General features: G+C 43.9%; 6 protein-coding genes across 27 annotated transcripts; 4 read left to right on the forward strand and 2 right to left on the reverse strand.

Annotated features, from left to right (window-relative positions):
* The first annotated feature begins 608 nt into the window (after positions 1 to 608).
* On the forward strand, positions 609 to 61,530 carry LOC112227933 (nuclear receptor-binding protein 2). Its single transcript, XM_024392948.2, has 17 exons — positions 609 to 1,172; positions 38,538 to 38,660; positions 39,451 to 39,552; positions 39,742 to 39,831; positions 40,113 to 40,153; positions 40,505 to 40,599; positions 40,887 to 40,910; positions 41,021 to 41,107; positions 41,939 to 41,994; positions 56,587 to 56,682; positions 56,873 to 57,005; positions 57,339 to 57,492; positions 57,681 to 57,816; positions 59,328 to 59,381; positions 59,581 to 59,644; positions 59,743 to 59,798; positions 59,903 to 61,530. The coding sequence occupies exons 1-17, from the start codon at positions 1,053 to 1,055 to the stop codon at positions 59,987 to 59,989; spliced, it is 1,518 nt and encodes a 505-aa protein (XP_024248716.1). The 5' UTR covers positions 609 to 1,052; the 3' UTR covers positions 59,990 to 61,530.
* A 10,415-nt stretch (positions 61,531 to 71,945) lies between these two features.
* LOC112227932 (poly(U)-binding-splicing factor PUF60) lies at positions 71,946 to 89,351 on the forward strand. 6 transcript variants are annotated; one of them, XM_024392941.2, is made up of 12 exons: positions 71,946 to 72,081; positions 72,719 to 72,804; positions 73,126 to 73,221; positions 73,335 to 73,424; positions 74,016 to 74,066; positions 75,362 to 75,523; positions 75,693 to 75,785; positions 77,196 to 77,409; positions 77,501 to 77,733; positions 80,874 to 81,039; positions 81,386 to 81,645; positions 88,686 to 89,351. In XM_024392941.2, exons 3-12 carry the CDS (start codon positions 73,141 to 73,143, stop codon positions 88,983 to 88,985), a joined length of 1,650 nt encoding a protein of 549 aa, XP_024248709.2. In that variant the 5' UTR covers positions 71,946 to 72,081; positions 72,719 to 72,804; positions 73,126 to 73,140; the 3' UTR covers positions 88,986 to 89,351. The 6 variants fall into 6 exon arrangements, with proteins under 6 accessions (XP_024248709.2, XP_024248712.2, XP_024248714.2 ...); XM_024392944.2 differs by having other exon boundaries at positions 77,501 to 77,691; XM_024392946.2 differs by having other exon boundaries at positions 77,501 to 77,691; positions 80,874 to 81,021.
* Positions 89,352 to 91,421: 2,070 nt separating this feature from the next.
* Positions 91,422 to 192,788, forward strand: LOC112227585 (protein scribble homolog). 17 transcript variants are annotated; one of them, XM_042308434.1, is made up of 48 exons: positions 91,422 to 92,669; positions 152,298 to 152,415; positions 153,744 to 153,822; positions 156,622 to 156,711; positions 156,988 to 157,044; positions 157,474 to 157,537; positions 158,541 to 158,615; positions 158,749 to 158,893; positions 159,313 to 159,431; positions 159,566 to 159,765; positions 160,090 to 160,256; positions 160,916 to 161,046; positions 161,627 to 161,752; positions 162,068 to 162,241; positions 162,424 to 162,852; positions 165,064 to 165,126; positions 167,685 to 167,774; positions 167,975 to 168,052; positions 168,163 to 168,483; positions 170,054 to 170,134; positions 172,451 to 172,714; positions 173,240 to 173,350; positions 173,439 to 173,615; positions 173,771 to 173,887; positions 174,007 to 174,195; positions 174,291 to 174,410; positions 174,678 to 174,725; positions 175,063 to 175,119; positions 175,389 to 175,469; positions 178,496 to 178,927; positions 179,746 to 179,817; positions 179,976 to 180,029; positions 180,847 to 180,912; positions 181,053 to 181,199; positions 181,917 to 182,036; positions 182,446 to 182,502; positions 182,726 to 182,899; positions 183,407 to 183,569; positions 184,199 to 184,415; positions 184,582 to 184,674; positions 184,852 to 185,034; positions 185,482 to 185,628; positions 186,314 to 186,453; positions 186,691 to 186,728; positions 187,184 to 187,258; positions 189,253 to 189,307; positions 189,623 to 189,652; positions 190,638 to 192,788. In XM_042308434.1, exons 1-47 carry the CDS (start codon positions 92,511 to 92,513, stop codon positions 189,637 to 189,639), a joined length of 6,180 nt encoding a protein of 2,059 aa, XP_042164368.1. In that variant the 5' UTR covers positions 91,422 to 92,510; the 3' UTR covers positions 189,640 to 189,652; positions 190,638 to 192,788. The 17 variants fall into 17 exon arrangements, with proteins under 17 accessions (XP_042164368.1, XP_042164361.1, XP_042164371.1 ...); XM_042308427.1 differs by lacking the exon at positions 189,623 to 189,652; XM_042308437.1 differs by lacking the exon at positions 187,184 to 187,258.
* Positions 192,789 to 194,383: 1,595 nt separating this feature from the next.
* On the reverse strand, positions 194,384 to 208,716 carry kif9 (kinesin family member 9). The gene is made up of 21 exons (XM_024392940.2): positions 207,807 to 208,716; positions 207,580 to 207,688; positions 207,098 to 207,263; positions 206,774 to 206,880; positions 206,355 to 206,585; positions 205,756 to 205,839; positions 205,503 to 205,595; positions 205,188 to 205,335; positions 204,749 to 204,813; positions 204,560 to 204,637; positions 204,148 to 204,216; positions 203,884 to 203,988; positions 203,224 to 203,279; positions 202,911 to 203,001; positions 202,570 to 202,706; positions 202,287 to 202,436; positions 201,973 to 202,181; positions 195,711 to 195,890; positions 195,199 to 195,314; positions 194,889 to 194,993; positions 194,384 to 194,561 (listed from the first exon to the last, which is right to left on the reverse strand). Exons 2-21 carry the CDS (start codon positions 207,679 to 207,681, stop codon positions 194,463 to 194,465), a joined length of 2,391 nt encoding a protein of 796 aa, XP_024248708.1. The 5' UTR covers positions 207,682 to 207,688; positions 207,807 to 208,716; the 3' UTR covers positions 194,384 to 194,462.
* Positions 208,717 to 223,002: 14,286 nt separating this feature from the next.
* Positions 223,003 to 230,441, forward strand: LOC112227930 (zinc finger protein with KRAB and SCAN domains 7). Its single transcript, XM_024392939.2, has 2 exons — positions 223,003 to 223,283; positions 227,863 to 230,441. The coding sequence occupies exons 1-2, from the start codon at positions 223,088 to 223,090 to the stop codon at positions 229,002 to 229,004; spliced, it is 1,338 nt and encodes a 445-aa protein (XP_024248707.1). The 5' UTR covers positions 223,003 to 223,087; the 3' UTR covers positions 229,005 to 230,441.
* Positions 230,442 to 261,850: 31,409 nt separating this feature from the next.
* LOC112227928 (protein CDV3 homolog) lies at positions 261,851 to 266,690 on the reverse strand. Its single transcript, XM_024392938.2, has 5 exons — positions 266,248 to 266,690; positions 264,666 to 264,742; positions 264,406 to 264,536; positions 264,076 to 264,238; positions 261,851 to 263,965 (listed from the first exon to the last, which is right to left on the reverse strand). Exons 1-5 carry the CDS (start codon positions 266,452 to 266,454, stop codon positions 263,836 to 263,838), a joined length of 708 nt encoding a protein of 235 aa, XP_024248706.2. The 5' UTR covers positions 266,455 to 266,690; the 3' UTR covers positions 261,851 to 263,835.
* Between the last annotated feature and the right edge of the window lie 5,341 nt (positions 266,691 to 272,031).

Raw genomic sequence — 272,031 nt, forward strand, 5'->3', positions numbered from 1 at the left:
ACCCAAGAATACTTGAGGCGGTAATTGCTGCCAAAGGTACTTCAACAAAGTACTGAGTAAAGGGTCTGAATACTTATGTAAATGTGATATTTCCGGGTAAAAAAAAAAAGAAGAGTGCTATACTGTTTTTGCTTTGTCATTATGGGGTATTGTGTGTAGATTGATGAGGGGGGAAACTATTTAAAAAAAATAGAACACGGCTGTAACATAACAAAATATGGAAAAAGTGAAGGGGTCTGAATACTTTCCGAATGCACTGCATGTGATGAGTCTAAAGAGAGTGCAAAGGTGGGTCAATGTGCAGTTAACCAAATAGCGAAAAGGTGGGTCAATGCGCAGTTAACCAAATAGCGAGCTGGACTGACTATTTAGCAGTTTTATGGCTTGGGGGTAGATGTTCAGGGTCCAATAGCCTGGATAGTGAGTTGACTCCCCATAGTTAAAGTTCCACAATAAGAGCTATGACGCTAATATGTGTGTAAACTCTTCACGGTTGTGTTCTGTGTGGGTGTCACTGAGTAGACTGATTTATATCCGTTTGCAGCACTTTCAATAGGGACTTTTATTTTGAAGGCGAGCCGCCAAATTCCACTTTTGTGGCTAATCGTTAGTGTCTAGCTTCACATAGGTGAAGCAAATGAACCAACAACACCGACATGACGCATGGTGGTGATATATGTATAAAAAACAAATACTTCATACCGTAAATGGTAAAAGTAAATAACGAAACAAAAGGAGGTATCGGAAAACAACTTCGTCTTTCCCATACAGGCTTTTTCCATACGAGTGGTTTTGCTCTTCATCTGTGAATACGGATAGTAGGGGCAACATTTCGCAATCTATTTTGCATACAGTTGAGTGCGCGCACTAGACTGGAACCTTTTTCCTTGTTTAACGTAGTAACATGAACATTACATCATTTATTTAAGCTTTTTATTTTAACTTTATACGGCGTACATTTCTAAGGTGTTTTGTGAAACCTTTATTCGCGCGCGACGTCTGCGCTATATTCGAGTGAAACCAACGGGGATTAACATAAAACACGGAATACAATGACTATGTCAGTCCCGGAGAGGAATTCAGGGTCCGAGGGGAAGGAGGAGGAGAGTGAAGATGAGAGCGAAATCCTCGAAGAAAGCCCATGCGGTCGCTGGCAAAAGCGAAAGGAGCAGGTTGGTTTATCTATTTGGTTTATCTATCACGCCGGTGAATCAACTGCTGCAGGCTTTTCCATTGCTGCCTTGTGGGCTCTACATATACTAACATCTAAAGGGGAGACAAGAAAAAAACATCAGTCCGTTTGGAACATGAGACGTCTGCTAGGCCTATCCGTCGTAATGTATCTAATAACCTATTATTGGGGGTTGGATGGTGGTGCCTGGATGTCTGTATTGTTGTAGCAGCAGCAGGTGCAACCGCTACAGTAGTCTTTAAACCGCCCCTCAGTTCTATTCTTTAACAGAAAAGGGCGTGGGCCCTTATCAAATTAATTGCATGGAACACACAATTATTGTGGAGTGATGGACTACTTATTGAACCCGAACCCTCGTATCATTGAGAGCTTATACTGGCAATGGTTTGACAATTATTCTATTTTTCCAAATGATCTGTGTTGATCGATGATTTTTAGACTATTAAGAAATTGCACTTGCTGTATTATACAGTAATACAATTGTATGAATATGATATTTAGCCACATTGTATCTGCAATCTGCCTCACTAATGATAAGGGCAACACAGAGGCAATGCTGACCACAATGGTGTGCCCAATATGGTTAATACAATACAATGTAGTTCATCAGACCTGTCTGGAAGACAATTAGAAAAACCAACTCCATCATCAACAACTGCATCAGAATGCCGCTTCTATAGTTCTAGAGAAGATAAGGCTTCAGTGTTGAAACAGAAGGTTATCTCTGTGGGACACCCGTAGCTTCCACCGTGCTTCCCACAACTGCCTGACCTCCCTCCTATCTCTCTCCAACACAGCGTGTACTTCACATGACAGACGCGGTTGGCCAACAGCACTCACATACACACACACCACCTCCCACCGTCGCTCCCAGTGTTTTTCCACTCATTGATTACACATCAGTGTGTTTGCTGGTTTCTGGGTCACTTTGTCTGTCACACATTTACCATAAGCCCGCCAGTGACACTCTTACGATGTTCTCATTTCAAAATGGTACGAATGCTTCTAGGAGAGGAGAGTGAGAGCACATTGATAGGATGCAGCAATTCATGAATGCGACTTTCATTCATGTGTAGCATGTAGCATCTCACCTTTTACTGGGCGATTCCAGCGTTATGGGCATTACATTTGCATGCAAAATCACAACTTTTTAATGTCTCACAGAATAGAAAAACAAAATACAGATGTGTGTGTCTACAGTACCCCCAAAAAGTGAACTACTAAATATTGGCATGTTGGATAAATAAAGGTATGGATGGTACATGAAATGGACAAGCTTTTTAGGGAGACTGAACATATTAGCAAAAGTCTGGGAGTTTATAAGTCTGTGCAAAGCTGTCATTAAGGCAACGGGTGGCTATTTGAAGAATCTCAAATCTCAAATATATTTTGATTTGTTTAACACTTTTTGTGGATACTACATGATTCCATATGTGTTATTTCATAGTTTTGATGTCTTCACTATTATTCTACAATGTAGAACATTTAAAAAAATAAAGAAAAACCCTTGAATGAGTTGGTGTTCAAAAACTTTTGACCTGTTGTGTATATAACAAATAACCTTTACCAGTTGAATGTAGACACAAATATGAGATGTTTTTGTATCAACTTTTTTCTGAAATATTGTAACAAAATATGTAAATTAGACTATACATGTGCCTTTACTGCCAATCCACTTTCTGGACACTGAATGAAGTCAGTATATTTTGGGAGGCTTTTCATTTAATATATACACTCCAGGACTATTTATCAGTGTCACAGTTGTAAATATGTATATATTATTATTATTATTTAATTTTGTATTAATGTTTCATTCAGACCTGCACTGTATTTCACTATACACTGCAACTACATCTGCGACCCTGTGCATGTGACTTAATAAACACCATCTATTCACGGATTGTTGATAAATACTCTTCTCATCTTTCTATCTAAAAAAACAGTACTGCCGTGTATGACGCCTGCATTTCAGCATATATTTTCCATGAGAATCTTAGCTAGAACTCGTGATTTTAGAGAGATATCAACAATTGCTTCAGGAAAAGTCTGAAGAACACTGCTCAGAACACGATTCTGTGGATGCACAAGCTTCTGAAGCTATGATACATCAATATCCATCACATCCACAGCCTTTTATGGATGTTACGCATATCATAACGCTGAACAAGGATACTGACAATGACAAGAGAGAAACAAATTATAGACCATATAAAACCTTGTTGAAAGTTGGCTTTACAGCGAATGTTTCAAGATGATCCAATATAAAATCAAATCAAAGTTTATTGGTCGCGTACAGAGATTTGCAGATGTTTTCGCAGGTGCGGCAAAATGCTTGTGTTTCTAGCTCCAATAGTGCAGTAATACCGATCAATAAAAACTCAACAATACACACATAATCCAGAAAAATAAGCAAGGTGCAAGGTGAGGTTTAAGGTGTAACATGTAAGGTGATTGTTTTACAAAAACCTTTCCTAAAAAACCATTAGGGATGTTACATTGCCTGTCCCAGTCACCCCCTACATTGCATGTCCCAGTCACCCCCTACATTGCCTGTCCCAGTCACCCCCTATCTTGTAGCAGAACACGCAAACAATCTCAAGACTCTTCCATTTGGTCTGTATTGCTTCATAACATCTCATCGTCATAACTAACACCGTGGGACAGCTGTGAGCCCCTTTCTAAAAGCCATGAAATATGGTTGTCTGGTAAACCTTTTTTGAGTCTTGGCCTCCCACTCTGTAATTGTCCAAATTCATGCAATTTCCTAATTTAACTGGTCAAATAAAGCCTGAACTCCAACATACACTGAGTATACCAAACATTAGGAACACCTTCCTAATATTGAGTCCCCCCCCCCCTTTTCTATCAGAACAGCCTCAATTCGTTTGTGCATGGACTCTACAAGGTGTCGAAAGTGTTCCACAAGGGATGTTGGCCCATGTTGACTCCAATGCTTCCCACAGTTGTGTCAAGTTGGCTGGATGTCCTTTGGGTGGTGGACCGTTCTTGATACACACGGGGAGACTGTTGAGTGTGAAAAACCCAGCAGCGTTGCAGTTCTTGACACAAACCGACACCTACTACCATACCCATTCAAAGGCACTGAAATCTTTTGTCTTTTACATTCAACCTCTAAATGACACACATATGGTGTGTAAACCTTAAGAACGTGGTTTCATTTGGAAATGACTAACTTTATCTGTACATACTCCGGTTGACCTTTCCATGGAATCATTACCTTTACTGTTGACTGCTCCTCTAATATGTATGACGGATGATTGGCCTATTACATGGTTATAATACAGAACACTTATTAAGCTACATGATGAGTGCTTTTGTTCTATTGTGTGATTTTTATGAGCTCGAGCTGAATCATAAATTATAGGACAATGAGCTCATTGATACAATAAAGAAAACGGGACTGTTTTGAGTTAGTGCTCAGTGCTATCCACTGAGTCACATTGTTCAGAATTCCTGTTGCACCATTCTGCAGCCCTAGGTGTGTCCAGGCTGGCAGCATACTGAGTGCATTTAGATGTTCAATAAAGAAGTCAATAGGGGAAAGGTTAGCCTGGCTGGACACACATGTTTCTATTCCAGCACATGGTATTATTGTTGTCTTTACTCATGGTGAACCAAATGCTTATACGAGTTTGTTTCTGTCCTAAGCAGAACAAGCTATAGGCAATGTTAAGTATATTGGTTTTATATCCTTAGGAGTTAGTTGGCCGATATTACTCCTCAGACTTTATTAGACAGTGGTTTGATTGCTTTCAGAGACAGACTAGGTAAGCAAGGCCCCAGAGGTTGAAATACTAGCCAAAGGAAGACATTTTCTATCAACAATTACAACCGATATCCATGTGTTGTTTTCCATTGACATCCATGTGAAAGGCAAAACAAGACGTTAAGCCAAAGCCTTTGTCATGTGTCTCAAGCAGGCAGAAACAATTTGGTGTCTGTCAGAAGCCAGATCAATCCTGCTTGTTGGAGTGACTGATTAGGTTAAACCTACCCCGTCCCTTCACCTAGACATGGGAAGAAATCAATGTGGGCATTAGGAAGACAGTAATTCTGTGGCAGGCAGAGACACGCTTTTGATGTAATCTATTTTACATTTACATTTGAGTCATTTAGCAGATGCTCTTAAAAAAAAAAAATGTAATTTGTAAAAAAAAATGTTTGCCCTTTTTCTTCCCAATTTCGTGGTATCCAATTGTTTAGTAGCTACTATCTTGTCTAATCGCTACAACTCCTGTACGGGTTCGGGAGAGACGAAGGTTGAAAGTCATGCGTCCTCCGATACACAACCCAACCAAGCCGCACTGCTTCTTAACACAGGCATCCAACCCGGAAGCCAGCCGCACCAATGTGTCGGAGGAAACACCGTGCACCTGGCAACCTTGGTTAGTGCGCACTGCACCCGGCCCGCCACAGGAGTCGCGTGATGAGACAAGTATATCCCAACCGGCCAAACCCTCCCTAACCCGGACGACGCTAGGCCAATTGTGCGTCGACCTCCCGGTTGCCGGTTACGACAGAGCCTGGGCGTGAACTCAGAGTCTCTGGTGGCACAGCTGGCACTGCAGTACATCACCCTTAACCACTGCGCCACCCTGGAGGCTAGCAGAGGCTCTTATCCAGAGCGAATTACAGTTAGTATATTCATCTGAAGATAGCTAGGTGGGACAACCATATATCACGGGGGGATTATTTAAGATACATTTTTGAAGAGGAAGGGTTTCAGATGTTTTCTGAAGATGGGCATGGACTTTCAGCGGGAAGCTGGTTCCACCATGGGGTGCCAGGACTGAGAAGAGCTTGGCCTGGGCTGAGCGGGAGCTGCCCTCCCGTAGGGGTGGGAGAGCCAAAAGACCAGAGGTGGCAGAGCGGAGTGCTCGGGTTGGGATGTAGGGTTTGAGCATAGCCTGAAGGTAGGGAGGGGCAGTTCCTCTTGTTTCTCCGTAGGCAAGTCCTATGGTGTTGGAGTGGATGCGAGCTTCAACTGGAAGCCAGCGGAGTGTGTGGAGGATCGGGGTGATATGGGAGAACTTGGGAAGGTTGAACACCAGGCGGGCTGCAGCGTTCTGGATAAGTTGTAGGGTTTTGACGGCACAAGCGGGGAGCCCAGCCAACAGCGAGTTGCAGTAGTCTGGACAGGAGAAGACAAGTGTCTGGATTAGGACCTGCGCCGCGTCCTGTGTGAGGTAGGGTCGTACTCTAAGAGTGTTGTAGAGCGTGAACCTGCAGGAGCGAGTCACTGCTTTGATGTTTGCTGAGAACGAAAGGGTGTTGTCCAGGGTCACGCCAAGATTCTTTGCACTCTGGGAGGGGGACATTTTGGTGGAGTTGTCAACTGTAATGGAGAGGTCTTGGAGTGGGCAGGCCTTCCCCGGGAGGAAGAGCAGCTCAGTCTTGTCGAGGTTGAACTTGAGGTGGTGAGCCGACAACCAAGCTGAGATATCTGCCAGGCACGCAGAGATGCGTGTCACCACCTGGAGAAAGTAGTTATGTGCCGTCCGCATAGCAATGATAGGCAAGGCCATGTGAGGATATGATGGAGTGGAATTACTTGGTGTATAGAGAGAAGAGGAGAGGGCCTAGAACCGAGCCCTGGGGGACACTAGTAGTGAGAATATGTGGTGCAGACACAGATCCTCTCTACATCACCTGGTTGGGGCGGCCTGCCAGGTAGGATGCAATCCAAGAGTGCAGAGCCTGAGACGTCCAGCCCTGAAAGGGTGGAGAGGAGGAGCTTATGGTTCACGGTGTCCAATGCAGCGGATAGATCTAGGAGGATGAGAACAAAGGCGAGAGAGTCAGCTTTGACAGTGCAGAGAGCCTCTGTAACACAGAGAAGAGCAGCCTCGGTTGAGTGACCCATCTTGAAGGCTGACTGGTTAGGGTCAAAAAGATTGTTATGTGAGAGATAGTGAGAGAGTTGGTCAGAGACAGCACGTTGAAGTGTTTTGGAAAGAAAATAAAGAAGGGATACTGGTCTGTAGGTTTTGACGTCAAGAGGAGTCTAGTGTTGGTTTCTTGAGGAGGAGAGCAACTCGAGCCATTTTGAAGTCAGACAGGACGCAGCCAGTGATCGGGGATGAGGGAAGTGAGGAATGGGAGAAGGTCTCTAGAGATGGTCTGGAGAAGGGATGAGGGGATGGAGTCGAGCGGGCAAATTGTCAGGTGGCTGGTCCTCACTAGTCGCAGGATTTCATATGGATAGAGAGGGGAGAAAGAGGTCAAGGCGTAGTGTAGTTCTGTGTGATGGGGATAGGCTGAGTGAACAAGGAGCAGATTTGTACTAAGTTGGCTCATGTTGGTTTTTCCAGGCCTTGTTTCCTCTTTGTCAATTGTGTGTCATGTTTTTATTAGCAATCGCTGTCAATTTACACGTCATTGCAAAAACCCTAGCTAGCAGTGTCTAGCCTGGTCCCAGGTCTGTTTGTGTCATCTTACTTTGCCAACTCCTTGTCACTCATTGTCATGCCAAACACGACAATTCCATAAGTAGTTGGCAAGAAAGCAGAAACAGACTGGCACCCAGGCTAAGTAGTCGCCAACTTGACTACTTGATTTCAAAGCATTCTAGTGCACTGCTTATTTGGGGCAATCTTAGTTTCTGGTTTGGGTGTTTGTGCAGCCCTCAAACGAGGACAGCCAGATGGACCTCAGAAAGCATGACAAAAGCAACCTGTTGAGTCATCACAAAATTCCATCCCTTTTTAAGATAAAACACAACTAGGCATTTGAAATCATTTCACTATTCAAATAATCTCATGAATGTTTTGAAAAACAGTTGAAATACATGTATTTTTTTGGTAACTTTTGTTTTGAACTTAGACAATTACTTGCTGCACAGTCTGCGCGACTCTGGAGAGCCATGTACCTTGCGAGAGAGAGAGAGGCCACTGATTCACGCTAGTTAGACAAACATGTAAATACCATACGTTATCTGTCATCCCATCTGGCAGTGCCGGTCTTTACTGGATCAAATTGATGTAAAGAAGCTAGCTAAGATATCCAGCTAGCTATGTTAACTAGCCAGCTAGCTAGGCTAGTTGAGGCTATTTTGCTGTGTTTCCTATCCTTGTCTACAACAACTCCATTCAGATTAAACAACAGCCTACTTGTCAGTTGCTCATTGTAGCCTACTCCTTCACTTTTAGCTAACTTAATTATGTCATTTGATTGACATTTTCCATTGATTAGAGATTTCCCACTTCACGTTGCTACACATGGAGACTCTGACTTTAGTGCTCACCACTTTTATTGGCAGAAAATAACAACAATCTACAAGCATGAAACGTGTGTACATCATTAAAAACTACATTCAAAAGTCTGTCGTTTTATGAAATTAAGAATTTCAAATGTCGTGGTATATCCTTGTGTGTAGCAATGCCACATAGATTATTTAATTTAATTGAGACGAAGCCCCCCCCCTTCTCAAAAATGAATACTCTTGCCCATCCTTGGTTTCTTATCATCCTATTCGGAAGGAGTGTACATTCCATTCCATGCCCTTTGGAGTTCTATTCTTCCCCCATGGCCCTGGTGGAGCGACTCTACTCTACCCTGACCTGTAAGAGTGGGACCTTTATCTGTTGCCTAGCTGGGGAGATAATCACTAGTCCAGGGAGCAGTGGATAATGAAAGAGGCCCATCGATGAGTGAGCCCTCCGCCCCCTGCAGCCCAACCAACGCCCCTTCACCACTTAACCCCAGGGGGGCAGGGGAGAGATATTTACCAAAATAATCCTCCCTAGAGAGACACACATTTTCCATCATATCATGCTTGTATCCACTATTACTGCATTTTTATTTATTTTTGGATTTATTTCACCTTTATTTAACAAGGTAGGCTAGTTGAGAACAAGTTCTCATTTGTAACTGCGACCTGGCCAAGATAAAGCATAGCAGTGTGAACAGACAACAACAGAGTTACACATGGAGAAAACAATAAACAAGTCAATAACATAGTAGAATTTTTTTGTAACAGTATTTTTATTGGAATTTCACAATTTTCACCCATATTAAGAGATACAACAACAGAGACAAAGCACAAAAACAAGAAAAACAGCACTCACTTACACATATCTACGTGCATATATATACACATACATACATACATACACACACATACCCATGCATATACACACACATACGCATACATACACGCACGCACACACACACATATACACACCCATACATACGTACACCATTTTCCTCTTCCCGCTCTGTGCTTCTCTCACCCCATCACCATCATTGCGTCTCTCAATACATACATTTTAAACAAACTTACAAACAGAAATTAAACAAAAAAGCTCAGTTTAAACCAAGAGGTTAGGTTCCACACATGGAACGTACAGTGTAGTTCTGAAATACATAGATCCCCGCCATTCTAAGAGAATCCTTGCAGCATAATAGCTGATACCTCAGGTTCTAGGTAATTTAGATAAGGTTCCCATACTTTGTAGAACTGGTCTGTTTTAGAATGCAATGTACATGTCAGATATTCCAGAGGCACCCATTCAAATAGTATCTTATGCCAATCTTTAATAGAAGGAACCTTATCACTAATCCACTGTAAAAGGATGTTTTTCCTCGCTGCGAAGGTAAGGATGTTGTAAAGACTCCTTTTACCGACAGAAGTAACATGCCTACTAGGGAGACCTAACAGTAAGGAAACTGGGTCCAATTCTAGATCAACCCCTAGGATCTTTTCAATTTCTTGCAGAACACCAGACCAGTATCTTTGTATTTTGGTACATGACCATAAACAATGTGTTAGGGTGCCTGTATCAGTTTTGCATTTAAGACACTGAGGGGAAGAGGAAGTGGGGCTGAAAGCATGTCTGCGATTTGGGGATATATGCAATCTGTGTATTATTCTTAATTGGATTGCTCTAGTACGGTTACATATAGATATTGTTTTTGCATATCTCCAAATGTCCTCCCACATCTCTTCGTCAATAGTAACAGACAATTCTTTCTCCCACACTTGTTTCACCCTCCGTGTGTTGACAGCAGAAAAGGACCTTAAAGTATCATAAAACAGACTTACAGACATTTTCATTTGTGGGAAAAAAAGCATTCTTTCAATGACAGACACATCAGGGTTACCAATTAAGGTGGTGCTCTTCAGAATATAATGTCTTACTTGTAGGAAGCGGAAAAGTCCTGCTTTGGGAGTCGATATTTCTCAACCATCTGCTCAAATGACAACAAAATCTTATCAGCAAATAAGTCATTTAGCCTGCGTATGCCCTTATTAAGCCATAAGTTAAAGCCAGCATCCAGCAATCCTGGACTGAAATCTGGGTTGTTAAGAATTGGGGTAAGAGCAGAGGTTAGTTTGGACCTTCCCAGGAAGCGTTGAACTGACCTCCATACTTTGAGTGTGTTAAGTGTAACGGGATTATTGCAGTGGTCTTCTACAGACTTGAAACTTCTGAAAAATAAAAGATCCTGTAAGGGGTATTTTGAAAGAGAAGTCTCAATGTCTAACCAAATAGAGGAGTCATCATTTGTGATCCAGTCAGAAATATAACAAAGGTGGGCACACCATTGATAGAACCTGATATTGGGCAGGTCCAAGCCGCCCATAGAACTTGGCAGCTGCAATATTGCCATCTTAAGTCTTGGCTTGCGTTTACTCCATATAAAGGAACTTAGCCATCCATTTACATCCTTTATTACCTTATTGGAGAGTAATACTGGGATCATTTGGATTGGGTAAAGTAGTCTAGGTAAAATGTTCATTTTCAAGAGGGATATTCTACCCAACCAAGAAATCGGGAGAGAGTTCCAGCGATCCAGATCCTGTCTTATTGTATCAAACAAGGGAACAAAATTGGCTTCGTACATTAGCTGGAATTTAGGAGTTACAAATATACCCAGATACATGAAACCTGAGGGAGACCATTTAAAAGGGAAGGGGGGAGAAGTATTAGGTACAGAGTGTAGGCTACCAAGTGGCATAGCCTCTGACTTAGTAAGGTTAATCTTGTAGCCTGAGAATTCGCTGAATAATTCAATAATATTAATAAGAGATGTAATTGAAGTCTCGGGACAAGAGATGAATATCAGGACATCATCAGCATACAAGCTTATTTTATGGTGAACATCACCAATGAGCAGCCCCTGTATAGCAGGCGTTACCCTGATGGCCTCGGCTAGTGGTTCCATAACGAGTGCAAAGAGGAGGGGGATAAAGGACAGCCCTGTCTGGTACCTCTGTGTATAGAGAAGCTATTTGACCGTAGCCCATTAGTAAGGACAGCAGCCTGAGGATCATCATATAAAACTTTCACCCATTTTATAAAGTTGTCCCCCAGACCAAATTTATTTAGAGCAAATAATAGGTAAGACCACTCCACACGATCAAATGCTTTCTCAGCATCTAGGGAGAGCACAAGACCATCCACAGCACTTTGTTGGTAGGCTTGAATTACATTAAGAAGCCGCCTGACGTTGTTGCATGACTTACGGCCCCTAATGAAGCCAGTTTGGTCTCCTTTCACAATTAGTGGCAGTGAGTTCTCTAATCTTGCGGCTAGAATTTTAGAAAGCAATTTTCTATCCACATTCAGAAGGGAAATTGGTCTGTATGAGGAACAAGACTCTGGACATTTTCCCTTTTTGAGAATAAGTGAAATGTTGGCTTCTCTCAGCGTTTCAGGGAGTTGGTCATTTGAAAATGAGTGGTTAAACATATCACGCAATGGCTCAAGGATCAGGCCATGGAACTCTTTATAGAACTCACTACAAAACCCGTCTGGTCCTGGGGCCTTACCATTTTGCAGATTCTTAATTGCGAACATTATCTCTTCCTTGGTAATAGGGGCATTAAGGAGGGACCTCTGCTCTTCAGAGATAGTAGGGAGCTCAATCTTACAAAAGAAGTTCTCCATTAATTTGGGTGCATCCTTTGGCAGTTCTGAGGCATAAAGGTTTGTATAAAATTTCTTAAATGAGTCACTTATCAATTTATTTTCATATAAATGATTACCATCAGAATCAGTAATAGTAGCAATTGACTGAGAGTCAGCCCTCTTTTTAGATAGGTATGCCAAGTACTTTCCTGGCTTATCGCCATGTTCATATAGCTTTTGCCTGACAAATCTCATTTTCTTTTCAGCGTCCTGTGTTAGGAGAGAGTCTAACGTTGATCTAATGACTGATATTTCCTTTAATAGGGCAGGAGTGGGCGTTTTAATGTAGTCCTCTTTAGTTCCTAATTCACCCTCTAACATTTTTTGCTTTTCCCGCTTTTTCCGTCTCTTAGTAGCTGTGTATGACATAATCAGACCCCTGGCATACGCTTTCCAGGTCTCCCAAAGGAGCGAGGGGTTATCTGTTGATTGAGAGTTAATAGAGAAAAATGCTTTAAACTCTGTTATAAAATATGATGTGAATGTATGGTCTTTAAGAATGGTTGTGTTCAACCTCCAATGTCTTGACCGATTGAATGCCCCGTTGAGTTTTATGTCCAGGATCACCTCAGCATGATCAGATATGACTATGCTTCCTATCCTAGCGGATAAAACAGACTGCAAAGACATCTTGGGCATAAAAAAATAATCTATTCTAGTCTGACATCCATGAGGTGCAGAGAAAAAAGTGAACTCTCTGTTGGAGGGATGGAAAGCTCTCCAGACATCCGCATACCCCAGATCATCACAAATAACTTTAAGTGACTTAGCTTGAGGAGAAAGTGAAGCTATACCACTGGGAAACTTATCAATAAGGGGGTTCAACAAGCAGTTAAAATCTCCTCCAACCACTGCAGTGTCTGAGTTTAATTCTGAAAAGTCTAGAAATGCCTTAGTGAGGAAATCAGGGGGGTGAGCAGGGGGGAAGTAAATATTCATTATGGAAATGTTCTGCCCTTGTAAAGTACCATTAATTATAACAAAGCGACCAAATTTATATTTCACACAATTCAAGACCTTAAGTGGTAAGTTCTTTTTCACCAGAATTGCTACACCTCTACTTCTGGATGTAAATGATGAGAAAAACACTTGACCAAACCCTCCTTGTTGTAATTTCAGGTGCTCCTTATCATCCAAATGAGTTTCTTGCAACAGGGCAATATCAATATTTTCTTTTTTCAAAAAAGACAGTACTTTCTTCCTTTTAATGGGGTTATGGCTCCCTCTAATGTTCCACGTACATACACGCAGTCTGTTATCTGCCATTGTATCTTGACCATTCAATATCCAGAATGGATCCTACTGTAAAAGTGGGGTGGTACCTTTTTCCATGTGTTGAACTCTCCTCTATCTCACTGAGCATAAACAAAAAATATGAACCCTGAACTCGAACTATACTAAACCCAAAAATTAAACATGTAAAAATCCAAAAGGGGGTTTTCCCACTAGCTAACATGCAGGGGATTTCAACTCTCCAATGTAGACTCTTAAGTCCGCATTGCCGCTCAATAGCCTCATCCTTTATATATATGGAAAAGAAAATCAATAGAAGATTGAGGCTCTTCCACCTAAAACCAAGCCTGGGCACCAATATGGATTCACACATATCTCAGCCTGAGCTATAGCGGCTATTACTTTAGCAAGAAAAATAATAAAGATACGAATATTACTGAGCCGGAGTACGTGAGGACTCACACCACTGTTTCATGATCAGATTCAACCAAAAATAAACAAAGTTATTCAATGCTGTTGAGGTGCAGCTTAAAGTTATTTACCCGAGAGATTCAATAAACGCAGCAGCCTCTTCAGGTGTGTAGAGCTTTTTAGGTGATCCGTTGATCATAATCTTCAATGTGGCCGGGTACAACAGTGCGTAGTCCAGCTTCATTCTCCTGAGTCGAGCCTTCGCCTCATCAAACGCTTTGCGTCTTCGTACAACCGCTGTGGAATAATCATTGAAGAATGAGACCTTTGGACCTTTATGTTGACTACCATCAGAGCCGATGTTTCTAGCCGCATCCATGACGCGCTGCTTGTCGGTGAAGTTGTGGAACTTTATAACCACCGGCCGTGGGCGCTGATTGGGACCGGGTATCGGTGCTTGAGAGCGATGGGCTCTGTCCAGCTTCACACGACCAGCCTTAGTGTCCATTTGTAGGTAGCCAGGGATCCATTCCTCAAAGAATTTGACTGAACGTGTCCCTTCAGAATTTTCCGGGAGTCCCACAACACGAATATTGCATCTGCGTCCTCGATTATCCAAGTCATCAATGTGCTCCGCCATTTCGCGCACCTGTTTCTCAAGTGCTTTTATCTTAGCGTCCATAGATGTAGTTGAAGTTTCCACTGCAGCAATTCTCCCTTCCGCCTCAACAACACGTTTCACAACGCTCTGTATTTCTGCTGAATGGCCTGCTATTGCTTCCAAGACCGTTCTTATCTTAGCATCGATCACTTTAGTAATGTTATCAGTCATCTTTTGAATCATCAGGTCCATTGTGCCTGGATCCGCAATGGTGTTACCTTCGCTAACGTTAGCTAGCTCCTCATGCACATCCACAGGGGTGGTGGTTTTGGTCGACTTCTTAGTAGTTCTATTGGGCATGTTGTCGGAGATTTTTGCGAAATAGTCGTCAAGACTCATTCTATGGTAATTTATTTAGCCAATTCTACCACTTTTTCAAGCTAGGAGATTAATGTAAGAATATAAATTTACGAATGCCACGAGAGCTCGCTGAAACACTGTGTTCTCTCTACGGCACCATTTTGTCCCCCAACATAGTAGAATTTTAAAAATCTATATACATTGTGTGCAAAAGGCATGAGGAGGTAGGCAATAAATAGGCCATAGGAGTGAATAATTACAATTTAGCAGATTAACACTGGAGTGATAAATGATCAGATGAACATGTGCAGGTAGAGATACTGGTATGCAAAAGAGCCGAAAAGTAAATAAAATAAAAACAGTATGGGGATGAGGTAGGTAAATTGGGTGGGCTATATACCGATGGACTATGTACAGCTGCAGCGATCGGTTAGCTGCTCAGACAATAGTAGTAGCGGTGAAGATGGGCCTACAGGGATGGAATGACCCAGTAGTTAGACAAGCGGGAAAGTAACTGGAGGGTTGCTGGTTTCAATCCCAGCTCAGACCAGATAATCTTGTGCGAAGTGAGCCGGCATCCAGAGGGTTGCTGGCATCATGCTAGATACCATCGCCTGTCGTTGTGCCCATGAGCAAGGCACTTAACCCCTTATAATTGCTCCAGGGGCACTGCACTGCGGCTGACCCATTGCTTCCAGCCCCTCAAGGTATGTGGGTGTGTGTCTCGGGGGGTGGGGTTGTGAGCGTAAAGACACATTTCCGTTCTCTGTAAATTAATGGACAATAAAGCACATCTTATCTCTTCTTGTTTCAATGTAAATTCATGACTGTTGAGGGACTGTGTGAGAATGATGATTGACAGGCACATATACTTGCATAGTTTTGTACAGGTGTCACTGCTCACTGTTGTACTTCCAAGTCTTTGTTGTGAGACAGAAGGCGGGAACAGGGGCCAAGAATGTGCACCTACGGCTTTACGCACATGATTGCTTCTCCATGGCAACTTATTACAAGGTGCATGCTTGACATGCCTGTCATGGAGAAAGTTGATGTATCTTTAAAAAAAAAGAATAGTTGAACTTTACAGTTCCAGTACTTTACAGTAGGCCTACGTGATATTACAGTGATCAAATTAATGTGGTTACTGTAACTGACACACGTCCTCAAGCAAACAATTATCCTAATGGCCACCAAACCCTCAGCTCAGTCCAAGCCACAGGCATAGTTAGCCATTGTAAGCCCCTGTCATGTCCTGGCTGGCTATAAGTGCTACCTTGCTTTAAGAGATCTCTCTAATGACCACTGCTTCCTGATGATCCAATGCAGACTTTCTCGCCGGGCCTGGGTAACAGCTGCTCCATGTGGAATGACACCCACTGCGATGTCCCCTGCATGGGAAACGGGCAAGTCATGTCATGTCTTAAATAAACACTCGCTGTTATGCAAAAGCAATTAACAGAAATGAATCCCCCCCCCCCATCACATCGTTGGAGACCAGAGGTGTTAAGATATAACAACGGCCATGGATGATATCCAATCAGGTTGAATTACATGTACACTTTCATGGAGAGTCTGTTGGATTATCTGTCATTGTGGAACACATAGACTTCAGACAAAATTAAAAAGCAAGCATCAAGATGAAAGTACCAAAAAACTATTGCGTTAGTCTTGAAGAATTGCTTACGAATATATCTGGTTAGGCCTGTTGGATAGAATTCCAAAAAACAAGACAGACCCACACGAACATCAGCCATGCGCGGTAGATCACCTGCTGGGTGTCGACAAATGATAACGATTCGATGTAGAATCGTTGGGAAATTACGGACGATGTTCTGTGGCCAGAGGCTGGTCACCCTCTGCGCATGGCCGATGTTCGTGTTGGAATATCTTGCCTTTAAGGGAGGACCTCCTTAATGAAGATATAGAATAAGACTGCAGTTAAACCTGATCCATCATAACAAACCATTGACCCAACATACATTACTAAAGTGTAGCACGCCTGGCTACCGTTACCACAAGACCTGGTCTCAGAATTGGCTTCAAATCTGTGCGTCGACAGGAGGTTTTCTCACCTGGAATGATGGCCACTGTTTGCATGAAGTAGTGATATAATGTTCACCCTCTTTGGGTGCTTCAGGAGATTTATGAATGAATGGTTTTATGACATAGCGGCAGGCAGACAGTGTATCACTGAACAGCAGAGGAGTTAAGATGGCACGGGAATCTCGCCTTGGGCATAATGTACAGTGTACCCCTCATTTGATACTCCACAGTCCACACCGAAGGCGTACTGTACATTGTCATCCTCTACAAATGTACAGTGGGGTCCGAAATGATTAGCACCCTTGATAAAGATAAGCAAAAATGACTGTATAAAATAAATAATTCAAATACTGAGTTTATTATATGCTCCAAAGAATTAGGAAATTATATTATTTTAAACGAATACTATTGCTCAGAGAAAGAGATTTTGTTCAACATGTAATACTTTTTTTCTCTCGAAAAAGTAGGTGTCAAAATGATTGACAGCCCTGTTTAGGCTTGGGCAGAGCATGTTAAACGGCATTGGCACTTGGATTGGAACCGGTGCTTTGGTCAGATGCCATGAAAATAGAGCTCTTTGGCCACATACACCAGTGGTGGGTTTGGTGTCGAAATGAGAATGCATCAGCAGAAAAGAACCCCATACCTACTGGTCCTGGGGTCCTTGTTAAGGTCAATGGCATCATGAACTTCCCCCAGTACCGGGATATTTTTGCCAAAAACCTGGTTGCCTCTGCCATGAGGCTGAAACTTGACTATAAGAGGATCATAAAGTGAGATAACTCCAAGCACACATCAAAATCCACAAATAAATGGTGAATTGGCCACAAAATCGCCATTCGTCTCAATCTCAGTCCAATCCTCGCACGGTGATGTACTGAAAGGGAATTGAAAACAGGGGTGTCAATAATTTTGACTCCTACCTAAATGAAAGAAAAAATGTAGTACTTGTTAAACAAAATCTCTTCCTCCTGAGTAATTGTATTAGTATAAAATAATATAATTTCCTAATTCTTTGGAGCATACAACATAGCTCAGTAATTTAATTATTTATTTTATATAGTCATTTTTGCTCATCTTTATTAAGGGTGTCTATAATTTCACACCCCACTGTAATTGACCTTTGTTGGTTGTGAAGACATGTTTTATGGCCCTCCTTTTATGGGTCTGCCAGACATGAGAGTAGTTACACCAGCAGCTAGCACGACTGCACACTAATACTATTTCCAACTCTGCATTTTACCACACTAGTTAATATTCACATCACTCCAGATACAGCATCGAGTTGATCTGTCGGTGGCTTTTAAACACTCTCCTAACTAATAATAAAACATTGTTGCCACACAAATCGGGTTTATCTCAGCCATTGGTCATACACTTTCATGAAATGACGTTGTGTTTGCCTTTGAAACAAACGTATAGAAAATATGCTGCCATGCACATTCCTACTCTAGCAAACACAGATGGATAGTTCAGAGGTGTTAATAAATGCTAGAAAAGCGTTAATGAAATAACTGACATTGGTGATCAATCTTCTTAAGTGGCCTATTACTGTCTGATGTCAGGGAGCAGAAACGAAAGATGTAATCCTAACAACTGCCAGTCAGTGTCTACAATAGGCTGTCAAGCCTTTCACACAGCACAGCACATGGCATTTCCAGGTATTATTTACCCTCTGGCCACCTGGTAGGGAAGACTTGGAGTGGCTGGCTGCCTGCTGTGCCTAAACCAGGTCCACTAACGGCCCCAGCTCAGTCTCTCTCCACTGCAGCCTGGGTTGTGTACATTAGGGCACACACAATGTAAAATGTTTTGCAATGGAAAACGCAAATGAGCATTTCTCATTGAACCCCCCCGTTGGTTGCCGAATGAACATGACCCTGGAGTACCAAGAGGAGTGCAACGAGAGAAAGAGAAAGGTCTTCCTGGCCTGGGCTAAGAATAGTGTCTGTCAGGTGCAGTAGTGTGGATAGATCATGTTGCCAGGACACGGTGTGAACCCATATCGCCCAGTGTCATGGGGCTGAGATCTGAACGAGGCAGGAGCTCCGTCAAAGCAAACAACAGACCAGATGGTGTCCAACCCAACCAATTCGAGTCTGTCGTTAACAGGGGCGGCGATCCTCTCGATCCTCTTGTTTGAAAAAAGTGCTGCAATTTTAAACGTTTTTCACTTGTAATGCTTGATATGTCGCACTGATGGATACCGCTATTGTGCTAGTGTAATGTCTGAACTGATTAGGCCTATATTACCTTGGTAGGTCATGAGTATGGACATTTGTGTGGCAAGAGAGGACTTTATTAAGCCATTGACAACATGTGAGAGCGTTCATTGATGAGGCCCTTTAGGGCCGTCGTACACAGTGCGGTATCCGTCACCGTTTTCCACTTGAGTCTTCTCATTCCCGCGCTCCCTCTGACAAGGGAGCTGGCATGGGACGAAATCTTTGAGGAATGGCTGACGCCTCCTGCAAGCCTCCTCCGTAGATGTTACCGTTGTCTAAATGTCATGACTTCCCTGCCACCTTGGATCCATGCCACAGTGTCACTTTGCAGTTTGAGACTGCCACTGGTGTGTAATTCTCAATGTCAAAACTCAAGCGTTACTCTTTGGCCCATAGCCGTTTCAGTGGCAAATTGTTGATTTTAGCCCTGTTTTGTGTGGTTGATTTGATTAACATTCTTCCTACTTCTTCCTTCATTCTGACATGTTCATTATGAGTACTAGAGATACATCTGAAAAGTGCATATTACTACTGACAGAGCCAGTAAGATTTGCATAATTTAAAGCATAAGGCATCCGCTGATCCGTTTCTCTCCCATTTCTCATTGACAGTAGGGAGAAGTAGAGCTTTTTCAATTGGCCTCCATTTTCCTATTCTGCATGAAATATTAATATCCATCTTGTTCGATGCAAAGGAGATGGCGCCTCTCTCTTTGAAAGTTGCTTTTAGTCATTTGCGCCGTGTCTGAGAGAATAAATGCCATGACTCATGTAAGGCATTGGCTCCTGTAGTTTTGTGAGGAATTCTGGTTTTGAGCAACAGCTCGCAGCTGATTCACAGCTGTATGAGTCCCTATGTCAAATTCAGTTTTTGACTCACAGTGTTGGGCAAACGCGAGGATAAGTGCTCGATGTGTAGGACGCTCTCTGTCGCATTTTACGTTTAGTGGTGGGGTGACAGTCTAGGATATACCGTATTCGCCTATCAGTGCTCTATAGGCTGAAGACACAGTATGTGCAATTGTATAGCCAAGATGCCTCAAAGCATAGCAACAGGGTCAAAACTATTACAAGTCCGAAGAATAACAGTCTTGCAGTCTCATTATTGAACCCAAAGGTCATCCCCCTCCCCCCAACCAGCATGAGAGGATTAAGGGGCCTACAGGAAGGAGCAAGGTCATGAGGCCAACAAAACATTAACATTCCTACTTCAAATGCTTTTTCCCTCAGACTAAAACCAGACTTTCCAAAAACTAGAGATGTCATGCAACCTTAACCCAAGAAGCATTTTGTTAGAGGTGTAGGCTTCTTTACCTAAACCCACATCTAACCTTATTATTTACCTGTCAATCCCTCAGAACCCTCCAAGTTCATATGCTCTCTCGCATTATTGTCCATAATCATTACCATGGCAGAAGAAATCTCACCACCACCTCAATAAAAATAACTCCTCTCCTCCATGCTTAAGGGATTATAGGAGATTTGCATTTTCAAATTTGAATGCATCTCATTCTTGTTTCAGCAGCCTGGCGAGAAGTAAGCAGGTCTTTTGCATGCAGGGGCCAGAGAAGAATAAAATGTGACTCAACACCGATCGACTCTTCATGAATTTAACATAGCTCTGGCTTCTGTGAATGGCCTCCTGCTATGAGCTTATGAGACATAGCTTTACTAGTGCAGTAGGCTGTCTTTGTGGACAGCTCAGGGGAAGTGGCATTGGATATTTATTAAAGAGTGATTGTAGTAAATACACTATATATACAAAAGTATGTGGACACCCCTTCAAATTAGTGGATTCGGCTATTTCAGCCACACCCTTTGCTGACAGGTGTATAAAATCGACCACACAGCTATGCAATCTCCATATACAAACATTGGCAATAGAATGGCCATACTGAAGAGCTCAGGGACTTTCAACGTGGCACTGTCATAGGAGGCCACCTTTCCAACAAGTCAGTTCATCAAATTTCTGCCCTGTTAAAGCTGCCCCGGTCAACTGTAAGTGCTGTGAAGTCGAAACATCTAGGAGCAACAACGGCTCAGCCGTAAAGTGGTAGGCCACACAAGCTGAAGAGAATAAGAGTTAAGCGCATTCCATCCCTTACCAGATATTGTGCCGACCTTTTACAATCTTCTCTAGGTGTGAGATAATGCCCATTGGATGTGTCCGACATTCAGTTCGGACTATTTTGTTGAAGTGTATACTGCCCACGGCATCTTAAGATGGACAAACAGCACTATTGCTGCCTTTTCTAATTTTTCAGGCAAAGGTCTTTGAAGGGAGTATGCAAGCACACTCTTTTGGCTAGGCGCTAGCCAAACTGAGACATGCAGAAGCCTTTACGTGTCAAATAGTGCAAACTTATGTCTTTGCCAAACTGGCCAAATCAAGCCAAGCTGTTAGCTTTCACCCTGTGTTACCTCTTGCCTACTCTTCCTGGCACAGTGCTGAACTTGTTCGACCTCTGAGGTTTTGCAGGAGGTTCAGACTGAGACCCTGTTGTTCCTCCTCCTCTGGTTCTGCCGTAGCCCTTTAAACAAGCAGTATGTGTGATTTACAAGCATGAATTGGGTAATCCAGTGGGCAGCAATTACCACTCTTTATGGAGAACTTTAATACATGGGTGGACTTTGCCAGGCTCTAATAAGCCTCTCCGGGAACCAAGTCAATCCCAGATGTTTTGAAGGAGTGGGACGGATGCCAGATTCAGGTCAAAGCAAACACACGTCCCATTAGCCCAGCTGCCCGACCGACTGACTGACCGACTGACTGACTGACTGACTGACTGACTGTGTCGTGAAAAAGTCTCACCCAGTTCTAATCCCTCTTCCTGGAATTGGACTGTTTTTGTTCACCAAAAATGACACATTTTTTAACACTCTCCATCTTTGTTTTGTACATCTGCCATTTGAATGTTTTTTTATTCTCACGACTGGCTGCTGCCAGCATTGTAGAGGTGCAAATGAATGTAATTGCCTGAAAGGGCTCCAGCTGCTGAGCAAAGCAGGACCAGATTTCCACCCAAAGATAATAATTAAAATGGAGGCCCTGCTTCTGATTCCCTCATGAAATTATGTTTATGGTCTTGGAAGGTATAAACATCCATTTGATTTAGTATTGTTGTCTGCATTAGTGGAAGATCTAGTTCCTCACTTTAAGTGGTGATTTGGAAATGCAGCTAAAAGTGGTATGCCGTACACATGATCTCCATAATGTTGCGTTGCAACTGGCCTGTTGGAGGATGACAGTCACATTGATCGTCATAAATCCCCCATGCATGACATTCTTTAATCATTGGAGTCATTCTCGTTGAAGTTGAAGAATGTGTGAAACAAGCTGTATAACAGCTATTATAAACTGGGTGGTTCGAACCCTGAATGCTGATTGAAGCCGTTATATATCAGACCGTATACCACGGGTATGACAAAACATGTATTTTTACTGCTCTCATTACATAACCAGTTTATGACAGCAATAAGGCACCTCGAGTGTTTGGTATATTGCCAATATACCACGGCTAAGGGCTGTATTCAGGTACACAGCGCTGCATCGTGCCACCATCAGTACGACCAAGAATATGTTTTTCGCGATGCGGATCCTGAGTTCTGCCTTACAACCAGTGTAACCGAGTGGATCACATGCAGCGACCAAAAAAAAAACGACTCAGAAAAAGAGGGAAACGAAGCGGTCTTCTGGTCAGACTCCGGAGACGGGCACATCGTGCACCACTCCCCAGCATTCTTCTTGCCAATGTCCAGTCTCTTGACAACAAGGTTGATGAAATCCGAGCAAGGGTAGCATTCCAGAGGGACATCAGAGACTGTAACGTTCTCTGCTTCACGGAAACATGGCTCACTGGAGAGACGCAATCCGAAGCGGTGCAGCCAGCGGGTTTCTCCACGCATCGCGCCGACAGAAACAAACATCTCTCTGGTAAGAAGACGGGCGGGGGCGTATGCCTTATGGCCAACGTGACATGGTGTGATGAAGGAAACATACAGGAACTCAAATCCTTCTGTTCACCTGATTTAGAATTCCTCACAATCAAATGTAGACCGCATTATCTACCAAGAGAATTCTCTTCGATTATAATCACAGCCGTATATATCCCCCCCAAGCAGACACATCGATGGCTCTGAACGAACTTTATTTAACTCTCTGCAAACTGGAAACGATTTATCCGGAGGCTGCATTCATTGTAGCTGGGGATTTTAACAAGGCTAATCTGAAAACAAGACTCCCCAAATTTTATCAGCATATTGATTGCGCAACCAGGGGTGGAAAGACCCTGGATCATTGTTACTCTAACTTCCGCGACGCATATAAGGCCCTGCCCCGCCCCCTTTCGGAAAAGCTGACCACGACTCCATTTTGTTGATCCCTGCCTACAGACAGAAACTAAAACAAGAAGCTCCCACGCTGAGGTCTGTCCAACGCTGGTCCGACCAAGCTGACTCCACACTCCAAGACTGCTTCCATCACGTGGACTGGGAGATGTTTCGTATTGCGTCAGACAACAACATTGACGAATACGCTGATACGGTGTGCGAGTTCATTAGAACGTGCGTTGAAGATGTCGTTCCCATAGCAACGATTAAAACATTCCCTAACCAGAAACCGTGGATTGATGGCAGCATTCGTGTGAAACTGAAGGCACGAACCACTGCTTTTAATCAGGGCAAGGTGTCTGGTAACATGACTGAATACAAACAGTGCAGCTATTCCCTCCGCAAGGCTATCAAACAAGCTAAGCGCCAGTACAGAGACAAAGTAGAATCTCAATTCAACGGCTCAGACACAAGAGGTATGTGGCAGGGTCTACAGTCAATCACGGACTACAGGAAGAAACCCAGCCCAGTCACGGACCAGGATGTCTTGCTCCCAGGCAGACTAAATAACTTTTTGCCCGCTTTGAGGACAATACAGTGCCACTGACACGGCCTGCAACGGAATCATGCGGTCTCTCCTTCACTGCAGCCGAAGTGAGTAAGACATTTAAACGTGTTAACCTCGCAAGGCTGCAGGCCCAGACGGCATCCCCAGCCGCGCCCTCAGAGCATGCGCAGACCAGCTGGCCGGTGTGTTTACGGACATATTCAACCAATCCCTATACCAGTCTGCTGTTCCCACATGCTTCAAGAGGGCCACCATTGTTCCTGTTCCCAAGAAAGCTAAGGTAACTGAGCTAAACGACTACCGCCCGTAGCACTCACATCCGTCATCATGAAGTGCTTTGAGAGACTAGTCAAGGACCATATCACCTCCACCCTACCTGACACCCTTGACCCACTCCAATTTGCTTACCGCCCAAATAGGTCCACAGACGATGCAATCTCAACCACACTGCACACTGCCCTAACCCATCTGGACAAGAGGAATACCTATGTGAGAATGCTGTTCATCGACTACAGCTCGGCATTCAACACCATAGTACCCCTCCAAGCTCGAGACCCTGGGTCTCGACCCCGCCCTGTGCAACTGGGTACTGGACTTCCTGACGGGCCGCCCCCAGGTGGTGAGGGTAGGCAACAACATCTCCTCCCCGCTGATCCTCAACACTGGGGCCCCACAAGGGTGCGTTCTGAGCCCCTCCTGTACTCCCTGTTCACCCACGACTGCGTGGCCATGCACGCCTCCAACTCAATCATCAAGTTTGCGGACGACACAACAGTGGTAGGCTTGATTACCAACAAAGAGACGGCCTACAGGGAGGAGGTGAGGGCCCTCGGAGTGTGGTGTCAGGAAAATAACCTCACACTCAACGTCAACAAAACTAAGGAGATGATTGTGGACTTCAGGAAACAGCAGAGGGAACACCCCCATCCACATCGATGGAACAGTAGTGGAGAGGGTAGCAAGTTTTAAGTTCCTCGGCATACACATCACAGACAAACTGAATTGGTCCACTCACACAGACAGCATCGTGAGGAAGGCGCAGCAGCGCCTCTTCAACCTCAGGAGGCTGAGGCTTGTCACCAAAAGCACTCACAAACTTCTACAGATGCACAATCGAGAGCATCCTGGCGGGCTGTATCACCGCCTGGTATGGCAACTGCACCGCCCTCAACCGTAAGGCTCTCCAGAGGGTAGTGAGGTCTGCACAACGCATCACCGGGGGCAAACTACCTGCCCTCCAGGACACCTACACCACCCGATGCTACAGGAAGGCCATAAAGATCATCAAGGACATCAACCACCCGAGCCACTGCCTGTTCACCCCGCTGTCATCCAGAAGGCGAGGCCAGTACAGGTGCATCAAAGCTGGGACCGAGAGACTGAAAAACAGCTTCTATCTCAAGGCCATCAGACTGTTAAACAGCCACCACTAACATTGAGTGGCTACTGCCAACACACTGTCAATGACACTGACTCTACTCCAGCCACTTTAATCATGGGAATTGATGGGAAATTATGTAAATATATCACTAGCCACTTTAAACAATGCTACCTTATATAATGTTACTTACCCTACATTGTTCATTTCATATGCATACGTTGATACTGTACTCTATATCATCGACTGCATCCTTATGTAATACATGTATCACTAGCCACTTTAACTATGCCACTTGGTTTACATACTTATCTCATATGTATATACTGTACTCGATATCATCTACTGTATCTTGCCTATGCTGCTCTGTACCATCACTCATTCATATATCCTTATGTACATATTCTTTATCCCCTTACACTGTGTATAAGACAGTAGTTTTTTTTTGGAATTGTTAGTTAGATTACTTGCTCGTTATTACTGCATTGTCGGAACTAGAAGCACAAGCATTTCGCTACACTCGCATTAACATCTGCTAACCATGTGTATGTGACAAATAAAATTTGATTTGATTTGATTTGATTTGCCTAAGAACAGCCCTTAGCCATGGTATATTGGCCATATACTGTACCTGTCATGGTTCCACCTGTCACCAGAGGGGGGCAGAGACCATCCTAGAGACATTAATGACACTCAGGTGTGTCTTATTACTCACGAGTTCCCTGTTAAAAGAGGTGTGTTTTCTGGTTTCCTTTGCAGGAGCTTAAATGGTCTGGTCTGGTCTGGTCTGGTCTGGTCTGGTCTGGTCTGGTCTGGTCTGTCTGTCTGTCTGTCTCTGTCTGTGTTTCCTGAGTGAGTTTTTGAGACTTATTGTTTGTTGTTTTTCCCCAGTGTACTGTGATCCTGCGGCAACTGTTTATCAGTGAAGTATTTATGTTTATCCTTAACCATTCCTCGTCTGGTCTCTTCTCTGCAACTGGGTCCAACCACATCACAGCACCACACCCCCACAGGCATTTTTGCTTAAATATACGCCGAGTATGGAAACCATTAAGAGCACCTGCTCTTTCCATGACATAGACCAGGGTTTCCCAAACTCTTTCCTGGGACCCCACTTATTTTGTACACAATGTTTCTGCCACCGTCTCTTATGACCGAAAATAACTTCTGGATATCAGAACAGTGATTACTCACCTCGACTGGGCAAAGATATTTTATTTAATGAGTCGGACACAAATGATTTACACCAGATACCAGACCAGGCCCAAATCTCCATCGTTCGCATGAAGAAAATACGCAGGTCCGGTTGCCTTGTGAGAATTCGTTGGCGAGTGGGTAACCCACCTCTACCATCTGTCTTATTGTCCAACGTCTAATCACTGGAGAATAAAATGGATAAGCTCCATTCAAGACTATGAGCTCTGTTCAAGACAAGGGATGGTGGTCTGTGCCTATTTCTCAATAACAGCTGGTGCGCAAAATCAAATATTTAAGGAAGTCTCAAGGTTTTGGTCACCTGAGGTAGAGTATCTCATGATAAGCTATAGACCACACTATTTACCAAGAGGGTTTTCATCTATATTTTTTGTAGCAGTCTAATTACCAACACAAACCAATACTGGCACTGAGACCACAATCAAAGAGCTGTATAAAGCCATAAGCAAACAAGAAAATGCTCATCCAGAGGAGCTATGGATTACAGGCAACATCCACACTGAGCTAAGGGTTGAGCTGCTGCTTTCAAGGAGCGGGACTCTATCCCAGACGCTTATAAGAAATTCCGCTATGCCCTCAGTTGAACCAGCAAACAGGCAAAGCATAAATACAGGACTAAGATTGAATCCTACTACACCGGCTCCGACGCACATCAGAAGTTGCAGGGCTTGCAAATTATTACGGACTACAAAAGGGAGGCCCAGCCGCGAGCTGCCCAATGACATAAGCCTACTGAAAGTCCCCAAGAACACAGTGGCCTCTATCATTCTTAAATTAAAGAAGTTTGGAACCACCAAGACTCTTCCTAGAGCTGGCCGCACGGCCAAATTGAACAATCAGTGGAGAATGGCCTTGATCAGGGATGGGACCAAGAACCCAATAGTCACTCTGACAGAGCTTCAGAGTTCATCTGTGGAGATAGGAGAACCTTCCAGAAGGACAGCTATCTCTGCAGCACTCAGGCCTTTATGGTAGAGTAACCAGATGGAAGCCACTCCTCAGTAAGAGGCACATGACAGCCTGCATGGAGTTTGCCAAAAGGCACCTAAAGGAATCTCACACCATGAGAAACAAGATTCTCTGGTCTGATGAAACCAAGATTGAACTCTTTGGCCTGAATGCCAAGTGTCATGTCTGGAGGAAAACTGGCACCATCCCTACGGTGAAGCATGGTGGTGGCAGCATCATGCAGTGGGGATGTTTGTCAGTGGCAGGGACTGGGAGACTAGTCAGGATCAAGGGAAAGATGAATAGAGAAAAGTACAGAGAGATCCTTGATGAAAACCTGCTCCAGAGCGCTCAGGACCTCAGACTGGGGCAAAGGTTCACTTTCCATCAGGACAACAACCCTAAGCACACAGCCAAGACAACTCAGGAGTGGCTTCGGGACATATCCGAGAATGTCCTAGAGTGTCCCAGCCAGAGCCTGGACTTGAACCCGATCGAACATCTCTGGAGAGACCGGAAAATCACTGTGAAGCGACGCTCCCCAGCCAACCTGACAGAACTTAAGAGGATCTGCAGAGAAAAATGTGAGAAACTCCCCAATGACAGTTGTGCCAAGCTTGTAGCGTCATACCCAAGAAGACTCAGGCTGTAATCTCTGCCAAAGGTGCTTCAACAAAGTACTGAGTAAAGAGTCTGAATACTTATGTACATGTTATATTTGTGCCTTTTATATTTCTGTTTTTAATTTTTAATACATTTGAAAAACATTCTAAAAACCTGTTTTTGCTTTAATCATGTGTGTAGTTTGAGAGAAATAAACAATTTAATCAATTTTAGAATAAAACTGTAACGTACATTTTTGGGGAAAAAGACAAGGGGTCTGAATACTTTCCGATTGCACTATGTGTGTGTATATATATATATATATATATATATATATATATATATATATATATATATATATATATATATATATATAACATGTTCTCAGTCAACTTACCTGGTAAAATAACAGATTAATAAAAAAAAATATATATATATATATATATATAGAACAAAAATATATATATAAACTCGGCAAAAAAAGAAACATCCTCCTAACATCAACAGTGTTTATTTTCAGCAAACTTAACATGTGTAAATATTTGTATGAACATAACAAGATTCAACAACTGAGACATAAACTGAACAAGTTCCACAGACATGTGACAAACAGAAATGGAATCATGTGTCCCTGAACAAAGTGGGGTTCAAAATCAAAAGTAACCGTCAGTATCTGGTGTGGCCATGTGCTGCATTAAGTACAGCAGTGCATCTCCTCTTCATGGACCGCACCAGATGTGCCAGTTCTTGCTGTGAGATGTTACCCTACTCTTCCACCAAGGCACCTGCAAGTTCCCAGACATTTCTGGGGGGAATGGTGCTAGCCCTCACCCTCCGATCCAAAAGGTCCCAGATGTGCTCAATGGGATTGAGATCCGGGCTCTTCCCTGGCCATGGCAGAACACTGACATTCCTGTCTTGCAGGAAATCACGCACAGAAGGAGCAGTATGGCTGGTGGCATTGTCATGTCAGGATGAGCCTGCAGGAAGGGTACCACATGAGGGAGGAGGATGTCTTCCCTGTAACGCACAGAATTGACATTGCCTGCAATGACAACAAGCTCAGTCCGATGATGCTGTGACACACCACCCCAGACCATGACGGACCCTCCACCTCCAAATTGATCCCGCTCCAGAGTACAGGCCTCGGTGTAACACTCATTCCTTCAGCGATAAACGCGAATATGACCATCACCCCTGAGACCGCGACTCGTCAGTGAAGTGCACTTTTTGCCAGTCCTGTCTGGTCCAGCGACGGTGGGTTTGTGCCCATAGCATTGCCGGTGATGTCTGGTGAGGACCTGCCTTACAACAGGCCTACAAGCCCTCAGTCCAGCCTCTCTCAGCCTATTGTGGACAGTCTGAGCACTGACGGAGGGATTGTGCGTTCCTGGTGTAACTTGGGCAGTTGTTGTTACCATCCTGTACCTGTCCCGCAGGGGTGATGTTCGGATGTACCAATGTGCAGGTGATGTTACACGTGGTCTGCCAATGCGAGGATGATCAGCTGTCCGTCCTGTCTCCCTGTAGCGCTGTCTTAGGCGTCTCACAGTACGGACATTGCAATTTATTGCCCTGGCCACATCTGCAGTCCTCATGCCTCCTTGCAGCATGCCTAAGGCACATTCACGCAGATGAGCAGTGACCCTGGGCATCTTTCTTTTGGTGTCTTTCAGTAGAAAGGCCTCTAGTGTCCTAAGTTTTCATAACCTTAATTGCCTACCATCTGTAAGCTGTTAGTGTCTTAACGACCGTTCCACAGGTGCATGTTCATTAATTGTTTATGGTTCATTGAACAAGCATGGGAAACAGTGTTTAAACCCTTTACAGTGAAGATCTGTGAAGTTATTTGGATTTTTACTCATTGTCTTTGAATGACAAAATCCTGAAAAAGAGATGTTTCTTTTTTTGCTGAAATAGCATTATAAATATTCACTTACCTTTGATGATCTTCATCAGAATACACTCCCAGGAATCCCAGTTCCACAATAAATGTTTGATTTGTTCAGTAAAGTCCATCATTTATGTCCAAATACCTCCTTTTTGTTTGTGCGTTTAGTACACAATCCAAACTCACAATGCATGGGCAAGTCCAGATGAAATGTCATATTACAGTTCGTAGAAACATGTCAAACGAAGTATAGAATCAATCTTTAGGATGTTTTTAACATAAATCTTCCAACCGGAGAATTCCTTTGTCTGTAGAAACGCAGGTCGCTCTCACCTTATTCCAGTCTGGCAGACCTTTGACTCATTCAGCTCCCATTCCCCCCTCCTTCACAGTAGAAGAATCAAACTGTCACACCCTGACCTGAGATATCTCTGTTTTCTTAGTATTTTGGTTATACCTTATATCTAAATTATACCTTTTATTTAACTAGGCAAGTCAGTTAAGAACAAATTATTATTTTCAATGACGGCCTAGGAACAGTGGGTCAACTACCTGTACAGGGGTAGAACGACAGATTTGTACCTTGTCAACTCTGGGATTTGAACTTGCAACCTTCCTACCCTGCTGCCCCTGTGACCAGGGTGGGTATGCTAGTTTTTGTATTGTCTAGGGGTTTTGTATGTCTATGGTGGCCTGATATGGTTCCCAATCAGAGGCAGCTGTTTATAGTTGTCTCTGATTGGGGATCATATTTAGGTAGCCATTTCCCTTTGGTGCTTGTGGGATCTTGTTCTATGTTTAGTTGCCTGTCTGCACTATTCATATTAGCTTCATGGTTTGTTTTGTTGTTAGTTTGTTCAGTGTTCATTCTTTTAATAAATTAGAATGTACTCATACCACGCTGCGCCTTGGTCTCATTCGTATAACGAACGTGACACAAGCAAGGTTCTAAAGACTGTTGACATCTAGTGGAAGCCTTAGGAAGTGCTATATGACCCCATAGACACTGTATATTTATTGGGCAATGACTTGAAAAACTACAAACCTCAGATTTCCCACTTCCTGGTTGGATTTTTTCCTCTGGTTTTTGCCTGCCATGTGAGTTCTGTTATACTCACAGACATCATTCAAACAGTTTTAGAAACTTCAGAGTGTTTTCTATCCAAATCTATATGCATATATTAGCAACTGGGCCTGAGTAGCAGGCAGTTTATTCTGGGCACCTTATTCATCCAAGCTACTCAGTACTGCCCCCCAGTCCCAAAGAAGTTAAGGACTACTGAACAAAGAGCCATTTGGGAGCCTAATAAACGTCTCTTTTAGGTGAACAGAGGCAGAAGATCTGGCTTACCGAAAAAGCTATCACTATTACTTGGTATATGGGTATCCTGTGGGGGCTGGAACAATGAAACCCCTTTGATTTGGGAAATGTTTGCTTCATTAAAAACGACGTGCGCAAAGAGTCAGGCTCATTACCCTTGAGTTTTCACAGCAGGAGCAACAATCTAAACCTCCATTTTTGAGACTTGACGAGCACAAACAGAAGCCTAATCATCATCAACACCTAGTTTTGTCTGTGGAATCTAAATGGAATCCTTGATTAAAGCGCATAGGACAACCTAAACCTCAATTTTGTAGTCTTGACGAGCACCACAGATTATTATTATTCAATTGACCAGATACTCAAGTGGCCGCTTTAAAAATGGAAGGCAGTCGAGAGGAGGCAAGATCAGGTGGGAACATTCTAGCCAATGAAAGGGCAGATACGCGTGTGAACAACAGGCACAATTTCCGATATAAAGTGTTTTTTCTAAAAGTTGTCAGTACACTCGTAACAGCCTAAGCATTACAAAACGTCTATTCGATCAAATAAATCACACGTAGCAAATAAGCCATTCCATTTTTTGTTGACCAAATTCGACACTCTCTCATTGACCTCCATACAAAAACTCCTTGTTTGGTGGGTGAAAAACGGCACCTGCTGGAGAAGACAGATTTTAGGCCCAGTTATCCCTCTCGCTTCACCTCTTCGAGCACATAGCCTAGGCCTCATTATCAACACCTAGTTTAGTCTTAGTAATACAAAGGCCAACCTCTGATACTGTATCTCTCCCTTGTACAAAAGAGCAATGTCCCTGTCACGATGGCCTTCCACAAAGAAAGCCAAGCATGGTTATGGGTTTTCTCTGTGATAAGGCAGGGTGTTTTCTGTCTGTAGTAAGTTATGCCTATAGCCTATTCTCTGTAAATTGTCTCTTGATGACAGTTGTGTTTCTATCACATGCCCTGGTGCTGGTGACTAAGGTGCTTATCTGGTACCACCAATTCATCATGCCCAATATGGTCGAGTCACAGGGAAGGATGGATCTCAGAGCAACGTAGAGACTATAAATCTTAATATTCTAATAAATTAATCAGATAAGGGGTTAATGTGTTTGCCACATCAGACACAACCATCAATTGTGAACATGATTTGCAAATCCATATACTGTACCGGCAGTCTACTCTAGCCAGACTGTTTGTCAGTGCGAGAGGGTTTGTGTTTAGGTCCGTGCTCTTTTTGTCGGCCTAGATGATTGCAATCAATTAAGAGCACCTGATCTCTTCGGTCCAAACTCAAGAGGTCTACCCTGAAAAAGGAATCAACTAGATTACAACCCTTCTTTTTATTTTCCTCTTGGCCGCAGTAAAAGCTGCGTAGATTGGTGTGCTCTGTTCTGGATGTGTCTAGTGAGCAGTAGAACACTTGAGGTTACAGTGTTAGAATGGAAAGGAAGGCCTTCGCATGAATTAACCAGAGGTGAGAGACACACACACACACAGGCACACACATCATATGCGAAAACGAAGACACCCACATCTCTTTTAGAGGTGGAGATGAGATCAAAGACTCCTTTTCACCAGACTGAGCAGATTGGCTTATATAAAGAGGCTGTTCAACACTCATTCTAATGCTTATCACATCATAGACCAGATGACTTTTAACTTCTAGAATGGGATTGTGTTTTAGTCATCTCTCTCCCCCACTGGCGCTCTAAATACAGAGCTTTGTCACAAGGCAGACAAGGGGAACAAGGACAATGTGGCTAGTGTAATCTTTTAACCCTGGTACTAACTGAAGCACAACACACTGGAGACAGCGGACAAAGAGAGGGAATGATGCAGATGATTCTACAATGTTTCTTTTAGGGAGCAAAAAAAAATTCACCCGATGTTACAAGAACGTTCCCATAGCACATTTCGTCTTGTTCTTTAATGGTTCCCAGAATGTTTCATTAGGGTTTTGGGAAGTGTCTGGTGGGAACATTGTGGGGACATCGCAAAATATATGTTCCCGAAACACAAAAACTGTCGACTGTCCAAACGCTCCCAATATAATTCTTACTTTGAGACACATTATATGGTCATGATCAGAAAAACAGAAATGATCCTAGATCAGCACTCATAGCCTTGGATACTTTGTAAATATGGACCCGGAAGTATGCAGCATATAAAGAGGATGGGGGGGAAGTGATGGTGAATAACCGAGTTGCCAGTATTGTCCTGGGTTACTTATGTCCAAGAAGATTAAAAAAGGAAGCATGGAATTCTTGATTGACCATACTAACATGGCTATATACTGAAAAAAAGAAGATCTACAAGAGCTTCTCTAGTAGTGCAGAGGATTAAAGACCTGGATTGGGAACCAATAATTGCAGTTTCAAACCCCACGTGCAGATTGTCAACATATGACATGTCAAAATTATGGTTGTGTTTTTGTATGATTAAATGTCCTGTGAATGAAATACAAATGCATTGTGTCTCTATATCACCTACAATACGGTCCTCTAATCTTTATAGAAACCTAATAGGGGTGTTTTCCAATCTGCTTTCTTATACTTTAAAGAAATACAAATTTTCTGAAAATGTTAAATATATTTTGTTCTGAAGACCTCCAAGATGAGTTAAAATGTATATTGCGTGAACATCAATGGAATATTTTTTCAACCTAAAACAAATATGCTATGGACGTCCTAAAAACGGACATATTTCATTCTTACAACAGGGAATGTCCTGTGCAACCTAATTTAAACATTGTATGAATGTCATCACAACTGTGAAGGTATTTTGCGTTTTGGGAACCTATCTCTTGTAATGTACCCACAACTTAATGAAATGTTCTGGGAACCTTTTTAAAGAACTCAGAAAGGCTGTTCTGTCAACATTCTTGCAACATGTTATTGCAAGTCCAAGCACATATGAAGTTGTGTGTTTTCAATTAGTTGATTTGAGTGGTGTTACAAATAGACCGTTATCCATTTGGGGAATGATTAGGAATCTTGCGGTCTCCACTTCCCACTCAAGCTCTCCAGGCAACATCAACAAGGCTTCCTCCGTCATACAGTGTGCTTTGAGTGTAATAACGGCTCTTGTGTTTTGGTACAGCCTTTGATACTACTGACTCTGGACTTAAGATCTCCCAGCCTGCCTTGCTCTCCTACATTCCATTCTTGACATGGCCTCTAAGGAAATTAACAAGTGAAACTTGATGTCAGCTTATCTCCATCACATCTCTTTGTGAAGTTGACAGGGACAGAGTCTTCTATTTGGACGGGCCATTAGACTAAATTCGCAGTGACCTGTCCAGATTGTGAAGGTCACCGAGTAAGGCAGGGGGTCTTGGTAATTGGTAGTGGATCCTGGCAGTGGGCCTTTTCCCTTGAAGGAACATGAGCTTTACAATGAGACTGAGCTAAGCGATGACAAATTCCATGTTAGGAAGTGGTTTTACTTTCCATATATCATTCAAGTTATTCCTTGGTTTGCAGTGTTGTGATGGACGTCATTTTGTATTATTACAAACTATTTTACATTTGTTCAAAGTAAAGAATGTCACTGGAATTGTTAGTTGGAAAACCAGTGAATCGCAGAACAAAAAGAGCGCCAAACTTCCTCTACCTCTCCACCCATTCTTCTATATCTGCATTGCCAGGGCGTTGGGAATCACTGTTCTGTGTGCCACACATCAACAGTCACCTCCGTAGCAAAGGAGCCGAGGCACTTCTTTGATGCGTGCTCTGCTTTGGTCCCAGCCAACCCTCAGAGAGAGAGAAGGCAGAAAACCATGGAAACAGACTCCCTCATGTACATACACTACTGTACGCCAGCGCCACACAGTGTGGTGTAATGCAGATTTTCTGGCTGCAGCAGACTCAATGGTCTGTATCAAGTCTACTATTAATGTTAAGTTGACGTAACTCAATGTAGTCGTGCAGTAGGCCTACTCTGATTCGTCATCCGGTATTCAAATTGGTGTAGGAGGAGGCGGAGAGCAAGAGAAACATGGTAGAGTGGGGAGACTGAGTGCTTTGTTATTGTCAGGACCCACACGCTTACATTGTTTCTCCCTCAGACAACGGCACTCTTTCATTTGTTCTCTGCTACAGTGAGACTATAGGTCAGTACAGAGACAGAGGCGCCCACTGCAGGGCCATAGATAGTGACGAGCTGACACATTGTAGAGGGCCTTAACATCCTCCCTTCCACCTCTCCCCTAAGCCTCCCTCCATTATCTCCTCTCGGTCTGACTCACCGCACTAATTCTAGCACCCTGTCTCTAACACACACACAGAGACAATATGCTGGCCTTGTGCCACATGTGAATGAGCTTTTACTCCTCCTCATTCTGTGTGTACTGGGGATGGCTCTACTGGTGTGTTGCCCAGGAGTGTATCTGTAATCAGGTTATGTCCAGGGAGGTCTGAGATCAGATCTTTAGTCAACCCGGACTTCGTCCCAAATGGCACTACTATTGACCAGGGCCCATAGCCATATGGTTCGGGTCAAAAGTAATGCGCAATAGGGACTAGATTGTCATTTGAGAGGCAGGCCTCACGTAGCGTTTGGAATGGAGCCGGAGGTGGGCCTCCACAAGCCTATTTATGCCTACTATAATGTATAAATCATAGTCCTGAGACGCGGTCGCCTGTGTCCCGTTGTGACATAGCTCTGCGGGTTGGAGACCAACGTTCGCGGGGGACGCACAGCCCCTGACCATACGGACAGTGTGTATTAACGGTGTGGCCTTGGGGTAACGCCCCGGGTCGGAGGATTGCGGGTAATCTGTGCTGATCACTTGAGCTCAGACAGTCACTCGCCAGGGCTTACCTGTGGCTGACTGTCTGTGGATTCCTGTAGATAGAGGTAGGACCTACTCCTGAACTGCAAGCAATATGAAAATTTATGTTGTTATCGGCATCGTCTTTTTTTGATCAACTTGCAAGTGATCAAGACCTATTTTTTTTAATCCATACTAACATAACTGAAGGCTGTCTAAAATGTAGCTGACCAGTTTCCTTGTTTATTAGTATCAGGAAATGGACTGGTTACACTTAATGTAAATAAACAAGCATGTAGTTAATCTATCAAACTAAATAGATATTCCAAGCAACAGAAAGCCTTTCAGACAGATTTACTGAAATTACCTCTGTTATCTGATAATCTGTCTGATCAGCAAAACATCAATGTAGATGTTTGTGTTGTTTGGACGTGAACCCACCGACCCTTTCCCCACGCTTAACCTACCTCCCTTCGGCAGCCAATCACAGGCTGTTTACTAGTTTCACCCTACCATGACTGAGCACCCAACCTCTCCACCCCACCAAACACTCCGGGAGCCAAGTCCAGCACAGGGGCCTAACTGTTTCGTAACACCCAGAGAAAATATACAACAGCACCCAAACATGAGTCCCTGTGTAGCCCCAGTAGACATGCTTTAGCTGGGAATTCCCAGCCAGCCCTGGCTCTCCATTAGGGTCACTATGTCAGAGCATTGTGTTCCTACTTCCTGCCCTGTATTGCCCCATAATCAGTTTATCATACCTCACTGAGTAGGAGTAGAACAAAGAGAGAGAGAGATCTCCCCACTGCAGCCCCCTCTCGATTAGGCCTCTCCGCACTTCGAGTAGGAGAGTATTGGAACCTCGCAGCTGGTTGTGTTGTGGACAAAGCCAACAGTGTTTACAATAATGTTTTAACTATGAAATGGATAGGGTGTGTACAGTACACCTCAGATAATGGTTTGCTCTAGCCAGGGACATAACCGTGATACTAAAAGCGCATTGTGTGGTCACACTGTGTTGCAACCTCACTTGGGCCAAAGCAGCCTGGTAGGATACCAATGTGTCAGGCCGCTGTCATCTGGGCTGTATATTTATGGCAGTTGATTGGGTGTCGGCTTGTTGATTAACCGTGGTGAAAGAAGCCATTTTTAGTCCATTTAGAACTGTGAGCTTCTTCATTTCGTGATTGGCGCCTATGAAAATGTCTAATGCGCTACTACTATGTAATTACTATTTAACAATACGTTAATAGTTCATTCAATCATAACTTGACTGCTTATGAACACTTAACTAGTAACTTTAATACAGGACACCCAAAACGAAATAGCATGCTACACCAGATGTGTAGCTGTATGTGACGGTGTCATAGTAACGGATGTTCTTTCTCCTGCTCGGAATTCTTCGGTCTCTGCGGGATGCCCACCAGTATCTGTAACGAACAGGTTTGACCACTACCTATGTTCTTTTGCCTCTTTGGTGTTATCTGTCCATCAGGGGAAAAATATTGGGATAAGTTAGCGTGTGTGTGTGTTTTAGCTCAGGCTTTGAGATGTAGTGTGTGACTGACTGTTCTTTGGTTGTATTCTGGGTTGAGCAATCATCTCAGTGCTGTGTCAATGCGTACTCCCTGCTAATCTGAGGGTGGAATGAATGGGAGCCCAGGGCCTGTCTGTCTTTGTCAGCTCTGCCAGACTCTGGAACACAGACGCAAACAGTGCTGCCGCTGTTTCCGCTCCGAGTCAGTCTGGCCTTTTCCCTGACTCAGTGTCCTCATAAGTCTGGTAGCAGCACATGCTCCCGGCAGCCGGCTCCCCTCCCCCTCCAACTCTCACACATATTTCCGTCCCTCACTCTCTGCCTCTGTCTTTATCTCATCCTCTGGCTCACCCTCTCCCAATCCCTCACTCCCAATTTCTCTTGCTCTCCATCGCTCATCTCCCAATCCCCTACTCCCAATCTCTGCCTTTTGCTCTCTGTCCCACCCCCCCCTTGTCTCGCTCTTTCATTAATCCATCTCTTCACTCCGACAGAATCTCTGATCCTCACCCCCTTGTCTTTTTACATCATCCAGACACAGATGGTCAGGGCATAAGGTTTTTAGTAGTCTGACGTTATCAGTGCTTTTTTTTACATAAGATCCATATCCGTCCATTTAATGAATGAAAACCGGTCTCCATTGAGGTTTTGAAATCGGGATCTATAGCTTTTCAAAATAGATAGATCTCCTGTGAGGTTTTGAAATCGGGATCTATAGCTTTTCAAAATAGATAGATCTCCTGTGAGGTTTTGAAATCGGGATCTATAGCTTTTCAAAATAGATAGATCTCCTGTGAGGTTTTGCGGCCATACAGAGCTGATTCGGAAACATCTCAATTATTCATGATAGCGGCTACATGTAGTAAATTGTCTGCAACAACACACATGCCATATTTATGGTTGTTCCTCTTCAGTTATAGCATCTGCAGTGCTTGAGGGATCTCTCATGTGTGTTTGTCTCCCCCTGCAGATCAGTCAAGGTAATGTCCCTGGTGTTGAGAGTGCGTCGCTGGCCATGGACACAGAGGAGGGAGTCGAGGTGGTGTGGAATGAGGTGCTTTTCAATGACAGGAAGGTCTTCAAGGCACAGGAGGTACGGCAAAGTTAGACAGGGGGATGTCACAAATAGCACCCTACTCCCTATATAGTGCACTACTTTTGACCAGGTCAAAAGCTGACAGCTGACAAGGTACAAATCTGTCGTTCTGCCCCTGAACAGGCAGTTAACCCACTGTTCCTAGGCCGTCATTGAAAATAAGAATTTGTTCTTAACTGACTTGCCTAGTTAAATAAAGGTTAATAAAAAAGTAGTGCACTACACTGAGTATACAAAACATTAAGAACACTGTCTTTCCATCACATAGACTGACCAGGTGTATCCCGGTGAAAGCTATGATCCCTTATTGATGTCACTTGTTACTTCAATCAGTGTAGATGAAGGATAGGAGACAGGTTAAAGAAGGATTTTAAAGCCTTGAGACAATTGAGACATGGATTGTGTATGTTTGCCATTCAGGGTATGGTAGTAGGTGACAGACGCACCCGGTGTGTGTCAAGAACTGCAATGCTGCTGGGTTTTTCACGCTCAACTGTTTCCCGCGTGTATCAAGAATGGTCCATCACCCAAAGGGGGTGCACCTCAATATTAGGAAGATGTTCCTAATGTTTGGTATACTCAGTGTATATAGGGAATAGGGTGCCATTTGGGACACAGACAGAGTTTCTATTGTCACTGGCTGTATGTTCCATTCTATGTACTTCCATTCTCCAGAGCGAGCACACAAATGGAAGTACAAGTCAATGGTTTAAAAGTGTATATTTTGGCAAACCATCTGTGCTACTCGTAAGTACTCAAACCTCTCCCCACTCCATCTCTTTTTCAGGAGAAGATTAAAGAGATGTTTGAGAACCTGATGCAGGTTGAGCACCCAAACATAGTCAAATTCCATAAGTACTGGCTGGACATGAAAGAGAGCCGAGCTCGGGTAAGTCTGCTATCTTGATCAATCTCTATGGTCTGTCATTCTCACTCATTCTATTAGGAAATGTCTCTCTCTTTATCTCTGAAACCCGAATCTATTGGTTTGGTCTGCACACTGACAGTATCTCTGAACTGGGATCGATTGCTTTGGTCTGCACCCTGATAGTATCTCTTTCTGCTATCTGCTGGACAGGTCATCTTTATCACAGAGTACATGTCCTCAGGCAGCCTCAAGCAGTTTCTCAAGAAAACCAAGAAAAACCATAAGACCATGAACGTCAAGGTCAGTGTCTTTCTCCTATATGGGAAACTTCTGACCGCTGACTGTGACACGAGTCAGTGAGTTACACGTTTTGAAACAGTTAGAACAACAACTGCATGAACACTATATTTCCACTAAAAACACACATTTTCTTTGTACATTCCAAAATGTTTTGCTACCTTGTACTGAACCCTTCCCTGGTCAGATGTTAGGGGATTATACTTAAGTCGTTTTCTATCCGTCGCAAACTTCAATCATATCCCACTTTTTAAGTGTCTGCAGTTCACTCTTATGTATTCCAGGCTTGGAAGCGATGGTGTACCCAAATTCTCTCTGCCCTCAGGTAAGACCAATAACATTCTCGTCCCCACTATTATTTTCAGTGGCAGTGTAAACTATTAATCTAGGACTGGGGATCTCATGTCGTGGAGAGCTAATGGGTGTGCAGGCTTTTGTTCCAGTCCAGCAGTAACACATCTGATTAATATCATAATAATAATAATAATAATAATAAGCCATTTTACCAGACACCTTTAGCCAAAGTGACTTACAGTCATGCGTGCATATTTTATTTTACATATGGATGGTCCCGGGATTCTACTAAACATGGTCCAGTAGTTTTCCTGGGGGTCAAGAGTTGAAATTGGAGACCCAAAGTGTCCAGTCAATTGATTGCCATGTTATCCACCACCAGTTACCTGCACTCCTGTGAACCGCCCATTATCCATGGCAACCTGACCTGTGACACCATCTTTATCCAACACAATGGCCTCATCAAGATTGGCTCAGGTCTGACACAGTAAAGGCTTTCTACCTAACCTAACCCTAACATATACCTAACCCTAACCTTAACCTAACCCTAACATATACCTAACCCTGTCGTAGCATGGCCTTTAGGAACAACTCAGTTGTGACTTGACAGCTTTATCTGAATAAATGGTAGTAATAACCGTGAGCATTGGATACTAGCAAACTCCTATACATTGTGTGTAATACAATTACCCGAAGGTATATTGTTGTTGTCGTTCTATGCCACTGAAGTTAATACTGGATACTCTGCTCTTTTCTATCCACAGTATGGCACCGGCTGTTTGTGAATGGTAAGAACCATATAACGTGCTGCATATCTTATTCTCAGTGAATGTCACAATATTCTGTGTGGTCTGGTGTCTGGGTTAAAAAATGGTATCTGTCTATCTTGCCCTCCTAGTGTTTCCGGAGGCCAGTGTTCATGGTAAAGTCCGCCCCAACCGAGACGAACAGAGGAACCTGCACTTCTTCTCTCCTGAATATGGCTGTGAGTGTTTTACTGAGCCTTCCTCTATTTCTATATCTATTATGTCTGGGCCCGTATTCATAAAGCATCTCAGAGTAGGGGTGCTGTTCTAGGATCAGGTCCTTTTTATTCATGTAATCTTATTCATTATGATCTAAGAGGCTAAACTGATCCTAGACGCTTGAATGAATATGGGCCTTTCTTGCGTTTATGGGTTGCCAGTTTCACTATAGATGCGGGAAAAGAGGTCATTGGAACTCCAAAACAATAGAAATGCCATGGAAACGTGTTGGGGAAAGATCCCAAATCTCCTCATTGCCCCCCAGCAAAATAAGCCTACATTTAAGCTATTGTATATAGTTAAGCCTACATTTAGGCTATTTCACACTATGTTGAGGTGAAAATCTGTGTATAATGCCTGTATGGATGTCAACCCCAATACATGTTCATGTCATCGTCATCAATCAACTGCATTACAGGTAAATAAAGACATTGACTACCACCACCGATTTCTGCATGCTAGCAATGCTAACAGCTAATACGAATGGGAGTTAGCATTTAGCAAACAACTTCTAAATGTTATGCAGCGAAAACAGCCCAATATATCCAAATCGGACTTTAGTAACCCCATTGTGGACCTGTTACAATACATCAATCATGACGGATTTGACGAAAATCCACTTTCTTCGATCAGATTTGTTGAATGTGCGCTAATAGCTAATACAGCGTCCTTCTATCCCCCATGGTCTGCGTTCCATTGACCTCTTTACCGCATCTATGGAATTTCTCAACATGCTGTGACTAGACAGTCATTATCTTACATATTGATTCCAACTGTTCTCTTATGTCTAGTGGCTGAGGATGACTATGCTATTGACATCTTCTCCTTCGGGATCTGTGCTCTGGAGGTGAGAATCCAGGTGCCATTGTTTATAAATGTATTATGAACCTTATGTGTTGCATTTAGGGCTGTTGCGGTGACCGTATTACCGCCACACATGCAGTCATGAGTCATGATCACAGTAAAATTCCACGTGACCGTTGAGTTACAGTAATCTCCTTTTATGCACTCTGGACTAGGGCTGTTGCGGTCACGAAATAACTTAGAATTCTGTGGATTTATGTTATATTAGGAATGGATATTTTTTCCAAACGATTTGAGGGAGTGCGCACATGCGGCTATTTTGTGTTGAGCGGTTCAAAAATAAATGTAACTTTAGTTGTTTTACAAACGTTGGGCTATATGTTTTGAGTTTTAATACATTGTAAGGCTTCACGATGCGACTCCAAGTTGCTTGAAAGGCATGAGCACTGCTTTCTTTTTTTGTGCAGGCTGTACACACTATCAGCCTCTCATTCACAATTTGACAAGCACTTGATAATGCCTCGAATTTCACGGTGGCATCCCCTTTGTGTGGCCATAATGCACACTAAAAAAATCCATGCCCGAAGCACCTCTCACTCACATAACTCCATAATTGGGTCTTTCTCACAGGCTACAAGTGAAGACCGACATATTGGGGATGCAACTGCGTGCGTCCTTATCCAATTCCGAGGTGCATATTGAAGATATTGGAAGAACTGTCATTTACTTTTCATCTGCCAAAAAGATGAGTAGGTCTAACGAACAGCAAAAGCATGTCAATCTACCATCCTCCATAGTACAAAAGTTGACCTATTCTGTGCGAGAAATAAATATTCCAAACATAGTCTGGGACAGTTGTAGGATGCAATAGATCCCAAATTAATACAACTACTAGCATCCCCCCAAAAAACGTTATTAAGCAATGTGGCTGACACAACAGATGAAAACGTTTAGCTTTAAATGTTGACAAACTATTAGGCTATTTCTTCACATTATAAGTGCAGCAATGCGCACATGGCAGTAGGTTATAAGTAAGACTGTTCCATTAGCGGAAAAACACCATTATCAAAAATTACCGCAAATGTGATTATGCAAGTAATGATTTTATTAAAAAGGTGCATTTTTATACTGACAATTATCTTCCCCAAACTTGAAACTCACACGCTCCTTATGTATGCCAGTTAGGCTGTAAACCCCTTGTAAAGCGGATTATTGTGCTTCATTTTAAGAAGTTATTTGGCCAATTTTAGTTGTGACACAAACCTTATCAAAATATAGGCTAGGCTACATTGGTTAGGCTACATGAGGTGTGCGACTATGATTTGAAAAAGTCGCAAAAAAATGCATTGTTTCTTGCCTTATGTTGGACCCCATTCACAAGTGATAATATATAATTCACAAGTGATGGGCTCTCATGAAGTGTTTGATTAGATTTTTGATTACATTTGCATTGATGTCAGAGTGATTAGAGGGACAATAGAGTGCTCAGTACCAGGCAGTTAGCAAGTTTGGTAGTCTACTAATGACTATCAGCAGCATCAGAGCTTGGAGAAGCCTAACTACCGTGACTAAACAGTAGAATTTGACTGCCTTCATGACTAGTGACCCCCAGTGTGGCGGTAATACGGTCACCGCAACAGCCCTACTCGTACATGCGTTGGCAGTACCCAACTCGCTAACTACCCTAATGGCCTGGTACTCAGGGCTCTATTGTCTCTCAAACCACTCTGACATCAATAGAAATCCAATCGAGAAGCACATCAAACACTTATCATCAAAACAATAAAATGCTTTTAAAACTCACCTCACTGTGATTGATCAATTTGAAGAAAGAAGTTCAACAACAGCTTGAAATGTTGTTTCAAAGCCTAACATAACTAAATGGGCAGCGCTTTCTAAGGTGATAATTAATTCAAAACCCCCATACACATATTAGAGCTTACGCATAAGCCTTTGAGCCCAAGCCTGGGAATTTAAAAAAAATTCAAATAATGATTGTGCCGTTATACTATACATAGCCTGCCGCATACTACGCATGGGAGAAAAACGTTTAAAAAAAAACTGATTTAAGATGTCTTTGGTACGTCATTGGTCTAGTATATGCTCCAAAATTTAAACAAATTATAGTAATCACCTTTGAGTGTGGACTGTATTATTATGCATACTGGATGGACTAGTTACCTTATGCTACGTTCAAAACGTTCTGTTCATGAGTCTGGGAGAGAACGTATAGGCCTAGTCGATGCTGTTGGTTCATCAATTGTGCAGGGCGGCTAAGCCTACAATTATAGTGAATTTGTATTCGAATTTGAATAGCCTACACTGTAAAAATAGAAAGACTGAATGAAACCATGAAAAAAGGTGCATCTAACCTGAGAACTTGTGTTTGGAGGGTGTTTGAATATAAACCCAATAAAAATGTTACAATACACAGAAAGGGTTTTAAAACATAGAAGTACTCTGAAACACCCAAATTGGTTCTTCAATCTGAATATTGGTGTTTTTAAGTGTTGTGAAAGCAAAACACCTTTTGGGGTATTCAGTACATGTAAAAGGCAACATCAAAACACACAAAATATTATTTTGCAGACTGTGTCTCTCATACAATCAAATTGTTAAGAAATGCAATTGGTTTATAGCCTAAATATTGATTGATGATAAGGGCCTATGGAGAATATTTTCTTGTAAAATTACACCTTCATTTTGTCATAGCTTTATTTATACAAATTAGAAACAGGAGGAGACAGAGAATGAGTGAAAGTGGGACAGGCGGAAGCAGGAATTAAACCCCCGACTCACACTCAACCACACTCAACCACACAGCAAAAACATTTCTGGGGTGAATTGAAATTGATAAAAGAAACAACCAACATGTACTTAATAAAAATGAATGCAAGTTGTTTCAATGATTTGTTAATTTCATTTTACCAAAACATTTAAGAATAAATCCAATTTAATATGTTTCTCAAAATGTAAGGATCTTTTGTAAGAATAACCAAAGAGAGAGAGACAATTGAGTGACTTAATTCATTGGAAGTATTTGGTTTTAAGCTCCTTACACTTCCCATCTTGCTCTGATTTTGGAGGATTGTGGGTAATTATTTATTTTTAGACTATAGTTATTTTACACAATGTTGTATGCATTTTTGAGAAAGAAAGAAAAGTATACTTCTATATTCGTATTAAGAAGCTTGTTGTGCTACGAGGTGCAATGGATCATGATGAACGGATATCTAAACCGTCAGTGAAACTGATGTTCATTTTCACCCATTCCCACATTTCCAACTTTTAATATAGAGGCAAATGCAGTATCCGGCAATACTCGCTGTTGTTATGTTCTAAATGAACATAAACTCACTGATGATTAGTAAAGCTTAAAACAAGTTTATTCGCCCATTGGGTCGATACAGCCGCAGCAGACAAAATACATTCACACCAGCACTGATATTTAACCCTTTCTCCTATGTTGAGTCTCCTCCTACACATCTGAACAGCCAATGCATCTCTGTTGCTAGACAGAACCGTAGTGATACCTGTTCTTCCTTACTTCATCTGACCTGATAACGAGTCCGCGGGAGCTGTTGACTTCTTCCAGTTCAACTTTCTCCTGATAGCACAAGACTTGAAAAGCAACGAGAAACACAAAACATAACAGTATTAACAAGGTGGTAAGCTATGCATAATTAAATATGCAAAGAAACCCAGAGTCTGATAACATGACAATTCCCACTCTCTCTTTGCCTGACTCTATGCCTCCAGGATACTTTTCTGCTAGATTCCACAAAAAGGATGGCCCTGGAGAACCTCCTCAAGCTTTCACCCAGTCTTCACCTTTCTGGCCACAGGCTCCGAGAGGTGTTCCCAAGCCATGTCATTTTCACTTTGTTCCCCATCTTCTTCCTCCATTGCCACCTGATAGGCATGTCACCTGATAGGCAAGTGCGCAGCCCTAATCAACGCAACATCCTCTTGAGGTAACTCAGCACTGTATGCTTTCACATCAATGCCTTCAGAATGTTGTCCGGTGTACAATTACCCCAACATCTATCCTTTTATATGATGCATTAACTAATAAAGCAACTATCCCATGCCCAACTATGGCGGTTAAAGTAGCTCCCAGACCCAACCCATCTGTATGTATACAGTGGAATCTAGTCTTTCTCTATCTTTAGCTCCGCTTCCTCTGTCATGGCATCTTCAAGCTCACCCATTATGCAGCTGACCTCACTTCACGTGAGAAGTGTGAATCCACCAGCGAGAGACAAGACTATCTTTACCGCTGAATGTGCTGTAAGGAGTACTGTGTGTGGACCAGACCAACGCTGTCCCAACACCCCCGCCTGGTGTATAATCATGTACACTCAATCTCCAGAATTCAGCCCGTGCCCTCGTTTATCTCCTGCTCTTCATGTGCCGCGTTCACCCGGGAATATACACACTGCAACGAATGGGTCATTTCCTGACAACAGGACAACATAGACTCTCCTCTTATGGCCAGATCACTAATTTGTGACGTGAATAACAGCCCCCAGTACTCGCATCGGTCTCCCAGCTACCAGCTACCAAGCCATGTGGCATGAGTCCTCATATAACGATATCCCTACAATGCTACTAAAGTAACCCCTGCTACTACTGACACTGCCAATGATGCATATCTCAAACTCCCTCATTTGCTCCGTATTTAAGTTCCATGCTGTTACGTTAGCCTCCTTTAATTACTGTCCATACAGCGACTGTCGGGAGAATAACTACTGCATGGAATCTGTCAAGTGTTTGCTGGATATTGTAAATGGGGAAGAGATGAATGGTGTTGGAAGAATATCCAACCTAACAAAACTCTGAGTCACAGGTTTCTTGAAGGTTGACAATAGTGTCTGAAATTCCAACACTATCTCTGCTACTCTCACCATGATCTGGGTATGTGTAACATTCAATTTAACTTCATAATAGTCCCTATATTGTGCACAGTTAGCTCGTAGGAGAGGGAGACAGCTATGTCCTGTAACAATATACATAGTCTCTGGGAATGATATCACTCACCACAACCTTAATTTATGAGCCCCCACAGATCTCGACCCATGCCACATTCCATCCCACTTAACAGCCTTATGTAAACATTCTGTCTCAAACGCAGTCCTCATGTATACCTCCCCTCCTGCTACTGTAACGTCTGCTTCCAGTTCACACTCTCAAACACGTAAATCCCCAGAACGCAGCTCACTCTCCAGATCCCAATTACCTGAATTCGGATCACCTGTTCACACACCTGTATGTCATTTACACACTCTATTTAGGTCAGTTATTTGCACCCCATCAGTGTGAGGTATTGTTTGTTTTGATACACATTTCTATTCGGAGCGCTGTTTTTTCCCATATTAGTCCTCCTGTGTATCATAGCTTTGGCCACCCTCACTAACTACGCCTTTTTGCCTATTCCCTGCCTGTACTTTTGCCTATCGGATTTCCTGTCATCAACCTCTTGCCTGATTTCCCGGACCACGTTACTAGCCTTTTCCCTGCCTGTACTGTTGCCTTTTTGGACCACCTGTGTATGACCTTCTGCCTGCCCCTGGACCCAGGTACTTGCCCCCTCCTGTGGTCCTATACAAATAAACACCTGATGTGCCCTGCGCTTGAAACCAGCTCTCTGTCTCCCATCGTATTCATTACAGCTACAGATACATTTGCATATATATCATTCCATCTAACCGATAACAATGCAATTAGGAGGTAGTAGTTTTGGAATTGTTAGGTTAGATTACTCGTTGGTTATTACTGCATTGTCGGAACTAGAAGCACAAGCATTCCACTACACTCGCATTAACATCTGCTAACCATGTGTATGTGACAAATAAATTTGATTTGAATTCTAAAGTTATAAACATTCTAAAACATTCTCAACTCAATTAGTCAATATACATCAGTCCCTCCTCTGGAACAATGATCACTCATGTTCCACGAAACCTAAAAACATATAGACTTAAACAGGGAAAAGAGAAAATATATGTTTAATCATTTCACACCACCCTTGATGAAACTAGGACTGGGGACAGAACCGTCCATCCGTTACGTTCCATGCCCATGTGATGCTGGTCTCCATGCCTGTCTCCTTCATTTTCATCCTTCGGTGTTAACGCAAGACACAGACTATGAGCCTTGTATGCAATTAATTGTACCGTATCATCCAGCAATCTATACGTATTGATGCGATTTAACATAAAAATTCTGATGACATGGTAAAAATTTAAAAACGTAACGATTGACCCAAGCTAACCTCCAGTGAGTTCTCTAATAACCTCCCTGTCGGAGGACACTTAAAGATAAGGTTTCTAGAGCCTCTCTAGGCCCAATAAATTTGATCAGTGCACCCACCCATCACAGTTTGAGCGCAACTCTCTCTCGCTGTATCCAAATCATAACTAAAATATTTTCTAAATGATCCAACCCAAATTTAGAATGACAGTCCTTAGTGCTTTACTTTGAGTCTATCACTCAAATTCAAGCTTCTCAACCTAGCACACATCATCACGGTTAGAATGTACATTTATAATAAACGGGATCTTTTATTGCCGGTAATAACTCTTCTCATTACAACTCTCCTTTGTCCTTATTTTACTGTCAGGAGTGGCATGGTAATGAAATTGTTCTCAGTGTGTAGAACTTCCTCAATCAAATCAAATCAAATTGTATTTGTCACATGTGCGGAATACAACAGTTGTAGACCTTACAGTGAAATTCTTACTTACAAGCCCCTAACCAAAAATGCAGTTTCAAAAATAAGAATAAGAAATAAAAGTAACAAGTAAAATAACAATAGCGAGACTATATACAAGGGGTACCGGTACAGAGCCAATGGGCGGGGGCACCGGCCAGTCGAGGAGATTGAGGTAATATGTACATGTAAGTAGAGTTATTAAAGTGGCTATGCATAGATAGTAACAGAGAGTAGCAGTGTCGTAAAAGGGGTGGAGGAAGCAAATAGTCAGGGTAGCCATTTGATTAGATGTTCAGTAGTCTTATGGCTTGGGAGTAGAAGCTGTTTAGAAGCCTCTTGTACCTAGACTTGGCCCTCAGGTACCGCTTGCAGTGCGGTAGCAGAGAGAACAGTCTATGACTAGGGTGGCTGGGGTTGCTGACAATTTTTAGGGCCTTCCTCTGACACCCACCTGGTATAGAAGTCCTGGATGGCAGGAAGCTTGGCCCCAGTGATGTACTGGGCCGTACGCACTACCCTCTGTAGTGCCTTGCGGTCAGAGGCCAAGCAGTTGCCATACCAGACAGTGATGCAACCAGTAACCATGCTCTCGATGCTGCAGCTGTAGAACCTTTTGAGGATCTGAGGACCCATGCCAAATCTTTTCAATACCACCCTCCTTTTCCCGGCACTTCCTTATAGTGTTACGATTCATCTTCCCAACGGCACATATGAAACTCTTGCCTGTTACATTTGATAGCCCTTGATAATGTCCCGATTTCAATATAAAGTCATCCGTTTTCCCACGTACACGAGTCTCTCGCCTTAGCCGCTACCACCATTCTGTCTGGTCCATTTCTCCCACCAGTACACCAGGAGCATGAGAGAAGTTTGAATGTTATCTCTCTCTATATGCGCAGTCTCAGGACTCATGGCGCATTCCTGCCGCCCGTACCCAGGTTGATGGCTCGGACTCAGATAGGAGTGTTACAAGTCACTGTCGCATAGAACGCCTTAGTCGCTTTTTCTTCAGCCGGTTAGGGAGGGTTTTGAGGTTCACACACACTGTTTGTGGTCAAATTATTCCTACCATGTATTAAGACACCCTCTGACGTCACCTTCCATGATAACCTCAAGAGAGGAGAGATCAGACGATATAAAATGTGAATCTATTTCATAAGAAAACGACACAAAATGTCTCATGGGATTAAACCCCCCCCAAGGTTTTCTGAGTTGCAAGGAGTGTTTGGCCAGATACTTTTTATTTGTTACCTCTTTAGAATCCATCTCCCTGGCATTTTGCCGAGATTCTTCAACCCAAAATACTTTTTTGAGCGGGCGGGTGCGGGCAGCGAACAGGTGAAAAGCATGCATTTAGTTTTACTAGCGTTTAAGAGCAGTTGGAGGCCACGGAAGGAGCGTTGTATTGCATTGAAGCTCGTTTGGAGGTTAGTTAACACAGTGTCCAAAGACGGGCCAGATGTATATAGAATGGTGTCGTCTGCGTAGAGGTGGATCAGGGAATCGCCCGCAGCAAGAGCGACATCGTTGATATATATATATACATAGAGAGAAAAGAGTCGGCCCGAGAATTGAACCCTGTGGTACCCCCCATATAGACTGCCAGAGGTCCGGACAACAGGCCCTCCGATTTGACACATTGAACTCAGTCTGCAAAGTAGTTGGTGAACCAGGCGAGGCAGTCATTTGAGAAACCAAAGCTATTGAGAATACGGGGATTGACAAAGTCGAAAGCCTTGGCCAGGTCGATGAAGATGGCTGCACAGTAATGTCTTTTATCAATGGCGGTTATATCGTTTAGTACTTAGTGGCTGAGGTGCACCCATGACCAGCTCGGAAACCAGATTGCACAGCAGAGAAGGTACGGTGGGATTTGAAATGGTCAGTGATCTGTTTATTAACATGGCTTTGAAAGACTTTAGAAAGGCAGGGCAGGATGGATATAGGTCTATAACAGTTTGGGTCTAGAGTGTCACCCCCTTTGAAGAGGTGGATGACCGTGGCAGCTTTCCAATCTTTAGGGGTCTCAGACGATACGAAAGAGAGCTTGAACAGACTGGTAATAGGGGTTGCAACAATGGCGGTGGATAATTTTAGAAAGAGAGGGTTCAGATTATCTAGCCCAGCTGATTTGTATGGGTCCAGGTTTTGCAGCTCTTTCAGAACATCTGCTATCTGGATTTGGGTGAAGGAGAAGCTGGGGAGGCTTGGGCAAGTAGTTGCGGGGGGTGCGGAGCTGTTGGCCGGGGTAGCCAGGAGGAAAGCATGGCCAGCCGTAGAGAAATGTCTATTTAAATTTTAGATTATCATGGATTTATCAGTGGTGACCGTGTTTCCTAGCCTCAGTGCAGTGGGCAGCTGGGAGGAGGTGCTCTTGTTCTCCATGGACTTTAGTGTCCCAAAACCTTTTGGAGTTAGAGCTACATGATGCAAATTTCTTTTTGAAAAAGCTAGCCTTTGCTTTCCTGACTGACTGTGGATATTGGTTCCTGACTTCCCTGAACAGTTGCATATCGCGGGGACTATTCGATGCTATTGTAGTCCCCCACAGGATGTTTTTGTGCTGGTCAAGGGCAGTCAGGTCTGGAGTGAACCAAGGGCTATATCTGTTCTTACTTTTACATTTTTTGAAAGGGGCATGCTTATTTAAGATAGTGAGGTAATTACTTTTAAAGAACGACCAGGCATCCTCTACTGACAGGATGAGGTCAATATCCTTCCAGGATACCCGGGCCAGGTCGATTAGAAAGGCCTGCTTGCAGAAGTGTTTTAGGGAGCGTTTGACGGTGATGAGGAGTGGTCGTTTGACCGCAGACCCATAGCGGATGCAGGCAATGAGGCAGTGATCGCTGAGATCCTGATTGAAAACAGCAGAGGTGTATTTGGAAGGCAAGTAGGTCAGGATAATATCTATGAGGGTGCCCATGTTTATGGATTTAGGGTTGTACCTGGTGGTTTCCTTGATAATTTGTGTGAGATTGAAGGCATCTAGCTTAGATTGTAGGACTGCTGGGGTGTTAAGCATATCCCAGTTTAGGTCACCTAACAGAACGAAATCTGAAGATAGATGGGGGGCAATCAATTCACATATGGTGTCCAGGGCACAGCTGGGAGCTGAGGGGGCCTGTAACAGGCGGGAACAGTGAGAGACTTATTTCTGGAGAGATTCATTTTTAAAATTAGAAACTCTAACTGTTTGGGCATAGACTTGGAAAGTATGACAGAACTTTGCAAGCTATCTTTGCAGTAGATTGCAACTCCTCCCCCTTTGGCAGTTCTATCTTGACAGAAAATGTTGTAGTTGGTTATGGAAAGTTCCGATTTTTTGGTGGCCTTCCTAAGCCAGGATTCAGACATGGCAAGGACATCGGGGTTGGCGGAATGTGCTAAGGCAGTGAGTAAAACAAACTTAGGGAGGAGGCTTCTGATGTTAACATGAAGCTGGATCCAGGGGCAGGCAGGTGGTCATACACAGGGGTCCAAAAAGACAATAGTATAGGCAGGGAAAAGGCTACCAACGTCGTCCGGGAGATCAGGCAATAGGTTGATAACAGGAAATCGGATAGGCTAAAGTACAGGCAGGGAATAGGCAAAAGGCATCGTTAGTGAGGCAGGAAAAAACAATCATACACAGGAGGAGTAAATTATGGGGGAAAACAGAGCTCCGAATAGAAGTGTGTCACAAAACAAACAATACCTCACAATGTTGGGGTGCAGAGAACTGAACTAAATAGTGTGTGATAATGACATATAGATGTGTGAACAGGTGATCAGAGTTCAGGTGATTGGGATCTGGAGAGTGAGCTGCGTTCAGGGGATCTATGTGTTTGAATGTGTGAGTTGGAAGCAGACATTAAAACTAGACAGGACTTGAAACACCATAATAGTGTTTTCAATTTTTTTGGGTAGTGCTCCCAGCCCCCTGGCACACAACACTTGATTAAGTGGTGTTACAACACACCATGTAATGTTTCAAAACATCTCAGTATTATGTGTTTCAATACTCCAGGAAAGTTAAGGTTTCATCTCCTTGAAGTTGGTGGCAGTTCAGTTGCCACTAGCTTTGGTGTTACAAAGCACTTTATTTTAAAAGTATAGTAGAGCCTAATAGGGCATTTTTTATATTGTCATAATTAATAGGCTGAGAAAATACCTTTAGCTACAGAATATCTCACCACCATGCGTTTCATTCTCCCCTCTCTCCTTCATTCCTTTCTCCAGCGTGCAGAGAGGGGTGGTCAACAGTTTAATGAAATATGTTTTGTTGTGAAAACATGTTGCTATCAATGTTCCCGAACAGATTTCACTTGGTTTTCCAAATGAAGCACTGGCTACCTGCAGGAACGGGGTTGGAGAGCCCATGGCATACAGAGTTTGGGCAGAATATCACCTGTCATGCAGTGAGAGGCTGCATGCTCTTCAAACAGTGGTTTATGCATGTGGTGAAATAACCGGAGAAGCCTACCAGCCAGATTGAAAAACGACCAGTGGGAAAGCAGCCTCCATTCGCTCTCCGGAGTGCATACGGATGACATGTATTTTCCCCCTGCTCCTGTTCCTGCCCATTTGATAATAGGCCATCCTAAATCTCAACTAATTGTACATATTAGTAAAGACAATATTAAACTGAGATCAGAACAGCGTGTTTAGCCTGAGGCAAGGAACAGAGCGCAAGCTTTTTTTTGCTACTTTCTCAAGTCATCAATAGCCTATAGTCGCATCATGTAGGTCATATGTGTTTTGATTTCTAAGATATTCTAAGGTTTGTATCATTCACAACTAAAGTTGACAAATAATTGTAAATCTTGCGTATAGGACCTGTTTCATATGATCACTTTTATGCTCAACATAGCCACTTCATATGCACACTCACTCCAGAATGGAACCAATATCTTTTCTATTTTATTTAGTGAATGACTCAAAAAAAACTGTTAAATCCCCTTGGATTGATGAGGCATTGAAAAATGGTATGGTTTAGAGAGATGAGGCAAAGAGTATGACAAATAAGTCTGGCAGTGCAACCGATTGGCAGTCGTACTGCAAATTGAGTAATCATGTGACTGAATAAAAATAAGAAACTATACTATGAAACAAAAATAAATAATATAAAGAATGACAGTCAAAATCTTTGGAGCACTTTAAATGACATTTTGGGCAAAAAGGAAAACTCATCTCCATCGTTCATTGAATCAGATGGCTCATTCATCACAAAACCAACTGATATTGCAAACTACTTAAATTATTTTTTCACTTGTAGGATTAGCAAACTTAGGCATTACATGCCAGCAACAAACTCTGACACTACACATCCAAGTATATCTGACAAAATTATGAAAGACAAGCATTTTAATTTTGAAATCCATAAAGTGAGAGTGGAAGAGGTAAAAATGATTGTTGTCTATCAACAATGACAAGCCACCGGGGTCTGACAACATGGATGGAAAATTACTGAGGATAATAGTGGATGATATTGCCACTCCTATTTGCCATATCTTCAATTTAAGCCTACTAGAAATTGTTTGCCCTCAGGCCCAGAGGGAAGCAAAAGTCATTCCGCTACCTAAGAATAGTAAAGCCCCCTTTCCTGTCTCAAATAGCCATCCAATCATCCTGTTACCAACCCTTCGTAAACTTTTGGTAAAACTTGTGTTTGACCAGATACAATGCTAATTTACAGTAAACAAATTGACAACAGACTTTCAGCACGCTCTTAGGGAAGGACACTCGATAAGCACAGCACTTACACAAATGACTGATGATTGACTGAGAGAAATGTATGATAAAAAGATTGTGTGGGCTGTTTTGTTAGACTTTATCCATAATACTCTGCTGATGGAAAAACGTATGTGTTATGGCTTTACACCCCCTGCTATATTGTGGATAAAGAGTTACCTGTCCATCAGAACACAAAGGGTGTTCTTTAATGGAAGCATCTCCACATATTCCAGGTAGAATCACGAATTCCCCGGGGCAGCTGTCTTGGCCCCTTACTTTTTGAGTAAAGCCAGTGTGTCTAAGTATGTAGAAGACTCAACACTATACACGTCAGCTACTACAGCGACGGAAATGACTGAAACACTTAACAAAGAGCTGCAGTTAGTTTCAGAATGGGTGGCGAGGAATAAGTTATATAAAAAATATAACAAACTAAAACCATTGTATTTGGGACAAATCATTCACTAAAACTCAACTAAATCTTGTAATGAATAATGTGGAAATTGAGCAAGTTGAGGTGACTAAACTGCTTGGAGTAACCCTGGATTGTATACTGTCATGGTCAAAACATATTGATACAAGAGTATCTTTTAATTTGATTTAACCTTTATTTAACTGCACAAGTCAGTTCAGAACAAATTCTTATTTACAATGGCAACTACCCCTGGCCAAACCCATACAACGCTGGGCCAATTGTGCACCGCCCTATGGGACTCCCAATCACCCCAATCACAGCCGGATTTAATGCAGCCTGGATACAAACCAGGGACTGCAGTGACACCTCTTGCACTGAGATACAGTGCCTTAGAGCGCTGCGCCACTCAGCAGCTAAGATGGGGAGAAGTCTCTCCATAATAAAGTGCTGCTCTGCCTTAACAGCACTATCAACAAGGCAGGTCCTACAGGCCCTAGTTTTGTTGCACCTGGACTACTGTTCAGTCATGTGGTCAGGTGCCACAAAGACGGGATTAGGAAAATTGCAATTGGCTCAGAACAGGGCAGCACGGCTGGCCCCTGGATGTACACAGAGAGCTAACAATAATATGCATGTCAATCTCACCTGGCTCAAAGTAAAGTACAGATTTACTTCATCATTACTTTTACTAGTACTACTAGTAAAAGTAATGTAGTAATGTAGTATTACTAGTATTTTTGAGAGGTATTGACATGTTGCACCGAGCTGTCTGTTTGAACTACTGGCACACAGCTCCGGCACCCATGCATACCCCACAATATATGCCACCAGGTCTCTTCACAGTCCCCAAGTCCAGAACAGACTATGGGAGGCACACAGTACTACACAGAGTCATGACTACATGGAACTCTATTCCACATCAAGCAACTCATGCAAGCTTTAAAATGATATTTAAAAAACAGATAAAATACACCTTATGGAACAGCGGGGACTGTGAAGAGACACACGCATACACACACACAATCACATACGCACTATACACACACATGAATTTTGTGTTGTAGATATGTGGTAGTAGAGTAGTGGCGTGAGGGCACACACATAATGTGTTGTGAATGTATTGTAATGTTCTATAAATTGTATAACTGTCTTAATTTTGCTGGACCCCAGGAAGACTAGCTGCTGCCTTAACAGCAGCTAATGGGGATGCAAAATAAATACTAATATCATAATGTTTCTATATGCCTGCCTAAAATGAATAATGAATTTATTGAGATAGTGTATATTAAATTGATTTATTCTACTTTTTTAAATATAGATGTTCCAAAGGCGCACATCGGCAGCTTGTATGTGGGGAGGGCAGGAGATGCTTAACGTGTTTATGTTCATTAACGGCCAATTACCATGAGCCCGGCAGTCTTTTGCGTGACAATAACCAGCGGACATTTCATGACCGCCACAGCCCTAATTGCATTGTCCTCTTTGTATCAAATCAAATCCAAATATATTTGTCACATGCGCCGAATACAACAGGTGTGGTAGACCTTACAGTGAAATGCTTACTTACAAGCCCTTAACCAACAATGCAGTTTTAAGAAAAATAAGAGTTAAGAAAAGTATTTCCTAAATAAACTCAAGTAAAAAATTGAAGTTGTGTTCACATGTCCTATCTCAGTCTAATAGATGACACAGACTATATACCAGCACACACCCAGAGGCCCTCATACCAAGGAGACCACATTAATATACCCATGTTCATTTCTTAATGGAATCTCTGTATTTACTTCTAGATGGCTGTCCTGGAAATACAGGCTAATGGAGATGCTGTTGTGTCCAAGGAGGCCATCACCAACGCAGGCCAGTCTCTGGAGGATCCCCTCATGAGAGTCAGTCTCACTCATGTTTCCATCCATGGCCCAAATATAGCAAAGCATCAAAATTGGCCAATGTACAAAAACCCACACCTTATGAAATCAAGTTTATTGAATGTACATTTTAAAGGATCCCAACACACAAATTAAACCCTAACTAATACACTACATAGCTCTGACCTTTGACCTCCACTCCCTCTTGCAGGAGTTTACTCAGTCGTGTGTGCGTCACGAGGCCAAGCAGCGTCCCACAGCCCACGACCTGCTCTTCCACCGCGTGCTGTTTGAGGTTCACTCCCTCAAGCTACTGGCTGCCCACTGCCTCATCAGCAACCAGTGTGAGTGTCTCCATCTCTGAAGTCCCCCATGCACATGGCATGCAATCTGTGGATTGACAACTGCCAATTTTATGACAGGGAGTGGCATGATGGCACAAACAAAATGCAAAACAGGCTAGCCATTTGTGTGGGAGAGAAAATGTTTCTACATCTTATTTCCTTTTTGTTATGGGACAGCTGAAAAATACTGAAATCCTTCATTGGATTTTGTGGGATTTCTTTGAACGTCTGTTGTTACAATGGAAGTGGAAACGTTTTTTTTAAATTTGATTTGCTATATGCCAAACTGGGGTGGCATCCATGTAACACTCCCTTACCCATCTCTCTTTGCAGACCTGCTGCCAGAGAACTGTGTGGAGGAGAAGACCAAGTCCTTTGACCCCAACGGTCTCATGGCAGAAATCAAACATGGCAACCGGCCTGGCGTTCAGCTCAAGTATTCCCATGTGTCTCCTTTGGAGCTGGACAAGTTCCTGGAGGACGTCAAGTAAGAGCTCATTCCATTCACCCATTGGGCTCTGGTCAAAAGTAGTGCAGTATATAGGGAATACAGTGCAATTTAGGATGCAGCCTTAAAGAGCTGCCTTGGTCATTGCCTCTTATGGGCTTTGTGTAGGGTGTCATTAAGAAATGGCCTTGTGGCCCCTGACATAACTCTGACTCATCCCTCTTTAGGAATGGGATATACCCCCTCATGAACTTTGCGTCGTCGCGGCCACACCCCGTCCCCCGTGCCCTATCCCTGTCCCACGAACAGGTGGAGACGGCGAAGTCCCCCACCCCTGAGCCCCAAGAGACAGAGAGCAGAAAGGTGTGTGTCTGTCTGTCTGTCTGTCTTTCTATTTGTTTGTGTGTGTTAAGCCCTATTTGGACAGGATTCATTTTACTGGCGGAGGTCGGGTAACGTAATTATGTAATTACGTAATAATTACAAAAAAGGTGTTGCTCATGATTTGAACAAGAAAAAAATGTGATTCAATATATTGAACAAAGTGCTGCACATAGCCTATATATGAATGCCCTATGTATCAACTTTCACAGTGAATGCTTTTATTTATATGTTTTGTGCGTATTAATTTAATATTGCCGATGTAAAAATAAATTTTGAAAAAGTTACAATTTTATGTAACCCTTGCTGTTAATAGATGGCAAAGCAGCATACAGCTTACCTAAACTTTTGGAAATGATAAGTTCACTTTCTCATTCAACGCCTTAAAACGCATCTCGAGTGCAATTGCACCGTTTAGCTCACGTCTGAAGGATGGGGGGCATTTAGGACATCTATTGTGGAATTAATTTATGATCACACTTCCTCAATTCAAATATTACGCCGACATGATATCAAAGATGGTTTGGTATGGTTTGAGTTGTCAGTGTAGACCTGTTATCGCCTGGACTTGTTGAAATATTATCACGCCTAGAAAAAAATAACGAATTACAGGGGGCATGTTTGGAAAAAACGAATCCTGTCTGAATCATACTCTGGAATAACGGATGTTTTTTTGTGCCTATAATCTTAATGAATTAAACCCTGGCTGTTGATGAATTAGGCAACAGATGACAAAGCAGGGCATTCCCGGATTCCCCACTGAGCTAAACTTTTAGGAAATAGCAAGTTTATCATCCATAAAATCATATCAAGCAAATACTGTCCAGACGCTCAAATTTTTATTAGGAGGGACGTCTACCGTGGATCGCTAAAATAATCATTATAATTACACTTTAAATAATATGAGGACACCTACAGTACCGGTCAAACGTTTGGACACACCTACTCATTCAAGAGTTTTTCTTTATTTCTTACTATGTTCTACATTGTAGAATAATAGGGAAGACATCAGAACTATGAAAGAACACATATGGAATCATGTATTAACTATAAAAGTGTTAAACAAATCTAAATATTATTGTATATTTTACATTATTCAAAGTAGCCACTGTTTGCCTTGATGACAGATTTGCACACTCTTGAAAAACCCTGGTATGAGTGGGTTCGTCAAAAACCTTTGACTGTTACTGTATATATTTGGCAGCTAAGCACAAGTTATAATTGAAAGTTTATTATCGTCTAGACATGATGATGAAATATCTTCATGTCTAGGATATAAAAACCTCCACTCCAGGCTTCCGTCGAAGACTCAATTGAATGGAAAAGAAAATAAAGAATCCTGTGCAATCTTCCTCTGAAATAATGCACATGCTGAGATAATGATTACATAACCGACGTCTGTAATAATACTAGTCCCGGGCTTTAAAGAGAATAGTGCATGTTAAAGTACGCTGATCACTCTAACTGATGGTTGGTCTGATGGTGTGTTGCAGGTGATTCAGATGCACTGTAACTTGGAGTCAAATGAAGAAGGGACCAAAACTCATGTGAGTTTGACTATAGTCTTCTTTTAAATAATGGTGTCAATGTGTACAACCCCCCCCATGTCACTTGGCCTTTTGGAGTTACTATAACATGACATAACATTGCTATTTTTAAAAATCCATTCTGATCCTCATTGCATTTGGGGGATAAGCATATTCTGTGTTGACAAAATATATTCCTCTATCCTGTCCTCTCCTTTAGCTCTCTCTGTTTCTTAAGATGGACGACAAGCTCCATCGACAACTTAGCTGTGACATCCTTCCGAGTGAGTTCTAATGGACACTTTCATATCCATTGTTATGTTTTTTTTTTTTTTTTACATATCGTGGTATGAGGCTGAACTATTTTGTATGAATCTTTCAGCTGACAGCTCCAAAGACCTTGCCAATGAACTTGTTCACTACGCCTTCATAAGTGAGGTAGGTATCCTTGTCGCCTAATGTTATTGCAAACGGCCATAGTCATTTGCAATAACCTGTAATGATCTAACCTCTAATCTCAAACCCTGTGTAACCCCATGCAGGAGGACTGTGGGAAGCTGGCAGGATTCCTTGAGGACGCGCTCACCAGACACAAGGGCAAAGCGCTGGCCTCTGGGATCACACAGTGAGAAGGGGCCTCTCCGGAAGCTGGCCCACAGAGAGGGGCCTCGAGCATTGACCACTCAAACAGAGCAAGACAGGGGCTAGAAGGCAGGATGACTCAGCCAGGATCAGAGGGACTGGCTCCAGTGAGGGTTTGAAGGGTTGAGCCTGATGAGTGGTGATTGGGACTGGGCCTGATGATTGGTGGATCATCCCAAAGAGGGCTAGGAAAGGCCAGGACTGAGAGGGACTGAAAGCATCTCCGGTTGGATGACTCAGAGGCATCATGACTTGTCAAATCCATTTGAATTCAATCACTTTTTGACAACACCCCTTTTGATTTGAACTAAATCTGCCATACATATTTGCCCATTGTAGAAGTGCTCCGAAAGTGACATTCAAGTGATAAAAGTGCTTTGACTGATTTTGCAAACTCCACCATACCATGAGACATCCATGTCTTCATCACTGGAAAATATAATCAGTTGAGATGTATATCATTTAAATGCATACAAACAGGGTTGTCAAATATTTTATAATGTCTGGCAAAAATATAAAAACATTATACAAATGTTTTATTTTTTACCTTTAACATCAATTATCTTTTCACATATGTTGTAACTTAGACCCTATTTTACATCATCTAAGGTTTTGTGTTATGCCCGCCATTGGTTGAGACACAACATGCTCTTGAATAAATCAAAATCATATACACATAAGTAGCAGATGTTATTGCGGGTGTAGTGAAATGCTTGTGTTCCTAGCTCCAACAGTGCAGTAGTATCTAACAATTCACAACAATGCACACAAATCTAAAAGTAAAAGAATTGAATTAAGTAATATATAAATATTAGGATGAGCAATGTCGGAGTGGCATTAACTAAAATACAGTAGAATGGAATATATACATATGTAAACATGATTAAAGTGACTAGTGTGCCATTATTAAAGTGACCAGTGATGTCATGTCTATGTACATAGGGCAGCAGCCTCTAAGGTACAGGGTGATTGTCATGTTTTGGCAGAAAAATGTACTAAAATGGGAATAAAATGAAAATGTCAATTTTCAAATGGTACCACAAAGATCATCAGAGAATGTTGACTTGAATGGGAATATTTGTTGTTTTAAATCTTTCTGAAAATCTGTTCTTTCTGACCACTTCTTCCATGGGCAAACATGTATGGAAAGTTTTGTTTAAATCAAGAGATGCTGTCAAAAAGTGATTGAATTCAAATGGATTTACCCGGCTGTGTTCAGCTATCCCACAATGCAGTGGAAGATTGATAAGTCCCCTGCCTAAAAGGGCTGTAATGCCTTAAGATGTAATCATCCATAATGACACTACTATACTGTACTGCCAGTAGAGATGTTTCCAATGATGAATGGATGTAGTGCATTCAAGACAAACCAATAAAACAGCTATGTTTTTATGTTATTTTACAGTCTTCTAATTAAGAGTTGATAACTCCAGAAATGTACACTTGGAAGTTGTTTTTGGAAAATAATCTATAAAACTTTTTTTTTTAAATAAATAGGCTCCCTAGTTTTATAAGCCCATGCAATACCTACCATAGAAATGTCTAGCTCTTAGCAAATTTGATGACAAAGATGAGAACCGTCCAACATGCATGGTTAACATGCTAACACTTAAGTTAACTTCATTATTTTTGCTTAGTTCTATGAACAGTATTAGCGTTGCACAGACCTTTTTCTGTTGATGTTTTAATGGTGTATAATGGTCTTCAAAACACACTCGCAGCGCATTCTAACAGTGCTTTGCTAGGCTGAATGAATCTCCGTGCATTAGTAGTAACGAGCAATGAGGTGATGCCTCTCTTTTAGCCTGTAGTGCTCTTAAGGGTTTTCCCTGTGAAAGTGTTCTGTAAGCCAAAGACTTGCAAAGTGCCTGTGATGGCAACCCACTATGTACAAAACCCATAATACAAAACGCCACAGCAACTTCAGAAATGACAAAAACTCCTGACAGTCAACGATTCAGTCTATTGGGTTGGTGTCAACAGAATGCTATACTTTTCATTTATTTTGAGAACCAGCTTGTGAATGTGTTGAGGGGCCACAGCTTGTACCCTAGGAATGTCTAAATCAATTCTAGAAAATGGATCAGCTAAACACATAGAATATAGTCCACGCCGATTGAGCCATTTGAGAACGCGATTTTGAATGGAGGGTTTTGTTGAATAGTGAAGGGTTTCAAATAAATAAAGCCCAGAATATATTTTTTGAATGCAATTAATTACTGTTCTACTGAATGATATAACTACTACAGTACACAACACACAAAAAACCATTATATACTTCTGGAGGTTGAAGATGAATTCTGCGTAAGTGTCCACAGATGTCTGATGCATTCTAAAGCAAGCAAAAGTCAATAATAGATCTATTGCAGTGGGATTTAGTAATTTATTGATTGCTTTAAAGTAAAATATATATATATTAAAAACAACTTTTCTTAATCTTGAACAGTATACACTGAGTGTACAAAACAATAGGAGCACCTTCCTAATATTGAGTTGCACCCCCTTTTGCCCCTTAGAACTGCCTCAATTCGTTGGGACATGGATTCTACAAGGTGTCGAAAGCATTCCACAGGGATGCTGGCCCATGTTGACTCCAAAGCTTCCCAGAGTTGTGTCAAGTTGGCTGGATCTCCCTTGGGTGGTGGACCATTCTTGATACACATGGGAAGCTGTTGAGTGTGAAAAACGCAGCAGTGTTGCAGTTCTTAACACACTTAAACCAGTGCACCTGGCACATACTACCATACCCCCATTCAAAGGCACTTAAATCTTTTCTCTTGCCCATTCACCCTCTGAATGGCAGGCCCACATACACAATCCATGTCTCAGTTGTCTCAAGGCTTAAAAATCCTTCTTTAACCTGTCTCCTCCCCTTTATCTACACTGATTGAAGTGGATTTAACAGGTGACATCAATAAAGGATCATAACTTCCATCTGGATTCACCTGGTCAGTCTGTCATGGTGTTCCTATTGTTTTGTACACTCAGTGTATATTCTTCAGTATCTGCATCTGTTAACAATATGACGTTTTAGTTCTTATGCTATCTGTAAATCTCTGGTCCTATTACAATTACACTCCTGTATAGATGTTGCATAATATGCTCATTGCTCTGAAAATGTCAAGCCTTTTATCAGCTAGTCTCTTGGGGAAAGCGCTTCTCCCAGTCATTTATCTGTAGGATATGGTGTACATAAATATGTCAGTGTCTGTTCAAAGGTGTTTCCCTTGAGCAGAAGTATGAATGCTCGGAGTGGTGCTACTGTTGTCTAGTAGTCTGCAATGCATGTCTTAATAATAGCTCCAAACTGTTCAGACACTTCTTTTCCAAGATTGCCTTAGTCATTGACGGAGCTCCATTGACTGACTCCGGGGGGGGGGAATGAATGTTCAGACTAAGCAAAGCCCATTCATCCATTAGTCTTTTTCCGTAGCGATCACTTCTTTCTCCCGAGTCTGGATTCTGTTGTATGTCGGCTCTGTATTGTACTGGACGTGTTCTACTCATCCTTCTGTAAAATATTGTTCTGCAATGAATGACAATAAAACAATGTGATGTCACATCATGGTGAGACTGGGTTTACAGAGGCTTTTTTAATGTTATTGAATCTTGGGGTCCTGACTTATTGAAACAGTTTCACTTAAAGTTAGAATCCTTGTTGCTTAATTTTTGGACGTATAAATGAATGATATATACACATTGATTCTTGAAGAATATAACTTAAATGCCGTGTGAGCTTAGTTTAACTGTCGTACCCCATCAGAACCCAAAATACAAGCGTATTTTACTCCAATATTAATAAACAATGTAAATGTAAACAAATACTGTATGGCCTCAAAACATGCTTAAAACCATAGCCATATATATTTGGCTCCTGTTAAAACTCACGTTTTTTTATATCATGGCTGGTCAGACCGAGGCATCCATACCTCTATGTCTATGAATTTGAGAGTTAGCATTTGTTCAGGCCCATCCCTCAGCTTTTTAGCAAAACTGAGGTGGGGTCAATGCTTTGTTATTGTTTCAACTACGGATTCAAGCTTTAATCTGTCTTGAATATGACAACAACAACAAATCAGCAGCACTACACTGTGTAATTCAAAGCACCTGGCTACTTTTGTCAAAGAAAATGGGCAAAAAAACATGAAACAAAACCTGGCTACCCTGAACTGTGCATGAACATCATCGGCCCGGTTTCCCAAAAGCATCTTAAGGCTAAACCCTCTGACAGAAAGCGCCTGTGGACAGGGTGGGATGGTCAGCGGTGCTCAGTGGAAGCTGCTCAACCAGCCGAGGCAGAGAAAATAGGATTCTGCTCTATTTTTCAAGCCCATTGTTGACCAATCATATTAGAAAACGTAGCCTGCGTGGTGAGACATCAGAACGTACGTCCAACAGCAGGACCAGCTAACTTGCCCACTAGCCTAGGAACTTATGCCACATTCAAGTACTAGTCAGAACTAGGAAACTGACATTTCATATGCCTAGTGGCAGTGATGGAGAAAAGTACCCAAATGTCATACTTGAGTAAAAGTCTAGATACCTTAATAGAAAGTTTCTCAAGTAAAAGTGAAAGTCACCCAGGGCAATACTACTTCAGTAAAAGTCTAAAAGTATTTGGTTCTAAATGTACTTATCAAAAGTAAATGTAATTGCTAAAATATACTTAAGTATCAAAAGTAGAAATCATTTCAAATTCCTTCTATTAAGCAAAGCAGACAGCACCATTTTCTTGTTTTGAATATGTATGGATAGCCAAGGGCACACTCCAGCAATCAGACATCATTTACAAATGATGCATGTGTTTAGTTAGTTCACCAGATCAGAGGCAGTAGGGACGACCACGTGTTCTCTTGATAAGTGCATGAATTGGACCATTTTCCTGTCCTGCTAAGCATTCAAAATGTAACAAGTACTTTTGGGTGTCAAGGAAAATGAATGAGGTAAAAAGTACTTTTTTTTTAATGTAGTGAAGTAAAAGTAAAAATTGTCAAAAATATAAATAGTAAAGTACAGATACCCCAAAAAACGAATTAAGTAGTACTTTAAAGTATTTTTACTTTAGTACTTTACACCACTGCCTAGAGTCTAACCCTATCAGTTTACAGTCACGTTTAACCATAAAAATCATTGTTTTCTAATTAATGTTTGGATTATAAAAATTCTGTTGCATGTAAACACATTTTTATGCATGCTAGCGACTATTTTCTTGCACATAATGTTTGTTAATTTCGTTGCTATGCTCACCAGTGGCTGTCACATGGACTGTGGGCTTTCACCAAGGGGCCAGGGTTCTGGTTAAGAAGCACGGTTTCTACTGCTCCTACAGTTTTGTTTCGGTACTGCAATTTAACTGACGCCCGCCCAGAAAGACAATGTCCATACATGGCCACATAGAGAAGTCAGATTTTAAAATTCCTAATAAGACACTTTAGTTATCACCTTTGTGCACAAAACATCTATTGATTTATTCAAATGTGTCAGAAGCCAATTTTTTTCCATTACTCACACCCGAAGACATAACATTTTTATATACAGTGCCTTCGGAAAGTATTTAGACCCCTTGGCTTTTTCCACATTTTGTTAGGTTATTCAGACCCTTTACTCAGTACTTTGTTGAAGGACCTTTGGTAGCAATTATAGCCTCAAACTTTCTTGGGTATGACGTTACAAGCTTTTTTACAAGCAGTTTCTCCCATTCTTCTTTGCAGATCCTCTCAAGCTCTGTCAGGTTGGATGGGAGTGTTGCTGCACAGCTATTTTCAGAGATGTTCGATCAGGTTCAAGTCCGGGCTCTGGCTGGGCCACTCAAGGACATTCAGAGACTTGTTCCGAAGCCACTCCTACGTTGTCTTGGCTGTGTGCTTAGGGTCGTTGTCCTGTTGGAAGGTGAACCTTGGCCCCAGTCTGAGGTCCTGAGCGCTCTGGAGCAGGTTTTCAACAAGGATCTCTCTGTACTTTGCTCCATTCATCTTTGCCTCGATTGTGACTAGTCTCGCAGTCCCTGCCGCTGAAAAACACCCCCATTTCTAGGAAGAGTCTTGGTGGTTCCAAACTTCCATTTAAGAATGATGGAGGCCACTGTGTTCTTGGGGAACTTCAATGCTGCATAAATGTTTTGGTACCCTTCCCCAGATCTGTGCCTCGATTTTTACAATTTTTTTATTTCACCTTTATTTAACCAGGTAGGCTAGTTGAGAACAAGTTCTCATTTACAACTGCGACCTGGCCAAGATAAAGCATATCAGTGTGAACAGACAACAACACAGAGTTACACATGGAGTAAACAATAAACAAGTCAATAACGCAGTAGAAAAAAGAGTCTATATACATTGTGTGCAAAAGGCATGAGGAGGTAGACGAATAATTACAAATTTGCAGATTAACACTGGAGTGATAAATGATCAGATGTGCAGGTAGAGATACTGGTGTGCAAAAGAGCAGAAAAGTAAATAAATAAAAACAGTATGGGGATGAGGTAGGTAAATTGGGTGGGCTATATACCGATGGACTACGTACAGCTGCAGCGATCGGTTAGCTGCTCAGATAGCAGATGTTTAAAGTTGGTGAGGGAGATAAAAGTCTCCAACTTCAGCGATTTTTGCAATTCGTTCCAGTCACAGGCAGCAGAGAACTGGAAGGAAAGGCGGCCAAATGGGGTGTTGGCTTTAGGGATGATCAGTGAGATACACCTGCTGGAGCACATGCTACGGGTGGGTGTTGCCATCGTGACCAGTGAACTGAGATAAGGTGGAGCTTTATCTAGCATGGACTTGTAGATGACCTGGAGCCTGTGGGTCTGGTGACGAATATGTAACGAGGGCCAGCCGACTAGAGTATACAGGTCGCAGTGGTGGATGGTATAAGGTGCTTTAGTAACAAAACGGATGGCACTGTGATAAACTGCATCCAGTTTGCTAAGTAGAGTATTGGAAGCTATTTTGTAGATGACATCGCCGAAGTCGAGGATCGGTAGGATAGTCAGTTTTACTAGGGTAAGTTTGGCGGCGTGAGTGAAGGAGGCTTTGTTGCAGAATAGAAAGCCGACTCTAGAATTGATTTTAGATTGGAGATGTTTGATATGAGTCTGGAAGGAGAGTTTACAGTCTAGCCAGACACCTAGGTACTTATAGATGTCCACATATTCTAGGTCGGAACCATCCAGGGTGGTGATGCTAGTCGGGCGTGCGGGTGCAGGCAGCGAACGGTTGAAAAGCATGCATTTGGTTTTACTAGCGTTTAAGAGCAGTTGGAGGCCACAGAAGGAGTGTTGTAATGGCATTGAAGCTCGTTTGGAGGTTAGATAGTACAGTTTCCAAGGAAGGGCCAGAAGTATACAGAATGGTGTCATCTGCGTAGAGGTGGATCAGGGAATCGCCGCAGCAAGAGCAACATCATTGATATATACAGAGAAAAGAGTCGGCCCGAGAATTGAACCCTGTGGCACCCCCATAGAGACTGCCAGAGGACTGGACAACATGCCCTCCGATTTGACACACTGAACTCTGTCTGCAAAGTAGTTGGTGAACCAGGCAAGACAGTCATTAGAAAAACCGAGGCTACTGAGTCTGCCGATAAGAATATGGTGATTGACAGAGTCGAAAGCCTTGGCCAGGTCGATGAAGACGGCTGCACAGTACTGTCTTTTATCGATGGCGGTTATGATATCGTTTAGTACCTTGAGCGTGGCTGAGGTGCACCCGTGACCGGCTCGGAAACCAGATTGCACAGCGGAGAAGGCACGGTGGGATTCGAGATGGTCAGTGATCTGTTTGTTGACTTGGCTTTCGAAGACCTTAGATAGGCAGGGCAGGATGGATATAGGTCTGTAACAGTTTGGGTCCAGGGTGTCTCCTCCTTTGAAGAGGGGGATGACTGCGGCAGCTTTCCAATCCTTGGGGATCTCAAACGATATGAAAGAGAGGTTGAACAGGCTGGTAATAGGGGTTGTGTCAATGGCGGCGGATAGTTTCAGAAATAGAGTGTCCAGATTGTCAAGCCCAGCTGATTTGTACGGGTCCAGGTTTTGCAGCTCTGATCGCTGAGTGATCGCTGAGATCCTGGTTGAAGACAGCGGAGGTGTATTTGGAGGGCCAGTTGGTCAGGATAACGTCTATGAGGGTGCCCTTGTTTACAGATTCAGTGTTGTACCTGGTGGGTTCCTTGATGATTTGTGTGAGATTGAGGGCATCTAGCTTAGATTGTAGGACTGCCGGGGTGTTAAGCATATCCCAGTTTAGGTCACCTAACAGAACAAACTTTGAAGCTAGATGGGGGGCGATCAATTCACAAATGGTGTCCAGGTGGTGTCCAGGGCACGTCCAGGGCACAGCTGGGGTCGGTGGCAGGCGGCAACAGTGAGAGACTTATTTCTGGAGAGAGTAATTTTTAAAAGTAGTAGTTCGAACTGTTTGGGTATGGACCTGGAAAGCATGACATTACTTTGCAGGCTATCTCTGCAGTAGACTGCAACTCCTCCCCCTTTGGCAGTTCTATCTTGATGGAAAATGTTATAGTTGGGTATGGAAATCTCAGAATTTTTGGTGGCCTTCCTAAGTAGGGATTCAGACACGGCAAGGACATCAGGGTTGGCAGAGTGTGCTAAAGCAGTGAGTAAAACAAACTTAGGGAGGAGGCTTCTGATGTTTACATGCATGAAACCAAGGCTTTTTCGATCACAGAAGTCAACAAATGAGGGTGCCTGGGGACATGCAGGGCCTGGGTTTACCTCCACATCCCCCGCGGAACAGAGGAGGAGTAGTATGAGGGTGCAGCTAAAAGCTATCAAAACTGGTCGCCTAGAGCGTTGGGGACAAAGAATAGAAGGAGCAGATTTCTGGGCATGGTAGAATATATTCAGGGCATAATGCGCAGACAGGGGTATGGTGGGTGCGGGTACAGCGGAGGTAAGCTCAGGCACTGGGTGATGATAAAAGAGGTTGTATCTCTGGACATGCTGGTTGTAATGGGTGAGGTCACCGCATGTGTGGGAGGTGGGAGAAAGGAGGTATCAGAGGTATGAAGAGTGGAACTAGGGGCTCCATTGTAAACTAAAACAATGACTAACAACTAACCTGAACAACAGTATACAAGGCATATTGACATTTGAGAGAGACATACAGCGAGGCATAAAGTAATCGCAGGTGTTGATTGGGAGAGCTAGCTAAAACAACAGGTGAGACAACAACAGCTAATCAGCTAACACAACAACAGCAGGTAAAAGGGCGATGACTAGGCAGAGAGGGTCGGATTAACTGTAAAAATACAAAAGTAAACTATACATGCTTTGTAAGTTGGAAAACCTGCAAAATCGGCAGTGTATCAAATACTTGTTCTCCCCACTGTAAATAAATAGATGAATAAATATATAAATTAATACAATTAATTAAAGTTTGAATAATTAGATAATACATACGGAAATAATGAAATACATACAGATATGTAGAGAAAATATATACATTTTAGTCAGCATTTTAGTATTTCCTTGCTCATTTATTTAATTATGTGTGGATGTATTTATCTATTTATGTGTGTGTTTATTTATTAATTTCATTCTAATTACGGCAGGTTTGGTCTTCCATACTGGAAGAGTGTTTTCACACTTGGACCCTTTCTGACTATTTTTGTGAAGTCAGTGCTGTTCACATAATTTTTTCTGCAGTGTGAATGCTCCAATTGAACTCAGACCCCTCAAATGAGCCCTGTGCTGTTTTTGGACATTGATTAGTGATTGTCAAGTCTGGAGTTTTGTACCGACACAATGCTCAGATTATTTGTTTGAAATACTGTATGTGATCTATAGGCTATGAGACCTTCATAAGCTGTTTATTCAGATGTGGATTTGAATCAAAAATGTATATAAACACTTGATTTCACGATGCTACGTATTTGCCATTGAGAGGCTTTGAAACCCTCGGTCGGCCATATTGGTACTCCCCAGTAGGAGCAGTCCTCCATAGGAATGAATTGAATTCTACAGTATTTCAGTTAAATGTTTCAAGGACAAATTACATGTATTTAAGTGCTTTTTGTTGTTGTAGTGGGGACAGTAATATTAATAATCTCTGAAAAAGATCCTTTAAGGAAACTGTTTTTATATTTTATCATGTTTAGCTTACATAATATAATTTAAAAGTATGCATTAAGGTGTCTGTAATATAATACATTGGTCAAAAACTAATGTAGACATTAATAAATGCATTTCTATAGCCTACAACAGTGGGGGAAAGCCAAGATGGCTTCAACACAGCACCCCTATCTGTCATCTAGTGTATATATGAATCATTGGTTTGAATAGTGTGAGAAAACAACCATATTTGGTGAGAATCACAAAATCGGGTACAAAATCAATGCTAGCTCATAAAGGGGCAGAAGCCTACATTGGGTGTACAATTTTCTGCTATTTATTCTGTTACCAATATCATGTACATGTTAATATTATCTTCTGATTATATGTATTATGTCTCATCTTTGAACTAAATGCAATCTTTCAGCTTCCAAAATGTAAGTAGGTATATATATCTGATAGAATGGCTTGTCCTGCACTTTGTGAAAACCCAGAGTGCTTTGAGTGGATGTTGGAAAATGCAAAGATGACACAGACCACAAAATAGGTGAAGTGAACTGGCAAAAGGGTACACATTCAAAGGCAAGGGCAGTGTGAATTCAAAGAGAACTGAGTTCTATAGCTTTTTTTTTTTTTACCCCGGAGTTCACTTTAAAGAGGTGCTATGCTTCGGGGGGCTCTTTGAAGGTGTCTGAGTTTCTTTGGAGTGTTAACTCTGCACAAAAAATAACGCGAACCGCACTGAGTTCACAGAAATTGGTGAAAACACCCTTAAAGAGGACTATATGTGAAAACATCTTTAACAATATGAAACCCAAATATTTAGGCTGACGTAATCCAGTGTCCAGAAAACGTATTTGCGGGATATGCAAATATGTTTATATTTAATGAGTTGTTGCCTCATTTGCATATTTAAATACAATATTTCGGGAATATTTTTTCTACAAAAAAGTATTATATTTGTGTCTACATTGAACCGGTAAAGGTTGATTGTGATATTATTAAGGGGGGAAAAAATCCCTATTAGGGTTTGTTGCCTGGCTGTAGAATTCCATTAATTTCTATGGAGGACTGCTTTTCTGAGTAGTGCCAATATGGCCTGTTATTGGCCAATACATAACATCAGCAATCCAAGGTGGCAAGTAGCCTAACGTTTGGAGAGTTGGACCAGTAACCGAACAGGTCGCTGGTTTGAACATCCGATCTGACAAATAAAAAAATCTGACAATGTGCCCTTGAGCAAGGCACTTAACCCTAATTTGCTCAAGTGGCACTGTACTTCTATGGCTGACCCTGTAAAACAACACATTTCACTGCACCTATCCAGTGTATGTGACAATAAAACACCTTATTCTTATATACATCATTGAGGGATACCCATGTTGCTGGAGATCAGAAGTGTCCCGGTTAGAGAAAGACAGGTCAATGTTGCCAGGGTCAGAGTAGCACACAAGGTGTCGTATTCTGAGGCAGTGAAGAGAGTAGTAGAGGAAGATGGGTCCAGGGCAAGGCATCCTAAGAGGCTCCCCGTGAGTAGGTCAAGGCCAATAGAGAGCAATAGGAATACCATGTGCTTCATTAAGGTTGGCTTCTTAGCATTCAAAGACATGGTTATCAACTGTACCGCAGAAATGGAACGTAAATCACATAAAATCGATGCTGTGGTGGCAGCTGCAGAGAAGTACTTGGGTGTACAAGATGGTTGAAGGTTTGCCGTTCTCCCAAGCTGCCGGGCCTGGTGTAGGATCAGATAGGGCCAAGTAGCATAATACTGTTGAGTTGTTGTTGTTTATAGGGCAATATTCCTTCCCTTTTCCCCGTCCTTTTCCCTTCCATTTTTGTAGCTATATAGGGATACAGTCAGTGGCCCGTGACCGGACTCACACTCCAGTACAGGAGGTGGCGGTGTATGCACCTCACAGTTTGAAGCAATCTGCTAATTCAATTTAAAGAAGAAGAAGAACGGCGGGGCCTATTCAAGAAGGTGTGCTTATGGCGGTGACGGAGATTGCGGTAAATAGCTTGCTAAATAAGTTAAATATGAACTCCGTTATTGTTTTCTTTGTTTAATAGTTGTGCGTATACATATATTGTGGGAATTATTGGTTTATTCCCATTAACCATGTTTAATTTACAAAACCTGAATTTAGGCATGAGGCCTTTTAGCTAGCTAGCTAGCTTTCTACTGCGACAATATGCTCCTGGCTAATGCTATTTAGCTACACAAATAAAGCAATCGCTAAATGTGTTGTATTTGTAGCCAACTAATCACAGATCGAACTGCTAGTGTGACAGACTATTGTTGGAATTACAATGCACGAGTCATGATTGAAAATGGTGAAATGTTATTTAGCCTAACGATGCATCGACCAGCTTAGCTAGATTGCTAGTTAACTGATTATAGCTCGCCTAACGTTAGCCCAACCGACGTTAAATTGAGCTTTACTGAAGTGTATGAAGTTAGTCAACGAACTTAGTTAACTTTAGCTAGCTTTGTACTTGCTTCTATACTAACACTATGCATTATATACTTACTAGCTACATAGTTATCTAGCTAAATTGGTAGGAAATTACCTAGGCAAATGGAGGATACCAAGTTTACCGCCTTGCAGCTGCTAACATTAGTCTGAAAGCATTTTCTCTCTCTCAGACTTTTTGAATTGTTAAGGCTTCCCCATCACTCTTCCCCTTGGGGTTATCCTGCCTCTGGTGGTCCCAGCGTTTATCAGGTTGTAGGTAAGGAAATCATCTCTACGCACCCATTGTGCGTTCCAATCACTGGTGACTGGTCGGATTTTGTGCTTTTAGGCCTATAACTATTCTAATCGAGATTACTGCTTCCAAATCAAGATTAACTGCTTCCGCTTCTCCGGTACGATATATGCACTGTGATGATTCTCAATCTCTATACCTCAAATCTCTTAAAGATGGTCATAGAAGAACAGACATGCAGCATACCAAATGTGCAGTGCATGGCAATTTCTCCAATGAATAAGTGTTCCTGTCTCTGAGGATGCTCAGATGTGTATTCATTTCTTTCCTGCTGTGGTTCTTCAGGGAGGGACAGCTCTGATGATGGAGAATGGACAGGGCACAGGTGGGAAGCTTGGCCTGCCGCCTCTCACCCCGGAGCAGCAGGAGGCTCTACAAAGGGTGAGCCTACTACATAAGCATGACTAAATACAGGTGTATACGTAATGACTCAAGATCAGTCAATTTGCCTGCGGTTCCACGCTTCTTTCTCACGCTGACGGACTTTTCTCCAGGCAAAGAAATATGCCATGGAGCAGAGCATTAAGAGTGTCTTGGTGAAGCAGACCATTGCCCATCAGCAACAGCAGCTCACCAACTTGCAGGTGAGCTGTGCTGAATTCTGTACTCCTGCAACTAAACTCTCCATCCTCTTGACCATATGTTCTTCCCTTAACACCAACCACACTCAATTTTAGCCTTATTTCTAAGAGTAACTTGGAAACTCACATGTACAGTTAAAAGCATCTGCCCTAGTAACTTTGTAGTTACAAACAATACTTGATTGTTCAGTAGCACAAAACAATAGTAACATCCTTCACAACTGCAGCATAGCATATACAAGTGTATTTCTCTGCTTACGGTGATGGGATAGGGATGTTTGTCCTCTTGCTTCTGCCTCTTCTTTTTCAGCTGGAGAAGATCAACATGAAGACTTAGTTAAACATGTTGAATGCTTTGCATTTGGTCCCACATAGGGCTTTTGAATGTCTTGAATGTGGGGTAATATTGTGAAATGCTTTGGGGCAGATTGGAGTGGGTGGGACTGCAGAGGGAAAGTCAAATCAGTCCTGAAAGTCTTTTAGGGGATGTGTATCTAGCTGATGTATATCAAAGCAATGACATTTGAAAAAGCAAAGCTTAAATATATATCTAACCTACTTTTCAGCACCTTTTTCATCTTTACTGTCTTTCAGATGGCAGCAGTGACAATGGGCTTTGGAGATCCTCTCTCACCTTTACAATCGGTCAATAGATTATTAAACTTTTTTTCTCTGTTCGCATTCCTGTTAAAAAGGACAGTTACCCTTCTTTGATTGGCCACTCTGGCCTCAATCATAGCCATAGCAGCTGACCAAAGAACTCATATTTCAAAAGAAGACATGGTTTTTAACATAATAATTATGAGGGACCAGTTCTTACACACACTGTTTCTGCTTAATTCAGTCTGGTTAATGAAGCCGTGTTTGTATGCCCACTGCACAATTTCAGAAGAAATACCCAGAAGTACTTCCACTAGTGGCAACAGTTGTTGATGTGTTTTTTTTTTTTTTTTTTTTACACTGAAAGTGATTTATATTAGGACGTTATGTATGAATTCATACATTTGAGCACAATACAAACGTCATCGGGGCATTTTAGCAGTATGATGGCTTTTTACACTAGCCTGAAATGGCTATCCAAGGGTGGTTGAGAAAATTAACATGGGGGAAGTCCATGTCTTCTTTGTAAATATGCTTGTACTTTGCATTGATTGAAGCTGAAAAAGCCAGCTTTGGTGTGGGGCTAAAGAGGGTTAGCAGTCTCTTTCAATAACCAAAGATGAGAGAACTGCTCAAACAGGAATTTTTGGCAATCTCAAATTTGATGCTGTAATAGGGGAAATCACTTTTCTCTTCTGTAATAGATTAGGCTGTTAGTTTTGCCTGTGGGTGATAGTAAAAGCAGCTATGCTCGAGTAAAAAATACTTGAGTAAAGGACCCAGTAAACTCTGCTTTCAGTGGTTAACCATCCCTCACTCCCCTTAGAGACGTAAGTGTAAAATGTTTTCCTTAGGCTTTTAATGGATGCTATTCAACTGATATAGGTGTTTATTTAATTTGTTCGCCATGTTGAAATGTCACAATATACACTATATGCAGCCCTGGACTACAGGTCCGTTTCAGGAGCCAAATATTAGCGAAGGACATCCATGTCACCTTCAGTGCTTTCATCCATATTAATGCAGTAATGAGAAACATAATTTTTTTAAAAATTACGTAGCTGTTTGGGTGCCAGCATTCACCAAATTGTTCATCTTTGTGTAGCTAGTCGCAAAATCGTTGTCCAGGACTCTGTTGCGTATGCCCAGATTGCATCTGTCCCTGACATTGGCCTGTACGTCTATTGTTGGGAAAAGCAAACACCATACAGAATTAAACAAATAAATTACATTTCAATATAAAAAATAATTTACCCATACACATCTAGATTTATTTTTGTGTGTTCTTGCATTCATAGACCCCCTAAACATCATGGTGTGTTTTTCTCCGGGGTTACCAGGTGGCGGCTCAGCGTCAGCGTGCTCTAGCCATCATGTGCCGGGTGTATGTGGGCTCCATATACTATGAGCTCGGGGAGGACACCATCAGACAGGCCTTTGCCCCTTTTGGCCCCATCAAGAGCATTGACATGTCATGGGACTCCGTTACAATGAAGCACAAGGTCCGTGTATAGAGCACCCTTAAACCACATCACACAGCATTGCAATGTGATTAGAATCACATCTATACTAAATGATGTGAGGGGAAACTGAAGCACTACAGGGGAATGTGGCATGCACATGTCTGTAATGTGGTGGACTGTTGTCCCATGGTTGTATCTGTCTGTGCAGGGCTTTGCCTTTGTGGAGTATGAGATCCCGGAGGCGGCACAGCTGGCTTTGGAGCAGATGAACTCAGTCATGCTTGGGGGCAGGAACATCAAGGTGAGTGGCCTGGAGAGTCAGCCTGTCCGGCCCAGTGGAAGTGGACCTCTCAGAACCCCCTCTATACCCCTGGAAAGAGGAGTGCTCCTGCTATTACCTTTTTAACCTTCTTTTTGTTTTCTTTTCATTTCTTTCGAGAACGCATGGATCCAGTTCGAAATCCTCATTTCGCTCTTTCCGTGTAACTGAGCTATTATTTCTGTGTGAATCACTAATTGGTAGTCTCTAAATTCTGTGTGGAAGTGTTATCTAAAGCCACTCATTTCTTTTGTCTTTCTTTGCTTGTATGTATGTCAATTCATTTACAGGTATGCGTGTGTGTGTTTGGGTGCGTGTGTGTTTTGTGTGTGTGCGCGCATGTCTGTGTGCGTGCGGGTGTTTTTTTGTGAATGTCTGCTGTGTTCTGCTTCCATGATGTCATCACCACATTGTTTTAGTGACCAGTTCCTCTAGGATGCCCGGGCAGCGTACGATGATGTGTTGCTCTGTGTCCGAGATGTGCTGATGATGGGCTGCGCCTGGTTGGTGTCGCTTGGCCGCCCCACCTGCAGCACAGATCATATACTACATAGCCGCTAATAGAGACGCTCCAAACACTAGCCTATAGATGGACAGTTAGAGGAGATACCTCCAACTACTCTAGAAAGTGTAGTGCTAGCCACACGTGTGGTTTTATCTTGTTAATTCTTTAAGCATTTCCACTAGTTGATCCTCAGCCGCAGCTCTGGCTGAATCATTCTGAACAGGCCTTTCGGTGTTGTTCGAAACTGCCTGAGTGAGTGAAGCAGCTTTTACAGTAGAATTATCTTCATGAGTTCTAGACAGGCTGTTTTCTTGATCTCCTTTTCGTTGTTTTTTTTACGTGATCTTCGCTCTAGTTAATTTCCAGGTGATGATTTTAAATTGACTATCTGAGTTGTTGGTATGTTGTCAGTTTCTATAATCCAGAAAGAAAAGGGGGAGAGTGAGAAAGAAGTGTCAATAGAAGGTGTTGTCTCTACTCTATAGTGCAGGTTGTCACGTTTCACATCACTCGTATTACCTAAGCCTTTGCAGAAAGCCCTGGTGGAAAGATGCTGTTTAGCAAGGCTAGTGGAAACTTGGCAAAGAATACATTGGGCTGTGATTAGATTTTAGTTATTTAGCGGATGCTCTTATCCAGAGCAACTTACAGTAGTGAGTGCGTACATTTTTTTTTTGTTGTACATTTTCGTACTGGTCCCCGTGGGAATCGAACCCACAACCCTGGTGTTGCAAGCACCATGCTCTACCAGCTGAGCCACACGGGACCAATTGCAAAGAGAAATGGTCTCCTTCGATCTTCGGTTTTGGAGCTCGAGGTGTTGCGTTGCTCGGTCAGTGGGCTGTGACACCCCACTCATTGGCCCTGTGCTGGTATCTGTGCTGTAGGTGGGGCGGCCAGGTAACATTGGTCAGGCGCAACCCATCATCGACCAGCTGGCAGAGGAGGCGCGCGCCTACAACCGGATCTTCGTGGCTTCCGTCCACCCAGACCTCTCAGACGAGGACATCAAGAGCGTCTTTGAGGCCTTCGGGAGGATCAAGTCCTGCACGTTAGCCAGGGACCCCACCACAGGAAGACACAAGAGCTTTGGCTTCATCGGTGAGCAGAGAGGCGTTTGGCGGCCCTCAGGATGTGCTGTTGCTGTGTGTTTGTCCTCCTAACTCCTCTTTCCCCCCTCTCTCCCTGGCAGAGTATGACAAGCCCCAGTCGTCCCTGGATGCAGTGTCCTCCATGAACCTGTTTGACCTGGGGGGCCAGTACTTGCGGGTGGGCAAGGCCGTAACCCCGCCCATGCCCATGCTGACCCCCACCCAGCCTGGTGGCCTGCCGCCCGCTGCAGCCGTGGCTGCTGCAGCAGCCACCGCTAAGATAACGGCCCAGGCAAGTATGATTCCCTTCCAAAGGGATCTATTGGCCTTCCAGGTAAATATACCTCTGATATACAGTGAGCTCCAAAAGTGTTGGGACAGCGACACATTTTCTTGTTATTTTAGCTCTGTACTTCAGCACTTCGGATTTGAAATGATACAATGACTGAGGGTAAAGTGCGGACTGTCAGCTTTAATTTTAGGGTATTTTCACCCGTATCTGGTGACCCATTTAGAAATTACGGCTCTTTTTGTACATGGGGGACCAAACATATTGGGACAAAGTCACTTATGTGTATTAAACTAGCACAAATATTTGTGCTAGCCTCCCGAGTGGCGTAGCGGTTTAAGACACTGCATCGCAATGCTTGAGGCGTCACTACAGGCCCGGGTTCAATCCCAGGCTGTGTTGAAGCTGGCCGGGTGACCCATGAGGCGGCGCACAATTGGTCCAGCATCGTCCGGGTTAGGGGAGGGTTTGGCCAGCCGGGATGTCCATGTCCCATTGCGCTCTAGCGACTCCTGTTGCAGCGATGTGACAAGTCTAACTACAAAAAATATATGTGCCTCTAACTTTCTCACTAATCATTACTCAGGATTAATTCAGGATTATCCATAATCACTGTAGCATCCACATTAATGTTGAAGTGTTTAGAAATATTCTATTCTTATTTACAATAAGTGACTCCATTAATTTCTATTGGGCACAAAATCATCTGAAACGCAACCAAAACAAACAATAAATACATCCAAAAAATGTGTAGAGTCACAAGCTTGATGTAGTCATTGCGTGCTATGAATATAGGACCAAATACTAAACATTTTAATGTATAATACAGAAGTGAATTTGTCCCAATACTTTTGGTCCCCTAAAAATGGGGGGGGAAGAGAAACTATGTACAAATAGTGCTGTAATTTCTAAACGGTTCACCCGATATCAAAATACCCTCAAATTAAAGCTGAAAATCTGCACTTTAACCTCAGTTACTGTATCGTTTCAAATCCAAAGTGCTGGAGTACAGAGCCAAAACAACAAAATATTTGTCACTGTCCCACTACTTTTGGAGCTCACTGTAGGTAGCTAGGTGTGACCTTTTGTTAAAATGTGATAAGTATAATTAATAAACTAAGGATAGAAATATAATGTATGTGTATATAAATCTTAATCTTCCATTTTCTGTGCGGTAGAATTTAATACAGTATTTGATGAATTGATAATGCAGAACCCGTGCAGGGCAATATAAAGTATTTTATGTTCACTGCTCTGTGTTTGCTAACAACATTTGCTGTGCCATGTCTGCTTGTTGTGATGTGAGCTCAACCCACAGTTGCAAAAGTTTATCCCCTGTAAAATGAGGGCTGGCCCTCTTCCCTCGTAATTCTAAGTACTATAATACTAAGCTCCTGTAAAATATACTGAACACAAATGTTGCCAAGATTTTACTGGGTTGTTCATATAAGGGAATCAGTCAGATGAAATGCATTCATTAGGCCCTAATCTATGGATTTCACATGACTGGGCAGGGGCGTAGCCATGGGTGGGCTTTGGATGGCATAGGCCAATCAGAATCAGTTTCCCCCCCCCACAAACGGTTACGTGTGATCTGACATTAGAGGCAGCTTGTTGTTCAGAAACGAACATTCAATTCTCTGGCAACAGCTCTGGTGGACATTCCTGCAGCCAGCATGCCAAACTGAACGCTCCCTCAACTTGAAACATCTGCGGTGTTGTGTCAAATGCAAAAAAAAATATTTTCCCCAGCACATAGTGCCCTTGTGTAATGATAGTAAGTTTTTAATCATCTTCTTGATAGGCCACACCTGTCAGGTGGATGAAATATCTTGGCAAAGGAGAAATGCTAACTAACATGGATGTAAACAAATTTGTTAACGATTTGAGAAATAAGCTTTTTGTGCGTATGGAACATTTATGGGATTTATTTATTTTTTCAGCCCATGAAACATGGGACCAACACTTGTGTTTTATATTTTTGTTCAGTGCTTTTGGGTGTGGAAGCTAATTACTCCCTGGAGTCTCACTGCTTAAGCAAGCACACACCCTCACTGCTATATCTGGCACTGTTAACAGTAGTCATAGTTCTGTTTAGTAATAAATAGTATTGTTGAGTTTAGTGGAAGTTTATATTGACAATTTGTAGTTGTAGAATATTGTATATTGGCTTGGCACTACTAATCTGACAATTGTAGAGAGGGCCAAGGCAAGTTGCCTATTCCTTAGGTTATGCAGGCTATAGCAGTTTCAATAAATGTTAAACAATTTACACAATGAAAGAACAATGTAGACGGAGCTAAGATTTTCAACAAAGCAGCACAAAATGTCCCGTCAGAATGATTTATATGTACAGTTGAAGTCGGAAGTTTACATACACTTAGGTTGGAGTCATTAACCTGTTTTTCAAACACTCCACAAATTTGTTGATAAACTATAGTTTTGGGAAGTCGGTTAGGACATCTACTTTGTGCATGACACAAGTAATTTTTCCAACAATTGTTTACAGACAGACTATTTCACTTATAACTCACTATCACAATTTTAGTGGGTCAGAAGTTTACATACACTAAGTTGACTGGCCAGCCAATAGCCACAAATGTTACTAGCCAACTAGTTGTGGATGACCTATTATTTGATACATTTGTGTGAACTTGCTCATATCAAGCAACAGATGGCTTGCGGAAAGGTAAAAAATAACAATTAGTGGACTTGTTTTATGAAGGGTCGGACAGTAAAATGGATTGGTTAGCTAGCTGGTAAGGCTTTAATATATTTCTTAATTAAGCTGAAGCTGGGTTTCCCAAGTTGTTCAGTGCTTAGTGCTCATGCTGGTGAACAAGAAACATTTGTGACGTCACTCACCCAAGAAGGCTCAACCAGTCACCTGACTTAACTCTAGAATATTAATGACTTTGCCTCCGACTGTCCTGCGAGCTCGCGCTAGTGGTCCTTTTTACCGGTCTTTTTAAAAATGGTATTTTTGTTAAGTCTTTTGGGTGGTTGGCCAGTAGGGGGTCAGTATCATTGAATATTGCAATGTTTTATGGGTACTTAATCACGATAGGACAAAGGTGGACATCCCCCAACCCTAATGCAGAGTAGAGCACTATACATGCTGTATAAAGTCTGACTGTGCAACCTCACTGTGTTTTCCTGCTAATGCGTCCCGCCCCTCTCTCAAGGAGGCTGTGACCGGGGCGTCCATCTTGGGGGCGATGGCCGGGGCGAACCAGATGGGCCAAATGAGTCAGATGGGACAAATGGGACAAATGGGCTCCATGGGCATCCCTCAGGCAGTCATGGCTGCCCAGGCCCCCGGAATGATCACAGGTGTGTATCGAGACATGTGTGAGTACACAGAGTATTGTCCACTGACCTGTGCACTGTTTTGAATCTTTTTAGAGGGTTAGAGGATCGTTTAAAATTATTTCCAAGTGTGTATCTTATCTACTCAATGCTACTGTGTTGAGCGGGATTATCTGGTCAGCCAGTTTTTGTAGTTTTTCCATCTGATCCTGCTCATTTGAGAATGTGTTAAAAAAAGCTTGACTACAGTTGGTTCACATGCGACCAATTAGAGAAACAATGAAATTGCAACAGGTTTTGACTCCTATGAATGGCCATGTTCTCTCGGAGAAACCATATCAATGAAGATGTATTTATGTATGGCTGATGTGTGTGAATGTCCCTGTAGGTGTGACACCAGTGCGTCCTAACCTGCCAGTGCTGCCCCAGGTGGGCCTGGTCAACCCTGTGCTGGCCTCACCGCCTGTGATCACCAACCCGGCCCAAATCAACCCCTCTCTACAAGAGCTTCAGAAGAAGAAGCAGGAGGAGAAAGAGATGCTGCAGGATGGGACAGGCCAGGAGATGTTGAGCGACCAAGAGCACATGAGCATTTCCGGAAGCAGCGCCAGGCACATGGTCATGCAGAAACTGCTGAGGAAATCAGAGGTAAGATCACACATGAAGATTGTGTGTATATAGTGCTTTCGGAAAGTATTCAGAACCCTGCACTTTTCCCACATGGTTACGTTACAACCTCATTCTAAAATAGATTAAATTGTTTCTCTCCCCCATGAAGACAAAGCAAAAACAGTTTTTTTATAAATGTTTGTACATTTTATAATTATTCTGACCCTTTACTCAGTACTTTGTTGAAACACCTTTGGCAGCGATTACAGCCTCAATTTTTCTATGGTATATATCTACAAGCTTGGCACTCCTGTATTTGGGGAGTTTCTCCCATTCTTCTCTGCAGATCCTCTCAAGCTCTGTCAGGTTAGATGTGGAGCATCGCTGCACAGCTATTTTCAGGTGTCTCCAGAGATGTTAGATCGGTTTCAAGTCCAAGCTCTGGCTTGGCTACTCAAGGACATTCAAAGACTTGTCCTGAAGCCACTCCTGCATTGTCTTGGCTGTGTGCTTAGGGTCGTTGTCCTGTTGGAAGGTGAACCTTATCCCCAGTCTGAGGTCCTGAGTGCTCTGCAGCAGGTTTTCATCAAGGATCTCTCTGATCTTTGCTCTGTTCATATTTCCCTTGATCCTGACTAGTCTCCCAGTCCCTGCCGCTGAAAAACATCCCCACAGAATGGGCTCCCGAGTGGCGCAGCAGTCTAGGTAACTGCATCTCAGTGCTAGAGGCGTCACTACAGACCCTGGTTTAAATTCCAGAACGCATACATCAGAAGCCTCCTCCCTAAGTTTTAATATATATATATATTTTAATTCACTGCTTTAGCACACTCTGCCAACCCTAATGTCCATGCTGTGTCTGAATCCTGGCTTAGGAAGGCCACCAAAAATTCTGAAATGTCCATCCCCAACTACAACATTTTCTGTTAAGATGGAACTGCCAAAGGGGGAGGAGTTGAAATCCACTGCAGAGAGAGCCTGCAAAGTTCAGTCAGCAGGGTAGCCTAGTGGTTAGAGCGTTGGACTAGTAAACGAAAGGTTGCAAGTTCGAATCCCCGAGCTGACAAGGTACAAATCTGTCGTTCTGCCCCTGAACAGGCAGTTAACCCACTGTTCCTAGGCCGTCATTGAAAATAAAAATTTGTTCTTAACTGACTTGCCTAGTAAAAAAGGTAAAATAAAAAAATACATAAAAAAAGTCATACTATCCAAGTCTGTGCCCAAACAATTAAAGCCCCTACTTTTAAAAATCCACCTTTCCAGAAACAAGTCTCTCACCGTTGTCGCTAGTTATAGCCCCCCTCTGCCCCCAGTTGTGCCCTGGACACCATATGTGAATTGATCGCCCCCCATCTATCTTCAGAGTTCATACTGTTAGGTGACCTGAACTGGGACATGCTTAACACCCCGGCCGTCCTACAATCTAAGCTAGATGCCCTCAATCTCACACAGATTATCAAGGAACCCACCAGGTACAACCCTAAATCCGTAAACATGGGCACCCTCATAGATATTATCCTGACCAACTTGCCTTCCAAATCCACCTCTGCTGTTTTCAATCAGGATCTCAGCAAACACTGCCTCATTGCCTGCATCCACTATGGGTCCGCAGTCAAACGACCACCCCTCATCACTGTCAAACGCTCCCTAAAACACTTCAGCGAGCAGGCCTTTCTATTCAACCTGGCCCGGGTATCCTGGAAGGATGTTGACCTCATCCCATCAGTAGAGGATGCCTGGCTGTTCTTTAACTTCTTGCGTCGAGCCATCCCGGATCCGGGATTGTGAATACAGCCTCAAGCTCATTACCATAACGCAACATTAACTATTCATGAAAATCGCAAATGAAATGAAATTAATATGCTAGCTCTCAAGGTTAGCCTTTTGTTAACCTCTTGATGCTACCCATCCCGGATCCGGGATCGTGACTACGGCTCAAGCTCATTAGCATAACGCAAAATGTGAAAAAATATTCTTAGACATATTTAACCTCCACACCTACACAAGTCCAATAGCTCAAATGAAAGATAAACACCTTGTTCATCTACCCAGCAAGTCAGATTTCTAAAATGTTTTACGGCGAAAACATAGCACACATTTATATTAGACCACCACCGAAACAAAATGCAAGCGGCGGCCATTTTGTCCCAGAAAATATAAAATTTAAAAGTAGGATTAAAAAATAAATAATTCACTAACCTTTTGAAAATCTTCATCAGATGACAGTAATATTACATGTTACACAGTACATTTTTTTTTTTTTTTCAATAATATGCCATTAATATCCATAAATCTCTGTTTACAATGACGACATTTCAAAAATGCTACTCAAAATGTCCGGAGAAATTATGATAGCTCGGACAGATAACGTCAGATAACAAGCAATAAACATGACTAAATATACATGTTCTACATATAGTTACAAAGATACACTTCTTCTTAATACAACCGCTGTGTTACATTTATTTTTAACGTTACAGAATTCGTTCACTAGTCTATGCTATGAGTCGGCGCTCAGATATTAGCAGTGTCTCCTCTACGTTTGGAGTCCACAGAAACCCAAAATAACCACATAAATATTCCCTTACCTTTGATGTTCTTCGATCAGAAGACGTAGAAGGAGTCATACTTACCCAATACATCGTTTGGTTTCAAGTTGTGCGTCTTTGTATTAGCATATGCTAACAGCTTCAGCTGAAATGCACCCAAAATAACTTCTGCTCCTTCTGGTCCCGCACTCTTGCGCAATCAAACTTCAAAATTACATATTATATGTTGACTAAACTGGTCAAACTAAGTGCAGAATCGAGCAAAATGATGTTTTTATCATGTAAAACAATGATCATCGCGAACAAACGAACCGGCTTCAACTGGTGTCTATTGGAAAAGAACGTTCCCCAAATCGGCCGCGCGCAATAGAGTGCATGTATGTGAGAGTGAACCGGGCATTTTCGCCCGCCAAAGGATGAGGGAGCGCGAAATTCAAACAATGAACGTGCCAATTGAAAGCAGACATCGCGCTGAACAAATACATACTGTTCCCAGATCGGTAGCTGCCTGGGAAGGGTGGGGGCGATGACGTCAAAGTTGACCCAACTTTTCTCTTGACAAGAGAGAGTTTGGGAGAAAGGCTGCCCTGAGAGTTCTGCTTTACATACAGACATAATTTAAACGGTTTTAGAAACTTTAGAGTGTTTTCTATTCAATAATTATTATTATATGCATATATTAGCAATTTTGGAAAAAAATATTTTCAGTTTACTATGGGCACGCACTTCCTCCAACGGGGGCAGTATTGAGCCATAAGCTCAAGAGGTTAACAACACTGTCATCTCAGATTTTCAAAATATGCTTCTCAACCATAGCAAAACAAGCATTTGTGTAACAGCTAGCGCAGCTAGCGTAGCATTTAGCGTTAGCATTAGCAGGCAACATTTTCACAAAAACCAGAAAATCATTCAAATAAAATCATTACCTTTGAAGAACTTCAGATGTTTTCAATGAGGAGACTCTCAGATAGCAAATGCTCAGTTTTTCCTGAAAGATTATTTTAGGAGAAATTGCTCCGTTTGGTGCGTCACATTTGGCTACCATAAAAAACGAAAATTCAGTCTTCAAAACGCCGAACTTTTTTCCAAATTAACTCCATAATATCGACTGAAACATGGTAAACGTTGTTTAGAATCAATCCTCAAGGTGTTTTTCACATATCTCTTCATGATATATCGTTCGTTGAAAGCCTCCTCTCTCCTCTCAATCACTGGATGACTGCGTGCAGCTTGTAGATTACGCACCAATTTAGACAAAGGACACCGGGTGGACCCCTGGTAAATGTAGTCTCTTATGGCCAATCTTCCAATGATATGCCTACAAATACGTCACAATGCTGCAGACACCTTGGAGAAACGATCGAAAGGGCAGGCTCATTCCCGGCGCATTCACAGCCATATAAGGAGACAATGGAAAACAGCTTCAAAAATTCTGCCCATTTCCTGGTTGAAGTTTCATCTTGGTTTCGCCTGTAGCTTGAGTTCTGTGGCACTCACAGATAATATCTTTGCAGTTTTGGAAACCTTAGAGTGTTTTCCTTCCAAAGCTGCCAATTATATGCATAGTCGAGCATCTTTTCGTGACAAAATATTGCGCTTAAAACGGGCATGTTTTTTATCCATAAATTAAAAGAGCGCCCCCTATATCCAAGAAGTTAAAGGTAATTTCCTCACTATCTTAAATAAGCATTCCCCTTTGAAAAAATGAAGATCTAAGAATAGATATAGCCCTTGGTTCACTCCAGACTAGACTGCCCTTGACCAGCACAAAAACATCCTGTGGCGGACTGCACTTGCATCGTATAGTCCCCGCGATATGCAACTTTTCAGGGAAGTCAGGAACCAATACACACAGTCAGTTAGAAAAGCAAAGGCTAGCTTTTTCAAAAATAAATGTGCATCCTGTAGCTCTAAATCCAAAAGGTTTTGGGACACTGTAAAGTCCATGGAGAACAAGAGCACCTCCTCCCAGCTGTCCTCTGCACTGAGGCTAGGAAACACCGTCACCACCGATAAATCCACGATTATTGAGTATTTCAGTAAGCATTTCTCTATGGCTGGTCATGCTTTCCTCCTGGCTACCCCGGCCAACAGCTCCGCACCCCCCGCAGCTAATTGCCCAAGCCTCCCCAGATTCTCCTTCACCCAAATCCAGATAGCAGATGTTATGAAAGGGCTGCAAAACCTGGACCTGGACAAATCAGCTGGGCTAGAAAATCTGAACCCTCTCTTTCTAAAATGATCCACTGCCATTGTTGCAACCCCTATTACCAGTCTGTTCAAACTCTCTTTCATATCGTCTGAGATTCCTAAAGATTGGAAAGCTGCTGCGGTCATCCCCCTCTTCAAAGGGGGTGCCACTCTAAATCCAAACTGGTACAGACCTATATCCATCCTGCCCTACCTTTCTAAAGTCTTTGAAGGCCAAGTTAACAAATCACTGATCATTTCGAATCCCACTGTACCTTCTCCGCTGTGCAGTCCTGTTTCTGAGCTGGTCACGGGTGCACCTCAGCCACGCTCAAGGTACTAAACGATATCATAACCGCCATCGATAAAAGGCCGTCTTCATCGACCTGGCCAAGGCTTTCGACTCTGTCAATCATCGTATTCTTATTGGCAGACTCAACAGCCTTGGTTTCTCAAATGACTGCCTCGCCTGGTTCACCAACTACTTCTCAGAGTTCAGTGTGTCAAATCGGAGGGCCTGTTGTCCGGACCTCTGGCAGTCTTTTTGGGCGGTACCACAGGGTTCAATTCTCGGGCAGACTCTTTTCTCTGTATATATCAATGATGTCTCTTGCTGCTGGTGATTCCCTGATCCACCTCTACGCAGACAACACCATTCTGTATACATCTGGCCCTTCTTTGGACACTGTTAACAAACCTCCAAACAAGCTTCAATGCCATACAACACTCCTTCCGTGGCCTCCAACTGCTTTTAAACGCTAGTAAAACTAAATGCATGCTTTTCAACCGATCATTCCCTCCCGCCCGACTAGCATCACTACTCTGGATGGTTCTGACTTAGAATATGTGGACAACTACCAATACCTAGGTGTCAGGCTAGACTGTAAACTCTCCTTCCAGACTCACATTAAGCATCTCCAATCCAAAATTAAATCTAGAATCGGCTTCCTATTTCGCAACAAAGCATCCTTCACTGATGCTGCCAAACAGCCTCGTAAAACTGACTATCCTCCGACCCTCGACTTTGGCAATGTAATTTACAAAATAGCCTCCAACATTCTACTCAGCAAACTGGATGCAGTCTATCACAGTGCCATCCGTTTTGTCACCAAAGCCCCATATTCCACCCACCACTGTGACCTGTGTGCTCTCGTCGGCTGGCCCTCGCTACATATTCCTCGTCAGACCCACTTTTCTAGGTAAATCTCTGCCTTTTCTCAGCTCACTGGTCACCGTAGCACACCCACCCGTAGCACGCGCTCCAGCAGGTATATCTCACTGGTCATCCCCAAAGCCAACACCTCCTTTGGACACCTTTCCTTACAGTTCTCTGCTGCCAATGACTGTACCGAATTGCAAAAATCGCTGAAGTTGGAGACTTATCTCCTTCACTAACTTTAAGCATGCAGCTGTATACAGTCTATCTGTAAAAAGCCCATCCAACTACCTAACTCATCCCCATATTGTTTTTATTTACTTGTTTTGCTCTTTTGCACACCAGTATTTCTACTTGCACATCATCTGCACATCTATCTCTATCACTCCAGTGTTAATTTGCTGAATTGTAAGTACTTCGCTACTATGGCCTATTTATTGCCTTAACACCTCATGCCATTTTGCACTCACTGTATATAGACTTTTTCTATTGTTTTATTGACTGTACGTTTGTTTATCCCACTGCTTTGCTTTATCTTGGTTAGGTCGCAGTTTTAAATGAGAACTTGATCTCAACTGGCCTACCTGGTTAAATAAAGATGAAAGAAAAATAAGTTTGTTAATATGGACACCAAGGAAGTTGAAGCTCTCAACCTGTTCCACTACAGCCCTGTCGATGAGAATTGGCATTTGCTTGGTCCTCCTTTTCCATTAGTCCACAATCATCTCCTTTGTCTTGATCACGTTGGGGAAGAGGTTGTTGTCCTGGCACCACACATCTGCAGAGAAGAATGGGATAAACTCCCCAAATACCGGTGTGCCGGGTTTGTCGTGTCATACCCAAGAAGTCTCTAGGCTTTAATCACTGCCAAAGGTGCTTCAAGAAAGTACTGAGTAAAGGGTCTGAATACTTATGTAAATTAATTTTCTTTTTTTTGCTTTGTCATTATGGGGTATTGTGTAGATGGAGGATTTTTATTTGATCCATTTTAGAATAAGGCTGTAAAAATTTGGAAAAAGTCAATGTCTCAATACTTTCCGAATGCACTGTATTTGCCTTGTTTAATTGCAAAAAATGTACGAAAGTTGCAGTACTTTCACTGAAAAGTAGATTTATTTGAGATTTATTTTGAATGTAATGCGATTTGGGTAGGAATACATATTGACTTGTCTTCCCCTCCCCAGTCTACGGTGATGGTGTTACGGAACATGGTGGGGCCAGAGGACATCGATGACGACCTGGAGGGCGAGGTGACAGAGGAGTGCGGCAAGTTTGGTGCCGTAAACCGGGTCATCATCTACCAGGAGAAGCAGGGGGAGGAGGAGGATGCCGAGATCATCGTCAAGATCTTTGTGGAGTTCTCCATGGTCTCGGAGATGAACAAGGCCATCCAGGCACTCAACGACCGCTGGTTTGGGGGTCGCAAGGTCATCGCGGAGGTCTACGACCAAGAGCGCTTTAACAGTAGCGACCTCTCCGCATAAACTGTCTGAAATGGTCGCCCAACACCCATCCCATACCCGTTGCTCAAACTCACTTCAGCCACTATCACTGCTGCTAGAGATTTGGGCCTCTTTTTAAATTGTAATTTTTTTTATTGATGTTGATATTAATATTATTAATGGTCTCTTTTGAGGGATTGGTTAAGAAAATAATATTTGCACCTCATGGATTTTGTTTTTTGTCACCTACTGTGAAGACTTGATTTATTTTGTATTATTTGCAGTTTTTTTTTGTTATCAAATTGAGAAGTCATTAGGTTACCCCCATTTAAGTTGTCAGGACTCTTTAAAAATTGTTTTAGAGCTATTGGTTCCCATTTACCCACAAAAATAAATTCTTCAACTATGTGAATGTCTGTTGTGAATTTCTTATGTGTTTTGGGAAGGAAAAATCCTATTTCAAATACTAATATTCCCCATTTCTTGACATTTCAATAGAACGTAGTCATTTCAGTTAAATAAAATTATTAAATATACTGTAGCTATTTCAAAACGGTCTGACAGCAATTATTGACCTTTGCTGTGAAGACTTTTTTTTTTTTTTTTGTCAGTATCACAATTTTCCTCCCACATTTTTATAAATTGAGCTTCAATCAGATGCATTGAAAATGGATACTGAACACATTTGAGATCTGTTATTTTGTTCAAATGTTTCTGATTGTGGAATTCCCAGTTTCATAAAGCTTATTTTATGTTAAACTTCAGATTCTGGAGGCTTTTTTTACAAGGTTGAATAATTGACTGGTTGTAGCCTATAATAGGCTTAATTATACTGTATCTTTGCAAGTGTTGCATGAAAATATGTTGGTAATTGTAAAAATGTTGATTCTGAAAACTTATACCTGTACCTATGTTTGTCCTGTACAACCGCTGGTTGCTGAAATTCATACTTTCAATCAAAACATTGATCGAAAACAGACTTTACTAATTTGTGTTGCTCAACTCCGCACAAGTGTGCTTCTGCCAATTGAATCTCAGTTTGTAATATGTCAAGGCCGCTACTTCTCCAGATGAGCAACACAAATTAGGAAAAAAGTTGGTTGTACTCTATACTGAACACAAATATAAACGCAACGTAACAATTTCAATGATTTTATTCAGTTACAGTTCATATAAGGAAATCAGTCAATTGAAACCAATTCATTAGGCCCGAATCTATGGCTTTCACATGACTGGGCAGGGGTGCAGCCATGGGAGGGCATAGGCCCACCCACTGGGGAACCGGGCCCAGCCAATCAGAATGAGTTTTTCCCCACAAAAGGGGCTTTATTACAGACAGAAAAACTTTTGTTTCATCGGCTGTCCCGGTCTCAGAAGATCCCGCAGGTGAAGAAGCTGGATGTGGAGGTCCTGCAAATTTGAGAGTGGCCTTTGTCACCAAGCACAAGGTACACCTGTGTAATGATCATGCAGTTTTATCAGCTTCTTGATATGCCACAGCTGTCAGGGTTATCTTGGAAAAGGAGAAATGGCCACTAACAGGATTGTAAACAAATTTGTGCACAAAATTTGAGAGAAATAAGCTTTTTATGCATATGGAACATTTCTGTGATCTTTTATTTCACCTTGTAAAGCATGGGACCAACACTTTACATATTGTGTTTATATATATTTTTCAGTATATAAAAGTATGAATTGTATCACCCTGCTGAAGGACCGTAGTTGTACAAGAAAAACATGGGTAGAGGTAAGCATTTTCAGAATTGACATTTTTACAAGTATCGACTGATGGGGTTTCAATGTTACTAGCAAATCGTGCGAACAGTTATCAATACTCAACTCCACCTCCATATAAAATAACTGAGTTGAGTGTTCCTCAGCAAGCATGAATGAGGTTACATGTCTACCTGTCAGCGGGCGCACTATTGACAATCTACGATAGGCCTACGCATTTGCTGAAGTCTACTTTGCTTTCATTACCGCTAGATGGGGGAATTTGATAAGCAACCAAAGCAGAGCGGTTTCGCCATGAACCAAAAGGCAACCATCTTCTAAAAGGCACATTCAATACCTCCTAGCCCCTTGGGGTCGCTATTACCTATGTGCAGTTTTGGGTGCTTGCTGAGAGAGGGAGAAGGAATGAATGGATGCACTTGATTTTTATTTTCCTGTATATGTGTGTTCGCACTGGCCGGCGTATGCAGTCATACCCGTGTGGGGGGCGGTAGTTGTCCTACAAAAACCAAGAATCCACAATTATAAAAAATAGTACAATATTATCTGTAGTTGGATGTCTATTACTATGAAGTAAATGTTGAGTATGCACTTGGTAGACATGTGTGCGCCATGAGATGAGCGGCGTAGAAAGTGCGTCTTTGCACCTTTGGGAGGTGTCAGTTGAAGGTGGTGTAAATCGTGCACACCCAGCCACAACAACAATAAGGAGGAGCCACTGGGCGGAGCTGGAAGGTCGTGGTTAGCACTCCCCACCACATTTTTACAACAGCACCACACACCCGGCCGGAGAGTGAGGAAACTCCCCAGCGGACTATTTAACTACAGAGGTTTCCTTCAGACCGGTATTTGGTCAAATAGCTTATGTTTGTTCGCTAAATGAAGACCGAGACAAAAGCCCGAAGACCCACACAGGTTGCCCGCATCCCTCCAGACTCCTGCGTGGCCCTCCAGACGAGCGCAGCTTGCCACAAAGCGGCGGCACCTCCGGTTTAGTGAACATAATCCTGTTGCTGATATTGTGGGTTCAACATTTTGTTGGTTTAAACGCTTCCTATGACTTCTGGTTATTCTTTTCAGTGCAAATAGTTAGTGAAATTTTCGGTTTTGAATTCCTAAGGTCGTTTATATTGCAGTTTGTTTCCGTAGCCTAAAGAGGCACGAGAGATCACAAAGGTGGCTAATGTTAGCGACTAGCTCGGGACACCAACGAGTTCCATCTCCGTACGTACCTTCGAGAGGTCGTTCGGTGTGCTTACACGGGACTACTCGCATTAAGCAGCAGAACACACATTCGTAACGGGGAACCAATTACTATTTGCCTAGTTAGTTGGCGATCTTGCTGGACAGGCCAGCTTCCTTGTATCAAATAACAAATGGGCTAGTGTTAGCTAACGCTGACTGAGCTGCTTTAATATTGTCGCACAAGTAAGGACATTAAAACGTTCATTTAATTTCGTAGTTTGTTCTTTTAGATTATCCGTATGATGGCATTTTAATTAAAATATACTAAGTTAACAATCAAGGAAGATAACTTTAGCTATTATATTTGTATGTATCAATCATATTTTAGTTTGATATGAGTCGCTGAGAGCCAACGAAAAGGACTGGAGTTGGGATATCAATTGACGATCGGAATTAATTCTGTCCCTGGTTTTAACCGGATTTTTGGCCTCTGGATCGACGTGGGAGCAGCGGGATTTCGACGTCCACACTTATCTGTCACTGTCGATATTTTTTCCTCTCCCTCCTCCCCCACAACCGTTCCCCGTTTCTCTCTCCGATGCGGATTGCCGAGTAGCACCGGCAACCAAATCAATACGGCAGCCGGACATGCTGAAGTGTATCCCTTTGTGGCGCTGTAACCGCCACGTCGAGTCGGTGGACAAGCGACATTGCAATTTGCAAAATGTCCCTGACGAGATATTCCGCTACAGCCGCAGTCTGGAAGAGCTTCTCCTCGACGCCAACCAACTCAGAGATTTACCCAAGGTAAGCAACCAGTGGTTATAATTAAGCACACATTGTGGCCTATATTGGCCGCCACAAATCATTATCATGCACGGACAAATCAAGGCATGCAACCATGAGAAACTCCCAAGGGACAAGTGGCTGATGTTTTGATTGTCTGCCTGTCACGCATCTGTGAACATGTGTCAACTTCATCAGTATTTAATCAATTGAGCATAGTAACTAACTAATGCAGGAAGAACATTGTTTATTTGGAAAGTGGTTTAAATGTCATTCATTTTCCAAACTCTGTCTTTGGTGAATGTTGTAGATACTTTAATATTCTGGGGGGTTACGACTGTGTACACAAAGGTATGATGTTACCTGTGTGTCCTATTCTTGCATTGGATAACCATTGACAATGGGAATCAAAGCAACTGGGATAGGAGGCTGCCTGCTCAGATTAACATTGATGACAGCAGAGAGTAGGAATCAGAGGAGAAACGGGCCTCTTTCTGCATTTGGATGCTTGCTGTTGGAGTCACAGGCAGAGGAGGCTCATGCTGCAGTGGAGTGGGCGTGCTGCATGATATCAAATGTGTAGACGGACTCAGCAGATGAAAGGAGCTGGCTGGCACCTCACTATGTTGCCTCCAATAACTGCATGGTCCAGTGGGATTGGAAACGGTCAGTGCTATCCGGAATCCTTGGGATGTCCTTACCATAGCCCTAACCATTTTACATTTCAACTTCAATGGGGTAGGGACGTCCTAAGGAATCCGGTTAGCATGGACCGATTGGTAACAGAGGGAGGAGGCGTTTGTGGAATGAGTCTCCCTCCTCCACCCACACTCCTCCTACATGAAAAATCACCAAGGCTTTGCTTGCATGTCCCTTGTTTATTTTAGGGGAGCTGGATGGTTATCTGGCCATGCAACATACTCATTTACACCAGAGCACTGGGGCGGAACAAATTGCCTGACTCGGTCTCAATTTGCAGCTGTGTTCATTGTCCTGCTCCAGTATAAGGGAATGGCTGTGGAAGATAATGGCACTCTAGACTTAATAATAATTCATACTAATTATAATAAATTTAAGTTGTAAAGTGCATTTCAGACCCAAGTCACACCAACAAAAATAAATACAATCCAGAACACTAGACGACAATCAAAGCTATATACAGATGTCGCCAGATCCAGAGGACATGAGAACAGAGTGAGCTTTTCTGAACAGCATGGTCTTGAGCTGGAGGACAGACTCTGCAGCCCTAATGGTGTCTGGAACACAGGAGGTTGGTGGCACCTTAATTGGGGAGGACAGGCATGTGGTAATGGCTGGAGCGGAATAGGTGGAAATGTATCAACATCAAACACATGGCTCCCATTCCGTTTACTCTGTTCCAGCCATTATTATGAGCCTCCACTGGTCTGGAAATGCGTTCTGGAGCCCTGCAACTGAAAGCCCCGTCACCCATAGTTTTTAGTGTGCTGTGGGGCTGGTGAAGTGAGACAGACCTGGACGAGGGAGTGAGATGTGCTGCTGCCATGGGGATAACAACTGCCCCCTCTCATTGAAACTACAGAAATTCAAGGCCAACTGTGGTACTGCAGGCATTGTTTGCAGAAAACAGGATCCCCCCATTATAGTGAATGGGGAAATGTCAATCTTTGCTTCTAATACACCAGATGAATGTCCTTGAACCAATTTATTTTAAAATCGCACACAGAAGAAGTTCTAAGGATAATTTAGTTGCTAATAGCAGCTTGCAGGACCCCGGTCGGCCTTCAACTTGAGTTACTCAATGAGAGGGGGTTCACTGAGAGCTTGCAATGTCACTCGCTGGAGTAGCTCAAACTTCACATGTTATGTCTCCATGAGACGCCATCTTAATCGACTTAATTTTGCTTCAATGCACTATTGAGTCTTCACAGGAATGAATGGTATCTTGTGATCGACAGCTTTGACCATTCTTTTTAGTCATTGGCTTCTGCTCAGAAGTTCTGAGCCAGGTTCTCAGACATGGCTAATGTTGTAGTAGTAGTAGTGGTGGTGGTGAGGAGAGTAGCAAGTTGCACAGGCACCAGTAGTGTCTGTCCACAATCCCAGGTGATAAGGAGTTACAGTTAGACAACAGAAGTATGCAAAATCCCTAGCAAGAGTTTGAACACCATTGTAAGTAGTTACTTGTAAACAGTCTGGTCTACAACTTAGCCCTAGAACTTTCTGTTGAGCCCACTTGAGTCGTGCTCTGAGTCCCAGGCCATTCTGTTCAGCTATGATTTTACTGGATTGTGTTTACAATCTGGTTTGTCCCTCTAGACCTCAGTCTTCGTGTCTCTCACGCTTTGTCTTTTAGTTTGTACCCAGATGTAACGTTGACGAGAGGGCGTGTGTTTGGTTGTTTGTGCCGACTTCACCAAGGGACGACTGTTACTAAACATGCGATTATGTTCATTGGAGGAGGGACTAAGACGGATAAGGAGGGAGTGGTTTAGGGGAGCAGCTCAGTACAGCTCTAAGACTCACAAAAGCACACACAGACATCCAGTTGTTTAATATTTAATCTGGCTGCTAGTTAGGCTAGATGCAGACTGGGGTTTCCTGACACAGATCGAAGCTACTGTACCCAAGGGTGCATTGCCTGGCCTGCTTGACTCAGCCCAGCCGCCGTGAGCCTGGTGGTGCAGGGGGCCGTGAGGCTGGCAGAAGGCATACAATCGGGGCTGCTAACGCACACCGATAGACCCCTGTTCACAGCGCTGGCTTAAGCCGAGAGACAAATATGGTGTGACAGTGCAGCTCTAGCGCATGTCTGTGGCCGTGTTGCGTGCAGACACAAAGCATATGTTCCCCTTGCCTGCAGTCCTAGGAGGGCTTCGGAGAGAGGGGGCCATCAAAGGTCCATGCAGGGTCATGAATGTGGCGAAAACCCAGCAATAAAAGAACTCTCTAATGTAAAATGATCGCCTGTTCTCATTTGGGCTCTCCTTGTCCTGCGACAACAGCTGTTCATGGCATTTCTAGCTCTACGACGCCAATTTTTTTTGTTAACAAATAGACAGTAGGACTGGCCCTTCTGGGGCATATTTTGCCCATGGTGCCTGGCGTGCTTGTTATTCAGAAGTCCCAAAAATAATAATCAGGGCATATCCGCATCCAACTTATTTTAGGCTTAATCAGGAAACGTCCCCTCTGTGGTTTATTCCCTTCCAAAAAGGTCTGTATTAATTGGTCCATTTCCTGGTGAACAAGCAAACCATTAGGCAACAGCAGTTCTAATGGTTTCCATGTTATGGTTTCTAATGGTAAAAGTCCCGAACACACGATATGGTGTTTTGCAATGTTAATGGTGTTGGGTTCAATGGTAACTACATATAGAGATTTTTTCTAATCGTTTTATTGAAAAACTCAACTGCTGTGCGGCTTGTCACATTTGATTCACTAGCCCAATTCTCCATCTCCGGTTTTGGGCTTGTAGGAATAGTCTTCATTTGAGAATTACACCATATGGATAGCCCTCACAGTTGTCATTTGACAATTCAGTGTGAGTTGGGCTAAAGCGGTAGGTTGCTAAGAGGGCGAACTGAATTGCGTTCATTGAGGACTGGCTTAACTTGTGAGAATGACAGCATCATTTATTTTTAATCATGAGTAGAAGTAATTTGTTTTCTACCCAAAGGATTCCTCTTGCGTTCCTCAACGGTCGGAATACGTTTTGTTCAAATGATCGGATGTAGGGTGCTATATTTATTTAATATTATGTCAAGCCTATAAATTAAAGGGCCAATTTGGATCAAATTAATTTACATCAGCTGATATCTCAAAGTGCTGTAAAGAAACCCAGCCTAAAATGGATGCAGTCAATTAGCTTAATTTTTCAGATCAAATTCAAATTCAGACAAATAATTTTATAGAAACAGATAAGATTAGCATTCCTAACTACATAAATGATTTCGGAACAATCGGAGATGGTGGGTGTCATGGCTTGCTGAAATGGGGCTCCCGAGTGTCGCAGCGGTCTAAGGCACTGCATCTCAGTGCTAGAGGCGTCACTACAGACCCTGGTTCGATTCCAGGCTGTATCTCAACCGACCGTGACTGGGAGTTCCGTAGGGCGGCGCGCACAATATGCCCAGCGTTGTCTGGGTTAGGCCGGGTTAGGCAGTCATTGTAAATAAGACTTTGTTCTTAACGTAATTGCCTAGTTAAAGGTTCAATACAAATGACTTGGACCGACTCTGTCTTCTCCGTCTAATGCGCCACCACGTGTGCCAGATGTCATGGACAATAATAGTCTCACACCACCGTCACAAAGTTTCACTGTGGAGAGCAGTGGGCTGCAGGGTGGCCTAAGGCCATCACCACTACACGGACCCAATATCTGTACTGAAGTCTGCTTGAGCAATGCTCAATTAAAGGGCCAATTTGGATCACATTTATTTATATAGCCCTTACATCAGCTGATGTCTCAAAGTGCTGTACAGAAACCCAGCCTAAAATGGATGCAGTCAATTAGCTTGATTTTTCAGATCAAATTCAATTTCGGACAGATCATTGTGTGGCACACAACCCATGAGGCATTCAGTTTCGCCATACAGTTGAGAAGGTACATTTGATGAAGGCAAATACTATAATGGGGGTTGGGCTGGGGGGGATGTAGAGGGGATAGATTTGCTTTATAGGGTTTGGGGAGGGGGGATTTAAGTGTGAACAGATGGAGTGTCAGATGCTCTGACAGGGTCTTAGGTTCACTGCGGGTTACTTGAGCTCCAACTGGCGACCCTGGCTTGTGTGCTGTATTGCCTTTATCCGGTTAGTCTTGCATGGTAAAAAAAAAGTACATACAAGTGTTTTATTGTCCCATACATCAGATAGGTGCTGTGAAATGTGTTGGTTTACATGGTCAGCAATAGTAGCACGGCGCACCTGGAGCAAATAAGGGTTAAGGGCTTTGGTCAAGGGTACGTCAACAGATTTGTCACTGTGTCGGCTTGGGTATTCAACTTTTCTGCTGTGGGACTCATTTTGTCGACTGGCTCTGGTCCAGGGTGTTTTTCCTTAAGTTTGTTTCCTTTAGAAATATTACTGAGCGTTGTATTGCACTAGAAGAACGAAATTGCATGCTTGGGACAAGTTGTGCAACCCTATCAGCTAAAACAGAACCGGCTGGCCAAAAAAATAAGCTTTCCTCCATTGAACCCTATTTGTGTACTTCTATACAGAACCCAAAAGGACCCTTGGAGAGAGCAAGCGGGCAGGAATTTCCCCTCACGCCCATATGTTCTGAGCTCTTAACATCAAGCTCTGTTTTCTCATAACGCAATGCCTAATCCTCGCTATTCCTTAATGCGTCTTTTGTGTTGCTGCTAAGTAGGTTTCCTCTGGTTTTCACAAATGCCACTGCCTCGTAATGCCAGTGAAAAAAACACGGAAGAGTGCTGGAACGGACTAATTTCAATCTCCATCAAGTGTCTCTGAGAAGCAGAGCGTCATTGTCTCCTAGATCTGTAAATGACAAGAGATGGATCGCTCCTGGATCAAGGTCCTTGTTGGGAAAAGCTTTATCTGCGGTTCCCTCTTGTGCCAGCGAGGCATTTCGTGACTGCGCCGGCCCAGGCACTTGTGAGGAAATGGATGCGGGTGATCCCCAGCCCGCTCTGGAGGATCAAGTTGAGAAGACCGGTGGAAGTATCTTTTAACATTCTTGAAGTCTTGTGACAGGTTACATAGTAGCCCATTCAGGCTCTCCTGACACCCTCTACCTAGCCACTCATATCCAATATCACAGCCTTTTGTCCCAGCACTCTATGTTCTGTCCTGCCCTTGGCTTGGCATTTACACTCAAAACACACCAGTCAGAAACAGATATTTGCACAAATCGAAGGTTGGCCGCAGAACAAGGCAGGCCTTCAGTAAAGCACACGAGAACATAGTATTTTTTTGTCTTTTTTATGAAGAAAGGCAAGGTCACTGTCAAAAGCATCTCCCAATAACCTTGATAATCTTGTCAGTAACTTGGCCCAGTGGCCCCTGTCAGAATTTACAGCTACACCTGCAGCTGCACTTTCTCAGTTCCCTGCGTTTCTGCTTTGAAACAAAGATGCATTTGTCAGAATGCAATCGGCGCAGCAGGCTTGCTAGTGCCACATTGCGGCTAGAATATATCTGCTTGGTTTTCCATTGGTCTCCCATTGTCCTGTATGTAATGACTGGTTAAAATGCTTGGTGGGTGTGGTGGATGGTGTCTGCACCCAGAGTCTGCAGAACAGGTTTGAAGAACGTCTCTCCCTGTGTTATTACTGTTTTTGGATCAGTTACGCTCGGTACCCTGCTAGTAAACAAATGCGTAAAAACCAACTGCAGGTAGAGATCTAATGAGGTGGCTGCAGTGTAAGCTAAATCTGCGTTATCAACAAAGTGTCACTCACATCTAGGCCTGGCACACTTACTGTGTAACCGACGGTTATGGATGGAACACTCATGACCATGAAAATAAAAGAACCACCATAAGCTTTTAAAAACAGTTATTTTTTTTTTTTAGAAACGAACAGTTTGATTGAAGACTGAATGGCCGTGCATTCCGTGCGGTTGAGTGCTTTTCTGCGAGTTAACATGGGTTCCTAACAACGGGATGGCAACCATTTTCAATGATTTTACTGCGTTACAGTTCATATAAGGAAAGCAGGATTTTTGGAAATAATTCATTTGGCCCTAATCTATGGATTACAAATGACTGGGCAGGGGTGCTGCTGTGTGTGGGCATGGGAAGGCATAGGCCCGCCCACTTGGGAGCCAGGTTCACTGCCTTGGGAGCCAGGTACACCGCCTTGGGAGCCTGGTACACCGCCTTGGGAGCCTGGTACACCGCCTTGGGAGCCTGGTACACCGCCTTGGGAGCCTGGTACACCGCCTTGGGAGCCTGGTACACCGCCTTGGGAGCCTGGTACACCGCCTTGGGAGCCTGGTACACCGCCTTGGGAGCCTGGTACACCGCCTTGGGAGCCTGGTACACCGCCTTACACCGCCTTGGGAGCCTGGTACACCGCCTTGGGAGCCTGGTACACCGCCTTGGGAGCCTGGTACACCGCCTTGGGAGCCTGGTACACCGCCTTGGGAGCCTGGTACACCGCCTTGGGAGCCTGGTACACCGCCTTGGGAGCCTGGTACACCGCCTTGGGGAGCCTGGTACTTGGGAGCCTGGTACACCCTTGGGAGCCTGGTACACCGCCTTGGGAGCCTGGTACACCGCCTTGGGAGCCTGGTACACCGCCTTGGGAGCCTGGTACACCGCCTTGGGAGCCTGGGAGCCTGGTACACCGCCTTGGGAGCCTGGTACACCGCCTTGGGAGCCTGGTACACCGCCTTGGGAGCCTGGCCCAGGCAATCAAAAGGGATTTATTACAGACAGAAATAGTCCTCAGCAGCCCCTCCCCCTCAGGCGATCAATGCAGTTGAAGAAGCCTGGATGTGGACGTCCTGGGCTGGCGTGGTTACGCGTGGTCTTCTGTAGGGGACCATACCTACTCTCATTCTCAGTGTGGTTTCATGTCTCTAGGATAAATCTAATCTGTGGGTTGTTTTGAGAACATTTGCAGGTGTGCGTGGAAATGCTGAGCTAAGAATCATGTTTTGACACATTTATCCTGCTTAAAGGGGATTAGTGCAGAACAGTAACCAGTTGGCCTACATTTATTAGGGAGGGAGCTAAGTAGGCAACTTTAGCAAGGTGATACATCATGGTGTAATGTAGGCTGTTGCCTGACCTTAAGCTGTCCATCAACTAGACCAAATCTAAAGATTTGATTTGAACAGTCTAGAACAGGTTTTGCCAAACTAGGGTACGCACAATACCGTCGGGGGTACGCCAAATAAAAATGTGAATTCACATTTTCAAACAGTCCATTTATATTTTCCAACGGTGCTATACATTTGGGTGAGTCTTTTTAAAAATGTTTCTCTCCTGAGTAGCCTCGTTTCACTGCCAATTGTGAATCTGATGCAGCCGAAGAGCTACTGCCCCCTTACCTGGGAAAGCACTGAACAACAGACAGGGACTTTGGACCATCGAAGAGGTGCAAATATGATGAGAACTACATTGATTTGGGGTTGACTTATATTGGGGGTAGTGCCTTTCCTCAGCCACAGCGTGTTATATGTGCAGAACCTCAACTCAATGAAACCTTCACTCGAGTGCAGGCATTTAGAAACAAAACATGCCAATTTGAAAAATAAGCTGCAGTAGTTTTTAAAGAGAATTAAGAGTACTTTCGGGTAGTTAAGACATGTATAAAAGCAACAGAACCATTAAGAAGTTGTGGCTAGAAGCATCTTATATGGTGAGCCCCATACTATTTTGGAGGACTGAATTCTTCCTGCTGCCAAGGATATGGCTGGGACAATGCTGGCACAATGCTGGGGGGAAAGGCCAAAATAAACATACAGACAATGCCGTCATCGAACAACTCTGTTTCACGACGCATCAGTGACATGGCTGGAGATGTTTTGAAACAATTACTGATTCGCATACAAGCCAGTGAATTCTGTGTTACAGCTGGATGAGTCAACAGACATGGCGGGCCTGGCTCCTGGTATATGTCCGTTACGTTTATGTGGGGTCAATTTAAGGAAGACATCCTCTTCTGCAAACCAGGACAACATGAGAGGATATTTTTTAAAGTACTGGACAGCATTGTGACGTCAAATGGACTTTGATGGTCAAGATGTGTTGGTATCTGTACTGATGGCGCAAAAGCCATGGCAGGGAGACATAGTGGAGTGGTAACGCGCGTGCAATCAGTTGCTCCCGATGCCACTTGGGTACACTGCAGCATCCACCAAGAAGCTCTTGCTTCCAAGGGAATGCCTGACAGCTTGAAATACGTTTTGGGCGCTACCGGGATAATTGTTACATTTGTTAAAGAAATAGCCCTGAACTCTTGTGTATTTTATGCACAATGAAATGTTATGGGCAGTGACCATGTAATGCTTTTACAACATACAGAAGTGCGATGGTTATCAAGTGGTGAAGTTTTGACATGTTTTCTTGAATTGGGAGATGAGCTTAGTTTTCTTTACTGACCATATTTTTCACTTGTCTGACTGATTGCATGATGAGTTTCTCACACAACTGGCCTAACTGGGTGATGTTTTTTCACGCCTGAATGATCTGAATCTAGGATTACAGGGACTCCAACTATATTCAATGTGCGGGACAAAATTGAGGCTATGATTAAGAAGTTAGAGCTCTTCTCTGTCTGCATTAATAAGGACAACACACAGTTCTTTCCATTGTATTTTTTGTTTGTGTGTGTGTGCTAATGAACTCAAGCTTACATTTGACAATGTCAAATGTGATATCGCGAAGCACCTCAGTGAGTTGGGTGCGCAATTACGCAGGTACTTTCCCAAAACGGACGACACAAACTGTATTCGTTATCCCTTTCATGCCCTGCCTTCAGTCCACTTACCAATATCTGAACAAGAGATCCTCATTGAAATTGCAGCAAGCGGTTCTGTCAATTTAATTTAATCAGAAGCCACTACAAGATTTTCTGGTTTGGGCTGCGCTCAGAGTATCCTGCTTTGGCAAATCTTGCTGTTAAGACACTGATGCCCTTTGCAACCACGTACCTATGTGAGAGTGGATTCTCGGCCCTCACTAGCATGAAACTAAATACAGGCACAGACTGCGTGGGGAAAATGATTTAAGACGGAGACTCTCTCCAGTACCACCCAACATTGCAGAGTTATGTGCATCCTGCCAAGCACACCCTTCTCATTAATCTGTGGGGAAGTAATTCACAATTTTTTTTGAACTAATAACGTTTTCTATGTAAGCTGGCTAAAATAAAAAGCAAAATAATTGATGATTATATTATTTGTGCTAAGTGCTTCACCCGGCCGTGAAAACGTCCCCCCAACTCTCTGCCCTCTCGTACACAAGCACAGGCCAACCAGGCTAATACGCCTGAGTGAGAGTTTCCTCTGGGACCTCCTCTTTAATTCTGTTCACTCTTTTTGAGCACAAATGGACAGATGATATTGGAGTGTTTTATTTTTCTCTCTCTCGAGTCTCTTGTGTATGTTTGTTCAGCCTTAGGTCATAATTGTAGTCCAAAGGAAATGGCAATTTGGGACCGTGTTGCTAATACTGAATGACCTGTAACCACTTCCATTTTTTTTGTATTTATTGATATGAATAATTAGTTTAAAGTGGTCTCTCTTTTACAAGTCAGCATTGTGTTTTTGTTTGGAGATATGAGATCCAAATAACACATTCACCCCCTGTCCCACTCTTTAACCTAATGCAGGGATTTCTTTCATTGTAATCCTTGGTCGGGCTGCCTAAAGTTTTATTTATTTATTTTCCTCCCCGCTTAAGTCCCCAAATATAATAAATAAAGCCTTTTTTCTTTTTCTCCCCCATCCACAATTTTTTAAAGTGTAAACTTAATCCATCCACCTGTGGATGGTGTGGCATATCAAGAAGCTGATTAAACTGCATGGACATTACACAGGTGCACCTTCTGCTGGGGAAAATGAAATGTCACTCTAAAATGTGACGTTTTGTCATAACACAATGCCACATGTCAACTTTTGAGGGTGCGTGCCATTTGCATGCTGACTGCAGGAACGTCCACCAGAGCTGTTACTAGACGTTTTGAATATTACTTTCTCTACCATAAGCCACCAAGTAATTTTAGAGAATTTGGCAGTACGTCCAACCGTCCTCACAACCGCAGACTACGTGTAACTACGCCAGCTCAGGACCTCCATCCGGCTTCTTCACCTGCGAGAGAGTAAGAACAGCCATCCGGACAGCTGATGGAACTAAGGAGCATTTCTGTCTTTAAAACCCTTTTTTTGGGGGAAACTCAATCTGATTGGCTGGGTCTGGCCACCCATGGCTGCACCCCTCCCAGTCATGTGAAATCCATAGATTAGGGCCTAATGTATTTATTTAAATTGACTGATTTGCTTATATGAACTGTAACTCTGTAAAATGTGTTAATTGTTGCATTTTTATATAGATATAAATATAATAGATATATAATAGATATAATATAATATAGATATAAAGTACACTTCTTGCTTTCCTCCATTGGGTACAGTAGCAATGTGGACTACCCTATAATTAGAAAAGATGGTTGACATATTAAAAAAAAAAAGTGTTTTGAGAACTAACAATCGCCAAAAATAAAAGTTAGACCGGGCAAATTGAAAGTGCAAAAATCAATTGATTTAGCAGTATTCATTTTATGTTGGAGCAAAAGAAAACTACATAATCCATGGCAAAATGCGTAGAATTGCAGGAAACTAGCTTTAAAACGGCAACATTTTCTCTCAGCTCCATGGCAGAATATGTAGAATCATAGGAAATTTAGCTTAAATGCAAACATGTCTCTGGGGGTCTAATAAAGCTAAAATGTAGCCAACCCTGCTCATTGCCACGCCCCTGGCACACCTAAGCCCCTTTTTTATCCAGAAGATAACCTGTAAGGAGGTGTAAAATGTCCTGTTAATATTTCAGGAGGAACCTGGCCTACTCCTTGAAAGCACCATATTTAATGGCCCACGGGAGCTCCACTCAAAAATACAAACTTACCACCACTTTTAAATGTATTTTTCTCCACAAATTATGCACTAAAGTGTAGCCCAATGTCGGGCCAGGTAAAGGAAGTTGTTCACAGCCAGAATCTAGGACATACACACGGTACGGACCCTGTTTCTGTAAAGTGCTGTACTGCTTTGTATACAGTCTTCCTCTATTCCAGCCATCTCTCTGGGAGGGTAGGGGCCTCCCCTGCGACTCTGCTGGCTGAACTAGGCCAGGACAGGTGATAAATCACACCTGCCACCGGCCTCTGAAAAACCACATTAGTTCCCCCTGCTCTACCTTCTTGTCACGCCACTGTTCTCTTTTTCTCTTGTTCTCTCTCGGCAGGAAGCTGTGGCGCAGTGGTTCAGTAGCATGGGAAACTACACCAAAGGACACTTCCTCTAGTCTGCGGCTCTGATGCAATTTTGTTTTATGGCTCTGTCTGTTGTCAGTGTATGTGCTCAGTCCCACTTTTGAGAAGAGCGTGTTAGGTGAGAGGTAACCAGAAGTGAAGAGCGAGTGGAGAATATTGTTTCGAGGTCTCTGTTAATGCAGAAGCACTATTCATCAGGTTCCTTTGTCGGAGCTGATGACCAGCTGGTCTCACATCCTACTCCCCCTTCCATCCCCCATCGGAGATGGATTAACAGGAGCCCCCCCGAGAGGAGGAAGTGATCCTGGGTGCCTCAGAAGTGAGCATGGTAGTTAGGTGCACTCAGCCCCACTGATCCCCAGTCCTTAGGGAGGGAAGAGCGCTTCATCTCTGACCACAGAGCAGCCAGGCAGGCTGAGCGAGGGTGTCCGGTGGAAAACCATAGAATTATGTTTCTAGGTGGGGAAAAACAGCCAGCCAGGGAGACTGTCATAGAGCTAAGAGCCTTGCAAGCCCTAGGGAGGTACTGCTGCTGGATCAGCAGCCATTCTGTGTGACACACACACGCAAGACCACAGAGAAGGTCATGCCTTGCTTTCTGGTAAACACAGATGACGCCTGATGGTGATGGTCATTGCTCCTATCAGGGTAGTGTCAACCATAAACAGGCTCTTTTGTGTTTCTGAGGTGAGTCTCGCAGCTCTCCCCCTTGCACTCTGCACGCAGCCACCAGCCTCAAAGGTAAACAATGAGCAGAGGCAGCAGAATAATTGAAGCTGCAGTGGTGGGAGGTGGGTCAGAGTGTCTGTGTGCAAGGCTGGTGTGCTGCGATAGGACTGATGTGCCACACGGCCAATAATTAAGAGGCAGGGACCGGGTGACATGGAGTCATGGCGGCCTCGGAAATGTCACACCATTCTCTCAAGCTCTCTTTCTCTTGTGTTTTGGTATTTAAAGTCGGTCTGGAGCCTCACTGGTCAAGTACGCTGACCTGCCGATCTTAGAAGGCTGAGAGTCATGTCTTGACAGGATGCTTTCTGACAAAATGCCTCCATCTGCCTGCCTGCCTTAGGCTTGCAACGTTATAGATTCAATACCAGTCACCGGCATGGTTTTGCTCCACGAATAGACAAACCAAGACATTTAACATACAGTAGACGTGCGTTATTTGTTGTAAAAACACGAACACTGAATATTTTCATATTCAATATTTTATCCTAACCTAAGAGGTGGTAGAACTCTCTTTGGTGTCACCCATCTGATCCTATTTAAAGCCTCAAAAGCAATTCACCTGCTGCTCGTGAGCCTCTGAGGTGGAGGTGTTCAAATACTGCCCTGACATTTCTTTGGCTGTTTTGGGACCTTTGATCTCTACTGGCGCTCTGGTTCTGCTGCTGTGTTGCCACGTGATAGTTCCTTAGAGGGCACTCCATCAGACTACTGATCACCCCCAACCCGCCAGGCAGCGTATTGACCAGGATGGCACCACTAGTACTGACCACAAACAAATGCAAATGCTGGCCTTAAAGACTGCCTGCTTCATACAGTCATCCAAAGTCTCTGTCTCGCGGAAACCCAACACCACCTCTCCTCTTGTTAGGTGGTGGTCTGTGGCGCTGGATTCTCTGGGTTCCATTTACTGTACTACCAGCATTCGTGTTCTTGATCTGCACTCTCCTACTTAGTATTTTCAAAACTTTATAGAACTGATGCATCCTCTCCATATACAGTGATCTCAGTGTGCTGTAAGCCCCTTCTCGCTCGGTCAGTCTATGGACTGTTCTCATCACCAGTTTATTAGCCTGGGTAGTTATCCTCCAGTGGCCAACAGTAGAACAATGTGTCTCTACAGTGCAGTGAGCCCAGCGGATACTGAACTATTTTGCCCAGACTGTCAGTCCCAGTGTCTTGAGTCCACACAAAGCACTGGTTTGTTTCCCCTGGGGGGGGCTTTGTCTGTTGGTCAGTTAGTGTGGAGGTTCTGGGCCCGGGCCGCTGATATGTTGACGTCTGTGTTTTTCTTGTTGATTCCTTTTTGTTGGGAGTGCCTCGGCGAGCAGGAAGTGTGAATGAATAATCGAGTGAGCAGTGGAATGCGTTTTTGTTTTGGGGAGGCGCTAGCTGCTGTGAGTACATCACGCATTCAGGCTGTAGACACACTGGGCCTTGTTGTGAGCAGAGGGACACACAGGCTCAGAACCCAGCATAGTATGACACACTGACTCATGATAGCTTAGTTTCATCCTGTCTGTTTTTCTTACTCTTTTCTTGGTATCACTCAATCACGTTTACCTATGTGCTTTCACTCACTCACTGACTCCTAGGGCTTCTGATAAGTCTGGGTGGGCCTTGGTGGAGATAAAACTAACGTTTTAAGTTGGTGGTGACAGCAGTGTTTAGTATGTAGAGGACTCTGTTTACACTACTCAAGTGCTCTTTACTCTACTTGCTGTGCCTCCCAGTTATCTCATCGTCTTTTAAATATTTTATTTTTTGCAGTTCAGTTTGTCAGACTGCGATTATGCAAGTGCCTCTCTTCTGTAGAGGCTGTTGTCTGATTTTAAAGGGACGTAGGCCTAGATTAAATAGCGGTCCCCACCAATATTAAAGCATTGTGACAGTAATAGAGTATTTTCGAGTGACAACTAGAACGCACAATGGCAAACTGAGCTGGTAACAACACGTGTGTATGTGTCATATAGATTACATGCCGCCATGAATAACAAGTGTCAACTAATGAGATGGGCACACTAGAGCACACCCATACTTCTAGTTTGTTTGGCTACAGGATTGACAAAAGGATCCATTGAGCCCCACCAGCGTCTCTTCCCCCGCCCCCAAGCACATCTTTTCATCCTTCAACATAGCAAGAACACTCCAATTGTCTGCTCAATTTTGCACCAAAAGTGTGTTGCTCGGCGCAGTTAACCCTTTGCATATGGTCTGTGTCCCACCATGACACGGTAGCTCCCTCGGGTTCTTAGAAAGTTGTTCGTATAGGGTAGCCAAAGTTATTCTTTAAGTGTTGACAGCTAAGGGCCTATGGCATTGTTTTTTGTGTGTGTAATGCTGCAGTTATTTGTATGCTTAATGTTATCTAGCATAATACAAGAAGCAACACTTTGTTTAGAAAGGAAAGGGGGATACCTGGTCAGTTGTACAACTGAACTGTCTTCCGCATTTAGCCCAACCTCTCTGAATGAGGTGTGGGGGGCTGCCTTAATCGACATCCATGTCTTCGGCGCCCGGGGAACAGTGGGTTAACTGCCTTGCTCAGGGGCAGACAGATTTTTACCTTGTCAGCTTGGGGAGTCGATGCAGCAACCTTTCGGTTACTGGCCCAACGCTCTAACCACTAGGTTAAGGTAGGGCTTGGAATTGCCATATCGATACGATATGCCGATACGATATGTATTGCAATTTGGTACTGTGCTTTTTATTGCGACTCAATGATCCAAACACATTGCTCACCATATACAGTTGAGGTCAGAAGTTTACACTTTAGGTTGGAGTCATTAAAACTCGTTTTTCAACCACTCCACGAATTTCTTAAGAAGCTAGTTTTGGCAAGTCGGTTAGGATATCTACTTTGTGCATGACACAAGTAATTCTTCCAACAATTGGTTACAGACACATTTCACGATCACAATTCCAGTGGGTCAGAAGTTTACATGCATTAAGTTGACTGCCTTTTAAACAGCTTGAAAAATTCCAGAAAATGACGACATGGCTTTAGAAGCTTCTGATAGGCTAATTGACATAATTTGAGTCAATTTGCGGTGTACCAGTGGATGCATTTCAAGACCCACCTTCAAACTCAGTGCCTCTGCTTGACGACATGGGGAAATCAGCCAAGACCTCAGGGGAAAAAATGGTAGACCTCCACAAGTCTGGTTCATCCTTGGGAGCAATTTCCAAACGTCTGAAGGTACCACGTTCATCTGTACAAACAAAAGTACGCTAGTATAAAGACTGGGGATCACGCAACCGTCATACTGCTCAGGAAGGAGATGCGTTCTGTCTCCTAGAGATGAATGTTCTTTGGTGCGAAAAGTGCAAATCAATCCCAGAACAGCAGCAAAGGACCTTGTGAAGATGCTGGAGGAAACCGGTACAAATGTATCTATATCCACAGTAAAACGAGTCCTATATCAACATAACCTGAAAGGCCACTCAGCAAGGAAGAAGCCACTGCTCCAAAACTGCCATATAAAAGCCAGACTATGGTTAGCAACTGCACATGGGGACAAAGATCATACTTTTTGGAGAAATATCCTCTGGTCTGATGAAACTAAAATAGAACTGTTTGGCCATAATGACCATTTATGTTTGGAGGAAAAAGGGGGAGTCTTACAAGCCAAAGATCACCATCCCAACCATGAAGCACATCATGCTGTGGGGTTGCTTTGCTGCAGAAGGGACTGGTGCACTTCACAACATAGATGGAGGAGGGACTGGTGCACTTCACAACATAGATTGCATCATGAGGCAGTAAAATTGAGGACATATTCAAGCAACATATCAAGACCTCAGTCAGGAAGTTAAAGCTTGGTTGCAAATGGGTTATCCAAATGGACAATGACCCCAAGCATACATCTAAAGTTGTGGCACAATGTCTTAAGGACAACAAAGTCAAGGTATTGGAATGGCCAACAAAGCCCTGACCTCAATCCTATAGAAAATTTGTGGGCGGAACTGAAAAAGCGTGTGCGAGCAAGGAGGCCTAGAAACCTGACTCAGTTACACCAGCTCTGTCAGGGGAATGGGCCAAAATTCACCCAACTTATTTTGAGAAGCTTGTGGAAGGATATCCAAAATGTTTGACCCAAGTAAAACAATTTAAAGGTAATGCTACCAAATACTAATTGAGTGTATGTAAACTTCTGACCCACTGGGAATGTGATGAAATAAATAAATAAAAGCTGAAAATGAAATAAATGAATAAATAAAAGCTGAAATTAATCACTCTACTATTATTCTGACATTTCACATTCTTAAAGTGGTGATCCTAACTGACCTAAGACAGGGAATTTTTACTAGGATTAAATGTCAATTGTGAAACTGGGTTTAATTGTATTTGGCTAAGGTGTATGTAAACTTCCGACTTCAACTGTATCTGCTGCAGAGGGACGAGCTCCATGAGAACCGGTTTTGATCAAGATAGACCTTGGGCGGTACACCGTATTTGGGAATAGCCACGGGATGGTTTTTCAATGTACCATCAATACCGTTAACCATTTATATAGTTTATATAGTTTTATTTTTAAATGTGAATATTAGTAACTACTTTTTAAGTAAATACCTGCAGTGAACTTGTGCAATACGTTAAGAGATAAAGATTGCATTCTTTCACCTTGTCACAATTTTACATTATGAAGCTTTGTTTGTTTGCAGGCACACACTGTTGTGCAGCCAGGTGATCTAGTTACAGTATGAAATTCATAATAAAATGTTTGCCAGCTAGATATCTTATAACTAAGTTAACTGTGTAAAATGTGCTTAATTCACTGCAGTTGTGCATTTGGTTTGATACTTTAGTAGCTAGTTGACTGTGGTTAGCATCTTCCAAAATAATGTTTTGCTTGCTAACAGCAGAGAATCCCCTCCTGAATCAAGACCCTTGCTGTCGAATTTGTATTGAGTAGCATTTTTGTTACTTGTACAACTTTATGAGCTGGGATGTCTGTCCTGCCAATACTTTTATAGGTCAGACTATAAATTGTTCACGCCGCGCTCGTTAGCATTTAGTTAGCATTCTCTATGGGATTTTAGATGTACCTGTTAGCATTGCTAACCTACAGATTGCAATGACACCCCTTGTGTTCAGTGCAGCTATTACTGAATATCCTGGTTTGGCACAAGGTCGATATGAAGGTATGACAATCTGGATACCGCCCAAGCCTAGTCATGGAAATAAAAGTGCTGAAAACAAATTGAAAACAAAGATGGAGAACAAGCTATGAAGGAAAGTTTTTGTTCAGGTACAACCAACTAGCGCAAGAATAATATAGCGTCATGGCAAAACGATATGCTCTTCGATAGGGTTTTCTCCAACAACAAGAACAGTTAACTATTGTATTCTCCCTCTTCTCTGTTTGGGAGGTAGCTTATGCCAGACTTGTGAGTGACCAATTTGAATGTATTGTATCTTTCTGAATGTGTGTACTGTGAATAATTAACTCACCGTGGGCCTCTGAGTGCCCTAGCACGTGATGCAAGCGAGGGGAAAGGAAGGCATGACTGGCGCCTCGGCCATCCCCCAACCACACTGATCCTAGCTAGTTGAAATTCCTGGCTGAAGAGGCCACACACAGAGACGCTACATGCACACACAAACTTAGTAGTTAAACTGCTACTAAGACACGCACCACACACACAGGTTTACATAGATGCAATGACACATGGACAAACACAGAAAAGCTACAGGCACACAATCACACACATGTTCTGAAAATGTTCATCCAAGGCACATTGTACTTCAACTAATCAAACTTGACTTTAATGTCGGCGGTATTAAAATGAATGTGCTCCAATTCTCTTATTTATTTAAGCCGTCCTCTATACCCCAGCGGGTTTCACACAACCTGAGCCTGGGTAAGGAGCTGGAAGAATGTAGGAGACATTTAGCTCTTTTATTCAAAGAGCTGCATGGTTTAAAAAGCCCTGTTTAGGTAATGAGATGGTTTTACAGAGAGCCCTGGTCTTATTCAAGTAATCCTGCCCAACATGAAAGACTGCTCAGCCTACACATTATGCTTTTGAAATGATGCAGTAAGGCTGTCAATCCTCCAGATATACAGCATGGTGTTTGAATAACATGGAAGTTGTTTTACCTGAAATGCATTTTTTTGCAGATTTTGCTAGTTTATTGTAACGAGGATATTTTCTCATTTCAGAAAAGCACTCATACATTTAAGATCTTGTTGCAGGTGTGTGGGAATAATGCGATTTATCTGTTTGTAGATTAAATTTTTTCACCACCTAATCTGTGTTTAGAAACCGGTGTATTAATTGTCCAGAGTGCTTCTCTCTCCCTCCAATCTTCCTTGTGAACTCCAGCTGTCAGCCACTGCCCCGGTCCCACCCTGTCACTCCTGGACAGGACAGCTGCTGGAAGCCCCTGACATGGAGCTCTGGCAGCCACTGCAGTAAAGTGCATTAGTTAACCTACCCTACTGAGGCAACACTCACCCATCTCGCTGTCACCACCTCCTGGCAACACTCACCCTTGCAATGCTTGGTGATGATAAAGTATGTGCACCCCTGGGGTGTTTTCAGGCACGCAGACTTTGACGCTCTCTTGTTCCTCATTCTTCTCTCCACTTCCCGCTACAGGTTGAAGTTTCCCCTAGGTACAGATCTAGGATCAGCTTCCCATCCCCCAGTCTTTAACCATTGGGGGGAGGGAATGCAAAATTTAACCAAGATCAGCTCCTAGGGGCAACTTCCCCCTATTTCTCTATCAGAGGCAGTACCTGTTTTGCATGCTATTTTGTCATTTGTGTCACATCAGTTTGCAAACAATGTTAAATAAAAAATACTTATCCTTGAGTTGAAGTTGTATATCCTCATTACAATGAACACTGTAAAGTCCATGGAGAATAAGAGCACCTCCTCCCAGCTGCCCACTGCACTAAGGCTAGGAAACACTGTCGCCACCGATAAATCCACGATAATCGAGAATTTTAATAAGCATTTCTCTACGGCTGGCCATGCTTTCCTCCTGGCTACCCCAACCCCGGCCAACAGCTCCGCACCCCCCGCAGCTACTTGCCCAAGCCTCCCCAGCTTCTCCTTCACCCAAATCCGGATAGCAGATGTTCTGAAAGAGCTGCAAGACCTGGACAAATCAGCTGGGCTAGACCATCTGGACCCACCATTGTTGCAACCCCTATTACCAGTCTGTTCAACCTCTTTCGTATTGTCTGAGATTGCTAAAGATTGGAAAGCTGCTACAGTCATTCCCCTCTTCAAAGGGGGTGACGCTCTAGACGCAAACTGTTACAGACCTATATCCATCCTGCCCTGTCTTCGAAAGCCAAGTTAACAAACAGACCATTTCGAATCCTTTCATACCTTCTCCGCTGTGCAATCCAGTTTCTGAACTGGTCATGGGTGCACCTCAGCCACGCTCAAGGTACTAAACGATATCATAACCGCCATTGATAAAAGACAGTACTGTGCAGCCGTCTTCATCGACCTGGCCAAGGCTTTCGACTCTGTCAATCATCGTATTCTTATTGGCAGACTCAACATCCCTTGGTTTCTCAAATGACTGCCTAGCCTGGTTCACCAACTACTTCTCAGATAGCGTTCAGTGTGTCAAATCAGAGGGCCTGTTATCCGGATCTCTGGCAGTTTCGATGGGGGTATCGCAGGGTACAATTCTCGGGCTGACTTCTCTGTATATATCAATGATGTCCCTCTTGCTGCGGGTGATTCCTTGATCCACCTCTACGCAGACGACACCATTCTGTATACATCTGGCCCTTCTTTGGATACTGTTAACAAACCTCCAAATGAGCTTCAATGCCATACAACACTCCTTCCGTGACCTCCAATTGCTCTTAAACGCTAGTAAATCTAAATGCATGCTCTTCAACCGATCGCTGCCCGGCCGACTAGCATCACTACTCTGGACGGTTCTGACGTAGAATATGTGGACAACTACCTAGGTGTCTGGTTAGACTGTAAACCCTCCTTCCAGACTCATATTAAACATCTCCAATCAAAAATTAAATCTAGAATCTGCTTCCTATTTGGCAACAAAGCCTCCTTTACTCACACTGCTAAGATGCCCTCGTAAATCTGACTATCCTACCGATCCTCGACTTTGGCAATGTAATTTACAAAATAGCCTCCAACACTGCATCCAGTTTGCTGATTAGTCTATCACAGTGCCATCCGTTTTGTCACCAAAGCCCCGCCCCATATATCAACCACCACTGCGATCTGTATGCTCTCGTTGGCTGGCCCTCGCTACATATTCGTTGTCAGACCCACTGACGCCAGGTCATCAAAAGTCTTCTCTAGATAGGGCGGTGCTTTATCTCAGCTCACTGGTCACCATAACAACACTCACCCTTAGCACGTGCTCCAGCAGGTATATCTCACTGGTCATCCCCAAAGCCAACACCTCCTTTGGCCACCTTCCAGTTCTCTGCTGCCAATGACTGGAACGAATTGCAAAATCACTAACTTTAAGCATCAGCTATCTGAACAGCTTACCGATCACAGCAGCTGTACACAGCCCATCTGTAAAAAGCCCATCCAACTACCTACCTCATCCCCATATTGTTTTTATTGACTTTTTTTGCTCTTTTGCACACAGTATTTCTACTTGCACATCTCACTCCAGTGTTAATTTGTTAAATTGTAATTACTTTGCTACTATTTGCCTATTTATTGCCTTACCTCCTTTCTCCATTTGCACACACTGTATATAGATTTTTCTATTGTGACTGTACATTAGTTTATACCATGTGTAACTCTTTTTTTTTTTTTTTTTTGTCACGCTGCTTTGCTTTATCTTGGCCAGGTCGCAGTTGTAAATGAGAACTTGTTCTCAACTGGCCTACCTGGTTAAATAAATATATATTTTTAATCCGCATACAAGCATTTTGCTACACACTCCAAAGACGCGTATGTGACAAATCAAATTTGATTTAGATTTATTCTCCTGAAGGCAGCTCCATAAAGCAGGTGTTTCAGCCTAGCTCAGTGCTTTCTGTGGTGGAGGGGCAACCAGGGAATATACAGAGCAATCTTCTCTAGTTGCGCTGTGATTGGCTCAGTATTCTGTTTCATGGGGACACTACGTCACCGCAGAATCTACATGGTGAGCTAGGCAATTCAAGGCCCCTTGGGTGCTGCCATAAGTGCCTGTCCAAAAGGCTCAAGGTCATTGGCCACAAATGTTGACATCAAATCACGTATCTACCTTAGCTTTGATTGGACTGATCATGTCAACATCATACTTTCACAATCTTAGCTAACAAGCTAGCTAGACATCAGTCATCATGAATCACCTTCACAATCTACTGGCAAATCCTTTTCAGGCCTTGTCATATGAAGAGAAATGATAGGTTAAACATGTCATTGGACATAAGCATGACAAGTCGGAAATTGCAAATTCAGCAATGAGTGGTTTGGAAAGTATCAGTGGCCACAAAGCATTCACTGTTTTGCTTGCTATTCGGTGGAGATTGAGGGTTTGTGTGTGTGGTCTGGGTTTAAGGATTTAAAACATCTGCCTGAAAGGGTCTCTTTTCCAAGCTTAAAATTATAAACCTACACATGCAACACCATGGGCCAGAAAAGGTTGAATACATTGGCCATACTGTCAATCCAGCATGACTTCTGCTGCGTTCACAAGTGAAAACTGGGAAATCTGACTTCAGTGCGGTCAAGACAAGTGGGAATTCTTAAATGAGCTTGGACTGGGAAAATACATTTTGAATGGTCATGCAACTGGGAATTCCAAGTCGGGAACTCTGGCCTCTTTCTAGAGCGCCAACCTGAAGATCAATCATTCGACCCCGCGCCTTTTCTTTCTTTCGTTCCTAGTTTGTAAAGCACCATAAATCCAGAGAATGCCCGACTTTGATGGCAAGGTTTGCCCACAAGAAGGAGCATCGTGCCACGTTCAAGTGAGCACAACAACGATCTTGTATACTGCTGCATAAATGTGATATGTATACTGTAGCTAAGAAAGTAATACTACGTGTATGTTGTTAGTAGCCCATGTGTCTCACCCTAAGAATTTGGTCCCTCTTCCCTCAGAACTTAGTCCACTGTTCTGACTTGGTGGTGCTAATGTAGCCTATTGCTTGTTTTAGAGATGTTATCATTGAATATTGTAAGAGCTTTCATTGTCTGCTTATATACCCTTGTTATCTATCCTGCGGTTCTGACTTGGTGTACAGGGAGAATACTCTAAGAATGAACCATGTTCTGAATTCTGTCGCTGTCCGTTTCAAAAGTGCTGAGCAAGTAGTTATATTGACTACTCGCTCATTAATGTCTTAATCAAAATTACGGCTTGCATCTTATCCGCTCATGGACTGCTTATGCAATAGTTTGTACATCTCAATTGTTATTTCTTTATATAGGTCTGTCTCTTTAGTAGCTTATTCCTCATTTTAAGCAATGTTGGAATGATTTCATTGTTTTGCTTACATTGTCTATTATAATTAGCTTGTGCTTTTCTTCACGAGGAGGGGATACTATATGTTGGTCTGTAAGCATGTTTTCCAATGACAGCGTCTTTCCATTCAAATATTTTAAAGTAATAGATCCAAGTAATTCCAGTTATTGTGAAGGTTGTTTTGTTTGCGCAATGCGCTCTGTGTCGTTATATCGTCTGTAAAAGTGGATACCAGTGATGGTATTTTCCTTCCCTTTTAAACCACGTAGGCATAATACAATGTTGTGTAGTGGCTTTGCTGGCATGCATTAAAAAATCTGGTTGCGTTTACCCCACCAAGATTTACATGCTAAAATCACCACTGGGCAGTATCAGAGGTATTCTGCAGGAGCCATGCAGACAGGGTGGCGTGGCAGATGGGGAGACGGGCACGGTGGCGTGGCAGATGGGGAGACTGGCACGGTGGCGTTGCAGAGTAGTGTGTCACAGCTGAATTACTGGGGCGTTGGAACTTGAGAGGTCAAGGACGTGTGTCTGCATCGCTACCTGGAGGCTACGGCATGACTTCATTAGACTAAACGCACACCAGGGTTAGTCTCAATTGAATTGAGAGCCTCATAAATTCCAATTCATTTCTTGAATTTAAATTATAGTAAATAGGATACAGAATTGTAATTACAGAAAATACAATTGAATTCAATGACATTCAAATGTCTCTTCTATAATCGAATTTTAAAAACATGTAAACGCGACATGTAAAGTGTTGGTCCCATGAGCAGAAATAACAGATCACAGAAATTGTCCAAACACACAAAGCTTATTTTCCTTAAATGTGTTTTCTCCGACTGGGGGAAAACATTTTAGAATGGTCATCTGACCTGAAGATCACTGATGCCATGATTTGACCTCGTATTTTTCAGAGTTCCCAGTTGTCCTGAAATCACCACAACATGCAGCTGCTGCTCTTGCGCTGTCTGGCAGATTGCTGAGCGTGATAAATAAGCTGCATAACAAATATACAGTACACCCTCCAATTTAATTCTACAAAATTATGCAAATTAACCCATGGAACGGTAAGTATGAACAGTTGAATGTATTTCCAGCGACTGCTATTTCTATCAATGAATAGGCAAAAACAGGTTTGTAGAATTAAGAACTTAAATACACATTTACATAAGTATTCAGACCCTTTACTCGGTACACTGAAGCACCTTTGGCAGCAATTACAGCCTCAAGTCTTCTTGGGTATGAAGCTACAATCTTGGCACACCTGTATTTGGAGTTTCTCCCATTTTTCTCTGTAGATCCTCAAGCTCTGTCAGGTTGGATGTGGAGTTGCTAAACAGCTATTTTCAGGTTTCTTCAGAGATGTTAGATCGGGTTCAAGTCCGGCCTCTGCCTGGGCCACTCCAGGACATTCAGAGACTTGTCCCGAAGCCACAACTGTGTTGTCTTGGCTGTGTGCTTAGGGTCGTTGTCTGGTTGGAAGGTGAACCTTCGCCCCAGTCTGAGGTCCTGAGCACTCTGGAGCAGGTTTCTTCAAGGATCTCTCTGTACTTTGCTCTGTTCATCTTTCCCTCGATCCTGACTATTCTCCCAGTCCCTTCTGCTGAAAACCATCCCCACAGCATGACGCTGCCACCACCATGCTTCACCGTAGGGATGGTGCCAGGTTTCCTCCAGAAGTGACGCTTGGCTTTTAGGCCAAAGAGTTCAATCTTGGTTTCATCAGACCAGAGAATCTTGTTTCTCATGATTTGAGTCTTTTGGTGCCTTTTGGCAAACCAAGCGGGCTGTCATATGCCTTTTCCTGAGGAGTGCCTTCCATCTGGTCACTCTACTAGGAAGGCCTGATTTGGTGGAATGCTGCAGAAATGTTTGTCCTTCTGGAAGGTTCTCCCATCTCCACAGAGGAGCTCTGTCAGATTGACCGCACGATTGCGGATTTCTGCCCCGATTGCTCAGTTTGGCCGGGTGGCCAGCTCTAGGAAGAGTCTTGGTGGTTCCAAACTTCTTTCACTTAAGAATGGAGGCCACTGTGTTCTTGGGGACCTTCAATGGTGCAGACCATTTTTCGGTGTCGTTCCTCAACGCAATCCTGTTTTGAAGTTCTACAGACAATTCCTTTGACCTCATGGCTTGGTTTTTGCTCTGACACGCACTGTCAACTGTCGGACCTGATAGAGACAGGTGTGTTTGCCTTTCCAAATCATGTCCAATCAATTGAATTTACCACAAGTGGACTCCAATCATCCTTGATGTTTCTACAAATTCATCACTGGAAACAGGATGCACCTGAGCTCAATTTCGAATCTTATAGCAAAGGGTCTGAGTACTTATGTAAATAGTTTGTTTTATTTTTACCTGTCATTGTGGGGTATTGTGTGTAGTTTGACAAGGATTTTTTTATTTAATCCGATTTTAGGAACGGGCTGTAACGTAACAATGTGGAAAAAGGGAAAGGGTCTGAATACTTTCTGAATGCTCTGTATAATTGTGTATTCTAAGCACTAAGGTTAAGAGTATATGAACATTGTTTCCAGAGGAAAGTGATGCAGCTTGATGTTTGACCTGTCAGATTCAATGAAACTTGTGAGTTTGAATTTCTTTGAATTGCACAATTAAATTCTTCGTCCGGTCACTCAAATTCTACATCCTCCTGGGGTTTGTTCAACTCAAATTTCAACTCATGAGTTGAATGGGAGTCAATTTCAAAATTGAGCCAAACCCTGACCCACACACAAAGACACACTGGAGTGAGATGACGTAAGCCTTTCCTGGCAGTGATCTGCTCCTGAGGGGTGTGGAGCCACTACTCCTGTAATTATATCGTCTTCATAATAGCAATTAATGGGATTTCACTTCATCCTTAGTTGAACCACCACTGTGCTGTCAGTGTTACTACCTTTACTCAATGGTGTTACATTGTTTCATAGACCTGATTTTGCTCTGGCCTCACCCATCTACGAAGGGGTCAATTCACAATCACATACAGTGCATTTGGAAAGTGTTCAGATCCTTGACTTTTTCCACATTTTTGTTCCTTTTACAGCCTTCGTCTTAAAGTGATTCAATTGTTTTTTGTTTCCATCAATCTACACACAATACCCTATAATGACAAAGCAAAAACAGGTTTTAAGAAAATGTTGCAAATGTATAAAAAAAAAAAAACTCCAATCAATTTGTAGAAACATCTGAAGGATGATCAATGGAAACAATGCTCCTGACCTAAATGTTGAGTCTCATTGCAAAAGATCTGAATACTTATGAAAAAATGTTTTTTTTTAATCCCAAAAAATGTCTAAACCCATTTACTTTATCATTATGAGGTATTGTGTGTAGATATTGTATATATTTTTCAATACATTTTAGAGTAAGGCTGTAACGTAACAATGTGGAAAAAGTTGAGGGGTCTGAATACTTTCCGAATGCACTGTAAGTATGCAAATAAGGGTCATTGCGGTCAAAGCTTTACCGCCAGATCATAGCATATGTGCATAGACTAGCTAGTAATGGGTTCCACTTTCATACAGGCAGCTGCATGTTATCTTATGCCCTAGATAAGCTTGGTATTACTGGAGGAAAGAGTCATCCATCCATACTCAGTCATACCCTCAGTTTAAGATATAGTCCATCAGACCCCCAGTTTAAGCCATAGTCTGTCAGATCTCAGTCGTTGCTGGCTGCATCTCTTCCTTCACTCCAATCCAAACGCTGGTCTCCAGGGAGATGTTACATTAATGGGGACCTTCCTGGGGATTCAGTGAGCTGGGAGTTCTGTTTACCCAGTATATCTAGAAATCGCCAACCCTTCCCACAGTGCTGTTCACTCTCAGCCAGCCATGCAGTGTTGCTGTGTGCGCCGTGGTTTCCTAGTATCAACATTTGAGTCTGGCTCTGAATCATAGAGCTGGATAGAGAAGAAATTGTCTACTTTAAAATGGAGATGACCCTCAATGGCACACTGCCCATGCGGTCACACAAGAGGCCTTTGTCTAGATCAATGGGCTCTAGTCTTTCTATGGTCTGAACACACCATTCACCCAGGCCTTACCTGCCCCCATCCCATAAGGTTCCCCAACTGGTGGCCTGTCACGGGGGGGGGGGGTTATTTGGACCCCCCCTATGTTTTCTGATGGAAAACACCAGAAAATGGGGAAACACCAGAAAATCCACTCCGTGATTTTAATTTGGGAAATCTGTTCCCAAGTGTTTCCTCGCATAATAGCCACGTGATCATATACAAATGTAAGCAATAAAAGTACAAAAAATAAAAGATCCCGGATATGTTCCGAAATCGCAAAACTTATTTCGCTGACATTTTGTGCACTAAATTGTTTACATCCCAGTTAGTGAGCATTTTATACTTTAACGTAATCCATCCACCTGACAAGTTAGGCATATCAAGAAATTGATTCAACAGCATGATCATTACACAGGTGCACCTTGTGCTGGGGACATGCAACACAATGCCACAGATGCCTCAAGTTTTGACGTGCTGACTGAAGGAATGTCCACGAGCGGTTTTCAGAGTACGTCCGCCCGGCCTTGCAACCTCATACCATGTGTAACCACGCCAGCCCAGGACCACCTCATGTAGTTTTTCACCAGCGGGATCATCTGAGACCAGCCACCCAGACAGCTTATGAAATAGAAGTATTTCGGTCTTTCATAAAGCCCTTTCATAAACTCATTTTGATTGTCTGAAAGGAAATCTGTCAATTGTAAAAATTCATTAGTCCCTAATCTACGCATTTCACATGACTGGGAAGGTTCACAGCGAAGGATGGGCCTGGGAGGGCATATGCCCACTCACTGGTGAGCCAGGCCCATCCTTCGCTGTGAACCTTCCCAGTCATGTGAAATGCGTAGATTTAGGGCCTAATGAATTTTTACAATTGACAGATTTCCTTTATATAAACTAAATCAGCAAAATCTTTGAAGTTGTTGCGTTTTATATTTTTAAGTATCCTATGGGATGAGATGCAAGCCCGAGTTTGTACTTGTGCTCAAAGGTGTCTAAATCTGGAGCAGGTTTTTTATGGGGACATGGCAGTGTTTCTGATATCTGTGGACTAGCCTCCATGGCTTATGGGCAGTAGCGGATTTAGTTATGGGCGACATGGGCAGGCCCCCAGGGCGGCATCTTGCTGGGGGCAGCACGGGGTGCCCATACTAAAAATTGAAATGTTGACATTTGCTCAACCGGTTTTCTAGCGCTTATTTGCAGGTCAATGATATCATGTCAACATGTGGGCCTGTGAGTCAATTAACCTTGTCGGAGTGGGTGCCCTGATTCTAGTTTGTAAGCCAGGTAGGCTACTGCCTTTTGAAGGTCTCCCACTCAGAAGTACGAGATGGGGCGGGGTTCGGTTGACCTCAGGTCTCCCCACTGAATGCCTGAGGTAGGGGGAGCGGGGGAATCTATCAAATAGCGCGCCTCTAACTTTGTACAGTACTAATGCAATTAGTAAAATCAGTCACTATGAAATGCTACCAAATAATTCACCATTCATAAAACTGTGTTAAACTATATATTCAGACATATTGCATTTTATTTCTGGTTTGTGCGAAATGGTTTAATTCTAATATAAAACCAGTCTGCACACCACCAAGGTGAATTGGTTGACAGTGTTGGGGGATGGGTAATGTATTGATGCTCGAGTGCCAAATCAACACAAACAGATAAGGTCTAAGCCATCGGTTTAGAGGAAAGAAGAGAAACACGCAAAAGATAAAGGTATGCAGCTACTTAAAGATGTCTATTTTGTATCTTTTGTGATAAATTGTGGTGTTTGTGGTGTCTTATGTTTAGTGCGTCAGGTAGCCTAGTGGTTAGAGCGTTGAGCCAGTAACCGGAAGGTTGCTGGATTCAAATCCCTGAGCTGACAAGGTAATAAATTAATAGTGTAATAATTAGATTCTCTTTTGTATTTATATACTACAATTTGTTTCGATTTGTCTTTGTTACTGATTTTTTTTAAATATTTTTTTATACATATTTGAGTCATTATTTTTGTATATAGTTTTAAATGTTATTATTGATTTGTGTGTTTCCAAAAGGCTGAAGGGGAGTTTCACCCAGGGAGCCATACAAGCTAGAACCGCCACTGCTTATGGGGATGACTTAGAAACGCTCCTGCTTTTTTTTTGTTCTACTACAATGGTGGATTTTTGATTCCCTCTTGATCTGAATGTGTGCCTTCCTTGTGTGCATTTAAATTTTTAGGGCAATGCATGCCAACATGTGTTACGCCATGGTAGTAAAGAAAAGCTGCATCCCTTATGTGGGTGAAATGAATTTAAAAAATAAAAGGTGAAGGCCTTTCAGCCCCTGGGTTTGACCCTCCCATGACTCATCAGTCTGTTGCTACGGTGAGAGATAAAACCCAACCCACAGCAGTTTAATCCAGCTTTGGAGGCACAACTGACAGATGTTAGTAAGCTCTGGTCTGTGCAAAGCAGACCTGTCGATTTTTCAATTCAGCAGCCCCCCCCAATGCCAATTCCCAGGCAGTGTTACGACAAATTTGGGAATTTCTAGCTGCGGGTGGCATGCTTTGTTGAGAGCCCTGTTGCTTGTCTGTTCCTGTGTTTAAACCAGTTACTGAAAGGAGGAAGGTTTCGTTTGGAATTCCTAGGAAGCGGGTGTAAACGTTTAAACGAAGTTGGATCCTTAACATTAATAAAAATCCATAAACAGAAAACAGCCCCCACATAATTAGAATCACAGTGCAGTTAACACATTGTTTTCTGTGTAGGCTATAATGGCCTGGGGAAAGTTGTGTAATTTAAATAAAACCAGAGAGGAAGAGGCCAACTGCAGGCTACTGGTGAATTTTCCAGGCATACAAGACAAGACATTGCCCAATGCAGATTACCAAGATTTCTGAGCACGGTTCTGCATGCCCCTCTTCCTCACACAGGCCTACCTCCACTTTTTCTTTGCTAATGATGCAAGTGTGGTTTCAGTCTTCAGGCTGTTGTGTGTGTGTGTGTGTGTGTGTAGAATATCCTAGCCTATTCATGGCAGACGTTTGCGCGACACGGTTATTTTCGGGCCTGTCTTGTGAGCGCACTGGGTACTCTTTGTTGCTGAGTGGGTTGGTGTTTTTGTCTCACAATATGAAATTACAGAAGGCCACCGGTAGCTTGTATCGATTACCCGTTTCAGATGTAATGGAATGTGGCCCCTTGAATGCCCCTCTGCTGCAGCATGTTTGTCCGTTAGGCTACGCTACTGCTTTTTAAGGGCTGACACTCTACCTCTGGAGATATGAACAGGCATTTTACTTGTCTATAAAGGAATGCTGCTTCTGAAGCGGGACTCTTGTCCTAAAAAAAAAAGAAAGTACTTTAAAGTTAATTAAATTCTGTGACTTACCAAGACATCTAGGAAAAGAGAACCCATCTAGCTACCATACCAGAAAAAAAACTGTTTAAAAAAAACACGGCAGCACATCAATCAGCATCATTTTCAGGGAAACAATACAGAACATTCTATGCCGGAGCAGAGTTCTGCTGTCTGAAAAGGTACAGACTCTTCTGGTCCGGCACTCATTTTAATTGTCTGAAAAGTTCCGGCCCTAGAGGTCATCCATAGTGCTTTTAGAAAGTATTCACACCCCTAGACTTAATCCACATTTTGTTTTGCACATTCAGTTGAGATTGTTTGGGGCGGCAGGGTAGCCTAGTGGTTAGAGCGTTGGACTATTAACCGGAAGGTTGTGAGTTCAAACCCCTGAGCTGACAAGGTACAAATCTGTCGTTCTGCCCGTGAACAGGCAGTTAACCCACTGTTCCCAGGCCGTCATTGAAAATAAGAATGCGTTCTTAACTGACTTGCCTGGTTAAATAAAGGTAAAATTAAAATTAAAATTGTCACTGGCCTACACACAATACCCCATAATGTAAAAGTGTAATTATGTTTTTAGAAATTAACAAATGAATAAAAAAATAAAGCTGAATTATTTTTTTTACTTTTGTTTTGTTTTTGTCTCGAGTCAAGTATTCAACCGCTTAGTTATGGCAAGCCTAAATAAGTTAAGTAAACATGTGGGAAACGTAACACTTTTTCAACTTCATATTAATCTCCAGCACCACCCCAACATCAACATATGTGAATATGGTGCATTGCTATGTTTTGTAGTAAAAACTATGGCGGAAGATACGTGTTTCCAATGATGACATCAGTGTGCATCGTGTGATTTAAAAAAAATATTTTTATTTATTTTTATATATATATTTTTTGGGGTTGACCAATTGTGAGTAGGCATTCCTGCTAATTGTCTATTGCACACCACTCTGTGCAATAGCATTTAACATGATTTTTTTTATTTTTATGACTACCTCATCTCTGTACCCCACAATTGTAAGTATGGGGTACAGAGATGAGGTAGTCATGTAAGGTCCCTCAGTAGACCAGTGAATTTCAAACACAGATTCAACCACAAAGACCAGGGAGGTTTTCCGGTGCTTCGCGAAGGACACCTATTTGTAGATGGGTAAAAATAAGACACACATATCCCTTTGAGCATGGTGATGGTATTAATTACACTTTGGATGGTGTCAATATACCCAGTCACTACAAAGATACATGCATCCTTCCTAACGCAGTTGCCGGAGAGGAAGGAAATTGCTCAGGGATAATGCAAAACTGCAAAAAATGTGGCAAAGAAATGAAGTTGTTTTGAATACACAATGTTAGGGGCAAATTCAACAACTCATTACTGAGTACCACTCTTCATATTTTCAAGCATGGTGGTGGCTGCATCATGTTATGGGTATTGCTTGTCATCAGCAAGGACAGGGGAGTTTTTATTTTTTTAGGATGGAAACTGCACAGACAATTCTAAACCTATTTCAGTCTGCTTTCCAACAGACACTGGGATAGATATTCACCTTTCAGCAGGACTTGTAACTTAAAACACAAGGCCAGATATACACTGGAGTTTACCAAGATGACATTGAATGATCCTGAGTGGCCTAGTTAGTTTTGACTTAAATCGGCATGAAAATCTATGGCGGGGATCATCAACTAGATTCATCCCCAAGCCGATTTATTAAAAATGTATATTGTTTTTTTTTGTTGATTTGCTTAAACTTGGGGTGCCAAGTGCGGCAGGTAGCCTAGTGGTTAGAGCGTTGGACTAGTAACCGGAGGGTTGCAAGATCGAATCCCTGAGCTGACAAGGTATAAATCTGTCGGCCTGTTCCTAGGCCGTCATTGAAAGTAAGAATTTGTTCTCAACTGACTTGCCTACTTAAAAAATAAATAATAATAAAAACACCTGTGGGTCACCAGTTGAGGAACCCTGATCAATGGCAAGACTTAAATGGCTGTCTAGCAATGATCAACAGCCAATTTTTAAAATGGCTTTAAAAAATAATGTGCAAATATTATACAATCCAGGTGTGCAGAACTTACCCAGAAAGACTCACAGCTGGAATCACTGCCGAAGGGGATTCTAATGTGTATTGACTCAGGGGTGTGAATACTTATGTAAATGAGATATTTCATTAAAAAAAATCTCTAATGTTTTCACTTCGTCATTATGGGGTTGTGTGTGTGTGTGTGAATGGGTGAGGGGAAGAAATCTATTTAATCCATTTTGAATTTAGGCTGTAACTGTGGAATAAGTCAAGGGGTGTGTATGCTTTCTTTAGGCACTGTATGGAATAGGACCATTCTGCATTGTAAATTGACAAACAAATGTAAAAAATTTTTTTGCGTTTTATTAGAACCCCCCCCCCCAAAAAAGCTTTATATAATTTAATTTTTTATTTTTTACATTAAGCAAGTTTGTCCATTTGCCACATGCCAACACAAGGGCAGTATCTGTAAATTATTGTCATGGATACAATGAAAGTAGGCCTACTCTTTGTGACGGTATGTACTGTTACATTTCAGCTTCCATTTGATGAAAAATCCAGCTCGCGATATAGGTCAAGTATGTTTCTCCGGGGTAGCCAGAAGTGCCATGGCCCTGTTTGAAACAGTCCTGCCTCTGGCTCATCTACTGCTCTGTTCTGCTTTTAACACCACACTGAGATGACTGCACCTGCTCAGCCATCTGAGCCATTTTGACAGGGAATGATGCATCTTTCTCACCATCAGAACAAAGATATGGAATTTGGACAGCCTCACCAGCGACGTCAGTGTCCTAATGCTCCCCGGTTGTGATCGTCTTGTGCTTTTCAGGCATGGTAATTTGCAGATTATTTCCTTTGTCCTCCCACTAAAACTTTGTGTGTGTCAGCAGCGTGGTATCAGTGGGGTTAGGATCGGTGACTCCCTGGTGTAGTCGGGGCGCATTCCTCAATGTATGTTTGGGCTGGTGTGTAACCTGCTGAGTGAGGCTGTATCTCAGCAGGCTGTGTATCTGGGAGAAGGGAGGCAGGCAAGGAGCCTGGGAATGCGGAGTCTGCCATGAAGCCACTGACGCTCAGGCACATGAGCCTGTGAGGGGGCCGCTGAAACCTGGATAAACAATGAGGCTTTGTGCCCACACACATTTTAGATGCAGATAGTTTTGGTCATACCTATCTCGCGCTCACACATCACACACAGTACACACAGAGACACTTTTTATTGATTCTTTATCTCTGAACATGAGCACTGGGAAATTGTCTGTCTCCAAGGCCAGTGAGAATGTGACAAAAGCAGGTGTGTGCTTATTGGTTACAGGCATGAGTCGTCACCCCCCTCCCCACCTATCGTTGACCTAGTTCTGCTGGATTCTGGGTTGTCAATAGTGAGCAGTAGTGTGGGGGAGACAGGTTTGGGGTGAAACATCTTAAAGTGCAACGGTTCAATCTTGGTTTCATCAGACCAGAGAATCTTGTCTGATCTTGTCATGACCTGAGAGTAGGTGCCTTTTGGCAAACTCCAAGCGGGCAGTCCATGTCCCTTTTACAAAGGAGTGGCTTCCGTTTGACCACTATAGTCATAAAGGCCTGATTCTGGAAGGTTCTCCCATCTCCACAGAGGAGCTCTGTCAGTGACCATCGGGTTCTTGGTCACCTCCCTGACCAATGCCCTTCTCCCCCGTTTGGCAGGGCCGACAGCTCTAGTGAGAAGAGTCTTGTGGTTCCAAACTTCTTCCCTTTATGAATGATTGATTGAGGACACTGTGTTCTTGGGGACCTTCAATGCGGCAGACATTTTTTTTGGTACCCTAACCAAGATCTGTGCCTCGACATCAAATCAAAGTTTAATTGTCACGTGCGCCAAATACAACAGGTGTAAACCTTACAATGAAATGCTTACTTACAGGCTCTAACCAATAGTGCGGGGGAAAAAAGGTGTGTGTAAAGAAATAAAACAACAGTAAAAATACATTTGAAAAAAGACTAGCAAGGCTATATATAGACGCCTGTTAGTCAGGTTCTACATAATCCTGTCTCGGAGATCTACGGACAATTCCTTCAACCTCATGACTTGGTTTTTGCTCTGACGTGAACTGTGGGACATTTTTTAAATTTTTATATAGACTGGTGTGTGCCTTTCCAAATTATGTCCAATCAATTAAATTTAACACAGGTGGACTCCAAGTTGTAAATACATGTCATGGATATTCAATGGAAACCGGATGCATCTGAGCTCCATTTCAAGTGTCATAGCAAAACGTAAATAAGGCTTTTGTTTTTAGTAAATAAAACATTACAAAAAACCTTTTCGCTTTGTCATTATGGGGTATTGTGTGTAGATTTAGAATCGGGCTGTAACAAAATGTGGAAAAGGTTAAGGGGTCTGATACTTTCCGAAGGCACTGTATATGTTCTCTTCATATAGCTGCCTGTCAGATTCCTCTGGGATGATAAGATACAAAATCACTCCATATATATATATATATATTCCCTATGTCAATATCACAATGTCAATTAAAATGTGATTAATTGTGGAGAGTTAACACACACCCTCACTAGTGATGCGTGGGGCAGCTGTTTGTTCGCCAACAATTGCTCATAACCCGACTATACAGTATGTGAAAATCTTGAGTCCTGCACCTGACCCTAATTCTTAAATATAGAAAATGCGCTTTACAGTCAGATGCCGGAACTGAGTTTTTTTTTTTTTACTGAGTTACAGTTCATATAAGGAAATCAGTCAATTGAAATGAATGTATTTGGCCCTAATCTATGGATTTCACATGACTGCAAATACAGATATGCATCTGGTCACAGATACATTTAAAAAATTTAAAGTAGTGGTGTGAAAGTCAGTCCGTATCTGGTGTGACCACCATTTTGTCTCATGCAGTGCAACTCCATCTGCGTCGCATAGAGTTGATCAGGATGTTTATTGTGACCTGTGGAATGTTGTCCCACCCCCCTTCAATGGCTGTGTGACGTTTCTGGGTATTGGTGGAAACTGGAACATGCTGTTGTACACGTCGATCCAGAGCACCTCAAAGGGTGACGTGTCTGGTGGGTATGCAGGCCATGGTGGACCTGGGACATTTTCAGCTTCCAGAAATTGTGTACAGATTCTTGCGACATGGGGCTGTTCATTATCATTATGCTTGAAACATGAATGGCCAGACAATGGGCTTCAGGACCTTGTCAACATATCCCTGCATTCAAATTGCAATCAATAAAATGCAATTGTGTTCATTGTCCATAGCTTATTCCTGCCCATGCCGTAGCCTTGGGGCACTCTGTTCATAACGTTGATATCAGTAAACCGCTCTCCCACACACCATACAAGCGGTCTGCCATCTGCAGATGAAACGGGGATTCATCTGTGAAGAGCACACTTCTCCAGCGTGCCAGTGGCCATGAAAGATGAGCATTTGCACACTGAATAACGGTTACGACGCTGAACTGTAGTCAGGTCAAGACCCTGGTGAGGACGACGAGCACGCAGGTGAGCTTCCCTGAGACTGTTACAGGCTTTGGTTTTTCCATTTTATGTTTTGAGGTTGGACTTCAGCACGTAGGGCGCACCGTTTGGTGTCACCTCGTGTTACACCTGTGCTGGTTGCCATCTCATTAGTGGGAAGGAATTTCACCTGCTTTGGCCCAGTGCTCCAGTTGTCTTGATACATATGGAGATACAACTAAAGATATCTCCATATTTCATTTGTAGAAAAATGGTCCTTTCTGATTTCCCTGTTTTTGTTTGCACCACTTTTTGGTTTGCTTCCTGGCTCATTTTTATTTAACCAGGCAAATCAGTTAAGAACAAATTCTTATTTTCAATGACGGCCTTGGAACAGTGGGTTAACTGCCTTGTTCAGGGGCAGAACGACAGATTTTTACCTTGTCAGCTCAGGGATTCGATCTTGTAACCTTTTTGTTACAAGTCCAACGCTCTAACCACTAGGCTACCTTCCGGCCCAACGTTTGTAGGTTTTTATTTTGTTTGTTCTTAGTGGGGAAATTTAGTGGGCACTCATGGTGGGTGTCTTTTAGGTCCTAGTTGTTGCTGCTATGCAACTTTCATGAGGGTCTTTTAGAACCCCTCCTAAAACCCCACCTGTTTCTTTTTGGTTGTCAGTGACTCTTTGTTTGTTCCCCCTTCGGTTTGAGTAACATTTTGGTTTTCCTGCTGGGAGAATGTAACACGGTTTCTGACTGTTTGTGCCAAATTCTCTAAAACAACATTGGAGGTGGGTTATGGTAGAGAAATTAAGTCAATTCTTTAGTAACATCTCTGGTGGACATTCCTGCAGTCAGCATGCCAGTTGCACACTCCCTCAACTTGAGACATGTGTCACGCAACACAATGCCACATGTTAGTGGCCTTTTATTGTCCCCCAGCACAAGGTGCACCTGTGTAATGAGCATGCTGTGTAATCAGCTTCTTGATATGCCACACCTGTCAGGTGGATGGATTATCCTGGCAACGGAGAAATGCCCATTAACGTATGTAAACAAATTTGTGCACAACATTTTTAGAGAAGTGTTTTGTGCGTATGGAACAGTTTGGGTCTTCTATTTCAGCTCATGAAACATGGGACCAACACCTTTTTTTTATATTTAGAGTTTAGATCTTTCAGTGTAGATACATCCACCTTCTCTTCGGTCATTACTTGTTGCCCTAGAAGACAAAATAAAATAGCCTATGTCATACATCGATAGAATGAATGCTTCAATCTAGTTGACATACGTAAAGTTTCTTTGATCTCACCTTCTCTCGCACAGCAAAGATGTTTAGGGACCGGGGGAAAAATGCAATAACTAAACAGAATTTTCAGTATTTCCTGTGCAAAATTTTACAGCAAAGGTGCAAAATGCAGAAATCGCTCTGCGATCATTGAAATAGTTAGGCTAATTTCAGTTTGACAAAACAAGCAATGTACTGCATAATGTACAGAATCATTGTACTATCTTGCTGTGAAATATATTTTCAATAACCAAAGATCTTGCACACCAGCTTCAAAAACAGCTGAAAATACAACAAAGTAAAAGACGCAAGATCAAAACTTGAACGAAAAGCATAGAAATAGAACACGTACAACAGAACTACCTCTTAGACTTTCAATGAGTGACAGATCTATAACTACGTTTCTATATGAATTTGGTTGGGTCACCCAAAAAGTTACATATTGAAGCTTTAAGAGAATTAGTTATGATTTCAGTTTTGCTTGAATGTATATTTTGTTTGAAATACCATCTTTTGCAATGCTGATAAAGATGGCACCTTTACAGGCGGTCCCTAATTGCGCATTCATTCTCTGAAGATATAAAAGAAAGAAGTTATATTTCCCAACTGCTGTTCCCGAGTAAAACTTATACATTTGGTGTATCATTTTACTGCAAGAACTGCTTAATCCTGCAGAGTTAATAATGTATTGGGCTATGTGAGAGGTTATATACCTGCGGTCAGTGTCCAGGTTTCAGTTACTATTCTATTTAAACCGTCTGAACAGTACCGTTCCTTTGAGTGCCATATTTAAAACCCCCGTCTTGTGACTGTAGAATGTGCCTCAATCATCACCCATGAAATCTTCTCCAAACATTAGGCTACTGTTCTGGCCCTCTTTATTTTCATCTCTCTTTTTTGCAGCTTTTCTCTTGAATTAAACTCTGACATTGTCCAGTTTGCCTCAGGGGATCAACGTAAACTTTTTCTGCCCAAGTTCCCAAAAGTGTTTGGCATGTATTTGTCACTTGTACAGTTACTGCGTAGGCCTTAGCTTTAGGGCCTAATGCCAGATAAAAATTGAGAAAAAAAACTCAATATAGCTCTTGTGTTCTGTCCACTGACTCACTGACCTCCCTCATTCATTCTTCGGGTCAGTGTGGAATTGGTTGTTTTGGTAATAAGAAGTTATCATATTGGGTGGTCCAATGCAGGCTAGGTCTATAGGTGGGGCTAATCTGCAACAACAGCAATGTGCTACAGTGTCGTTAATAAACAAGTAAAAAGGATCCCTTTATTGCTCATGTATTATCATGTCTAGCCACCGGTTTTCAAATATGAGCTCATGTCATGTGTATTTTCATATACAGCCAGTGTTGGTGTTTTTGCCACACCATCTTCTATTTATGGCAACCAGATTTGGTCAACGTTACAGGAATGCCTTGAGGTGGCAGTTCTCCCCCATGCAGGTTTGAGTGCTCACTCTGTGTCATTTCCCTTTCCAAGACAATGCAGTGCTCAAATATACATTGGTAGTGGATGATTGTATCCCTGAAACAGAGAAAGATTAAAGGAATATGCATTGGAAGTCAAAAGACATCCACCTTGCTGCTGCTCATTTTGAATTTGGCTAAAATGCAAATCTCTGTCCTAGGACTCATGTTACACAGGTGAAGTCCATCCATTGCGTGTGTGTGATCATATACACACAATCATTTTTTGTGTGTGTGTGTCAGGGTTTCCGTTAGTCGGTAACCCATGACATTTTCTCCAAACATTAGACTACTGTTCTGGCCCTCCCTTCTCTTTATTTTCATTTCTCCATTTTGCAGCTTTTCTCTTATCGAATAAAAAAAAAATGGAAAACTGCTAAATTAAATTGGTACTGGCCAATTGTCCAGGAGAAAGAAAAAAAAAAATCCCATTGCGATAATGCTTTTGACTATTCGTTGACGGAAATGCGTTTGACAGGTCATGCTCATCGGTCTTTGCGTATATTTGCATAATTTAGTGGAATTCAATTGGTGCGTGTGTATATTCCATAATGTATCTTATTTATCACAAGCTCAAAGCATACAGGTTGAGCCTTCTAGCGGGAAAACCTGTCAGACAGCGCTTTTATAAGCCCAATCATTACGCAACAATTCCAAATGCAATTGTGTGTTAATAAAAAACGTTTTGGGATCACGATTTGAAAAGAGCTTCTATTTGTATTTCTCAACAGGTTATTGAAGCCAGCTTCCCATTCGCCATTCAAATACATAGGCAACGGAAGGCAGGCTTTTATCAGCGCGTCACACAACACCTTGCAATGAGCATACTGGAGGCAGTATGCATTTTTGTGAAACGTGTAGCTACTTAATTCTTTGAAACCTGAAAGTTTTAACTAAAATATTATGAGGCCCGTTTTACCTTGCTTCGAAGTAGCCCGAGGCAAAATCCGACCATATCCGTGAAGGCAATTATATTATAAAGACTTCCATATGCCATTTGGATCCAGTATCCCATTTCTCTCATGTTCTATTGGTTTTTTACTTTCTTTCATTGTCTGGTAGCCAAATGCACATTAGCGAGTAGCTTACTGCCTTGTGCGCATTGCTACGCTAATCATTTTAGTAAATGCTAGTTATCAACAGGTGAACGTTCTTATCTGTTGCATCAGATTCTTTGCTTTTTAATGTTTTTTTTGTGTGGCCTAGGCGTACTGGTTGTATGAATTTGGGATCTATCTTCCCACAAATGTTTGGGCTATTTTATACATTTGCAAACATTGCAAATATTATACATTTGCAAACATTTCTAAATTCTCTTTTTACTTTGTCATTATGGGGTATTGTGTGTTTGAGGGAAAACATTTAAAAATAAATTTTTGAAATAATACCGTAACAAAATGTGGAGAAAGTGTAGGGGTGTGAATACTTTCCGACGGCACTGTACTGCTTTATTATAAAAGGTGCATTTTATGGTAAATTCTTTCCTAAACTTGAAACTCACTGTTTGCCAGTTAGGCTCTACACCAGTTGCAAAGCGGATTAATGTGCTTCATTTTTTAAAGTTATTTGGCCACTTTAGTAATGATACCAACCTTATCGAAACATATAGGCCTATGGGCTAGGCTACATGAGGTGAGGTACGATTTAGAAGCTGAGCACAAGCTCATCAATCACAAGTGATGGGCTAATGTTGTCACCCATCAGACTATTCTTGATTTGATCTGGTCTATACACATACTAGATAATATACAGTACCAGTCAAAAGTTTGGACACTTACTCATTCCAGGGTTTTTCTTTTCTTTTTACTATTTTCTGCATTCTTGAATAATAGTGAAGTCATCAGAACTATTAAATAACACATGGAATCGGGTGATTGTGGAAGCCAGATTTTCGATTTGCATTGCTGTCAGAGTGATTTATAGGGACAACGGAGTGCTGTGTACCAGGCAGTTAGCAAGTTTGGTAGGCTACTAATGACCATCAGCAGCATCGGAGCTTGGAGAAGCCTCGTTACCGTGACTTAAACGGTCACGTGGAATTTGACTGCGGTCATGACTTTTGACTGCTGGTGTGGTGGTAAAACGGTCACCGTAACAACCCAAAGCACCACATAGAATTGAGGAGCAACAGAAAATACAATTTTTGCCTCTGAAGACTGAGCTGCCACATTAAACTGATTTGAAAACGACACAGGACACAGTTTCAATGTATTGGTATTTAGCCATGTTTCATCTATTGTTGGTCTGTGTCGCGACTGAACGATGGTAGTTGGAACTTGAAAGGATAAACATTGATCACAAAATTCACCGCTGGCACAGCGCTGCCTCTCACCCCAAGCGTTGCCTCAGTGAATGGTTCTTGCTATCCGGGATCCTTGGACTGTTGTACCCCATTTGAAGTTTGAAACTTTACCCTAACCATTTTAAATGTACGGCTTGGGTTTAGTGTAGGGATGTCCCAATGGTCCCGGATAGCACTAACCCCCAGTGAACAGCGTCAGGTACTCACACAGCTAGCTAGTTTGCTCTTGTCATGGAAATGGGGGTGGCGAAATGGGGATCTACTCAGCACTCACCGTGAAAGCAGGAACAGTTAGTTCACAATAATTCACTCTTCTCTAGACTGACTGGCGTGGCTACTTTTGGGGATAGTGTCCAGTCTCGCTGTAGCGCCAAGGCAAGACGGGCTTATAGCCATGTAAAGAGCACCCTCAGGACAAATAATGAAATATGGCATTGTATGAAGCTAACATACGAAATTGTTTTAATATGGTCATACCGAGGATAATTTAGCTATGATGTACAATTCTATTGGTATTCGCTCTTAGAAAATCAGTGAATAGATTGAACAGATTCATACATGGAAAAGTCCAATTGTGTCTTGAAAATGTCTGTCCTATATCTGAGAGCGATAATAAAAGATCAGGAAAAAAAAAAAATGTTTTGCCATATTTAACAGAAAATATTTGGCACTAAACTACTTCCATAAATGTTTAACTGATACTGGGCTGCCTTCATACGGGTCTTCTGAGTAAAAGAAAAAGCGACATGTACGTGTTTTGTGAGAATCTCCCCTTTCCACAGAGGGGTCATTTTAGTGTGTAGCCCAAACTGTTCGGACACTGTTGACAGATTGGCGGTACCGACTTCAGACGAGTCCCGAGATGCTTGTGGGGGTCGTAGAGCAAAACGGAGAACTCACAAACACGATGGTGATCTTTCCATAAAGTGGTCATATTAGTTTGTAGGCCGAATAGTTTGTAGGCCAAATGTCCACACCCCCTTGGAAATCTAATTGACATAAATTCCCCATCAAATCCATCTGTTTTCAGCTAGATGCATCTCTTTTGCATGGGCGGCTACTTAATCCACCTCAGATGCGGAAGGCCACCATTGGTGGATGTGGTGCGTTGAGACGCAGCCTATGGGGGGAAAAAAACATCTCGCTTAAACGGATCAATATCAAATTTATTTATAAAGCCCTTTTTACATCAGTTGATATCTCAAAGTGCTGTACAGAAATCCAGCCTAAAACACCAAACGGCAAGCAATGCAGGTGTAGAAGCACGGTGGCTAGGAACAACTCCCTAGAAAGGCCAGAACCTAGAGAGGAACCAGGCTATGAGGTGTGGCCAGTCCTCTACTGGCTGTGCCAGCAGATGGATTTTGATGGGGCGTAACTCTAGGGGTTAAACGCTGATCCGTAAACTGCTATCAGGCTGTAGTCCAGTCCTCCCTCCCTACTTTGAATGGTCTCCTTTCTCCTGCACTGGGACGGTTTTACTAACCAAAGCACTGATTTAGTCTCTGAGTCCCAAATAGCACCTCTTTCTCTTTTTATAGTGCACTTCCTGAGTCCTATAGGCTCTGTTTAAAAATGGTGCACTAAATAGGGAATAGGGTGCCATTTGTGATACAACCTCTGGAGGAGTATCAGGCTGGATTACTTGGTTATTTTTAACCATCTGAAAAGCGCTTTAGAGCTCTGAGCACTGTCTCTGCCAGAGATGCTTTGGTGTACAAATCCACCGTTTGTTTTCTGAGTCAGGCTTTAGTCAAGGCTTCATTTTTTAAATCTAGAATTTGTCAAATTATTTTGCAGCGTTTAAACTTCATCTAAACTGTGTGACTGAGTTAGGCCTGTAAACAATACCAAACCTTAGCTCAGTGGTTCCCAAACTTTTTCGGGTTCTGTATCGCCAACTGAATTTGGCTCTGCCCGGAGTACACCTGAAGTACCCTCTCATGCATTTTACCAGTTGGCCTATGGCCTCATGGGTCTTCTCATGTACCCACTGTGGATAAGTTCAAGTTTTCATAACAATCGGAAATCGGTATTTTAGGCCACCGATTTGGCCTATTATTATTATTATTATTATTATTATTATTATTTTTTTTTTACACCTTTATTTAATCTTTATTTAACTAGGCAAGTCAGTTAACACATTCTTATTTTTAATGACGGCCTAGGAACGGTGGGTTAACTGCCTCATTCGGTGGCAGAACGACAGATTTTTACCTTGTCAGCTCGGGGGTTTCAATCTTGCAACCTTAGTTAACTAGTCCAACGCTCTAACCACCTGATTACATTGCACTCCAAGAGGAGCCTGCCTGTTACGCGAATGCAGTAAGCCAAGGTAAGTTGCTAGCTAGCATTAAACGTATCTTATAAAAATCAATCAATCATAATCACTAGTTAAACTAGTAATATCATCAACCATGTTTAGTTATCTAGCGTGTCCTGCGTTGCTTATAATCGATGTGGTGCGTATTGTTGCTCCAATGTGTACCTAACCATAAACATCAGTGCCTTTCTTAAAATCAATACACAGAAGTATATATTTTTAAACCAGCATATTTGTCTAGCAGGTTAGCAGGTAATATTAACCAGGTGAAATGGTCACTTCTCTTGCGTTCATTGCACGCAGAGTCAGTGTATATGCAACAGTGTGGGCCGCCTAATTTGTCTGAATTTTACGTAGTTATGACATTGAAGGTTGTACAATGTAACAGGAATATTTAGACTTATCGATGTCACCCGTTAGATAAAATACAGAACGGTTCCGTATTTCACTGAAAGAATAAACATCTTGTTTTCGAGAAATTTTCCGGATTCGACCAAAGGCTCGTATTTCTGTGTGTTATTATGTTATAACTAAGTCTATGATTTGTTAGAGCAGTCTGACTGAGTGGTGGTAGGCCGCAGCAGGCTCGTAAGCATTCATTCAAACAGCACTTTCGTGCGTTTTGCCAGCAGCTCTAAGCTGTGCTTCAAGCATTGCGCTATTTATGACTCCAAGCCCATCAACTCCTGAGATTAGGCTGGTGTAACCGACGTGAAATGGCTAGCTAGTTATCTGGGTATGTGCTAATAGCGTTTCGAGCGCCACTCGCTCGGAGACTTGGAGTGGTTGTTCCCCTTGCTATGCATGGGAAACGCTGCTTCGAGGGTGGCTGTTGTCGATGTGTTCCTGGTTCGAGCCCAGGTAGGAGCGAGGAGAGTGACTGACTGAAGCTATACTGTTACACTGGCAATAGTAAAGTGCCTATAAGAACATCCAATAGTCAAAGGTTAATGAAGTACAAATGGTATAGAGCGAAATAGTCCTATAATTCCTATAACTACAACCTAAAACTTCTTACCTGGGAATATTGAAGACTCATGTTAAAAGGAACCACCAGCTTTCATATGTTCTCATGTTCTGAGCAAGGAACTTAAACGTTAGCTTTCTTACATGGCACATATTGCACTTTTACTTTCTTCTCCAACACTTTGTTTCTGCATTATTTAAATCAAAATGTTTCATTATTTAATTGAGGCTAAATTGATTTTATTGATGTATTAAGTTAAAATAAGTGTTCATTCAGTATTGATGTAATTGTCATTATTACAAATAAATCTAAAAAAAATCGGCCGATTTAATCGGTAGCGGCCTTTTTTGGTCCTCCAATAATCGGTATCAGCATTGAAAAATCATAATCGGTCGACATCTACTACAGGCTAGTCTTGACTCTGTCCTTTACTTTCTTCTCCATGACTATGACATCACAGGCAGGCCTCCCAGGCTTTGTGACGACTTCATCGGCTTTAGTCTTGATCACATGACGGGTCAAAGGGGCCCAGAGGATATATAAACTCGGGCCGACATGTCAGGCACGCTGCTCAGTTTCCATCACAGCGGAAGGTCTCCCTCTTTCTCTACCGCATATAGTGCTGAGCAAGAGGCTGGAATGGGACAGGATACTAAACATGTTTGTTCTATACCGGGGTAATAATCTGCATGCATTTACAGCGTCAAATACCTACCTTAATGTGAACTTCTCATGGTTAGCAATTCTACGCACACCGCAAGTTCACCCTCTCCTGTTCTGTGATATGCTTGTGCCTCCCATTTAGCAAATTGGGAGTTTTTTTTATTTTAAAGACCTTGTGGTATTTTATCTGTCTAAACGCTGTGAGATAAGACTTGAGGAAACCTCCAGCCACTGCTGTAGTGTACTGTGAGGTTGACTGGTTTTAGATGTAGTTAGAAGTTGTGTGTGTTTGTGGAAGGAGACGCGTGGTTGCTGTGACGTCAGTGTGTGATAAGGGCCTACATGGCACCCAATTTAAAAATAATAATAATTTATTCCCCCCTTTTAGTGCACTACTGCTGACTAGGGTCCATAGAGCTCTGGTCAAAAGTGGGGCAGGGAATTGCCATTGTTTTTGTAAATTCTTATCAATGTGTCAAGTAATTATCCTTTTGTTTTCTCATGATTTGGTTGAGTCTAATTGTGTTGCCGTCTTGGGGCTCTGTTTGCGTTTGTGAACAGAACCCCAGGACCAGCTTGCTTAGGGGACTCTTCTCCAGGTTCATCTCTCTGTAGGTGATGGTTTTATTATAGAAGGTTTGCGAATTGCTTCCTTTTAGGTTGTAGAATTTAACAGCTCTTTTTCTGGATTTTGATAATTAGCGGTTATCTGCCTAATTCTGCTCTGCATGCATTATTTCGTGTTTTGTGTTGTACACTGAGGATATTTTTGCAGAATTCTACATGCAGAGTCTCAATTTGGTGTTTCCCATTTTGTGTATTCTTGGTTGGTGAGCAGACCACATACCTCACAACCATAAAGGGCAATGGGTTCTGTAACTGATTCGAATATTTTTTTGCCAGATCCTAATTAGCATGTCGAATTTTACAGCTTTGAAGTTACCTGTGGCGCTGATGTTTTGGCTGAGGTATGTATAGTTTTTTTGTGTGTGCTCTAGGGCAGTGGTGTCTAGATGGAATTTGTATTTGTGGTTTCTGGCGACTGGACCGTTTTTGGAACACCATTATTTTTGTCTTACTGAGATTTACTGTCAGGGTCCAGGTCTGGCTGAATCTGTGCAGAAGGTCTAGGTGCTGCTGTAGGCCCTTCTTGGTTGGTGACAGAAGCACCAGATCATCAGCAAACATTAGGCATTTGACTTGAGATTCTAGTAGGGTGAGGCCGGGTGCTGCGGACTGTTCTCTTGCCCTCGCCAGTATGTTGAGATGTATGCATGTTGGAGAGGGTGGGGCTTAAGCTGCATCCTTGTCTCACCCCACGGCCCTATGGAAAGAAATTTGTTTTTTGCCACATACCGCCTGCTCCATCTGTCTGCTCGCTCCCGTCCCACCAGCACCTCCACAGCTGCAGCAATAGAACGCCAACCTCTCCCTTGCGCAGCAGTTCTCCGTTTCAAAAAAATACTTTGTATTTTGAATATCTGGATATCTGACAAAAATTCATGGTAGTATTTCAATAGTGAAATTACTTCAAACCCCTACCCGTAGTCCAAAATAATATTGCGATATTTAACAGAAGTGCACTATATAGTGCAGGGTTATTCCGCTCTTACCCTACAAGGTCTGGAGCCTACTGGTTTTCTGTTCTAGCTGATATTTAATTGCACCCACCTGGTGCCCCTGGGTCTAAATCAGTCCCTGATTAGAGGGGAATAATGAAAAAACACTGGCTGCGAGGTCCAGAGTTGAGTTTGAGGGGGCCTAGGTGATAGGGTGCCAACTGGGACTCAAAGGTAATAAAGGCAGAGTGAGTGCACTCAGGCCTCAGCGATGTGGCGTAATGGAGCGACTCACTGGGTTTGGCCGTGGAGGGGAGGGGTTCTGTGACTGGGATGCAGCACCCCATGTTTTCTCCACCCGTCCCCGCTCAGCCTGGTTGATTGACGGTCTTTCTGGAAGGAGTCCGTCTACTCTCCCCACCATAAGCATTTTTAACCATACTTGTCGTTTACTTAGTAGCTGGCAGTTACTAGCTGCTAAAACCACTATAGGGCAGGCTACGTTAATTATTTTAGCAATTGGTTCCTTAACTGCCTTAGACATCCTGGGTTGACCTACACAGACATTTTAAACAAGATTGCAAATGAAAAGGGGAGTTTTAGACATTTGGTTTACATTATTCAGTAATATTCACATACTAGCTGCTAGCAAAGGGGGGAAGAGTTGCTCTTAGGCTTTATGATGCGCGGCTAACCTGATTTAGGTTTGGTTCACAAAACTGTCATATACTCGTCTTTGAGTCTCTAGACCAGGCAGTATTCTATTGCTGTACTCTGAGGGTAATGTGAAGCATTTCCTCTCTGTGCTGTACTCTTAAGGCTGCGTCCTATTCCCTATATAGTGCACAACTTTTGATCAGAGCGCTATTGGGCCCTGTTCAAAAGTAGTGCACTAGTAGGAAATGGGGTGCCATTAGAGACGCAGCCTGAGTGTTGTTCCTCCAGTCTGAACCTGGTTCCTGAATAGCAGTGCGCTCTTCCTGAGGAGCCCGAGACCAGAGCGTCTTGTTTCCTCGCACAGCCACTCCTAACATCCGTGCGTGTCAGACAAACGGGACCTGGAGGCAGCCCCACCGCATAGGCCTGCCCTGCGCTCCTCCACTCCTGACTCATCACTAAAGGGGGAAAGATGGACGGCACGTTAGTGCGGCAATCTCCAGAGTGTGTGTTGGGAGCCTGTTAAGTGTGTGTGCTTACACAGGATATGTATTTATTTATGTACAAAGCATATTAGTGTGTGTGTGTCTGCGGTAGTGTATAAACTATTGTCAGTGGAATGTGAGTGCCTGCGCTTATCGGTCTTTTGTATAAATAGCATTTTGTGTGTATGTGTAACCTGATCCTCTGGGTAGAGAGGGGAACACAGTGAGACATGGGGTTCTGTCAGCTGGGGTCTGTTGGCAGCAGTACAGGAGAGGACACTGCCCTGCAAAGCCTGGTTGTTTTATTAAAGATCAACACACATGCGTACGGAGAGGGACAAAACATGCCGTTCCATTCTGAGGGCCTGTGGCCTGCATGAGGCCTAGCAGGGGAAACCTAGGAGGTGTCCCATATGGTACGCTATTCCCTATATAGTGCACTACTTTTGACCAGAGCCCTGTGGACCCTGCTCCAAAATAGTGCACTGAATAGTGTGCGGCTTGGGAAACACGTTAGGCTACAGCAGCCGGGATTGGCTGGTCCGAGCTCTGAGCTGATCACCATAGCATCTCCGGCTCAGCGAGCGAGTAACACAATAGGCTCATCATAGAGCCCCTTTTGAAAACAACACCATCTGACCAGCGGTGACAACCCCCGACCAAAAATCAAGGCCCATCTCATTGCTTTAGATCATTGTGTCCTAATCAATCACTAATATACCGTGTCCCAAATGGCGCGTGATGCCATAGTCAAATGTAGTGCTCTAAAAAGGAGCTATTGCCATTTGGGGATGCCACAAAGGCTAGTTCATGTAGTCTTTTTATGCTGTATCAGGAGAGGGCAGAGACCAGGGTCCTTTTCACTAGGAACAGACGAACAAAAACCGAAGTGGACAACCTGAACGTGTCCAATAAGAAACGCTTGTTTTCGTTTAGGTTGCTAAACTTTTTGCTACGGTGTACGTTAATGAATAGGGCTCAGCACCTATCCAGTGTGATGGCTCCCTAGAATAGCACAGTACAGTGAGCATTACAGTCAGGTTTGCTCTGTCAGCTTTGCCCAGGCCAGTCCAATGACCTTAACACTACCCACCCTCAGCCTAGATATCCACTGTAGTTTGGGCTGAAATATGCTTCAGTTTAGCTGACCTGTCATGTTCTGTCTTAAACCATGCATCTAAACAGAACATCTATACAGAACATTCTCAACAATCTCAAGTTTACCGGCACAGATTGAAACGGGGGTGTTCCCCTTTTCCCTGCTATCTGTAGTTTGTCTGTCCCCTGCACTCACAAAGTGCTGCTGACTGCCGTACTCTTCTCTGGGTTGTGTTGATTTGTGACTGGGTGACTTTAGCAAAGTGACTTACGGGACAGGTGCTAGCCAGAGGGCAGTCACAGCCTGTCGGGCCAACCTAACCACACCCAGGCAGGCAGCTCTGTGTGACCCAGCTAGCTAACCACTGCAGGTGAACTGGAAGTGTTTAGGAGGAGTTAGGAGTTTGTTGACTACTGACTACTTACATATGCTGTACTGGAAGCCACACACAGTGACCATACACACCAACACAATTGTGTGCAGAGTAGAGGGGCATGATGTGTGACATGGCTAATGTGATTATATATGTTCTTTTTAAAGTAAATGCATAGAACAGGCCATTACCAGTTTGTTTATGGACCCATGTGCACAGTAGATTGTGTGTGAGATATAGAGATGTTTCCACCTGCACTCTTTAGTGACACACGGGGTGTGTGGGAGACTGGGGTTTGAGGAAGTGGAACGGTTAGGTTAATAGAGGTGAGGTGACTAGCATGCCAGACTGAACCACTCAACACTCAACAGGCGAGGGCTTTCGCCCCGGGCTGAACCGTTAAGCACAGACTAAGAGGGGTAAGCACCTCCACGGAGCACAGACGTGTCACTGGGGCACGCGTCCATAAAGCGTCTCGGTATGTGTTGTGGTCAGTGTTGAAAACTCACGAGAAAGGCATCTCAACGTGCATGTGACATTAAAAACTTGAAACTTGTAAAATGACTCTCCTGTGGGAACGCCATTGTTTATCTTCTCTTCCTCATTAATAATCCACCATTTCTCTTTCTCCCTCTCTGCTCTCTCCCACTTCCCCCCCCCCTTCCTTCTCCTGTCTATCCCTCTCCTTTTGAGTCATTCCTGCTTTTTGTCTTCATTGCTGTCTTTCAAGCCCCCCAAACCTCCATTTCCAGACCATTCTTTCCCCCCTCTCTGAATAATGGCGGAAACCCCCATCTTAGCCAGTGGGAGGGGAGACGAGTCGGCCGACCTGTGACGGACAGCTTTGTATGGGGCTGGCCGCTCACCCTTTGTTCCCATGCCAAGTAAAATGGAGGGAAAGGAGAGCGAGGTGGAGAGGAGGGGTGGTGGATGGGGTAGGGGCTTCATTCATGTGTTGAGCTGGGGCTTTTGGTTTTCAGTCCCTGTGGTGCGAGAGGGGAGGGGCACACGACGACCCTGTTGTAACAGCACAACAGTGGAACTATTTAACTCACCGGTACTCCACCGGCACGCTACAGGCAGGGCTTGGAAATAACTATTTTATTATACACGGCAGGGAGATGGGGGTGGGGGCCACCAAAAAAACTGAACTCATGAGGGCCTGCAGTGGCTTGTTGGTCTGTGTACCCACATACATCTTAGCGGCCTCCCTGATGAGAGCGAAATAAGTTTTAAAGTTAATTTCATGCAATTCTACACTTTTTGCCATTGGGTGGAGGCAAATGTTTGCGGTTTTTAATATATGAACTGATGATCTATGGACCCCACCCCGGTTGGTAATTCAACCATGCTTTACTAACTTACCAATCTAAAAAAATGTAGCTGACATGGGCTAATTGAGTAACTGCACAACCAAATTTTGAAATTGTACGTTGTGTATTCTATTATTCTAACTCGACTATAAGTTGAGGCCCTGACTGAGTTCCAAAAATAAGTTGTGAAATTGGTCAGTGGGCCTACAAAAGGGAGGCCTATGCCCATCCCTGATATAGGGTGTCCAATCAAAATGCTTCTTTTGACCAATGGGTAAAAAGTCAATTGTGTAGCTGGTCCCAACCTCCTATCTCTATCATCTGTTCAAATGTTTTCACCCATGTAGGATGGCCAAAATTAGGGTGACAGTCCAATGGAGGCCAAAGGAAAAAGTGGTCAAAAATGAGGACAATAGCTTTGTCAGCTAGGTTGGATGCTGTGCAAGAATTAAGGCTAACTGACAGGCACACCGTTGAACTCATCTTTCTTCTTGAGTCTGATTTTGAGACGTAATATTTTTTACATTTAATTCAGCTCGTGTCATGCTAATTTAGCTTTTTACGACCACTTTGCAGATGACCACCGCCGTGAAATCCTCAAGGCGCTGTGAGAAAGCAGCACCGCTCCATCAAGAGCTTGGTGCTTATTATCGGATGTATTAGCTTACACAAAATCCTACTTTTTGGACATAATGCTAATGAATGCGTTGGAGGAAGAAGCCACTGAACAATTCAGAACACAAAGAATCATATTTGTCTTGGAAAATGTCATTTTATAACCAAAGGAAGTTAAATTTCATCACAAGTGTGTTTTCACCCACTCTGGGCAGAGTTGGGTAGACATTAGGGGTGTTAACTGTACACGAACAGGGACCTCTGTTTTGGTCCGCACTGTGAACCCGAATGAATCCATAAAAAGTAAAAACACTAGGCCTATATAGCCTATCCTGAGTTGTATGCCATTGCCTCATGTAAATCTGAGCTGAAAAACATTGTAGGCTATTCCGTTAAAACTACTAGCGCCTAGGTGCACGTTGTAAACAAAATTCGAATCATAACTGGGGCATTTCAAACTATCCTTTTGTGAGGTGCAGCCTGGTACTAGTTCTGTACGACGACGAGTGGTGGGGTTGATAAACCAGAATTGGAGGATCCTCCATTTAAATCTCCAGTTTGGCAACATTTTGGGTTCACAGTGGATTAGGCTCTCTGACAGTAGGGTTGTGGATAAAAACGTAAACAATAACGTCGCCACTGCTCAATGAGAGTAGCCTATGAAGAGTGGCACGTGTAGCTTGTTGTTGTCGGCCAGTCACAAGTCATCAACGCGGCACTACAGTCATAGAGCCTACGTGTGTGGCAAAGCAAGATTATCTAATTAATGGGAGATGGAATTAAAATATTGGAATTAAAAGTTAAATGAAAAGGATATGCTACAACGACCAAGAGCCTACAGCTACTTAATAATCTGAATGGAGGTGTTGTAACTGTAGGATAAGAAAGCACATGCCGCCTCAATGAGCCTAGTTACCTTAGCTTAGCTAGCTAACTAGCTTCTCTCGGTTTGATGCAGTCAAGACGGGTACTATATAATCACATTAAATAACCTAGCTATGACGAACTAGAAGTTAGTATACTAGCGTGAGTTGGCTTGGTATGATTGGTTGCTGTCTCTCTCCCTGCTCCGTGTGACTCGCTCACAGTACACACACCGCATGCCCCCTCCTACGCCTGCTAGAGCGTCTCTCGCTTTATCAGCTCTTGTTAATAAAGTAGATTACAAATGAACTTTTCTGCTGCTTCCCTCACAAATATTTGGACCTGTGAAGACCTCTACAACACAACCATCCCTGTCACAATAGACAACGCCAAGAACATTGTGAATGCTGTCACAGAAGCTGGACTTAGGCCACTGATAGGGTGCTTTTTTAGTTTTTTGCATCTTTTGCCAAAAAACTGTTGACATTTCTTTTTCCCTCAAAAGTGGGACCCCAAAACCTCAACACGTATCAAACCGTAGGTTTGGTGAACCTTTACACCCCTACTGGACACCCTATATTTTACATTATGGATTACATTAATCGACTTAATTGAAGTCAAACACATGATTGAGAGATTGGACAGGAGAGCTGGGACACGAGATCTGCATCCCAAATGGTATCCTTTTCCCTTTGTAGTGCAATACTTTTCAAATGTAGTTCACTATGTAGGGATTTGGATATGCCATTTGGGATGCACACATGCTTTCACATGCCAGTATCAGAAGGAACCTCAACCGGTTTGTTTCTCTACCCTGTCTCTTTCCCCAGTTATCACCATTCTAGTAGTACTGGAAGGAAACCAGCAGTACAGTAGTGTTTATACCGCAACAGACTGCACTGGTGCTATGTATAGAATAATATGAGTGTTGTCATGACATGAGGCCTCCTATTCAAGTGACTGGCCAAGTTACTCCCTCAACCAAATCCTTCCAGTGCTGCTCTTCTCTCCAGCCGGGGTCCTGAAAGAGGAGGCCATCACAAAAGCATTTGTTCCCCATGACTCTCTCTCCCTCCAGTCCCCTTCCCCCCCTTTTCAGCCCCTCACCCCCAGCTGTGTGTGTAGAGCTAGGATGTGATTAGTAAGAGTGGTGGAGTAGTGTTTGGCACTGGATTAACTAGGAGACGGAGGAGAATGACTACAATAGACCACACCGCCCAGTGTGGCTTCCACTCAAATCAAATTGTATTTGGCACATGCGCCGAATACAACAGGTTTTTACCGTGAAAAGCTTACTTTACAAGCCCTTAACAAACATTGCAGTTCAAGAAATAGTTCACATATTTACTAAATGAACTAAAGTTGAAAAAAATATTTTAAAAATATAATAGTAACACAAGAAAATTACATAATAACGAGGCTATATACAGGGGATACCACAGCCGGGGCAATGTGTGGGGGTACAGGTTAGTCGGTAATTTGTAACGTGACTATGCATAGATGATAAACAGTGTGCAGCAGCAGTGTGAAAGCAAAGGGGGGTGATCAATGTAGATATTCTGGTTGGCAATTTGATTAATTGTTCAGCGGGCTTATGGCTTGGGGGTAGAAGTTGTTAAAGAGCCTTTTGGTCCTGGTCTTGGTGCTCCGGTACCGCTTGCCGTGCGGTAGCAGAGAGAACAGTCTATGACTTGGGTGACTAGAGTCTAGGACAATTGTTTTGGGACTTCCTCTGACACCGCCTAGTATATAGGTCCTGGATGTTAGGTATCTTGGTCCCAGTGATGTACTGGGCTGTATGCACCACCCTCTGTAGTGCCTTACGGTCAGATGCCGAGCAGTTGCTATACCAGGCAGTGATGCAACCAGTCAGGATGCTCTCGATGGTGCAGCTGTAGAACTTTTTGAGAATCTGATGACCCATGCCAAATCTTTTCAGTCTCCTGAGGGGGAAAATGTGTTGTCGTGCCCTCTTCACAACTGTCTTGGTGTGTTTGGATCATGATAGTTTAGTGATGTGGACACCAAGGCACTTGAAACTCTCGACCTGCTCCACTTCAGCCCCGTCGACATTAATTGGCACCTGTTCTGTCCTCCTTTTCCTGTAGACCATGATCAGTTCCTTTGTCTTGATCACGTTGAGGGAGAGGTTGTTGTCCTGGCACCACACTGCCTGTTCTCTGACCTCCTCCCTGTAGGCTGTCTCATCTTTGTCGGTGATCAGGCCTACCACCGTTGTCGTTGGCAAACTTAATGATGGTGTTGGAGTCGTACTTGGCCACACAGTCATGGGTGAACAGGAAGTTCAGGAGGGACTAAGCACGCACCTCTGAGGGGCCCCGGTATTGAGGATCAGCGTGGCAGATGTGTTGAGGCCTACCCGTACCACTTCCTGATGAAAAAAGAAGAGGTTGAGAAACGGAGGGGGAAATTAAGAGGGGGGGAGGGATTGAGAGGGATAATATCAATACTATGTAATTCCACTTCCTCCTTCCTCCCCGTAGCCAGCTTGGAAATGTGTGTACAGTAGTCCCATTGATCAGATGGTTGAGCGCTTAGTTAATTCAGGCCAGAAAGGCTATCTCAGCCCATGTTGAAGAAACTCTGCTTGAACTGTGCCCCACTGATTTGGTCAGTGTTTCTGCCAAAGAGATTAACCTATCAATCTCTGGTTTTTCCACTCAAAATTATGTTGATTGCTTGTCTGGGCTCAACAGTGACTTAGGGTTTCTCCAGATTCATAACTTTAGGGCAACAACAGGATACTACAGAACAGCAGCCCTGTCTGGGTTTTTCATTAGCCTTTTGCACATTGTGTGTGTGTGTGTGTGTGTGTGTGTGTGTGTGTGATAGTTTGATTGGAGAGCAGCTTGAGGCTAAATGAAGTCACTTGACTAGAACACTGAAGCCTCTGTCTGTCCCATGGAGCTTCAGCTCAGCAACGCACCTTTACACAACACACATACCCCTCTTACTGTATGTCCCTGTCCCCCTCTCTTCCCTCTGTTAGTTGTGGTTCACTTTCGGTCAGGGCTGTGTAAGGCAAAGTCTGGGGTGTATTCACTAGGAAGCAAACGGACCACAACGGGGAGGGTCTACCTGAATTTGTCCAATAAGAAACTCCTGTTTCAAAACATTTCTACGGTGAGCACTAATGAATACATTCCATGTGGGGGCTTTCTTCTTGTGGGGGCTTTCTTCTTATGGGCTCCCAAGTAACCTCACCGCTAACTTGTGCTTGGAAATGACCGTGATCATCAACATACTGCCATTATATATGTGTGTGTGTGTGTGTGTGTGTGTGTATATATATGTGTGCACGCACGTCCGCTGCACTGTAGGTTATGGGCCTTGCAGTCTCAGGACACAAACACACACACGCTCATTTCTCCCCGTGGATTTACTGCTCTATTCCAGCACACACAAACACCACTAAAACCAACCATGAACCGACGCTCGTACGCATAAACACGCAAATATGCACATGAACCGTTCTCCTTCCTCACCTACAGTAGCGACTATCTAACCTAACCGCCCTTAATAAGCCTCTGTAAACCGTACAAGCTGTGTGTATACTGGCAGGTGAATAATTGCTCACGCAGCTCGGAAAGTTATGTCAATCTACAGTAGGAAAACCCTGGCGAAGTACGCTCTACAAGTTCAAATGAAATCTGCTGTTTTATGGCTGCCTTCAAGGAATAACACCATCTGAGAGAAAGGAGACTCTCTCTCTCACTCACACCTTAACCCTGAGAGGGGTGTAGATAAGCCAAGACAGGCTGCAGCTGTGTTTTTGGGGAGTTGCAGATGGGACCCTCCCAGTGCTACTTGTCACTACTCACACACACACACTGCTCCTGTGGGGTGCTCTCGTATACATCATCCAAGCAATTCTCTGTCATCGGCCTCATGGGTGGCCAGGTCTCACTGACTGACTCCACAATGAGTTGAAGTCAGGCTACAACCTGCAGTAATCTAGTAACATGGTTGGCATGGTACAGTCAGTGGCATTTCAACATCAGTCTCATCATTCATCCAATGTTTGAGAGCTTTTTCATTGGACTAACGTTGAGACTAATCTAGGCCTACCTAGGGCTGTTGTGGGGACCGTATTACCGCCACACCGGCGGTCACTAGTTATGAAGGTACTCAAATGACTGTTTGTTCACGCTAATTAGGCTGCTCTGATACTGCTGATGGTCATTAGTATCCTACCAAACTTGCTAACTGCCTGGTACACAGCACTTTCATTGTCCCTCTAATCACTCTGACATCAATGCAAATGTGATTGAAAATCTAATCAAACATTTCATGAGAGCCCATGAGCTCATGTTGCGCAACATTTCTACAGGCTATGCAATTGCGTGAGAACAGAGTGATGGCCTTTACCTAAAAAGAGGATCCCATCAGCTTTCTATAGGCTAGGCCTATTTTATATTGTATTTATTTCTCAACTTTACTAATATTAAGCACATTGCTTATATTTACCACAGGCGTATAGCCTACCTGGCTGACATGACAATAAACCACGGAGAAAAGCGTCCTCCATTCGCTATTGAAGTGCATAGATGACATGTATTATATCACTTGTGAATGATGGCCAGCATAAGAAACAATGCCTTTTTTTTTGGAACTTGTTCGAATCATAGTCGCACACCTCATGTAGCCTAGCCCGTAGGCCTATATGTTTTAATATGGTTTGTATCACAACTAGAGTGGCCAAATAACTTCTACAAATGAAGCACATTTTAATCCGCTTTACAAGAGGTGTAGGAGCCTACAAGTTAAGACAGACATCGGGAACGCAACTGCGCACGTCTATATCCAGTTCCTGAGGTGCATATTGAAGATCTTGGCAGAACAGTCCACATTTTGTCAGCCAAAAAGATGATTAGGCCTAACAAACAGCGCAAGCACTAGCCTATATCAATCTACTGATGTCTGTCTTTACTTGTAGCCTGTGAGAAAGTTTCCAATCATGTGATTGAGCCATGCGAGACACTTCGAATTGCGCATCACACCCAGGGTGAAGGGCACAATGCAGCACTCCAGGCCGCAAAAGGCCTGGATTTTTTTTAGGGTGCATTACCGCCACAAAGAGAATGCCGGTGAGAAATTCGAGGCATTATCAAGTGCTTGTCAAATTGTGAATGAGAGACTGATAAACTCTACAGGCTGCGCAAAAAAACTAAGCAGAGCTCATGCCTTTTCAAGCAACTTTTTTCAAATCATCATTAGTCTCATCATGCAGCCTTGTATTAAAAATCAAAACATATAGCCCAACGTTTGTACAACCACTGAAGTTACATTAATAACTCTAGCAGTACCTATTTATTAGTTAACCGCGCAACATAGAATAGCTGCGTATGTACACTCCCTCAAGTTGTTGTTTTGGAGAAAAAATATATATTTTTTATTCTCCGACTTGACTTGGGAATGGGCGTTTTATGAAGAAGCACCAGAGAGGAGACTGTATGACCGTGATGCGGCTGTGTTGGCTGGCCACTCTGCAGCGGGCTGAATGGCCGTCTTTGTCAGTGGGGCATAATCGTCCGTTCTCGGGACTGATTGCATTACGGCAGGCCAGCCTGCCCCTCACTGACTGGGTTCTGGAGAGACTTTCTGTGTCCCAAATAGCACCTTAGTTCCTTTTTGTAGTGCACTACTTTTGACCAAGGCCCATAGGAATAGGGTCCATTTGGAACGCAGACTCCGAGAGGGGAAGGGGAGGGAGGTATGGAACGTATCAAGAAGTTTTAATCTACATTGGTATGGTCTCGCATGGAGGAGTCTTTCCCTCAACTGTTTTGGTGTCTCCTGTTGTCCTGACTTATGTGGTTGATATGGGAACCGATGAACAAATGTGTCTGTCTCTGTGTCCATGAACTTAGTTGACTCCTGTTGAATGTCTGTCTGTTGGTTGGCAGAATACGAAGGGGGGGGGGATGCGTGCTCTCCCATGGCTCTAGAGTAAACTGTTATGCTAGGGGTGGGTGACTGCTCTCTCTGGGCCTGTCTTCCATCTGGGCCCGAGCTGCAGTTCACATGGTCCCCCAGCTCTTATTTCCTCTTCCGGTCACCTGATGCCTTTCACCTGCCAGAGCCACTGTACGCCACCCACAACAGCTCTCCCTGCCAGCTGCCAGACCTGGCCCTGACACACGCATGCACACACTCACTCCTACTCACTCTCTCGTGCGCGCACACACTCTCCATCACGTGCACACACTCCTTGGTGAGAGAGTGCAGCTCACCACCCGGTACCAACCAAATACAATATATTCTAACTAAGAGAACAGGAAGTATTCTTCCCTCTGGCAGTTTAATTGTAGAGCTGTTTTCTAGCATGTCATATTGTTTGCATCCCAAATGGCACCCTATTCCCTACATAGTGGACCACTTTCGACCAGAGCCCTATGAAGTAGTCCAATATGTAGGGAATAGCATGCCATTTGAGACGCAGATACTGTGTGTCTACTACATTGAGTTTCTGGCCGACAGGCAACAACAACACGAAGCTCAAAGGGAGCCCTCGATTCACTCAATCGATATGCCGAAGAACGTTTATGCAACTTCCCCTAGAGACAGGAGTTTTTCCGTGGAATTGTGAAACACTTTGATTGGTGGGAACCAGTTAGCAATTTCCAAGATTTCCAAGTTAATCATGTCAAACACACAAACCAATGCCTTTCACTCAAGGGAATCCAATATGTCACATTGAGTGTATCAAAGTCGATTTTTGGTTCAGGCTCAATGTCTCCTGATGACTTGGAATGGTATTCTGATTGAGAATCATGGATGTCTGAGTTCCTTCACATTGTTTGATTTGCTATGATGCCCTCATTGCCCTGGCAGACACTGGCCCTCTGTGGCTGCAGACTCACGGGGATGATTGAGTATTTAATGGCTGCATAGTTTGGGACCTGTTCCCTATGTCTGCCTGCCAGGCCGTGTAGCAGAGGACACACCGCCTGCCCGCCCAGCCACCCGGTGCTGCCTGCCTGCTGGAGGAATGTTCTGAATGCCGTCCCCTACCCTTTCAACAACCAGCCTCTTGTGAAAATACTTGGCAACGTAGCCCGGGCCTGAGCAGAGCTCTCCTATCCAAAGCCACTGTTATTTGTTTGCCATAGTGACGCGAGGAGGGGTTTTAGGGACATGCCGATGGAATTGGTTCAAAGAAAGCTGTAGGCTAGGCCCGTTCTGGTAAAAATACAAGGACCTGTGTAGTGGTATGTTTCTGATCATGTGTTTGCAACCTGCGGTTTGACAGTCTATAGAGTGTGGTTTGAGGGGTTGATGGAGTGGAGAGAATTGAGCTGGGAGAAATGCTGATCAATTGTGCACTGCATCAAAAGTTCCACAATCTAACTTCTGGTGAACAGCACGATATACAGTCGATTGAGCTCAACCCTCTGCATTTAGGTGCCCCTGCCAACTCTTTGATCGCATTGACAAATGTTGAGTTGACTGTTTGGGTTTAGCATACATGCTGCAGTTTTTGAGAGTGTCTTAACCCAGTGGGAGTTTAGATAGGTTAGCGACTTGAAGGCTTCGATGGAAAGGGGTCATCGTCTGACCCGGGTCATCGACTGACCCGGGTCCTTTTCCAAAAAGGAACCGTTGATGGCATTTTTCAATGCGTCGGTGCTCTTATTTAACAAAAGCTGGTGTGTTTTGCAAAACACAATCTATCTTTTTGTCCAAGCTTTTTGTTGTCCTAACCCAGTAATTCCCTGTGTCTGTTCAGCCTTTCTTTAGACTTCTGAACCTGCGGAAGCTGGGCCTGAGTGACAATGAGATCCAGAGGCTCCCTCCTGAGGTGGCCAACTTCATGCAGCTGGTGGAGCTCGACATCTCCAGAAACGGTTAGGACACACACACACACACTTTGTCGGTGGCCCCCTCTGCTGGGGTCAAAACCAGGTTCAATACCAGCATATTGCAACTATGCATGCAAATTACCACAATGAACAGACAATTATTTTAACGACCAACTAATAAATAACAAATGCTGCTTTGGCAAGCATGCTGCAAACACCACTTTCAGAGAACCAGCAAGAAAGTAAGACCAGACAAGCTTCACAAAATACGAGCAAGCAGGCAATCGCCTTATAGACCAATAGAAACGTATTCTGTGGCAGACAGTACAGTACCAACAAGCTGAAAACAACACATTCAACTCACCCATGGCCCAACTCACTCCTGGCCTTGCCAGGCCTGGTAGTTAAACACGGACACAGAAGGGCATGTAAGGAAAAGTGATCTGGGATCTAAACTCTACATATACCCCCTAGAAACCAATGCCAGGCGCTCAAATTAATCCCGCCCTCGATCGTACATGTCAAACCGATCTCAAATGTTTCCTGCTTTATTTAGTCCTAGTAGTCGCTGCCCTCTGTGTCCTTGCTGTAAATATCACATAGTGGGGAGTGTTTATATGAGACATCTGTCCTGCTGCCACAGACCGACTGCATCGGGCTGCCAGCCGAGCCAAGAGCTGTGGGAGATGTGGCCTAACAACTTAGTCCATCTGTGCTCAGCTACTGCTGCCTTGGTTCTATTGCCCAGGAGAGTAACACACTAACCAGTCTCCATGTGTCGGACCTAGCATGGATTTCATATCTTGTGTAGGTTAGGGCCAAGTTCTGGCAGTATACATACATCTAAGGTTCAGATACAGACCAACCTTAATGTAGTCCCCCGAGAGGTAGAGAGAGGTAGAGAGAGGTAGAGGAGAGGTAGAGAGAGAGGTAGAGAGAGAGGTAGAGAGAGAGGTAGAGAGAGAGGTAGAGAGAGAGGTAGAGAGAGAGGTAGAGAGAGAGGTAGAGAGAGAGGGAGAGAATTTTAAATGGTACCTATCAGGCTGATAACATTGACACTGACTGTTACTTGAATGTCTCATGTACAGTAAGAACAATATGTTAATTATCATAGTCTTGTCAATGAGAACAGGTGAAGGGGATTTCTCTTCATCCTCTTTTCTGCCCCATCCATCCCTGTTCTTTGTCCCCTTCTCCCCTCATCACTAGCCCATCCATCCCTGTTCTTTGTCCCCTTCTCCCCTCATCACTAGCCCATCTGCTAGTGATTACAAGGGAGGGGAACCTGAAATGGTGGTCTAAGTACAATGTGACCCCGCTGTCTGTCTATGGTGCTGAGTGTGCCCCCCCCCACCCACTCGCTCTCTCCGCAGACATTCCTGAGATCCCCGAGAGCATTAAGTTCTGCAAGGCGTTGGAGATTGCAGACTTCAGTGGAAACCCCCTCTCCAGGTTAGTGGATCAGTCCAGGGCTCTCTCGCTCTCTCACTCATGTCTGGGCCATACTAAGTTATCATTTGAGATGTGGTGATGGGGGGGGGTGCACGCACTTCACTAGTTCATTGTCATACTTGTGCCATATTGTGGTTATTTCCGTAATGGCCTTGAAGATAAACAACTTCAAACAATGAAATGGACAAAGAAATATTTTAACAAGTTGCTATATATTTATCTCAAGTTGTCGCCCAGATGTGTCAAAGGCTCAGAAGGCCCTTTCTCAGTACTAGATTATGTACATGAGCAAAACGCCTGGAGGAGAACGAGGCTTTGTGAGGCAACAGTACGCTGTTCACTGACCCAGAAACTAGCATGGTATTACAGAAGTGGAATGCTCGACAAGGCAAACCCTCTCTCTGCTGCAGCTTCCACCTATAGAATAGGAAAAGAACTGTTGGCAGCAGTGGTGATGGTGAGTGCTTTGTCAGATGGATCTGGCCACATAATGTGTGTCCGTCCCAAATGGCACCCTATTCCCTATATAGTGCACTACAGGCCCTGGTCAAAAATAGTGCACAGTAAAGGGAATAATGTGCCATTTGGGACACACACATAAGCAGGGGAGGAAGCTATTCCAACTGCTTCAAGGGCTGATGTTGAAGGGCCATTGAGAAACTACCTACTTTCTTTCGTGTTGTGCCGACCCCTCCCTTCGACCCCTCCCTCCCTCCCCATGGACAAAGCTCAACCCCTCCCTCCCCCCTCCGCACGCTCGTTATTCCCCCCTCCGCTAACCCCTCCCTCCCTCCCCCCCCTCCCGCGCTCGCTCCCCTCCTCCCTGGACCCCTCCCTCCCCCCTCCCCTCCCCTCCCCCGAAGACGCCCCTCCCTCCCCCTCCCCCGCCGCTCGACCCCTCCCTCCCCCTCCGCACCCTCCCTCCCCCCCCAAACAATGCTTGACCCCTCCCTCCCCCCTCACGCTCGCTCGCCCCTCCCTCCCCTCCCCCTCGCCGACCCCTCCCTCCCCGCAAACGCTCGACAATCGACCCCCTCCCCCCCTCCGCACGCTCGCTCGGCCCTCCCTCCCCCTCCCCCCCTCCGCACGCCGCTCGGCCCCTCCCCCCCTCCGCACGCTCGCTCGACCCCTCCCCCCTCCCTGGCAAACGCTCGCTCGACCCCTCCCCCCCCTCCGCACGCTCGCTCGACCCCTCCCTCCCCCTCGGCCCTCCTCCCGCACGCTCGACCCAACGCTCGCTCGACCCCCCCTCCCTCCGCACGCTCGCTCGACCCCTCCCTCCCTCCACGCACGCGCTCGACCCCTCCTCCCCCCTCGCTCGACCCCTCCCCTCCCTCCCTCGGCCCCCCCCTCCGCTCGCTCGACCCCTCCCCCCCTCCGCACGCTCGCTCGCCCCCTCCCCCTCCCACGCTCGCTCGACCCCCCCCCCCCACGCTCGCTCGACCCCTCCCCCCCCCCGCTCCGCCACGCTCCTCGCTCGACCCCTCCCTCCCCCCGCCTCGCTCCCCCCTCCCCCCCCCCCGCTCAACGCTCGCTCGACCCCTCCCTCCCCCCCCCACGCTCGCTCGACCCCTCCCCTCCGCCGCTCGCTCGACCCCTCCCTCCCTCCGCACGCTCGCTCGGCCCCCCCCCCCCTCCGCACGCGCTCGAGCCCCTCCCCCCCTCCCGCACGCTCGCTCGACCCCTCCCCCCTCCGCACGCTCGCTCGACGCTCGGCCCCTCCCCCCCTCCGCACGCTCCCTCCCTCCCCCTCCCCCGCACGCTCGACCCCTCCCTCCCCGACCCCTCCCTCCCTCCGCTCGACGCTCGCTCCCCCCTCCCTCCCTCCGCACGCTCTCGACCCCTCCCTCCCTCCCCTCCCCCTCACGCTCGCTCGACCCCCTCCCCCCGCACGCTCCCTCCCCTCTTTCCGACCCGACCCCTCCCTCCCCCCTCACGCTCGCTCGACCCCTCCTCTCACTAGGCTTGCCTGATGGCTCGACCCCCTCCCTCCCCCCCGCTCGCTCGACCCCTCCCCTCCCCCCCCACGCTGACCCCTCCCTCCCCCCGCACGCTCCTGGCCCCTCCCTCCCTCCCCCTCCACACGCTGACCCCCTTCGACCCCTCCCTCCCCCCCCACGCTCGCTCGCACGCCCCCCTCCCCTCTCGACCCCTCCCTCCCCCCCCTCCTCGCTCACCCTCCCTCCCTCCGCACGCTCGCTCGGCCCCTCCCTCCTCCGCACCTCCCCCTCCACCGCCGCCCCCCTCCCTCCCTCCCTCGAGGCCCCCCCCTCGCTCGCTCGACCCCTCCCTCCCCCCCCCTCCCTCCGCACGCTCGCACGCTCGCTCTCGGCCCCTCCCCCCCGCACGCTCGCTCGACCCCTCCCTCCCCCCCCCTCCGACGCTCGCTCGACCCCTCCCTCCCTCCCCCCCTCCCCTCCCCTCCCTCCCCCCCGCACGCTCGCTCGACCCCTCCCTCCCTCCCCCTCCGCACGCTCGCTCCCCCTCCCTCCCTCCCCCTCCGCACGCTCGCTCGACCCCCTCCCTCCCTCCCCCTCGGTCCCTCCCTCACGCACGCTCGACCCCCCTCCCTCCCGCACGCTCGACCCCCTCCCTCCCCCCCGCACGCTCGCTCGACCCCTCCCTCCCCCCCGCACGCTCGCTCGACCCCCTCCCTCCCCCCGCACGCTCGCTCGGCCCCCCCTCCCCCCCCGCAGGGACCACTCCCTCCCCCCGCACGCTCGCTCGCTCTCCGCCCTCTCGCGCTCACTCCTTCTCCCTTTCCATCTGTTTTCCTGTCTTCTGTCCTCTCATCACTAGGTTGCCTGATGGTTTCACTCAGCTGCGAGGGCTCGCCCACCTGGCCCTCAACGACGTGTCACTGCAGACACTGCCCAACGACATAGGAAAGTAAGTACACACACCAACGAAATATGCAGACCAACCACCTTGCATGAATGGGTATTTGAACTCCGACACGGGTTTCCTTCTTGCTCTAAACATTTGAACTCCTCGCTTTGTAAAATGACAGACATTGGTACAGGCCTAATTACATGACACAGTGGGCTCTCAGACAGACAGACTGCTCTGAGTGACCAGATGGATGAGGCCCATCGCCATGCCAAGTTAACCAGGACCAGCAGACACCCCATCTGACTAACCTCTCCTCCTCCCTCTCTCCTGCAGCCTGGCCAACCTGGTGACGCTGGAGCTCAGGGAGAACCTGCTCAAGTCCCTGCCCACGTAAGTGCCCTCTTTAGCCTGGCATAGTTCCCAGCCTCCCTTTTATGCTAGCAAAGGTGGTTGTTTCCTAAAAAGGAGTCCTTGATGATATGACTAGTGATTTGAAGCACAATGGAGTCCTCAATCATCACTAGTGTATCTGTTCACTAGTTAACCGCAGTAGTAGCTCCCTTCTCTTTCGATGCAGTTGTTGTCATAGGGACAGACTGGCTGAATGACAAGCTTGTCGTGACTGTGTGAGAGATTGGGGCGTGACGGTTAGCGATTTAGCCTATCTGGTTCTGACTGTAACAGTCCAGACGTCGTCTTGATGTGTTTCTGTATAGATTATAAATCTGTTCTAAAACTGAGTGTTTCAACAAGACTGTGTCTATGCAGTAGTCCCCATTTACTTCAGGGTTTCTATGATCGATTGTTCCTCTTATCCAGGTCGCTCTCTTTTCTGGTGAAACTGGAACAGCTGGACCTGGGCAGCAATGAACTGGAAGTGTTGGTAAGAACAAGCTCCAAATGACACCCTATTCCATATATATATATATATTCCCATGCTCAAACAAACAGGACTCAAGGGTACAACTACGAATGTGTCCCAAATGGCACCCTTTTCTCTTCCTAGTGCATGAGGGGCCCATAGCGCTCTGGTAAAAGTAGTAGTACTATATATATATATATCGCGCTATGGGCCCTCATGCACTATGAAGAGAATAGGGTGCCATTTGGGACACATCCCCGTAGTTGTACCCTTGAGTCCTGTTTGTTTGAGCATGGGAACGCCTGCCTGGCTAGCCTTCTCATTGGGACAGGGTAAACAGTGCCTGTTGAGCTGACAAGGGCGTAGGCTGAGCAAACAACCTGACGTCATGCTTACCCGCCTGACAACCCTGCCTGTCATACTGTACACTGCTCAGCCTTGACAGGGATGCTAAGTCATTTAATGTAATGTATCACTCAAATACAGTCTGGGGTCATTTCTACAGGTTTTGTGTTCTCTGGGATTGATTCCCAATGCCTTTTTTTGGAGCTCAAAGTGAATTGCCCTGCAGGGATATAGAATGATTTTTTTTCTTCTCAAATTGAAGTTGAACAGGACCCATCTTGTTTTGGATAGCAACATGCTTTGATCTGTTTGGTGTATGGGCATAGCCAACAGGAACAGTGTGTGGGTGTGCATATATAGTTAGTTTTTTCAGTTGAATCTTGCCCCCTTCCGCAGCCATTTGGGGACCCCCAGAGTGGAATGGGAGTATTTTGGGACGTATGATGTGTGGTTATGTAGCCACCCCCACCTCTTCTCTTCCCAAATGATGCATATTTAGATGGATCCTCGTGTTTGTTCCCACCCGCTTTAGCATGCATTGGCTCAGAACACCTGATCGCCTGGCCTCGTGTCACAAAGCAGAGCAACGATGACATATGTCATGCCCTCTGTTTACCTTCTCTCTCTTTTTCCCCTCTCTCTTTCCCCTCTCTCTTTCCCCTCTCTCTATCTCTAACAGCCAGACACACTTGGTGCTCTCCCTAAGCTACGGGAGCTGTGGTTGGACCGTAACCAGCTCTCCTCATTGCCACCAGTGAGTATGGTCCTGGCTCATCTATGCCCATCTTATTCGCTTAGACTCAGAACGTTGCTCAGGATGAAACCCATCGCGTACATTTGAGTGAGTGTTCACACGAAAAACTGTGTGTGTGTGTGTGTGTGTGTAGGAGCTGGGGAACCTGCGGAGGCTGGTGTGTCTAGACATGTCAGAGAACCGCCTGGAGGAGTTGCCCTCGGAGCTGAGCGGCCTGCTGGCCCTCACTGACCTGCTGCTCACACAAAACCTCCTGGAGGTGGTCCCTGACAGCATTGGTGAGAGGGATGCAAGGAGGGAGGGAGAAAAGATGAACAGATGACATTCTGTCCCTTTTGTACAGTGCCTTATTCACCTCAACTGGTTTACACAGTAGCTTCATTGTCAAACAGAACTTTTTTTTTTAAAAGTACTTTGCCAAGGTGTCTGCTCTTTTACCAATAAGTAGACCCATGGATGTTATCGTTGCCTGAATGCAATTGAAGGTAAATGCACTTGACTCGTGAAGAACCACACTGCCCCCTATTGGGGAAATAGTACTAGTTAACTGACATGAAAGCTTCATGGTCATTATGAACCAGACAGACAATAACTGACTTCAAAGGGGTCCTGAACTTGTCCAATAAACACGTTTTCATTTTCCGTTACAAAACGTTTTGCTGCGATGAATACGACCCGGTTGACTCTGTTTCTCCAGGCTCTCTGAAGCAGCTGTCCATCTTGAAAGTGGACCAGAACCGACTGACCCACCTGAGCGACTCCATAGGGGAGTGTGAGAACCTGACGGAACTCGTGCTGACCGAGAACCTCTTACAGGTACAGAACCACTGCGTTTATAACCCAAGTTTCTTTTGGTTCAGAACAAATGTACAGTTCATTGCCTTTTAACAACCCCCTTGAGATGCGTTCTTCTTAATATTCATGAAATGTGTAAATGTTTAATTCTGTAGACTCTGCCTCGCTCGCTGGGCAAGCTGAAGAAGCTGACCAATCTGAATGCGGACCGCAACCGGCTGGGCGGCGTGCCCGATGAGCTGGGCGGCTGCGCCAGCCTCAACGTGCTCTCCCTCAGGGACAACCGTGTGGCCAAGCTGCCTGCCCAGCTGGCCGACGCCACCGAGCTCCACGTGCTAGACGTGGCAGGGAACAGGTAACCCCGCTACTCAGTGGCGTTGGTGCTAGCATCGCCACTCCTTCGCTTGACCCTTTTTGATCGCTTGATCCTTTTTTTTCATCAAGCCTTACAGCTGAATAGTCATGTAAAATATGCCGTTTAGCAGACGCAGTTTCCAAAGCGAGTTACAGCAGGGCGTGCGTACATTTTCATACGAGTGGCCTCAGCAGGAACTGAACCCACGGTCCTGACGTTGCCAGCGCAATATTCTACCACCTGAGCCACACCGGATGTATTCTTAGAAATCAGAACAGTACTTTCCATATGTTGTTGTTGACGGTGTTGTGTGGGTGTGCCCAGGTTACAGAACCTCCCGTTTGCCCTGGCCAACCTCAACCTGAAGGCCATGTGGCTGGCAGAGAACCAGTCCCAGCCCATGCTCAAGTTCCAGACGGAGGATGAGGAGAGCACCGGGGAGAAGGTGCTCACCTGCTACCTGCTACCCCAGCAGCCTTCCTCTAGCCTGGGTGAGTTAGCCTTACACCACCGTCATCTTCATCATGACCTTCTTTCCTCCTCTCTCACTTGCCTCTGTTCTCAGCTTTGTCCCTAGGTTTTTCACTATTTACAGACTTTCTTTACCTCTTTCTTCACTCTCTCTCTCTGCATATCCTCTTTCCTTCACTCCCTCTCACATAAGGGCTACACGGTAGGCGTTTCACCTGCTACACTGGAAGCGTGTGCAGAGCGCAAAAGCCACTTGATCAATTGTTCTTGGGTGTGAGCCGTGCGTCGAGATCTTGAAAATAAAAACCCAGTCCGGGACCGGTGCCGCTTACGCCAAGGTCTTATTGAGGTGAATAGGAGCGTCTGGTGCTTGGTCACAGTTACACGTCTAACGTAGCAGGCCAGTAACGCCCGTTAACTCCATAACGATGACCGTTTGTGTCCAGTGACGACGCTCATCTATCCTGCTGTCATCTATTGGAAGCGTAGCCTGTGTTCATAACCCAGAGTCGTCCTCGCTCTCCTGTCGCGCTCAACCCAGATTTAGTTACCATCACTTCTCCTAACATCCATTCATCCCATGTACCATCAAAACAATTTTTTTTGTCTTGTTCGTTGTTGGAAGGCCCGACTTGATTTGTAACCCAGTCCCTCTCTTGGATCCGGTCTCTCCCTACAGAGAACCTGCTCCAGAACAGTGTGGACGACAGCTGGACAGACAGCAACCTGAACCGCGTGTCTGTCATCCAGTTCCAGGAGGAGACCACCAAGCAGGAGGCGGAGGATGACGAGGCGGCCGCGGAGCGCAGGGTAAGACAAGTCAAAATACAGCTGTCTTTGTCACATGCTTACCTATTGGGCCCTTCCCAACAATGCAGAGAGACAAATTATGACACTAGTAGTACATGATGCACAATGAGTAACGAGAGAATTAATACACTGTTTCTAAATCCATTTTGTGGGTTATTTTGGCACTTTATTTGGATAGTTATGAAATGAGAGGGGGATACAGGCAGGTGGGAGAAACCGTGGGGAATGGTAGACGTGTGGATTGAACCCCGGTCGCTGATAAGGAGCTTTGTTCGCGTGACTCCTGCACTGCGCGAGCCAACACGTTCTAAAGTGAAGCACTCGATGGCTGGCTCTCAACTTCGCTTCCTTGCCCATTCCTTTCCCACGGTGACCTCTGATCTTGCACGGGCATCAGGTGAAAGTAACATGGCGGAGAGGGCGTCCAGTCAGACAATCGGTCGTTGTTTCGGCAGCGTCACAAGTCGGTCCTACTTTGTCCTTGGGTCTTGATTTACTGTTTGCCTGAGGAGGACTGTCTGTAATTGGCGGTCTGTCGACGGACTGTCAGTCTGGGGAGTTTACTGGTGCGTGTGTGCAGGGTCTCCAGCGGCGGGCGACGCCACACCACAGTGAGCTGAAGGTGATGAAGAAAGGGATTGAGGAGAGGAGGAACGAGGCCTACACTTCCAGAGCGGATGGAGAGACGGAGTCCCCTGGTGCTGAGGTACAACACGTCACCGACACGCCACAGGACATCCTACATGGCACCGTACTTGAGGTCCACGAGCACAAATATAAATAAAAGGCTGCGTCCTAAATGTCACCCTATTGACCATTTTATAGTGCACTTCTTTTGACCAGGGTCCATTTGGGACACGCAGGTACACAAAGTAAAGCATGTCCCAAGTAATAAGTGGGTTCTTTCTGGTCAGCGTCATGGGTCATTGTGTAACGTTCTGACAGCATCGGAGTGTTACCTGTTGGTCACCAATCCAGGATTCTGTTTTTCCCATTCCGCCCGTGTGATTGCTGGTTGCAGGAGAAGCGGCTGAGCGATCTGTCCAATCAGAGCCACGACTCTGCGGCGTCCAACAGTACGGCCTCGGCCAACTCCCACGAAGAGAGGCGGGGCCTGATGACCACAGACCTGGTGGGTGGGCGTGGGCCCCAGGAGGTGGAGGTGCTAGATGAGATGGAGGTGGAGTACATAGAGGTTAGTTTCACTACTATGACAGCCAGGAAAAACTATGTACCGTGGTTTATACACTTTCTCCTGGTCAGGTCAATTTATGAATCATGCATAACAGTAACTTGAGATGTCCTCGTCTTGAATACAATCCCTTCCCACCTGCTCTTTCTTTCTCCCTTCACTCACACCATCCCCTCTCCCACCAGCCCACGGTGCACTTTGCAGAGGAGCCCATGTACCGGGGTGGGGATGAGAATGGGGACGACGATGAGGAGGGTGAGGATGGGGTCCCACACGGCTACGAAGAGGAACAACAGAGGCCCCAGTTCCCTACGGAGAAGCAGCGTCTGATCAGGAAGGACACGCCGCACTACAAGAAGCACTTCAAGATCACCAAGCTGCCAAAACCCGAGGCGGTGGCCGCGTTACTGCAGGGCTTCAGCCCCGACGCTCATCTGGCCCAACACCCAGCCTCGCACCACACTGCCCCCGAGGAGGAAGAGGAGGAGGATGAGGAGGAAGAGGAGGAAGGGGAGGAGTGTATGGTAACTCCACAGCGCCACAACAGGATAGAAGAGCCAGAGCTGGAGGATAGGAGTCTGCTTCATGCCAACTCCTCCCTGCAGCCGGTCAAGGTAACCTGGGCTCGTGGTGGGCTGGGGGGGGGGAGTAGAGAACACATGTTTACAATATGAACATAGTCTATAAAGCCTAGTTGTACAAAACTGAAATGTACATACTATCATATCATGCAGTTATCGTGTTCAGGGCTTCGTGTTTTTTTCTGATAACTTGACTAGAGTAACAGGGGTCAAGCTGGTCACGCGACACTCCACACCCTAACCATGTATCCCAATTTCAAATTAGCCAGGACAACCACGGGACTAGTTTTTCCTTTTGCGTTTTTCCCCGTGAAGCTGACAGTTGAATGAAGCTCTTGCACACCTTCTCTCTTCACGCTGACGTGTTCCTGGCCTGCAGCTCGCCTCTATGCACCCCCCTAGACACGCAAGTGCATAGAAGCTCCCTGTCGATCTGTCACCATGCCACCTGCATTCGGTCTGGACTGCTGGCACTGGATCGGATATAGGAGATGACATTGCATGCCGTGTTGCTGTGCATAGGAAAAACAAACCAATGGATACGGGGATGTTTGCCGGGGATGTTTGCCGGGGATGTTTGCCGGGAGCTGTCTTATGGCTTTTGCACTAGTGCTTTTCCGTTGCTCTCTGTGTCCCACACAAGCAGGTTCTGTTCTTACGTTCACAGGCGGCGGTAACTTGGTAAAATACATAACTAACGAGTGGACTTTCTCATTAACAGCATTTGATAAACGTTTGTAAATGTCGTCAGACACACCAACGTTTTTTTACGAACGGACAACCAGCTCGCACCAAATCAGGTGGCAGTTGTTAAAACGCTTTGGACATGGACACGTTTCACTCCTTCAGTCAAAGGCTACCAAATGTCTCCTTAATCCCTGGTCAAAATTAGTATACTATATAGGGAATAGGGTGCCATTTTGGACAAACGCACATTATTTTATCCACACACTACCCGGACTGCTCCAGAGTGGAGCTCCCTCTTGTGGCTCCTCTGAGCATCTCAAGGACTACTTATCAATAATACCCATCAAATCTGCTTAGTAAAAAGTGAAGATGATGAATCCCCAACCCCGTCAGCTGTGCACTAGACTCCTATGCTGGCCTCCTGCTGGCCTCCTTCACCATGCCTCTGTCTGCCCACCTCAGTACTATGCTTCTCTCCGTATCATTTGCTGTCTGCTGTTGTTTTTAATTGGTTAATGAACTTTCCCTTACCTGCTTTCCTACATTTGTTTGTGTGGATGTGGCCCTTGAAGTGTATGACTCGGGAAGACTTATTGTATTCAAATGGATTATTAATCGTAATCACCACTAGCGCTGCTAACTAATGTGCATTGAATGATGGAGGTGTGTATGTCTGTGTGTGGTGCCTGATTTGCCTACCGACCATCCAGAATTTCTCTTGGCCGAGGTGGAAATGTTGAGACCCAGACAAACCGCTTTTTGCTAAATGTACACCTACAGCATGGATCAATCGCTCACCATTTTGCTGCAGATTTGACATTGAAGGGAAACACACCAATGGCATTTCACAATTTATTGTGTGTGAGGCTGTCACCTTTTTTAGCTCTGCGAACACAATCACTTGGAGTACATGCAAAGCCTTTTCTTTGACATGTTTGGATATAATGATCTGATTACTGTTTTTTTTTATTTTTAAATAGTACTTGTCAATCATGTTTGTAATCAATCTGAAAAACGACTGCACAGTAGAACGTGTATAAATGAAATGACTTTAAAGGGGATCAGGCTTTCCTGTGGTGTCTGTCTATAGGCTGGAGGGAACTTTGAGCTGGGAGCCACTGCTTTCTTTCCCCCGTTTCTCTTTCTGAACACAAGCTGCCCTCCCCGTGTGGCCTGTAACTCACCTCATCCTGGGTCTCGAGTTTCCACCCCTGCCTGCTTCCGCTTCTGGTGGCTGGGGAGTGAGTGATGTGTGTGACCGATGTTGCCACTGTTCAAATGACCTCAACTGGCGATGAAATTGGCCATATCAAATGTAGTCCCTAGTTCAACCACTACACGATAGTGGATATGACCTTTTTTGGGTTTATCCCTGTGGCTGAGTGTGTGTTTGTGTGTGTTACTGTTCTTTGACGTGTTTGTATGCGTGTGTGTGTGTGTGCGTTGTTCTGTTTTTGATTTATCCGATTTTGTTTTGGTTGGAGTATGCTTGTGTGCATATTTAGTTATTTTGGCCTCACTAATCCGCATGCCTCTCGCTGGTTCCTGTCCTAACAGGGGGTGTCATTTGATCAAGTCAATAATCTGCTGATTGAGCCTGCTCGAATTGAGGAGGAAGAGGTCTGTACTTACTCTCTCTCACTCCATCCATCCATCCACTCCTCCCCTCCTCTCTCTCGTTCCCCCACTCACTCACCCATTCACCCACCCGCTGGCTCTGAGGGGAACTGAAAAACAGCCCACAAAAATCCATGATTAATCCAAGCCAATCGCCAGGGAAATGCTCACCACAACTCTCCTTTGGACCACCAGCGTGATAGAACTCGAAGCGGACTAACAGAACTTGAAGGGGACCAAAATGGACAGAGGGTTTTAGGATTCAAATGATATCTGTAACTATAAGGTTATATGAATGTGGGTAGATTCTATCTGGGGCAAATCTGTGGTTACCATTCAATGACGTCCTTACCCCATTGTCGGGTTCTACCACGCTGTGGCTCGCCTCCCTCCCTCTTCTTCTTCTCCTCTTCTTCATCCCCCTGTTCAGGCTGAGAGGCCCTGGAGTGAATGGGCTGCTTGTGCTGCTGTCTGTGATGGAGGAGGTCCGTCTTCTTTCAGGTTTTAGTTTCTCACCAGGCACTAGCAGGGATCTGGCTCACACAGATGGAACTTCTAACCAGGACAAGTGTGTCTTCTAAAATAGTTGCCTACCTTTTTGTGAGAACATGTGCATCATGAAATAACAGTTGAATGGTATGCCAAAACCAGCCGTTTCCACGGGTACCACACCGTCCACCTATCAACGTATGACAAAAAAACACTCCGGGGCTACGTCTCAAATGGCACCCTATTCCCTACATCGTGCACTACTTTTGACGTCAAAAGTAGCACACTATGTAGGGAATGGGATGCCATTTGAGACTCCGCCTGGCTCTGTACGGTGATTTCAGTCCAGAGTGTAAGCACTTTGCTCAATGATCTGCTCTGATGAATAGCTCAAGAACCACGAGCAGCTTATCAGTTCTGTTCAGAACTTAACATTCAATAGAGACACCAAGGATATGTGAAACACCTGACACAGTAAATACGATAGTATTTGGTTAAATGTCCGTTGTTTGGGATGGATATTTTTATTTCTGTATTAATTATATTAATCTTCATTTTGAAATGATAGGATGTTGCCATTTGAGTGGTAGCATTACAGGTAACTGCCAAAATGAAGGAAACATCGACATCCTAGGTGCATTTCCATTCAGGATTTAACCCCGTGTTTTACCCAAAAGGCTCAGACTTTTCTATTTCCGTCTATGCGGGCTGGCACCCGTGTGTGTCTCTGGGCCATGACTCCAGCAGACCTGCTCTCACTTGGGGTCAAAGCCCAACTGGTTCTTTTCAGCTGATATTTACGGAACAATGGCTGAATGTGAACTTTAACACCTTCTCACAAAGCAACGTTCTTGATTATGCAGAGGTTCTTGATTCTGCTCTTCACAAGTCCTCACTGTCAGCCCTAGCTATGGAAACAACTGTTTCCCCAGTATAACGGAAGTGTAACATTGTTAGTCAAAGTGTCTCAGTAGGGCGTTGGGCCACCACGAGCCAGAACCGCTTCAATGCACCTTGGCATAGATTCTGGAACTCTATTGGAGGGAGGCGACACCATTCTTCCACGAGAAATTCCATCATTTTGTTGATTTTGTTGATGGTGGTATGTACCTCCCTAATAGCATAAAAGTATTTTTGATCATTCAATTGGTTAAAATGACCTTCAAAGATGTAACCGTGTTCATAATGGAGTGATTGTGCGGCTCTGATTTATGGAGGAATCCTTGGTGAGTGACTGCACTTCTGGTGAGGATGCCTGTGGATTGGTTGGCATGTGCGTCATGTGCCCATGTTTGCATTTTGCGACGGTGACAACGAGTTTGTGAGAGAACGGAGCCTTGTCGTCGTTTGACGACCCAACGGAATCACCCTCCGCTACCCCCACCAACGCAGCACTTTCACTCAACTCTGTCGTTCCTCTCTCGCTCCCATTTATCTTTCACCCCCACCCCCCACTCAACTCTGTCGTTCCTCTCTCGCTCCCATTTATCTTTCACCCCCCCCACTCTGCATGGCTTGCGCAGACAGCATTCACACACGCAGTTCAGACCCATACATGTTATGATTCGTAGTGTCTCGTGTGTACCCCCCCCCCATTGTGACTGTTCCATGACATAGTATTGTGTTACATACAGCCCCCTCCTCAAATACACACCTCTGTGCTAGTGTCTGAAACTGTTTTTCTGTCCAGAGGAATACATTTGTCCAGTTGTTTCACTGTGTGTCTTTGGGCTAATGTCAATGCATTGTGATATGATGGGTAATTCGGTTTGTACTACTTGTTGTAATGATACTGCTTTCTTCCTGTTTCAACGGCAAAATGGAAGCCTTTCGATAAGTCAATGTAGCTACTCTGCAATGTGAGATGCAAGGCAACACGCTCTTGTCTATTCCCCCTCATTCAACATACACTTGAGTTGAGTTTAGCCCCGAGACCAGAGTAGCCCCTGTCTTGTCTTGTCTGTGTCAATGCCGCAGTCCTCCCTCTTGTCCCAGCCTATCTATCTGACGATAGGGCTGTTGTATGGGGGCGTCTCCACTCATTGCGCTGACCCCCTCTCCTCCATTTCCAGCACAACCTGACCATTCTACGGCAAACTGGGGGTCTGGGCATCAGCATAGCCGGAGGAAAGGGATCCACACCCTACAAGGGGGATGATGAGGTGAGGGCAGAGGACAGCTGTGGACACTCCTAAATGTACAGATGGGCTGCGTTCCATATTCCCCATTTACTGCTCTACAGGGCCCCGGTTCAAATGTAGTGCACTACATGGGGAACAGGGTACTATTTGGGACGCTTTCCTATTCCGCGGACCTATTGGGCCTTGTGACTGTGTACGAGAGTGTCTGTCTGTCCCTCCAGGGCATCTTCATCTCCAGGGTGTCTGAGGACGGACCTGCAGCCCGGGCTGGGGTCAAAGTGGGAGACAAACTTCTCGAGGTAAAGTCTGCACGCACAATAAGATTTTGCATTCATGGTCTAGATGAACAGGCCTTTTGACTGTAGAGAGAGAGCCATGTGAACCATGGTCTCCGCTCCCTCCCCCTCAGGTGAACGGCGTGGCCCTCCAGGGTGCTGAGCACCACACGGCGGTGGAAGCCCTGCGCAGCTCGGGCACCGCCGTCTCCATGAGCGTCATCCGGGAGCACATGGTGGAGCCGGAGAACGCCATCACCACCACGCCGCTGAGGCCCGAGGACGACTACTTCCCCCGGGAGAGACGGGCCAGCGGGCTGCCCTTCTGCATGGAGGCCAGCTCCCCCGCAGGCCCCCGACACAGGCGGTCTACCTGCCTGGTCCGCAACGACAAGGGCCTGGGCTTCAGCATCGCCGGGGGCAAGGGTTCCACAGCCTACCGTACGGGGGACTTGGTGAGAGAGACACGCGTCCTTAGTGTACAGCAGACAGAGTCACACACGTACCTGCTGAATGTACAGCAGACACAGTGAGACATGCCGTAGAGTTTCCATATCTAGGTCGTGTGGTGGAGGAATATTGGGCGTCGTTTCATCCCTGATGAATATTTAATCCCTTCGTGGTGAAACACCGTGTGTGGTGTGTGTGTGGTGTCAGGTTGTCCCACATCACAAGCCAACGGCACCCTGTAACTGCAGTAGCTACAGCATTAGAGGGAGAAGTCTAGTCAGGAGTGGTACGTTTCCTACCTATTTCTGTTTAATGCCCCGTCATAGCCTTCAACCCCTCCAAGGTTTCCATCATTCTGACAGCCATTTTTCCACTCCAGACGTTTTACAGCCATCGCCAAGGAGACCGATATGAATAGCGAGCCTTGACACCTGATAGGTCCTGTGTAACTGGGATGTGGTTATTTTTTGGGGGGCCACCGCATTGGCCACATTCAAGGCTACATGTCCTGTGCGTTACGGCTCTCAAACAGACCCCCACAGCCCAGGGAGACGCCACGGACAGGAACTGAGACGCACGTTCACCGCTGGAGTCTGTAAGTTATGTTGTGCCTTTTCTGGAAGGGATCAAGATGGTCTCTGAGGCGGGCTAGGAGTAGGCCTGCACTTTGTCTGCACGTGTACATGTTTATTACCTAATCATAGTCACTTCACCCCCACCTACATGTACAAATGACCTCAACTAGCCTGTACCCCTGCACACTGACTCAGTACCCCCTGTTATATAGCCTCGTTATTCTTATTGTGTTACTTTTTTATGATTACTTTAGTCTACTTGGTAAATATTTTTCTTTAACTCTTCTTGAACTGCGCTGTTTGGTTAAGGGCTTGTAAGTAAGCATTTGGCGGTTAACTCTACCCTTGTTGTATTCGGCGCATGTGACAAAGTTTGATGTGCTCGTTTGTAAGTCCAACGAGGAGTTTAGTCATCCTTGCAGCTCGTGGAACTCTCTTCTTCAGGCAAAGGGACTGGAGGTCTCCGTGTCACCGCGAGGCGGCGACTCTGTTGTCCATGAGGTGTTGCTGGTCTGTAGCCTGAGCCACCTCTGAACTTTGTTTTACTGCAGTAGGATAGAATTATTACCATTTTTGTTGAGTGCCACCTCTCAATATTATGTATACCTTTTCAGCTAAATATTGGATTTGTTTGAGTAGTTGTTGGTAGAGTGTAATAAAAAAGGCATGATGGTGTTCTTGTGCTCACAACCACCACAGAAATACTTCTGAACAAGCCCAAGCCAACTATTGAGAGCAGCATTAGACTAGTGACCGTGAATATAGGCGTGCAAGGCTATATTTTGTCCTGGCTGTGTGAAGTAGTCGTTACGGGACGTCCCCTGTGGTAACCGCCATCCCAGAATAGATTGACTGGCAGTGATGGAGCTAGCAGGGCATTGTTGCGCCAGTCTCACCCCCTACCCTCCCTGGGTGACCAGGTACACAGCTAGCAGACACGTCACTGTAGGTTAAACCGAAGGGCGTTGCATTATGAACTGTCTCCTGTCCGTCTCTTCAGGGGATCTACATCTCCCGAATCGCAGAGGGAGGGGCGGCCCACCGAGACAGCACGCTCCGCGTCGGAGACAGGGTCATCACGGTGAGTACTGCTCCACTCCTCTGTTTTTAGCCCCATGGAGCCGTCCCAAATGGAATCCTATTCCCTGTGTCGTGCACTATTTTTGACCAGGGAATAGAGCCATTTGGGACCTCACCAATGCTTTTCTCTCCTCTCTCGCCCCCATCCTCCTGTCTTCATTTAAATTCTTTGGTTTTTCATGCTAATGTTTCAGTTGAACTGTTAACATACACATTTTAGTCATTTAGCAAGCACTGTTTTCCAGAGTGACTTACTGCATAGTGAGTGCATTCAACTATGTTGAAATGAAGGCTGCCTGTTCTTTTTGAAATGGGGACCGATGGTTTTGATCAGCTAGACAACTCTTTCCCACCCCTATTATTCCATTTGGTTCACTTTTAGTGAAGGGATCATGCAACACTTACTGCAGCAAAGTATTCGGATTTACACTGTTATGATCCCCAAGTCTAGTCCTGTCTTAAGATGAATTGGACTAACTTGGGTTCGATCCGTGTCAACTTCCTGCAAAACACCACCAAGCAAGCACACACACGTTCGACGACCAAGCGCGCGCGCACCGGTTGCTCCTTCCAAAACAAACACCACTACAATGACAACTAACACTCATCCCACTTGAGAGAATTGGGCCTCTGCTTGTCCTGTGCCGCTGCTGCCAGCCCATCTAGGCTGTGTCCCAAATAGCGCTCTATTCCCTGTGGGCTCTGGTCAAAAGCAGTGCGCTACATAAGGAATAGGGAACCATTTGGGACGCAGCGGCTGGACTAACGTGACCTTAGCTGATATGTATGTGATTGACAGCTGAAGCCAAGGTTCCTGCTGCATGCTGCTTCACTGTGTGCCTCTTTTCTTTGGCATCGTAGTGGTGTTCTCATTCTGTAGCACGGTCTTGCCAGAGTTGCATGTACCCTCATGCCCATGCCTATGACCATGGTCCATTGGCTGCAAAGATAGGGCCTTGATATGAGTTTGTGCAGGCTCCTCCAGCTTTTCTATAGTTTTTTTCCTGAACCAATCTCGATTCATTCAATCTCAACATTTGTTAACCTCAGTCACGTTTGTGTGCGGTGTGGTGGCCTCGTCTCCTATCTGTCTACTCCTGTCTCGTTCTCTGAATCATAACCGTTCCTCTTTCTCTCTCCCAAATCCTCTTCTCCCTCCTATTTGAGGGGGGGGGGAGATCATAAAATGGCTCTATGAATGATTCTGTTTCTACCTACTCTCTGCTTCTCTTGTACTCTTTCTTTCTCTCCCCCTCTATTTCTCACGCTCTCGCCACCTCTCTCGCTCTATCTCCCTCTCTGCATGGCCACTAATGCACAATGCGTCTCCTTGCCTGTTGGGTGTGGTGGTGAGGGGGGGGGGACACGGGCACTCTGGGACGTGGTAACCGCGTGTATTGTCATAGCGGCAGCCACAGTAAGCATATCAGCCAATGGTAAGAGCCGGTACTGTATGGTCAGCGCTGGCTTCTGTTTGTCACTTGGACCAATCAGCCACTTTTTTCAGCCACTTTTTCACTCAGGACCTCGTTTATGTAAGTTTACAGACTGCAATCCATCCTCAAATTCCCCCTGCAAAGTAATAGGATAGTTGACCATTTCTGCAGCTTAAGACCAGGTCTAGGAGCAGTACTGAGATGGAGCTGTATCACTCGGCCCTGTAGAGAACTATTAACGACGCTGCGTGCCGTTGCTGACTCAATCAGCCCATTTGGCAGTCATCATATGATGTTGCCCTATGTGTTTTTCAGTGAGCAAGGCAACTGGATAGAATGGACATAAGTCTGGTTGGCCAAAGACTTAAATATAGTATATTGCGTTGAAAGGACTTTTAGGACTACTTTTTTAGACTTTTTGAGATTTGTAATATTGGCGAAAGGGTTTCTCCTACTGTAGCTCCCAGGAGAAGCTCCTCTCTGCTAGCTTTCCCTCTGCTCCTCCCTCTCTCTCCTCTGCTCCTCCCTCTCTCTCCTCTGCTCCTCCCTCTCTCTCCTCTCTCCGACCTGCCTCCCTTCCGCTGTATGGGTGTTGGCTCCTGGTGTCTTCAGTTCTCACACACACACATATGCACTCAAACACTCAGGCTTTCTTTGGTACGGAACATCTCAATGTACTATATTGAGCCATGATTGAGACAGTTATTTTACAGTGATGATTTGCAGCTTTATGGTAATGTGATGTTCGTCTACTCCGTAATGACTTGAGTCTGAACACATGGCTGTCCGCCCTCACCGAGCCTCCAGTCCTGAGTGTCACACACTGGTTGGTCAGTCAGCCTACTGATTCCCGCCCTCATTGGTTGTGCCGTTGGATTCAGATCAATGGTGTAGACATGACAGAGGCCAGGCATGACCAGGCAGTAGCGCTGCTTACCGGCACCTCCCCCACCATCGCCCTCCTGGTGGAGCGCGACCAGGCCGAGCCGGGCACCGCAGGGGGCTCCCCGGGCCTGTCCCGCGCCCGCGCCCACTCCCCCCCGCCCCCAGAGCCCTCCGACTCGCCCGATCAGGAGGAGGGCAACGATGACTCGCCCCACGGGACCCACCTGAGCCGGCCGCTGCAGGACGAGTACCCCATCGAGGTAAGACTGGGGGAGAGAGGGAAGATGGTACAGTGTGGTGAGGGTGGTGGTTAGTTACCACGAAGGACCTTCAGATTTATTCCAGTTTTAATGCCTTCTCATTTGGCCTTTATCTCAACTGCTCTCCAGCTCCAGAGACGATGGCGCACGGTACGAAGACTTAGTCCCAACCTAAGATAAATACAGTATGCTAGGATGTTTTAGTGGGGCCCAGTGAAATGCTGTATTATTCACTGAGTGAATAATACCAAGAAGTGGAGTCTGTTCCATTGACTAAGAGCTTAGGCCTGTGTCTTGTCTCATTTACAAGTAGATATGGTAGTTCCATAGATGGTTTGTGGTCTTGTCAAATAGGGGGGTCTCTGTGTAAGGTTTTGAGTTGAAATGTGTATTTGGTATTTGTCTGCTCTGATGTTTTGCTCCAGATGCTGTATTTCTGGTGCCCCTGTCCTAGTCAAAGTCCCTGAAATAAAACTTTATAGACAACACTGTTTACGTTAGTCGCTTCACTTCGTCTCCTGACAGGAAGTGATGTTGGTGAAGGCGGGCGGCCCTCTGGGACTGAGCATTGTGGGTGGCAGCGACCATGCCAGTCATCCGTTCGGCGTCAGCGAGCCTGGTGTCTTCATCTCGAAGGTGGCTCGCTCGCTCTTCTCTCATATATATTTTCCCTGCTCTCATGTTTCCTGGTTTGTGTATCTCACCCTCTGTCTGCCTGTGCTAGGTGATCCCGCATGGCTTGGCGTGTCAGAGTGGGCTGCGGGTCGGGGACAGGATACTGGAGGTGAACACCATCGACCTGCGCCACGCCACCCACCAGGAGGCTGTTAAAGCCCTGCTCTCCAACAAACAGGAGATCCGCATGCTGGTGCGCAGGGACCCCTCACCGCCGGGGATGCAGGTGACGTCTCGTAAACACACATGTACACGGAAATAGGCCTACGCGCACACACACACACAGGCCTATACGTATACACACACACACACACACACCTTCTGTCCCCTTCTCCACACACACACACAGTCCCATATCCTGATCTATGTGTCCCTATACAGGAGATAGTTATCCAGAAGCAGACTGGAGAGAAGCTGGGCATCAGCATACGTGGCGGTGCCAAAGGCCACGCTGGCAACCCTTTCGACGCCACCGATGAGGGCATCTTCATATCCAAGGTACCTTTTAGGCATTACGTGTTGTCTTTCTCACTGGATCAACCACTACCCCAATATAGATGGTTTTCCCATTAGTGGTATTGCCTTACCCCCCCTCCCCCCTGCATTGCCCGCTGTAGGTGAGCTCCAGTGGTGCAGCGGCCAGAGACGGCCGTCTGCTGGTGGGCATGCGGATCCTGGAGGTGAGCAACCACAGCCTGCTGGGCATGACCCACACGGAGGCCGTGCGCGTGCTCCGCGCCGTGGGAGACACCCTGTTCATGCTGGTGTGTGACGGCTTCGACCCAGGCAACGCTGCCGCCATAGAGGTAAGGGAAACTGACCTCCATTCCGGGTTGTTAATGACCCTTAGTTGCAGAGTCGGATTCAAAATGGACGCTGTGTTTATTGTGCGTCTTCACAGGCGTCGCCGGGCATCATTGCCAACCCGTTTGCGGCGGGCATCGTGCGTAAGAACAGCATGGAGAGCATCTCCTCTATAGACCGAGACCTGAGTCCCGAGGAGATGGACATCCTACAGAAGGTGAGAATAATATGACGCAGAAAGCAGGTGTGAGGTTCTGCTCTCAGGCTACAATGGTTGGTGGTCGGTGCACAAGCCATGACCAGGTAAAACCAAGGAGGCTTAGATGCAAAAATATACTATATACTACAATCCACGCTCCAGAGAATAACACAAGGTGCTAGTGCAAAGTGATTAACAAAATAAGGAGCGTATGTTTCCTCAAACTCATAACAGAATGGATGCCCGTTAATATGAAACAGTTTGACCTAAAAATGTATTTCCTAGGAGGTGGAGATGGCGCGAGAGACGTCCCAGTGGGAGAGAGAAGAGGTGGTGAGTGAGACTACGTAGCCAAGTCCTCCCTCGCATGCTTTTCTGCTACTGTGGCAAATAAACGGAGCACTTTTCTAATGTGTGTGGGTTCTATCCTTTCTCTCCTTTTATCTTCTTTCTTACCCCCACTCCCTTTCTCCTACCCCCACAATGTGTCTGGGTCGTCCGTACACCATCTCCACTCATCCCACCTCCACTTCATTTCTCCATGCTTGTCTTTTTGCCTATTTCACTTTCCATCCCACCTTCACTCATTTCACCTTCATTCTCTATAATTACACGTGTGTGTGTGGCTGGGTGTCCTCCTCCTCTCCACCTCCCCCTTTTCTCGATGAAGGAGCGCATGCGCTTGGAGCGTGAGGAGGCTACTCGCCTGCTAGAAGAGGAGACCGAGGTGAGACTGATATCCCCTGGGCCTCCGAGTCCTCAGCTCAACCAACCATCTCCCCACCAGAGAGGGGACATCTCCAGTCCGGAAGAATTTACTATAATATTTGGATTGGAATGTTCTGGAAACTTTTGCTTCAATACATATTTATGTAATGACGAAGTAGCTTTGGTTAGTTACTGAGTGACACATGAGAGTAGTGTGACAGGAAGTGTTGGTCGTCCTTCCGTCTGCCCCCCCCAGTAGGTCTGACACTCAACTTTCTGTTCCCTCAGAACTTGGGCACTGGACCTCTGAATCTGGACTACCGGACGCTGGCTGCACTGCCCACCACCGCTCTGCAGAAGGTCAACAGGGTAAGTTGAAGTTAACAATTTAAGGATTTTACTTGAAAGGTAACGCAACCCCCATTTTGTTGATTACGGGGAAATGATGAGGTAACTCTTATATAGCCTGTGATTCCTGACTAAGGCTGTGAAATGCCTGGGTTGAAATGCCTGGACTTGTTTGCTGACTATCTTGGAAATGGCCCCGTTGCGACCAGAATAGACCTCCCTGTGGAATCTGCCCTGTTTATCTTCCCAGGAAACTCTGTGACCAGAGGCCAAGCAGGTGCCTCTGGAGGTCAGGGGGAGAATGTTGAAACTGCCCCCCCTCCATGTTCACAACTTTGACTCCTGCGTTTCTCGCCAACGTCTTGGGCGTCCTGTCTAGCGTACGCCAGGCCCAAAGAATCGACAGCGTCTACAATGCAACCTAACCATTCCGTTGAATTCTGTGACGTGATGATGAGGAACTGCATGCCAAAACGGGATCCATTTGTATTGTTAATGGAGACTATTACTGTTGCACTGCAGGTTGTGCTAATGGTGCGTCCACCTTGGCATAAAGACATCGCCTAAAGAAGAAGAAAAAGCCAGAGGCGAATGGAAGAGCGAGTACACAAAGAAAAACTAAAGGCTGCACAGGAATATACATCATCTGCTGGGAAGGAGGGAAATTATGCTGCCAAAATGGTTGGTAGCTGGTACAGTAAAAAGCACTGGAGTCTCTGGGTTGATTTGGGGGAGGGGGACAGCTGCCCCCAACACCACCCAGACTCTGCTCGGAGTTATTTTAAACCTGGCTGAGATTGGAGTCGGAGGGGTGCGGACAAAAGAGGGAGGGAGAGTGTCCCAACGTGGGTTCTCGGTCATTCAGTCAGTGTCCCTGGAAGAGTTTGGTCTGAGTGAAGCTACGACTCCCCTGGTCCCTCCAGCCCACAGTGAGTACAGGGACAGTGCCAGACAGACTGCGGGTCGACTGTGCTCCACTTTGTGTCTCTCTCTCTTTCTCATCCTATCTTTCTCCATTTCTTGTGCGTTTCCTTCCGTCCTTTCCTTCGTACATTGAGATGCTCTCTGGACCGTCTTTGGGTCAGTTCTGTGTTCCAGCTCCATGTGTGAACGGCAGCCATTTTGCTAACGATGTGAATGACTTAAGGATTTATGAGCTGACAAGGTGCTGACTTTGGCCGTCTCAGGCCGGTCACTGTTTTAGAGTCTGCATAGATAAATGAATAGACAAGGCTATAGTTTGACAAAATTGCTCTTTTTTTCCCCTTGCTTAGTTTATAGTAGGGATATGGTTATTGTATTTCGAGCTATTTGAGTTAGATATTTATTTTATCTTTATGCCATAGTGGTTAGACTCCTTTAAGCTATTTTACTAAGCCATGGGGCTTTTCTGCGAACGCTAAGTGTGTGTGTGTGTGTGTATGTATATATATATATATATATATATATATATGCATTACAGTTGGAATGCGGACCACTGGGTTCAATGACCAGAAGATTATTAGTGCTTCTTGGCATTAAAATGATGCTGTAAACAGGATTGTCTCGTAATTTACCTTACTTGGCTCCAGCCTTTCCCAGGGCGGCTGGGTAACGTTAGTTGGCATGTTGGTCCCCCCCCCCCACCAGCTGTCTTCTACTGTCTTCCGAGCCTGTGCAAAAGGGTACGTGTTCACATTCCACCCCAGCGGGTGACCCCACTGACCTCCAATACTATAGGTGGCATTTTTACCGGCATGTCCGCCAAGACAATGTGTCACCATTCAAGACTGCATGTATTCTTAGTGACGCCATTTGGATTGTCACGACATGTCAAGGCCATTGTTGTGGAATGCACGTGACTATCTCGTTCTGAAGTAACTAAGCCTCGTCCGACTTCAAGCCATATGGCATATTTTGCACATTACATTTTGAGTTGATCGAAACCTGTGTTGCCTGTGGAACACACTCTGTGACGCCACGTTCTGGTTAAAGAAGATTTGTTAAATCCAAGGACCTTAATCCACAGTTGTGTGCGGTATTGTATCTAGTTACGCATGAAGCCTGGCATCGTGGTTTGCTTCTGTAATGAGCTCTCTGTTGTCCTGTATGTGGAGTGTATTGAGGCCTGATTCGTAATGTAAGGAGTAAACTGGAGGTCTATGTGTATTCTGTCCAACTGTACTGATGGCGTTTTGGTTTATTGAAGACGGTGGCAGTGAAAGCTGCTCCAGTGTTAATGTGAGTGTAACTAGAAGGCTAGACAACCCTTTATCTTCTGGTATAACGGGAATCAAGAAACTCCTCTCCTTCTCCCCAGATGAAATTAACTGTCACATGGGCTGTGCTCCTCCCTTATACACTGAAAGCCCTTCTGCATTAGAGATGTTTTGCGCACGACCTGGACGGTAGGTATTTGAGATGTGTGTAAGGCTGAACATTATTCCAGATATTCCGTTTGGAAAATTCCCAAAATCAGAAGGGAATAAGCAGGAAATCTGGGTTTTCCGGAATACCTGGGGACTTTTGGCAAAGTTACTGAAATTTTGCAGCTGTATTTTGGACGCTGACTAGGCTGTGGATGTGTCGTAAGGCCTGTTTTCTGAGGATGGAGGTAGCACTATGTGCTGGTCACACATGGCTTTTGTGTTTGATGGCTCTGATATCTGGCCTGCCAGAGTGTCAAGTGGGTTTAACTCTGAGATTAGCTGCGTGTCTATTTTAGCATTTTACACCACTGCTCCCCATATCTGTTATCCCATCTGTCTCCACCTCCTTTTCCTCCAGTCTTTATCTCATTTCTTAACATGTGGAGATCAGTCTCCATCTGTTATCTAGCTTGGACTTTACCTTCTGTATTTCCACCTTCTCTGTATTGCCCTCACGTCTTTATTTATCGGTCTCTTTCTCTTCCTCAGTTCCCTCTTTCCCTCCCCCTTTCTGTGTTTTATCTGGATCCTTCTCTGTTCTGATTTCTATTTTCCTATGCCTATCTCTCTCTCTCTCGCTCTCTCTCTCGCTCTCTCTCTCGCTCTCTCTCTCTCTCTCTCTCCCTGGCTCCTCCTCAGTTCGCTCCCTCTGTCTGTGTGACTGCCTTCATGGAGGCCCCCCTGCAGACCCAATGTTCTGCCCCCTTAGAGCCCCTGGGCTTTGGCCTGGGGCAGCCCTCCACCTCCCTCTACCACGTGGACCCCCATGCTCTGCCTCAGTCCTGCCCCACTATGATCACAGAGTCCGAGCACCTCTACATGTCCCAGCACTCTCCCAGTCCCGCCATCACCTCCTTCAATCAAGAAGCAGCTAGACAGGAAGCCCCGCCTACCGGTGAAGATGAAGAGGAGGAGATTCTGGTGGACTCTCAGCCAATTAACTTCAGCGAGAACCCCTTCCTGGTGGCCAATCGCAAGGGAAAGGGCCGCCCCCCCTCGGAGTGTATCCTATCAGGGCCTCCCATGGGCTACGGGAGCGGTGGCAAGTTGCAGCCCTGGTTGTTCAGCAAGGCAAGCGGCCGGCCTGCCTGCGTGTGTGGGTTCTAGCCAGCATGGTGTGTGGCACAGTGTAGGAGTAGCTCTTCCCTTTGTCTCTGCGCACCAATAGAAATGTTTCAGATAAGAGTTTATGAGAGATGTGTTTTTGAGTTTTCCATTGTAACTTAACCATTAGGGTAATAAACTGATCCGACTTATTTTCGTGGCGTTTCTCCCTGTCGTCAAGGATACACGCGTGCTATTGTATGACCTCATTGCTAATCACCAACCAGCCAAGATGACTTGAATGACCGAGATGTGTAAAGTCACCTGTTTTGATGGATGTCTCCTTCACTAACCCATTGAAAATAACCATGAGCAATTGAGCATGTGACTGTTGGAATTGAGATGGAGAAATGTCCTGCTATGAATGAGTGTGGGAGTGCACAGCGCAGCAGGGACTCTGCAGTGACAACGTTCCCGCTAGAAGTCCTGGACTGGTAGGAATGTCCACTCAACAGCTGCGAGGAGGAACTCGAGCCTCAATCCTAAACATCTCAAGTATGAGTTTGAAAGGAACGGTAACCATGGTACAGTAGAGACACATGCTAAAGTGCATGGTGCCTAGTGGTAGCTGCTTGTTGACTGATATGAGAAGTGTATGTGCTCAAGGACATGTCTGCTAGTATTTGCTGCACCAATAGGGTTGCAACAATCTGGTGGCTTTCCCAGAAGTCCCACTGTTGTCCAGAAATCCTGGTCTTAAGTGTTCCACAATAAGCAGGAAAGTAAAATAGGTAAAAGCTGGGACAGCTGCTAAATCTCTCTGTCTCTCGCTGTGTGTTGTCTAGGCACCCTCCACTGAGCACCCCAGGACAGACAGTCCCATTAGAGATGCCCCCTACTCACCTAGCACACAACCGGTAAGTCCACCCCACCCTCAACAAATCCTCTCATTGACACCTCTGCTTTCATAGCACCTATTTATGTTTTTCCATAAGTCACTTCAGAGAACAGGGTAGATAGCATTGAGGTACCCTACCTGCTGGTTCACCCTCTTCCTCCCTCCTTCCCTCCCTAGCCCAGTGCTCATTCCTCCACCAGTTCCCTGTGTGCAGGCAGGGAGACCCGCTTCGTAAGTGGTCTGCTCTGGCCTGGCTTTGTCCGCTCAGCTTCCATAGACTACCACCAGTAGAGTCTGATCCTTTTGCCATTGTGTCAGCTGTTTTTAATGAGCTGTACTACAGCAGAGCTATACTACATGTGTGACTGCTGAGCTTGCCATAGCCAAGTATTACTGATGCTTTCTCTGCTTCATGCAGTATTTGACTGGTTGAAACCCCAAATGGTGCCTTATTGCCTTTTTTATAGTGCACTGCTTTTTACCAGGGCCCATAGGGAATAGGGTGCAGTTTGGGATGCGCCCTCTGTTTTTGGAGACTCCAGATTCTCTCCCTGTTCAGGACCCTACCTGAAACCTGTGCCATTTTAATTCTAGCTTGGCTGGAATGTGTAAGGAACCCTGAGCTTTGCAGTGAAAACCATGTTGAAATATGTTTTCCAAGTATTGGAATGTGTTCTGAGGTACTGCAGGTTGTTCAGTTTCAGAACAGATGTGTTCCAGAATTCAGAGCTAGAGTTCATTTTACATCGTCAGGGTAGTAGTGGCGAAAGCGTTTCCATTCTGCATGTATGTTTGTGTGAGAACTATGTTCTTCGCCATGCCTGCATCTTGAAAGCGCCAGGGTGAAATATCCTCTAGGTGCAGATCTAGGATCAGCTTCCCCTTCCCCAATCCTAACCTGAACCATTAGTAGAGAAAACGATCAAACGACCACAATCGGCATCTACGGGCAACTTCACCCTATGTTGAAATGCTAGCATCGGGGTGTGTGACTTGTCATGTAAAGCCATCGTGTCAGATCCATGCATTCTGCTGTGTTTTCTTTCAGGCAAGCATTCATTTCCCCCCCACTGCACTGCCTGCCAAGAATAACTCTCCATTGAGTCCCTATGAGGTATTGACCTTCGATCTAGCACGTATGGGGGGCAAGATATGTGCTCTCATTGTCTTTCATTGACAGTAAGCATTCCTAGTCCTTTCTCACTGTTGAGACTATATTGAAGTTAACATCTTTGTTGTGGTTTTCCCTTCCAGACGAGGCCGGGTTCCATCCAGCCACTCTCCCGTGGTGGCGGGCGGCCAAGCACCTCGCCAGGCACTCCGGACGGGCACAGCAGAGACGGGCACAGCAGTCCCAACCCCTTCCAGCATGGCCTCTCCCCCATCAACTCCCAGACCTCTGTAAGACCCCTCACCACCACGTAGGGTGAGGGTGAGACCCCCCCCCCACCCCTGTTCTGCCGTCTCAAAAACCGGTGCCTCACTGACTCACAGCAGTGTCACGAATGCTAATTGCCCAAAAAAATGTCAACGTGATTTCATACCATTTCGGAAGCTACTTACCAAAGAGTTTGAACTGGGTCCCTGTCCCTGCATTCATTTGCACACAGGAACTCACAGTAATAGCGCTGTTGTTGAAGACAATCTCTGTGAAAGTGGACCTGCATTCTCAGCCTAACTCGCTGCGACTGTAGCCAGAGCCAACCAATTGCACACAGGGATGTTCTGGAATGTTTGTTTCAATCCATCTGGTGATTGGGCTAACCCCGCGGCATCAACCCTCAGCTTTTAGTCAGCTATGGGTTGAATCTCAACCATCTCCCAGTTTCCTGTATATAAGGTTATTATCGCTGCCGAGTTGTGCACATTACCTGAGTGCCATAGCTTCAAGAAGGCAGGCACATCCTCATCCGCCCAGCCCTACTGTCTGTCTCGAAACATCCCCCTCATGTCATGGTCTGTCTCCCACCTACCTGTTCTTCCACTTTCTTCTTCAGCTTGGCTGTTTTATCTCATAGGCCCTCTCCTTGTCTTGTTCTGTCTCCTCCTCCTACCCTATGGCTCCTCCCACTTCATGACTTCATGGACCTCCCTCTCTTGCCTCCTGACCCCCCCCAGCTGCAGCCTCGTGCCCCCTCCCCTGACACAATCGATGAGTTCTCCCTGAACCCCAAGCAGGCATACAAGGCGTTTGCCGCCGTGCCTCACTCGCTGGCCATGCTGGAGCCGCCGCTGCAGGTAGGCAGGTTGCCCCGCCCATGCACCCCCTGGGTCCCAACAGGCATGCTGTGGTGATCGTCGTCACCGTTTGGTTGTGTGTGTCCCCCACCCCCCGTTTGGGCCTGTAACTGTGGTCCGTACTGTGTTGAAATGTACACAGCGGCAGCTCTGTCGTCCCGGTGCTGCTGTTCACAATTCACCCTCTGAAAACAATCTTTCCGTCATCAGCCGCCTGTAGCTCCTGTGCTGAGAAGTCCCATCCATTTTAAATCCCATCTCAACCATCCTCATCACCTTGCGTGCTTTGTGTCCATAGAAATAGAATCTATGATTCTATTTCTACGTTTGTGCCTCTTCACTGTGTGATGACTGGGCCGTTCCAATGGCTGCTTCCCTCTTATACACTCTCTTCTGTGTCCACCAACAGGACCTGTATGGCCAGAGGAACAACATCCACTCCAACCTGCCTTCTCCTTCTCTAGAGGTGAGCCTTTGTACCAAATTACAATACATGTTGTAGGTACAGCGTTAATGACCAGTGTGTTTTTGTGTTGTCTGTTTGATGTCGAATGAGTTCGAATGGCAACACAGGTCAGAATGTGTTCCAAGAAGTGCAGATAAAACCTGTATTAAAGTGACATTGGCGGTTAGTCATGTCCCGTTGGGCTGACACTCCAGTCACGTGACGACTTCTGTGGCTCTTTCAGCCTGAGCTGAACAACGAGGTGTTTGAGGATGAGGTAGAGGGGGACGGAGGACTAGGTGGAGGTCTGGCAGCCCACGTCTCTCCCCGACCCTCCCTCACCTCTGACCGTCGGGACTATATGAGTCTGGCAGCAGTGCCACGCCTCTCCAGAGCCTCAATGGACATGGTCGTAAAGGTACCCCCCCCCCCCCGCCGTGCGTACCCGTAATCGGGCTAAGATCAAGCTGCGGTCCCCTTCGCTTTGGTGGTGATGGCAGTGTCTATATCACTATTACTTACATAGAGATGGGGTGCCGGTGCTACATTTAGTGTCAGAGGTAGGATCCTGTCAATCAATCATCCTTCTCAGAATGAATCGTAGCTAGTGGTGTTGGGTTGTGATTCAACTGCCTAATTGATATTTTTCCCACCTACTGCTTGACAATCAGCGAATACTGTGCTGAATATACTGTAAAAACTTAATCTTCAAAACGGATTATTCTCAGGTCAAAATGGTGGTTTATCTCAAATCTGCATGTTTGGAAATAATTGCTGTGGGATCTTGCATGTGTTCACATTTAGCACTTGGTTCTGCACGTCAAACCCTAAATGATGACCTCTTTGGTCCCCGTGGACATTCCAGAGGGCGGTGTGGGTGATGGCTGTTGCTCTGCCTCCATCCTAACCCTCCTATCCCCTACAGACTCCATCTCCTGGGGGCAGAGACAGCCCAGAGCAGCGCTCCTTCAGGGACAGACAGAAGTACTTTGAGATCGACATGAAGCAGCAGACGCCCGACAGCAAGCCCAAAGGCCGCGTGTCCCTGGTGGGAGCAGATGACCTGAAGAAGATGAGGGAGGAGGAAGGTTTGTCAGCCAGCCAAATAATACCCTTCACCCACTTCTAGGGGCGGCAGGTAGCCTAGTGGGTAGAGCGTTGGGGCAGTAACCGGAAGGTTGCTAGATCGAATCCCCGAGCTGACAAGGTAAAAATCTGTCGCTCTGCCCCTGAAAAAGGCAGTTGTCCTAAGCCGCCATAGTAAATAAGAATTTGTTCTTAACTGACTTGCCTAGTAAAATAAAGGTTAAATTGACAATTTAAAAAATATATAATAATTATAGGGTTTCACGTGTCCAGAAATCCTGTATTGGAGGATACTTAATTAGTTGCTTATTCCTTCATGATTCTGGGAATTTTAGATTTTTTGAGGCGGGGGGGGGTTTAGAAAACCTGGGAATTTGGGGTAAGTTGCTCTAACTCATTTTGGTCAGATGGACCAGTGTTTCCCCAACACCAGTCCTTGACTACCCGCAACATCACACATTTATGTTGCCCCTGATAAGTCCACCTGTTTCAACTCCAGGGCTTGTTGATAAGTTGAATCAGGTGTGCTTGTTCATGGCTACAACAAACAATGTGTACTTGTTGGGGGAAACACTGAGACCTTGATGAATCTCATCCTAATGGAACTCATTCTGCACCACCACCAAACCAGAGAGGAGATTCGAGCAGCGGGCGCGGGAGTACCTGATGGATGACGATGATGAGGAGGAGGACGACCTGGTGACGCAGATGGGAGTGTTGAAGGCCACGGGCAAGGTGTTGCTGGACGGGGTGGAGTACAAGGTGGAGCCTGTGGCAACGCCCCCCAGGCACTATAACACGCCCCCCAGCTACAGCGCCACGCCCCCTAGCTACTGTGGCAGCTCAGGGTACAGCCTATTCTCTTCTAGGGAAATTAACTTTAAATCAAGATGAATTGATTGCTCATTATAATTTTCAGATGTTTGTTTGGAGTAATGAGAGATTATATTGTGGAGTTTTATTTTAAATTCAGCGTATTAATCTTATTAACCTTATTTATGGTTGTGCCAATAGGCCTTCGTCAGTTGATGGTAAAGGAGACTCCCAGAGGAATTCCTTAGAGGAGAGCTTCAGGTTGGATCAGCAGCGGCCCAACTCCATGACTGGGTAAAGACAACCTGACACTTCCTGGATTTTAAGCCATATCCGTGCGTGTGTTGATTATCAGCATCATAGTCTCTGCAGTGGGACGCATCTCCCGAACTTGTGTGACACTACCGAGTCTCCTGAAGTGTGTGTGAGAGCAGTGTGTTTTGACATTGTGTGTTCCACCCCCTCCTCCAGTCTGATCCCAGTGTACCCTGGAGAGTCGGGGGCTCCCATCCGGACGGCCAAGGCAGAGCGGAGGCAACAGGAGCGGCTGAGGATGCAGAGTCCAGAGCTGGCCCCGGCCGGAGACAAGGACCTGTCCCCCGCCGAGAAACGGGCTCTGGAGGCCGAGAAGAGAGCCATGTGGAGGGCAGCAAGGTACACACACACACACACACACACACACACAATCACACACTCACAAAAGGACATTTTGAATATGTGTGAACAAAAAAGGACAAAGAATATATTGATTTAAGTACTGAGCCAAGTAGAAAACAGCAGGGGCCAATATTCCTATTTTCTTTCCCAAGCTCTTTTTCGGTGTTTCTACTGTCTTTGCTTTTGTCAGATGTTTCTTCTCATCTTTTCCTCATGGAATTGTCAGAGATTCTATCTACTTCTGATCTCCTCCCTCTCACTGTTTTCATCTCTGCTAGACTGGTCTCATTAGTTTTCCCCTGACACACTCTCTCCTATTCGTTTCAATGTTTTATCTCCCATCTCTGCTTTTTTTCTTCTCTCTGTGTCCCCTATCCGCCCGTCCCTCTGTGCGTATTCCTGTCCTCCTCCCCCTCTCCACCCCTCTCCTCGTTGCGGGAGCAGGCCCTATGGCCTAGAGGAGGATGTTAGGCAGTATGAGCAGGACCTGGCTAAGAGGCTCTACCAGTCGCGAGTGAGGGCGTCTCAGGGCACCGTGCCGCCCCCTCAGCCCCAAAACGCTGCCGCTTCCTCCGCTGCCTCCCAGCTCAGGTCTGCTCACCTCACCCACTGGCCCAGGCCCACACACCCATGTGGGGGTTGTGCTGCTGTGGCGTGCCATGGTTTGGGGGTGGGGTGGGGGGGGTTGAGTTTTAGGGGTCCAAGCAAGTGTACTCAATACGACTGTGCCTCTAACTGCTTTTCACTGACTGCTTTTGACGTCACTGCTTCTGCACGTCCTGGCTGGCTGCGTCCATTCGCTCAGTCGCTAGCTTTGTCTCTTACTTTGTTACGTTCTACGTCTCAATCTCTCTCTCTTTCTCTCTCTTGCTCTCCCTCGCTCGTCTCTTGGTTTTACTCCATCTTTTGTCGTACTAACAGTGTGGCTGCAGCAGTCTGTGAGCTGGGGGCCTGTCTAGGTAGTCCTTCTCCTGGATGCTGTCTGCCATGCTAGTCTTGATACTGTAGTCTTATTAACAAGCATTTCTGTGTTGAGTGAGCCACAGCAGGCCAGGACAAGGAGCACCCAACAGCTGGTGTTGTCTGATTGTCCTCGCCACTCCATTAGAGCACCGTGCCTTAGTATCCTCTCGCTCTCCCTCACTCTCATCTCTCTTTCACTTCTCTCTCCCCTCTTCTCATTCATTCTCTTTCCCCTCTTCTCATTCATTCTCTCACTTTCTCTCCCTCTCTCCTGTCCATCTCTCTATCTGATGGTGTCCTCTCTCTCCAACAGGATGAAGTCTCTGGAGCAGGATGCTCTGAAGGCTCAGATGGTCATCGCTAAGTCTCGGGAGGGAAAGAAGCGTGGCACACTAGACCAGCTGGCCGAGTCACCCTCGCCCGCCCCCACGCCATCCCCTACCCCTCTGGAAGGTACGTCAGTGGCTGTCTCATGTATTGTCACACAGCTCAGCCCCTACATTAATTCACTCTCACTCAATGTCTATCTCAAATGGCACCCTGTTTTTGACAAGAGTCTTATGGTGCGCTATATAGGGAATAGGGTGCGGTTTGGGACACACACTCTCACTCAATACCGCGGCGCTTCAATCATCGACTGGATTCAGACTAATAGTGTCCTAACCCACCTCGTTTTTCTGTCTTGTACAGATTTCAGTCCCAGAGGAGTGACGTCACCAGGCAGACTGGTAAGGATTGAGTCTTCTGCTTTTTGTGTTCGTAGAGATGTCTCTACTGACCTGTTTCAATCTAGGGTCTTGTTGCTTGGACAGCCAGAGCTCATTTTAACTGAGAATAACAGTAACTTTTGCCTTCCTTATCTTTTTAAGTAGCTGTTCCGGTGAGAGGTGTTCCACCATCAAGTGTGTTTATTTGTAGACAGAAAAGTTATTGTTAATGGGCTTTAAGGCGCATTGACATTTTTCTCCACCATTCTACACAATCATCACTACAGCCAATCAAATGCCAGGATCATCACCACAGCCAATCACATCCCTCTCCCTCCATAAGCCACACTGGACTGTAGTATGAGTCATCCATCCACCACCTGCTGCCTCCTCTCTCTCCTTCACTTTCCCTGTCCCTCCTTCACTCTCTCCCTCTTTCCTGACCTCTTCCTCATTCCTTTCTGCTGTCCTTCTAGTCCCTGTCGGAAAAGAAGTTTGACTACCGACAGTTTGCTGCCATTCCTTCTTCCAAACCCGTATACGACATCCAGGTATTGCCTGCATGCTGAGCTCCCAGGCCCCAGCCCTCCCTTTGGCTTTCCCTGCTGCCTCTGCCCCAGTCCCCCTTTTCTCCCCTCTAGTCCTCCAGTAATCAGACCTTATACAGCGGCCGCCATTTTGGCTCTCCACGTGATTTGATTTTTTTCCCCTGCTCCATTTGAGGCATATGGCTTGCTAGTTGTTACCTCTGATTTAGTTGATGAATAGATCCTGGAAAAAACATGCTAATACACTAACACACCAGTAAACTACTGACCACGTAATTAAATCAGGCCCTGGGTTTCCTATCAGGATGACCTCTCACCTCCACGTAAAGCTTTCCCTCATCCCTGTTCTCCCACTCACCATCCAACACTCACCAACCAATCCCTTTATGTTTATTTTCAACCCAACTAACCAACCAGCTTTCACCCAGCAACACAACATCAACACTCACCAACCAGTGATTTTAGCCCCACTGCCAGCAATTAGAAACTGCCCAGTACTGCATCTCTCCCTCCTTCTCAGCCACTTTCGCTCTCCCTCTCTCTGTCCATGGCTGAGGCTGAGCTCTGTCTGTCCTGGTTCCTAATTCCGTCTCCCAGTACCAGGCAGACCTAACGACACAGCATCCTCCATTTGGTATCTTCCGTCATGCTCTTGACTCCTGGTGCATACAATTTTCCAGTCTATCACTTAACCTAACCAGCATATTGGCGATGGGAACATCCTGGGCCAAACAGAATGTCTCCCTAAGCTTGGATCTCAGCCTGCATGGGGAGGAGTCTACAGGGGAAACAGGGGGTTCCATTGGGGCCAGGGAGACTTGTTTCTCAGTTGTTGTGGTGGGTTCTGGTCCAGTATTTTGTAGTTGTCTGTACTGCTATCAGTCTTTATTTCCTGAGTTGGGGGGGGTTTATGGCTTCTTCTGTAATGTTATTTTGTATGGTATCTGTGGATTAAATGTTTTTTCAGTCAGTCTTCCACGCTGAAAGGCCACCAAATATTCCTCCACTGCTCCCGTTGTAATTTGGCCTTAGGGTTCTATATTTAACATGCTGTTCTTAACTAATGAAGACCAAATTAAATGTGTCACCCGCTTCGTAAACAACAGGTGTAGACTAACAGTGAAATGCTGACTTACGGGTCCTTTTCCAACAATGCAGAGATGAGAGAGAAAAATATTAAATAGAAATAAGGACACGAGGGATAACTAGTAAAAAATAACATGGCTATATACTCGAATACTTCCACCATTTAATAATTTGATGTTCTTGAAGCCAGCTTTCCTAGACTTCATGTGCCTCGTGACCGAAATCCAGTAGAACTAAAGAGGCCAATAGTCTGCACTGATTTGCTGCCCACTAACTCAGGGGGACACTGGAATGTGCAGAACTTCTCTGGAATACGGTCACTGAGCTGCTATTTGGTGGGCTTTAACAATGTGTGTTGACCTCTGTGTACGTGTGCACCCTGTATGGTTGCGTTCTGATTCTCCACCCTTGTCTCAGAGTGCACCTTCACATTCCCTATGATGGAATTAAAGGTTGAAATCAGGGAGTGCTGAAGTGTTGAGACTCTGGACGCATGTATGAGTGTTGAATTCGCACCAAGATGGGCTACTGTGTGTGCTTAGTCCAGATACCTGTGTAGTGGGCTGTGACTTTCTCTGCTGCATCGGTGACTGTGGTTCTGCTCAGTGTCTTGTAATGGTTCCTTGCCTGTGAACAGCTGCTCTCTGTGCTGTACCTGGGTGATGGAACAACCCCCGGAACTGATGGACTAACACAACCGTACCTTTTTAACTTCCTGATTCCTAACATCAGGCTGTGGGCAGGTGGAACCTACCTACCTTCTCCCCCCACTTGCTGCCAAAGTGACTGCCTGGGTCAAGACCCACCCACTGCCAGTCCCCTAACCCAACTTGGTGAAGGTGTTCCTGGGATAAAAGGTGGCCACATTCCCTGGTCTTCATCCACTCACACTCTATGTCCTTTTCTTGCAGTCCCCTGACACGGTCGACGACTTTCAGTTCATTGACGACGGCTCCAGTAACCCTGGTGAGTGTCAGTTGGTCAGGGTCTACAAAACCTCTTGACAACCACAGCATGTGAGGTCCAGCATCTCTTGGTAAATAGGGTACTTTAATAAGGACTAAGCCCAAGGGCTGCAAAATTCTGTTAGCTTTCCCTAAATGGCCAGGTTTACCAAAAATCCTGGTTGGAGGATTCCCAGGTGTCCTGCTTATTCCCTCCTGATTCCTGAAATAGTCCAACCGGGACCTGGCAATTTTGGGGAAATGACCAGAATTTTACAGCCCTAGCCCATATAATGTACAATATGTTATCCTGATCAGTTTTATCCCTTTGATTCAGGTGACTTCCAGGGATAAGCAACTCCTATTGGTAGGATTCACACACTGCGTGTTTCTGAGTGTGTGTGTGAGCACTTTGGCCTGAGTGTGTGAACTGCTGTGCGTTAATGTGTCGTGTAGTAGGACCATTCGCTCTCTTGCGCTCTCGCTTGTGTGTGGAAGGGAATGGTTTTGTCCTGATATTGCTGTAGCCTTTGTAACAGTGTCGGTCGTTGTGGAGGCTACAACCGCATCAGGGCATGGGATGTTTTCCAACGTTGGGAGGGGGTTTGCTTTACCATTGATGGCTTCTCCAGCTTGCCCATTCCTCAGGTATCAACCAGCTACTGTAGCTAGGTCCTTCAAACATGCTACAGTACTGTACATATTGTTTGGTGTGTTAAACTCACAATACTGCTGATCCAGATCCTGCATGAACTCAAATTTACTAAACCAAAGACTTAAAGGTGAAGTCGAGGATTTTGCAGCTTCACTTTAGATGGTTCCTCACCTTGAAAGTAGTCTATGGGCCAAGATAAACTAATCGATGGTTCTGTGTTCTTTAAAAAGCCCACTACAAACTTAAGCAGACTTTAGCCACTGCTAGCTACTTTCAGGGTGAGGAACCGTCTAACATTAAGTTGGTAAAATACTCCACTTCCCCTTCAAGACATTGAGCGTCCAATTATTTCGAATACATTTTCCTTCATTCAACTTTTTTGCTATTTCTACTTCCAAATGGGACAGTTTGGTTTGCAGCTGCTGGTGTTGTTGGGATAAGGTTACTGCGTCTGTTCAGAACCAAGCCTCTCCTTTCCCCCACTCAGCCCCCTGCCTATTAGGAACTGTATCGCTGGTGTTGCCGGGCAGACTAGCCACGCTTTCTCTCCCTGTCCTCTCTCTCAAAGCAGAGCTTGCTCTTACTGGCCATAGCTCTGGCATTGGGGGAAACTGTTGTCTGTATGATTCACTGAAAGGTGAACCTAGATTTAGTCTCCAGTGTGTTATGTTGATATTGGTTTCTCTGTGCCCGCCAGTGCCAGCTGAGGTCCCCACTGCCACCTCAACGCTGGAGGAGATGGCCCTCTACAGAAACAAGCGCAAGCTGAGGCAGGGCCGCCGCAGCCTGGAGACCGCCGTGCCCACATAACACCTCACACACCTACCGCAGGAGACTCAGGTGTGACACACACACACGCACAGGTGGCGCTGAGTCACTATACACTACACACACTCACAAGTTTGGGAGATGCGTCCCATGTAACCACTGCAGAGACTATGATGCTGATAATCAACAAACACACATACCATGTCATGTCCTGCGTGCCAGTCTTGCCTTGACAGTCTGAGGATGAGTTGGCATCAACACAAGGCCCAACGTTCCCGATACCAGGGAGGAGGAGGGCCTGTGAGGCTAGCATTTCGTTTCAACGTTTTCCTTTTAATTTGGGTTATTTTTCTTCAGTTTGCGTTTTAGAAGCTGAATTATATTAACAGGCGACTTATGTTTTTATTTTAGCGCCTCTGATTTTTTGCCGTTTTAAAAGAAAAATGTGTTCTGGAAGAGCAATGGAGAAAAAAAAATGAAATGTGTAGCTGTAATACTAACTTTTCAGATGCTATTTTGGAGGTTTTAGAGTGAATAGATTGTGAAATGTCAGGGTTTTTAGCGGGCTTTGGGAGTGTATATATTGTAGGAGGTGGGAACATACTGCTACCTTCACTGCCACGTGTGCAATGCATTTGAAACACTACGTACATATCTCGATTGCACTGCCACACTGCTTAGAAAACATTTTCATCTTTTTAAATAATTTATTTTGCTTGCGTTTTATTACTCTAATCTGAAGCCTCCCCTGTAATACATTGTTGTTAATCCCTGTACAACCAAACAATGGCGCGGTGCATAGCATTTTATTTATCCTAATGACATCAAAGCATATGGTATCATATTCATAATGATCTTATGAGGCAACCGCCTTTTTTTAATCATCCTCAACCCGCTTCTTTTTTGGGGGGGGCTAATGAATACATTTGTTTTCACTTTGTAAACCAGGTTCTGACTGATGAAACGTCCCTAATGTAGCATGTTACATGTACGGGCTGTCACATACTCTTGTAGGGAAACTGATCTCAGTACAGTTTGTGATATCAGTGGACCAGTGTAAAGGAGCTGTCTTAGACCAGGTTTATGAGTCTGTCAGAATCCCATTCTAGAGAATGTAATGACACCGGAGAGACCAGCAGACATGCATATATTGACAGAAATCTGATGAGCCTCTAGTCCTAACTCAAAATGCCTGTCAATTTGTGAACATAAACTCAGTATCAGCTTCATCTCCATTGACATTATATACGGTACTTTCCCAGCCCTTTTTGGGGACATAATTTGTCAATGTGAATCTCACTCATATCTTTCATATCTGGATAGTATTCTAGATTTGGCAGGTGAAGGTAGCAGGTGTTTGCTTATTTTTGTATCTGTCTTTGGTTAATTTAAATCTGACGCCACTGAAAATCCTTTATCATTGTGTGAATAATGTACAAAATACTAAAAGGAAAGCAAAACTTAACGGTCGGAACTGAGCCAGTCTACGAAGCCACGACCAAGCAAGTGTCTGGACTGGGGAGCTCTCACTCTTGCTCTCTCGCCTTTGCTCTTTTCTTCCTCTCACTCTTGCTCTCTTCTCTCGCTCTCTTTCTCTCTCTGCATGTATATTGGCTTTACTGTGAGAACCTGTAGAGGCAGAAAACATTTTGTTAATCCCTCTCAATCTCATTCGACCATCATTCTCAAATCTCTTTCCTCTGCTTTACCTGCTGCTGTCAGTGGATGTTATCTGATTGCAGCATTATTGGAGAAGCGTGTTTTAATCATAGCTTTCTGTGTTGCTCTCCCTGACTGAAATTCAGTTAGGTTGATAACATTTGCAAATGGCTGATTTTCTTAGTAGGTAAAACTTTCCAGACAATGGGATTCACTACATGTTTAAGGCAGAACTGTTTGATCTCTTCTTGAATTCTCTTGGGGCTGTTGTTTTTCCAAAATGGGTCGGAGGAGAAGGGCAGAAATGCTGGGGTCAAGGGTTAGAGCTCATCCAAGACTGTAACTAGTGAATTTGTACAACCAAAGAAGTCTATTTTGTCGTTCAGGAACAATAAAATTTACTTTTCATTTAACAAGCTGATTCATTGCATTGTGTCCTTGTATTCTAGAATCTAGATTCATCTATTTGTAATCTGTCCAAACTGATGAGGAATCCGACACAACCTGCAGTGAACCTATTTCTCACGCAGTCAAGGAGCTCGTTTAAATCCATTGCGATTGACATTTAAAGGCAATGTTACCTGAGTTCGCATTCACGGTAAACGCTACATATGGTCAGCTCAATTGGAAATGACCTTTTCAGCCTGTGGTGCCTGGCTTTAACACATTTTTGCATTACGTTTTTGGTATTTGTCGATTTAATATTAGTGTTTTCCAAAAGTTTACATACGTAAACTTGATAAATGCATATTTTATTTTGTTTTCATCACTTAAATTGACGGATATACATCAATAATTGCAAATCTCACTACATTGAATCACGCATAATTGAGAACGTCAACCTTTATGCAGTAACTTATGGCAAGGCAATTTCCTATTGGGCTGACATCTGCAGCGTTTACCGTGAAGGAACTCTGCTAACATGGAAACATTTACCTTAAATTCAATCACGTTGAATCTCCGCCAATTCGTGATTGCATAGAGCCCTTACTTTGAAGAGATTGTCATTTAGGTATAAATAGTGTTTGGTAGTCTAAATTCAGTGTAGCGTACTTGTCTTTAACTGCTATTTCCTGAAAGTCCCTCTTCCCACACACCTTATTTTTCTCAGCTTCAGAAGCATCTTCATTCATCAAATTTGGTGTGGTTATCCTTATGTTCTCCAGATACAAAGGGAATTGTCCACATTTTATTCTAGATAAGACCCCCTCTCCCCAAAAAAAGCTTTCATGCACTCACTGCTCTGTCCTCGAGCATCTTAACACAAAATATACTTAGGCTGACTTCAGTGTGCAAGATAAGCAAATATTAACATAGTTAATAGGAAAAGCCTATTAGGGTGTGGTGCCTAGCCTTGAATGTCAACCGCGCTACAATGCAGATCACCTGTGGAAAGGGTTTAATCAAATATCTTGTCAATATATCCATCATACGTCTCTCTGCCTTAACGACGTGAGTCGTCCACAGCGCATACATTTTTTGTTGTTGACCGAATTCGACACTCGTTCAAGAACTCCTTGCTTGGTAGGTGAAACAAAAAGACGCCACCTGCTGGAGGGAGAGATTTTCTGCAGAGCCTCTGTTTGAATCAAGCCCAAGGTTTCCTTGTTTGATCTTGTTCTGAGGGCATCACAAATATAATTGGTTGAATGTTCAGAATCCAGGTGTGGTTGCCTAATAATTAGCTAAATTAGTGGGTGGAGCCAACTGGAAAAAAATCCCTTAATTTGCAGGTGTTAAACTTGGGTTATGATGCTGTTGGTTGCTAGTTTGATTACCCAATTTTTTGGGGGGGGTTTTCTAACAACTGTTTTCAAGTTGAATAAACTAGATTCATAAGCTAGAAAGCAACAGGTGAGCCTTAACAGGAGAAGGCTGGCAGGTCCTCTAATGGCACAGGGTGTAATATGAGGGTAGCCATGCAGCAATACCTTGGTTTGAATCCTGGTGTGTATTTTTAAAATTACAGCCATAGAAGTAATCAATCACTTGTAGATCAAATTAAAAACAATGTTCGGTCGCCAGTGTGTCTTTATTCAGGACAAATCCGAGGCAATAATTATTGGTGAAATGGATAGAATCAAGCAGTTCTCCTTCAGATGACAGAGAGAATGGCAGGCAGTTTGCTTCTCCCAGAGCCCCTTGGTGTAGTCTTCTGGACTGGTGTCTGAGACATGGCCTTGCTGTAGTTCCTCTGCACAGATAGGAGAGACCAGAAGGCAAACAGAACACATACATTTACTCTCTGGATGCTTCCCAAATGGTACCATAGTTCCTTTATAGTGCACCGCTTTTGACCACGGCCTGTAGGGCTCCGAGCAAAAGGAGTGCAGGCAATAAGGGTGCCATTTGGGATGAAGTCTCTGTTTGTGGGTGGGGTAATTAACAGGCTTCTAGTGTGTGAGTGACAACTGCTATAGTAGTATTGTATAGCCATACTGCTGTATTGGTCTGTGTGTGAACAAGTGACAATGTTACTCATTCATTACCCACAATGAGTGTTTGTGTGCGTGAGACTGACCCTCTGTACAGTCCTGTTCTGAGCATTGTAGAAGGAGATGGCACTGGGACTGTCTGCCACCAGCTCATAGCGCAGACGCTCAAAGTGGTCCTGTTCATCTTCCTCCTGAGGACAAAACACCATAAGATATTAAGATCGACATTAGAACCATGCAATATAAATTACTTGTCTCCTGTTAAAACCACAGTTGTAACAATGAAATATGAATGACTTGTCTCCTGTTAAAACCACAGTTATGGCCCAAATGGCACCCTATTCCCTATAAAGTGCAATACTTTTGACCAGACCCCTATGGGCTGGTCAGACTCACCAGTGCCAATGCCTTGTACACAGGCACCAGTCCAGGCCTGATGGGTCCTCCAGATCTCAGCATGGCTTGCACCTCCTCAGGAAGCAGGAAGGACTCATTATACCAGCTCTCAAACTCTGACACACACACAAGGGACAGGCTGTCAATGTGGGACCATCACCCTGTGGCTTTCTGAGAGATACAGCCAGTCCCAAATCACTGCCTACCTCTTCCCTTTGGCCCCTTTTTTCCCTCTGCAGATCTGTAAGGTGGAAGCAATATATGGTGGAAACTCCACCACTGCACTGCTTAAACCTATCCAGCCCCTACAGATCTGCAAACATCTAGGGGCCAAGGGGGAGGGGTAGGGAGCATATTGGGACTGGCTGGTAAGAGTCCTCCTGGTTCATGCTAACTTTATCTCGGTCTATTCAGAATCAGTCTTGGAACAACTGTCTTCTCCCATGATGCGTCATGACAGTTGGTGTGAAGAATGGAAGTAGTGGGTGTGAAGCCAGAGTTTGAATGCTCACCGGTCAGTAGGCGCGTCCTGCACTGGTCCACTAGGTGCTGGCAGTAGCTGACCTCTGCCTTGGTGCCGCGCAGCTCCTCGTACTGCTGTCGGTACTGAGTCTTCAACTCCCTCAGACGCAGGGTCAGAGACAGCTCTGCCTCATCCAGCACTGGGACCCCCTCCGCACTTACAAACTGACCTACGGGAAGACACACACACACACACACACACACAAGATACAAATATAGCTACAGCAATCAAATGAATGGACCTTTTGTCTGATTGGCATGCGTTTCTACTTTAATGTGAATGTAAAATAGCCTACATTTTCTTGCCCTCTTTGTTTTAATTATAGGCTCATGTTGTACCGGCTTACTTTTCACCCTGTTTGTATTTGAGTATTTCCAAAAGTACATGCCTGTACTTTCCAAGTGTATTTCCAAATACATTCTAACATTCAAGCACTTGTGTTTAAAAACATTTTTGTACACACACACACACACACGCACGTGTATAAATATTAACTCGGCAAAAAAAGAAATCCTCTCACTGTCAACTGCGTTTATTTTCAGCAAACTTAACATGTGTAAATATTTGTATGAACATAACAAGATTCAACAACTGAACAACGTACACAGACATGTGACTAACAGAAATTTAATCATGTGTCCCTGAACAAAGGAGGGTCAAAATCAAAAGTAACAGTCAGTATCAGGTGTGGCCACCAGCTACATTAAGTACTGCAGTGCACCAGATTTGCCAGTTCTTGCTGTGAGATGTTACCCCACTCTTCCACCAAGACACCTGCAAGTTCCCGGACATTTCTGGGGGGGAATGGCCCTAGCCCTCACCCTCCGATCCAACAGGTCCCAGACATGCTCAATGGGATTGAGACCCGGGCTCTTCGCTGGCCATGGCAGAACACTGACAGTCCTGTCTTGCAGGAAATCACGCACAGAACAAGCAATATGGCTGGTGGCATTATCATGCTGGAGGGTCATATAAGGATGAGCCTGCAGGAAGGGTACCACATGAGGGAGGAGGATGTCTTCCCTGGAACGCAGTGTTTGGAAATTGCTCCCAAGGATGAACCAGACTTGTGGAGGTCCACAATTTTTTTCTGAGGTCTTGGCTGATTTCTTTTGATTTTCCAATGATGTCAAGCAAAGAGGCACTGAGTTTGCAGGTAGGTCTTGAAATACATCCACAGGTACACCTCCAATTGACTCAAATTATGTCATTTAGCCTACCTATAATTTTCTGGAATTTTCCAAGCTGTTTAAAGGCACAGTCAACTTAGTGTATGTAAACTTCTGACCCACTGGAATTGTGATTCAATGAGTTATAAGTGAAATAATCTGTCTGTAAACAATTGTTGGAAAAATTACTTGTGTCATGCACAAAGTAGATGTCCTAAACTTTGTGGAGTGGTTGAACAATGCGTTTTAATGACTCCAACCTAAGGGTACGTAAACTTCCGACTTCAACTGTATAGTACCGGTCAAAAAACATCCATCTCTGCAGCACTCCATCAATCAGGCCTTTATGGTAGAGTGGTCAGACACCACTCCTCAGTAAAAGGCACATGACTGCCCACTTGGAGGTTACCTAAAGGACTCTGACTATGAGAAACAAGATTCTCTCGTCTGTTGAAACCAAGATTGAACTCTTTGGCCTTAATGCTAAGCGTCACGTCTGGAGGAAACCTGGCACCATCCCTACGATGAAGCATAGTGGTGACAGCATTATGCTGTGGGGATGTTTTTCAGCGGCAGGGACTGGGAGACTAGTCAGGATCGAGGGAAAGATAAACGGAGCAAAGTGCGAGAGATCCTTGATGAAAACCTGCTCCAGAGCGCTCAGGACCTCAGACTGGGGTGAAGGTTCAGCTTCCAACAGGACAATGACCCTAAGCACACAGCCAAGGCAACGCAGGAGTGGCTTCAGGACAAGTCTCTGAATGTCCTTGAGTGGCCCAACCAGAGCCTGGACTTGAACCTTATCGAACAGCTCTGGAGAGACCTGAAAATAGCTGTGCAGCAACGCTCCCCATCCAACCTGACAGAGCTTGAGAGGATCTGCAGACAAGAATGGGAGAAACTCCCAAAATACAGGTGTGCCAAGCTTGTACCGTCATACCCAAGAAGACTCGAGGCTGTAATCGCTGCCAAAGGTGCTTCAACAAAGTACTGAGTAAACGGTCTGAATACTTATGCACTGTTTTCTCATTATGGGGTAGGGTGTGTAGATTGATGAGGGGGGAAAACTATTTAATCAATTTTAGAATAATGCTGTAACGTAAAAAAAATGTGGCAAAAGTCAAGGTGTCTGAATATTTTCCGAAGGCACTGTGTACACACAGGCCTGTAGGTGACCCAGGCTTCACAGGTGGAAAGTAGTGTGCTAATGCAGACGGCTTGATACATGGCGACTTTGGTGTGGAGGAGGAGATCCCTGTTTTGGAAGTCCCTGCATCTGAGTTTCCCCCGAAGGCAGCTGAGGCAAGCTTGTTCCAGTTTTGAATTTCGTAGTCGATGATGCAGTCCTCCGAGAGGATGTTGCCCAGGTATTTGAATGGCGGGACTATTGCCAGTGATGTGTGTTCCATGGTGAAGACATGGTGGGTAGAGGGCTGAATCTCCATTGGCCGACCACCTCTGTCTTGGTGGTGTTGAGACAGTCCCATCCTTCTTGACCCTGACAGCCGTTACAAGGACGGACTGGAGGTCTTTGGAGTGTGGGCCACGAGCAAAGTCATCAGCATACCGCAGCTCAAGACCCTGCTCCATCGAAACCTTGGTGGTTGCTTGGAGCCTTCTGATGTTGAATGGGTTTCCATCCAGCCTGAAGTCCACCGCAACCCCACTGCTGTCTTCAAGCTCCTTGTGGAAAAGCTGGGTGACACATAGGAGGAAGATGTTAAAGAGTACAGGTGCCAGCGCGCACCCCTGCCTCACACCAATGCGTACTCCAAAGGGCACTGACTCCTACCCTCCTATGGCCACCCGAGTCATCATCCCATCATGGAACTGGCAAAGGATGTTGACAAATTTGGGTAGAATCCCCCATAATAGGTCCCTGCTCAGTGTCAAGCCTTGGAGTGGTCGACAAAGGCTATGAAAGGCCTTCTCCTGGAGTTGCTGTGCAGCGAATATCATGTTGACCGTGCTCCTGTTCTTTCTGAAGCCGCATTGTAACTGGCAGCAGTTCTTCTGTGATGTTCACCAGCCTATGTTGCATCACCTTGGCCAGGTCCTTGGCCAGGACCTTTTCAGCAACAGCATTTTTTATTTATTTTTATTTTACCTTTATTTAACTAGGCAAGTCAGTTAAGAACAAATTCTTATTTTCAATGATGGCCGAGGAACAGTGGGTTATCTGCCTTGTTCAGGGGCAGAACGACAAGAAGGGATATCCCCCGGCTGTTGCCAACAGATGGACTTGTCACCCTTGTTCTTATAGATGGTTACAATATTTGCATCCTGTCACTGTTGGGGGATGATCTCCCGGTCCCAAACCTCAGTGATGTACTGGTGGAGAGTTCTGGTGCAGAAGTAACCTCCCTAAGTAGCCGGGATGCTGTCAGTGCCAGAAGTCTTGTTGTTCTTGAGGGAACAGATAGCTGATAACACCTCTTGGAAGGTTGGCGAATGGTTGAGGTCTTGAATGGGTGAACGGACAGGCAGTTCTTCCAGGATGGAGTTGTCTGCTGGAGAGCGCTGGTTGTGTTTTGCTTCAAAGTGGTCAGCCCACCTCAACAGAATCTGGTTTTGGTCCTTCAAGAGAGTCAGATCGTCGGCTGATTTCAGGGGGGTGATTGAGCAACTTCTAGGGCCTTAGATTTAGCTATGTTGTAGAAATTGTGCATGTCGTTTTTGTTGGCATCAATTTGGATTTCCTGTGCCTTATTCGTCCACCATTTGTTCTGCAAAGCAAGCAAGGTTGTTTGTACTTCCTTGTGTGATGCTCACCATTGCTGGCGGAGGGTAGCAGATGTGGGGCTGTTGAGAGTAGCCCTGTGCGCTTTGTGCATATTGTTCAGTAAGGTTGTGTCCGAGTTCTCATCGAACCAGTCCTGATGTTTCCTACCTCTGTAGCCAATGGAGTGGGCCGCTGCCTGATAGAGCACTGAGCTGATAGATGCCCACTTCTGATCAATGGGGTCCTCTGAGCTCAGAAGAGGCTCAATCTCTCTCAGCGAGAGAGGGATGGAACCCATCCCTTACTGCAGCTTAAGCCGGGTACAGTGCAGACGCCTCTTACTGGACTTCTGCAGGAGTTGGGGAGGGTATACTCACCTGCAGTTCAGCCGGTATCATACGGTGGTCTGTCCAGCATTCTGCACCCCTCATCGCACAAGTCAGCAAGACGTCATTGGTGTCAGAACATCTCACTATGACGAAATCGATCAGGTGCCAGTGTTTGGAGTGTGGATGCATCCATTATGTTTTGTATTTGTTCTTCTGCTGGAACAAGGTGTTAGTGATGATGAGATCATGCTTGGCACAGAGTTAGCAGTCTCATGCCATTTTCATTGACCTGGCCAACACCATGCCTACCCAGCACTCTGCTCCATATCCTGTTGTTCTGTCCCATTCCCACCCTAGCGTTGAAGGCACCCAGCAGAAAGTTCTGGTCATTCCTGGGGATGTGGTGAAGTGCCTCAACTAGTGACTGGTAGAAGCAGTCCTTTGCCTCATTTTCAGATGGTAACGATGTGTATGCACTGAGAAGAGTAGCATAGTGAATCTTGCCTAGAGGGATACGGAGTTCACCCAGATACATGTAAGTCTTTCAGGGAACTTTCATCCAGGAACCTGGTCTCACAGGTGCCTTATTTCTGCGGCAATGAAGGTGTTCTCCGATGGGGAACTCCCAAGAGTTCTGATGTGCCATGCAGGTAGTCTATCCAGGAAGGAGTGAGTGGGCAATTTTTAGGCCACCTTTTCTTGAGTGGAACTCCCGATAGGTGCGGTAGTCTATCCAGGAAGGAGTGAGTGGGCAATTTTTAGGCCACCTTTTCTAGGCCTCTCCCCAGCTGGGGTGAGCAGTGTGGTTCCTAAATAGGCTGCTCAGTCACACAGGGCTCTGCCGATAGCAGCTGCCACTCAAGTCCCAACTGCTGGCGATCATAATAGCTCTGTCCGGCTGACATGAAGGGGTCTGATTAAAGGCTCTCTGTGCATTCACTCCTGCCCCCATCACCAGACACCCCAATGCCACCAGGCTTTAGTAATTGAAGTATCCTAGATAGTATTTGAACCGACAGTACCAGTCAAAAGTTTGGACCCACCTACTCATTCAAGGGTTTTTCTTTATTTTTACTATTTTCTACATTGTAGAATAATAGTGAAGACATGAAAACTCCCGAGTTTCGCGGCAGTCTAAGGCACTGCATCTCAGTGCTAGAGGAGTCACTACAGACAGTTTGAATCCAGGCTGTATCACAACCGGCCATGGTTGGGAGTCCCACAGGGCGGCGCACAATTGGCCCAGCGTCGTCTGGGTTTGGCCGGTGTAGGCCATCACTGTAAATAAGAATCTGTTCTTAACCGACTTGCCGAGTATTTTTATTTTTTTAAATTATATATTAAATTAAAACTATGAAATAACACATATGGAATCATGTAATAATCAAAAAAGTATTAAACAAATCAAAGTATATTTTATATTATTTAAGGTAGCCCCCCTTTGCCTTGATTACAGCTTTGCACACTCTTTGCATTCTCTCAACCAGCTTCGTGAGGAATATTCTGAGCACTTGTTGGCTGCTTTTCCTTCATTCTGAGATGTATCTGTTATTTATTTGGGATGCAATCTGAGGTGCAGTTAACTCTAATGAACTTATCCTCTGCAGCAGAGGTAATTTTGGGGCTTCCTTTCCTGTGGCGGTCCTCATGAGAGCCAGTTTCATCATTGCGCTTGATGGTTTTTGCAACTGCACTAGAAGAAACTTTAAAAGTTCTTGACATTTTCCGGATTGACTGACCTTCATGGTGGACTGTCATTTCTCTTTTCTTATTTGACCTGCCATCAATGCAAAGGGTGGACTTAGAAAAATCTCCAATATAAAATATATTCTCATTTTTCACACTTTTTTCGTTACCACATGATTCCATAAGTGTTATTTCCTAGTTTTGATGTCTTCACTATTATTCTACAATGTGGAAAATAATAAAAAATTAAGAAAAACTCTTGAATGAGTAGGTGTGTCCTAAACTTTTGACTGGTACTGTAGGTCTGACACACAACCACACAGACAGAGTTTTGAGCTCCCATACCCTGGCTCTGTCTCTTGTCTCTCCACTGGTGCAGGGCGGTGCTTGTGCTGTCAATCTCTCTCTTGGCCGTGTTCACGCACTCCGTCAGCTCCCGGAGGCGGGCGCGACGCTCCAGCAGCACCACCTTGTTCTCCTTCAGGATGCGGTTGATCTCGCTGCCCCGCTCTGCCTTGAAGTCCTCAAAGGCCTCTGCCTTAGGGGGAGGGGAGCTGGAGGGGAGAAACACTAGATCAGACATGTTGTCCCTGTGCATAGAATAACACATGTAATATACAGGACAGATGTTGTATAAAGGGACATAGGTGTGTTTATACTCAGTCCTAAGGGGTTCCTGTGGTCCTTGAGGCTCCTGGTTCTGGGGGTCATGCTCGCGACCCTCACGGTCTCTCTGGACCGGGTTCACAGATTCCACTTGCTTCCCTGGACCAGGACTCCTTCCTTCCACAGCCTCCTTTCTCCCCTGGCTGGACAGTCACAGTTGGGGGGGTTACATTAAAAGATGGTCTTGACATTGGCTTTCAATGAGAAGGGAAGGATTTGACAGTGATGTTACTCAGGCAGCATGAATGGACCGTACTCAGGAGTCAGGACACTGACCTTGCTAGCTCTTTGGTCTTAATGGCTTTGGTCCTGCCTGGAGACAGGAGCCGAATGTGCCTATCTGATGGAACTGCCAGCCCCACCCCAAACCCATGGCCCTCCACCACTCCCACCGTGCCTTGGGAGCCCTGTGACTATGACACAACGGCATTCGTTTAAAAACTGTACGAACAACTTTTGAGCCTTTTGGCTAAGTCAACGTTACGGAAAATGAGAACTGGTTTGCAATTGACCCTCCTGCTTAAACAATATAAACAAATTCGCCACTGACATATGCAAGAGGTTTGAAGCAGCACCATCTTGGTGGCCACCGGTCCAAGCATCAGGCAGAGACTGACCTTGGCTGCAGTGGAACCAGCTGTACTCTGGGCTTTCTCCACCAAGGTGTAGTTCTGACACAGCTGGGCCTTTACCTTCTGCTCCTGCTGCCTGTTCAACACACAACACATATGCCAAACTGACCTCAACACCAATAACCTAAACTGATCCTATCCTTGGTTGCCTGGTGAGCGAAACTCACGCAGCAGGTAGAACTTTTCCTGTAGGCAAAGATCTAGTATTAGCTTAAATCTCCCCAATCCTGACCTTAACCATGTGTGGGAAATGTGTCAAATTGTCCTTAGATCAGCATCTAGGGACTCAGTTACTCACTGCACGGCCTGCTTGAACTGGGCAAACACTTCCTGGATCTGCCTGATGCTCACAATCTGTGGAGAGAAGTCAGACATGGGGAGATAAAACAGTATGAAAATCAGCCATGCTAGAAGAAGTTAGCTCCATGACACTGACCCCTCGACACTCCCTCCACCACTGCCTTTCTGAACTGCTCCAGTGCCCTATCAACAGTAGAAGACCATCGTCTAAGTCTAGACATGCCACTGCCAGAACCCTACATTTGTTTTGTTTATGTTTTTAAAGTGTCAGATTCTCTTTGAAATGAAAAGCGCGATATAAAATAAATATATTAATATGTAGAAATAATGGTTTATTTGAAGGATACAGTTTTAGTCATAACCAGAGGGATACCATTTTAGTTATTACACTGTGCCTTATAACCATATCTGGCGTGATAATCTCCGCCATCTGACCTACGTGATTCACTTGTTGTGTGTATGTACTGGCATGTATGTGATAGGTACACACACACACGAACATGTAGTATGTAAATTGTAAAGTATTTTGTCTGCAATGTATTTTTTGTTATGTGTTGGACCCCAGTAAGACTAGCTGTCGCTAATGGGGATCCTAATAAATCATATCAAAAATCCATCTCTCTACTGGGAGAGAATGTTTGTATCAGGGTGTTCTCACATTGATCTCGTCCAGGCTGCCCTCCAGATACCTCCGCACCTGACTCTGGATCTCTGCAACCTGGGTCTCTGACAGCGTGTCGTAGGACATGCCCATGCGGTTCGCCTGTGCACACAATCACATATCCTGGTCTTATTCTCTAATAAAACCATAGCCTGGGTCTAAGACCTGTTTGTGTTGTCTCACCAAACACATCTGGGACTCAGGCTAAACCAAGCAATACTTAAACATTGAACTCTTCTCTTCTTCCTTGAGGTTACTCACCAGTGTGTTGTGAATGCTGAGCTCCTGTTTCAGCAGCTGGATCTCCTTCTCCAGCTTCCTGACCTGGAGCTACACAAAACAACACACACATCCAATCAGATACCATTCAACCCTGGCTAATCACTGCACATGTCTTGCACCCATAACAATACAGTTATCAATTCAATACCAGTACTTCAGTTTCTACAATGCTGTTCATCTGTAGGCAGTGTTATCGTCAATGTATAACCTTAACAAAAAACAATACTACAGGATTCCTTCCAGGTACAAATGACCTTCGAAACAGGTTTTTTCAAAAGTAATATAATCAATGGACAAACAACAATCAATAAGATATAGAGTTATAGTAATTAATCCACTTTCATAATCCAAATGTGTTCTGGTGTGTGAAGTTGAGGTATAATAATCTCACCACAGGGTCGGTGTGTTCATTGACAACAGGGTCCATCTGCACACACTTCATCCTGCTGGCGAAGCGCAGTGTGGACAGCTACGGTAGAGACAGAGCAGGTCACACATCACAGGTCTCCACTTTACTCTAGGAAACGACACTAAACTAGGACTACAGGAAGAAGCAGTTCTCACACAGCTCCATACTTACTGTCTCTTCTATCTGAGAAGCCTCTCCATAGATGTTGGCCACCAGCACTGTGTTGCAGTTCCCACCTATAGAGAGGAGAACGGATTATATTGATTTTATGACTACCACTCCTAGACAGCCCTAGAAATGACTCTTGCTAAGAAGCTGTCTGTTTCTTTTTGACCATTTTGATTGAAAACAAATCACAGTAAGGTACTTAATTGTTACTCAGAAATTATATGATATTAAGATACAAACAGCTGCACTGGGCCTTTAAATCACTTGGACTACAAATTGATAACTTGACCATTGCTCTCGTCTTTGTACTGATTTGGCTTTGGTGGATGTAGTACCAATGTCCTCAGCCAACACTCAAAAACTATTGAACCCTTTGACAGAGACAGTATTTCCTTCTGGTACTGATCTCCTAACCCCCCCAGTCTCTGTGGCTTTGGCTCACCTAATGAGTCCTTGAGGGCGTGGGTGAGTTTGGTCTGTCTGAAGGGGACGTGGTCCCTGCGTCGGTCTGCCAGGGCCAGGATGGCCTGCTCCAGGAACGACAGGGACTTGTTGATGTACATGGCCTCCTTCAGCACCTGGCCCTCAGACTGGTCACAGAGAGGAGAACACAGTTGGACATGGGGGTTAGCGCTAAGAGCTGGCAGGAACTGGGGTCTTTAGTCATAACTTGAAATCCGCTCATTGCAATAAATACATAAACTGACAAAATAACACTAGGAGAAAACGTCAGGTATGATGCCACTTTGAAACTCACTCCGGTTTTGCCCAGCCTTTCTGACCCGGCTAAGTCCACCAGATTCAGTTTGGAAGTGACATACTTTGCATCGGACAGAGTACGGGAGCGAGACTGTAAAACACAAATTGATAACATGAATTGACACATTACAGAACTATAGAATGGCTGCCACACTGTACACACTGCAATATACAAGACAACATTATACAATACATTAAAAAGGCTGGAGAAAATGCAGTGAAGCAGTGAGTTGTGTCTAAGCCATCCTTACCTCAATGTGGACAGTGAGAATGCAGTGAGATCTGGAGGAGTTCTTGTTCAGGGCATGAGCTCCGATGATGCGATTCATCTCTCCCTGAATGTAGAGCAAAGAAGACCCTTCGTCACACAAATATCCATGACCTGTCCAGATGTACAACACTTCATACAGGTATATATATATATATTTTATTTTACCCAGTTTTCTCCTCAATTTTGTTGTATCCAATTGGTAGTTACAGTCTTGTCTCATCGCTACAACTCCCGTACGGACTTGGGAGAGGCGAAGGTCGAGAGCCGTGCGTCGTCCGAAACACAACCCAACCAAGCCGCACTGTTTCTTGACACAATGCCCACTTAACCCAGAAGCCAGCCGCACCAATGTGTCGGAGGAAACATTGTGCACCTGGCGACCGTGTCAGCGTGCACTGTGCCTGGCCCGCCACATGAGTCGCTAGTGCGCTATGGGACAAGGACATCCCTGCCCCATGGGTCTCCCGGTCACGGCCGGCTGCGAAAACCCAGAATCTCTAGTGGCACAGCTAGCACTGCGATGCAGTCTTAGACCACTGCGCCACTCGGGAGGCTTACATACAGGTATTTAGCACTCACCTCAAAGAGCAGGTTAAGGGCCACCTCCTCGCTGTGGACGGGGTGCAGGGACAGCCCCCTGACTGATACCCCTCCCCCTGCCTCCTCCACCACCGCCATGCCCCCTGGCCCTACCCCTGGGCAACCCCGTACAGACGCCAGCAGATCCACAAGAGTCTCATTGTAGATCTCCAGGAAGGACAAGTGGACGCTGAAGGCATGGTCCGAACGCTGCTCCACCTCATGGAACACCTGATCAGAGAGACCAGGGTGAGAAGAACAGAAAATGTGTGGGGACTGAAAAGCCATTCACTTTGGTCCATTAGACTTGGGCAGGGAAAACAACTGGTAGCCAATGTAATCCAGGGTTGAATGACTTCAAGTGCGCCACGTGGCGAAAATTGTCAGTAAGTATCGGGTGACAAGTTGTCCTGGTCTACCTCCTGTAGGGCCCGAGGAATGATCCCTCTCTGTTTGTAATTCTCTGTGGCTCCAGTCATGGTGTACGTCTTTCCTGCCCCCGTCTGCCCAAAACACATCACAGTGCCTAAGAGTAAAACAAGCAAGATTTGGGGGGGTGTATCACCTCAGTTTTTCTAGTTGCATGGCAGAACTAACTACCTAGCCTGTGTACCCACCTGACTGTTTCTGCATTCAACATTCGCTACATTCTTGCATTGCCATTGGCTTTGAGCAGAATCAGACTGGTATACAATCAAATTATGACCATGGTAGTGTAAAACATGGGGACAGAGTTAGCCTACCGTTGTACCCCTCCAGGGCTCCCAGCACCACCCCTCGCCCAACGCGGCCATATACCTCCTCCTGGGACACATCATGCAGCACCCCGTCCAGCCGGAACGACCAGGAGCTCAGCTGGTTGTTCACCACTCCCTTCCTGGAGTCCTTCCTCTGGTGGACACTCACTGTCTGAGAGATCATCACACAGATAGCCATGTTGAAGCAATTATAAGAATCTGCTCATCAACTCCTTCAACAAACTAACCTGTTTAGGGTTAATAATGTGGTTTGAGATCAATATGATGTCTCATTTATGCATATTAAGGCTGTGTTATTTTAAATGAATGACAACATCTGTAATTTCAACAACCTATAACCTTGCCACATTGTTTAGTAATATTCGTTAAGTTACTCACCACTCTAAAATTCAGAGTTAAAAATGTCACGTTTACATAGTGCAAATGAGATTGGAGGGGAAACTGCAACATTACACTGTAAAACATACCTGTCCGTCTGGTAGGTATTCAATGAGCTCTTGAGCAAAATTAGCAGTCGGTCGGCTTCGAACTAACACCCTCACTTCACTGCCGGGGTGGGCAATCATCATGGCACTTCTAGAACGACAACAGGTCCGAAGCAAAAGTCATGGTCATGTTGTGGGCCACCTAGCTAAGTTAGCTAGCTACTGTTAGATACCAACTTAAGAACTTAGGCAAAAACACATCTACTTACCCGTATTTGTTGATAATTTGTAAACATCAAACGTGTTTTTCTAGCTAGTAAATAAATCAGCTGTTTAGTGGCTTGTGTAGACGAAATCAAAATGTTCCCATATGTTGACATCGATTGTCATGGAAACAGTGGGCGTGTATGTGGGATCCTGCATGGGAGACAGAAATGGAATGAGTAGAATAGTCCGGGCCTGGACGGTAAAATATTAAACGCATCAATTCAAGTTTTACAAATCTAGATTTCATTCCAAGGAAGTTTTTTTTCTTCAATTCCAATTCAGACAGTCGAAATTCCAATTCCATTCCATAAAATATGGTTTTTCCAATTAAATTCTAATTCCCTTCCAAGGTTGGTTCTTTTTCAATTCCAATTCAATTCCAAGTAAATTCTCCACTTCATCCTTACATTCCAGAATTGAATTGGAATTTCAAATTAAATTGGAATTGACCCCAACCCTGGAATCCTGTCTATTTCTGCCATTGCATGTACAGTGGCAATAAAAAGCATGTGAAACATTTGGAATTACCTGGGTTTCTGCATAAATTGTACATCAAATTTGATCTGATCTTCATCTAAGTCACAACAAAAGACAAACTCAATGTGCTTAAACTAATGACACACAAATTATTGCATTTTTTCTTGTTTATATTTAATACGATATTCCATAGTGTAGGTTGGAAAAAGTATGCGAGCCCCTAGGCTAATGACTTCTCCAAAAGCAAATTAGAGTCAGGAGTCAACTAACCTGGAGTCAAATCAAAGAGATGAGATTGGAGAATTCGATTAGAGCTGCCCTGCCCCATAAAAAAACACTCACAAAATTAGAGTTTGTTATTCACAATAAGTATTGCCTGATTGTGAACCATGCCTCGAACAAAAGAGATATCAGAAGACCTAAGATTAAGAATTGTTGCATTTCATAAAGGTGGAAAGGGTTACAAAAGTATCTCTAAAAGTCAGTCCACGGTAAGACAAATTGTCTATAAATTGAGAAATTTCAGCACTGTTGCTATTCTCCCTAGGAGTGGCCTTGGAAGGACTGCAAGAACACAGCGCAGAATGCTCAATAAAGTTAACCCTGCGTACTTCCACAATCAAGGGGAGGGAAACTGAGACCTGGGCCATGACTAAATGATTGTACTCACGGTATTGAATATATTCATATTTGTTGCTTACTGCATACTATTTAGTCTGTTCTAACTAGTATAATGTATCCTTAGTACATTTAGTAAACAGTAGGCTGGAAAGATTTGACACAGCCCTGATAACCTGTATAGCTCCACTCCACAATGGCACGATCTAGTGGGAAAGACTGACAATTGTGAAAGTGTGCAGTGCAGGTACTGCCTTTGGATTCATATTCATGAATGTTTACACAGTGCGATTGTATCTAATATAAACGTGTGTATAATACATGATGTATATAACACATCGGGCGACATTTTCGTGGTGCAAAAGAGCACAGACCAGTGCAAAAATACCGTAAACCTCAATCTGGCAGTGTGATTTAACTATGTGTGTTATAAGGAGGTGAATATTGAATCATTACTCCCTTCACTAAACTCTAGTTAGTCCGCGATATGATATAGCTGCACAAAGTAAACCGCGTAGTGGGTTCATTTCTGCAACAACCAAGAGTGTTGGTGCGCAAGACTACATTTCGCCACTGTTTTAGTCCCGTGGCTACCACGTTTTAAGAGTTACTCGAACCCGTGTGCAGATACTGTGTGAGAGTGAAGTCTTGGATCTTGCTCATCGTAATATCTGCGGTGCAGCTTGTGCAACGTCATTTCGTTGACTATACCTTTAAATAATATTGTTGAAGAAAGGTTTCTGATTTAATCATGCTACCATGTTTGAGGTTTACTGTGCTATTTTTGCACTACGGAAATGTTTCCCATCATATATAAATAATATCCCTACATCTTTATTTACTGGCGTTGAAAAGTATTATTGTAAACTCAATAAAACTATATTGAATATATACGGTGGGGTCTGGAATTGACACATTTGAATAAAGATTAGCAAAAATGACTATGTCAAATAAATAATTCAAATACTTAAGAGTTATTTTCTCCTCATGCATTCTCATTTTGACGCCAAACCCACCACTTGTGTCAGTGGCTTTTAAGAGCTCTATTTTCATGTCATCTGACCAAAGCACCGGTTCCAATCCAAGTGTTGTTGGATGACATAAAAATAGAACTCTTTGGTCACGCACAACAGTGATGGGTTTTGTGTCGAAATGAGAATGCCTGAGCAGAAAATAATCCCATACCTACTGTAAAATATGGTTCTAGACCTACGATGTTATGGGGCTATTTTGCTTCCACTGGTCCTGGGGCCCTTGTAAAGGGCAACGGCATCATGAACATTACCCAGTACTTGGACATTTTAGCTCAAAACTGCCAGGAGGCTGAAACTTAAAGACAATAACCCCAAACACACATCAAAATCCACAAAGAAATTATGAATTGCCCACAAAATCAATATTTTGCAATGGCCATCTCAGTCTCCGGATTTAAAACCCAGTGAAAACCTGTGGTTTGAATTGAAGAGGGCAGTTCATAAGTGCAGATGAAGGATATCAAGGATATGTAAGGATTCTGTATGGTCGAAAGGTCTAAGATCCCTCCCAATGTGTTCTTCAACACATAAACATTTAAGAAAAAGGCTCAGTGCCGTTATCCTCGCAAGGTGAGGTATTGAAAACAGGTATCAATCATTTTGACCACTACCTTTGAGAAAAAAAGTATTACTTGTTAAACAAAATCTCTTTCTCTGATTTAATTCTATTAGTATTCCAAATGTTTGAGCGTAAAATATAGCTCACTATTAGAATGATTAATTTTATACAGTTATATTTGCTCATCTTTATCATGGGTGTCAATCATTTCGTACCCCACTGTACCTGCCCTTACCGGTTTGTGTTTTAAACAGTGTGGCCTCTGTGGCTTGACTGATATGTTGAGGTTTCCTAACTGGGAAATGGCAAGTAGGCTGGGATTTCATGTTTGATGCTGTGCTACATGTACAGTGGGAAGAAAAAGTATATGTGAACCCTTTAGAATTACTGGGATTTCTGCATAAATTGGTCATAAAATTCATAAAAATTGGTCATTAAAAAAAAATCACAACAATAGACAAACACATTCTGCTTAAACTAATAACACACAAACAATTATAATTTGTCATGTCTTTACTGAACACATGTGTAAACATTCACAGTGCAGGTTGGAAAAAGTATGTGAACCCTTGGATTTAATAACAGGTTGACTTTCCTTTGGCAGCAATAACCTCAACCATATGTTTTCTGTAGTTGCGGATCAGACCTGCACAACAGTCAGGAGGATTTTGGACCATTCCTCTTTACAAAACTGTTTCAGTTCATCAATATTCTTGGGATGTCTGGTGTGAACCGGTCTCTTGAGGTCATGCCACAGTATCTCATCACCCAAACCATGATACTATCTCCACCATAGTTTACAGTTGTGATGAGGTTTTGATGTTGGTGTGCTGTGCCGTTTTTTCACCACACATAGTGTTGTGTGTTCCTTCAAACAACTCAACTTAAGTTTAATCTGTCCACAGAATATTTTGGCAGTAGCGCTGCTGAACACCCTGGTGCTCTTTTGCAAACTTCAGACATGCAGCAATGTTTTTTTTGGAGAGCAGTGGCTTCCTCCGTGGTGTCCTCCCATGAAAGCCGTTCTTGTTTAGTGTTTTACGTATTGTAGACTCATCAACAGAGATGTTAGCATCTCCCAGAGATTTATGTAATTATTTATCTGACACTCTAGGATTCTCTTTAAGGGTTAGTGTCAGTCTCTCCCCTGGACTATATTGCTGTGTTGATTGTGAATGTGTGGTGGTTTTGCTCCTTTCCCCTGCCTGTTGTCACTGGGTGCCCTCTTCAACAGGGCAACCTCAGCAACACAGCCGAGCCGCCGCCAGCCGTGTCTGAACTGACACATGGAGTAGAGGACGGGGTTCAATGTGAAAATTAATCACCCAGAACAACATGGTGAGCGAGACAAAGAGGTGATCTTGGAAGGCTAGGCTAGGATGACGAAGGTGATGATGAAGATGAGGGCTCCACGTGATGATGAAGGAGAGCATGAGGATGAAGAGTGTGCGGAAGAGCTTGATGACCTGGGGGAAAACCATGGGTTACTCTTTAATGATCTGGGAACAGAAGAAGGTGGAACTATAGAGGCTATACTGAACATATGCCTCTGGGGAAGCTCTTGAGGCAAAAAGGGTCCCCTAAATAGACAGAAATAATATTTTACAGAAATTGGACAGAAAGGGGCACACCTCCCAATGCCCATGAGCAAAAACGTTTGTTAGCATAAAACAAAGAATTATGGTTTAATCAAAGAATTATGGTTTAACCATACAGCCAATACTCAAACAATTAACTTGAGTAGTGTATCCTTAACTATACCTTATCTATAGTTCTGTTTAAAGCTGGTATGTTCTTATAGATTTCTAAATGGTTTATAATTTATAACATAAAAATGTCCTTTTGACAAATATGACCTAACACATAATGCAAATCAATAAAAGCTTGTCCTTTGTCCCCATTTATAAAGCCCTTTCAATTTTGTTTTGTTTCTGGTGTCACTAGAACATTTAGTAAAAGACTGTCCTGATATAACCTTTGCCGTCTTGGGTTTCTCTTTGCTCAGGTGAATCGTTTTCCATTACCTGTGGAGCTGTAGCTTTTTAACATTTAAGTCCTCTGTAATAAGGCTTCCATTTTTATATTTACAGATAATGTAAAGCCCTGAACAAACAAAGCTGTTAAACACACAGTGTTCACACCGGTGTTCCATGCCTCTGGAATCAATAGGACACACACTTGTTCCACACACACAATCTACATGGCACTAAAACTGTAATTGAGTCCATCAATGGTATGTCCCATGACACTTTAGGCAGAAGGCAAATTGCATTGATGATGATGATGATGATACTGTTCCCATTTAAAAGCACAATAAAGACAAAAAATATATATATAAAAAAAGAAAAGATGTGGTTTGATCATCACCTGACATTAATGAACATTAGTGAACAATGATTACAGCATGTTTTTTTTATCAGTGTACATAAATCAAAACACCAAACCAATTTGACAATTTTTGTTGTTGTTATTTATGCCACATAAGTACATAATTTAGTCAACAAAAATCAATCTGGCAATGCAGCAAAGTTTTTTGAGTGGTGTCAAACAACAGCCTAGCCATCCTACCTCCAGTATTTTGCTCTAGCTGAGCATGAGTCTAGAGATGAAAAACAGAGGTCAATCTGGTCTGGCCAAACCAGACTACAGATATGCACCTCTTTTTGTGGGACTGGAATAGCAACAAGTTGGGCCAGGAATCAATCCGATCACGCTTTGTACACAATGCACATTTTAAAAGGCAATGTTGCGTAGGTCAGCTCAATGGGGAATTACCTTTAAATTTCTCATTGTCCAAATCTGCGATCCGATTGAATCCCAGCCTAAATTGGTGGTGGATGATGTGAATTTCCTCACTAATCATGCATACAGTTTTAAGATTTTGAAACATGTCAAGACAATTCATTTTCATTGTTATGGAATAGGTTATTAAGTGTAGGTAGTAGGAACACAATTAGACACTACCATTTCCACACTCCATCCCCAGGTGGCAGCAGCAACCGGGTCAGATGCTCTGCCAGGAAGCCTTGTTAAGGGTTGGTTGTGCACAAGGGTGGAGTCAATCAGCGTGGCAGCTAACCTTAGCTCGGAAAGCTCTCGCCAGTTTGTACAACACGATTCAACCAGAGCATACCGGACCTATTTTTTTCTCTCCATATCCCCGGATTCCTGTCACAAGCTCTGAACCTTCTCACCTTCCGACCTTCGCAGCTTACGTCCCCTGAATGCTAGCTGTCTAGAGCACAACGGACTGTTAGCAGTCAGCACACTTGTATGATCACCCGGCTACGCATGCCTTTCCCTAACATCACCATGCCGTGTCGATTGCTGTTCTGGTTTGTAACTATTGTTTTATTTGACTGTAGAGCCTCTAGCACTGCTCAACACGCCTCGGCTAACAATTTAGTTCCACCCCCCACACACACAGTGACATCACCTGGTTTAAATGCTATTTCTAGAGACAATATCTCTTTCATTATCACTATATGCACAGCTTTACCCCCACTGTATTCACATCCTACTATAACTTTGTCTGTACATTATGCCTTGAATATATTCTACCGTGCCCAGAAATCTGCTCCTTTTACTCTCTGTTCTGAACGTACTAGGCGTCCAGTTCTGTTAGCCTTTAGCCGTACCCTTTTCCTACTCCTCCTCTGTTCCTCCGGTGATGTAGAGGTTAATCCAGGCCCTGCAGTGTCTACCTCCACTCCCATCCCCCAGGCTCTCTCATTTGTTGACTTCTGCAACCGTAAAAGCCTTGGTTTCATGCATGTTAACATTAGAAGCCTCCTCCCTAAGTTTGTTTTATTCACTGCCCTGGCACACTCCACCAATCCGGATGTCCTAGCCGTGTCTGAATCCTGGCTTAGGAAGACCACCAAAAACCTGGAAATTTCCATTCCCAACTATAACATTTTCCGACAAGATAGAACTGCCAAAGGGGGCGGTGTTGAAATTTACTGCAAAGATAACCTGCAGAGTTCTGTCTTACTATCCAGGTCTGTACCCAAACAATTTGAGCTTCTACTTCTGAAAATGAACCTTTCCAGAAACAAGTCTCACACTGTTGCCGCTTGCTATAGACCACCCTCTGACCCCAGCTGTGCCCTCGACACCATATGTGATTTGATTGCCTCCCATCCAACTTCTGAGCTTGTGCTGCTAGGCGACCTAAACTGGGACATGCTTAACACCCCGGCCATCCTACAATCTAAGCTTGATGCCCTCAATCTCACACAACTTATCAATGAACCTACCAGATATAACCCCAAATCCGTAAACACGGGCTCCCTCATAGATATCAACCTAACTAACTCACCCTCCAAATACACCTCTGCTGTTTTCAGCCAAGATCTCAGCGATTCCTGCCTCATTGCCTGCATCCGTAATGGGTCTGCGAGCAAACAACCACCCCTCATCCCTGTCAAACGCTCCCTAAAACACTTCTGCGAGCAGGCCTTTCTAATCGACCTGGCCGGGGTATCCTGGAACGACATTGACCTCATCCCGACAGTTGAGGATGCCTGGTTATTCTTTAAAAGCGCCTTCCTCACCATCTTAAATAGGCATGCCCCATTCAAAAAATGTAGAACCAGGAATAGATATAGCCCTTGGTTCACTCCAGACCTGTCCGCCCTTGACCAGCACAAAAACATCCTGTGGCGTTCTGCATTAGCATCGAATAGCCCCCGTGATATGCAACTTTTCAGGGAAGTTAGGAACCAATATACACAGGCAGTTAGGAAAGCTAATGCTAGCTTTTTTAAACAGAAATTTGCATCCTGCAGTACAAACTCAAAAAAGTTCTGGGACACTATAAAGTCCATGGAGAATAAGAGCACCTTATCCCAGCTACCCACTGCTCTGAGGCTAGGAAAACACTGTTACAACCGACAAATCCACTATAATTGAGAATTTCAATAAGCATTTCTCTACGGCTGGCCATGCTTTCCACCTGGCTATCCCTACCCCGGTCAACTGCCCGGCACCCTCCACAGCAACCCGCCCAAGCCCCCACCATTTCTCCATCACCCATATCCAGATAGCTGATGTTCTGAAAGAGCTGCAAAATCTGGACCCCTACAAATCAGCCAGGCAAGACAATCTGGACCCTCTCTTTCTTAAATTATCTGCCAAATTTATTGCAACCCCTATTACTAGCCTGTTCAAACTCTCTTTTGTATCGTCTGAGATTCCCAAAGATTGGAAAGCTGCCGCGGTCATCCCTCTCTTCAAAGGGGGAGACACTCTAGACCTAAACTGCTACAGACCTATATCTATCCTACCCTGCATCTCTAAGGTCTTCGAAAGCCAAGTTAACAAACAGATAACTAACCATTTTGAATCACATCGTACCTTCTCTGCTATGTAATCTGGTTTCCGAGCTGGTCATGGGTGCACCTCAGCCACGCTCAAGGTCCTTAACGATATCATAAGAGACATTACTGTGCAGCTGTATTCATCGACCTGGCCAAGGCTTTCGACTCTGTCAATCACCACATTCTTATTGGCAGACTCAACAGCCTTGGTTTCTCAAATGATTGCCTTGCCTGGTTCACCAACTACTTCTCTGATAGAGTTCAGTGTGTCAAATCGGAGGGCCTGTTGTCCAGACCTCTGGCAGGCACTATGGGGGTGCCACAGGGTTCAATTCTCGGGCCGACTCTCTTCTCTGTATACATCAATGATTTCGCTCTTGCTGCTGGTGATTCTCTGATCCACCTCTACGCAGATGACACCATTCTGTATACTTCTGGCCCTTCTTTGGATGCTGTTAACTAACCTCCAGACGAGCTTCAATGCCATACAACTCTCCTTCCGTGGCCTCCAACTGCTCTTAAACGCAAATAAAACTAAATGCATGCTATTCAACCGATCATTGCCCACACCTGCTCGCCCATCCAGCATCACTACTCTGGACGGCTCTGACTTAGAATAAGTGGATAACTACAAATACATAGGTGTCTGGCTAGACTGTAAACTCTCCTTCCAGACTCACATTAAGCATCTCCAATCCAAAATTAAATCTAGAATCGGCTTCCTATTTCGCAACAAAGCTTCCTTCACTCATGCTGCCAAACATCCCCTCGTAAAACTGACCATCCTACCTATCCTTGACTTCGGCGATGTCATCTATAAAATAGCCTCCAACACTCTACTCAGCAAACTGGATGTAGTCTATCACAGTGCCATCCGTTTTGTCACCAAAGCCCCACTGCGACCTGCACGCTCTCGTTGGCTGGCCCTCGCTTCATACTCGTCGCCAAACCCACTGGCTACAGGTTATCTACAAGTCTCTGCTAGGTAAATCTCTGCCTTATCACAGCTCGCTGGTCACCATAGCAGCACCCACTCGTAGCACATGCTCCATCAGGTATATCTCACTGGTCAACCCCAAAGCCAATTCCTCCTTTGGTTGCCTTTCCTTCCAGTTCTCTGCTGCCACTGACTGGAACGAACTGCAAAAATCACTTAAGCTGGAGATTCCCATCTCCCTCACTAGCTTTAAGAACCAGCTGTCAGAGCAGCTCACAGATCACTGCACCTGTTCATAGCCCATCTGTATACAGCCCATCTATCTACCTCATTCCCATACTGTATTTATTTATTTTGCTCCTTTTGCACCACAGTATCTCTACTTGCACATCCATCTTTTGCACATCTACCATTCCAGTGTTTAATTGCCATATTGTAATTACTTCGCCACCATGGCCTATTTATTGCCTTAACTCCCTTATTTGACCTTATTTGCACTCACTCTCTTATAGACTTTTTCTTTTTTTCCCCTACTGTATTATTGACTGTATGTTTTGTTCATTCCATGTGTAACTCTGTGTTGTTGTATGTGACGAACTGCTATGCTTTATCTTGGCCAGGTCGCAGTTGCAAATGAGAACTTGTTCTCAACTAACTTACCTGGTTAAATAAAGGTTAAATAAAAATAAAACTTGAGAGGTTTTTAGACATTTTTGCAAATGTATAAACAAAAATGTATGGAAATATCACAGTTACATAAGTATTTGGACTCTTTACTCAGCACTTTGTTGAATCACCTTTGGCAGCGATTACAGCATCGAGTCTTCTTGGGTATGACGCTACAAGCTTGACCCACCTGTATTTGGGGAGTTTCTCCAATTCTTCTCTTATCAAGCTCTGTCAGGTTGTATAGGGAGTGTCTTTGCACATTTTCAGGTCTCTCCAGAGATGTTCGATCGGGTTCAAGTCCGGGCTCTGGCTGGGCCACTCAAGGACATTCAGAAACTTATCCCGAAGCCACTCCTGCGTTGTCTTGGCTGTGTGCTTAGAGTCATCGTCCTGTTGGAAGGTGAACCTTCACCCCAGTATGAGGTCGTGAGCGCTCTGGAGCAGGTTTTCATCAAGGATCTCTCTGTACTTTGCTCCATTCATCTTTCATTCGCTCCTGACTAGGTCTCCCAGTCCCTGCCACTGAAAAACATCCCCACAGCATGGTGCTGCTACCACCATGCTTCACCGTAGGGATGGTGCCAGGTTTCTTCCAGAAGTGACGCTTGGCATTCAGGCCAAAGAGTTCAATCTTGGTTTCATCAGAACAGAGAATCTTGTTTCTCATGGTCTGATAGTCCTTTGGGTGACTTTTGACAAACTCCAAGTGGGCTGTCATGTGTCTTTCACTGAGGAGTGGCTTCCGTCTTGCAAATCTACCAATAAGGCCTGATTGATGGAGTGCTGCAGAAATGGTTGTCCTTCTGGAATGTTCTCCCATCACCACAGAGGACCTCTGGAGCACTGTCAGAGTGACCACCAGATTCTTGGTCACCTCCCTGACCAAGGCCCATCTCCCCAAATTGCCCAGGCAGCCATATCTAGGAAGAGTCTTGGTGGTTCCAAGCATCTGCCATTTAAGAATGATGTAGGCCAGTGGTTCTCAAACTTTTTATAGTCCCGTACCCCTTCAAACATTCAACCTCCAGCTGCGTACCCCCTCTAGCACCAGAGTCAGCACACTCTCAAATGTTGTTTTTTGCTGTCATTGTAAGCCTGCCACACACTATACAATACATGTATTATACATAAGAATGAGTGTGAGTTTTTGTCACAACCCTGCTCATGGGATGTGACAAAGAGCTCTTATAGGACGAGGGCACAAATAATAATATAATAATAATCTATAATTTTGCTCTTTCTTTAGCCATCTTACATATGAAACTTTATTTGTTCATAAAAAATGGTGAATAACTCACCACATGTTAATGGGGCAGGTGTGCTTGAAAGGATGCACATAACTCTGCCATGTCGGGTTGTACTGGAGAGTCTCCGTCTTAAATAATTTACCACACGCAGTCTGTGCCTGTATTTAGTTGTCATGCTAGTGAGGGCCGAGATTCCACTCTCACATAGGTATGTGGATGCAAAGGGCATCAGTGTCTTAACAGCACGATTTGCCAAGTCAAGAAACTCTGAGTGCAGCCCTATCCAGAAATCTGGCAGAGGCTTCTGATTAAATTAAATTTTCAGAACCGCTTGTTGCAATTTCAATGAGGATCTCTTGTTCAGATATCGGTAAGTGGACTGGAGGCAGGGCATGAAAGGGATAACAAATCCAGTTGTTTGTCTCGTCCATTTCTGGAAAGTACCTGCGTAATTGCGCACCCAGCTCACTCAGGTGCTTCGCTATATCACATTTGACATTGTCCGTAAGCTTGAGTTCATTTGCACACAAAACATCATACAATGATGGAAAGACCTGTGTGTCGTCCTTGTTAATGCAGACAGAGAAGAACTCCAACTTCTTAATCATAGCCTCAATTTTGTCCAGTACATTGAATATAGTTGCAGAGAGTCCCTGTAATCCTAGATTCAGATCATTCAGGTGAGAAGAAACATCAACCAGATTGGCCAGTCATGTGAGAAACTCGTCATCATACAAGCGGTCAGACAAGTGAAAATGATGGTCAGTAAAGTCTCTCAATTTTATTTATTAAAAAAAATATATATATTTTTTTAAACGTGTCAATACTTTGCCCCTTGATAACCAGTGCCCTTTTAAAAAAATCCCCTTTTCTCCCCAATTCTGTGGTATCCAATTGTCAGTTACAGTTTTGTCCCATCGCTGTAACTCCTGTACAGACTGGGAAGCAAAGATTGAGAGCCAAGCATCCTCCGAAACAACCCAACCAAGCCGCCCTGCTTCTTGACACAATGCACGCTTAACCCGGAAGCCAGCCGCACCAATGTGTCGGAGGAAACACCGTACACCCGACAACCGTGTCAGCATGCACTGCTCCTGGACCGCCACAGGAGTCGCTAGTGCGCGATGGGACAAAGACATCCCTGCCGGCCAAACCCTCCTAACCAGGACGACGCTGGGCCAATTGTGCGCCGCCCCATGGGTCTCAGAGCCTGGACTCAAACCCAGAATCTCTAGTGTCACAGCTAGCACTGCGATGCAGTGTTGTAAAAGCGTTACATGGTCGCTGCCCATATTATTGCATCACTGTACTGTCCAAAACGTCTTTCAAGCTGTCAGGCATTCTCTTGGCAGTAAGAGCATCTTGGTAGATTCTGCAATGTACCCAAGTGGCGTCGGAAGCAACTGCTTGCTCGCACGTTACCACTCCAACATGTCTCCCTGTCATGGCTTTTGCGCCATCAGTACAGATACCAACACAACTTGGCTACCAAAGTCCATTTGATGTCACAAAGCTGTCCAGTACTTTAAAAAATATCCTCTCATGTTGTCCTGGTTTCCAGAAGAGGATATCTTCCTTAATTGACCACCCATTAAAGTAATGGACATATACCAGTAGCTGTTCCAGGCCTGCCACGTCTGTTGACTCATCCAGCTGTAACACATAGAATTCACTGGCTTGTATGCGAATCAGTAATTGTTTCAAAACATCTGCTGCCATGTCACTAATGCGTCATGAAACAGTGTTGTTTGATGAAGGTATTGTCTGTATATTTGTTTTGGCCTTTCCCCCCAGCATTGTCCCAGTCATATCTGCGGCAGCAGGAAGAATAAAATCCTCCACAATAGTATGGGGCTTGCCTGTCCTAGCCACTCGGTAGCTCACCATATAAGACTCTTATAGACCCTTCTTATTGATGGTATCTGTTGCCTGTTGCTTTTATACATGTCTGACTACTCGAAACTTGTCTTAATTCTCGCTCAAAAAACTACTGTGGCTTATTTTTCAAATTGTCATGTTTCTTTTCTAAATGTCTGTGCAAGAGTGAAGGTTTCCCGTGAGAAACGGTTATGTGATTGGATGTTAATTATTTGACTAGGCTACCTGTGTTTGACATTGTGTTGTTATTTCGCCGAACACTATATGGTTTCATTTGAACCTCACCCAAATGTATAGCCCCGTAGGGAAATATAAATGTTCCGTTTGAAAATGTGAAATGTTTTATTTTATTTTTTAAATGTGAATCACATTTTTATTTGGCGTACCCACGACGGCATTGCGTGTGTACCGCAGTTTGATAATACCTGTTCTACACCAACAAAATAAACATAAAACTCGACATCCCAATTATGATCTGGCTAAATCAGTTATAGAACCCATTGCCCTCTATGGTTGTGAGGTCTGTGGTCCACTTACCAACTAGAGAATTCACAAAATGGGACAAAAAAGAACAATTCTACAACCACCTAAAAAAGGAAGCAATGCCTACACATTCCACCACAAAGCCCTCACCAACAGAGAGATTAACCTAGAGAAGAGTCCCCTCAGCTGGTTCTGGGGCTCTGTTCACAAACACAAACAGACCCCACAGAGCAACACAATTAGACCCAACCAAATTATGAGAAAGCGAAAAGATAACTGTTTGACACACTGGAAGGAAGCAACCAAATACCTGAGCAAATTGGAATGCAATCTGGCCCTAAACAGAGAGTACACAGTGGCAGAATACCTGACCACGTGACTGTCACAAAATTAAGAAAATCCTTGACTATACAGACTCAGTGAGCATAGCCTTGCTATTGAGAGGCCGCCATAGCCTGTCTTCTGAGAGCCAGGTCTGCCTATGTGCACACTGCCCACAAAATGAGGTGGAAACTGAGCTGCACTTCCTAACCTCCTGCCAAATGTATTAGAGATACATATTTCCCACAGATCACACAGACCTACAAAGAATTGGAAAACAAATCAAACATTGATTAACACTCATATCTGCCTTGGTAAACCTACACAAAAAACAGCCCTTATTTTAAGTGTTTCTAAAATCCCCTATGGGAAAATGAATGGTGTAAAATGAATGGAACCATTTCCCTGTTTGACCTCTAGTTGTATGGGTATTATGACTCATACAGTGGTAATCTATTGCCAGATAAGAGGTGAGGAACCATAGAACATAAAATGCAGGACAACAGGGAGGTGAAATTCAGTCAGGTTGCGTAGACAGATCAGGTCTTAAACCGGTTCATTTTTCTCCACGTCTCTGGCCTGTTTTTTTTTTTTGAAAGTTTTTTTTTACAGTATACATATTTAATCTAGAGCTATGCTCATCTTGATTTGAAAAAGAGACCCCCAAAAGGTTGCAGGGGATGAATTAACTGGTAATGAACTTTGGCTGTATCTTCTGTTTTTAATTCCCTATATGGTAAATGTTGTATAATGGTAACAAAAGGGAGAAAGTTGTGTTGAGCAGGATGAGAATAGGTCGTACAGGAAGGCCAGAAACTACCTGCCCTCCAGGACACCTACAGAACCCGATGTCACAGGAAGGCCAAAAAGATCATCAAGGACAACAACCACCGGGCCACTGCCTGTTCACCCCGCTACCATCCAGAAGGCAAGGTCAGTACAGGGGCATCAAATCTGGGGCCGAGAAACTGAAAAATAGCTTATATCTCAAGGCCATCAGACTGGTAAACAGCCATCACTAGCACAGTGAGACTGCTGCCTACATACAGACTTGAAATTGATCACTAGTCACTTTAATAATGTAATTTTAATAATGTTTACATATCTTGCATTTCTCATCTCATATGTATATACTGTATGTTATACCATCTATTGCATCTTGCCTATGCCGCTCTGTCATTGCTCATCCATATATTTATGCATTCTTATTCCTTTACTTAGATTTGTATATATTAGGTAGTCGTTGTGGAATTGTTAGATATTGCTGCACTGTTGGAACTAGAAGCACAAGCATTTCGCTACACTTGCAATAACATCTGCTTACCATGTGTGACCAATAAAATGTGTTTTGATTTGATTTAAAGTCTTTAAAATGTATATGAAAACATGATATTGGAATGTGTATGGTAGAGGAAACTGTTGAGCATTGTTTACGCTATGATTTAGATCGGGGCTTTATTTGATTAGAAATACAGGAGTTAATGGGTAACATACAGTAAGTGGGGGTAGGTAGGCTGGGACCGGCCTCACACTCCAGTACAGTAAGTGGGGGTAGGTAGGCTGGGACCGGCCTCACACTCCAGTACAGTAAGTGGCAGTGTATGCACCTTTCAGTTGGTTGCGATCCGCAATACAAATGTAAAGAAGAAGTAGCACCTAATTTCCTGTTCCTTAAACACGGATCCGTAGTGACAGCAAAATAACAATACATTCTCTCAACTATCCCTTTCCTCCCTAAAATGTCTAAACTACAGCAGATCAATGTATTTCTCAACGAAAAATTAACAGCAGTTCCTTTGGAGATATCAGTGTTAGTAAAAAAAACGATCGCAGAGCACCAGGAAGAAATCTCCCGTTTGAAACGGGCGAATGCACGTCTACGAAGACTGCTGGATTTGGTTTTCAAACCAGAGATAAAGTTGCATAGATTAGCAGGTTTGTGACTACGTCTCTCTATTTGACATTCATTTGACATTGTAGCCTAATTATAGTCATTTAAATTTGAGGGGCTTTGAGTAATACATAATTTCGCCTAGTCATACACATTTGCGGCCAAATTACAATTCCGTCCGGCAGACGGCGCTATTATTCCTATTACGTAGATTAGCCTGCTACATACATTCCAATTGGATGCAGATGACAGACTCGTGTCCCTCGGCGCCGGCTCGTACATAAACGTCCCCCATTTAAGCTGCAAGGTGTCGATTTCCTGCTTAAATAGCAACAAATGATTGGAACCCCAGGAGCTAGTACTTGGTTGCATAGCTTTTGGCCAAAATAACGAGAAGCATTCCGTTTTTAGATTATGCACGTTACAGCCTTCTGGTCTGCGAACATCAAAACGCATGCGTCTCATATGGAACGTGTGAGCGCCACCTGCAGATGTTTGTTGGTCCCATGAGTCCGTGGCTCTGTTCAAGGGTGTCAAGTGTGCCAAAGACTGCAGCAGATCAATGTATTTCTCAACGATAAGATATGTCTCTCCGCCCAAACAATGGAAGTCGTCCACAAACGGCACTGCGGGCTCTCTCAATGTATTCCTTTTTTGAATATTCGAGGAGGGTTGTTAACGTCAACCGCCTATATTCAATCAAGAGAAACGCTATGCTACTAAGCTCATGCTATCAATATGCATAACCATCTGCTGGATGGAAAGAGATTTTCCATAGAGTTGGGCGTCTCGCCTCGTCTCTGGTCCAGGGCGTTACGTTAACCATTGCTACTTGTGAAGCTAGCTCGAGCAAAGATTTGTATAACTAAACCAAGAGACCACAGCCTGTCGTTTCCAATGGGAACAAATGAGACATAGTGGGCAGAACAAGCGAGGAGGGGGCAGAGCTAAGCACTAACTAGCAAGAGCCTATTGGCGCGTTCTAGCACCATCTGCATATTTCCGTTAGGAAACGCCGACTCTGAAGTGCGCCTGTCAAATAACTCAATTCGTCTTTGCTCTTCTTCTAAACAAAATATTTTTAAAGACTTTGGCAAAGGATAAAGTCTACAAACTTTAGTCCACTCTGTTCAGATTTTAGTTTTAGAAACAGAAAACTATTGAGATCAAATGTTTCATCGATGAGAAAATTTGCAGAATCTAGGCCAAAATCCATTTCGTTCCATCTTCTCCCACTGCCCACAAGTGGGCTTCCTCACCATATTTGGTGGTGAGTGGAACCGCCAAATATGTGTCTCATTGTTATATCTGTGGCTAGAGTACACACAGAATGATAGAGGCCATATTAGCATGGGCAGCGCCATGGAGGGCTACCACCATTTTAATGTAGTCGACTGGGTGGGACTTTCAACTTCACTGGCTGATCCCTCCTGGTGACCCTGTTGGAGTCATGTCTAACCAGGTCATCAGGATGGATCAGCCAATTATGAAGAAAATGTACTACTTCAATAGCACTGCCCATGCTGTCAGACATTATAAATGGGACATACTGTAAAACTTAGATTAAACGCTGTCTCATATAGATTAAACAGCCGCCTGTCCCTTTTAATATGGCACACATTTCAACAAATAAACAGCTGTTTCAAATAAACACCTAGTCTAAATGAATTGTTTACGAGGTTACCATGAATTGTTTTGAGGTTTAAATGTTCGATTTGTTACATTGAGTAATTAAGAAATGACTGGAAAAATGGCTATCGTTCCATTTTTATTACCAATAAGAAACTGCTAGCCCTTGGCTGCTAACAGCTGAGAACTGCTAGACAACTGGCAAGCACAAAAACAGTCAGCAACTTCTGGAGTAGGTCTGATCACCTTCTAGTGGTGAAACTAAAAACTGCCAAAAATGCTCAGTCAAAGGAGAATAATTATTCTGTCAAGGAATTTGTTTTGAAATAGAGGCATACTAAGACAAAACAAACGTAACACTGTGTAAAGGATAACACATCATCAGTGCAGCAAATTAAGAAATTGATTAAAATGCTGGATGTGACCTTTGCCTCTCCCGAGTCCATAGGGGAGTTGCAGTGATGGGACAAGACTAACTACCAATTGGATTTCATGAAATTGGAGAGAAAAAGGGGTAAATGTACAACAAAAAGTGAATGCTGGAATTTTAAAAATTAACTTTGCAAATGAGCAAACGCTGTGTGCATTAAGGAAACAGACACCTGGCTCAAATAGAAGCCGGTCTCTAATAAGCACCTGTTGTTCAGTGATTTAAGCAAATAAAGGGCTATTCATTTACATTTGACGGTATACGAAGATGAGTCCTCTGTCTCTATGGCAAGTACACACTAGCTAGCTAGAGTATACGCTAGCTAGCTGGTACACACTAGCTGTAGTACACACTAGCTAGCTGGTATACACTAGCTGTAGTACACACCTTTGCTGTTGGTGGCGTTAACACAGAGTTTCTAATCCCAGAGGCGCAACATCTCGAGACTTCTGGGAACACTTGCGAAGCAGACTAGGCTGGTGTTTAGGTTTGGAGAAGTCAATGAGCGAAGTAAAAAAAAATACTTGTTTAGTTGGTTCTCTCAATCTAAAGGCACAACATTAATTTGAGACAATGTCATAAGAAGTTGAATATGTTATTATTACAACCTTGTGAAAGTGGCAAACTGACAACTTTATATCCAAGGAGTGGCTTTGATTTGATGGCCTGCACATGCGAGACGATTGTTAGACTCGATTACGTGTTTCTGTGCATGAGCTTAGCTAGCCAACGTCGCCATGACATTGCCTACAAGCGTGATCGGGATTTCTATTGTAGAAGCAGTTTCTGCCTATGTTCATACTGTACTGTCTTTGGCGGTAACACACCATCCTCTCTGGCACCATTTGACCTGTCTGAGCTCGTATGCCTCAGAGGGTCTGTGTCCTGAGAAGTTATCTGCTGTAGCCAGACCCTATTGAAGACAACTTGCAGACAAAGACTTCTCAAAACCATCAATGAGCTTGCTGCACCTTTGTAATAGCAATCTGTCCCAGTCTTCAAAAGCAAACTGCTCTAATTCTTTCATGTTTGAGGGGTGCCCTCCAACTGCTTTTGTGAAAATTAGGGGAATTATCTAAGAAAAGTGCAACAGTGCCAATATACACAGTGTACAAAACATTAGGAACACCTGCTCTTTTCATGACAGACTGACCAGGTGAAAGCTATGATCCCCTATTGATGTCATTTAAATCCACTTCAATCAGTGTAGATGAAGGGGAGTAGACACGCTAAAAAATCATTTTTAAGCCTTGACAATTGAGACATGGATTGTGCCATTTAGAGGGTGAATGGGCAAGACAAAAGATTGAAGTGCCTTTGAACGGGTATGGTAGTAGGTGCCAGGTGCACTGGTTTGAGTGTATCAAGAACTGCAACGATGCTGGGGTTTTCACGCTCAACAGTTTCCCGTGTATATCAAGAATGGTCCACCACCCAAAGCCAACTTGTCAACTGTGGGAAGCATTGGAGTCAACATCGGCCAGCATCCCTGTCCATGCCCCGATGAATTGAGGCTGTCTTGAGGGCAAATAGGGGTGCTACTCAATATTAGGAAGGTGTTCCTAATGTTTTGTATATTTGGGTGCAACTGTAGCTACTGACTAAAAGAAAATGTGAGATGTTAGCTCTACTAGCTAGCCAGTTATTATCTGCTCAATAATACTGCAATTACAATATATCATTTTGGCAGAAATATTGTCAGGAAATGTGGTTTTAGGGTCGTTCCATTTTATTTCCATCACTTTTTGATTTGAACAAAACTTTCCATATATATTTGCTCATGGTGTCTTTTATCCAACATATCATACTGAAACAGGAGTGGTCAGAAAATGACTATGGACCTGAATGACAAAACATTTAGGAGATAGAGGTGCTCTAAGTTGACCTGGTCAAAAAGTGATCAAAATCAAAGTGATTGTCAATCGTTTTCTATATTTTAGGCCATTTTGTCTTAAATTTTAATGAGTATTTTACTGTTGCAGCACACATTTTGATTGCATACTGTATACTGTGTGCAGAGTTACAGTTTCAGGATATACCATTGTACATGCATTCAAGTTAATTCACGATGAAATGACTATTATGCATGTTTAACCAGCCTGGTCTCAGAGCATTTCATATGATTCTTTACGTTAATCAGAGACACTTCAATTAGTATGATATCTTACGTTTTTTTATGGTATGTTTTAATTTGTATGATATGTTACAAATTTGCAAAACGCATGACATGTTACGAATTCCATTTTTTTGTTGTGGCTAATGTTAGCTATGTGACTAAGCTAATGTTAACTAGGCTAGGTGTTAAGGGTTGGAGTTAGCTAACCCTAACAGTTTAACCTAACATGCTAAGTAGCTAAAAAGTAGTAAGTAGTTGAAAAGTTGGTAATTAGCTAAAATTGTCTGTGATGAGATTCGAAACTTTGGGTTGCTAGACGATTCCTTTATTGTTTTTGTTTTTTTGCCTTAAGTAGCCTTCTGTCTTATGTAACCATACCAAACCTCCCGGATTTAGGTAACCATGTTACGTCTTTTCATCATATTTCATCCTTTCTCCTTACCCCCAGACCTCCAGCTGCTCACCCTCACTGAAGAGGAGGTTAACCCTGAGCAGCAGCACTGTGAGCAGGAATGGAGCGCCAATCTGGGGCTGCAGGAGTCTGATGCTGAAGAGTCTATGTGGAACTCTATCAATATAACTGTAGAGAACCGGACAAAATCTGATGGCGAGAGCTACAGCGAGTCCGAATCAACCAGTGACTATGAGCCCCCCTCTGACAGTGACAACAGTGAAAGTGATCATGTAAATATGGACAATAGAATACGATTGTCAGGGTTAACGCCTCTTAAATCAAAGCGAGGAAGAGGACGGCCAAGGAAAGAAACTGGGGCGTTGCCTGATTTAAAATGTGATGTGTGCATAAAATGTTTTGCGACAGCAAGTGGTCTGAGAAGGCATCTGCGAAATTGGCACAGTGAAGAGAGACCAATAGGACTGCCAAGGAAAGAAACCAGTGAGTTGTCGGATCTGAAATGTAACGTTTGCGGAAAATGCTTGGCGACGGCACGTAGTCTGAAAAGGCATGTGCAACTCAGGCACAGCGAAGAGAGACCATACATGTGCGACACATGTGGACAATGTTTCGCCTTGAACCGCTATCTGATCCGGCACATGAAGATTCATGCTGATGAGAGACAACATTGCTGCACCAAATGTGGCAAACGTTTCTTTCACAAAGAAAGTCTGAAAAATCATATGGTTAATATTCACGCAGGGCTGGTTTTTAAATGTGATTTGTGTGGAAAATGCTTGTCAACAAAAGGTCGTCTGAAACTGCATCGGCAAAATCACACTGGGGAGAAATCCCATCCTTGCAAAGAATGTGACAAAGCCTTCGACTGCGAGTCTGGCTTGATAAAGCATATGAGGACTCACACTGGGGAGAAACCATTTCAGTGTAAAGAATGTGGCAAATGCTTCGGCGAGAAGGGAAGCCTGACAAAGCATATGATGACTCACACACAGGAGAAACCACATCGCTGCAACGAATGTGGCAGATGCTTCAATCTAAAGGGAAACCTGACCGTGCATATGAGGACACATACGGGGGAGGGAGTTCAATGCCATTTGTGTGGAACTTATTTGAAGCTAGCATCAAGTCTGAAGAGACATCTGCGAACTCACAGAAGAAATATTCACAAAGACTAAAGGTAGAGGAAGTATTCACAAAGACTGAAGGTAGAGGAAGTATCAAGAGGACAGCTCTCTGATCACTGCTCTTGGTTAAGGGTACAGTCTGCCATTTGGAAATCTGTTCATTGGTCATTTTAAGAGACGTTACACTTTGATGTTCAAGTTTGTCAGATGTCACGGAGCTAGGTCAGTCCGTGCCTGCGTTCTGACTTGTCATATTGAAACGGTTTAGGCCTATTGGCTTATGAAATGAATGTATTAAATGTTGTGAGGAGAAACGCATGTTAGTTTGTTGTCAGATGCCAACATTCAATTGGTTTTGGGCACGCCAAATATTTGCTTGAAGCTCTGCTAATTTACTTTGTCTAGTCATGCTTTTGCTTATTCATTTTACCATTCAAATGCACATGTTTTGGTTATGTTTAAAGGTAGAAATTGTTTGCAAACTTAACCTGGTAAGGGTAATTTGAAAGGAGAATCGTTTGTTCCGCTGTCATGCTCCCAGCCTGGTCTCATAGACTAGATGTATTATAGTAAACGTAACTCCTAAGCCAGCTAGCTAACATTAGCTGCCTAGCTAAAGTTAGCCACACAAAATTGGAATTTGTAATGCATAGATTTTTGCAAATTCATAACATATTGTACATTTAGCAAATTCTCATATTACACAAAATGTATGATGGACATCCACAAATCAATACATACCATGCGAAACGTAACATACTAAATGGAGTGTTGCGGATTTACATACAGAATATTACAAAATGCTCAAAGACCAGGCTGATGATCCATTGCATCTGGAGGTGTGTCCAACAGAGAAGTGCAACTTACCCTGTGTTACTGGGTTCTGTAATGTGGTTGAATCCCAGGGGGGGTGGAGAAATGTTACACAAATCTATTATATGCTTTATGCAAACACGGTTATTGAAGTGTGTGTGTATTTATGAATTGTCAATGTGATTACCTTCTTATGGTTATTGATCATTTCATTTATGTATTTTGACCATTAATTGTGATCGATCAAAAGTGGTACATTCCAAGGTGAGGCTTGAGGGACTTGTACTTAAACCTTGCCATTTCATTGTTGGCCAGACAGAGACAGGGCTAAGGTTCCATGATGGCCGTAGGGGACGCACTTTTCACGACACTTTGATACAAAGTGATTTTCGTAGCGGGTTAGGAGAGCATTTCCTCTAACCCTAACTCTTTCCCTAACCTTAACCTCAATCTCCTAACCTGCTGCGGAAAAGTCACGTCAGTGTCGTAAAAAGTTTTCCCCGCTTGCATAAACCAGGCATGATGGAGGCCTGGTTTATTTTGAGCTCTCCACTTATTTGATTTGCCCCCAGTTTGTTTCCTCGGCTTGTTATTTTCCGTTGTACATATGTAAAGAGTGTACAGTTTGCCAACTACTCTACTTCACTGTAAATAAACATCCGCCCCTGGACATTGCATTGCTACTTCTTATCTGCTTCCTCCCTGAAACCTCCACCTTCAGGGGAGCCTCCATTACATCAGACATTATCAGAACTCTAAACAGATGAACCAAGTTTTTGTAGATCTAGCTATATGCCTTCACTCCAAATGAATAGAAAATATAACAATCAAATCGAACCAGGAAATTATGGTGGCGATATGTTCCATTCATTTGGGATTGAGGTATATAGTTGGATCTAACACAGCAGATTGCCAGAGATGTTGACATATCTCAATATTAGTCACCTTTTCAGTTCAGTGAAATGTCACTTTAATTTCTAATAAATAGAACGTGTTATGATTGAGTGACTCAGGACAGCTAGGCTACTGGCATTAGTCTGTTCACAAAGCTCTAATGGTGTGTGATGTGGTAACAATGTTGCTATTTAAGGATTATCAGGTTGAAAACATGTTGTTTTCCTTAGTCTTACACGGTTACTTTATTGGAATAACATTAATTTGTATCCACTGTAGTTTTTGAATCACTGCAGAGTTGTTTCCCGTTTCAGTCACCTCTTTGGTCACGTTAGTGTGGGTAAAATAAAATAAAAACGAAATATTGACAAATAGTGCATCCCACAATGCAGGCGATGTTCAGTAAAATATCAATATCATATGTTCTTACCGGCGACGGTCCTTACCTGTGAGTGTTCTGCTCAAACAACTCGAGGGTGACATGTAATCCAGCACGCAAACAAAACTTGTGGGAGTTGTAGTTCACATGATACTTTTTTTTTTTTTTTACTTTCTGAGATGTCTTACTGCTTGAGCATCACATATTTTTATAACATGCATCGACTATAAATGAATCCACATTTTATTTTTTAGATATAGGCCTATCTAAAAATGACCCCGTTTTTCATGAATTTGATTATACAATTTTGAATCCCATTGAAAACAATACGGACTAGATACCCTCAATGAAAGGAGAAAAGAAAGTCATTGTCCCACCGTTTCTGGTACTAGCCCTATTTGTCTCTTTTCAGCATTTTAAGTTTTCATCAAATTTCTTCCTTTCTCCTTACCCTCAGACCTCCAGCTGCTCACCCTCACTGAAGAGGAGGTTAACCCTGAGCAGCAGCACTGTGAGCAGGAATGGAATGCCAATCTGGGGCTGCAGGAGTCTGATGCTGAAGAGTCTATATGGAACTCTATCAACATCATAACCGTAGAGAACCGGACAGAATCTGATGGCGAGAGCTACACCGAGTCCGAATCAACCAGTGACTATGAGCCCCCCTCTGACAGTGACAACAGTGAAAGTGATCAGGTAAATGTGGAGAATAGAATACGATTGTCAGGGTTACAGCCTCTTAAATCAAAGCGAGGAAGAGGACAGCCAAGGAAAGAAACTGGGGCGTTGCCTGATCTGAAATGTGATGTGTGCGGAAAATGCTTGGCGACAGCACGTAGTCTGAAAAGGCATCACCAAAATCGGCATCTTGAGGAGAGACCAAGAGGACGGCCAAGGAAAGAAACCAGTGAGTTGCCTGATCTGAAATGTGACGTTTGCGGAAAATGCTTTGTGACAAGAGGTGGTCTACGAATGCATGAGAAAAATAGGCACAGTGAAGAGCGACCATACATGTGCGACATATGTGGCCAAGGTTTTGTCCTGAACTGCTACCTGATCCGACACATGAAGACTCACACTGAGGAGGGACAACATTGCTGTACCGTATGTGGCAAATGTTTCAATCACAAGAATAATCTGAAAAATCATATGGGTACTCATACAGGGCCGACTTTTAAATGTGATTTGTGTGGAAAATGCTTGACAACAAAAGGAAGTCTGAAACAGCATCAGCAAAATCACACTGGGGAGAAATTGTATCCGTGCAAAGAATGTGACAAATCCTTCAGCATTAAGGGAAGCCTGATATTGCATATGAGGACTCATACAGGGGAGAAACCATTTCGATGCAAAGAATGTGGCAAGTGCTTCAGCGACAAGGGAACCCTTACAAAGCATATGATGACTCACACAGAGGAGAAACCACATAGCTGCAACAAATGTGGCAAATGCTTCAGTCTAAAGGGAAACCTGACAGTGCATATGAAGGTTCATACAGGGGAGGGTGTTCAATGTCATTTGTGTGGAACTCACTTGAAGTTAGCATCAAGTCTGAAGAGACATCTGCGAACTCACAAAATAAATGCACAATGACTAAGAACACATAACAATGCCCTTTGTGTAAAATGTGTTGCATGGAAGAGACTATTATAAGAGCACATCTCACTGGGCACATACATCTGGTCAACTCTAGTTTTGATTTCAATTAGGTTGAGTTGTCAACTAACATGTAGGGCTTCCGTAAACGTGAAATCAACAAAACCTTTCACAATTGGATTTAGGTTAATAGTTGGGTGAAAAAAATACAATTCCCTTACATTGATAACTTCTGGCAAATCCAATCAGTTTTCCACATTGATTCAATGTCATCACATTGATTAGTTGCTGTTGAAATGATGTTTGAACAAAGTTGATTCCACCACTTTTTGTCCAATAGGATGTCACTATAACTTTACCGGGTTACTACTGGGACAAGCCAATTTGCTTACTCTAAGTACTTTAAACAATGCATAAACCTAAAGTTTTGCAGTATAAATGACTATCATTGATAAACATTTAAATATAAGCAAAAACATGTACAGTTGAAGTCGGAAGTTTAAATACACTTAGGTTGGAGTCATTAAAACTCGTTTTTCAACCACTTCACAAATTTCTTGTTAACAAACTATAGTTTTGCCAAGTCGCTTAGGACATTTACTTTATGCATGACACAAGTCATTTTTCCAACAATTGTTTACAGACAGATTATTTCGCTTAATTCACTGTACGTACCACAATTCCAGTGGGTCAGAAGTTTACAAACACTAAGTTGACTGTGCCTTTAAACAGCTTGGAAAATTCCAGAAAATGATGTCATGGCTTTAGAAGCTTCTGATAGGCTAATTGACATCATTTGAGTCAATTGGAGGTTTACCTGTGGATGTATTTCAAGGCCTACCTTCAAACTCAATGCCTCTTTGCTTGAAATCATGAGAAAATCAAAGAAATCAGCCAAGACCTCAGGAAAGAATTGTAGACCTCCACAAGTCTGGTTCATCCTTGGGAGCAATTTCCAAACGCCTGAAGGTACCACGTTCATCTGTACAAACAATAGTACGAAAGTATAAACACCATGAGACCACACAGCCGTAATACTGCTCAGGAAGGAGACGCGTTCTGACTCCTAGAGATGAGCGTACTTTGGTGCGAAAAGTCAAATCAAATCAAATTTTATTTGTCACATACACATGGTTAGCAGATGTTAATGCGAGTGTAGCGAAATGCTTGTGCTTCTAGTTCTGACAATGCAGTAATAACGAACAAGTAATCTAACTAACAATTCCAAAAAACTACTGTCTTATACACAGTGTAAGGGGATAAAGAATGTGTACATAAGGATATATGAATGAGTGATGGTACAGAGCAGCATAGGCAAGATACAGTAGATGATATCGAGTACAGTATATACATATGAGATGAGTATGTAAACCAAGTGGCATAGTTAAAGTGGCTAGTGATACATGTATTACATAAGGATGCAGTCCTATGTATCTACGTATGCATATGAGATGAATAATGTAGGGTAAGTAACATTATATAAGGTAGCATTGTTTAAAGTGGCTAGTGATATATTTACATCATTTCCCATCAATTCCCATTATTAAAGTGGCTGGAGTAGAGTCAGTGTCATTGACAGTGTGTTGGCAGTAGCCACTCAATGTTAGTGGTGGCTGTTTAACAGTCTGATGGCCTTGAGATAGAAGCTGTTTTTCAGTCTCTCGGTCCCAGCTTTGATGCACCTGTACTGACCTCGCCTTCTGGATGACAGCGGGGTGAACAGGCAGTGGCTCGGGTGGTTGATGTCCTTGATGATCTTTATGGCCTTCCTGTAGCATCGGGTGGTGTAGGTGTCCTGGAGGGCAGGTAGTTTGCCCCTGGTGATGCGTTGTGCAGACCTCACTACCCTCTGGAGAGCCTTACGGTTGAGGGCGGTGCAGTTGCCATACCAGGCGGTGATACAGCCCGCCAGGATGCTCTCGATTGTGCATCTGTAGAAGTTTGTGAGTGCTTTTGGTGACAAGCCGAATTTCTTCAGCCTCCTGAGGTTGAAGAGGCGCTGCTGCGCCTTCCTCACGATGCTGTCTGTGTGAGTGGACCAATTCAGTTTGTCTGTGATGTGTATGCCGAGGAACTTAAAACTTGCTACCCTCTCCACTACTGTTCCATCGATGTGGATGGGGGTGTTCCCTCTGCTGTTTCCTGAAGTCCACAATCATCTCCTTAGTTTTGTTGACGTTGAGTGTGAGGTTATTTTCCTGACACCACACTCCGAGGGCCCTCACCTCCTCCCTGTAGGCCGTCTCGTCGTTGTTGGTAATCAAGCCTACCACTGTTGTGTCGTCCGCAAACTTGATGATTGAGTTGGAGGCGTGCGTGGCCACGCAGTCGTGGGTGAACAGGGAGTACAGGAGAGGGCTCAGAACGCACCCTTGTGGGGCCCCAGTGTTGAGGATCAGCGGGGAGGAGATGTTGTTGCCTACCCTCACCACCTGGGGGCGGCCCGTCAGGAAGTCCAGTACCCAGTTGCACAGGGCGGGGTCGAGACCCAGGGTCTCGAGCTTGATGACGAGCTTGGAGGGTACTATGGTGTTGAATGCCGAGCTGTAGTCGATGAACAGCATTCTCACATAGGTATTCCTCTTGTCCAGATCGGTTAGGGCAGTGTGCAGTGTGGTTGAGATTGCATCGTCTGTGGACCTATTTGGGCGGTAAGCAAATTGGAGTGGGTCTAGGGTGTCAGGTAGGGTGGAGGTGATATGGTCCTTGACTAGTCTCTCAAAGCACTTCATGATGACGGATGTGAGTGCTACGGGGCGGTAGTCGTTTAGCTCAGTTACCTTAGCTTTCTTGGGAACAGGAACAATGGTGGCCCTCTTGAAGCATGTGGGAACAGCAGATTGGTATAGGGATTGATTGAATATGTCCGTAAACACACCGGCCAGCTGGTCTGCGCATGCTCTGAGGGCGCGGCTGGGGATGCCGTCTGGGCCTGCAGCCTTGCGAGGGTTAACACGTTTAAATGTCTTACTCACTTCGGCTGCAGTGAAGGAGAGACCGCATGTTTTCGTTGCAGGCCGTGTCAGTGGCACTGTATTGTCCTCAAAGCGGGCAAAAAAGTTATTTAGTCTGCCTGGGAGCAAGACATCCTGGTCCGTGACTGGGCTGGGTTTCTTCCTGTAGTCCGTGATTGACTGTAGACCCTGCCACATGCTTCTTGTGTCTGAGCCGTTGAATTGAGATTCTACTTTGTCTCTGTACTGGCGCTTAGCTTGTTTGATAGCCTTGCGTAGGGAATAGCTGCACTGTTTGTATTCAGTCATGTTACCAGACACCTTGCCCTGATTAAAAGCAGTGGTTCGCGCCTTCAGTTTCACACGAATGCTGCCATCAATCCACGGTTTCTGGTTAGGGAATGTTTTAATCGTTGCTATGGGAACGACATCTTCAACGCACGTTCTAATGAACTCACACACCGAATCAGCGTATTCGTCAATGTTGTTGTCTGACGCAATGCGAAACATCTCCCAGTCCACGTGATGGAGTGCAACAGAACAACAGCAAAGGACCTTGTTGAGATGTTGGAGGAAACGGGTACAAAAGTATCTATATCCACAGTAAAATGAGTCCAATATCGACATAACCTGAACGGCCGCACAGCAAGGAAGAAGCCACTGCTCCAAAACCGCCATAAAAAAGCCAGACTACGATTTGCAACTGCACGTGGGGCAAAGACTGTACTTTTTGGAGAAATGTCCTCTGGTCTGATGAAACAAAAATAGAACTGTTTGGCCATAATGACCATCATTATGTTTGGAGGAAAAAGGCAGAAGAACACCATCCCAACCGTGACGCATGGGTGTGGCAGCATCATGTTGTGGGGGTGCTTTGCTGCAGGAGGGACTGGTGCACTTCACAAAATAGATGGCATCATGAGGGTGGAAAATAGATGGCATCATGAGGGTGGAAAATTATGTGGATAAATTGAAGCAACATCTCAAGACACCAGTCAGTAAGTTAAAGCTTGGTCACAAATGGGTCTTCCAAATGGACAATGACCCTTAGCATACTTCCAAAGTTGTGGCAAATTGGCTTAAGGACAACAAAGTCAAGGTATTGGAGTGGCCATCACAAAGCCCTGACCTCAATCCTACAGAATATTTGTGGGCAGAACTGAAAAAGCATGTGCGAGCAAGGAGGCCTACAAACCTGACTCAGTTAAACCAGCTATGTCAGGAGGAATGGGCCAAAATTCACCCAACTTATTGTGTTAAGCTAACTGAAACATTTGACCCAAGTTAAACAAATACTACCAAATACTAATTGAGTGTATGTAAACTTCTGACCCACTGGGAATGTGATGGAAGAAATAAAAGCTGAAATAAATCATTCTCTCTACAATTATTCTTACATTTCACATTCTTAAAATAAAGTGGTGATCCTAACTAACCTAAGACAGGGAATTTGTACTAGGATTAAATGTCGGGAATTGTGGAAAAACGGAGTTTAAACGTATTTGGCTAAGGTGTATGTAAACTTCCGACTTAAACTGTTTGACGTGTAACTATTTGTAATTTTAAAATGTTTATTTTTTTATGGTTGCATAGGTGAAGGACTCAAATGCCACTGCAATTTATGAACAACCCAATTTATGATTTAATTGTGAGCTAAGTATATCTGTATGTAGCACCCCCCATTATCGTTATGGTGGTTATTGGTTAACATCTGGTCTAGGCCTATAGGACCACAATTTGAGTGGATTTGTTTTTTATATTTTATCTCCCTAATATAGGCAGGTTATGGGGATCTCACAATTAATGTTCTGATGAAATTGATTGCATGGATTATGTCATCTGAAGGGAATATCTAAATTTGGATGGGATACTGTATATTTCTACTATCCTTCTCGATTTTTGGTATTACTGTCAGTTAATGTTTTGCCAATGTTGATATTCTTGGTTGGTTTCTGTGTTTTTAATTGTTAGTCATTGTCTCTTTTTTTGCCAGTTGCTCTTTTCGTTTTGTTATACTTTTCTAGTTATTGGCCAGTTTTTTTGTTTAGTTGCTATTCACCACTTCTATCAGCTATCGAGGCCAGGGGTTCTTAAACTTTTTCAGCCTGGGACCCAAATGAGAAATTCTGTGTTTTCCTGGGACCCAAGTTTACGAAAACATGCAACGTAAATATGGTACATTGCCATTAATCCTAAAACAAATGCAATATAGACAAAATCAAATAACAATGAAATTAAATATCCATATAGATATCTATTAATGTTCATTTTCCCCCATTAAAAACATTCTTACATATCTGTCTAGGTTGGAACTGTTGCTGTTAAAATACAATAAATCATTTTCATTCTGAACTGGAATAAACGGATTGATCACATCACACAGATGAATAACAGAACACACACAGGACTTTTGATAGTGCAACCCTAAGTAGCAGTACAGATAAAAATGATCAGGCCTACTGTACATCTTACTGTAGAAACTATTGTTGGAAAAAAGTAGAAGTTGGAACTGTGACTGTTAACTTCCCCGCACAAAACACATTGTGGGCGCTCCTAGTTATTTCTAAAAGTTTGTATGAAACCAAGAGAGAAAGAACTCGTTGCTGTATTTGCGTTTCATGACGATTGAGTTCAGTCAGAACTTGTGGCTAGTTGGAGTCAATTCGATGACAGCGGTAAGTGGGAATGAGAAGCCAGCGGCTGACAGCACTTCATCTGCTGCTTATAAACCTCTTATGGCTGCGATCCCCGTACAGGGATCAACATCCGGGGAAATTTCAGTGACAACTAAAAATACGTCGTAACATTAAACATTCTTGAAAATGCAAGTGTCTTACATCCTTCAAAAGATTAGGATCTTGGTAATCAAACTACGTTTTCCGATTTAAAATAGCTATTACAGAGAACAAATGCCATGCTTTTGTTTGAGAAGAGCGATCAACAACAACAAACATTTTCCGCCATGACAGTTTTGACACATTCACATCTGAAGGTAAAATTATGACTTACATTCTGATATCTTGCTCTTATTTCTCTTCCTGAGGGTCCCAGTGATCAAATGAAGTGCCGTTTTCTTTGATAAAATCAATTTTTATAGCCTAAAATGAAACATTTTGTAAACCGTTTGTGTCGTGAATTCCATCTCTATCAACTTTTGACGGAGCATTCAACGTAATTACACACACTAATCAATCGTTTATCTAGTCATAGTTGGTTTCATTGCAATCCTCTGGATGTTTGCAACACAGCCAAACTTGTTTTTTTTTGCGGGGAGTATTGACCGAAGTGAACTGATTTGAAGACAACGAGCAAAGACCTCATTGCGCACCAATAATATTAGCGAAGCTTCGTTGACTGTATTTCTGCCCAATGACCACTGATCTTTTTGAAATCTAACTGGGTAGAGGTAAACGCCAGTATGTGATGGTTATGGGTTGGACCACCATCCCTTGTTTGTAAACAAGAACTTCATTCTCGCCATTGACCATCAGACTAGTTGCAGTCACGCTTGTTACGCAAAGCATTATTTTGGAAGGTGTTTTTTCAACGATTTCATTGAAGACATCATGGCGAATAAATCAGGAAAAGCGAAGTCCAAGTCTAAGTATACAGATTTGCACCAGATTATAAAAGAGATTGATCGGGAAAGTGAGACAGATTTTTTGTTTGAGGAATCTTTGAGTGAACACAGTTATGATTCAAACATTGAGGAGCTGTTTCTGCAAGGACAGGACGTACTTCTGGACTGGTAAGTGCTAATGATGTTTTATGAAATGTAAATATATATATATATATTTGCAATGAAATGTGTGATGAAATGTACACATTGGCTATAGTGTGTGTGTGTGTGTGTATGTATGTGTACGACCCATTATCTGTGTGTGTGTTGTTTGTTTGTTTGGGTGTGTGTGTGTATATGTATGGGTATATACAGTGGGGAGAACAAGTATTTGATACACTGACGATTTTGCAGGTTTTCCTACTTACAAAGCATGTAGAGGTCTGTAATTTTTATCATAGGTACACTTCAACTGTGAGAGACGGAATCTAAAACAAAAATCCAAAAAAATCACATTGTATGATTTTTAAGTAATTAATTTGCATTTTATTTTCCTCATTTTGTCTGTCATAGTTGAAGTGTATCTATGATGAAAATTACAGGCCTCTCATGTTTTTAAGTGGGAGAACTTGCACAATTGGTGGCTGACTAAATACTTTTTTGCCCCACTGTATCTTCAGGCGGAAATTGAGAACAAGGGATGCAGCCATAACAAATTAACGACAGCGCTGCCGCGTGTGGATCGAGTGATCGAGTAATCTAAACCACGAAGCACACGCACATCTCCCTCCCCACTCCTGCAGCTGCCAAACTGAGCAGACACCGCTGGTAAGCAGAGAACGCCGTTGCACTTGGCCAAATCAATTAGAGTAATTAATGAAATAATTATACATTTACTTTGACACGTCTCTACCCACCATTAACAGGTCCACGACCCATACTTTAAGACTGATCTAGGCTATAATGACCATAAAGTAAATGCACCTCCCACCTGGGGGGGACAAAATGCAATTTCAGAATATGGACGGAGGACATGTCCCCCCACCACATTCTGAAATTGCATTTTGTCCCCCCCCAGTTTTATCATTGGAAAGTGATACAGAATGAGGCAACTGTGTGCTTTAGGACCTTTTGGACGCTTCCCAGCGGTCGGGTAGGCTGTTTGGAGTGTTTATCTGACTGGATAAAAAAAATGAAATAATAATTATGTCCCCCCCACTTCTAAAACCAAAGTTGCGTCCCTGAGTGTGCCTATAGGCTATTTATTGTGGTCTCAATCAAATGATCCACAGCCTATAGGCTCAGAGAAGCATAGAGCAAAGTTCTATTTCTGAGGTAGCTGCTGGGATGGTCTAAATAAAACTAGGCTGCACTACACACTGCAATGGATATTCAAACCCTGAGCCCTGGCCTGCTCTGCATTTGCTGATTAAAACCTTTTTTGTGTGCTGCCTAACTAATGGATGTGCTGCGTAGGCCTACCATGGCAGTTCAGGAGAGTCAAATGTTTTTTCTGAAAATCATTTTTGATTATTAATAATCATTGCGTGCAGACTAGCCTATAGCCTATGTTCTGTTTAGGTTGCGAAGGATAGCGCGAAGATGAGAAAGAGGACTCACATTTTTGATAGCTTGCTACTACTATAATTGATTTGAATAAAAACGATGTTTCACACCCATGATTTATTTATCCGAGTTATTGACCTCACAATAAGCCAGATTCGAGTCATTTACATTTTGGTGCTGAAACGTGAAGCAGCAGCTGCACCACAAACAATCGGAAATGGATAGCTCATGGTTCTGAAAGTAGGCAAATTCGAGTAGGCATAATTTAGTTCAACATCTTCATTTTAATTACATTTTACTAACAACAAGAGGACTTTGTGTTGATGGCTATTTCTTCCTATTTAAGAAATAAGAGGTAGGCCTCCTGTTTGACAGATTAAATTAGGCTATAGGCTGCTATATCCATAGATTTGTAGGTCAATTCCTCCACCCACCATGCACTCTTTAAATAGCCTCCTGTCTTTTTTTGCACACTTTGTACAAAATAATAAAATGCAGTACTACAGGATATTTCTTAACGTAGCTCTTTATTAGCTAACTATAACTGGCATGTTCACGTATCGCCAACCATTTGGGTGGTCTTAACCAATCATAGCACAGTATGATATGGCGGTAAAATGCATCCAATTACAATTCAGTATGTTTACACATGAATATTACATCCCCCTTCTTTTAAAACAAAAGAAAAATGTTTCCATATTCTAAGGGTTTCTTTTGAATACATGCTCTGTAGTTTGAACTCAAGGTAAGTAACCATTTATATTGCCTACTACACCAACTGAATCAACATAGACTCTGAAACAATAATCCAACATACTGTTACTTTTCTAACAAGGGATTCTCAGCAACTCAGCTTTCATTGTAGAAATAACATCTTAATATTTCAAACAAATACAATACCAAAGCATTTCAAGTGAACTTTCAATAACAAGTTTACAGTCTGGAACTCTTTTAGGGCAGCGATCCGCCTACACCCTTTGACATTTCACAGGTCTAAACAGCTCTCTTTCTGACCTTGTGCGATATGATGCTGAGCATGCTTCTGTGTCAGTCAACAGTTATTGTGGTGTTGCAGGTAAGTATGGTGTATGTTGTGCTGTGTGTGTGTTTAGTCCATCACGTTCTCTTTCAGGGGAACAGTTCATCTCATCAGTGTGTTGTTCTTTGGTGTTCAGTAGGTGACGACGATTGCGGCGGTACACCGCTCCTTCTGCGGTGCGGACGTGATATGAACGTTCAGTGTCAGCTGGCTGGATGACGACTGCTGGCTTCCAGAGGCCATGCTCCTGGATTCTAACTGACTCTCCGTCGATCAGTGGTGGCAGTGGTCTAGCTGACCTGTCGTAGTATCGCTTTTGTTGTTGTCTCTGTGCACGTTTTCCATGCATTTCCTTGTAGCTGACGACCTCAGGTTGCAGCTGCTGGTTGGTGCTGGGAAGGATGGAGCGAAGTCTGCGGCTCATCAACAGCTGGGCTGGTGATTTGAAGTTGTCAACTGGAGTGTTGCGGTATTCAAGGAGACTGAGGTAGGGGTCTCTCGTCTGCTTTTGCTTTGTCCATGAGGGATTTATCAATTTGCACAGATTTTTCAGCAAGGCCATTACTTTGAGGGTAATGTGGGCTTGTGGGGACATGTGTAAACTCCCATGCTTTTGTGAAGGATTCAAACTCATTTGATTTGTAACAGGGCACATTATCAGATATTAAAGTCTCTACAATGCCATGCCTGGCAAATGCTGCTTTCAGATTGTGTTCCACAGCTGCAGATGTGGTGCTGTGAAGCTTGTCGAGTTCGAAGTATCTGCTGTAGTAGTCCACTGTTACGATGTAGTCCTCGTTGTTCCAGGTGAACAGATCCGTTGCCACGACCTGCCAGGGTCGGTCTGGGATACAGTGAGGTAACATTGGCTCCTTGGTGTTTGAGGAGCGTTGTTCAAGACATATGGCGCATTTACCAACGATGTCCTCTATTTGTTTGCACATTCCGTGCCAAAACAAAATGTCCCGTGTTCTCTGTTCGCACTTTTCCATGCCCATCTGTCCAGCATGGATCTTTGTCAAAATCTCTTCTCTGAAACTGGTAGGAATAATGATTTTCTCTCTTTTGAAAATGTTTCCGTTGATCTGTGATAGTTTATCATGATGGTTCCAGAATTCTGAGACGCTCTGAGGGCATTTTCTCCTCTCCTCAGGCCATCCATCCTGTATGACTTTCCTCAGCTGTGCGAGTTGCGAGTCCTTTTCTGTTTCTGCTTGGATCTCCTTCAGTTTTGTGTCACTAACTGGTAAGTTGCTGGACACAGTGTGCACTTGCATGTCCATGCCTTCACTGAGGCTGCTGTCCTTATAGGTAAGAAACTTTCTGGAGAGTGTGTCTGCGACAGGGATGTCTTTGCCTAGACGGTGAGTGATTGTGAAGTCGTATTTTTGTAGTTGAAGGATCATTCTCTGTAGCCTTGGCGGGGCTGCGGCTAGTGGTTTCCTCATAATTGACTCATGGGGCTTGTGGTCGGATTCCACAATGACTTGTCGTCCATATATGTACTGATGGAAACGTTTACATCCGAACAGAATGGCGTAGAGCTCCTTTTCAATTTGAGCGTAGTTGATTTCAGTCTGTGAGAGATTTGGAAGCGTAGCTGATGGGCTTTCCTTCTTGCAGTAGCACTGCACCTAGTCCATACTTCGACGCGTCCACTTGGAGTCTGAGCTCTTTGTTGGGGTCGTAGTAGGTAAGGATTGGTCCTGGTTCTCTCAGGATCAAGTCTTTCACATTCTGGAAAGCAATGTCGTGTTGCTTGTCCCAGAGAAACTCACTGGACTGCTTTAGCAGTTGACGCAGGGGTGCATTAGCATTGGAGGGGCTGGGTGCAAACTTGGCTAAGTAGTTGACCATGCCAAGCACTGTTTCCAGCGCTGCACGGTTCTTTGGTGGCTCCATTTCTTTTATGGCTAAGATCTTCTGTGGATCTGGCTTGATTCCAGTCGCTGTGAGAAGACGTCCGAAGTAGCTGACCTCTGTAGTGCTGACTGTGTTCTTCTCGGGGTTGAGCCGGACTCCTCTCTCACGGGACCTTTGCAGCATCATGCGGAGGTTTCGGTCGTGCTCCTCTTTGGTTCGACCATAGACAAGGATGTCGTCCACAATTGCCACAAGACCGTCGAGGCCTTCGTACACTTCGTCGATCTTTCATTGAAACTCGTCTTGGGCTGAGATAATCCCAAAAGGCAGGCGACGGAACCTGTAGCGTCCAAACGTTGTGTTGAATGTTGTGAGCTTAGATGACTCTTCTGTCAGCTTGATAGCCCAGTAGCCTGATCTAAAGTCCATGACACTGAAGTAGTGTGCTCCCGCTAGCTTGTGTGTGATGCCATCTAGCGTCGGTAAAGGATAATGGGGGCATTTGATAGCCTTGTTCAAGTCTCTTGGGTCGAGACATACTCGGAGCATGCCTGTGCGTGGTTTCTCCACCACCACTAACGTGTTTACCCAGTCAGTCGGTTCTGACAGATTGCTCCATGTTCGCCAACTCTTTCTTCAGACGGGCACGGAGAGCAAGGGGAATCTTTCTCGGTGTGTAGACCACAGGGGTTGCATCTGGGTCAAGGTGAATGGTACATTCTCCTGGGAATAATCCTATTCCTGTAAAAACATCAGCAAACTCCTCCATTACATTGTCTGTCTCTACTGGTGCTGTCACTGATAAAACTAGCTTGATGAGGTCCATGTCTAAACATGCTTTAAGACCTAGCACTGCAGGTGCTCTAGTGTCAACAACATAAAAGTACTGGGAGCTGTTCACCACCATAACCAGTCAGTCTGCACGTGGTGGGCTGTAGCTCGCATTCAGATGTCAAGCTGTGGTACTTATTCAGAGGAATAATGTTTACTTGTGCACCAGTGTCTAGTTTGAACTTTAGCTCTGTGCCTTGTGTTCCTATCTCAATGACAGCAAAGGCTTGCTCTGTCTCTGATATGACTTTTCTGTGTCACTGAATCAATAAACAGTTCATCAACGTGACTTTTTGATTGACATTTCATCTTCACTCACTGTGCGTACTGTTTTTCCACGGTAAGCTCTGTACACTTTTGCAAAGTGATTCCATTTACTAGATTTAGTATCTGTTTGCCTTTAGCTGGGCAATTTCCTTGTTCGCAATGCACTTTGTATCGACAATATCCACATGTTTTGAGTCTGTCGCTCTGTTTTGGAGTTATGTCTCTCTCCATTCTAAAACGCGCTCTCTGTGCACCAGAGGTGTGCTTTGATGTCTGCTTGTTCACGTGATGCGCTCGTGCTGCTGCGCGAAATGGTTTTCATCTGAGCCTGTGCTAGCTCGTGAGATGTAGCTATGTCGATAGTTTTGTCCAGCGTTACCTCAGACCCAACATTCAAAAGTTTCTCTCTCACTCGCGGTGAGTGTATTCCAAATACAATACGGTCCCTGACCATCTCATCCTTGTTTGCATAATCAGTCTTTCACAAGCAGACGCAGCTCTGTCACAAACTGTTCAAAAGATTCGCTAGCTCCCTGTACATTCTCATGGAATTTGTACCTATCGTATTGGTCTTCGGCGCAACATATGCTTCAAAACGATCGTAGTATGTTTCCAGTACCTTTGATTCAGCCACGGTAAGTGTCCATATGTTGTATATATCTCTCCCTTTTTCACCGATCCAGAGGAGCAAGTAGCTGCATTTTTCCCCTCTTCTCCTCTGTCCTTCAGAGGACCCGTGAACATTAGCTCCACATGCTGTTTGTACTTACGCCATGCATCCGGTAAGTTTGTAGACTCCCAGTCCATTCGAGGTGAAGGAACTCCAGAAAAATCCATCTTTTAATACCTTTTACTCTGACACCATGTCTTGGTTTGCACACTTTGTACAAAATAATAAAATGCAGTACTACAGGATATTTCTTAACGTAGCTCTTTATTAGCTAGCTATAACTGGCATGTTCACGTATCGCCAATCAGGATCAAACCGACCATGACCTAACCATTTGGGTGGTCTTAACCAATCATAGCACAGTATGATATGACGGTAAAAGGCATCCCAATTACAATTCAGTATGTTTACACATATGAATATTACACCTCCCTCCTTGTCAGTGAAGGGCTGTTAAGTTAAAACCAAGACTTGAATTGGGGGGGTATAAAAGGGAATGCCATAGGCCTACCTTTTGTTAAAGAAAATTACAAAAAGCACCGGCCTAATAGCTTAAAGAAGAAAATAAAACGTATCCAATTCTATAAAGTGATCTATAACAGCGCTTTGGTCTGCGATACTTTATGCTAGAAACAAGCTGTAAAATAAACCGGAAAAATGATACTCAGATGTATATGGGGATATCATTGTTTAATTTCTTTGACAGTCATACGCTGAGCTACAACCTTCTGTAGCCGAGGAGACAAAACATAGACTTTGCTCGGGAAGTAATCTAATTCTGTCACTATCAATAGATTAAACTATTCACTTTCTGTACAATGGAAGATGTTTAAACCCAGACAGTTTTTAGGGAAGCACTTCTGACCTTCTCTCGTTGGGTTAAGCCACAGAGGAAAAGTAGCCAGCAGTTAAAGCTGAACTTTTTCTGCATCAGTCATACTCTGTCTAGGGTGAAAAAATAAGCATAAGATGCTCATATTCCTAATTTTAATATATATATATATATTAATTTTACCTTTATTTTACTAGGCAAGTCAGTTAAGAACAAATTCTTATTTTCAATGACGGCCTAGGAACAGTGGGTTAACTGCCTGTTCAGGGGCAGAACGACAGATTTGTACCTTGTCAGCTCGGGGATTCGAACTTGCAACCTTTCGGTTACTAGTCCAATGCTCTAACCACTAGGCTACCCTGCCGCCCCAATGATATCTCGATTTAATTATTTGCAAACAGGGACAGTTTCGTTGCAAACAAGACACACTGATTTGGCATTGGAGAAATATGATAAGATGAACACATAAGCCTATGGTGTCCGCAGTCCACGGAGGACTGGGAACCCACAACCTCCTGGCCCGCAGACCTGTGCAGCTCTCAAAATTAGTTTTATTTTATTTAACTAGGCAAGTCAGTTAAGAACAAATTCTTATTTACAATGATGGCCTACCCGGCCAAGCCCTAACCCGGACAACGCTGGGCCAATTGTGCTCCGCCCTATGGGACTCCCAATCACGGCCGGTTGTGATACAGCCTGGAATCGAACCAGGGTCTGTAGTGACGCCTCTAGCACTGAGCTGCAGTGCCTTAGATCGCTGTGCCAATCGGGTTCCAAAAATGCTCACAGGACGAAGAACAGTTTCTAAGACTGCATATCTAAGGCTCTGGTTTGTCCAAGAAGTGAGGATAAATGGTAGAGGACATAGACACATTTCCCAGGACATAGACATATCTGATATTGGCAGAAAGCTTAAATTCTTGTTAATCTAACTGCTGTCCAATTTACAGTAGCTATTACAGTGAAAGAATACCATGCTATTGTTTGAGGAGAGAGCATAATTTTGAACATGAAAAGTTATTAATAAACAAATTAGGCACATTTGGGCAGTTTTGATACAAAAGTTTGAACATGAATACAATGGTTCATTGGATCAGTCTAAAACTTTGCACATACACTGCTGCCATCTAGTGGCCAAAATCTAAATGACACCTGGGCTGGAATAATACATTTTGGCCTTTCTCTTGCATTTCAAAGATGGTACAAAAAAATACAAAAGAACAGTTGGCTTTTTCTTTGTATTATCTTCTACCAGATCTATTGTGTTGTATTCTCCTACATTACTTTCACATTTCCACAAACTTCAAAGTGTTTCCTTTCAAATGGTACCAAGAATATGCATATCCTTGCTTCTGGGCCTGAGCTACAGGCAGTTAGATTTGGGTATGTCATTTTAGAATTGAAAAAAAATGTTGGATCCTTATTAAGAATGAGACAGGTTGAGTGTCATGCAGGTGCAACTGCAAGACGTGCAATTCTGGGATGGAGGATAGGGGGATACTGTTTAGGGGACAATGGAGGACAGTTAGATACATTGTAATTCTTAGGTACAGCTATGTCATGGTACATTTTGTAGTAAATTTACAAGCATGAATTATGGTAAGTATACTTGAATCTTGTATTTCATTATGGTAACTGGTGAAATAAGTATAGCTAGTTATAATTGTGATGGTTTATCAGATAATAAGAAAAGACGATTCATCTTTACCTGGCTAAAAGAGAAGGAATATAATATATATTGTTTACTGGAAACTCACTGTACATCTATAGGCCAGATTAAGTTGTGTTAGAAACTAAATGTACTACTGTCCAACCAAATCTGCAAGAGATGTGGATCCCTTTGAATAAGCTATTGGATGATAAACAGATTTGGCTCATTAATCTATATGGTTCAAATAATGATGATCCACACTTCTTCAAAAATATTTCTAACAATCTATTGAGCTCACAAGCAACAAATAATCCTATTATTATGGTGGGAGATTATAACACGGTTTTAAGTACTTTAATGGACCATAAAGGAAATCACACTACAAACTATCACCCTCATGCACTTAAAGACATACTCCAGAACTTTGGCAACAACTAAGTATTTTTTAAACCTCCGCTTTGGGCTGGATGTGTCAATGTGTAGTTCATACATGCATAATCTATGAGCAGAATTACTGTTTTACCTCAATTAACCACAAAATTCCCAGTTTGAAAAAAAGTGTTTCTCTGGAAGCTGTGCTGCACCATTTTCCCTACATCATCCCCCAAATTGGCCAGCCCTCAGCAATTCAAGTGCTCTCTCTTGCATTGCTGTGGGAACATCACGTGCCTCTTGCTTGCTGCCACTCATATGACTAGCTGTCACCCAATGAGCTTCAGCCCCTCACCACATGAGTGACAGCTGGCAAGAGGCACATGATGCACCCAGAATGAGAGAGAGCGCAATGTGGTGCACATATCTGCACAATTTTCAGTATACAAAAGTACTGTAGAATCCCTTTTTAGGAGATCATAATATCAGAGACACATTAGAACTATTGTAGATTTATGGAGGCTAAAAATCTCTGACCTAGTGAGATATTGGGGCGGCAGGTTGCTTAGTGGTTAGAGCGTTGGACTAGTAACCGAGAGGTTGCAAGATCGAATCCCTGGGCTGACAAGGAAAAAATCTGTCATTCTGCCCCTGAACAAGGGAGTTAACCCACTGTTCCTAGGCTGTCATTGAAAATAAGAATTTGTTCTTAACTGACTTGCCTAGTTAAACAAAGGTAAAAAAATATATATATAGCACATGGAGGAGGCTTAATGCAGCTAGCCGTCTTGTGTCATTCTCTCTGGCACCAAAAGTTGATAGGAGACAGAACATGTTATCAAATTGGATGACAATTTGTTCTTAACGAAGCCAAAATAATGTATAACTTAATTTTTCCTGTTCAGCAGATCCCCTTATTGTATTGGACACTTTCCATTTTATACAATGTTATACTCATCTTTAAAACAAAAGCAGTTTTGAACAAAAGAGATTAGACTAGACAAAATAAATAGAGGAACTAACAACACAGGTAGATGGAAGTAAAGACTACTATATAGTTAGAAGAGTAATTCAATTAGCGGAAAAAAAAATGGAGGAACATATTCAAAAATGATCAAGTGTAATTTAAACAAAAATAAAGCGAATTACATGGAAAATGTTTGTTTTTTTGAACAATTCACTACATTTGTCTTGAATCTTCAACATAGAAATGCTATAACAAATAATTAACAGAAACTCGTTACAAATGATGAAGTCCAGTATGGCGACCATGAGGAAGTCAGGTGAAGGCGATCTGTTTAGCATTCCCTTACTTTACAAAAACTTGACTCTAAAGTTAAGACATATCTGAAACGTTATGTTGGCAACAGCATGTTATGGCAAATACTACAATTTCTATGTAAAAATAGAGACAAACAAACAGCAAAACAACGTGACCATTAACCAAGTAGCTGACGACTCGACTAAAGTGAGTTTAGAGACACTATTACCAACAGAAATTCACAATGGCAGATGAAGAAAATATCGATGTAAAAAAAATCTAAAAGCGTGGAGGAAATCACACAAGAAAAGCTCCAGAAAAACACAAATTAACAAAAATACATCATTACAGGGCTTACTGAAAGATTAAACTGGATCGAGGATTTCAGTCAACGTTCAAATATTAATTTCATACATTTCCCTGAAAGCTGTGGAACAACTGGAATGAAAGAATTCCTGGAAAAGGTAATACCACAACTACTGGGCCAGGAGAACTTCACACTTGCTCCTACAATTGAATGAGAACATCGTACAGGCAGTCCATGCAGCAAACCAAGGGGGCATCATCGCAAAGTTCCATAAAGGGAAACTTCACCACTAGACACTATTTGTCGTGTTTTTACAGTCTCCCTAAATAGTGGTGAGTGATGAGAGGGTGTTTCAGTCATAATTATGCACTATAGCTGTATTTTTTTAAATTAAAATCTTCGTCCAGGGAGAGTTCAACCAATGAAGTCATTGGTTGATTGAGCCTGCAGTCTGATCTAAAAAATGGAGTCATGTTTTGTAGCAATTATTGTGGCCTTTGTGTATCTGCGGTTGCTCATCACGTGAGTATATATGGTTGTCCTTGTTCATTAGAGCCATTGGACTTGTCTTAAAGATGTTGCAGGATATCTAGGTTGACTCATTTTGCCTGGCTTTGTAAAGACAACATACCTGATGGGAGCCATACTTCCTTATTCCCACCTTCGAAGGCAGGCTTTTCAAAACGGGGGCGATACTGGTTTACACGTTCACAGGAGCTATGTGACCATGCACTGTCTATTCAAGACTGCTAAATAATTAGCTACAATGGCTGCTTCTGATGATTCTTCTTTCCAAGAAGACGGGGACAACTAAACATTTCTTTATGTCATTTTACATGGTAAACTGACCTATTTATTTGAGCTGGAATACACTGAAGAGGAGTGGAGACTGCGAGGAAAAAGTAGCTAGCATTATAAGCTCTCTAGCCTAGCTAGCCTCAGTGCCTCTCATTATGAGGAAAACTGGATAAATGTTTTGATAATACTGGAGAGTAAAGGAATGACATTGGCTTGATGACTCATATTAGTCTTGGAGTAACTATACCTGTGTGTTGTAGCTAGCTAGCTAACATGTGTTTGTGAGATGTCTCATATTTTATACCATGCTGCTACAATAGGAATACAGACAGTACACAACGATTGCCCTTGAATGTGTAATGGCGTTTTAGTCTTTCTCTCACAGACAATACCGCTTACAAAGAACGTGATGACTCTCAAGAGATGTGAATGGTCCCAAAACAACAAACTCCCCTTCCTTGTATCAAAGTGACTCCGAACACCTTACTGCACCACCCAAACACAACATATGCACATATTCCCTTTGTAGAACTGTAGTATTTATTATGTGTTAGTAGTATATTTTTCTTCTACTGTATGTCATACATTGCTATAACTGTTCCTGCATACTGCTGTGTAAACTCACCTTTGTCTCCAGAGCAAATAAACAGTCTTGAATACAAGCCATGTCTACTTATTTGCTATATTGATAGACTAATCTACTGTTTTATTAAAACGTGTTTACTTGCCAACAAGTTTAAATAATACACCAACTCCCTGCATCAATTTGTTTAGCAGTAAGCCTAAAACTAGTTTATCCAAATACATTTAATGAATAGCACAATGAATTGATCAAGAAGTTTAAATCAAGCGGGAATCCTTTAGTCACTTGTCAGTACACTTGTAAAACAGAGATGATCTAAAACACCATTGTATACATATGTACAACAGCTAGCAATATCTGTACCACAATGCAGTTGTGAGCATACTAGCCATTCTATATTATACTGGGTGGTTCAAGCCCTGAATGCTGATTTGGCTGAAAGCCATGGTATATCAGACCGTATACCACCGGTATAACAAATCCATGTATTTGTACTGCTCTAACTACATTGGAAACCAGTTTATAATAGCAATAAGGCTCCTTGGGGGTTTGTGATCTACAGTATAGCCAATATACCATGGCTTAGGGCTATGTCCAGGCGTCTCGCGTTCTGCCGTGCATAAGAACAGCCCTTAGCTGTGGTATATTGGCCATACACCACACCTCCTCTGCCCTTATTGCTTAATTATACTACATCAGTCTAACTGAATATGGATGCTGTGTTGGTTGAATGTTGCAGGCAGGTTCCAGAATGCTCTTCAGCAGCTGAACCTCTTCTTGTGTTGGGTAATGGCAGCTGGTTTAGCAAGCTTTGGCTTTGTTGGCAGGGATGTTGGGTTTGGGGGGCTGTGACTCTGTCTCTTTGTAGACAACCATCTGGTCCTTTCTGCACTCCACAGCCAGGTGGACAAGCGTCTCGTACATTTTCTTCGCCATCCACTGCTTCGAGACACGCTCAAGGTCCTAAACAATATCATAACCACCATTGATAAAAGACAGTACTGTGCAGCCGTATTCATTGACCTGGCCAAGGCTTTCGACTCTGTCAATCACCACATTCTTATTGGCAGACTCAATAGCCTTGGTTTCTCAAATGACTGCCTCGCCTGGTTCACCAACTACTTCTCAGATAGAGTTCAGTGTGTCAAATCGGAAGGCCTGTTGTCTGGACTGCTGGCAGTCTCTATGGAGGTGCAGCAGGGTTAAATTCTCGGGCCGACTCTTTATTCTCTGCATATATCATTGATGTCGCTCTTGCTGGTGATTCTCTGATCCACCTCTACGCAGATGACACCATTCTGTATACATCTGGCCCTTCTTTGGACACTGTGTTAACAAACCTCCAAACAAGTTTCAATGCCATACAACACTTCTTCTGTGGACTCCAACTGCTCGTAAATGCTAGTAAAACTAAATGCATGCTTTTCAACCAATTGCTGCCCGTACCCGCCCGCCCGATTAGCATCACTACTCAGGACGGTTCTGACTTAGAATATGTGGACGACTACAAATACCTAGGTGTCTGCTTAGACTGTAAACTCTCCTTCCAGACTCACATTAAGCATATCCAATCCAAAATTAAATCTACAATTGGCTTCCTATTTCTCAACAAAGCGTCCTTCACTCATGCTGCCAAACAAACCCTTGTAAAACTGACTATCCTACTGATCCTTGACTTTGGCGATGTCATTTACAAAATAGCCTCCAACACTACTCAGCAAATTGGATGTAGTCCATTACAGTGCCATCCGTTTTGTCACCAAAGCCCCATATACTACCCACCAATGCAACCTGTATGCTCTCATTGGCTGGCCCTCGCTACATATTTGTCACCAAACCCACTGGCTCCTGGTCATCTATAAGTCTTTGCTAGGTAAAGCCCCGCCTTATCTTAGCTCACTGGTCACCATAGCAGCACCCACCCGTAGCACGCGCTCCAGCAGGTATATTTCACTGGTCATCCCAAAGCCAACACCTTTGGCCGCCTTTCCTTCCAGTTCTCTGCTGCCAATGAATGGAACGAATTGCAAACATCACTGAAGCTGGAGACTTATATTTCCCTCACTAACTTTAAGCATCAGCTGTCAAAGCATCTTACAGATCACTGCACCTGTACACAGCCCATCTGTAAATAGCCCACCCAACTACCTCATCCCCATATTATTATTTATTTTTGGATTTTTGCAACCCAGTATCTACTTGCACATCATCATCTGCACATCTATCACTCCAGTGTTAATGCTAAAGTGTAATTATTTCGGCACTATGGACTATTTATTGCCTTATCTTACTACATTTGCACACTCTGTACATAGCTTTTTCTATTGTGTTATTGACTGAAAGTTTGTTTATCCCATGTATAACTCTGTGTTGTTGTTTTTGTCGCACTGCTTTGCTATCTCTTGGCCAGGTCGCAGTTGTAAATGAAAACTTGTTCTCAACTGGCCTACCTGGTTAAATAAAGGTGAAATATGTATATATTTTTAAATATTCATCTGTAAACAAAAAAAGGTTACAGTAGACTTACAGTTGAAGTCGAAGTTTAAATACACTTAGGTTGGAGTCATTAATACTCGTTTTTCAACCACTCCACAAATTTCTTGTTAACAAACTATAGTTTTGTCAAGTCGGTTAGGACATCTACTTTGTGCATGACACAAGTAATTTTTCCAACAATTGTTTACAGACAGATTTTTTCACTTATAACTCACTGTATCACAATTCCAGTGGGTCAGAAGTTTACATACACTAAGTTGACTGTGCCTTTAAACAGCTTGGAAAATTCCAGAAAATTATGTCATGGCTTTAGAAGCTTCTGATAGGCTAATTGACATCATTTGAGTCAATTGGAGGTGAACCTGTGGATGTATTTCAAGGCCTACCTTCAAACTCAGTGCCTCTTTGCTTGCCATCATGGGAAAATCAAAAGAAATCAGCCAAGACCTCAGAAAAAAAACATTGTAGACCTCCACAAGTCTGGTTCATCCTTGGGAGCAATTTCCAAACGCCTGAAGGTACCACGTTCATCTGTACAAACAATAGTACGCAAGTATAAAGACCATGGGACCACGCAGCCATCATACCGCTCAGGAAGGAAACGTGTTATGTCTCCTAGAGATGAACGTACTTTGGTGCGAAAAGTGCAAATCAGTCCCAGAACAACAGCAAAGGACCTTGTGAAGATGCTGGAGGAAACCGGTACAAAAGTATCTATCCACAGTAAAACAAGTCCTATATCGACATAACCTGAAAGGCCGCTCAGCAAGGAAGAAGCCACTGCTCCAAAACCATCATAAAAAAGCCAGACTACGGTTTGCAACTGCACATGGGGACAAAGATCATACTTTTTGGAGAAATGTCCTCTGGTCTGATGAAATAAAAATAGAACTGTTTGGCCATAATGACCATTGTTATGTTTTCAGGAAAAAGGGGGAGGCTTGCAAGCTGAAAAACACCATCCCAACCGTGAAAAACAGGTGTGGCATCATCATGTTATGAGGGTGCTTTGCTGCAGGAGGGACTGGTGCACTTCACAAAATAGATGGCATCATGAGGATGGAAAATTACCTGGATATATTGAAACAACATATCAAGACATCAGGAAGTTAAAGCTTGGTCGCAAATGGGTTTTCCAAATGGACAATGACCCCAAGCATACTTTCAAAGTTGTGGCAAATGGCTTAAGGACAACAAAGTCAAGCTATTGGAGTGGCCATCACAAAGCCCTGACCTCAATCCTATAGAAAATGTGTGGGCAGAACTGAAAAAGCGTGTGCGAGCAAGGAGGCCTACAAACCTGTCTCAGTTACACCAGCTCTGTCGGGAGGAATGGGACAAAATTCACCCAACTTATTGTGGCAAGGTTGTGGAAGGCTAACTGAAATGTTTGACCCAAGTTAAACAATTTAAAGGTAATGCTACCAAATACTAATTGAGTGTATGTTAACTTCTGACCCACTGGGAATGTGATGAAAGAAATAAAGCTGAAATAAATCATTCTCTCTACTATTATTCTGACCTTTTCATATTCTTAAAATAAATTGGTGATCCTAACTGACCTAAGACAGGGAATTTTTACTAGGATTAAATGTCAGGAATTGTGAAAAACTGAGTTTAAATGTATTTGGCTAAGGTGTATGCAAACTTCTGACTTCAACTGTAAGTGAGCAGTTCACGGTATAAGGTCTACACTTTGATTTGACTCGAGGATGTAATCACTGCCAAAGGTGCTTCAACAAAGTACTGAGTAAAGGGTCTGAATAATTATGTAAATGTGATATTTCTGTTTTTTTATTTACGAAATCCTGTTTTTGCTTTGTCATTGTGGGGTATTGTGTGTAGATTGAGGAAAAAAACACATTTTGTCAATTTTAGAATAAGGCTGCAACATAACAAAATGTGGAAAAAGTCAAGGGATCTGAATAGTTTCCAAAGGCACTGTACTTCAGTAAAGATCATTAAATGTATATTTTGGTCATTTAGCAGATGGTCTTATCCAAAGCGACTTACAGTCAGTGCATTCAACTAAGGTACATTGTAGATAAAACAATCATGTATTACAGTCATTGCAAGTAAGAACTTTCCTCAATGAAGCAGCAGTAAAACAAGTGCTAGTAAGAAGAGACAAGTGTGAGTGTTCGTGAGCAAGAAAGACAAGTACAACACTAAGGAATAATTATAGGGTATTGTCGGGGTGTGGGGGAAAAAAGCTACCCTGGTTATTTCAGACTTTAACATATTTGGTAAGGCTTGGCCAGAATAGGTCCTTGGCCTGATACTGTACTTGAATTTGAAATATGCATATTTTATTTATTTATAGCTTTAAACGGGAGCAGAGCTTATTAACACGCCATCAGGTGTCAGGCCAGTTTTCCGGACACAGATTAAACCTAGCCCTGGACTAAGATGCACTTTTAATGGAGAATCTCCATTGAACATACTTTTCTAGTTCATGGCTATTCTTAATCTCTGTCCGGGAAATCAGATCTCAACGTTCCAAAATGTGTCTAATCGTACACTTTGTTTTATCAGCAATAGTCACAAAGTTTTGTGCAGAGTCTGGACAATGGTTTGTACATCCACAGTCAAATAGAACGTGGACCAACTATACCCTCTGTCAATTTTGAGGTAAGGGGAAAATTGGTCATTGTGGGGTTATCCATCCCATTCATAATGTCCTATAGCTTACACTTGATCCCATTTTGTGAGCAAAATAGTTTTGTTCTGCCAAGATACTTCAGTCCAAAGGTACAAATTAGATATTTGCTTTGGTTGGTTACCAAATACAGAAACACAAATTCACAGGAATCCATACTCTTACTGTATATAAATAACAATCCGTGATTTAAGGGGATTTGAATAACCTCAGTCAAATCAGCAACGGTTCAAATATCAGATCTCAGATTTATTTTGGTTTGAAATGTATTTTGGGGACAAATACTAGAGGTACTCTTGAAAATAATTACTGAAAGATTAATTACAATATTAATCAGGCCAGATTTGCACCTGGTGCAAACTTTAACAAGGACCAGATATATTTACAAAGCGTTTGCACCTGTAGCAGTCTTTGGCTAGGTCCCAATACTCCTAATTGGTTTCCTCTCTTTAGCACCATTTATACCTGGTTCTAACATTTTTTTTTATTTTTTTTTATTTTACCTTTATTTAACCAGGCAAGTCAGTTAAGAACAAATTCTTATTTTCAATGACGGCCTGATCCTGTTCACGTTCTGATTGTGCCCACATTTTTAGACTCATGTAGACGAGAAGTCCATGTTTACACAGGCAGCCAAATTCTGATATTTTGCCCAATTATTGGTCTTTTGTCCAATCAGATATTTTGCCAATAAGTGGGATAATTATGATTTAAATGGTTTCACTGTCCATATCTGTCTACACTTGTAAGGTTGCGTTTACACAGGCAGCCAAATTCTGATATTTTGCCCAATTATTGGTCTTTTGTCCAATCAGATATTTTGCCAATAAGTTGGATAATTATGATTTAAATGGTTTCACTGTCCATATCTGTCTACACTTGTAAGGTTGCGTTTACACAGGCAGCCAAATTCTGATGTTTTTTTTATTATTTGGTCTTTTGACCAATCAGATCAGCTCTGAAGAAGATCTAATGTGAAACGACCTGATGTGATTGGTCAAAAGACCAATTAGTGGAAAAAATATCAGAATTGGGCTGCCTGTGTAAACGCAGCCTTAACTCATTGTAGCCAGATCTTCCTGACCACCTCAGGCACACATTGTGTCTGGATATATTAGGCAGCGTTTACACAGGCGGCCCAATTCTGATATTTTTTTCCACTAATTGGTCTAATTGAGTAACTGTCAATGACTGACATAACCTAAATTAAAAATTGCACCTACTATTCTTACTCTCAACAGTAAGTTGAGACACCGACTGAGTTCCTAAAATACAAAAAACTAATTGTTGTTGGTCAGGGTCAATACTCTTTAGTCCAGTTTATACCTGGTTCTAACATGCGTCCTTTGTCCTGATCCTGTCCACATTCTGATTGTATCCATATTTTTAGACACGCGTAGACGAGTAGTCTGTGTTTACACAGGCAGCCAAATTCTGATATTTTGCCCAATTGTTTGCTCTAGTGGCCACAGGGCATTAAGCGGTCACTTATGCCTAGGGCTGGCCCTGCACAGGATGCATGGTAGAGCCAGGTATAAACAACGCTTTTGCCTCCTCTTTCTTGTGGATACTGATGAGAGAAAGGACCTACACTAAACCTGTCAAGTTCTTTGTGGTTAGTAGTCATGAAGTTGAGGAGACAACAAAAGGAGACCAATAAAGAGTGTTGGGATGAAAATAATATGTGGTCTTACCCATGCCATTAATGTGCCACTACCTAGCTCCAAGTGCTGCAGGGAAGCCCCGCTGCCCCCTTCTTCTCGGCAACGGTTCTTGTGCTTCACCACCTCAAAGGTCTTCTCCATCTCCCTGTCCTTGAAACCCGAGCATTGGATATATTAATTAAATAAACAATATGTTTCTACAATCTGTTTGTACTGTACTGTATGTGTGCCCACTTATGCATGTATATAAATCAAGTGATGTCTATTTATTTGTTTAAATAAACAAATAAATCATATCCTGGCCAGAAAATGAATCTCCGTCGTTCATTGAAGTTGATGGGTCATTTTTAACAGCACCTTTCGATATAGCCATTCATTTCAATGACTATTTCACTGGTAAAGTGAAAATGACAACATTGAACAGTGAACCATTATATTTGCATAAAAGATCTAATAAAAAAAGAGGATTGCTGTTTTGTATATGGTCAAGTTAGTGTGGGAGAGGTGGAAAAACTATTGTTAACCATCAATAATGATGAGCCACCAGGTACAGACAACTTTGATGTGAAACTATAGAGAATGGTAACAGACTATATTGCCACCCTTATTTGCTATGTCTTTAACCAAAGCCTAAAGGAGTGTGTGTCCACAGGCATGGAAGGAAGCTAAATCATTTCCACTACCTAAAAATAGTAAAGCATCCTTTGTTGCCTCTAACAGCTGACCAATCAGTTTGCTGCCTGTTCTTACTAAACTAATGGAGAGAATTGTGTTTGACCAAATACAATGCTATTTTTCAGAGAACAAGTTAACTCCTGACTTTCAGCATGCATATAGAGAAGGGAACTCAACTTGAGTTTGTAAAATGAATTATGTGAGAAATGGCAGTGAAATAAATTATAATGAACTTCACAGGGTGGTGAAAGTGCACGTTGATGAGCTTGATGCTTAGTTCCAATAAATATGGAAGGTCTTATTCTGGTGACATGATGATCGATGCTTGACCGCTGTTTGACAAAAAAAATAGTCTCGCTCTCATAATAATCTCATCATGCAGACCAGGGGTTCTTAAATTTATTCAGCCTGGGACCCAAATGAGAAATTCTGTGTTTTCCTGGGACCCAAGCTTAGGAAAATATGTTTTAGGCATAAGGGCAATGAAATGTACCAATATTTATGTATAGTAATATAGACAAAAACAAATAACAATTAAATTAAATATCCATATAAATATGTTTTTTTTATCCCCCATTAAAAACATTCTTACATATCCATCTAGGTTGGAACTGTTGCTGTTAAAATACAATAAATCATTTTCATTTTGAACTGGAATAAATGGATTGATCACATCACAGAACACACACAGGCTTTTTGATAGTGCAACCCTAAGTAACAGTACAGATGAAAAATGACCAGGCCTACTGTATAAATTATTGTTGAAAGTCTAGGTTGGAACTGTTGCTGTTAAAACACAATACATATTTTTATTCTGAACTGGAATAAACTGATTGATCACATCACACAGATGTAGAACAGAAAACACACACACAGTCCTAATGAGAGTATGTCTATTCTGGGCTCTGTTTTTTGACAGTACAACACTGCTCAGCCTTGAAACTGCTTATGTACTTGTTTTTTAAAAGTATGCCAGAGTTGGGAACCCTGACTCGCATAGGTATGTGGTGCCAAACTGGACCAGAACATCTACTGCTTTCTCAGTCAGGCAGGAGACCGCTTCATGCTGTAGATGAGCAACCCAGAACTGTGTGAGTGTGTTTGCCTCAAAAAAGCATCTTGCTTCAATCAGTTTGTTCCGGTTAAGAATAACAATTAACAGAAACAGTTCCAACCTAGACTAGTTTTCAACAATAATTTCTACAGTAAGATGTACCGTACCGTAGGCCTGATCATTTTTTCATTTTCATCTGTACTATCAGTAGCTAGCTTGCGTTGGCGAATGATAGCTATTAGCTATTAGTGTACAAGGCCAGGGGATTGTTTGAAAGAGAAACTCACATCTACTACTATGAGAGGTAGCTAGTACTCACTTATCATCCATCACCTGTTATAAAATTACAACAATACCTTGCTAGCTGACTTTTCCCACTGTCGAATCACTGTTTCCTGAACCATTCTGCCCTGTTCTGAAAGAACTCCCTGGGTTTGCCATCATGCTGTGGATGTTTGGTCAGGACGTGTCGTTTTTATCATTTGTTCGTTATGAGAGACTCATTACTAAGCACTTCCACACACAAAACACACTGTGGGCGCTCCTCGTTATAAGTTTGTATGAAAAAGAGAGAAATTCATCGCTGTATATGCGTTTCATGACAATTGAGCTCAGTCACAATTTGTGTCCATTTGAGGACAGCGGTGAGTGATGGCGAGTAGGAATGGCAAACATTGCATCATCTGTTGCTGAACGACAGGGTTGCATCGTGTGTGTCGCGGACTGATCTCCAAGAAAACTACAGGAAAAAAGATACGTTAAACCCGCGAAGCACATCAATTGTCATGAAAGGCATCTCCCTCTCACACTCGCTCAGCTGGCAAACAGCAGAGAGCGCAGATGCACTTGGCCAAATCAATTCCAGTAATTAATGAAATAATTACACAATTTAACTCTGACACGTCGCGACCCAACCCATACTTTAAGAAAGGCTGATGTAGACTAGCCTACCCATACCCACAGCCTACTCGCGCTGTAGCTGCGAGCTGTTGGCTAGTGAACGTGCCAAGACCAGAGTAGACACATTTGCTATTTATTTTTTTGAGAACTATCGGTACAGTTGAAAATGTGATGGAAACACATTGAACTTTAGATTTGTATTCTGTGTACAGTACGTCATCACGCACTGATTTTTTTATCCGCAACAAGTCATTTGTTGATTGTTTATTAAGTGTGAGTAAAATGTAATACATATTGTTAGCTACATATGGGTTATTGTAGGGGATTTCTAAGCTTGCAATTGTAGAGGTATTATCTGTGTCCGAGAAACAGAACCTTAATGAGCAAGTAACCCAGACACCAGTCATGGGGTCAATGTCAGGTGCATTTGACTGCTTGGCATGGTGTTTACAAGGTAACGTATGTTAACTCATGTACATGTAGTCTGATCCTTGTCATTGAGGCTGGTGGGAGGATGAGCTCATTGTACTGGCTGGAATGGAATTAATGGTACAGAGTCAAACGTGGTTTCATGTTTGATACCTTTCCATTTATTCCATTCCAGACATTACAGTAGCTCCTCCCACCAGCATTCAATGGTGCGTCTGTCTCCCCAACTTCACTCCTTGACTTTCTGTTTACCACTCGAACGAGCCCATTGGGGGAGCCACAGCGGGGTTTTCCACATTAGTTAAGCATTTGCATCTGATGTAAACTTTGACACAGCCAGAGATTTACTTATCCTTTACACCTGTCGCAGTCTTTGGCTCGGTACAGTTGTGGCTAGATAGAGCACAGCTTTCCAACCTTAACCTGCGACGATAAGTAACATACCGATTCAGGTAACAAATCACAGCTGGTGAGGTGAACCCTCAAAAACATTAAATTACTTAAGATAGTTAAAGATCTCAAAACACCACTTTAGATACAACTGTATCTAAAGTAGTGTGCACTATTATCAGCTTTTAAACTGCAATTACATTTAAGGCTCAACCCCCCAGATGGTGCTCTGAAAATCATTTATCAGTGCATTATTGTGCCTACTGAAATGTAATACCTGTTGCTAATTCTAATGCAGAATAGTTTCATAGTTTCTCAGTGTGGCCTTATGTGAACATCTAGCCTACCCATGAAATAAGTCACTTTTAAGTTAAGAACTCAGACAAAGACACCCATCACAAAGATCACTGTTTATTGTGTGTTAAACTAGTTTTCGATAACAGTTCTCAGTAGAAATGTTCGCTACTTCCACCCACAACATTTAGACAGGGGTCCACAGGATGCTTTGTGTGCTACAGTGCCCTCCACAACTCTGGCCATCCATTTGCAAATTTTAAGTTCCATTACATTTCAAATGACTTCAACAGAAATATCTGAACACAACTCCAGCAATTCTTAGTTTTAACCCTCTGTTCAACCTAAGGAAATGCAAACATGGTTAATTCTAATCTAAACCACCTGACCTTTCTATTTTACCGCATCGGTTCATGAGAGACAGTGGTCAGGTGGTTTGGAGCCCAAGCAGAAAGATAGCAGGCACTGACTGACGCTCTCCAAGACCAGGGATACATGTCATCGATCTGCTCTAAGATTTCAATAAGTACAGAAACAATACATCTCATATTTGGAGAAGGAGCTTTGAGGGCAACTAACTCTATGGGGAGGATGGAGAAAGGGGGTTGAGTTCCATTCTGCAGAATAGGGTAAACTTGAATGTCTTGCACTGAAGCAATTCAATGAATATAGGCAAAAGCAAACATATGCACTCAAAAATGGACAGTAGTATGACAGGCCATACTTACTGTGGTCAATTACAGGCATTGGGTACAGAAGGGTCATTTTTGGGACGCTGTAGCTAGTATCTTTGCACCTGTAACAATATGTCAGTCTATTTTTCATATCCCACCTCTACACAATGACGTAAGTTCACGAACACTGGTGGAAACAAAGCCCTCAAAAGTAAAAACAAAAAGGTCCGAATCCTGTACAAAGTCAAAACATCTACCAAAGGAATGACTTCAGATTAGAAAGGAGGAGCTTTAATAACGGTTTGCCAATGTTAACAATCAAATTTTTAAAAAGATGGGGCGCAAGTCAAACAGTGGATATGAAGGACAGTTAGTCAGTATAATATTCTGACAAACTACAACTCAGCACTACATTCTTGAAGAGGAAAGGAGGTTGGTTTATCTTTAAGTTGCGAGATCCAGGAGGCTGGCAACATACCATGAGACAACGAGCAAGTTTCTCTCTAGAGAACGAAGCAGTTTCCCTCTCTCGCTCTTTACAGTAAGGCCACTTTTAAATAGTCATTCTAAATGAGGACCATAACTTCTCTCCTGTGTCCAGATCTTTGCAGGAGTCCCATTCTTGAGGAAAACAAAATCTTCAAGTTTCTAAGTGAAAGAGCCTGGTGGTCTTCTCGTCTGCAGGCCTGGTGTTTGCTCCACTCACCACCAAGAGCCAAAGCCCACTCAACATGGTCACCACAGCTGTGACTGAGGTAGTCTCCCCTCACGTGCCCAAACCATAACTCAAACACACCAACCAACCATGTGCAGTTTGGGTTATAACGATCTCGCAAAAAAATAGATCTATTCGCAACAACAGTTCGTAAATTCTTCTCGCACAATTTTTTTCGTCTTCTTCGATCCTCTGTGGCTTTATAATCAAAGCAAGTTGAAGTCCAGAGAGAAGTTGTACCACACAACTGCTGCTCTGAAAACAATCCACAAAAGACAACCGTACGTTGTCGTTTGCTGTTGTTGATGCTGCAGTGTCATTCATATGGGTGTATCATATAGATTTTATATTTTTTTGTTTCAGTTAATCACTTGCCACAGCACTTTTGGATGTAGTCCTTCAGTTTTGCCAACCAGGTGCTTTGTGTATGTACTGTATATAATGCATGTAGATGTAAAGTGTGTCAGTTTATATGGTTCACTGTGTGAGGTGTATGAGAGTGTGTTTGTATGTATAATGTATGTATTGTACTGTGGTGTGAGGGAGAGAAGGTCCAGTGTGGTGGTGGCAGCAGCGCCAGCATTCGTTGTCAGGACTGCGCTGTAGTTAGGTACACACAGCTGTAGTTCAGCTCCCTCTGGCGGCTGGGCAAGACCACGCTGGATGGGCGGGGGAGGGGAGGGGGGGTTGGGGTGTGCTACTTGTCCCCCAAGATGGCGTACTGGTTACCGAGCTCCAACTGCTGCAGGGAGGCCCCACTGCCGCCTTCCTCTCGGCCACGGTTCTTGTGCTTCACCACCTCAAAGGTCTTCTCCATCTCCCTGTCTCTGAAACCCGAGCATTGGATATATTAATTAAACAAACAAAGACATTTCTACACTATGTGTGCCCACCTATGCATGCGTGTAAGATGAGTGATATATAGAGGTGCACTGACCTGCGTGTCTCAATATGCTTGGAGCCGGCCCCGAGTGAGGGGAACTGTGTGTCGCTGAAGATCTCAGGGGGCCCCTGGTTGGGGCCCCGCTTGGTAGTGGTCAGTCGGGCCCCTGGGGGGCGGTACACCCCAGAAGGCTTTGACTCAGGCACCTCTTCCACCTCTGTAGAGACAAGAGCAGAGAAGAGAACCCGTCAGTGAAAACGGGGGCAAGGCTCATTAGTAGTCCACATTAATTGTCAAAACTACAGTGTCTGTATGGGAGTAACACTTCAATACTACAATTAAGGGTGTGGAATTAATACACAGTGCGGAGTGAGATATACCCACCAACAGAGGCAGCGGCAGGTGGCGGGGCACCAGACTTGTTCCAAGGTCCAGACATTTTGTCTCCACTGACCAGGATGATCTCGCCATCTTCACCGACCTCCTCCTCATACTCCTCTTCCTCCTTCTCATCACTGCCACAACCACCAGAGAAAACAGTCAACAAAAACATGCAACTAGTACAAACATTTAACATGTCATTAGGGTAGTGCCTACTGTTTTCAGCCCACTGAATGAATGCAACCCCCCCCATTCAGCCTTACCTTATCTGGAGAGCCTGCAGCCTGAGTCCGCTGTAGTCCACCTCCTTCGCCTCAAACTCCTTCCACTCCTCATCCTCCTGCAGACAGAGCAACGCTCATCAGTTACACAACCCACTGACTGATGGTTTAGCAATCCAAGGGTGTGTTCGTAAATTCAATCTTGAGTGCCAGAGTGTGCCCTGGGCGTTCATACATTCAGAGCGTGGTCAGATTGTAAATTCACAACGTTTCGCTCCAGAGCGTACACTGGACACTCTGGCTGAGGAGTAGGTTTGAGCAGAGTGTTCAGACCTCTCAAAGGCAGTCAAGCAGCCAAGCCAAATGGTTAACGTTGGCTAGCTACTTCCAAACAAATGAGAACACCTCAGACTATTTTACAAGCCCTTGCAGAGCTGGTTAGGCCGTTTTCACATTATTCAGAGCGTTGGTGACCAACTGTGCTGCTGGCAACAATTGAATTACGCTTTTTTGCAGACACTGGCCATATTCAACGGGTGTTGTGCGTTCTTAAATTCAGCAGTTATTATGCGCTCTGGCACACTCAGACAAGAGTGCTCGGAAATTGGAGTAGATGGCCATAGTGAATTTGCCAACGCACCCCAAGGACTCATACCTTTGTGTCATATCAATCTCAATTGATCATGCAAACTTGCCAATGAAAAGGAACGTTTGTCAAGGGTACAAATAAAATAGAAACTTGGATCTAGATACTGGCCACGCCCTAATTTGGCAGACTCAAAACGTTATTACAACATCCCTGGAACGTGTCAACCTCAGAACCATGTTACCTGCATAAAATGCTAGCTACTAGTAACGTTATCGCCAGTAGGTTCTACTCTTTGTGCTTTTGTCTGCACAAAGAAAGGTTCTAAGTTTAACAGCTGTAGTCCAGTCCCCATTTTCCAGGCCCAACCACCTGAACCCTCAGACGAATATTGCAGGCCTAAGCATCTAGCGAATGAGGCCAAATAGCTAGTACGGTAACGTTACTCGTCTTCCAATTTGACAGATGTCAAAATTAATTAGCTAGTTAGTAAGCTAGTTATATTTGCATTCGTCATGACGCATGTTACTACAACGCTGGCAATATTTTCCAATAATATTCAAATTCTTCACGAGCCATGTTGCTGGCTAGCTAACTAATGTTACGCCAGTCATATAATCCAATGTGTGCCAGTTTTCACCTGTCGAAAACATTCTAGCCACACTGTTTGCCAGTTAGCTATCGTTGATCAATCGAGAAAGCCGACACTGGCGCGGCCTAAAGTCATCGAGAAATGTCTGCTCACCGTCTGGAATACATCGTGAGTTTGCAGTCTAGCTAAGTTAGCAAACTCAATTATTGGATTGCTCTTTTAAGTAGCTAACCAATTGGCTAGTTAACTAAAACGTACATATTTCTCTCCATAAATCATGTGTGAGGCCAGTGTAATAACTAGCCAGCCATTGTGTATTACCAAACAGTCATGGCATGAGTCATCATCGTTATCAGGCAAACTAGCTAGCAAACATATTGACTTGGCTAGTAGTAGCAAGTAGCTTGCTGGCTAACTAGTACTAGCGCGGCGCTAGCTAACGTTACCTTCTCCGGCTGTGCATCTTGATTTTCGTTTTTCGTGCCCGACTTCTCCTTTTCCTTCTTGTTCTTTTTCAAGACAATTGGTGTGGGCCCAACTGGAGCTTCTTTTCCCTTACCTCCCTTTTCTTTCTTCTTCTTTTTATCCCTCTTGGCAAAGAAATCATCCAGGCTCTTCTCCGGAGCAGCACCACAAGTCTCTACATCCGCCATCTTCTTTCAGAAACAAACGCTATGCAAGGACAATCGTAAATTTCACAACGTCTCTATAATTCAGTTGAAGGGGAGGGAATAAATTGTTATTCGACCAGAGCAATCAAACAATTTCCCTTCTAGCGTAAAAAAGAAAATGTAGCTACTGTCTGACCGCCTGTCTTTCAATGTGCCACATTACCAATCTTTGGGGGCTGCGCTCGCACACTGCTATTTGACAGGCAAACCGGATGTACAGCCAATACATACTTTCCAGGATGCCCCGGATGAACATGAACAGAAACACAATGGACATGCTGAATAACCAATTAACTGCAAATAAAAACCACTTTAACCAATGAAATTGCATGTCTTTTTTATCGCCCTATCACAGTAGCCTGGTAGTAATCTGATACCACACCATGAGGTCTACTGTTAGTAGTGTGGTCCTCACTGATCAATTGATTGTATTGCTCATTGACCAGTTGATCATGGAACCAGAGAGCAGCACTTAAACAAATCTTTATTTTATTAATGAGTTTTCTTGTTTTCTCAAAGCCGGCATTCCAAGTCATTACAGTAGAATCAAATTTTTATTTTTTATTTTTATATAGCCCTTCGTACATCAGCTGATATCTCACAGTGCTGTACAGAAACCCTGCCTAAAACCCCAAACAGCAAGCAATGCAGGTGTTGAAGCACGCTGGCTAGGAAAAACTTCCTAGAAAGGCCAAACCCTAGGAAGAAATCTAGAGAGGAACCAGGCTATGAGGGGTGGCCAGTCCTCTTCTGGCTGTGCCGGGTGGAGATTATAACAGAACATGGCCAAGATGTTCAAATGTTCATAAATGACCAGCATGGTCAAATAATAATAATCACAGTAGTTGTCGAGGGTGCAGCAAGTCAGCACCTCAGGAGTAAATGTCAGTTGGCTTTTCATAGCCGATCATTAAGAGTATCTCTACCACTCCTGCTGTCTCTAGAGAGTTGAAAACAGCAGGTCTGGGACAGGTAGCACGTCCGGTGAACAGGTCAGGATTCCATAGCCGCAGGCAGAACAGTTGAAACTGGAGCAGCAGCACGGCCAGGTGGACTGGGGACAGCAAGGAGTCATCATGCCAGGTAGTCCTGAGACATGGTCCTAGGGCTCAGGTCTTCCTTGTGACATGTTTTCCAATCGGAATAGCTAACAGCTTGCAAAGTTCTAATAGCTTTAAACCTGTGGTCTAAGCAAGAGTTTGTCATTATGGACCCTCCGAGAGAGAGAAAGAAAGAGAGAATTAGAGAGAGCATTCTTAAATTCACACAGGACACCGGATAAGACAGGAGAAATACTGAGACAAGGCCGAGTATAGCCCACAAAGATCTCCGCCACGGCACAACCCAAGGGGGGGCGCCAACCCAGACAGGAAGATCACATCAGTGACTCAACCCACTCAAGTGACGCACCACTCCTAGGGACGGCATGAAAGAGCACCAGTAAGCCAGTGACTCAGCCCCTGTAATAGGGTTAGAGGCAGAGAATCCCAGTGGAAAGAGGGGAACCGGCCAGGCAGAGACAGTAAGGGCGGTTCATTGCTCCAGAGCCATTCCGTTCACCTTCACACTCCTGGGCCAGGCTACACTCAATCATATGACCCGCTGAAGAGATGAGTCTTCAGTAAAGACTTGAAGCTTGAGACCGAGTTTGCGTCGCTCACACGGGTAGGCAAACCATTCAATAGAAATTGAGCTCTATAGGAGAAAGCCCTGCCTCCAGCTGTTTGCTTAGAAATTCTAGGGACAATTAGGAGGCCTGCGTCTTGTGACCGTAGCGTACGTGTAGGTATGTACAGCAGGACCAAATCAGAGAGAGAGGTAGGAGCAAGCCCATGTAATGCTTTGTAGGTTAGCAGTAAAACCTTGAAATCAGCCCTTGCCTTGAAAGGAAGCCAGTGCAGGGAGGCTAGCACTGGAGTAATATGATCAAATTTCTTGGTTCTAGTCAGGATTCTAGCAGCCGTATTTAGCACTAGCTGAAGTTTATTTAGTGCTTTATCCGGGTAGCCGGAAAGTAGAGCATTGCAGTAGTCTAACCTAGAAGCAACAAAAGCATGGATTAATTTTTCTGCATCATTTTTGGACAGAAAGTTTCTGATTTTTGCAATGTTACGTAGATGGAAAAAAGCTGTCCTTGAAACAGTCTTGATATGTTAGTCAAAAGAGAGATCAGGGTCCAGAGTAACGCCGAGGTCCTTCACAGTTTCATTTGAGACGACTGTACAACCATTAAGATTAATTGTCAGATTCAACAGAAAATCTCTTTGTTTCTTGGGACCTAGAACCAGCATCTCTGTTTTGACCGAGTTTAAAAGTAGAAAGTTTGCAACCATCCACTTCCTTATGTCTGAAATACAGGCTTCTCGGAAGGGCAATTTTGGGGCTTCACCATGTTTCATTGAAATGGACAGCTGTGTGTCATCCGCATAGCAGTGGAAGTTAACATTGTGTTTTCAAATGACATCCCCAAGAGGTAAAATATATAGTGAAAACAATAGTGGTCCTAAAACGGAACCTTGAGGAACACCGAAATTTACAGTTGATTTGTCAGAGGACAAACCATTCACAGACGGATATCTTTCCAACAGATAAGATCTAAACCAGGCCAGAACTTGTCCGTGTAGACCAATTTGGGTTTCCAATCTCTCCACAAGAATGTGGTGATCGATGGTATCAAAAGCAGCACTAAGGTCTAGGAGCACGAGGACAGATGCAGAGCCTCGGTCTGATGCCATTAAAAGTTCATTTACCACCTTCACAAGTGCAGTCTCAGTGCTATGATGGGGTCTAAAACCAGACTGAAGCATTTCATATACATTGTTTGTCTTCAGGAAGGCAGTGAGTTGCTGCGCAACAGCCTTTTCTAAACATTTTGAGAGGAATGGAAGATTCAATATGGTAGTTTTTTATATTTTTGGGGTCAAGGTTTGGCTTTTTCAAGAGAGGCTTTATTACGGCCACTTTTAGTGAGTTTGGTACACATCCGGTGGATAGAGAGCCATTTATTATGTTCAACATAGGAGGGCCAAGCACAGGAAGCAGCTCTTTCAGTAGTTTACTTGGAATAGGGTCCAGTATGCAGCTTGAAGGTTTAGAGGCCATGATTATTTTAATCATTGTGTCAAAAGATATAGTACTAAAACACTTGAGTGTCTCTCTTGGTCCTAGGTCCTGGCAGAGTTGTGCAGACTCAGGACAACTGAGCTTTGAAGGAATACACAGATTTAAAGAGGAGTCCGTAATTTGCTTTCTAATAATCATGATCTTTTCCTCAAAGAAGTTCATGAATTTATTACTGCTGAAGTGAAAGCCATCCTCACTTGGGGAATGCTGCTTTTTAGTTAGCTTTGCGACAGCATTAAAAATACATTTCGGATTGTTCTTATTTTCCTCAATTAAGTTGGAAAAATAGGATAATCGAGCAGCAGTAAGGGCTCTTTGATACTGCACGGTACTGTCTTTCCAAGCTAGTCGGAAGACTTCCAGTTTGGTGTGGCGCCATTTCCGTTCCAATTTTCTGGAAGCTTGCTTCAGAGCTCGGGTATTTTTTGTATACCAATGAGCTAGTTTCTTATGAGAAATGTTTTTAGTTTTTAGGGGTGCAACTGCATCTAGGGTATTGCGCAAGGTTAAATTGAGTTCCTCAGTTAGGTGGTTAACTGATTTTTGTCCTCTGACGTCCTTGGGTAGGCAGAGGGAGTCTGGAAGGGCATCAAGGAATCTTTGTGTTGTCTGTGAATTTATAGCACGACTTTTGATGCTCCTTGGTTGGGGCCTGAGCAGATTATTTGTTGCAATTGCAAACGTAATAAAATGGTGGTCCGATAGTCCAGGATGATGAGGAAAAACATTAAGATCCACAACATTTATTCCATGGGACAAAACTAGGTCCAGAGTATGATTGTGACAGTGAGTAGGTCCAGAGACATGTTGGACAAAATCCACTGAGTCAATGATGGCTCAGAAAGCCTTTTGGAGTGGGTCTGTGGACTTTTCCATGTGAATATTAAAGTCACCAAAAATTTAAATATTATCTGCTATGACTACAAGATCTGATAGGAATTCAGGGAACTCAATGAGGAACGCTGTATATGGCCCAGGAGGCCTGTAAACAGTAGCAATAAAAAGTGATTGAGTAGGCTGCATAGATTTCATGACTAGAAGCTCAAAAGACGAAAGCGTCATTTTTTTTGTTTGTAAATTGAACTTTGCTATCGTAAATGTTAGCAACACCTCCGCCTTTGCGGTATGCACAGGGAATATGGTCACTAGTGTAACCAGGAGGTGAGGCCTCATTTAACACAGCATTCATCAGGCTTAAGCCATGTTTCAGTCAGGCCAATCACATCAAGATTAGAAGTATTGTGGGAGCCTGGATGCGACCTTCGATGAAAACATACTTATTCCTGCTCTCCATTCAATGATAATCTTCACTTTATATATTGTGTGCTTTCTACAGGCGTGATGCCACCGTGTGAAACTATGAGCTTAGCATGGGACTTGGGCTGTCCATCGAGCAGATTTCCTCTATTAGGCCTACTATGACTATTGGGCAGGACAATGACCCAACACACATCCAGGCCCACCAGTATATTTTGTGTAAAGGGCCTACTACATGGTCCCATTCTAGGGTAGTTGAAACCTCTTACATAATAGTCAAACAATGACAACAAATGACATTGAATATTAGCATATTTATTAGTGATAGGAGAAAGTGGTAGGTCGTCAATGCACCCCAAGTAGTGAAGCTCTCTAGTTAAGCATTAGCAAAGTGTAAGCTTTATCCAATGACAGTGAGGCCATGTATAGAATGGCCACTAGCCAGATCCAGCAGAGATGAACAGAGAACATTCTAGTCAATGGTTTAGCTGGGGTCAGCAAGGCACTGACATTGCTTTGTCCCAGAGGTTTAATGTACATCTGTCTGCAGCAAGTGGTAATGATTGTTCTCTCATTTTTTAGTTATTGTACAATTAAAATTAAGATAGCCTTGTGTAGCGTAGAAGGTTGATCATATAAAATACCAATTGGCAGTGGCACAATTTCTCAGGAGTACTATGCAGCTACTATGCAGTTAATATGCAACTAAAACAGTCTTCATGGATGAGTGGAAGAAGTCAAATAGATGAATAGTCAATAAGACACAGAGAATGTTCAAAGCTTTTCTCTTTTATTGCTCAGCAGTAAAAATGACAGTGTATGTTACGATACAAAAAATACATGACGCTGGACACAAGATACTGCCCCTCCTCTCCATTCTACATTTAGCAAAATACCCATTCTCTGGTATGGCACCTCGTGCCCGTTGCAGCAACACTGAGTATACAAAACGTTATGAACTCCTGCTCTTTCCATAACATAGACTGGCCAGGTGTATCCAGGTGAAAGCTATGATCCCTTACTGATGTCACTTGTTAAATCCACTTCAATCAATGTAAATGAAGGGGAGGAAACAGGTTAAATAATGATTTTTAAGCCTTGAGACAATTGAGACATGGATTGTGTTTGTGTGCCATTCAGTGGGTGAATGGGCAGGACAAAAATGTAAGTGCCTTTGAA

The sequence above is a fragment of the Oncorhynchus tshawytscha genome, linkage group LG29, assembly GCF_018296145.1.
Source record: "Oncorhynchus tshawytscha isolate Ot180627B linkage group LG29, Otsh_v2.0, whole genome shotgun sequence".
NCBI lineage: Eukaryota > Metazoa > Chordata > Actinopteri > Salmoniformes > Salmonidae > Oncorhynchus > Oncorhynchus tshawytscha.

What these genes read in the sequence shown, in the direction of transcription:
- LOC112227928 (XM_024392938.2), bottom strand. Translation starts at nt 266,454, where the DNA reads ATGGCGGATGTAGAGACTTGTGGTGCTGCTCCGGAGAAGAGCCTGGAT. An exon ending in AAGATGCACAGCCGGAGAAG is followed by an intron (nt 264,743 to 266,247) that starts GTAACGTTAGCT and finishes CTCTGTCTGCAG; the next exon opens with GAGGATGAGGAGTGGAAGGA. An exon ending in ACCTGCCGCTGCCTCTGTTG is followed by an intron (nt 264,239 to 264,405) that starts GTGGGTATATCT and finishes TTGTCTCTACAG; the next exon opens with AGGTGGAAGAGGTGCCTGAG.
- LOC112227585 (XM_042308427.1), top strand. Translation starts at nt 92,511, where the DNA reads ATGCTGAAGTGTATCCCTTTGTGGCGCTGTAACCGCCACGTCGAGTCG. An exon ending in GCCATGTGGAGGGCAGCAAG is followed by an intron (nt 185,035 to 185,481) that starts GTACACACACAC and finishes TTGCGGGAGCAG; the next exon opens with GCCCTATGGCCTAGAGGAGG. An exon ending in TCCGCTGCCTCCCAGCTCAG is followed by an intron (nt 185,629 to 186,313) that starts GTCTGCTCACCT and finishes TCTCTCCAACAG; the next exon opens with GATGAAGTCTCTGGAGCAGG.
- kif9 (XM_024392940.2), bottom strand. Translation starts at nt 207,681, where the DNA reads ATGATGATTGCCCACCCCGGCAGTGAAGTGAGGGTGTTAGTTCGAAGC. An exon ending in AATACCTACCAGACGGACAG is followed by an intron (nt 207,264 to 207,579) that starts GTATGTTTTACA and finishes ATGATCTCTCAG; the next exon opens with ACAGTGAGTGTCCACCAGAG. An exon ending in CAGGAACCCCTTAGGACTGA is followed by an intron (nt 202,182 to 202,286) that starts GTATAAACACAC and finishes TCTCCCCTCCAG; the next exon opens with CTCCCCTCCCCCTAAGGCAG.
- LOC112227930 (XM_024392939.2), top strand. Translation starts at nt 223,088, where the DNA reads ATGTCTAAACTACAGCAGATCAATGTATTTCTCAACGAAAAATTAACA. An exon ending in AAAGTTGCATAGATTAGCAG is followed by an intron (nt 223,284 to 227,862) that starts GTTTGTGACTAC and finishes CCTTACCCCCAG; the next exon opens with ACCTCCAGCTGCTCACCCTC.
- LOC112227933 (XM_024392948.2), top strand. Translation starts at nt 1,053, where the DNA reads ATGACTATGTCAGTCCCGGAGAGGAATTCAGGGTCCGAGGGGAAGGAG. An exon ending in AGGTCTTCAAGGCACAGGAG is followed by an intron (nt 38,661 to 39,450) that starts GTACGGCAAAGT and finishes TCTCTTTTTCAG; the next exon opens with GAGAAGATTAAAGAGATGTT. An exon ending in CAAATTCTCTCTGCCCTCAG is followed by an intron (nt 40,154 to 40,504) that starts GTAAGACCAATA and finishes ATCCACCACCAG; the next exon opens with TTACCTGCACTCCTGTGAAC.
- LOC112227932 (XM_024392941.2), top strand. Translation starts at nt 73,141, where the DNA reads ATGATGGAGAATGGACAGGGCACAGGTGGGAAGCTTGGCCTGCCGCCT. An exon ending in AGCAGGAGGCTCTACAAAGG is followed by an intron (nt 73,222 to 73,334) that starts GTGAGCCTACTA and finishes ACTTTTCTCCAG; the next exon opens with GCAAAGAAATATGCCATGGA. An exon ending in CCGTTACAATGAAGCACAAG is followed by an intron (nt 75,524 to 75,692) that starts GTCCGTGTATAG and finishes CTGTCTGTGCAG; the next exon opens with GGCTTTGCCTTTGTGGAGTA.